Raw genomic sequence first — 262,430 nt, 5'->3', positions numbered from 1 at the left:
AGTTGTACCTAATTCAACATCCATGAGCAGCCGGTTGTTTATGTCTGCCTGTCTGTCTAATAGGGGGTGAAAAGCTGTTTGGGTTGTACAAATCCATGTTGGTTCAATTAACATGGAGCACTGCCTTGTTAGTCTTCACTAACAGCTGTGTGTCTGACGACAGAGCCTACAAGCCTGGCATGCCAGGCTACCAACTTGGTGGTGGCACTGGCGCCTTACCCAAACATGAGCTCTAAAATGATCCACTCTAGTGTCTGCATTACTGTGAGTCAGACACAGGGGGAGCCACAGATCCAGGTTTGAGCGCAGCTCCTTGCTTTAGTTCCTTGGGGTTGGAGGCACAAGGCTTCTTCCACAGGCTCTCTCTCTCCTCTCCTCTCCCCACCCCTCCTCTCCTCTTTCTCCTCTCCTCTCCTCTCCTCTCCTCTCCTCTCCTCTCCTCTCCTCTCCTCTCCTCTCCTCTCCTCTCCTCTCCTCTCCTCTTCTCTCTCCTCTTTCTAATCCTCTCTTCTCCTCTCCCCCATCAGAATGAAGGCAGAGCTGCTCTCTTATCTGGTCAAACCTGCTGCTGCTGGAGCCAACCTGCAGTGCATTAAACAGCACAGCCCACCACCGCACACACACAGCACCACTGGACAGGACTGGAGAAACCAACAGAATAATGAGAAGGGAAGGAGGGAGAGATAAAAAGAGATACAGAGAGAGGTGGACGTAGAGACAGAGATTGAGGGGAGGGATGCGTGAGCCATGTGGTCATGCTTTGTGTGACATTTGGGAGATTGTGTAGCATTTGTTGTTTAGTCGATTGCGAGGGTATTCTGTAGTTTTACGTCTTCATCGTGTTCTGGCTGACGCTTTTGTGTTTTGCGTTGATTGAGACTGAGGAGAAGCTTAGGAATCCAGCTCTGTCTAAACTCGGCAATGATAACTCCATGCAAACTAACTTGTGATCATAAAAAGGAAATAGTTAAAGCTATATCAAAACAGTCAATAGGTTTCAGAGAACCTCTGCTCCTAATGCGAGGATGGGCGCTGCCTACATATTAGAGCAAAATGTATGACAAAATAAAAACAATCTCTCTCATCAGGTCAAGACAGGCCACAGCCACTGGGTGGCCGACTCAATAGCTGTATGAAGTTTGAGATTTACAGTGGATTATGTTGTTTCTACTGGTATCCTGTGAAGACAGGCAATGACATCTGGCTAGATTTGATGGCTATAGTTATATTTGAAAGATTCTATTTACTCCTAAATGGTCGTTGGATCTAGAATGTAATTACAATGTAACACAAAAGGCCTGTGTTGAAACTCCACTTCCCTGTGTAGTTAAAGCATTGTGGTCAAGAAAACAACATCACTGGACAGACAACCCGATTCAAAAGTAAACCAAACTGAAATGAATAATACACTTTCATTGTAGGTGTGCTACAGTAAGATATTTAATTGACAAGATATAATGCCAGCAATAGATGATCATAAGTGGTGAATGTATGAGGCATCCAAACACAAAATACAGTCTTGTTTTGGGACTGATGCGACCTCACGGATAATATGGGTAATAATAAGGGGCCAGGAGTGTTTCATGGTCAGTTCACAGGGAAAACTCCTGACCCGAGTAACAGCTCCTGACAGGTCTCCCATGGGTACAATTTAGGGGGATTGTTTTCCATAATTATGTGTGGGCTATAGTAAATAGCTGAGTGAGGAACAGTTTTTAAGGAGAGTGATACATTGAAATTGCTATGTAACTATTCACATCTATGACTGAATAGTTTGGTGGACACATTCTGTCAGTTCCAATTCAAATAAACTGAGACATTGTATACATTTCAATTGTGGCCATACACAGGTGCAAATCATGCCTGTGAGCTGTAGCCTAATCTGTCAACATAGGCTAAATGGGTATTAGGCTACTATATAATATGTCCTGGTACTGCAAAGATGAGTATTATCTGACGATAGACTACTCAGTCTTTTTTACAAAGTTCGTACAAAGTTACATTTACAGGGACACTTCAGAACACATCTATCTCTCGCTCTTTCACACACACACAATCAATAAAGTTAGGACAAGATAGTTTGGTAACATCAAATCCAGTTGAATTTGAACCCGTATTTGCGCTCTTCTTTCTACAGCATAGGATAAACATCTGTTTTAAACAATTACAATTCCTATTAGATTTGAACTCTTACACGCATGTACATACGTATGGATAGACAGACTACATTGTACGGATGCTACTCGGACTATTAAACTCCAAGCTGCCCGACACGCCACTCTCCAAACTCGGCGCACAGGCATGAGTTGACGGTTTCAAGCTACCCTCTCTGTGAATTGATTCTACTATGAGCCTACTCGAATCTGCGCTTTTTTTGAGCGGGGTGTGTATTAGTAATCTAAATGTCTATCTCTTCGTTTATGACCAACAAATCATATCGGGATAATAAACTATTTCATAATTATGTTATAAACCTAATTTTGTTTTACTGATGGCCAAAGTAATAATGTTTTAAATGGTTATCTCTCATGTTTCTTATTCCTCATAGCTTCTGTACCCCGCTTCGAAAAATGGAACGTTCCACAATTTATTCCAGGGAAAGACTGACAGTTTTTTGGGTCATGAAGCAGCTGTTCAAGTCAGCGTCCAATCCTCCCTCCGCTGGAATAAGAAATTAGTCAATTTTAAAGTAAATAACTAAAGCCTTTAGCTGATAAGGGGGAATTATAGAATAGTGTGCAGTCTCGATTTTACAGACAGAAAATGGTCCAAACATTAAAGCCCATAAGTATGATTTTGTTCCTATATAGCTTACCATCAAATTATTGAACACATTGTGAGAGTTTATAATCAGCATAAGAAAAGAGCTGCCATCCTGTAATCATAAGAATAACCTATTGAACATAATAACCTATGCCCTCTGTGTTTATACACTGATAGTATCATTGTTAATACACTGATAGTATCAATTCAACGGCTCAAACACGAGACGTATGTGGCAGGGTCTACAGCCAATCACAGATTACAAAAAGAAAACCAGCTCCGTCACAGACATCGACGTCTTGCTCCCAGACAAATTAAACAACTTCTTTGCGCGCTTTTGTGGGCTCTCCTTCTCAGTGGCCGATGTGAGAAAAACATTTAAACATGTTAACCCTCGCAAGGCTACTGGCCCAGACGGCATCCCTAGCCACATCCTCAGAGCATGCGCAGACCAGCTGGCTGGTGTGTTTACGGACATATTCAATCAATCCCTATCCCAGTCTGCTGTCCCCACATGCTTCAAGATGGCCACCACTGTTCCTGTTCCCAAGAAAGCTAAGGTAACTGAACTAAATGACTATTGCCCCATAGCACTCACTTCTGTCATCATGAAGTGCTTTGAGAGACTAGTCAAGGATCATATAACCTCCACCCTACCTGACACCCTAGACCCACTCCAAATTGCTTACCACCCCAAAAGGTCCACTAACGATGCAATCGCCATCACCCTGCACACTGTCCTATCCCATCTGGACTAGAGGAATACCCATGTAAGAAGGCTGTTCATTGACTACAGCTCAGCATTCAACACCATAGTACCCTCCAAACTCATCATTAAGCTTGAGACCCTGGGTCTCGACCCCGCCCTGTGCAGCTGGGGCCTGGACTTCCGCCCCAGGTTGTGAAGGTGGAAAACAACATCTCCACTCAACACTGGAGCCCCACAAGGGTGCATTCTCAGCCCTCTCCTGTACTCCCTGTTCACCCACAACTGCATGGCCATGCACGCCTCCAACTCAATCATCAAGTTTGCAGACAACACAATAGTGGTAGGCTTGATTAGCAACAATGACGAGACAGCCTATGTAACCGGTGTGAAATGGCTAGCTAGTTAGCGGGGTGCGCGCTAATAGCGTTTCAATCGGTGACGTCACTCGCTCTGAGACCTTGAAGTAGTTGTTTCCCCTGCTCTGCAAGGGCCGCGGCTTTTGTGGAGCGATGGGTAACGATGCTTCGAGGGTGGCTGTTTTCAATGTGTGCAGAGGGTCCCTGGTTCGAGCCCAGGTAGGGGCGAGGAGAGGGACGGAAGCTAAACTTACATTGATGCTGTTGACCCGGATCACTGGTTGCTGCGGAAAAGGAGGAGGTCTAAAGGGGGGTGAGTGTAACCAGTGTGAAATGGCTAGCTAGTTAGGACTTCAGGAAACAGTAAAGGGAGCACTCCCCCATCCACATCGACAGGACAGCAGTGGAGAAGGTGGAAAGTTTTAAGTTCCTCGGTGTACATATCACCGACAAACTGAAATTGTCCACCCACACAGACTGTGTGGTGAAGAAGGCACACCAGCACCTCTTCAACCTCAGGAGGCTGTAAAATGTTGGCTTGCCACCGAAAACTTTTACAGGTGCACAATTGAGAGCATCCTGTCGGGCTGTATCACCGCCCACAACCGCAGGGCTCTCCAGAGGGTTGTGCGGCCTGTACAACGCATCACCAGGGGCAAACTACCTGCCCTCCAGGTCACCTACAACAATGTCACAGGAAGGCAAAAAAGATAATCAAGGACGATAACCAGCCGAGCCATTACCTGTTCACCCCGCTTCCATCCAGAATGCGAGGTCAGTACAGGTGCATCAAAGCTGGGACAGAGAGATTGAAAAACAGCTTATATCTCAAGGCCATCAGATTTTTAAACAGCCACCACTATCACAGAGAGGTGGCTGCCTACCTACAAACTTGATATCATTGGCCACTTTAATAAATGGAACACTAGTCACTTTAATAATGCCACTTTAAGAATGTTTACATATCTTGCATTACTCGTCTTATATGTACAGTGGGGCAAAAAAAGTATTTAGTCAGCCACCAATTGTGCAAGTTCTCCCACTTAAAAAGATGAGAGAGGCCTGTAATTTTCATCATAGGTACACTTCAACTATGACAGACAAAATGAGAAAAAAAATCGAGAAAATCACATTGTAGGATTTTTAATGAATTTATTTGCAAATTATGGTGGAAAATAAGTATTTGGTCAATAACAAAAGTTTATCTAAATACTTTGTTATATACCCTTTGTTGGCAATGACAGAGGTCAAACGTTTTCTGTAAGTCTTCACAAGGTTTTCACACACTGTTGCTGGTATTTTGGCCCATTCCTCCATGCAGATCTCCTCTAGAGCAGTGATGTTTTGGGGCTGTTGCTGGGCAGCACAGACTTTCAACTCCCTCCAAAGATCTTCTATGGGGTTGAGATCTGGAGACTGGCTAGGCCACTCCAGGACCTTGAAATGCTTCTTACGAAGCCACTCCTTCATTGCCTGGGCGGTGTGTTTGGGATCATTGTCATGCTGAAAGACCCAGCCACGTTTCATCTTCAATGCCCTTGCTGATGGAAGGAGGTTTTCACTCAAAATCTCACGATACATGGCCCCATTCATTCTTTCCTTTACACAGATCAGTCGCCCTGGTCCCTTTGCAGAAAAACAGCCCCAAAGCATGATGTTTCCACCCCCATACTTCACAGTAGGTATGGTGTTCTTTGGATGCAACTCAGCATTCTTTGTCCTCCAAATACGACGAGTTGAGTTTTTACCAAAAAGTTATATTTTGGTTTCATCTGACCATATGACATTCTCCCAATCTTCTTCTGGATCATCCAAATGCTCTCTAGCAAACTTCAGACGGGTCTGGACATGTACTGGCTTAAGCAGGGGGACACATCTGGCACTGAAGGATTTGAGTCCCTGGCGGCGTAGTGTGTTACTGATGGTAGGCTTTGTTACTTTGATCCTAGCTTTCTGCAGGTCATTCACTAGGTCCCCCAGTGTGGTTCTGGGATTTTTGCTCACCGTTCTTGTGATCATTTTGACCCCATGGGGTGAGATCTTGTGTGGAGCCCCAGATCGAGGGAGATTATCAGTGGTCTTGTATGTCTTCCATTTCCTAATAATTGCTCCCACAGTTGATTTCTTCAAACCAAGCTATTGCAGATTCAGTCTTCCCAGCCTGGTGCAGGTCTACAATTTTGTTTCTGGTGTCCTTTGACAGCTCTTTGGTCTTGGCCATAGTAGAGTTTGGAGTGTGACTGTTTGAGGTTGTGGACAGGTGTCTTTTATACTGATAACAAGTTCAAACAGGTGCCATTAATACAGGTAACGAGTGGAGGACAGAGGAGCCTCTTAAAGAAGAAGTTACAGGTCTGTGGCCAGAAATCTTGCTTGTTTGTAGGTGACCAAATACTTATTTTCCACCATAATTTGCAAATAAATTCATAGATTTAGATTTTTTTTCTCATTTTGTCTGTCATAGTTGAAGTGTACCTATGATGAAAATTACAGGCCTCTCTCATCTTTTTAAGTGGGAGAACTTGCACAATTGGTGGCTGACTAAACACGTTTTTGCCCCACTGTATATAATGTATACTATATCCTTCACTATCTATTCTTAACTATCTATTGCATCTTAGCCGCTCTGTCACTGCACATCCATATATTTTATACTTCTATATTCTCACCACATTCCTTTACTAGATTGTGTGTATTAGGTTTTGTTGTGGAATTTGTTAGATATTAGGTTTAGTTGTGGAATTGTTAGATATTACCTGTTAGATAATGTTGCACTGTCGGATCTAGAAGCATAAGCATTTCGCTACACTCACAATAACATCTGTTAACCATGTGTATCTGACCAATAAAATGTGATTTGATTTTGATTTGATTTGTTGTACCAATATCATATCATACAATAATGCTTTGAAGAATTAAGTAAATATGATATTGAAGGTCACATATTCTGGACCAATAATTAATGGAGTAGATTGTTGGAATTATTGGGAACCTTTAATAATATGAATTTGTTAATTTCCCTAATTCCTGGTGCTTCCTGCAATAGTCACAGCCCTTAGCTGCAAGTGTGACAAACATTTGATTGATGAGGGCAATATATTACAAAAGAGGTGGTCTTTGTGTAATGTCACTAACGCATATTTCTTTAAGTCATTTATTGGTCTTTATTGCTTTATACAATCATATTACAGAGAATGAATAAATTGGCCTAATGATATACTGTACACTGAAATCCAGTCACTAATCGTTTTGACCTTACATAGCGGGTGCTATGTAAACGGCCATGTCTTCCCCATAACACTCAGATATGTCTGGTGTCTCAACATGTGCTTGGTCTTTCAATGGACTGTTATAATAAAGTCGCTGGCAAGTCTCAGATCATTTTCATGATGGAGAAGTAACTATTACTAAGAAATGGATTCGAGCTCATGATCATGGCAATGGAATTGATCAATGTCTTGTTATGAACCACTTTCACTTCTGGAGTTAAAGTTGAACATTTCCTATCTTAATGTCTCTGTTTAAGAATCAATAGTAAGCTGGGATGAACAGCAATATACCTGAAACCATCGACCTCTTTACACAACAACACCAGTGGAAATAGCTCACCATCAGAGAGACAAAGTGTTTTCATCAAAGTTCAGCCTCTTTGGTTGTGGAAGTAATTCAACAGTATCCATATCCATTTTATGCATAGAGGTTTACAGGGAAAGCAGTTTCTTGCATTTGAGAAAGATTGAGACAGTTTGATCATTTTCCAGATTAGGCTATCTATTAGATAGAGTCCAAGCTATCAAATAACAGAAGAAACACATTGATTCTCTAACTCTCATTATCTTCTCAACACAACTCTAGTTTACACCAGCGACTTGAAATGTAGAATGAAATGAATTCCTTGGAAATAAAACAATTAGGCAGTTGTTCATATTTCAACAGTTTTCTTTTTCTTTTTTTAAATCCATCGGATCTGTTGGCAGTCTAGATAGATACAGAGTAGTGTCACCTTTTGGACACAGTGGGGCATGTTGCGTACGTGCCCACAGTCCGCCAGAGAAAAAGAGGACCTCAGCGTTGATCCCAACTCGTCTTTATTAACACTTACATCAACTCTGTCCCTCTGCCCAACGTCACAAGTCAGCAAACAGCGTGAGCTCATGCTATGGCCATAATGGAGATCACATGTAGAGGCTGCGCTGAAACCGAATACAGGACGTTCACATCCAATAAAACCTGCTGTCAGCGAAGGGGCCAGTGTCTGGCTGTAGCTACTCTGCTCTGATCTGGGGGAATGAAACCATATCTTTTGCAGGACTGGGGAACAGTCCATAAAATGGAAGTCCAAGACTCTTTCTCTTGGCTGGGAGAGATTCCAAACCCCATCTGAAAATGTTGTCAAACCTCAGTGGCCCTGGTGTGTTTTTTCTCCTGTGGTATTGTAGGTGTCAATCATTTGGGACAGACTGTCAAACAGTAGCGTTATGCGAAGATAGAATAAATTATCTTAGGAATGTAAACTTATTAATTCCATCACCATTCCTGTCCATCATGGGATGACTTGTTGTTAAACAAATTGATGTCAATTGTAATGCTGCTGTCTTTATAATCCTGAGGGCATCACAGTGCACACAGAGGAATTCCTTGTTTTTCCTAATCCTGAAACACTTCTTTAGCTTGTTCAGCATTGCTTGTTTGACTTGACACTGGACAAAGCTTTCTTCATTAACTCCTTGCCAGCACCAGCGAGTTGACTGAACTCCAAAGCTTGGCTGTAGTGTTATGTTACCTCAATCTGTGTTATAGGCGACTACAGAGAACCACACTATACCAATCAATGAGCTAACAGTTATGAAACTGACCTTGAGTCTGAACTGTACATGAGACTGAGACAGTCTTAATGTGTTGTGGAGTTTGGTGCAGTGGAAGAAGCCAGGCTGTGCCCTGTTGTTCATCAAGCGGCTGGGATCAGATCCTATCTGGCAAGGAGGTGTCTGCTCCGGAGCGGCTAGTTTACGTAAACGATAAACAGGGGCCAGGGGTGTAATCCACTATGCGGAGAGCAGGAGGTGTGTGGATTACTGCTGGTTACTCTAGCCTCTCCACTTGTTTTACACCTCAAGAGGATTCTAATTGAGCTAAATCTCATTATTTATGGCCGGATTCAGAGACGATAATAAGGCAGCCCGTGTGTCTTTAAACAGATCAGTTAAACCTGCCTGTGCTGTTCACAGGGTCACTGATTAGATGAAATGGCAACGGGAGAGAGGAGAGGATAGGAGGAGAGATGCTCTGTCTATTGGTTCATTCCGAGGCTCCAGTATTGTTCCCATCCAATTGATATATTACTTATTTACAGTTGAAGTTGGAAGTTTACATACACTTAGGTTGGAGTCATTAAAACTCGTTTTTCAACCACTCCACACATTTCTTGTTAACAAACTAGAGTTTTGGCAAGTCGGTTAGAACATCTACTTTGTGCATGACACAAGTAACTTTTACAACAATTGTTTATGGACAGATTATTTCACTTATAATTCACTGTATCACAATTCCAGTGGGTCAGAAGTTTACATACATTAAGTTGACTGTGCCTTTAAAGAGCTTGGAAAATTCCAGAAAATTATGTCATGGCTTTAGAAGCTTCTGATAGGCTAATTGACATCATTTGAGTCAATAGCAGATGTACCTGTGGATGTAAATTCACCCAACTTATTGTGGGAAGCTTGTGGAAGGCTACCCGAAACGTTTGACCCAAGTTAAACAATTTAAAGGCAATGCTACCAAATACTAATTGAGTATATGTAAACTTCTGACCCACTGGGAATGTGATGAAATAAATTAAAGCTGAACTAAATCATTCTCTCTACTATTATTCTGACATTTCACATTCTTAAAATAAAGTGGTGATCCTAACTGACCTAAGACTGAGATTTTTTACTAGAATTAAATGTCAGGAATTGTGAAAAACTGAGTTTAAATGTATTTGGCTAAGGTGCATGTAAACTTCCGACTTCAACTGTATTTATCTGCTCTGGCAGGGATGCACGTCTTTCAATAAATATTGTTTTCATGTGTGAAAATAGTGTCGATAAGTTTGAATTGTAATAAGGAACACAGCATTAGCTATACTTTTCTATTGCACTGTAGATGTCTTTTTTTCTGGATGAATTGAGAGTGTTGAACCAGGAGTCTCTATTTGCTGGAACCATAAAGTTCATCTTCCCTTTTATAAATACAGAGATCATAGTACGATATGAAGTTTCATATGTAGTTCATATGAAAATTATGAATGGTGACAGAAAGCTCTGAATGACTCTGTGGGGAGTGCTGGCGTGAGGACAGGAAGCTCGCATTGATAGAGAATGGGAAGTGGAATCAAAAAGCAGTTCACATTAATGTCACAATCTCAGAGCTGCTAAAAAAAGAACTCAACACCCATACAAAATGCATTAGAGAGAATTGAAAGCTGAAATATATTACACATAAAACTTTTTTTTCAAGAAACATAAAGATTTTAGATTTTGAGGTATTTGAATGAGAGAGGTAGGGGTTCCACAGAGGAGACCTGCAGCCATATATACAGGGCATTCAGAAAGTATTCAGACCCCTTTTTCCATATTTTGTTAAGTTACAGCCTTATTCTAAAATGTATTAAATCGTTTTTTCCCCTCATCAATCCACACACAATACCCCATAATGACAAAGCGAAAAAAGGTTTTTCGAAATTTCCTCAAATGTATTAAAAATGTAAAAAAGAAATGCCTTATTTATATAAGTATTCAGACCCTTTGCTATGAGATTCAAAATTTAGCTCAAGTGCATCCTGTTTCCATTGATCATCCTTCAGATGTTTCTACAACTTGATTGGACTCCACCTGGGGTAATTTAATTGATTGGACATGAATTGGAAAGGCACACACCTGTCTATATCAGGTTTCACAGTTGACCGTGCATGTCAGAGCAAAAACCAAGCAATGAGGTCGAAGGAATTGTCTGTAGAGCTCCGAGACAGGATTGTGTCGAGGCACAGATCTGGGGAAGGGTATCAAAAACATTCTGCAGCATTGAAGGTCCCCAAGAACACAGTGGCCTCCATCATTCTTAAATGGAAGAAGTTTGGAACCACCAAGATTCTTCCTAGAGTCCTAAAGGAATTTCAGGCCACGATAAACAAGATTCTCTGATCTGGTGAAACCACAATTGAACTCTTTGGCCTGAATGCCAAGAGTCACGTCTGGAGGAAACCTGGCACCATCCCTATGGTGAAGCATGGTGGTGGCAGCATCATGCTGTGGGGATGTTTTTTCAGCAGCAGTGACTGGGAGTCTTGTCAGGGTTGAGGGAAAGATAAACTGAGCAACGTACAGAGAGATCCTTGATGAAAACAAGTCTCTGAATGTCCTTGAGTGGCCCAGCCAGAGCCCAGACTTGAACCCGACACAACATCTCTGGAGAGACCTGAAAATTGCTATGCAGCAACGCTCCCCATCCAACCTGACAGGGTTTGAGAGGAACTGCAGAGAAGAATAGGAGAAACTCCCCAAATACAAGTGTGCCAAGCTTGTAGCGTCATATCCAAGAAGACTCAAGGCTGTAATCGCTATCGATGTTGCTTCAACAAAGTACTGGGTAAAGGGTCTGGGTTATTGTGTGTAGATGGATGAGGAAAAAACAATTTAATACATTTTAGAATAAGGCTGTAACGTAACAAAATTTGGAAATGTCAAAGGGTCTGAATACTTTCCGAATGCACTGTATGTGTATATTTGGAATATACAGATATACACTGTAGGATCTTAATTCAAACCAGTTTGCTACAGCAGGAAAATAATCCGGCATCAACTGGAAATAGGAATTATTCAGTGGATTATAATCAATAGAGGTTGATACATTTTTAATTAGGGCAAATAGTTTGACATATTTCAGTTCAAATTACAGACTTTGTTTTGCATTTCCTGCTAGGCGGGAAAATCTTTGCAGCAACAGGATGATCAAATTAAGATATGGCATCTGTACATGCAAATAGATGCATGCATGAGTGATGTGGGGAGCTGCAAAAGGAGAGATATTGTATGGAGGCTCATTACTGTACCCTGCACAACGTCAAGCTCCAGCTCACACCACCGGGCAGCATCGAGTGCTGGGGTGGCAACAATTACAGAATTACAGAATAATATGTGGAGAGAACAGGGACATGGAGAGAGAGAGAGAAAGACAGAGAGAAAGAGAGAGAGAGAAAGAAAGAAAGAAAGAAAGAAAGAGAGAGAGAGAGTGCAATGGAACCGACCAATGTAATATGTGGTAACAAGCGGAAGAGGCAAGCTAGCTGTGGTTTTGCAGAGAGCAGGCGCCCAGCCCCAGAGCAGCTCCACAGAGCCAGGCAGAAGGGAGACATGGGGCCCAGGAGAGAGGGGCCTTTCTGGGTTGATCCACCAGACTAAACCCTGGGTAGTGTTCCGAGTGGAACAGATGTTTTATTGGGAGACATGAACGCTTGAGAGGACATTTTACTGTCCATTTAACATCTGTGAGCACAGCTTTGAGAGAACTGCTTCCCTCGTCACTGGCACCAGTCCCCCAGCCCACAGCCAACACAACCGTCCATATAACAAACCACTCCTTTGATATGGCCTTTTAGGAGATGCATGTGCAAGTGAATGTTCATGCTCATGAGTGTACATTGGTATCCGCTGAAGTATGAGAGCAATGGATCAGTGGTTGTGTGTGTTACAGTAATGTGTATGTTTTACAAGTGCAGTCCACTGAGTCGGCTAGATATCCACCAGTGTGAATGTGTGGGAATGTGTCTCCATAAACTTGTGAGTGTTAGAAGGAGTGTTTAAGAGTTTGAGGAAGTGCGTAGGTAGGGGAGCCGGTGCAAATGTTTGTGGAAGGGTGATGCATGAAAGCATATGGCAGTGTCTAAACATGTGACACGTATGGGGTTTTGTATTAACGTGAAGACTTGCATACTGTGCATGTCGTGTATGTGTGGGCAGTGTATGATTGTGTGTGTGGTCTGGTCAGTGTATCTTCCTCAGTGTGTTTGTTTAGTGTGTTAGATCATTGTATTTCTATGATTGTGTTAGGGCAAAATATCTTTCTGCGTTTGTGTAGTATACGTGGTATGTGTATCTGTCAGAGTCTGAGCGTGTGTTTGTTCTCAAGCGCATGCATGTGTGTGTGTGCATTAAGGCGTAGCGGCAGTGCAGAGGCGCTTCTCTCTCTTGTGAGAGGAGTTGGCATCAGCGTCTCTCCTCTTCTGCAGTAATCAGTGAGAGTGGAGGCCTGGCCCTCTGTCCTCTCTACCTCTCCCTGCCTGTGGTTTAGCCACATGCCGCCTCGGCCGAGGGGGAGGAATGTGTGTGTGTACGGGAAGGGGGTCGAGAGGTTTAGAGGCCCTGAAAGGGAGAAGACAGATCATGAAAACAACTATTTGGCCTCTTTCTGGAAGGACAATAAACAATGCATGATACTACTAATAATAACAACTGGGACATTTTACATGTTTATAGACACGTGTAAGGACTGTGTTAACATGTTTAAGATTACAGTATGTTGTTGTTGACAGGAAAAACTCACAATTGACTGTTTTACCAGCATGCCGTTGTCATTAGCAGTATGCTGAGTTGACACATCAACAGACATACTCAAACAAAAAGTCTTACATGGGCACTTTGTTCACCTGTAAATGAAATACACATCATTCTGGGAATAATGATGTACAATGAGAACTCAGATACATTGGCAGGAGACTGAAGGAGAGTTAACATCAAATCAAAATCAAGTCAAAGTCTTTTTGGTCACGTACACAGATTTGCAAATGTTACCGCAGGTGCAGCGAAATTCTTGTGTTTCTAGCTCCAACAGTGTAGTAATAATACCTAGCATTACAAAACAATACGCAGATCATCCAAAAATGTCAACGTAATATCAGAAATATCAGAATGTCAGAGTTCGGATTATAAATACACAGTGCCTTCAGAAAGTATTCATACCCCTTTACTTATTCCACATTTTGTTGTGTTACAGCCTGAATTCAAAATGGATTAAATCTAATTTTTTTCTCGCCCATCTACACACAATACCCCATAATTGTGTTGGATTTGCTCCAAACATACTGTAACACTTTGTACTCAGGACATAAAGTTAATTTCTTTGCCACATTTTTTGCAGTTTTACTTTAGTGCCTTATTGCAAACAGGATGCACGTTTTGGAATATTTTAATTCTGTACAGGCTTCCTTCTTTTCACTCTGTCATTTAGGTTAGTATTGTGGAGTAACTGCAATGTTGTTGATCCATCCTCAGTTTTCTCCTATCACAGCCATAAAAATATGTAACTGTTTTAAAGTCATCATTGGCCTCCTGGTGAAATCCCTGATCGGTTTCCTTAATCTCCAGCAACTGAGTTAGGAAGGACACCTGTATCTTTGTAGTGACTAGGTTTATTGATACACCATCCAACGTGTAACTAATAACTACACCATGCTCAAAGGGATATTCAATGTCTGCTTTTTTATTTTTACCAATCTACCAATACGTGCCCTTCTTTGCAAGGCGTCTGGGCTCTGGCTGGGCCACTCAAGGACATTCAGAAAGTTGTGAATGACTGGACCAAGGCGCAGCGTGAGACGTGTTCATGATATTCTATTAAAATCAGAACACTAGAACAAAAAATAACAAAAAGGAAAATGAACAGTTCTGTAAGGAAACTAACAATACAGAAAACAACTACCCACAAAACCCATGTGGGCAAGAGCTACCTAAGTATGGTTCCCAATCAGAGACAACGATAGACAGCTGTCCTGGATTGAGAACCATACCAAGCCAAAAACAAAGAAATACAAAAACATTGAAAATAGAACATAGAATGCACACCCTAGTCACACCCTGGCCTAACCAAAATAAAGACACCCTGGCCTAACCAAAATAAAGAATAAAAGCCTCTCTATGGCCAGGGCGTGACAGTACCCCCCCCCCCCCCCAAAGGTGCGGACTCCGGCCGCAAAACCTGACGGGATGGAGATCCCGCACTGGGAGATCCCGCACTGGGATATCCTGGCCCGAGGAGATGCACTGGAGGTCTGGAGAGCAGGGCTGGCACCATCCATCCTGGCTGGATCCTCACCCTAGCCCGGCAGATGCGGGGAGCTGGAATGTAGCGCAACGGGCTAAGAACGCATACTGGAGGTCTGTAGCGCCAAGCTGGCACAAGACGTGCAGGGCTGGGGAGGCGCACAGGAGGCCTGGCGCGTGGGGCTGGCACAGTCTTCACCAGACGGCTAGCACGCACCTCAGGACGAGTAGGGAGAGCTGACTCAGGTGACATCAAATCGAGGACAAGCTCCGTCGGACGGATGTCGTGCCTCATGCACAAACCTCTGTAGTGCCTTGCAGTTGGAGGCCGAGCAGTTGCCATACCCGCCAGTGATGCAACCAGTTAAGATGCTCTCGATGGTACAGCTGTAGAACCTTTTGAGGATCTGAGGACCCATGCCAAATCTTTTCAGTCTCCTGAGGGGGTATAGGTTTTGTCGTGCCCTCTTCACGACTGTCTTGGTATGCTTGGACTATGTTAGTTTGTTGGTCATGTGGACACTAAGGAACTTGAAGCTCTCAACCTGCTCCACCGCAGCGCCATCGATGAGAATGGGGGCGCTCATGGTCCTCTTTTTCCTTTGGTCCACAATCATCGCCTTTGTCTTGATCACGTTGAGGGAGAGGTTGTTGTCCTGGCACCACAGGTCTCTGACTGGCTCCATCCATCTTCCCATCAATTTTAACCATCTTCCCTGTCCCTGCTGAAGAAAAGCAGGCCCAAACCATGATGCTGCCACCACCATGTTTGACAGTGTGTTCAGCTGTGTTGCTTTTACGCCAAACATAACGTCTTGCATTGTTGCCAAAAAGTTCAATTTTGGTTTCATCTGACCAGAGCACCTTCTTCCACATGTTTGGTGTGTCTCCCAGGTGGCTTTTGGCAAACTTTAAACGACACTTTTTATGGATATCTTTAAGAAATGGCTTTCTTCTTGCCACTCTTCCATAAAGGCCAGATTTGTGCAATATACGACTGATTGTTGTCCTATGGACAGAGTCTCCCACCTCAGCTGTAAATCTCTGCAGTTCATCCAGAGTGATCATGGGTCTCTTGGCTGCATCTCTGATCAGTCTTCTCCTTGTATGAGCTGAAAGTTTAGAGGGACGGCCAGGTCTTGGTAGATTTGCAGTGGTCTGATACTCCTTCCATTTCAATATTATCGCCTGCACAGTGCTCCTTGGGATGTTTAAAGCTTGGGAAATATTTTTGTATCCAAATCCGGCTTTAAACTTCTTCACAACAGTATCTCGGACCTGCCTGGTGTGTTCCTTGTTCTTCATCATGCTCTCTGCGCTTTTAACGGACCTCTAAGACTATCACAGTGCAGGTGCATTTATACGGAGACTTGATTACACACAGGTGGATTGTATTTATCATCATTAGTCATTTAGGTCAACATTGGATCATTCAGAGATCCTCACTGAACTTCTGGAGAGAGTTTGCTGCACTGAAAGTAAAGGGGCTGAATAATTTTGCACGCCCAATTTTTCAGTTTTTGATTTGTTAAAAAAGTTTGAAATATCCAATAAATGTCGTTCCACTTCATGATTGTGTCCCACTTGTTGTTGATTCATCACAAAAAATACAGTTTTATATCTTTATGTTTGAAGCCTGAAATGTGGCAAAAGGTCGCAAAGTTCAAGGGGGCCGAATACTTTCGCAAGGCACTGTATATTATCTTTGTTTTAGTATGGTCAGGGCGTGAGTTGGTTGGGTTGTCTATGTTCGTTTTTCTATAATTTGGGATTTCTGTGTTCGGCCTAGTATGGTTCTCAATCAGAGGCAGCTGTCAATCGTTGTCCCTGATTGAGAATCATACTTAGGTAGCCTGGTTTCACTTTTGAGTTGTGGGTGTTTGTCTTCCGTGTTAGTGTTCATACCACACGGGACTGTTTCGTTCATTTCACGTTTATTGTTTTGTATTTCGTAGTGTTCAGTTTATGTATTAAAATAAACATTATGGACACTTACCACGCTGCGAATTGGTCCTCCGATCCTTCTTGCTACTCCTCCTCAGAAGAGGAGGACGAGGTTCGTTACAGTGGTGAGTAATCGCAAGTTATTTTCATAAGAGACGGTAGCGGCAACATTATGCACAAAATAAGTTAAAAAAAATATCCAAACAGTGCAAATAAACGAACAAAGAAACATAATCGGTTGTGGACACGTAAAACATGTCTTCTTCTCCGGCGCCATTGTTACATCTCTCTGTATTTTGCTCCAATCATTTTCCATCAATCCCGACTAGTCTCCCAGTCCCTGCCACTGAAACACATCCCCACAGCATGATGCTGCCACCCCCATGCTTCACTGTAGGTATGGTATTGGCTAGGTGATGAGTGGTACCTGGCTTCCTCCAGACTTGACGCTTGGCATTCAGGCCAAAGAGTTCAATTATGCTTTCATCAGACCAGAGAATCTTGTTTCTCATGGTCTGACAGTCCTTTAGGTGCCTTTTGGCAAACTCCAACCGGGCTGTCATGTGCCAATTACTGAGGAGTGGCTTCTATCTGGCCACTCTAGTATAAAGGCCTGATTGGTGGAGTGCTGCAGAGATGGTGGTCCTTCTGAAAGGTTCTCCCATCTCCACAGAGGATCTCTGGAGCTCTGTTGGGTTTTTATTTATTTTATTTGACCTTATTTAACTAGGCAAGTCAGTTAAGAACAAATTCTTATTTTCAGTGACAGCCTAGGAACAGTGGGTTAACTGCTTGTTCAGGGGCAGAATGACAGATATGTACCTTGTCAGCTCGGGATTTGAACTTGCAACCTTTTGGTTACTAGTCCAAAGCTCTAGCCAGTAGAGAATGCTTTGCACCAATGTATTTCAGACCAGTTTATTGTTAATTACATATTCTGACACTGACTGTGACTCCTTCCTAAGAGGCTCAGTGAGCTGTAGGTGCTGATGTGTAGAGTGTGCAATCATCAGCATACATAGTCATTTTAGCTTCTTGTAAGACAATGGCAAATAATGTGTAAAAATAGAGAAGAATAATGGCCCAAAGCAACTGCCATGAAGGATACCGCACTGTATGTATCTGATGTTAGAGAAGCTTCTGTTAAAAAATACTCTCTGAGTTCTATTGCATAAGTAACTCCCCAACCATGTAATGACAGGTAATGTAAAGCCATAACAATTGGGATTTTTCATTAACAAATTATGATTAATAACATCAAAGGCTACACTGAAATCTAACAATATGGCTCCAACTATCTTATTATCCATTTATTTTAGCCAATCATCAGTCATTTGAGACAGTGCAGTACAAGTTTAGTGCCCTTCCCTATATGCATGCTGAAAGTCAGTAGTTATGTTTTTTTTTAAACAGCATTGTATTTGTTCAAACAATTTTCTCCATCAGCTTACTAACAGGCAGCAAACTGATTGGTCGTCTGTTAGAGCCAGCAAAGAGTGCTTCACTATTTTTAGGTAGTAGAATTACTTTAGCTTCCTCCCACCCCTGTCAACACATACACTCCTTTAGGCTTTGGTTAAAGACATGACAAATAGGGGTGGCAATACAGTATGCTTGTCACGCCCTGATTCTCTATTTGGTAGGTCAGGGTGTGACTAGGGTGGGAAATCTATGTTTATATTTCTTTGTTGGGCGAGTATGGTTCCCAATCAGAGGCAGCTGTCTATCGTTGTCTCTGATTGGGGATCATACTTAGGCAGCCCTTTTTCCCACCTTCAGTTGTGGGATCTTGTCTTTGTGTGTTGCATGTGTTGCCCTCCTAGCTTTACGTTCGTTGAGTTGTTTATTGTTTTTTGGTGGAACATTTTAATTAAAAGAAAATGCACGCCTACCACGCTGCACCTTGGTCTTCATTTATCGACGGACGTTACACTGCTACCATTCTCAATAGTTTTTCATGTAGGTTGTCTTTTGTTATGAATGACCTATCAACTTCAATGAACGATGAAGATTAATTTGGTTTTCTGTCCATAATATAATATATGGTGCCCCAAAGTCTACCATAGTTTTTGAATGTATTTCATCTCATTTTGGTAATATTATTTCTCATTTTTCTTTTGTTAAGTTTAGTCACAAAATGACTCAAATACCAGTATGTCAACCAATCAGCTGAGCAGCCTGACTTGTTTGCATAATTTCAAGGTGTGTACAGCATTAGTTATGTAGGATGTTAGATGATACTGCACTGTTGGAGCTAGAAGCACAACTATTTCACTACACCCGCAATAACATCTGCTAAATGTGTACAGTATGCAACCAAGGAAATTGAATTTGATTTAATTTGATGAGCATCTGAAAAAAAGGACTATTTGTGCATTTTTCCAGACTTAGTTAGCCTCTTTGCCTTTTCTCAGAAAAGTATTGGACCCAAACCAAGTGCAGTCTGACATCTGACAATGCATCATGCCACACATCTCCCCTAAGTAACTAATAGCTCTGTAGGAATAAATATAAGATTGTCAACATAGACAAGCAATAAGAGTGTGAATAATCATCTAATTAAGCTTTATATTGAATGGGAACAACAGAAGAGTTGATCAAGACAAAGGTCCGTGTGGCTGCTGGAGGGGAATAAGAAGAAGGTAAAGGACATCCTGCAGTAATCATCGGGGCTATGGACAGAATCTGAACAGTTGGAGGAATGCAGAAGGAGAGAAGGGGGAAAGAGAGGGGGACAGAGAGACCGAGAGAGAGAGAGAGAGAGAGAGAGAGAGAGAGAAGAGGGGTGTAATGGCTGGACAGCAGCAGTGGTAACAACATTTTGTAGCAGCTCCCTCACTCTGCATCCCCAGGGAATGCTCAGGCCACTCAGGTGACAGAATGGGTTTATAATTACAACCTTACAACCTGCTAGTGGAGCTACCACACACACACACACACACACACACACACAAACGCAACACATGCACACACACACGCACACGCACACACACACACACACACACACACACACACACACACACACACACACACACACACACACACACACACACACACACACACACACATACAGAGACACACCCGAATGCACGCATACAGACACACACCCACAGGCATGCACACACGCATATGGAAACAGCACACACACCTACTTAACAATTCATTAATAAATTGCAATTCCAGAACAAGACACAACACAGGGGTCCTATTTCGGGGGTTTGGCTGATGTCTCCACTGATATAACGATATACTGTAACACTGCTACCTTGTACTACTGTGAGCCAAGAAAGTGTTTTGCATCTCACACAAAACATTTCACTATTATAATAGTGTTATAGCATAATAATATCAAATCATAAAATGATATTGCTTTGAGAAAGACAACATTGCAATAAAAATAATGACGGTATTACAATGATCATGACAGATCTACTCAAAAATAGTATGACTGCGAATTACTGTGTGGTTTAATTGGAAAGTGCTTTGTTGATATGAGATAATTGTTAATATCATTATTCTGTGGTGGTCTGGTCATGATGAAAGCATGAAAGGTCAAACATGGAATATGATATCACATCTATAATTCAGGGGAAATCTGCACTTCGGTATCAGATAAGAGCAATGCAAAAGCCCAGAGAATGGTACATGGCAAAGAACAGCGCATGACAATTACATTTAATCATATGATCTTTGAAATATACTTTTTGACTGTTTGAATGGTTGAAGAACCCTTTTAATGATGAATGGTGTTTTTTGCCATTGAGATGCCTCTTGCCTCTCTCTCTCTCTCTCTGCAGCAATTAAAAGGGGACAACTCTTCTGAGGTGCAACAACGTGCATCTGAATGAATTCTCTTGCAACCCCCCTCTCCTCACTCTACTCCATCTCTCCCTCTCTCTAACTCCCTCTCTCTCTCTCTCTCTCTCCCTCTTCTCTCTCTGTTCTGATCCTAAGCCACCACCCATTCTAAATCCAGCCTGCATCTCTGTGCCTGAAAAAAGCCATAAACACGCCAGATTAGGTCAGAACTGGTTTCATAACCACTTCATGACCTCTTTACTCGCTCTCTACCTCTCTTGTCTCTCTTCTCCTTCTCTTCTCTCCGCGCTCCCTCTCTCTTCACACAGTTCAGCCGTTATATAGTGTCCCCACGCTCCTTTACAAGGCTCCCTGTATTTCTTCTGTCTTTCTTCTTTTCCTCCATCTCTAGCTGAGCCCGTTCTCTCCCTGTAGGCCACAGCAGTCCCAGTCCAGATTAGAAGTGGTGGCCCAGAGTGGCACTGGGTTTCTGTTCTGCTGCAGGCCTAATTTGTTACTCAGAATGAATTAAATACCTCTTGTCTGTGATCGACAGAAAGAAGAATAAGACCATAGAAATGAACCTATAGACGTGAGCTTCTAATGAAGACAGTTTAAAATATGATCTAGTCAGGGTTATTGGCATTTTACAACTACACTCGGCAGTGCGATCTCCTTTATGATATCTAGGTCATATTCTATGTGCCTGTGAAGGGATGTGTAAGGGTTGGCCCAGAAATAGGAGGCTTGGAAGCATTAGAGCAGAGGCAGCGGTATGGAGACACCATGCTGCATATGTCGGCTCAATCGGAAATTACATTCAAATGTCAGGCGCGCTATAAATTATAACACGATCTTCTGTGGTCTAGATTGAATCTAGCCCTTAACCCCCTAGAGTCGATTGACACACCTGTGCGTCACACTGTGACGTCATTTTGAATATTGAATAGGTCCACATGTGTTTATGCTTATCGTTTCCTGCATACTGTCTATAATGTCTAGGCACACTATCATATATACACCGTATATATTTATATTCCAGACTTATTTTGGGGATTTACGGAAAGACAGAATGGCGCCGGAGGAGATGGCTGTCGTTTTAAGTCTTCTAACCAAATGTGCTATTGTGTTTTTTCGCGTTATTTGTAACTTATTTTGTACATAACACTTCTGCCACCATCTCTTATGACCGAAAAGAGTTTCTAGATATCAGGACAGCGATTACTCACCTCGTATTGGGATGCCTTGTAAGGATCCGACGGCGAGTGGGAAATCTTCCTCTATCATCAGTCCTGTTAGTCAACGTACAATCATTGGATAACAAAATAGACGAGCTAAGATCACGAATATACTACCAACGGGACATTAAAAACTGTAATATCTTATGTTTCGCCGAGTCGTGACTGAACGATGACATAAATAACATACAGCTGGCGGGGTTTATGCTGCATCGACAAGATAGAACACTGCTAAACAACAGCTGATGCACAACATCTAATATTAAGGAAGTCTCGAGGTTTTGCGAGGTAGAGTATCTCATGATAAGTAGACCACACAATTTACCAAGAGTTTTCATCTATATTTTTTGTAGCTGTCTATTTACCACCGCAAACCAATGCTGGCACTAAAATCACACTCAATTAGCTTTATAAGGTCATAAGCAAACAGGAAAACGCTCATCCTGAACCGGCACTCCTAGTGGCCAGGTACTTTAATGCTGGGAAACTTAAATCCGTTTTACCTCATTTCTACCAGCATGTTAAATGTGCAACCAGGGGAAAAAAACTCTAGACAACCTTTACTCCACACACAGAGACGCATACAAAGCTCTCCCTCGCCCTCCATTTGGCAAATAATTATATCCTCCTAATTCCTGCTTACAAGCAAAAACTAAAGCAGGAAGCACCAGTGACCCTGTCAATAAAAAAGTGGTCAGATGACACAGATGCTAAGCTACAGGACTGTTTTGCTAGCACAGACTGGAATATGTTCTGGGATTCCTCTGATGGCATTGAGGAGAACACAACATCAATCACTGGCTTCATCAGTAAGTGCATCGATGATGTTGCCCCCACAGTGACTGTAGATACATACCCCAACCAGAAGCCATGTATTACAGGCAACATCCGCACAGAGTTAAAGGGCAGAGCCACCGATTTCAAGGAGCGGGACTCTAACCCGGACACTTGTAAGAAATCCCGCTATGCCCTCAGACAAACCAACAAACAGGCAAAGCGTCAATACAGGGCTCAGATTGAATCATACTACACCGGCTCTGACGCTTGTCAGATGTGGCAGGGCTTGCAAACTATTACAGACTACAAAGGGAAGCACAGCCGCGAGCTGCCCAGTGACACAAGCCTACCAGACGAGCTAAATTACTTTTATGCTCGCTTCGAGGCAAGCAACACTGAAGCATAAATGAGAGCATCAGCTGTTCCGGGTGACTGTGTGATCACACTCTTTGATTGGAGTAAGATCTTTAAACAGGTCAACATACACAAGGCTGCAGGGCAAGACCAGGACGTGTACTCAGAGCATGTGCTGACCAACTGGCAAGTATCTTCACTGACATTTTCAACCTGTCCCTGACTGAGCCTGTGATACCAACATGTTTCTAACAGACCACCATAGTCCCTGTGCCCAAGAACACTAAGGTAACCTGCGTAATGACTACTGACACTCACGTCTGTTGCGATGAAGTGCTTGGAAAGGCTGGCCATGTCTCACATCAACACAATTATCCCAGAAACCCTAGATCCACTCCAGGTGGTAAGGGTAGGTAACAACACATCTGCAATTCTGATCCTCAACACGGGGGCCCCTCAGGGGTGCATGCTCGGTCCCCTGTTCACTCATGACTGCATGGCCAGGCATGACTCCAACACCATCATTAAGTTTGCTGACGACACAACAGTGTCTGATCACCAACAATGATGAGATCGACTGCATAGGGAGGAGGTCAGAGACCTGGCCGTGTGGTGCTAGGATAACAATCTCTCCCTCAATGTGATCAAGACAAAGGAGATGATTGTGGACTACAGGAAAAGGAGGACTGAACACCCACCCATTCTCATCGACGGGGCTACAGTGTAGCAGGTTGAGAGCTCCTTGGTGTCCACATCACCAACAAACTATCATGGTCCAAACACACCAAGACAGTCGAGAAGAGGGTAAGACAAGGAGACTGAAAAGATTTGGCATGGGTCCTCAGATCCTCAAAAAGATCGACAGCTGCACCATTGAGAGCATCCTGACTGCCTGCATCACTGCCGGCTATGAAACTGCTCTGCCTCCGACAGCAAGGCACTACAGAGGGTATTGCGTATGGCCCAGTACATCACTGGGGCCAAGCTTCCTGCCATCCAGGACCTCTATACCAGGCAGTGTCAGAGGAAGGCCCTATAAATTGTCAAAGACTCAAGCCATCCTAGTCATAGACTGTTCTTCTGCTACCACACAACAAGTGGTACCGGAGCAACAAGTCTAGGTCCAAAAGACTTCTTAACAGCTTCTACCCGGAAGCCATAAGACAGCTAATCAAATGGCTACCCAGACTATTTGCATTGTCCCCTCCCCCTCATCTGTTACGCTGCTGTTATTCTCTGTTATTATCTATGCATAATCACTTTAACTCTACCTACATGTACATATTACCTCAATTACCTCGACTAACTGGTGCCCCCACACATTGACTCTGTACCGGTACCCCATGTATATAGCCTCACTACTGTTATTTTACTTATTTTTTACTTAACACTTATTTTTCTTAAAACTGCATTGTTGGTTAAGGGCTTGTAAGTAAGCATTTCAGTGCACGTGACAAATAAAATTGGATTTGATTTGTTTTGTATCAAATCAAATCAAATTTTATTTGTCACATACACATGGTTAGCAGATGTTAATGCGAGTGTAGCGAAATGCTTGTGCTTCTAGTTCCAACAATGCAGTAATAACAAGTAATCTAACTAACAATTCCAAAACTACTGTCTTGTACACAGTGTAAGGGGATAAAGAATATGTACATAAGGATATATGAATGAGTGATGGTACAGAGCAGCATAGGCAAGATACAGTAGATGGTATCGAGTACAGTATGTACAAATGAGATGAGTATGTAAACAAAGTGGCATAGTATAAAGTGGCTAGTGATACATGTATTACATAAGGATACCGTCGATGATATAGAGTACAGTATATACGTATGCATATGAGATGAATAATGTAGGGTAAGTAACATTTATATAAGGTAGCATTGTTTAAAGTGGCTAGTGATATATTTACATCATTTCCCATCAATTCCCATTATTAAAGTGGCTGGAGTTGAGTCAGTGTCAGTGTGTTGGCAGCAGCCACTCAGTGTTAGTGGTGGCTGTTTAACAGTCTGATGGCCTTGAGATAGAAGCTGTTTTTCAGTCTCTCGGTCCCAGCTTTGATGCACCTGTACTGACCTCGCCTTCTGGATGATAGCGGGGTGAACAGGCAGTGGCTCGGGTGGTTGATGTCCTTGATGATCTTTATGGCCTTCCTGTGACATCGGGTGGTGTAGGTGTCCTGGAGGGCAGGTAGTTTGCCCCCGGTGATGCGTTGTGCGGACCTCACTACCCTCTGGAGAGCCTTATGGTTGAGGGCGGTGCAGTTGCCATACCAGGCGGTGATACAGCCCGCCAGGGTGCTCTCGATTGTGCATCTGTAGAAGTTTGTGAGTGCTTTTGGTGACAAGCCGAATTTCTTCAGCCTCCTGAGGTTGAAGAGGCGCTGCTGCGCCTTCTTCACGATGCTGTCTGTGTGAGTGGACCAATTCAGTTTGTCTGTGATGTGTATGCCGAGGAACTTAAAACTTGCTACCCTCTCCACTACTGTTCCATCGATGTGGATAGGGGGGTGTTCCCTCTGCTGTTTCCTGAAGTCCACAATCATCTCCTTAGTTTTGTTGACGTTGAGTGTGAGGTTATTTTCCTGACACCACACTCCGAGGGCCCTCACCTCCTCCCTGTAGGCCGTCTCGTCGTTGTTGGTAATCAAGCCTACCACTGTTGTGTCGTCCGCAAACTTGATGATTGAGTTGGAGGCGTGCGTGGCCACGCAGTCGTGGGTGAACAGGGAGTACAGGAGAGGGCTCAGAACGCACCCTTGTGGGGCCCCAGTGTTGAGGATCAGCAGGGAGGAGATGTTGTTGCCTACCCTCACCACCTGGGGGCGGCCCGTCAGGAAGTCCAGTACCCAGTTGCACAGGGCGGGGTCGAGACCCAGGGTCTCGAGCTTGATGACGAGCTTGGAGGGTACTATGGTGTTGAATGCCGAGCTGTAGTCGATGAACAGCATTCTCACATAGGTATTCCTCTTGTCCAGATGGGTTAGGGCAGTGTGCAGTGTGGTTGAGATTGCATCGTCTGTGGATCTATTTGGGCGGTAAGCAAATTGGAGTGGGTCTAGGGTGCCAGGTAGGGTGGAGGTGATATGGTCCTTGTTAGGTATTACTGCACTGTTGGCACTAGGAACATAAGCAGTTCGCTACACCCGTGATAACATCTGCAAAATATGTGTATGCAACCAATAATACATTCGATTTTGTAGTGGCTGCAGCTCAATCTCCTCTTTCCGCCGATAGAAAGTTTGCGCCTATTCCATACAGGGGCTTGCAAAAGCAGCCCTTTTCTATACATGAGAGGATCCGGACCAGAAAGTCATCACACAATTGTCTGTATAACCCAATCTGTGTAAGCTACAAACTAATAAGTCACCACCATCGAACGATGAGCCTCTCACAACATCCAGAAGCCTTTTCCACAAATAACGTGACCAAACATAGGCCTAAATTTCCTTATATCTTTAACACATAGGACAGTCTGTTTTGCCATGTACAAATGTGATATTCAATGTGTTTCTATGGGCTTTAGTAGTAAATGCCAAATTCAATGTTTCAACAAATAATGTTTTAATATATATATTTTTATACTTACAGAGGTCCTAAAATTCCAAATCAAATGGATAAATTATACATTTTATGACCATCTTAAAACAATTCCATATGTTAGCCTAGTAGATATTATGGGTCTAGGCCATGTCCATTTGGCTTCGTCCCTAAAAGTTGCATCATTCCTCATCAAAGCTTTCCCATGGTCTGCCCAAAGATGATTTTATCTAGACCAGAGACTGTTGTTTCCAACAGGAGCAAATTAATCATAGTGGGCAGAACAAGCAAGGAGGTGGGCAGAGCCAAGCACGAGCTAGTGAGATCCTATTGGTGCGCTCTAGTATATATTTGCATATTTCCATTAGGGAACGCCTACTCTGTGAAGTGCGCATGTGTAATGAACAACACCATTTTAAAATCTACAAAACGCAGTCCACTCTGTTTGTTACAGATTCTAGTTTTGGAAACAGAAAACTGTATGGAGATCCAATGTTTCATCGATGAGAAGATTAGCAGAATTTCAGCCAAAATCCATCTTCTCCCACTGCCGGCCACTGGGCTTCCTCTCATCACCATATTTGGTAGTGAGTGTAAACACCAACCAGATGCTTTACATTTATACATCCGGTAAAATATCTGTCTCGTTGTTCTATCTGTGGTGCATGTGGAGCTCTACTCCAGCCTTTATGTAGCCGTAGCTCCTACTGAATATGAAAAGCCAAGGATAGCTAATCCAATTAAATAAAGATTTAAAAGGACAAATAACAATCTCCAAAACATAATATCAGGTACCGTAAATGAATCAAAGTAAATGATAATGAAAACAATTAAACTTAAGGGTACTAATACAGTAAAATAGGATAAATTCCAAACTATTCATAAATCCCCCCCTTCCTTCCAGGCTACTTTACCACTCTTGGTTTGAACCCCGGGAACCTCTCTAATCAAATCAAAGCAAATCAAATTGTATTGCGCACATACACATATTTAGCAGATGTTATAGTGAAATGCTTGTGTTCCTAGCTCCAACAGTGCAGTAGTATCTAATAGTTCAGTAGTATCTAAAAACAATTCACAACAATACACACAAATCTAAAAGTAAAAGAATGGAATTATGATATATGTCAATATTAGATTAGAGCAATGTCGGAGTGGCATTGACTAAAAATACAGTAGAATACAGTATATACATATGAGAAGAGTAAAGCAGTATGTAAACATTATTTAAAAATTATTAAAGTGACTAGTGTTCCATTATTAAAGTGGTCAGTGATTCCAAGTCTATGCATATACAATTTCTCTTGGACTCTCTCAACTCAGATTAGCCATGTCCTATTTGAACAGACAAGTGTCACGAATTCCGCCGAAGATGGTGCCTCTTCCTGTTCGGGCGGCGCTCGGCGGTCGTCGTCGCCGGCCTACTAGCTGCCAACGATTCCCTTTCCTTTTGTTTCTGTTAGTTGGGTCTAATTGGTTACACCTGTTTTGAGTTTAGTTTTGTTTGTAGGCTATTTAAGGGCACTAGGCCTGCTGGTTATTGTGCGGGCTTGTTCTCTGTTTTATGGTGTTGGTTGATTATTGTGATCTCTATTTTTCCGGACAGTTTTAGTCCTGTTTCTTTTGACGGGTTGTTTCATGCGCCCTTGTGTTTTGCATGTCCGTTTTTCCGCTGTCATTGGAATAAAAGATCCAAGTACGGAACTACCTGCTCTCTGCGCTTGACTCCTCCACCCACCATTCATAGAAGTCATAACAACAAGGACAAGTGTCAAGTGAGTTTCAATGGTGACAACAAACAATTTTGATTTCAATGTTTTACAATACACCTCATCATGTTTCAGAATATAAAAAGTATCAGTGTCTTTCTTATAAACATCACCCGATCCCACCTAGGCAGGTTGAATACCTATGTGAGAATGTTGATCATCAACTACAGCTCTGCTTTCAACACCATAGTGCCCTCCAAGCTTGTCACTAAGCTCGGGGCCCTGGGTCTAAACTCCTCCATGTACAACTGGGTCTTAGACTTCCTGACGAGCCGACACCAGGTGGTGAGGATACCAACAACACCTCCTCCACACTGATTGTCAACACGGGTGCCCCCCAGGGGTGTGTGCTCAACCCCCTCCTGTACTCCATGTTCACCCATGACTGCGTGACTATGCATGACTCCAACTCAACTATCAAGTGTGCTGACAACACGACAGTGGTAGGCCTGAGACAGCCTACAGGGAGGAGGTTAGAGCCCTAGTGCCAGGAAAATAACCTCTACCTCAATGTAAAAAAAAAACGAAGTAGCTGATCGTGGACTACAGGAGACAGAAGAGGGAGCACGCCTCCATCCACATCGACGAGGCTGCAGTGGAGAGGGTCAAAAGCTTCAAGTTCCTTGGCGTGCACATCACTGAGAACCTGAAATGGTCCCACCATACCTACACCCTGGTGAAGAAGGTGCAATAGCGCCTCTTCAACTTCAGGCGGCTGAAGAAATGTGGTATGGCCCCTAAGACCCTCACACACTTCTACAGATGCACAATTGAGAGCATTCTGTTGGGCTGCATCACCGCCTGGTATGGAAACTACACCGCCCTCAACCACATTGATGCACGCTGCCTGTACTCCAGGACATTTACAGCACCCTGTGTCAAGTGAAGGCCAAGAAGATCAGACACCCGAGCCACGGTCTGTTCACTCTACTACCTTCTAGCAGACAGAGACGGTATAGGTTCATCAAAGTCGGGACCAAGAGACTGAAAAGCGCTTCTATCTCCAGGTCATCAGAGTAGCTGGCTACCTGCTCGGTACTCTGACCTGCACCTTGAGACTAATGCCCCATGTATATAGAGTCATTGAATGCTGGTCACCTCATGTTCTGTTTCTATATTGTTGTTTACTCACTGTGTAAGTACTGTATATACTGTATTCTCGACCTAGCCCATCCTAATATAAATACTACTATACATACCATTTTATTTCCTGAACATATACTGTCTATGTACACACCATATTAATATTCTGGATGCTGACACATGCTCACTCTATATCTACACAAGATTGTTAATTTGACCCTTTCTGTCATTTCTTCAATTCTTGTTTAGATTTCTGGATTATTTGTGTATTTCTATTGTATTTACAAGACATTCTACTGCACTATTGGAGCTAGTAACACAAGACATTCTACTGTACTGTTGGAGCTAGTAACACAAGACATTCTACTGTACTGTTGGAGCTAGTAACACAATACATTCTACTGTACTGTTGGAGCTAGTAACACAAGACATTCTACTGCTCTGTTGGAGCTAGTAACACAAGACATTCTACTGTACTGTTGGAGCTAGTAACACAAGACATTCTACTGTACTGGTGGAACTAGTAACACAAGACATTCTACTGTACTGTTGGAGCTAGTAACACAAGACATTCTACTGTACTGTTGGAGCTAGTAACACAAGACATTCTACTGTACTGTTGGAGCTAGTAACACAAGACATTATACTGTACTGTTGGAGCTAGTAACACAAGACATTCTACTGTACTGTTGGAGCTAGTAACACAAGACATTCTACTGCGCTGTTGGAGCTAGTAACACAAGACATTCTACTGCGCTGTTGGAGCTAGAAACACAAGACATTATACTGCCCTGTTGGAGCTAGTAACACAATACATTCTACTGTACTGTTGGAGCTAGTAACACAATACATTCTACTGTACTGTTGGAGCTAGTAACAAGACATTCTACTGTACTGTTGGAGCTGGTAACACAAAACATTCTACTGCTCTGTTGGAGCTAGTAACACAAGACATTCTACTGCGCTGTTGGAGCTAGTAACAATACATTCTACTGTACTGTTGGAGCTAGTAACAAGACATTCTACTGTACTGTTGGAGCTAGTAACACAATACATTCTACTGCGCTGTTGGAGCTAGTAACACAAGACATTCTACTGTACTGTTGGAGCTAGTAACACAAGACATTCTACTGCGCTGTTGGAGCTAGTAACACAATACATTCTACTGTACTGTTGGAGCTAGTAACACAATACATTCTACTGTACTGTTGGCGCTAGTAACAATACATTCTACTGTACTGTTGGAGCTAATAACAAGACATTCTACTGTACTGTTGAGGCTAGTAACACAAGACATTCTACTGCACTGTTGGAGCTAGTAACACAAGACATTCTACTGTACTGTTGGAGCTAGTAACACAAGACATTCTACTGTACTGTTGGAGCTAGTAACACAATACATTCTACTGTACTGTTGGAGCTAGTAACACAAGACATTCTACTGCTCTGTTGGAGCTAGTAACACAAGACATTCTACTGTACTGTTGGAGCTAGTAACACAAGACATTCTACTGTACTGGTGGAACTAGTAACACAAGACATTCTACTGTACTGTTGGAGCTAGTAACACAAGACATTCTACTGTACTGTTGGAGCTAGTAACACAAGACATTATACTGTACTGTTGGAGCTAGTAACACAAGACATTCTACTGTACTGTTGGAGCTAGTAACACAAGACATTCTACTGTACTGTTGGAGCTAGTAACACAAGACATTCTACTGTACTGTTGGAGCTAGTAACACAAGACATTATACTGTACTGTTGGAGCTAGTAACACAAGACATTCTACTGTACTGTTGGAGCTAGTAACACAAGACATTCTACTGCGCTGTTGGAGCTAGTAACACAAGACATTCTACTGCGCTGTTGGAGCTAGAAACACAAGACATTATACTGCCCTGTTGGAGCTAGTAACACAATACATTCTACTGTACTGTTGGAGCTAGTAACACAATACATTCTACTGTACTGTTGGAGCTAGTAACAAGACATTCTACTGTACTGTTGGAGCTGGTAACACAAAACATTCTACTGCTCTGTTGGAGCTAGTAACACAAGACATTCTACTGCGCTGTTGGAGCTAGTAACAATACATTCTACTGTACTGTTGGAGCTAGTAACAAGACATTCTACTGTACTGTTGGAGCTAGTAACACAATACATTCTACTGCGCTGTTGGAGCTAGTAACACAAGACATTCTACTGCGCTGTTGGAGCTAGTAACACAATACATTCTACTGTACTGTTGGAGCTAGTAACACAATACATTCTACTGTACTGTTGGCGCTAGTAACAATACATTCTACTGTACTGTTGGAGCTAATAACAAGACATTCTACTGTACTGTTGAGGCTAGTAACACAAGACATTCTACTGCACTGTTGGAGCTAGTAACACAAGACATTCTACTGTACTGTTGGAGCTAGTAACACAAGACATTCTACTGTACTGTTGGAGCTAGTAACACAATACATTCTACTGTACTGTTGGAGCTAGTAACACAAGACATTCTACTGCTCTGTTGGAGCTAGTAACACAAGACATTCTACTGTACTGTTGGAGCTAGTAACACAAGACATTCTACTGTACTGGTGGAACTAGTAACACAAGACATTCTACTGTACTGTTGGAGCTAGTAACACAAGACATTCTACTGTACTGTTGGAGCTAGTAACACAAGACATTCTACTGTACTGTTGGAGCTAGTAACACAAGACATTATACTGTACTGTTGGAGCTAGTAACACAAGACATTCTACTGTACTGTTGGAGCTAGTAACACAAGACATTCTACTGCGCTGTTGGAGCTAGTAACACAAGACATTCTACTGCGCTGTTGGAGCTAGAAACACAAGACATTATACTGCCCTGTTGGAGCTAGTAACACAATACATTCTACTGTACTGTTGGAGCTAGTAACACAATACATTCTACTGTACTGTTGGAGCTAGTAACAAGACATTCTACTGTACTGTTGGAGCTGGTAACACAAAACATTCTACTGCTCTGTTGGAGCTAGTAACACAAGACATTCTACTGCGCTGTTGGAGCTAGTAACAATACATTCTACTGTACTGTTGGAGCTAGTAACAAGACATTCTACTGTACTGTTGGAGCTAGTAACACAATACATTCTACTGCGCTGTTGGAGCTAGTAACACAAGACATTCTACTGCGCTGTTGGAGCTAGTAACACAATACATTCTACTGTACTGTTGGAGCTAGTAACACAATACATTCTACTGTACTGTTGGAGCTAGTAACACAAGACATTCTACTGTACTGTTGGAGCTAGTAACACAATACATTCTACTGCACTGTTGGAGCTAGTAACACAATACATTCTACTGTACTGTTGGCGCTAGTAACAATACATTCTACTGTACTGTTGGAGCTAATAACAAGACATTCTACTGTACTGTTGAGGCTAGTAACACAAGACATTCTACTGCACTGTTGGAGCTAGTAACACAATACATTCTACTGTACTGTTGGAGCTAGTAACACAATACATTCTACTGTACTGTTGGAGCTAGTAGCACAATACATTCTACTGTACTGTTGGCGCTAGTAACAATACATTCTACTGTACTGTTGGAGCTAGTAACAAGACATTCTACTGTACTGTTGAGGCTAGTAACACAAGACATTCTACTGCACTGTTGGAGCTAGTAACACAATGCATTCTACTGTACTGTTGGCGCTAGTAACAATACATTCTACTGTACTGTTGGAGCTAGTAACAAGACATTCTACTGTACTGTTGAGGCTAGTAACACAAGACATTCTACTGTACTGTTGGAGCTAGTAACACAATACATTCTACTGTACTGTTGGAGCTAGTAACACAATACATTCTACTGCACTGTTGGAGCTAGTAACACAATACATTCTACTGCACTGTTGGAGCTAGTAACACAAGACATTCTACTGCGCTGTTGGAGCTAGTAACACAAGACATTCTACTGCGCTGTTGGAGCTAGTAACACAAGACATTCTACTGTACTGTTGGAGCTAGTAACACAAGACATTCTACTGTACTGTTGGAGCTGGTAACACAAGACATTCTACTGTACTGTTGGAGCTAGTAACACAAGACATTCTACTGTACTGTTGGAGCTAGTAACACAATACATTCTACTGTACTGTTGGCGCTAGTAACAATACATTCCACTGTACTGTTGGAGCTGGTAACACAAGACATTCTACTGTACTGTTGGAGCTAGTAACACAAGACATTCTACTGTACTGTTGGAGCTAGTAACACAATACATTCTACTGTACTGTTGGAGCTAGTAACACAATACATTCTACTGTACTGTTGGAGCTAGTAACACAAGACATTCTACTGTACTGTTGGAGCTAGTAACACAATACATTCTACTGCACTGTTGGAGCTAGTAACACAATACATTCTACTGTACTGTTGGCGCTAGTAACAATACATTCTACTGTACTGTTGGAGCTAATAACAAGACATTCTACTGTACTGTTGAGGCTAGTAACACAAGACATTCTACTGCACTGTTGGAGCTAGTAACACAATACATTCTACTGTACTGTTGGAGCTAGTAACACAATACATTCTACTGTACTGTTGGAGCTAGTAGCACAATACATTCTACTGTACTGTTGGCGCTAGTAACAATACATTCTACTGTACTGTTGGAGCTAGTAACAAGACATTCTACTGTACTGTTGAGGCTAGTAACACAAGACATTCTACTGTACTGTTGGAGCTAGTAACACAATACATTCTACTGTACTGTTGGAGCTAGTAACACAATACATTCTACTGCACTGTTGGAGCTAGTAACACAAGACATTCTACTGTACTGTTGGAGCTAGTAACACAAGACATTCTACTGTACTGTTGGAGCTGGTAACACAAGACATTCTACTGTACTGTTGGAGCTAGTAACACAAGACATTCTACTGTACTGTTGGAGCTAGTAACACAATACATTCTACTGTACTGTTGGCGCTAGTAACAATACATTCCACTGTACTGTTGGAGCTTGTAACACAAGACATTCTACTGTACTGTTGGAGCTAGTAACACAAGACATTCTACTGTACTGTTGGAGCTGGTAACACAAGACATTCTACTGTACTGTTGGAGCTAGTAACACAAGACATTCTACTGTACTGTTGGAGCTAGTAACACAATACATTCTACTGTACTGTTGGAGCTAGTAACACAATACATTCTACTGTACTGTTGGAGCTAGTAACACAATACTTTCTACTGTACTGTTGGAGCTAGTAACACAATACATTCTACTGTACTGTTGGCGCTAGTAACAATACATTCCACTGTACTGTTGGAGCTAATAACAAGACATTCTACTGTACTGTTGAGGCTAGTAACACAAGACATTCTACTGCACTGTTGGAGCTAGTAACACAATACATTCTACTGTACTGTTGGAGCTAGTAACACAATACATTCTACTGTACTGTTGGAGCTAGTAGCACAATACATTCTACTGTACTGTTGGAGCTAGTAACAAGACATTCTACTGTACTGTTGAGGCTAGTAACACAAGACATTCTACTGCACTGTTGGAGCTAGTAACACAATACATTCTACTGTACTGTTGGCGCTAGTAACAATACATTCTACTGTACTGTTGGAGCTAGTAACAAGACATTCTACTGTACTGTTGAGGCTAGTAACACAATACATTATACTGCACTGTTGGAGCTAGTAACACAATACATTCTACTGTACTGTTGGAGCTAGTAACACAATACATTCTACTGTACTGTTGGCGCTAGTAACAATACATTCTACTGTACTGTTGGAGCTAGTAACAAGACATTCTACTGTACTGTTGAGACTAGTAACACAATACATTCTACTGCACTGTTGGAGCTAGTAACACAATACATTCTACTGTACTGTTGGTGCTAGTAACACAAGACATTCTACTGTACTGTTGGAGCCAGTAACACAAGACATTCTACTGTACTGTTGGAGCTAGTAACACAATACATTCTACTGCGCTGTTGGAGCTAGTAACACAAGACATTCTACTGTACTGTTGGAGCTAGTAACACAAGACATTCTACTGTACTGTTGGAGCTAGTAACACAAGACATTCTACTGTACTGTTGGAGCTAGTAACACAATACATTCTACTGTACTGTTGGAGCCAGTAACACAATACATTCTACTGTACTGTTGGTGCTAGTAACACAAGACATTCTACTGTACTGTTTGAGCTAGTAACACAAGACATTCTACTGTACTGTTGGAGCTAGTAACACAAGACATTCTACTGTACTGTTGGAGCTAGTAACACAAGACATTCTACTGCGCTGTTGGAGCTAGTAACACAAAACATTCTACTGCGCTGTTGGAGCTAGTAACACAAGACATTATACTGCCCTGTTGGAGCTAGTAACACAATACATTCTACTGCACTGTTGGAGCTAGTAACACAAGACATTCTACTGCGCTGTTGGAGCTAGTAACACAAGACATTCTACTGTTCTGTTGGAGCTAGTAACACAAGACATTCTACTGTACTGTTGGAGCTAGTAACACAAGACATTCTACTGTACCGTTGGTGCTAGTAACACAAGACATTCTACTGTACTGTTGGAGCTAGTAACACAAGACATTCTACTGCACTGTTGGAGCTAGTAACACAATACATTCTACTGTACTGTTGGAGCTAGTAACACAAGACATTCTACTGTAATGTTGGAGCTAGTAACACAAGCAGCTATTACACTTGCAAACCTGTGTACGCGACCAATAAACTTTGATTCTCTAAGTTATAACAACAAACAATCTGCGTGAGCATGCACTCACTACAATGAATGCATGCCAGTAGGTTTTTCCCGACTACAAACAAACGTTACAATATGGCCATGGAATAAAGAGCTTGGATTCATGGATCATGTGAGAAGTGCTACACTACACATGTATTTTCGCCAACATGTTATCTTATGTGGATCAAGATGGCGACGACAGAGATGGTCGCCTCGCTTCAGGTTCTTAGAAAACGATGCAGTATTTTTTTTAATGTATTATTTCTTACATTGTTAGCCCAGAAAATCTCAAGTGTTATTACGAAAAGCCGGGAAGAACTGTTGGTTATAAAAGCGATGTGAACTTACCATCATTATGACCAGGAATACGTCTTTCCTCAGGTCAACACAACGCTGGTCTGACCAATCGGATTCCACGCTTCAAGATTGCTTCGATCACGTGGACTGGGATATGTTCCAGATAGCCTCAGACAATAACATTGATGTATACGCTGACTCGGTGAGCAATTTTATTAGCAAGTGCATCGGAGATGTCGTACCCTCTGTGACCATTAAAATCTTCCAAAAACCGTGGATTGATGGCAGCATTCGCGCGAAACTGAAAGCGCGAACCATCACTTTTAATCATGGCAAGGCGATTGGAAACATGACCGAATTCCAAACAGTGCAGCTATTCCCTCCGCAAGACAATCAAACAAGTAAAGCTCAGAATAGAGACAAAGTAGAGTGGCAATTCAACTGCTCAAACACGAGACATATAATATGTGGTAGGGTCTACAGTCAATCACAGATTACAAAAAGAAAACCAGCCCCGTCGCGGACACCGACATCCTGCTCCCAGACAAATTAAACAACTTCTTTGCACACTTTGAGGACAATATAGTGCCACTGACACGGCCCACTACCAAAGCCTGTGGGCTCTCCTTCTCCGTGGCCAACGTGAGTAAAATATTTAAACGTGTTGACCCTCGCAAGGCTGCTGGCCCAGACGGCATCCCTAGCCACATCCTTAGAGCATGCGCAGACCAGCTGGCTGGTGTGTTTACTGACATATTCAGCCAACGCCTATCCCAGTCTGTTGTCCCCACATGCTTCAAGATGGCCACCATTGTTCCTGTTCCCAAGAAAACTAAGGTAACTGAACTAAATGACTTTCGCCCCATAGCACTCACTTCTGTCATCATGAAGTGCATTGAGAGACTAGTCAAGGACCATATCGCCACCACCCTACCTGATATCCTAGACCCACTCCAAATTGCTTACCACCCCAATAAGTCCACTGACGATGCAATCACCATCACACTGCACACTGCCCTATCCCATCTGGACAAGAGGAATACCCATGTAAGAATGCTGTTCATTGACTACAGCTCAGAATTTAACACCATAGTACCCTCCAAACTCGTCATAAAGCTTGAGACCCTGGGTCTCGACCCCGCCCCGTGCAACTGGGTCCTGGACTTTCTGACGGGCCGCCCCCAGGTGGTGAAGGTAGGAAACAACATCTCTACCCCGCTGATCCTAGACACTGGTGCCCCACAAGGGTGCGTTCTCAGCCCTCTCCTGTACTCCCTGTTCACCCATGACTGTGTGGCCATGCACGCCTCCAACTCAATCATCAAGTTTGCAGACGACACTACAGTGGTAGGCCTGATTACCAACAACGACGAGACAGCCTACATGGAGGAGGTGAGGACCCTCGGAGTGTGGTGTCAGGAAAATAACCTCTCACTCAACATCAACAAAACAAAGGAGATGATCGTTGACTTCAGGAAACAGCAGAGGGAGCACCCCCCCCATCCACATCGATGGGACAGTAGTGGAGAAGGTGGAAAGTTTTAAGTTCCTCGGCATACACATCACGGACAAACTGAAAGGGTCCACCCACACAGACAGTGTGGTGAAGAAGGCGCAACAGCGCCTCTTCAACCTCAGGAGGCTGAAGAAATTTGTCTTGCCATCTAAAACACTCACAAACTTTTACAGATGCACAATCGAGAGCATCCTGTCAGGCTGAATCCTCACCTAGTACGGCAATTAAAATCAAATGTATTTATAAATCTCTTCTTAGATCAGCTGATATCTCAAAGTGCTGTGCAGAAACCCAGCCTAAAACCCCAAACCTCAAGCAGTGCAGGTGTAGAAGCACGGTGGCTAGGAAAAACTCCCTAGAAAGGCCAGAACCTAGGAAGAAACCTAGAGATGAACCAGGCTATGAGGGGTGGCCAGTCTTCTTCTGGCTGTGCCGGGTGGAGATTATAACAGAGCATGGCCAAGACGTTCAAATGTTCATAGATGACCAGCAGGGTCAAATAATAATAATCACAGTGGTTGTCGAGGGTGCAACAGGTCAGCACCTCAGGAGTAAATGTCAGTTGGCTTTTCATAGCCGATCATTCAGAGTATCTCTACCGCTCCTGCTGTCTCTAGAGAGTTGAAAACAGCAGGTCTGGGACAGGTAGCATGTCCAGTGAACAGGTCAGGATTCTATAGCCGCAGGCAGAACAGTTGAAACTGGAGAAGTAGCATGGCCAGGTGGACTGGTGACAGCAAGGAGTCATCAGGCCAGGTAGTCCTGAGCCATGGTCATAGGGCTCAGGTCCTCCGAGAGAGAGAGAGAAAGAAAGAAAGAAAGAAAGAAAGAATTAGAGAGAGCATACTTAAATTCACACAGGACACCGGATAAGACAGGAGAAGTACTCCAGATATAACAAACTAACCCTAGCCCCCCGACACATAAACTACTGCTGCATAAATACTGGAGGCTGAGACAGGAGGGGTCAGGAGACACTGTGGCCCCATCCGACGATACCCCAGGACAGGGCCAAACAGGCAGGATATAACCCGACCCACTTTGCCAAAACACAGCCCCCACACCACTAGAGGGATATCTTCAACCACCAACTTACCATCCAGAGACAAGGTCGAGTATAGCCCACAAAGATCTTCGCCACGGAACAACCCAATGGCACCGCCCTCAACCGCAGGCTCTCCAGAGGGTAGTGCGGTCTGCACAACGCATCACCGGGGGCAAACTACCTGCCCTCCAGGACACCTACAGCACCCGATGTCACAGCAAGGCCAAAAAGACCATCAAGGACAACAACCACCTTGAGCCACTGCCTGTTCACCCCGCTATCATCCCGAAGGCGAGGTCAGTACAGGTGCATCAAAGCTGGGACCGAGAGACTGAAAAACAGCTTCTATCTCAAGGCCATCCGACTGTTAAACAGCCATCACTAACATAAAGAGGCTGCTGCTAACATACAGACTCAAATCTCTTGCCACTTAAATAAACAGACTTAATAAAGATATCACTAGTCACTATAAATAATGCCACTTTAATAATGTTTACATATCCTACATTACTCATCTCATATGTATGTCCTGTATTCTACACCATCTACTGCATCTGCCTATGCCATCGCTCATCCATATATTTATATATACATATTCTTATTCATCCCTTTACATTGTGTGTATTTGTGTGTATAAGGTAGTTGATGTGAATTTGTTAGATTACTTGTTAGATTTTACTGCAGAGTCGGAACTAGAAGCACAAGCATTTCGCTACACTCGCATTAACATCTGCATGTGACCAATAAAATTGGATTTGATTTGATTTGATTTATGTGTGCCATAATGATGTTACTGAGATAGACATGAAGAATTTGACTCAGGTGTGTGTGTAACTGCTTTGGTAGGCCTAATCTTTCTCTATAGGGCACGGCTAGCCCTGTGACATGATATTTTTAAAACCTTGAGGTCAAAAGGAAACTGCATTGACATCTGAACCAAATCATGTTAGTGAACAAATTCTCAGAAATTAAGACCATATTTAAAGCAATTAAAATGTATGATAAAACCAAATAAGCTTCACCCAGCCACATTATCAACCCCAGGCCTGTAGTTCTAAGTGTGTGTGTGTGTGCGAGCATGGAAGTGTGTGTGGACATGCTCCTGTTTGTGTGTGTCTCAGTGAACATGGATAAACACTGTGCCATATCCTCCAGCAGAAGCCATCTTACTAAAGCTGCAGAGAGTAGAGTAGAGCCCAGATGAGTAGGGGGGTGGGGAAGTGGAGGGGGGCGGAGGGCGGAGGGCGGAGGGCGGAGGGGGAGGGGGAGGATAGTCGCTGGAGAGGAGAGAAAGGAGCATAAGCATTTACAGGCTGCAATTATGTGTAATTTTCCAACGGCAGCGAAATTAGAGCCACCAAACAAAACAAGGAGGCAAATTTACTCCCCGGATTAGCTTGTCATTGACACGTGATACATGCCAGGGGAGAGAAAAGAGGAGACATTACTAATGCAAATATTGACAAACAGTGGCATCTGGAGACAGGTTGGGCAGGCAGGTGAGGCACACGGCCAGGGAGGCTGGGGGGGCGTGATGGGGAGGAGCTATATGCGGTACTCCATGGTTGCCATGGCACCACAGCCTAATGTCACTGCAGGGCAACAACTGGGCTGGTCTCATTGGTTCGGTAGACCTCAATGTCGTGGAGTTCAGGTAGACGTTGTGGAGGGTCAATTCACTATTTAGACTGCCCAGCTCCAAACAATCACAAAACTCCACACAAGTGGGTATACATTCAAATGAACACCAGGTGTATTTGATCCTTAAATGGACTTTGACTCTGTGACGTCCAGACAATGAAAAGCTCAGTGCAGCATTGTGTGTACAGTTAATTTACCAGTGCCGTGGTGTCAGAGTGGAGCGCTCCATCCATCCAGCCCAGAGCCACCACTCTGGGCAGCACACAGTGGTTAGAGGTTACGTTTTCAATGACATCAGGATGGGAGTCATTAAAGCAGCAGAGAGCGGCATGTAAATAATCCCATCAAAAGGAAACGACATAACAACCTCTGTTTAATCCGTAATTACCCTGGCTACGCCCCTCAAATTCTGCCCCCTTTGGCAGTGTTAATTAGCTAGCACAGTGCTAACGAGTAGCCAGAGGTAGGCCACACCACTGCACAGGCCCGTCGGCTGGAGCACTATTGGGCCGAGCATTGCTACTTTACATTGACGTCTATGGAGTCAGTCTGCAGAGAAGGCCTCTCACCCTCAGACATTCAGTGCCCAAAAAAAGTAATTTACAGGAGGAATATCCTGAATAAACATAGGTGTTCTTTTAGAAGTAGAGAGAAGAACACCTCTTCCTGGCTGAGGACAAACTGATTGGATTTTTACACCGGGACTGTCGGGACATTTAGGCAATGTATGACAAAGCAGAGTATGACTCTGCTTTGGTCCAACTTGCAGTTCTCCAGGTTCATCCCTGCTCTCCGCTGAGTGTCTTGGTCTCCTTTTGCATCTGAGGCTGCATATTCTTGCAGGTTTAATAAGATTCATGGTTGTAGGGCCTCATTTCTATCTGCTATTGCGTTTGTGACCAACCTAATCTAAAATTGGTTTTGTTCCTATATCTTATGAAACTAGTGAAAGTGTACAGTAACATGGTTTGTAGCATAATGCACCTTCAGAGGTATACATAGGATCTCATATGGTACTGTTAGGTACCTTTTGGAGGTACATATTCGGATAATCAAGTATAATGACACATTTTTTGTACCCAATAATTTTAATATAGATGTACAATAATCACACATATATTGGAGGTGTGGCTTAGTAGGGGTGTAACTTTGAATTCGCCACCTGTGAGTAGAAGTGTTGTACCAGTTTAAGTGGCCTATGGCTAATACAATTATCAGTACTTTTTTATGAGTGTGGCATGGAATTCTGCAGGGTCTGACATGGTGTTATAAAAGTACTGATAATATGCTAAAATCAGAAAGCTCCATAGTTGTCAACTAGTTCAACCAGAACAGGCTGGACTAGTTGTGCTCGGAGCATCAATACTGCAGCCAAGGCTAGTTGCTTGATTATCTAATAGCTTTTCACTACTCCAGTAATAGATGTACAGTACAGTAACGTTGGTAACATTACAGTGCCCTTATTAATGTGTAATTATTCTGAGAAAGTACAAGTATTTTTATTACTCTTTGTTACACAGTACTGACACTGTACTCTTAACCCTAACCCTAGCTTCATGTCCATGTCCCAGTTTCACCCTAACCCTAGGCTCAACCCTACAATACTTGTTACACTGTACACAATTACACAGTAATAAGGACACTGTAATGTCAAGTGAAACCGTAAAGTGAACATACAGTACATGCACTAATGTATGAGGATGGGTGGACTTTGTAGTGATTAGGGTTGTCTAACATTTACATGCAGAACTATGTTCCCGCTGATTTGCTAACGGTTACAGCTAGATACTCAATAAGCTGTGTGTGCAAGATATTTATGGATGTGTTGTATAGGGACAAAAAAGCACAGGTTATGTGAATGAGAACCTGTGACCATCCAGGTCTGCCAGGGGATCAGTGTCTGGATGTTCCTCCTCCACTGTGAACACAGACAGATCTGCTGAAGCCCAGGAAAACAATCCCATCGGCCGAGGGCATTGAGGCAGCACTGTGTCATCAATGATTCACCCCATTTCAGACCTCCACACACCATTTATCCCCGTCTTTCAACCCCATCTCTTTTTGGTTATAGTTCTTCCTGTGGTCGTACATTTTGTGCAGATCTAAATAGTGTCTACCTGAATGGAAATATATAGGCTGACGTTCCCCACAACACAAAGTGAGGAAGTGCTGCCGTTATGGCATTGCTGTTGTGTCCTACCAAGGTTTATTCTGGATCCAGCTCAGTTTAAAACTGTTCAGGATGATGTGAATCAAATCAAATCAAACTTTATTTGTCACACGAGCCAAATACAATTGTATTACCGTGAAATGCTTACTTCCAAGCCCTTAACCAACAGTGCAGTTCAAGAAAATATTTACCAAATAAACTAAGTAAAAAATAATAAAAGTAACACAATAAAATATAAATAACGAGGCTATATACAGGGGGTACCGGTTCTGAGTCAGTGTGCTGGGGTACAGGTAAGTTGAGGTAATTTGTACATGTAGGTAGGGGTGACGTGATGAATGCATAATAGTATGACAATTCAATAGTGCATGCATCACAAAAAAAAACTTACTAAGTATGCCCCACTCGCTTTTGACAATCATTTCAGAAAGCCTTGTGAGAGAGAACTGAATTATTTAAAAAAAATGTATAGCCCATATTCTAGCCGCGATCCAAAATTGACTAAATGATCTTGATATGAAGTTTAAAAACTACAACCCCCCCAAAATATGGTAAACAATTATGGTTGGATTCATATTGTTTTAGGCAGTGACCCGTGAAGGCAGAGAAGTGACTGATGTCTAATCCTATCCGGTTGTGGCTTTTCATTGCCACTCAGTTTGGGGAATGTAGGGGAACCATGCAATTATTTTTGATTTATTTACTTGGACACTTCCAGACATACTGAGTTGATTTTGTCGCTCGTGGCCCAGACTTCTTCGCTCGAGGCCCAGGAGGTTTGTGTCCTCATTATTGTTACTACACTAATCTACACTGAACAAAAATGTAAGCGCAACATGCAACAATTTCAACGATTTTACTGAGTTACAGTTCATATAAAGAAATCAGTCAATTTGTTAGGCCCTAATCTATGGATTTCACATGACTGGGAATACAAATATGCACCTGTTGGTCACAGATACCTTTAAAAGAAAGGTAGGGGTGTGGATCATAAAACCAGTCAGCATCTGTTGTGACCACCATTTGCCTCATGCATCGTGACACATCTCCATCACATAGAGTTGATCAGGCTGTTGAGTGTGGCCTGTGGAATGTTGTCCCATTCCTTTTCAGTGGCTGTGTGAAGTTGCTGGATATTGACGAAAACAGAACACGCTGTCGTACACGTCAATCCAGAGCATCCCAAACATGCACAATTGGTGACATGTCTGGTGAGAACGCACGCCATGGAAGAACTGGGACATTTTCAGCTTCCAGCAATTGTGTACAGATCCTTGCAACATTGGGCCATGCATTATCATGCTGAAACATGAGGTGATGGCGGCAGATGAATGGCAGGACAATGGGTCTCTGGATCTCATCACGGTATCTCTGTGCATTCAAATTGCCATCGATAAAATGCAATTGTGTTCGTTGTCCATAGCTTATGCCTGCCCATACCATAACCCCACTGCCACCATGGGGCATTCTATTCACAACGTTGACATCAGCAAAACCACCTGCCATCTGCTCAGTACAGCTGAAGCTGGGATTCATCTGTGAAGAGCATACTTCTCCAGCATGCCAGTGGCCAGTGAGCATTTTCCCACTGAAGTCGGTTACGACGCCGAACTGCAATCAGGTCAAGACCCTGCTGAGGACGACAAGCATGCAGATGAGCTTCCCTTAGACGGTTCCTGACAGTTTGTGCTGAAATTCTTCAGTTGTGCAAACCAACAGTTTCATCAGCTGTCCAGGTGGCGGGTCTCAGATGATCTCGCCGGTGAAGCAGCTGGATGTGGATGTCCTGGGCTGTAGTGGTGACCCGTGGTCTGCGTGTGAGGCCGGTTGGATGTACTGCCAAATTCTCTAAAACGACGTTCCAGGTATCTTATGATAGAGAAATTAACATTAAATTATCTGGCAACAGCTCAGGTGGACATTCCTGCAGTCATCATGGAAATTGCACACTCCCTCAAAAATGTCACATTTTAGAGTGGCATTTTATTCTCCCCAGCACAAGGTGCACCTGTGTAATGATCATGCTATTTGCAGCATCTTTATATGACACACCTGTCAGGTGGCTGGATTATCTTTGCAAAGGAAAAATGCTCACTAACAGGGATGTAAACAAATATATGCACATTTTAAAAAATATATATACAGTACCAGTCAAAAGTTTGGACACACCTACTCATTCAATGTTTTTTCTTTATTTGTACTATTTTCTACATTGTAGAACAATAGCGAAGACATCACAACTATGATATAACACATTTGGAATCATGAAGTAACCAAAAAAGTGTTAAACAAATCAAAATATCTTTTAGATTTGAGATTCTTCAAAGTAGTCACCCTTTGCCTTGATGACAGCTTTGCACACGTTTGGCATTCTCTCAACCAGCCTTACCTGGAATGATTTTCCAACAGTCTTGAAGGAGTTCCCACATATGCGGAGCACTTGTCAGCAGCTTTTCCTTCACTCTGTGGTCCAACTCATACCAAACCATCTCAATTGGGTTGAGGTCGGGTGATTGTGGAGGCCAGGTCATCTGATGCAGCACTCCATCACTCTGCTTCTTGGTTAAATAGCCCTTACACAGCCTGGAGGTATGTTGGGTCATTGTCCTGTTGAAAAACAAATGATAGTCCCATGAAGCACAAACCAGATGGGATTGCATATCGCTGCAGAATGCTGTGGCAGCCATGCTGGTTAAGTGTGCCTTGAATTCTAAATAAATCACAGACAGTGTCACCAGCGAAGCACCACCACACCATCCCACATCGTCCTCCATGCTTCACGGTGGGAACCACACATGCAGAAATCATCCGTTCACCTACTCTGCATCTCACAAAAACACGATGGTTGGAACCAAAAATCAAAAAAATAATGTTCTCAAATCAGACTAAAGGACAGATTTCCACCGGTATAATGTCCGTTCCTCGTGTTTCCTGGCCCTAGCAAGTCTCTTCGTCTTATTGGTGTCCTTTAGAAGTGGTTCATTGCAGCAATTCCACCATGAAGGACTGATTCACGCAATCTCCTCTGAACAGTTGACATTGAGATATGTCTGTTACCTGAACTCTGAAGCATTTATTTGGGTTGCAATTTCTGAGGCTATAACCTGAATACTGTAAGTCTCCATCATTAGAAACAGTGGAAGCTTGGTCTGGGTGGGTATGAAGGGGAGACTGAGTTTGTGTGTGTGATCTCACAGGAATGCCCCTTAACTATTCATGGCCTCTCACTTTTAATGTAGTGTAAGCCACCAGTTCTCCATGGGTCAAAATCTCTCTCTCTCGCTCTCCCTCTCTCTCTAACTATCTCCTTCCTTCCTTCCTTCCTTCCTTCCTTCCTTCCTTCCTTCCTTCCTTCCTTCCTTCCTTCCTTCCTTCCTTCCTTCCTTCCTTCCTTCCTTCCTTCCTTCCTTCCTTCTCTCTCTCTCTCTCTCTCTCTCTCTCTCACCCACCCTCTCTCTCCCTCCATACCCCACATCAGCAGTAAGTTGACACAGCTCCTTCAGTACAGGGAGCATGTGTGATTTTTGGTGTTGTACACTGAAAACCACATTGTACCCAAGCGTTTTCAGGAGATGGCTGCTGAGGCGTTGGCGTCTGCATCCATGCCTCTACCACTGTGGTTTCGATGTGCCTCTTTGTTCCAGCTAATTCCTCATCATCATCTCTGCCAGCTCCCAGACCCCATCCTCCATCCCCCATCCTCCATCCTCCACCCTCCAGCCCCCACCCTCCAACCCACACCCTCCACCATTCAGCCCCCACTACCCATCCTCGATCCTCCACCCTCTAGCCCCCACCCTCCACTCTCCAGCCCCCACTCTCCATCATCCAGCCCCCACCCTCCATCCTCCACTTTCCAGCCCCCATCCTCCACCATCCTGCCCCCATCCTCCACTCTCCAGCCCCCACCTTCCACCATCCATCCCTCATCCTCCACCATCCAGCCCCCACCCTCCATCCCCCATCTTCCACCATCCTGCCCCCATCCTCCACTCTCCAGCCCCCACCTTCCACCATCCAGCCCCCATCCTCCACCATCCAGCCCCCACCCTCCAGCCCCCATCCTCCACCATCCAGCCCCCACCCTCCAGCCCCCACCCTCCACCCTCCAGCCTCCAGCCCCCACCATCCAGCCCCCATCCTCCACCATCCAGCCCCCATCCTCCACCCTCCAACCCCAGCTAACAAGGCAGTTCGGTTACTGAGGGGCAGTTCAGTTACTGAGGGGCAATTAAATCATCAAACCAAGCCATGGAGTGCATCATGCATGGGGGGGGGGGGCTAGACTTAGTGATCACCTCTGTGAATATACTCACTGATCTAACTAATTTAGTTAACAGCGACCAAAGACACGTCATACAGTACTGTATGAAAGATGTTGCATAAAGCCACCTACATGTTTATAAAATATTAAAGGTATGTGGTCTGATGTGTTCAGCACCCAGTGATTTGTCATTAGTAGAGAACAGGGAGTGCTGGGTTAACGATCCTATATTCATATTCATTGGAATCCACTGGTCCTCTGAGTCACAAAGCCTGTAGAAAAGTAATTTAGAGACCCCATGCCAAAGACTGACCAGTATTCCTCCAGCGCCTAATCAAAATGGCTCTTGAGAGTCAGCAATGTGCCATTACACAGGAGCAGTAATTGTTATATTTCATTCTGAACACAGTGTCATTGTGGTGCTGATGCTGTTTACAGGCAGAGGTGAAGAATAGGTGTGTGTGTGTATGTGTGTGCGCACGCACCGTGTGCGTGTTCTCGTGCCACAACTAGTGATAAATATGCATGGCACATCTACTGTCTGTACTTAGGCAAAATAGATTGCATTGCTGGTGTGCAGAACATCTATCATTTCAGTCTGTGATTAATAGCTGTCCTGGGGATGACTGCTGCAAACTCCAGCCACAGAGAGCCAGGCAAAAAGATAGACAACAGCAAATAACCTCCACGGTCAGGGGGCTGGGAACATTAGGCAAAGTTCAAACATCTCTCAATGTGTCCTGTGGCTCTGTGGTATTTGTGTGTTTATAAGATATTGGAATTCAAAGTTGTAAGGGATTATGTGACTCACTATTGTTAAACAGAGATTCCCCCATTTCACATTTACGTACAGGGCCATTATGGTTTATATTTGACCCTTCTTTCTTTTCCTTTTTTGGTGTGTTTTTAGAGTAACAAAACATTGAGGGACGACATCTGATAGATACATTTTTAGTGCTATGTTTATGTGGTCTAAATTGATATAGAATTATTCATGCTAGATTTGATCTACAACAAACCGGGAACATTCCCAGGATGATAACGTCCAACTAACATTCAAAGAATGATCACCAAGGCCTCCCGGGTGGTGCAGTGGTCTAAGGCTGTGCCACCAGAGATTCTGGGTTCGAGCCCAGGCTCTGTTGCAGCTGCCCGCGACTGGGAGGTCCATGGGGCGACGCACAATTAGCCCAGCGTCGTCCGGGTTAGGGAGGGTTTGGCCGTCAGGGATATCCTTGTCTCATCATGCACTAGCGACTCCTGTGGCGGGCCGGGCGCACTGCATGCTGACCAGGTCGCCAGGTGTACGGTGTTTCCTCCGACACATTGGTGCGACTGGCTTCTGGGTTGGATGTGCATCGTGTCAAGAAGCAGTGTGGCTAGGTTGGGTTGTGTTTCGGAGGACACATGGCTCTCGACCTTCGCCTCTCCGTTGCAGTTGCAGCGATGAGACAAGACTGTAACTACTACCAATTAGGGGTAAAAATTGAAATTGAAATTGAAAAAAAAAGAATGATCACCAAACATTCTTTCTCGAAAATGTTTCAACTGAAATATCCTTGGACATTCACTAAACTGTTATTACACAACATCTGTAATAACTACCACAGAACATTCCCATAAGGTTCTCATTACGTTGCCAGGGGATGTAATAGCACAAGGTTCCTGTAATACTCATAGAACATAGTGCTACTTAGTCTGCTGCGGCACCAGAATGATTATGTTTGTAGTGGATTTCCTTTTGCTCTGAAATCCTTCAATTATGATTCAAGCTATGGCTATATGTCTTAGTACATATGCACCAATATGTACACCTCACCACAATCTGTCAAGCAATCATTTAACATAATATCTGAAATCATGTTCGTAGGGAAAATAACGTTACAGTATATAGAGAGGATTGGTAGAATAAGAAATAATAGAGGATTCTTCTTCTTTTTCTAAATGTAGTTATCCTCTCTCTGCAAAGACAAAGACCACAACCTGGAAGTCAGAGTAGAGGTGTGAACAGCTTTTCATGTATGCAATTCCCGTGCCAGTGGTGCAGTGGATTAATTCCATTGATGACACACCAAAGCTCCCAGGTTTGATCCCTGCTTGCGACTATTAACAAAATGCAGTATAACTGTGTACAATCAATGCCTAATAAACTGGCAAGTGATTACAAATACTTGATGTGTGTTTCGACATGAATTGTTCTACAAGCAAATTACTCAACAGTAAGATAGTACTGACACATGAAAAAAAATCAATGGACTGCTCAAAATGTAATTGTGTAATTCTAGGAACACAGGAATAACACTCTAAGAACATTGAGGGAATGTTTTGTGCACCACGATACAAACATTGGAAGAATGTCCTCACACCTGGGAACCTATCTATTGTAATGTCCCTACACGGTTATTCACAAGATAATGAAATGTTTTGGGAATGTTAAAAGAACATAAAAAATATGTTCATTTAACATTCTTGCAACATCAGATGAACGTTTTCTCCACCCTAATACCAACATTGTATAATCATCAAAACAACTTGAAAGATTTTGTGTTTTAAGGGGAATGTTCTTACACCTTTCCCACAACTTCATTTCATATTCTGAGTACATGAATGGTTTTCTGGGTATAGACTTGTAATCACCTAGAGTATAAACTGGTTATCAACCTCCGCCATTATAATATTACTGTCATCGTGTACATTTCTGTCATGCAATTCCCAAAACGGAGTGCTCTCCAGTCAGTCAGTTTCATTTGTCCATTCAGCATGTCACTATGGGCGGGTGAGGTTCATTTGAGTACTTGCCATCTGGCCTGGAGGTGACACGGTTAAAGGCAAACAAAGGACACAATGCAAATAATGTAAATAGCCTTCTTCTTGCCCGTCTTTGTGACACAAGTCACTGGTTATTATCTGCCTCAGAATTATGTGTGTATGCTAATGAGCAGCCATGTGGATATGTAGGTCACATCAACCTATTTTCCACAAGGCTTCCACCCCCCTCCTCCTCCTCCTCTACATAACACAGATACAGTACACATACACACACACTCACACACACACACACACTCACACACACACACACACACACACACACACACACGCACACAGATACACACACACACACATACTAGTGCACACTCCGCACAATCACACGAACAAGCACACACACGTACACATGCAAGTACACACACACCAGAGGCGGCTGGTGAGAGGAGCTATAGGAGGATGGAGGAGCTATTGTATTGGCTGGAATGGAACTGTATCAAACACATCAATCCACATGTCTGACTCTGTTCCATTAATTCCATTCCAGCCATTACAATGAGCTCGTCCTCCTATAGCTCCTCCCACCAGCCTCCTCTGACACACACACACACAAACACACGTACACACAAGTACACACACACACACACACAGTCAGACGCAAGCCCCTAAAACCTCTCCTTATTCCCTTGCTTCCTCAGATACCCATTTTTAGTTTGCACCAGTTCCACTGATGCTGGAGCAATGAGTACCTTTGGCACACACCAGGATGCTTTCACACAGAGCAAAAAAAACACTCTTGTGAAGCCTCCACCCCAGCGTGGGGCCCAGTGTTGCTGGTCCCACGGCTTCCCATGGTGTTATCTCAGCTTTCACTTTTTACTTTTCAAATCCTCGCAATGAGACGAGAGCATATTCCCATACCCCTACTTTTACCTCCCTGATTTATGTTATGAATGTGTCTGTAAGAGGAAAGGGTTCATATGAAAGGTTGTTTCCTGCAGAGTAACTACTGTAGATACAGAAGCTGCTTTTGTCATTTGAGCACCGAGCACAGATAAAGTACACTACATGACCAAAAGTATGTGGTCACCTGCTCATCGAACATCTCATTCCAAAATCATGGGCATTAATATGGAGTTGGTCTCCCCTCTGCTACTATAACAGCCTCCACTCTTCTGGGAAGGCTTCCACTAGATGTTGGAACATTGCTGCGGGGACTTGCTTCCATTCAGCCACAAGAGCATTAGTGCGGTCGGGCACTGATGTTGGGCGATTAGGCCTGGCTCGCAGTCAGCATTCCAATTCATTCCAAATGTGTTTGATGGGGTTGAGGTCAGGGCTCTGTGCTGCCAGTCAAGTTCTTTCACTCCGATCTCGACATACCATTTCTGTATGGGCCTCGCTTTGTGCATGGGGGCATTGTCATGCTGAAACAGGAAAGGGCCTTCCCCAAACTGTTGCCACAGAGTTGGAAGCACAAAATCGTCAAAAAATGTATTGTATGCTGTATCATTAAGATTTCCCTTCACTGGAGCTAAGGGGCCCGAACCATGAAAAACAGCCCCAGACCATTATTCCTCCTCCACCAAACTTTACAGTTGGTACCATGCATTCGGGCAGGAAGCGTTCTCCTGGCATCCACCAAACCCTAATTTGTCCGTCGGAGTGTCAGATGGTGAAGTGTGATTCATCGCTCCAGAGAACGCATTTCCACTGCTCTAGAGTCCAATGGCGGCGAGATTTAGACCACTCCAGCCGATGCTTGGTATTGCGCATGGTGATCTTAGACTTGTGTGCAGCTGCTCAGCCATGGAAACCCAATGACAGCACTTACAGTTGACCGGAGCAGCTCTAGCGGGGCAGAAATTTGACGAACTGACTTGTTTCAAAGGTGGCATCCTGTGATGGTGTCACGTTGAAAGTCACTAAGCTCTTCAGTAAGGCCATTCTACTGTCAATGTTTGTCTATGGAGATTGCATGGCTGTGTGCTCGATTTTATACACCTGTCAGCAATGGGTGTGGCTGAAATAGCCGAATCCACAAATTTGAAGGGGTGTCCACATAATTTTGTATTTATATTGTGTATCCATGCAATGGTCTGTGTAAGATGCTGGTCTTATCCTTGAATTCTATTTATGGATGTATTTTGTTGAATCTTCTTTTTTTTAAACACTCCACAGTCTCCACAGTCTGGATCACAAAGCACAATTGTCATCCGGTTGTGTAGGTGTTTGTAAAAAAAATGGCTATTTACTTTAAAGAGCATTAGTCATATCAGAGCTCTGGCTGGATAATAATGTTGCTTGCTTCCCTCCCAGCCTTTCATACCGTCCTTTTGTTGACCCCCGCTTTGCATCACACGCACTTTAGTCAAGTTAGTCCAGTACAAGCAGAGGATGACTTCTGTACACCAAACAGCAGCCATCTCTTCCCATTGTCTTCACTACTGTTTTCATACACAAACATGTCATTAAAAAAAAATGTAAATGTTGGTCATGTGTGTACAGAATCTACCATTCAAAAGTTTCCAAAATATCCACCTAGGCAATGTAGAGTATGTGCTATTATTGTATGTGTACTGTAATAAGCTGTGTAAGGACGTATTTAGGACATGTTCCTGGTCCATGCAATAACATAAAAAACATATATATAATATAATACCATACAGACTTGATTGAAGCTGAGAATGACCCCTGTCTGTTTGTATGGGATGGATGGGTTACAGTATATACTGGTGAACAGTGAGGATGAATGGCAAAGGCAGAGTGCCAATTTAATACCAGTGCTCTCTGTAGGACAGTAGTAACAGACAAGAGTCTATCCTTGACTCCCTGGTGTGACAACCCCCATTATCCGTCTGCTAAAAACCGGAATCTGGAAACCCTTCCCCCTTCACACACACGCACACACACATACACACTCACCCTTCCGGGCACTGGGAGGTCATAGCACTCTATGCTGGCAGTGGTGTATAGGGCGCATGGGAGACAAGCAGTAGAGACAGCCATGGTGGTGGGGAATGTATGCACGCGCTTGTGTGGGCACGTGTGCTGGCAAGTGTGGTCATGTGTATGTTTTGGAAGAGAGAGGGTCAGAAACCGAGAAAGAGGCAGGGGGGGAGGAAGAAAAAGATGGGGGGGGGGGGGTGCAGAGAGAGAAAGAAGGGGGAAACTTGGCACCATTCACATCTTGTGGGTTCTACAGAGGCATTTTGGATGCTGGTTGCATTTTTGCCAGTGATGCAATTTACCATGCCTCTGTGCCTACCAGGCTACATGTTTTACCAGCGCTCCTTATCAGACTCTGACTGCGGTTTGCCATGGCCCTCCAGGTCCGGCTTATGTGCGTCTGAGCATTTCGGCAGCACAAAGCTTATTGAAGGAACAGGCAAAGCCACAAACGCTGCCACATTCAGAGCTGCCATTGTGGTCTGCTTTCTGTGAGTATTGAGATGGTAATTCCACTCTGTCTGAGAGAAGAAATGCCAATATACTTGGGGGAACAGCCTGGAATAGTCTAATGGTTAATGGCTTTTGAGCAGGCATAGGACATGTTCACTGTATGGAGCAGGAAGTCGGTTTGCAGTCCTCATCTAACACAGGGGCAGGAAGCCACAATGGAAAACACTGGAAATTCTTCCTCCCAAATATCACAGAAAATAACAAGGGTCTTTTGGCATCATTACTGCAATGTTTCCTGAGAGCAGCCAAAGTAGCAGTCCATATGGTGTTATTCACTCTCTCCAACAAACAAACCAAACTATCTCTCCCAAACCCCATCTCTCCTTTCCTCTGCTCTCCTCTCCTTCTCCATACTCCTATAGTAAACTGATTGGAAAACGGCAGTGGAAGACAGTCATCAATAACATGAACCTCCTTCCTCAGACTGTGAGAGGGTAGAACCTCTCACTAACACACACAGCGTCTGTGTGTGTCTGTGTGCATGCACGTCTGTGTGTGTGTGTATGTCTTTGTGCATGCGTGTTTGTGTGTGCATGTCTGTGTTTCTGTGTGTGTGTGTGTGTGTGTGTGTGTGTGTGTGTGTGTGTGTGTGTGTGTGTGTGTGTGTGTGCATGTCTGTGTTTCTGTGTGTGTGTGTGTGTGTGTGTGTGTGTGTGTGTGTGTGTGTGTGTGCGTGTGTGCGTGTGTGCGTGCGTGCGTGCGTGCGTGCGTGCATGCATGCATGCCTGCGTGTGTGTATATGTGTTTGTGCATGCATGTATGCAAGTGTGTGTGTGTGCTGTGGTGGGGCTGTGGCACTTCCCACAGAAAGAAAACACATGAGAACATTACCACTGCTGCGGCTGCCTCTCTGCGCCTCTCCCCGGTCCGGCTCTCTTTGCCTCTTAAAGGAACAGGCGGCCGCTTGGCGAGCAAGTGGAGGAGCTACCGTGACACCCAGCACTCTGTACCACAGCACGCAGTACACAGTGTGCCAAGCAGCTCCCAGGCCTCCTGTTCAAGACACCACAGTGCCAATGGCTTTCACATGGAGGGGGCGGATGGACGGGCGATGTTTAGAGTGAGGTACCACAGATGAACTTGGTGACCAAGACAAACCAGATAATCAAATCAAATCAACCCAAGAGTAGGGGAAGACTGGTCCACATCTGGGTTTATAGGCTGCACCATGGTATTATATAAGACATGCTTAGGGCATTAAACACCACTTAAAGAAACAGTATATTTACAGATACAGCCTATTGTCAGATATTTTCCTGGTTACATACAGTAGATGGGGCCAGGGTTGGTATTTAGGTCTTAGGTAGCAATGTACTTACTGTATACTGTAGATCGGTAGTGACATCTGTGGTGAAATGGTCCTATCAACATGTGAGAGGGATCTTCTGACTTCTTAATCCAATCAGCAAGAGAATATCAGTCCAGAGATAATTCAGCCCAATCTGGCTCCTATTGTACTGTGTCTGTGTGGCTGAATCCACAATTGATAGATTTTTTTAGTCTGTCATCATATGTTGTTAACAGAAGGATAATTAATACTTTTTACATGCACTGTTACCCCAAGTGTTGTTGTACTTGATCGGCACTTGATTCAATGAATCCTGGGAATCTTGAGTATGTCACCAAGTATGTGCACTGATCTTTTTAAAGTATAGTCTACATAACCTTGAGCATGTCTGACAGTACGCCTGAATATGCTGTTTAAAGCTTGAATCCTAAATGGTGAAACATCCACGTCCATTTAAGATATTACAACAACAAAGAAGTTACTGCAAATAACGAACACCGTTTCTACCCCTCGGACATCATTGCATGCGGGATAGTACTGCACAGTACAGTATAAACTGCAATTGTTTTTACCAAGCTGCGCAACGATCCTCAACTCAGCAACAGAAACAATAACAATGGTGGGGGAGCGGCCAGTGGGACTGTTTCCCCCTTCTGCGGATTCCATCATTTAAGGCCTCAGGTTTGTAGTTTTACAAGCACAAAAAGGAATCAGAGTCTCCTAAGTGAAGGAGAGAGAAGGATCACGGCGCCATTTATGAGTCAGGGCTGAGTCAGAGGATAGCAGGGCGGAGGTTTCAGTACTGCCCTGTGTTTGGTTGTTTTGGGTTCTGTTCTCCCTCTTTCTGGCCCCAAAAGAGGCCGCAGCACCAAACATACATACACACACACACACCCCCCTCATCGGCCCCAGGGACACTCCTAAGGCAGGTGCTGAGAATCGGGAGAAAAGCATTCATTGGCTCTGCATTAAATTATTCAACCTGTGATTAATTATCATTTGGCCCCACAATGGCAGGAGCTGGGGGAATTCCTCTGCTGGACGGCAAGCTATTGTTTTTTTATTCCAACTCAGTCTAATATTTGGGAATACAAATCATTTCCAATAGTGCACCTTCGCACACCACAAGGACACACTGCACTGTTGAAATGGTTGCTACACTACACGTATCCATTTTGTTTCTATTGACATTGTATAACAAAGATATAACATGTTTACTACAGAGGAAGGTTGCTCTGTGCAGGGTGGTGGTCTATGAAGGTTATTGTTACTACATCAAGACAATAAATAATTGAGCATGAGTAGTTCCACCCCCAGCCACTTCTTAACGATGGAGTCAGAATTTAGGTATTCAATTAGATCATTAGATGAAACTGTCAATGGGGGGAGGGGGGGGGGGGCAGTTAACATTTTAGGTTTCAGTTGAGGTTGCTCAACATGCAAGGGTACAACTCGCCACATTACGTACTTTCTCTTCACTCCCCTTTTGACGTCCTCCCAACATCAGCCTCAGCCAGGGCTCTAAAGTTCAACCATTTTGGCCGCATATGCTGCTAAATATTTTGCTGTGCTACCTGGAATTTTTATTTCGGAGCACGAGTGCGGCTAGAAAACAATTACCCAGATAATAACTGTTGTAATGATTAGGCATTGCTCTACTGTTGTTTCCGAGTGCCCTAGAGAATAAAGTGAATGCATATTAGTTAGCATCATGGTTGTACCTTTACTACAGTGAAAATGGCTTGCTTCTAGCCCAAATGGTTCTATGAAAGCTATGACCCATATTACTGCCGCAATAATTTTTCTTGCTGTGGTGGATTGGCGGCCTGCATTTTACATCTATAAACCATGTCAAATAAAATGTAGGTTTATTTGTTGCATGCACCGGTTACTTACAAGCTCTTCCTCAACAATGCAGTGTTTAATGTTAAAGGTAAGAAAATAGAATATCCAGAATTCTCACACCCTGAACCAATGGCTCTCTATGGTGTTGTAGGTCAGGGCGTGACTAGGGGGTGTTCTAGCTCAATATTTCTATGTTGGTGTTTTGTATGGTTCCCAATTAGAGGCAGCTGGTAATCGTTGCCTCTAATTGGGGATCATATTTAGGTAGCCATTTTCCCACCTGTGTTTGTGGGATACTGTTTTGTGTTTGTGCACCACTACTTTCACGGTTCGTTATTGGTTTATTGTTTTTGTTTAAAGTTTCACCGTAATAAAGATGTGGAACTTCAATCACGCTGCGCCTTGGTCCGCTCATTACGACGATCGTCACAAGAATAGGATCTTAAAGAGCACAGAATCAATATTAGGTCAGATATATACAAACACATGAGAATAGAGAATAGAGCCCCACAGTGGACATGTTATAATACCCATGAAACCTAGCGGTCAAACACAGAAATGGTTCCAATCATTTTTCCACCATCCATTTAATCCATTGTGGATTTCATAAACACTTCAAATAAGGGGTGTGTTTCGTGTAGGCTTAACCCTGGCGGTGACGTTTTGATAATCGTGTAAATCTCTCTCAGACAAGTTAACTTTAATCAATATATTCGGCTCGATTTAATCTCAGGTTTGAACATTCTAATTAGCATCAAAGTAGACATCATGCAAGAGTAAACATTTATTTACTCCTGCACATCATGTCTGGCTGACACCTTTTCTGTCAGCTAACTAGCTACTAGCTACGATCCAAAACAAAATAAATATTGAACATTTTAATTTACTGTCGTCGGCCAGCCTGTCCTCCTGATTCCACCCCCAGTCCAACGGCCAGTCGAAGCAAGCCAACCAGGACTTAGAGACGACTCTTCGCTGCCTAGTCTCCGCCAACCCTACCACCTGGAATCAGCAACTGGTATGGGTTGAGTACGCTCGCAACACCCTTCCTTGGTCTCTTGCCCTTCGAGTGTTCCTTGGGATATCAGCCTCCGCTCTTCCCCGAGCAAGAGGAGGAAGTCTGCAATCCCTCTGCCCAGATGTTCATCCGCCGGTGTCGCCGTACCTGGAAGAGAGCCCGGGCCGCTCGGTTGAAGATCACTTCCAGGTATAGGCGACAAACGGATCGCCACCGGACCTCTGCTCCACACTATCACTACCCTCTGGGTGGAATCCCGTAAACTTTCCCCCGTTCCATCGGCCCGATCCCCATCTCTAGAGTCATTAGCCCCACTGCTGTTTGTCTTTTGTTACTTCGTACCCTCCATATTCACCCTACTTTCCATGTGTCTAGGATTAAGCCTGTGTCTCACAGCCCTTTATCTTCTGTTTCCAGGCCCAACCCTCCTCCCCATGTCATCGATGGCCATCCGGCGTACACGGTGAGATGCCTCCTGAGTGTTTGACTATGGGGCAGGGGTTTCCAGTATCTGGTTGACTGGGAGGGTTACGGCCAGGAGGAGAGGTGCTGGGTCCCTGCTAGAGACATCCTGGACCCAGCCCTCATCGCCAACTTCCACTGCCGGCTCCCCGGTCAACCAGGTATGCGCCCAGGTAGGACGCTGGGGGGGGGTACTGTCACACCCTGATCTGTTTCACCTGTCTTTGTGATTGTCTCCACCCTCCTCCAGGCATAGCCCATCTTCCCCTGTGTATTTATACCTGTGTTCTCTGTTTGTTGCCAGTTCGTCTTGTTTGTCAAATCAACCAGCGTTTTTGTGTCTCAGCTCCTGCTTTTCCCAGTCTCTTTTTCTCACCCTCATGGTTTTGACTCTGAGCCCGCCTGCCTGACAACTCTGCCTGCCGACCTGTACCTTTGCCCCACCTCTGGATTATTGACCTCTGCCTACCCTGAGCCTGCCTGGCGTCCGGTACCATTGCCCCACCTCTGTTTTACTGACCCCTGCCTGCCTTGACCTGTCTATTGCCTGCCCCTGTTGGATTATTAAACCATTGTTAGTTCGACGTTGTCTGCATCTGGGTCTTACCTTCATACCTGATAGTTCCATATTTAATGTAACTAATATGTCTTATTTGTGCATTTGGTCTTGTACAGAATACTATCCTAGTAGCAGTCAGATATGTATAATGTGCCATGAATACTAGGCAGGTTTTTGCAAAGAAGCTAAATAGCTAACTACCTACCTAGATGATACTAGCAGCCAACCCTTATTTTTACCAGATCCTCTTCTGCTGCAGCTGATAGAGGTCTTTATTTAATCCCTTATAATTTCTGCCAACTATATGACAAGGTGAAATCTATTTCAATGCATGGTGTCAGAATGCAGTGCTGTATTAAACAATTCAGAACTAACTTGTTGACATATTCTGTTCAAAGCCAGATGAACTCATTATACAATGTATACAAAACCAGGAACGAATAGGCAGATTTATTTGACATGAATGCACCTAGTCACCCATCAATCACGTCAAACACCTGAACTCTAACAATTACATTGTTTTAAATAAATCAATAGTAAAAAATGTGTACATATGCCTTTTACAGTGCCTTGCGAAAGTATTCGGCCCCCTTGAACTTTGCGACCTTTTGCCACATTTCAGGCTTCAAACATAAAGATATAAAACTGTATTTTTTTGTGAAGAATCAACAACAAGTGGGACACAATCATGAAGTGGAACGACATTTATTGGATATTTCAAACTTTTTGAACAAATCAAAAACTGAAAAATTGGGCGTGCAAAATTATTCAGCCCCTTTACTTTCAGTGCAGCAAACTCTCTCCAGAAGTTCAGTGAGGATCTCTGAATGATCCAATGTTGACCTAAATGACTAATGATGATAAATACAATCCACCTGTGTGTAATCAAGTCTCCGTATAAATGCACCTGCGCTGTGATAGTCTCAGAGGTCCATTAAAAGCGCAGAGAGCATCATGAAGAAAAAGGAACACACCAGGCAGGACCGAGATGTTGTTGTGAAGAAGTTTAAAGCCGGATTTGGATACAAAAAGATTTCCCAAGCTTTAAACATCCCAAGGAGCACTGTGCAAGCAATAATATTGAAATGGAAGGAGTATCAGACCACTGCAAATCTACCAAGAACTGTCCGTCCCTCTAAACTTTCAGCTCATACAAGGAGAAGACTGATCAGAGATGCAGCCAAGAGGCCCATGATCACTCTGGATGAACTGCAGAGATCTACAGCTGAGGTGGGAGACTCTGTCCATAGGACAACAATCAGTCGTATATTGCACAAATCTGGCCTTTATGGAAGAGTGGCAAAAAGAAAGCCATTTCTTAAAGATATCCATAAAAAGTGTAGTTTAAAGTTTGCCACAAGCCACCTGGGAGACACACCAAACATGTGGTAGAAGGTGCTCTGGTCAGATGAAACCAAAATTGAACTTTTTGGCAACAATGCAAAACGTTATGTTTGACGTAAAAGCAACACAGCTGAACACACCATCCCCACTGTCAGACATGGTGGTGGCAGCATCATGGTTTGGGCCTGCTTTTCTTCAGCAGGGACAGGGAAGATGGTTAAAATTGATGGGAAGATGGATGGAGCCAAATACAGGACCATTCTGGAAGAAAACCTGATGGAGTCTGCAAAAGACCTGAGACTGGGACGGAGATTTGTCTTCCAACAAGACAATGATCCAAAACATAAAGCAAAATCTACAATGGAATGGTTCAAAAATAAACATATCCAGGTGTTAGAATGGCCAAGTCAAAGTCCAGACCTGAATCCAATCGAGAATCTGTGGAAAGAACTGAAAACTGCTGTTCACAAATGCTCTCCATCCAACCTCACTAAGCTCAAGCTGTTTTGCAAGGAGGAATGGGAAAACATTTCAGTCTCTCGATGTGCAAAACTGATAGAGACATACCCCAAGCGACTTACAGCTGTAATCGCAGCAAAAGGTGGCGCTACAAAGTATTAACTTCAGGGGGCTGAATCATTTTGCAATTTTTCAGTTTTTGATTTGTTAAAAAAGTTTGAAATATCCAATAAATGTCGTTCCACTTCATGATTGTGTCCCACTTGTTGTTGATTCTTCACAAAAAAATACAGTTTTATATCTTTATGTTTGAAGCCTGAAATGTGGCAAAAGGTCGCAAAGTTCAAGGGGGCCGAATACTTTCGCAAGGCACTGTATATATAACATATACACATCTGAATATAGGTAAACATAAAATGATTTATTCATCAATGCCATAAACGTGGGACATTGAAGAGCACCATGTGAAATATTATTACTATCCGAGAGCGCACAGATTCTTCTGCTTTTTCATTATAGGAATTAGACCAGAACAAATAACACAAAATGTAAAACAGAATATTGGGATTTTTGGTGGGTGAGTTACAAATGGAGAAACAACTGGATGTGTAACGTAGGTTTAATGTAAAAGGACTGCATTACACAGGTGAAAAAAAGGTAGCATGAACAGTACAACACAACATGTTTAAATGCGTTCCTGAGTCTAGATGTTATCCAATCAGGAGAAGAACAAGTGAAGGAAGCAGCATATGGAAAATGGGTGAAGGTAAAGAGGGTTTTCAGAGCTAAGATGGAGAGTTCCAAAGTGTCCAAAGTTGAGGGACTATAAAAGACAGTGTGGAATAAGGGGTACCTAGAGAGATGCTTAGCTATGGTTTAAACATAATATGTTTCTGCACCCCTTCTAGGTCGTTGTCACAAATATCCGGTCCATGTCCAGTCATACTCAGGGTCCCTCACGTCATTCCGTCTCAGTTGCATCATTGAAATCGTGGTCATTATGGTGTGTCTGTGAAGCCCAACATTAAGGACAATTAATTATGTTGATACATTGAAGCAACATCTCCAGACATCAGTCAGGAAGTTAAAGCTTGGTCGCAATTGGTCATTCAAATGGACAATGACACCAAGCATACTTCCAAAGTTGTGGCAAGATGGCTTAAGGACAACAAAGTCAATGTATGGCCATCACAAAGCCCTGACTCAGAACCAAGGAGGCCTACAAACCTGACTCAGTTACACCAGCTATGTCAGAAGAAATGGCCAAAATTCACCCAACTTATTGTGGGAAGCTTGTGGAAGGCTACCCAAAACGTTTGACCCAAGTTAAACAATTTAAAGGCAACGCTACCAAATACTAATTGAGTGTATGTAAACTTCTGCCCCACTGGGAATGTGATGAAAGAAATAAAAGCTGAAATAAATAATTCCCTCTACTATTATTCTGACATTTCACATTCTTAAAATAAAGTGGTGATCCTAACTGACCTAAGAAAGGGAATTTTTACCAGGATTAAATGTCAGGAATTGTGAAAAACTGAGTTTAAATGTATTTGGCTAAGATGCATGTAATCTTTTGACTTCAATTGTACGGTATGAAAGACTGTCCACATAGGGCAGTACAATAACCTACACTTGGAAAGGAACCTGAAGGTACATACTGTACCAATCACCAGACACAAGGCAGGTGTGGACCAGTGCTGCCTTGACTGCAGACTTCTGGTTTGCAGAAGCTCCCTTCTACTTAGCAGCCGCCGCCATGGCATCAGTCAACAACTTCAACTTGAGTGGCACACACGTTATTTATCAATACCCCCTTAATTTTACCTCAAAAACAAACGTGTGAATACCAATTCATTTAAACCCCACCATAGCAGGTTGAACTAAATAAGGTTACATAAACCTGCCCACTAGTTATACTAATGATCTGCTGTCCAGAGGGTAACAGCAAACAATGTTTTCCTGCAGTAAACTAAGCACACTGTTCACTCAAGAGAGGATGATAATCAGTCCATCTCTGAAACCTCTCAAAAAGCCAGACTGAAATAATACACCTAGCTAGGGGAGCTACAAGTCAAGTAGTACATGAAGTAGGCAACCCACCCCTCACCCACAAACAATTTTCATTGTATTTAACTAGGCAAGTCCTTACAATGACAGCCTACCCCAGGCCAATTGTGCGCTGCACTATGGGACTTCCAATCACGGCCGGATGTGATGCAGCCTGGATTCAAACCAACCTGCCTTAAATCGACATCCACGTCTTCGGCGCCCGGGGAACAGTAGATAGTTAATCCTGAGATTCTTACCTTTGCCTCGATTCGGCAGTGTCGTCCAAATCATCATGGCTCTGAGGAGTGACGGGAAGCTTGAGACAGACATATGTTGTTCTTCATGATAGCCACATTAGCATTTCATTTTTGGGGGGTAAATACAAGCAAATAGGTTGATTAAAGTCACCTTGTCCGAGAGACATTTACACAGTTATCAAAATATCACGCCAGGCTAAGCCTACACGAAACACAGCCCTTATTTTAAGTGTCTCTAAATTCCCCTATGGAAGAAATGAATAGTGGAAAATCGATTGGCACCATTTCCGTGTTTGACCGCTAGGTTAATGGGTATTATGACTCGTACTGTGGTAGACAATGTACACTATATACAAGGTCAGAACCAGTATCATCAATGTGCAGGGATACAGTGGGAGAAGGGGTAGATATAGTGCCTTGTAAAAGTATTCATCCCCCTTGGCATTTTTCCTATTTTCTTGCATTTCAACCTGTAATTTAAATTGGTTTTTATTTGGATTTCATGTAATGGACATACACAAAATGGTCAAATTTGGTGAAGTGAAATTAAAAAAATTACTTGTTTCAAAAAAAGGCTTAAAAATGTAAAAATTGGTGCGCACACATGTATTTACCCCCTTTGCTATAAAGCCCCTAAATAAGATCTGGTGTAACCAATTACCTTCAGCAGTCACATAATTAGTTAAATAAAGTCCACCTGTGTGCAATATAAGTGTCACATGATCACAGTATATTGACACCTGTTCTGCAACACCACTAAGCAAGGGGCACCACCAAGCAAGTGGCACAAGAAGACCAAGAAGCTCTCCAAACAGGTCAGGGACAAAGTTGTGGAGAAGTACAGATCAGGGTTGGGTTATAAAAAAATATCCACAACTTTGAACATTCCACGGAGCACCATTAAATCCATTATAAAAAAATGGAAAGAATATGGCATCACAACAAACCTGCCAAGAGAGGGATGCCCACCAAAACTCACAGATCAGGCAAGGAGGGCATTAATCAGAGCCAACAACGAGACCAAAGATAACCCTGAAGGAGCTGCAAAGCTCCTCAGCAGAGATTGGAGTATATATCCATAGGACCACTTTATGCCGTACACTCCACAGAGCTGGGCTTTACAGAAGAGTGGCCAGAAAAAAGACATTGCTTAAAGGGAAAAAAAGCAAACTCGTTTGGTGTTCGCCAAAAGGCACGTGGGAGACTCCCGAAACATATGGAAGAAGGTACTCTGGTCAGATGAGACTAGAATTGAGCTTTTTGGCCATCAAGATAAACCCTATGTTTGGTGCAAACCCAACACCTCTCATCATCCTGAGAACACCATCCCCACAGTGAAGCATGGTGGTGGCAGCATCATGATGTGGGGATGTTTTTCAACGGCAGGGACTGGGAAACTGGTCAGAATTGAAGGAATGATGGATGGCGCTAAATACATGAAAACCTGTTTGTCTTCCAGAGATTTGAGACTGTGACGGAGGTTCACAGTCCAGCAGGACAATGACCCTAAGCATACTGCTAAAGCAACACTCAAGTGGTTAAAGGGGAAACATTTAAATGTCAAGGAATGGCCTTATCAAAGCCCAGACCTCAATCCAATTGAGAATCTGTGGTATGACTTAAATATTGCTGTACACCAGCGGAACCCATCCAACTTGAAGGAGCTGGAGCAGTTTTGCCTTGAAGAATGGGCAAAAATCCCAGTGGCTAGATGTGCCAAGCTTATAGAGACATACCCCAAGAGACTTTCAGCTGTAATTGCTGCAAAAGGTGGCTCTACAAAGTATTGACTTTGGGGGGCTGAATAGTTATGCAGTCAGTTTTTTTAAATGACTTATTTCTTGTTTGTTTCACAATAAAAAATATTTTGCATCTTCAAAGTGGTAGACATTTGTGTAAATCAAATGATACAAACCCTCCAAAAATCCATTTTAATTCCAGGTTGGCAACAAAATAAAGGCAACAAAATAAAGAAAATGCCAAGGGGGGTGAATATTTTCGAAAAGCCACTGTATGTGCATGTGGGAAAGGGTAAAAGTGACTGAGCAGCAGGATTGATAATAATAATAATAATTGTAGCAGCAGCATTTACTGTATATGTGATTGTGTGTATGTGTGATTGTGTGTGGCGTCACACAACCACATACAGAGAGAACAGTCCACGGCTGGTGTGGCTGAAGTCTTTGGCAATATTCCAGGCCTTCCTCAGACACCACCTGGTATAAATGTCCTGGACGGCTGGGAACTCGGCTCTAAATGATGCACTGGGCCATCCGCACAACACTCTTGCAGTCGAGGGCGGTGCAGTTGCCATACCAGGCTGTGATGGATTGGTGAGGATCTGAGGGCCCATGCCAAATCTCTTCAGGGTTCGTGCCCCTCCCCTCCCCTCCCCCCCCCACCCCACCCCACACCCTGTTTCCTGTAGTCCACGATCAGCTCCTTGGTCTTTCTGACATTGAGGAAGAGATTGTTGTCCCGGCATCACACTGACAGATCTCTGACCTCCTCCTTGTAGATTGTCTCATCGCTGTCGGTGTTCAGGCCTACCAACGTTGTGTCATCAGCAAACTTGATGGTGTTGGAGTCGTGCATGGCCACACAGTCATGGGTGAACAGGGCGTAAAGGAGGGGACTAAGCACACACCCCTGGGGAGGCCCCCTTGTTGAGGGTCAGCGTGGTGCTGGCGTTGGTGCTGTTGCCGACGTTCACCACCTGGGATCGGTCCATTAGGAAGTCCAGGACTCAGTTGCAGAGGGAGGTGTTCAGTCCCAGGGTTCCTATTCAAGGCAGTATCCAAATTAGAGTGGGTCAGGGTATCTGGGTTGATGTTGTTGATGTCAAATCAAATCAAATTGTATTTGTCACATGAACTGAATACAACAGGTGTAGACCTTACTGTGAAATGCTTACTTACATGCCCTTAACCATGACGTTCAATTGCACTTCATAATTTCAGATGTGGATGCTATAGGGCTATTGTCATTTAGGCAGGTTACCTTAGAGTTCTTGGGAAAATGAACAAGTGTGGTCAGCTTGAAACATGTTGTGATTGCAGACTGGGACAAGGAGCGGTTGAAAATGTAAATGAAGATGCTTGCCAGCTGGTCTGCGCATGCTCTGAGGATGCGTCTGGGTATTCTGCCCGGTCACGCGGCCTTGCGAGTATTAACCTGTTTAAAAGGGCTGTTTTAAAACAACTTGCGGGCCATTTTTTACTTTTTGTTCAGTCATGTTACCTAGCTAGCTAACAACAACCTGCTAACTTTACTAGAAGTATAGAGTTTCTAAACCCAGAATACCAACAGCTCGACACTTCCGGGAATGCTTCTCGAAGTAGACTCGACAGACCAGACAGAGGTTTGGGAAGTCAATGGGAGAAGTGAAAAATTCTTCCTTGGTTGTTAATTTTCTCAAGATTTAAAGGCACATCTAGATTTGAGTCAATGCCTAAAGTAGCTGTACATGTTATTACTCCAACTTGGTGAAAGTAACAAACTGACACGTTTTCATTTTCGTCAAAAACAACTTTATTTCGAAGAAGTGCCTTTGATTTGATGGCCTACACATGCGCAGTTCGGCGCGAGACGATCTAGAGACCGATGACATGTTTCTGGCATGAGCTTAGCTAACCAACATCGCCATGACATTGCCTACAAGCGTGATCAGGGATTTATTTTGGAGAAGCAATTTCTAGGCATCTTCATACAATCTTCGCTAGTAGGCTATATCTGAACATTTGGGGGCACAGAAAGAAAGGAAAAGGAATAGCTTCCTCAATGATCATAGCAATTAATGAATGTCTGATCTCTTGCATGTCATCATACACATGATGTTCTTAAAGAGGCAGTTTACAATATTCTATGTAATGCATCTCAATAGGAAAATAATGCTTTTACACAATGGAGAAACCTAATATGCCCAACAACAGGCATATTTACATCCTCAGTAAAGATATTACAAATCTGTGACTCAGTTGTGATGCACAATACTTAAACTGATACATTTTGTGGAGACTGACTCGTTATTTTCATACGTTTTAATGCTGGCTGTAGCCTTTCACACAATGGTCAGTTTGGCTATTTGTATAATTCAATTAGCTACCGTGAAATGTATTTGTCCAGCCCCTCACCTCCCTAGGACTGCTCAGTAAATTAAGTCAACGTTGGAGTGCAGCGAAAATGGGCTTGAGCCTTTGGTCAATCCCTTTTGAATGTATGATCTGAGAAATGTAAACCATCAGCTGACAGTGAAATGTAGTACACAAAGTTCATGTACTCTCCCAGTTAGTGAGCACAATCCATTTGTTTCTCTTTCAGGGACTGAACATTTAAGAAGTCTGCATAGGTCTGAGTGAGTGACCTCTCAAGATAAAGCTTGCTATAGTCTACCCAGTTTTCTCAGACACGTTCTTTTCTGAATCGTAGTTATTCATCGCGAAACCTAGACATTTGTTTGTATTGATTATGATGATACATGTCTTACGTATGTTACCCATAGTAGTCTCCTTTTTTCCCAGTCAGAATTAGAATGCTGAGAGCTCTCTAATGGATACATTATTCAGTTCAGTCCATTCATTGTAACCTGGTAGAAAAAAAGAGACATCTATAAAGTAAATACTTTTTGTATCATGGTCAGACAAAATTGCCATTTTGAACATTTATATTCAAACAAGTACGAAGGCTTTAAGCTGAGGGCTTCAGTTAGTCTGTTTTTCACATCTCAATCTCTTACATGTTTCTGAGGTCAGTAAACAAGAAGAGTGTGTGTTCCCCTTTAAGAAGCCCCTACCATTCCATAGCGGAGGGAGTAAGAATACATTCTCGAACAGCGGTTAAGAGGGGAAAAAAAATCCACCAGCGGTCTGTTTCAAGTCCCCCCAATAGAAACTGTGCCTGATTTGTGGCCAATGTTGGAGATGTAAAAAAAAAAAAAAAAAAAAAAAGGAGGGGGGAGGAAAAACACTAAAGGGGTAGCTATGGAGATAGAACGTTTTCCTGGCTGCTTTCTTTGACAGGTGTTGAGAGGGGTAAAAGTCTTAAAACAGAATCCAGCATGTACGCCAAAGGTAAAGGAGCTGTCGTCCCTTCCGATAGTCAAGCGAGAGAAAAGTAAGTGAATTATGCACCATTTAAGAGTTTTACATGGTTAAAAGGAAGCTCCAACTTTCTAAACTATAGCTACCATAATTTAAAGGTGTGTACAGTACTCGCTCGCTCTCCTGAGTGTTGTTTACCCCTGCCGTGGCACGTCTCTTTAACTTTTTGTCCTGTTAGTTGCACTTTCTCGTTCTTTTAGATTATATTTCTTACAAAATTCTCGCACGTTGTGAACGCAACGCACGGAAGAGTTGTTCTGTCTTTTGTAGCTATGTTTCATTTGGGGTTCCAAATGTGTCGCTTTCAGGAATTGAAAGATATAATGTAGCGCAGAATTGCTACTGCGAAAAAACATTTTCTTCTTGAGATTCTATTTAAAAATATGGAATATGTCTGTGATGCCTTTCTAGATGGAGTTGCATTGACGCGGACTCTCACATTGTTTGAATGTGTAAAGTTTTTGAGACATGTTACGAGGGACTTTTCAAAATGCAATCGACCCGTACAGAAGGTCTACTAGATATCTTCTAGACGTCTATGCGACATGTTTTCTTACCATATTCGTGTTTATTAAGGACTTGTGCAGGACATCCCACATGAGCAAATGACGAGGACTTTGTCTTGTCTGTTAAATGAAACCTGTACCTGTCTAGTTATACCTACATTAGCGGACTAAACTCCACTCCATGGTAAAGGAAGTTTATACATACGTAAACTTTTTTTAAGCAATGTGTCATCTATGTTGACGTGTTACTGTAACATGTTTAGATAATTTAATAATATATATATATTATATAATCTCAGTCTTTTTAATTAAATATTTTGTGTCACTATGATGCTTTGAATATTAATAACTGCTATATCAAAGTTCAAACGAATATTTTATCCTCTTTAGGGGTAAGCAGAGATACTGCCACAACTTTTAAAATGTCAGATGAGCGATTTTGATCATGAATGAAGACTGCTTTAAACCAGTGCTTTACACGAAGGCTACATCTTATGTACTTTGTTGCTTTCCATGCTACACAAACTATTGTGTAGGGACTCTGATAAGAGTAGCACCGCTTCCTTCATGGCACAGCATGATTCCAAGAAGGTTGTGATATGAGAAACACTTTGTTACATATTTACCCTTCACAGACGGTGTAACCGATGACTGACACACAATTATGAACAGAGTTTCTGTGGAATACGGTGGATACGATTAGATCAAGGTGGCTGGATAGCTAAGCTATCGCATGTTGCTTTTTTCTTCTCATGAATGAATAAATACTTCTTAAAAATAACCTCTTTCCAAACTTTTGGGGCATTTGCTGCTCAGCCAGATGTTAGAATTATATTATGTAGTTAGTGTTCATTGAAAAATATTGAAACTTACTTGCCTAAGTTTCATTCATCCTATTGCTGACTGTGTGGGGATCCTCATGATGAGTATTACTTGTAGGCTTCAGATCTGTCTTAATTTCACCCAAATTTGAATGTGTGACGTAAATGGCAGACAATCTCCGTTAGAGGAAAATCTTTCCTGTGTATTGACAAACGGCGGCAGCATTGTGTGCTGAGGGAGTATGAATCCTAACTGAAAACAATTCCATGTGGTTCATGTACCAATACAGAAAGAAAAACGAATTTTGAATGGGCATGTGATGCCCAGATATTCCCTGATTTTATTATATGGAATCCTTTTAAAAACTTGTGGAGTCCTACATATGCATCTTATTTGTTTACAATCAAAGGCAGATCCATTAGACACAAATGCTCTTAAAATGGAGTGTTGACAGAATATATCCTCACTTAGTAATACAGAGACATACAGTAGAACAATATTCCCTCCACCCCATCCCTTTAAGTTTTACCTTGAAGTTAAATGAAGATACAGTTGTCCCGTATGTCCTTTGTCTTGTTGTATGTACCATCCCACACAAGAAGTTTCACTCACAAGAAAAATGAAGTTATTTGATTGATTAAGCAGTGAACCCCCTGGCACCGTCCTCTGCATGTGTGTGTTCTGTCTCTGTGTGTTCTTAGAGTCCGGTAAGCAGGTGATGGCCAGAGTGAGGATGCACTTACCTTCTCACCTAACTAATGACTCTGCCATGAGCCAAATGTGTGTTTCTCTTTACACTATGGTTAGTCAGGACGCTACCCATTGTTGTCTGAAGTCTTGTTAGATTAACTCTTACTTTATTTGGAAATTGAAATGAAAGACCTATATGGTCTCTCTCTGTGCTGGTGGAGGTCGTCCATTTCTCACCAACATGTTTAGAATGCTTTCTGGTTTAGGTACAGCAGAGGGGAGACCGTAGAATATAGGTGTTTAGTACAGAAACACTGATGGACCAGATGGAAGTTATCAAAAGTGCACCAAGAATGGTAGGGTATAATGGCTTATCAAAACCTTGGAGGAATCTAGAAGAATAAAGACTGAACCTGAGTTTGGTAACTTTTTTTCCCCTACAAATTCTACAAAATCACTAAGATTTGAATCTGATGACTGATGACGGTGTCATTCAAGGAAGTGCTTGACCTAGAGTTCAAGAGAGATGTAAAGAATGGAAGAGATGTTTGTTTGTTTACCTGTCCTTGAGGAGAGGCGTCAGATGCCTGTGGAAAAATTTAGAACAAGAACTCGTGCCCTTGTGACGAGAATAATTAATTCCATCACACTCACTCTTTCTGCACACGATTTAATTTGATTTCCACAGGGTTGAAACAGAGGCTCCAACATTAATATGACCTTATTGTTTGTTAATTACAACATCATTGAAATGGGCTGAGGAACCTGCTATCACAGGGCCCTTCTATGGAATTCATCAAATACAATGTTTCTCATCATGTTACAGTAGTCGGATGTGCGTGACCCTGTCACACTTTGTAGCCTTTAATTTAAGGCAATGCATACTCTATACATATAGGTTAGGCCTATAAGACATTTCTATAATATTCAGAGGATAATTGAATATCTTGAATAAAGTGTTTGCTTTGAATGTGTTTCTTTACATCCACACCCTCCCCTATATTCGCATGGAGTTTAATAGAGGTCTTGAGGTCTGAATGCACAGTTTTGATATCACACAGATGGCCCTGCCATATGCATTTTGGACTTTTGAGAACGACATTTAAGAACCATGTACTCAACGAATGCAAAAACATGCCACTATTTTGTGATGAACCTCTTATTTTCTCTGGTTTGCTTTGAATGAATATGCTCCTATTCAGAGGTGTCAACAGTCAATTAATTTGGTGCACTGATGCATCCGCACATATTTGTTAGCGTTCTCACTTTTGAAATAAGTGAGACAGTATAAATATTGAGGCTACGTGCGTGAAGTCAGTATTCCGGTTGGTCACGGCACAGACAAACTTATGAAGTCTAAGTGTATTCTGTTGATTACACTGGCCCACACATTATATAAATGTTATAGCGACCTGATACCTTTTAAGTCTTATGTTGCTGATTTATTAAGTATAGACCATGTGGAGTAGTCCAAATCACTGTTATTTCAGTACACTAGTAGTACATATTCATTATTACCTGATAACAATATCTAGTCCCTGCTTATTCCATTTATAAACCATGTCTGCTTGGTTTCCTGATGGTTTTCTATCTTTCTCATAGAATCAAACTTTTGTTGAAATGAATCAATTTCCCCAAAATGAAGACTCTCGGGTTAGAATACAATGGCGTCCTTTCAAGCGGAGCATGTCCATAATTGTGGAGTCAATTTAGCTCGAGGCTAGCTCCTGGTAAAGAGACAGATGACTTTGGCAATGGGAATCCATTTTTAAGTTTATTAAGTTGAGGTGTGTGTGTGTGTGTGGATTAACCCATGGCTGGTTTAAGCCATGCGTGGGTACAGTCTTTTGTTACTGTTTTGTGTCTGCAACAAATGGTCGTCAGTGTAAAAATGTTCATTTAATCTTAGTTTCATCTCATAAACCGGTAGCCTAACACTTGGAGAATGAAATTCTTCCAGAGGTGTCCTTTTAATCTATGCATCCTTCTTTGCTTACAAGACATGTCAGTAGTCATCAACTTGCGATCATGATCTTAATTCCTCTAGGCCTAGGCTTTTGTGAAACAAGGGAAAAACTAAAAGGGCATTATGAAAACTGATACAATTACTATCTTGCATTCACCCCAACTCCCTTCTCCATCACTTCTCATGCATACCTTATCTAACCAAGCTCATGCATACCTTATCTAACCAAGCTCATGCATACCTTATCTAACCAAGCTCATGCATACCTTATCTAACCAAGCCCATGCATACCTTATCTAACCAAGCTCATGCATACCTTATCTAACCAAGCTCATGCATACCTTATCTAACCAAGCTCATGCATACCTTATCTAACCAAGCTCATGCATACCTTATCTAACCAAGCTCATGCATACCTTATCTAACCAAGCTCATGCATACCTTATCTAACCAAGCTCATGCATACCTTATCTAACCAAGCGCATGCATACCTTATCTAACCAAGCTCATGCATACCTTATCTAAACAAGCTCATGCATACCTTATCTAAACAAGCTCATGCATACCTTATCTAAACAAGCCCATGCATACCTTATCTAAACAAGCCCATGCATACCTTATCTAAACAAGCCTATGCATACCTTATCTAACCAAGCCCATGCATACCTTATCTAAACAAGCCCATGCTCTCGCTGCTGAATTATTTACATGAAGACAGGAAAGTTAATTTGCTAACTGTCTGTGCTTTAGCTGGCTAAACTTGGCAGAGGTGCTTTCATGTCTTGCAGGAGCGTAGTCTGATAGCCTGGGGTGGGATGTCAGGAGTGTACCTTGGATGAGGTGGAAGATCTCCCCTTGAAGTGTGGACACAGTGTAAAACTCTGGGCTGACTGTGGAGCAGGGGCGGCTGACTGTGGAGCAGGGGCTGCTGACTGTGGAGCAGGGGCTGCTGACTGTGGAGCAGGGGCTGCTGACTGTGGAGCAGGGGCTGCTGACTGTGGAGCAGGGGCTGCTGACTTTGGAGCAGGGGCTGCTGACTTTGGAGCAGGGGCTGCTGACTGTGGAGCAGGGGCTGCTGACTGTGGAGCAGGGGCTGCTGACTTTGGAGCAGGGGCTGCTGACTGTGGAGCAGGGGCTGCTGACTGTGGAGCAGGGGCTGCTGACTGTGGAGCAGGGGCGGCTGACTGTGGAGCAGGGGCGGCTGACTGTGGAGCAGGGGCGGCTGACTGTGGAGCAGGGGCGGCTGACTGTGGAGCAGGGGCGGCTGACTGTGGAGCAGGGGCGGCTGACTGTGGAGCAGGGGCGGCTGACTGTGGAGCAGGGGCGGCTGACTGTGGAGCAGGGGCGGCTGACTGTGGAGCAGGGGCTGCTGACTGTGGAGCAGGGGCTGCTGACTGTGGAGCAGGGGCTGCTGACTGTGGAGCAGGGGCTGCTGCCTGCCTCCCTGGCCCTGCCTCTAACGTTAGTCACTACAGAGAGGTTCAAACTAAACCACCCACTCAACAGTAGTTCTCTAACTGAGAGAAGTCTACTGGTCTCTTGTCTCCTAACCTTTCCACAGCATGTAATTTGTATGACCATTATCCATGATGATGGGGTTTCAGTGGCCTCAGAGCTCTTTAGCTGGAGTCTGGCACGGAAGAGAGCAGTGGGTTAGAGGGGTGGACTGGACCAGCAGAGCAATGGATTAGGATGTTGAGATTTTTCTTTAGGCACCTGAGACATCACTAAAAATGACAGAAGATGACCCAGCACCACTCTTGCTACTCAGGGGTTGTGAATATATTATTATGGAGATGTTCCCTTTGGGAGGTCAGAGGACATGGAGCTTGTGTGTGTCAGAAGGAGTCTCATTTCAGAGAAGGTTTTTGTATGAACGTATGCCTTGTGCTTGGTGTCAGTGCTCTGTCTGTCTCCTGTCGTGTGTGGCCCTAGGGTCTCCACTATGGTCGTTATCCTGTAGATCTCCCTTCTCCCATCACACCATCACACAGTTGTCTTAACGCCTAGCAAGTTCCCTCTCGATCTCCTTCCCTCTACTGACGCCATCTCTACCTGCTCAGGGAGAGTCTCCACAACCCTCTTTCCTTGGCGGAGTTACTCAGTGCTACTGACAGTGCAACAAAAGGTGTCCCCCCGAAGCCAGGATTGAATGAGTGTTTTTAAATAATGCATTAGAACAGGGGCAGGTGCCCATCACCAGGGCACAGAACCCCTCAGATCATACCAGTGTAGCCATGAAAATTTCATCAGGGCACTCATGGGAATTTCTGTTGGATCCAGTTCAGTGTGGACCAGCTTATAGAAGCCCACGCATGCCGCTGGGTATTACAAACCGCCACGAGGGAGTCTTCTTACATTTTACACCAGCCGCCTCCCCTCTGTACCAGGAACCTGACAAGTTTTCAGACTGGGAGAGTACAGGTACTTCCTGGTTAAAGGAGCGCCTCGTTTTTTGACTGGTTTCATTTAAGTTCATTCAGAGCACATTCCCAGAGCTCAGTTCTAATTGGCTGGTTTGAATTAAACTCAGTTGAGACCTGATTACAAACGCCACCAAGCATTTTCAGTGTTACCAGGTAGTGTCATGTGGTGACACTCCCCTCTATGATGAGATGAGTATGGAAATATTCCAGCCAGTGTCATTCATTTGAATATCATGCCATTACCCATAACCTGTTGTTCTGCCCATCCTTCTCTTCTACCGTCACCCTTGACCTACCCTCTAAGCCAGGGGTGTCAAACATACGGCCTTTGGGCCGGATCCGATGCTCTACACAGACTATCGCTAACATTTCAACTAAACTTAACCGTTGCCCTAACCTTAACCCGTACCCTAACCCTAACCCTTACTCTAAACCTAACCGTAACCTTAGCAAGCAGTTGCTTATCAACAGATAGATGCTCTACAGATGGTCATACTAATAACAAACTATCTGTTGATAAGCAACTGCTTGCTAAGGTTACGGTTAGGTTTAGAGTAAGGGTTAGGGTTAGGGTACGGGTTAAGGTTAGGGCAACGGTTAAGTTTAGTTGAAATGTTAGCGATAGTCTGTGTAGAGCATCTATAGAAGGACTACCCAAATAAAGTGTAAAAGAAAATGTACAAAGCTGTGGATAGAGGATTTATAATTAAGTGTGACTCCGGACCTCGACACCCCTGCGGTAAGCAGTCACTCCAGCATAACAAATCCACAACCATAAAACAGACAGACCAGATAAAACACTGTGGCCATGATTGTGTTCGTTGTGTCCAGAACCATTTGTTTACACTAGATTACTGAAATGAGCAGTGAAATGAATACGTCTGATGTAACACTGAGAAATAATTAAGAAGATAGGTGTCCCCTTTAACTAATGTCTAATGTTAGTCAGAACTCTTTTTTTGCAGTCCGTGGAAGAAATGTTTCCCTTGTTTAAAGCTGGCATATCAAATGAGTGATTACTTTGAGACAATGTCCCTTGTGCTTGGTTCAACATCCAGCACAAGTGTTTTTGAGACTCTGCTCCCAACAGTAGACTTAACCTAATGTGACCAAATTGACTTTTTCTTTACGGACTTCTACGGACTTGGGAGAGGCGTAGGTCAATAGACTTTGCATCCCCCAAAAAACGACCCTGTCAAGCTGCACTGCTTCTTGACACACTTCTTATTGACACACTGCTCGCTTAAACCGGAAGCCAATCGCACCAATGTGTCGGAGGAAACACCGTACAACTGGCGATCGTGTCAGCGTGCATGCGCCCAGCCTGCCACAGGTTTCGCTAGAGCACGATGGGACAAGGACAACCCAGCTGGCCAAACCCTCCACTAACCCGGACGACGCTGGGCCAATTGTGCGTCGCCTCATGGGTCTCCCGGCTGCGACACAGCCTGAGATCGAACCTGGATCTGTAGTGACACCTCAAGCTCTGCAGTGTCTTAGACCGCTGCACCACTCGGGAGGCCCTTTCCCTCTTAGTAGAGTGTGGGATCATCACTAGTCCAGGAACACAGGGAGCACAGTAATTGCCAGCACAGGCGGCTAAATGACAGTCATAATGATAGCAAAAATGCACAAGGTAGTGTGGGTTGTCAGATAGTGTGACACCGACCCACGCTTGGCTGTCTCTGCTTTCCTCTTGTTTTCCTCAGCATCCATGTTAAAGGAGGAGCTCCGTGAACCACAGATGCTCTTTTTATTTTCTAGAGCCTCCCAATGGCTTCTCCTTAGAGTCTGCATGTTATCTGGCTGTCATTGTGAAAGTCTCTGGCTCCTACTGTAAATGTTAATACTGTGTAAATACAACAGGTCTGACCAAAAACACAATTGTATTTTATTACGACAAAGCCTGCGTTCTGCTAGTTAACCCCACTGGTCTGTAAGGAGAGATCCAGTACAAATTCATTTTTCACCTGAGCGCCAGTTGGATAGTCTGCCTGCTAGCCCTGGAGAGGGTGAGAGATTCTCCAGAGCGAGGAGGAGGGGATGGAGGAGGTGCGAGATGGACCCTCGACATTGACCTTTTTCTCTTTTGTTTTCCAGGTTAGCTTTATATGTGTACGAGTATTTGCTGCACGTCGGCGCACAGAAATCAGCACAGACCTTCCTGTCAGAGGTAAGAAATGGCTTTAGAAGAACTTCCTGAGGTGAACAGATGAATGGGATTCCTCTCCATTGTATAGCGAGGGATGGAATTTACATTAGCGGTAGCCCTGGGGTCAAGAACCAATCTGGTCGTCTCTGCTTTGTTACACAAGTAATTGGATTACAAAGTTTTTTTGTATACAATGATATGGATGTAGTGGGTCTAGACTAAGCTATAAGTTGATGAATAACAGCAGTATTAGTCTTAAGATTTCTATAAGGACAATAAAAAATGTTGTCTGTTCTATTTGCGTTCCATATCAACACCTAGGCCATGCTCCTTCCTCTATTAGTATGATAGCCCCTGAACTGTCAATGAGGTAAAGCCCATGTAATGTGGTGCATCCTCTTCCTTAATGGACATCCTTCCTCCATAGTGGCCTAGTATTCAGGCCTTCGCCTCTTAACACCTTCACGCGTTAAGCTTGCTACAAGCTTCACTTGCATAGCTCTATGTGCAGGTCCATGCATTTCTAGACTCCCAAATAGCAGCGTTCATAAGGGGGCAATGACAGATTTTTCTGAAGTCCTCCCCTTTTGAGGTAGACAAAGAGAAATCGTGTTGAACTTCACCACTAAGCTAATTTGAAAGAGAACCAACTGCATATTTAATTAATAGCTAAGCCGTCATGTTCTGAAAGTTTAGGTTTGATTAACATCGACTCGTTTTGTGCCTGCTAGTATATATAAATATTCTTATAGCCTACTCACCAATGTAACGTATAACATAATCCCAATTTGATATGCTGATTCAGTGTATTCGCTCCAGTGTCAGCAAAACATCCTATGTCTTCATATCACGGAGAAAAGGTATATGGCTACCAGTTATTTTATTTTTTTATTTTTTATTTATTTATTTTTTTTTTCCCTGTCTAGAAGTAGTTACTTCTCAACAAAAAGACATGTTTTGTGGGGGGATTCTAATAAGGCTACAATGTTTGGTCTGTTGTTTGAACAGTCGTTGAGACTGTATTTGGTTATCAATGCAGAATATGCTACTTTGATGCATAGCCTATAGATCAAATCAAGGAACCAAGTGACAACACTGCCCCCACGGTGCCGTAAGGAATTATATGGCACGTCTCAATTTTCAAGTTGCACAAAAGTGTGTAGAATGCTCCCGCCCTTTTTGTGACTGGAAAAACGACATTGCAACTACTGCGCTATGCTCCGTATCTACTGTCTCTTTAATGTGTAAACCCCTTTTTATACTGCTGACTAAATATTGTACCATTGTGGCTGTGGAATAACTTTTCTGGCACGCAAATAATGGACTATATGGTAAAGACCAATATTATTTATATTATGTATCAGCTGTGCCTTTTCCCTAGGGTCAGGAGGTTTTCTCTGACCACTTAACTGGTGCCGGAAGCCATAACTAGGGCCATGAATTTCCTTCCCAGGTTACTTCTTCAGGACAAATTCCTGGCCCTACTTATACTGCTCTGTGTGCCTTCTGAAAAAGTTGGGTTAAACTCCAATATCCTCTCTGTAATAGCCTGGATGCTCATACTAGTCTATTTAACTCCTAGATTATTTATCATTCATTTAACCAGCAGTGAGGGCTCTACTCACACCTTTGGAGTGGTGTATATGCTCATTTGGTTCATAACTGCTCTTTAACACTCCCATGTGTTAGAAGTCAGATTTAATATGTTCATTTAGATGGATGAATGTGTACAATTGGTTAATAATAATGTTCTTAACCCCCGGACCTGCTAAAGTGAAATTTTTTCAAGTGCAATGAAAGGTTGTGATTTTTTCCTCATGATTTATTTCATATAAAAATAAAAAAACTCTGGCCCCTGTTCAAGCGCAGAACTATTTCAGTGGTGTGATTCACCCAGCTTACATCACAGCACTTCCCCTCCTGTATTATAATCTGTTCAGCTGTTATCATGTATTACAGCGTTGATGTTTCACCACTGTTCATGACTGTACCTGTGTCACTGCGCTCAGAAATGTCTGACGCATGGCCCAGGCCTACGTGTGTTGTTTTGAAAGATACAGGCACATTTTTTGTTTTTGCCTCAGCTGGGTGTCCCTTATCAACCACACAGGAAAAGGAACGTTAGATGGCAGTTTTCTAAAGCAGCCTAATTTCCTTAGAGATACGGTCATGACCTGGAGTTAACTTCTTGACGCACCCATCCTGTTAGCGGGATCATTTTCATCAACACCCGCTGAATTGCAGACCGCCAAATTAAATTACTAAAAATATTACATTTTCATGAAATCACAAGTGCAATATAGCAAAACACAGCTTAGCTTGTTGTTAATCCACCTGGCGTGTCAGATTTCAATACAGCATTTTGGCGAAAGCATAACAAGCGTTTATGTAAGAACATCTCTCTCAGTAGACAAAATATTACAAACAGCTAGCAGCCAAATAGATTGCTTTTCTGACTTTCGTGACCAATAAATTAAATCGCTTACCTTTGATGATCTTTGGATGTTTGCACTCACAAGACTCTGTTACACAATAAATGTTCCTTTTGTTCCATAAAGATTATTTTTATATAAAAAAATACCTCCATTTGTTTGGCGCGTTATGTTCAGAAATCCACAGGCTCGAGCGGTCACGACATCGCAGACGAAAATTCCAAATAGTATCCGTAATGTCCACAGAAACATGTCAAACGTTTTTTTTATAATCAATCCCCAGGTTGTTTTTAAAATATATAATCGATAATACATCAACCGGGACTGTAGTTTTTTCATTAGGAGAGGGAGAGACAATGGCTGCCCCACTCTGTTGCGCAAGTAAAACTCTGCGAACACCCAGCTATCCACTGACGCGACGTGATCTTTCTCGCTCATTTTTCAAAATAAAAGCCTGAAACTATGTCTAAAAACTGACACCTTGAGGAATCTGGTTGATATCCCTTTAAATGGAGGCAAGGCATCCAATGGAACAGAGAGCTTTCAGGGAAAACAGTACTTCCTTGTTGGATTTTCCTCAGGTTTTTGCCTGCAATATCAGTTCTGTTATACCCTCAGACAATATTTTGACAGTTTTAGAAACTTTAGAGTTTTCTATCCTAATCTGACAATTATATGCATATTCTAGTTTCTGGGCCTGAGAAATAGGCAGTTTCAAATGGGTACATTTATTTTTTTGCCAAAAATGAAAATCCTGCCCTCTACACTCAATAAGTTAACAGCATACTATTATACACAGGCTATATTTATTTTCTCCTGAGTCTTAAACTAAAATGTTGCTCTTTATCTTTCACAATGAATCACACATTCCATATGTTCCCTGCCATTTACAGTGCATCCAGAAAGTATTCAGACCCATTAACATTTTGTTATGTTACAGCCTTATCATTAATCTACACACAATACCCCATAATTGCAAAGCAGAAACGGGTTTTTAGAATTTACATAAGTATTCACACCCTTTACTCAGGTATTTTCAGGTCTCTAGAAAAGTCTGGGCTCTGGCTGGTCCACACAAGGACATTCAGAGACTTGTCCTGAAGCCACTCCTGCGTTGTCTTGGCTGTGTGCTTAGGGTCGTTGTCATGTTGGAAGGTGAACTTTTGCCCCAGTCTGAGGTTCTGAGCACTCTGGAGCAGGTTTTTGTCAAGGATCTCTCTGTACATTGCTCCTTTCATCTTTCTCTGACTGGTCTCCTAGTCCTTGCTGCTGAAAAACATTCCCACAGCATGATGCTGCCACCACCATGGTTCACCGTAGGGATGGTGCCAGGTTTCTTTCAGATGTGACTCTTGACATTCAGGCCAAAGAGTTAAGTCTTGGTTTCATCAGACCAGAGACTCTTATTTCTCATGGTCGGAGAGTCCTTGAGGTGCCTTTTGGCAAATCCAGGCTGGCTGTCATGTGCCTTTTCACTGAGGAGTGGCTACCGTCTGGCCACTCTACCGTAAAGGCCTGACAGGTGGAGTGCTGCAGAGATGGTGGTCCTTCTGGAAGGTTCTCCCATCTCCACAGAGGAGCTCTGTCAGTGAGCATTGGGTCACCACCTCCCTGACCAAGGCTCTTCTCCCCTGATTGCTCAGTTTGGCAGTGCTGCCAGCTCTAGGAAGAGTCTTGCTGGATCCACATTTGTTCCATGTAAGAATAATGGAGGACACTTTGTTCTTGGACCTTCAATGCTACAGAAATTGTTTGGTAACCTTCACTAGATCTGTGACTCGACACAATCCTGTCTCGAAGCTGTACAGACATTGTTTGGTAACCTTCCCCAGATCTGTGACTCGACACAATCCTGTCTCGAAGCTGTACAGACATTGTTTGGTAACCTTCCCCAGATCTGTGACTCGACACAATCCTGTCTCGAAGCTCTACAGACAATTCCTTCAACCTCATGGTTTGGTTTATGCTCTGACATGCACTGTCAAATGTGGGACCTTATGTCCAATCAATTGAATTTACCACAGGTGGACTCCAAGTTGTAGAAACATCTCAGTGATGATCAAATTGAGCTCAATTTTGAGTCTCATAGCAAAGGGTCTGAATACATGTGTAAATAAGGTATCAATTATTTTTGTTGAATATACATTTTCTGAATTTTCTACAAAAACACTTTATGCTTTGTCATTATGGGCTATTGTGTGTAGATGTATTTTTTTATTTCATCCATTTTAGAATAAGGCTGTAATGTATCAAAGTGGAAAAAGTCAAGGGGTCTGAATACTTTCCGAATGCACTGAATGTCTTATCAAAAATATAACTAACCTGTAATGAGAGAGCAGCCTTAAATGTGACTGAGATAATGTCACACATGGAAATGATCATTTAAAAGGGAGGATATCAGGCTATACAATGTCTAATGTTTATTCTATCTCAAGGTGTGTTTGCGAGGCTAAATCAAGCCACAACCTGTCTAGGTTGACACAACAAAGTCATACAGTAACCTAGTCTATTACAATGCTGATAAATCAAAACGTCAATCACCTAACCTGCCCAAAAGTTTTTCCCTCTCTCTGCCCTAAACGGTTCAGTGCAGGCAGCAGTGTTCGACTAACTGCCACCAAGGCACAGAACTAGACTAAAATATTAAGCACAGATCTGGGACCAGCTCGGAGAGATTAAGTAGTGAGGCTTGCTGATTGCAGAACCCTCCTGGGTGAATCTCCTCCCTGAGATGGAGTGTTATTGGTGTGCTGCTGGATAGGGGTTAAGTTATGGATCACAGGCAACAGGAGGGAGAAGCCCTGCTCCTCACACAATCTATTTCCATGAGGCATGCAGAGGCCTTTTTCCAGGTAATTTGCTTGTACTTTAGTAGTTTTAAATATATGAAATCACATACACAGTATAATGCGGAGATACTTATCAGTGATGTTTTCAAACCATTTTTCCCTGCTTTCTGGTACTCTTCTTGCCCTTCATATTTTATGATAGCAGAGTGAGTACACAGTATTCAAAATGCCTTTATAGCTCCCATACTCTCAACAATAATCCTAACTAACTTTAGCCACAAAGGTCTTAAGTTTCTCTGTTCACGGTTGGTCTCTTTTCATCACAAATACTTTTCTACAGTCAGCCACATCACGCCAATATAATTACTATGCTAAAATCTCAGGACCTCTCCAAAGCATGTTCGGCCCTTTCCAGCCCTCCCGTCTCCCACCTGAACAGATAAGGGAATTTGGTCCCTCCAGATACGCTGAAGCAAAACACACCTGCTCGATGCCACCTAATGAGAGAGCTATCACCTGGCCTCTCTCCTGCCTCTCAATTAACCCCTCGTCCTACCCCTGCATACTCGCCCATCTCCTCGGGGAACAGTCACTCCCTGCTCCCATGCACAGCAGATCCCTTGAACAGCCTCCACTGGCCCACACGTAAGTTAGTCTCATCCATCAGCAGTTTGTAGGAGAGCCTATAAAACTGGCAACAGTCACACCAACAATATAGTCCTCATCACCAGCCACGTGCCTTACAACTACAGTGCATCGCATTTGGCCTCTATTACAGTGCCTTGCGAAAGTATTCGGCTCCCTTGAACTTTGCGACCTTTTGCCACATTTCAGGCTTCAAACATAAAGATATAAAACTGTATTTTTTTGTGAAGAATCAACAACAAGTGGGACACAATCATGAAGTGGAACGACATTTATTGGATATTTCAAACTTTTTTAACAAATCAAAAACTGAAAAATTGGGCGTGCAAAATTATTCAGCCCCTTTACTTTCAGTGCAGCAAACTCTCTCCAGAAGTTCAGTGAGGATCTCTGAATGATCCAATGTTGACCTAAATGACTAATGATGATAAATACAATCCACCTGTGTGTAATCAAGTCTCCGTATAAATGCACCTGCACTGTGATAGTCTCAGAGGTCCGTTAAAAGCGCAGAGAGCATCATGAAGAACAAGGAACACACCAGGCAGGTCCGAGATACTGTTGTGAAGAAGTTTAAAGCCGGATTTGGATACAAAAAGATTTCCCAAGCTTTAAACATCCCAAGGAGCACTGTGCAAGCGATACTATTGAAATGGAAGGAGTATCAGACCACTGCAAATCTACCAAGGCCTGGCCGTCCCTCTAAACTTTCAGCTCATACAAGGAGAAGACTGATCAGAGATGCAGCCAAGAGGCCCATGATCACTCTAAATGAACTGCAGAGATCTACTGCTGAGGTGGGAGACTGTCCACAGGACAACAATCAGTCGTATATTGCACAAATCTGGGCTTTTATGGAAGAGTGGCAAGAAGAAAGCCATTTCTTAAAGATATCCATAAAAAGTGTCGTTTAAAGTTTGCCACAAGCCACCTGGGAGACACACCAAACATGTGGAAGAAGGTGCTCTGGTCAGATGAAACCAAAATTGAACTTTTTGGCAACAATGCAAAACGTTATGTTTGGCGTAAAAGCAACACCCTGAACACACCATCCCCACTGTCAAACATGGTGGTGGCAGCATCATGGTTTGGGCCTGCTTTTCTTCAGCAGGGACAGGGAAGATGGTTAAAATTGATGGGGAGATGGATGGAGCCAAATACAGGACCATTCTGGAAGAAAACCTGATGGAGTCTGCAAAAGACCTGAGACTGGGACGGAGAATTGTCTTCCAACAAGACAATGATCCAAAACATAAAGCAAAATCTACAATGGAATGGTTCAAAAATAAACATATCCAGGTGTTAGAATGGCCAAGTCAAAGTCCAGACCTGAATCCAATCGAGAATCTGTGGAAAGAACTGAAAACTGCTGTTCACAAATGCTCTCCATCCAACCTCACTGAGCTCGAGCTGTTTTGCAAGGAGGAATGGGAAAAAATGTCAGTCTCTCGATGTGCAAAACTGATAGAGACATACCCCAAGCGACTTACAGCTGTAATCGCAGCAAAAGGTGGCGCTACAAAGTATTAACTTAAGGGGGCTGAATAATTTTGCACGCCCAATTTTTCAGTTTTTGATTTGTTAAAGTTTGAAATATCCAATAAATGTCGTTCCACTTCATGATTGTGTCCCACTTGTTGTTGATTCTTATATCTTTATGTTTGAAGCCTGGAATGTGGCAAAAGGTCGCAAAGTTCAAGGGGGCCGAATACTTTCGCAAGGCACTGTACATGCCACGTTTCAAGGCTCACCTCTAGGGCCTGTAGGACTCATGGTGTAATTCTAGAAACTTACAGGAACTCAAGTCATTTTGTTCACCTGACCTAGAATACCTCCCAATTAAATGCTGACCGTATTATTCAACCAATAGAATTCTCCTCCGTCATCGCCATGGCCATTTACATCCCACCTCAAGCCCTCAAAGAATTTCACTGGACTTTGCAAACTGGAAACCACATCCTGAGGCTGCATTTTATTGTAGCTGGGGATTTTAACAAATCAAATCTGAGGACTAGGCTGCCAAAATTCTATCAACATATTGACTGTCCTAATCGCGCTACTAAGACTCTCGACTATTGCTATTTCAACTTCCGGGATGCTTACAAGGCCCTCCCCTGCCCTCCTTTTGGCAAATCTGACCACGACTCCATCTTGCTCCTCCTGTGCTATAGGCAGAAACTTAAACAGGAAGTGCCCGTTCTCTGTACTATTCACCGCTGGTCTGACCAATCGGAATCCACGCTTCAGGATTGTTTTGATCACGTGGACTGGGATATGGTCCAGGTAGTGTGCAAAAATAATCTAGACTCATATACGGATATGGTGACTGAGTTCATAAGGAAGTAAATAGGAGATGTAGTACCCACTGACTATATAAAAACCTACCCTACCCAGAAACCGTGGATAGATGGTATCATTCGTGCGAAACTGAAAACTACCACATTTTAACAATAGCAAGGGACTGGTAATATGGCAGAATATAAACGGTATAGTTATTCACTCCGCAAGGCAATCAAACAAGCTAAACATCAGTATAGAGAAAGTGAAGTCGCAATTTAACGGCTCAGACACGAGACGTATGTGGCAAAGACTACAGAAAATCAAAAGGGAAAAACCATCTTCCGGACAGGCTAAACACATTCTTTGCCACCGATGCAGCCCACTACCAAGGACTGTGGGCTCTCCTTCTCCGTGGCCGACTTGGGTAAAACATTTAAACGCGTTAACCCTCGCAGGGCTGCCGGTCTAGACGGCATCCCTAGCCGCGTCCTCAGAGCATGCGCAGACCATCTGGTTGCAGTGTTTGTGGACATATTCAATCTCTCCCTATTCCAGTCTGCTGTCCCCACATGCTTCAAGATGTCCACCATTGTTCCTGCAAAGGTAACGGAACTAAATGACTATAACCCCGTAGCTTTGAGAGACTAGTCAAGGATCATATCACCTCTACATTACCTGCCACCCTAGACCCACTTCAATTTGCTTACCACCCCAATAGGTCCACAGACGATGCAATCGCCATCACTCTGCCCACTGCCATATTCCATCTGGACAAGGAATACATATGTGAAAATGCTGTTTATTGACTATAGCTCAGCATTCAACACTATAGTACACTCCAAGCTCATCATTAAGCTCGAGGCCCTGTGTCTGAACACCGCCCTGTGCAACTGGGTCCTGGACTTCCTGACGGGCCGCCCCCAGGTGGTGAAGGTAGGAAACATCACCTCCACTCCACTGATCCTCACCACTGGTGCCCCACAAGGGTGCGTGCTCAGCCCCCTCCTGTACCCCCTGTTCACCCATGACTGTGTGGCCAGGCACGCCTCCAACTCAATCACGTTTGCAGACGACACGATAGTAGTAGGCTTGATTACCAACGATGACGAGACAGCCTACAGGGAAGAGGTGTGGTGCCTGGAAAACAACCTCCCTCAACGTCAACAAAACAAAGGAGATGATCGTGGACTTCAGGAAACAGGGGGGTGTACCCTCTGCTATCTACATCGACTGGACCGCAGTGGAGAAGGTGGAAAGCTTCAAGTTCCTTGGTATAGACATCACTGACAAACTGAAATGGACAACCCACACACAGTGTGATGGAGGCCCAACAGAGCCTCTTCAACCTCAGGAGGCTAAAGACATTTGGCTTGTTACCTAAAACCCTCACAAATTTTTACAGATGCACAATTGAAAGCATCCTGCTACGGCAACTACCCCCGCAACCGCAAGGCTCTGCATAGAGTGGTGTGGCCTGCCCAACACATTGCCTGGGGCAAACTACCTGCCCTCCAGAACACCTACAGCACCTGATGTCACAGGAAGGCCAAAAAGATCATCAAGGACATCAACCACCCGAGCCACTGCCTGTTCACCCCGCTATCATCCAGAAGGCGAGGTCAGTACAGGTGCATCAAAGCTGGGACCGAGAGACTAAAAAACAGCTTCTATCTCAAGGCCATCAGACTGTTAAATAGCCATCAGTAGCACATTAGCGGCGGCTGCCTTTTACGCATAGACTAGGAATTACTGGCCACTTTAAGGAATGCAACACTAGTCACTTTAATGTTTACATAGCTGGCATTACTCATCTCGTGTATATACTGTGTTCTATACTATTCTACTGTGTCTTAGTCCGTTCTGCTTGGACATTGCTCGTCCATATGTGTATATAGTCTTAACTCATTCCTACTTAGATTTGTGTGTTTTTGGTGTAATTTGTTAGCTATTACTTTTTAGATATTACTGCACTGTCAGAGCCAGAAGCACAAGCATTTCGCTATACATCTGCTAATCACGTGTATGTGACCAATAAAATTTGATTTGACCTGACCAAGAAAAAGTCCTGGCCATAGTTACATAATTGTTCCTGGTCAAGTCAGTCAGCAAAATCCTGGGTACTAGTCATACCAGGAGAAACCCAGAAAGTTTGGCATGCAAGCCAGGATACCTACAGTGCCTGCAATGTTCTGTAGCTCACACAGCGGCCACAGACAGTGGCAGTTGGAGTTAGCACTAAAAGGGCAGAGTGTGGTAGCTAGCTATCTCTGGGTTGATCTTATCTCAGTGGCCAGATATGGGGAGTAGAGGTGTATGAAGTGTGAGGAGCTGCTACTGAGATGTTTTTAGTGTCAGATCCACACTCTTTGCACTCCATTCTTACTGCATGTCTGTCTGAGGTGAAGTGGAGTGAGACGTGGTGTGTATGCATTATGGATGCACATGTGGCAGTCTTAACTCGCTCTGTCTCTCTCTCAGATCCGATGGGAGAAGAACATTACACTGGGGGAGCCCCCTGGATTCCTACACTCATGGTGGTGGTACGTACATTTTCTTTTATGTAGAGTCTCATTTAAACACCACAGTTTACACACACACACACACACACACACACACACACACACACATAGTGCCATTCACGACATGTGTAGGAGTGGGGAGGTAATTGCTGGTAACGACAGGTACGTCTTCTGATGTGTGTGTGCACTACTCTCTTCACTGGGTGACGAGCAACAATTGTCCTGATCCCATGTGGCTCAGTTGGTAGAGCATGTGGGTTCGATTCCCGCGGGGGACCAGTGAGAGAATGTATTAACTTACTACTCGCTCTGGATAAGTGTCTGCTTTCAAACTTGAACAGAGTCTGTATTTCTTTTAAAGGTTAAGCTATGATTACAGCATGTGTACCTGGTACTGTAAATACGTTTTATACTTTCTGTTTGTCGGAGTTGAAAACACCTAACCCGTTATGGTCTCTATCTATGGTATTTGTAGAACCAGCTTCGGTTGTATTCTTCCTCTCTTCTTCCCCTCTCTTCAGACGTTTTGATACCAAATAAATACTTCAGTGTATTCACGACCTGGATGCAGTCGCCTCTGAACTGACAGGCTGACGTGTATTTCTCACAGGATGAGAAGGAAACACCCATGCCTGGGCTCCCCTCCAGCTGACGGAGGGAAATGTAGAGAGAGCGAGAGATAAAGGAAAGAGCGAGACTGGGAGAGAGGGAGTGGGTTCACAGGCAGTTTTTGTTTGCCCTCAATCCTGTGCTCCTCATCCTGAAAATCCCCTCTACCCTCCACTGCTGAACAGGGGCATTTTTAGCGGCATTCTGCCCCCTGAATCGCTGACCTGTTTTAATTGTGAATCATGTTTACACAGCTCATAATGGTCCTTAAGACAGCCGGTGTTCCCTCCGTCTGACAGATTTCACTTAAATCTACCAGAAGCACAGACAGATTGACATACACAAACATACAGTTTTTGAACAAGTTTACTTTCACGTTGCCTAACCCTCAAAGTTTTAAAGTCTCCGATTGCTGAGGCACAGTTTGAGGGAGCCCCCTGTGTGTGTGTGTGAGCAGTTGCAGAGGAGAGAGATTATTAGCTGAACAGGGCCCCAGTGTGGTGTGACCCAGTGGAAGGGTGTCTGTCTGGGGCTGCAGCATGTGGACGGGGAGGCTCACTGGGGGGCCTCCCCCTCCTACGTCAACCCCCTCCCCCAAACAAAAGGTCCAGATGGTAAGGGAAAGCCAACCACTCCCCCTCCCTCAACCTTTGTCTGAAGGCCTGTCCTTTGTTTGCGGAAGAGACCCCAAACGGATTAACTCCTTACATTCCAGTCTCCTTTGTGTTAAACAGCCAAATCCCCCACCCTGGGTTTTCTTCCCTGCTTCTGTCTCAAACAGTTTCCTGTTGGGCCGCGCAGGGCTGAATGGGTTGAGGGAGGGGGTCAGTCATCCACATCTGTTGTTATGGACGCAGAGATAAAGCCAGGGCTCCGAGAGGGGTGCAGGTGTTGATTGTGTCATTAGCTCTCTGCATTGGTCTGCCAAATCAATTGTTTTAGCCAGTTTTCACTGGACATACACTCTGTCACCCTCTGAGAACCTCACCACAATACTATGTACACGGATCATCCCTCAAATTGCTTCCAGCTGAAATTCCTCCTTGCGAGGGGCAAAGAAAACACTCCAGCAAAACAGACTTGCCCCATGCTAGCTCTCCTGGTTATTCTGTATAAAAGCAGGTATCAGGCAGGAACCTGGGGCTTTGTGGTTCCTTTCAGCCTGTCTGTGTCAGGCAGAGTAGAGCTGCTATACCTGACCCAGAAAGACACTAGATCATCTGGCCAGAGCTTTCCCCTGGTTAAATAAATAAAGGAGTAATCTGTTCCTCTCATCTTTAACAAGATGCGCACACATTTTTCCTTTATTCTCTTCGCCCATTTTCAGATGTTGAATTTATTAGTTATTAATCCGAGGGGAGGGCTCCTGTGGAATTCTAGAACAGATTTACATGGTGTGCTGTTTTAGGAGATGGAGTGCCTGTTTCTCTTGTGGCCTCACATTGGTACCAGGAGAATAGCAAACCTCAGTAGGGTAATAAAGACCGAACGGTTTTGTTTTTTTGATTACAGGTTTTGTCCCATTTAAGAGCAGCTCAGGCTGATAATAGTAGTAGCAGCCATAGTCAACATGTCTCCTCTCTTCTCCTGTCCGATCCTCTCCTTAGCCTGGCTGCTCTGTCGCCCCAGCCACATCACTGTTGATTTAATGCCCAGGCCCTTCCAACCACTTGTCTGTGTTTACTCTGCCCGTAATGGCAGAAGGCACATTGTTACCACCAGGCTTTGTCAGAGAACAGTTAATTGCAGTAATTATCACAATGGCATTTCATTTTTGTAATTGTCTTATGAATGTTGATGCTGTGGAAAGTGTGTGTGTGGCCTGTTTATGCTGCCAGTCCACATTTCCACATTGTTTTGACTGGCAGTTCATTTGGATATGGCAGAATTTGCCCTCTTAAACTGGAGTATGAATCTCACACCGACTAATCTTAGGGATTCCACACAGCCAAGTTAATTTATTTAAAGAGATTGAGCGGTTCTTTGGCGACTAGTACGTTTATTTATTTTTTAAACCTCCCGCTCTGGGCTGGATGTGTCAATGTGTATGTAGTTCATACATGCATATAATCCATGAGCAGAATTACGGTTTTACCTCGATTAGCCACGAAATCCGTAGTTTTAAAAGCTACTGTTTTCTGGAAACTGTGCAGCGCCATGTTCCCCCACGTGTGCCAGCCCCCTAGTAATTTAAGTTTCAGCCAATGAGCTTCAGCCCGTTGCTATTTGAGTGACAGCTAGCAAAAGGCTTGCCCAGCGTTATCCAATGAGTTTGCAGGGTGGGCATAATGGCTCGTTGGACACAGCAGAGTTCAAGTGAGAGCGATGACATGGTGCACATATCTGCACATACACTGAGTGTACAAAACATTAGGAACACCTTCCTAATATTGAGATGCACCCTCTTGCCCTCGGAACGGCCTCAATTCTCGGGTATGGACTCGACAAGGTGTCAAACGTTTCACGGGGATGCTGGCCCATGTTGACTCCAATGCTTCCCACAGTTGTTGTGTCAAGTTGATTGGATGTCCTTTGGGTGGTGGACCATTCTTGTGAGCACTACATTCAAAAACGACTGGCTGAAATTATACAAAAGTTTGACATTCTTTAAGGTGAGAATGCATCCACAGTATGAATATTTCCAGCTTTTCAACCGATAGTTAGCTAGTTTAAACTAGGCTTGGCTACCTTCAGACATGCACCAGTGTTGCATGTACAGTCTCACTGAGACAAATCAACTTTGCTATTTCAAACTTTGGAAGGTGTCAGGTTACGATAACCCTGCTCCCCAGTCCCCATCCCCTGGTTTGCACCTAGTTGCAGCTTTCCAGTAACAAACTATAACACGCGTCTTATTTCATTTCCCAGAGAGCTGATTGGATTTGAGATGGTCCCTCTGTCTCCCTTCGGCAGGCGCAGCTCTGACAAAGCTGCAATCTCTTTAACGGCAGCTGATAGATATGATAATGCAGCCTGGCTTTATTGTCAAGTGACTGAAGGGCAGGCTTCATGGGCCCCCTCAACACACACACACACACACACTCTCTCGGGCATAAACGCTCGCACATGCATAGATCCACACGCATGAACCCGCATACACACACTTCTCTGTTCTCCAGCTTTCTCTACTCTGTTTCTCTGTGCTATTCATCAGGGAGTACAGGAGGACAGCTGACCCAGACAGTGCACACCTGAGAGCAGAGAGCAGTAGAAAGTCAAATGTGTTATTATATAAAAATAGAGGTAGTTGTATCTTTGCTATACTTCACTGTGCTTACACTGTAATAAGACTGTACATATGAATGTACCTACCTTGTACAATAAATAGAGTTTTACCACCTATAAAAGTTTGACAATATACAGTACCAGTCATAAGTTTGGGCACAAATCAAAATTGTATTAGTCACATGTGTCGAATACAACAGTGAATTGCTTACTTACAAGCCCCCAACCAATAATACAGTTTAAAGAATCAGAATAATTCATTAGCGAGACTGTACCGGTACCCCCTGTGTACAGAGTCAATGTGCAGGGTTAGTTAAGGTAATTGAGGTAATATGTACATGTAGGTAGACTATGCATAGATAATAAGAGAGTAGCAGCAGTGTAAAAGAGGGGGTGGGTAGGCAATTCAAATAGTCTGGGTGGCCATTTTGATTGCTGAACAATTAATCTTATGGCTTGGGCGTAGAAGCTGTTTAGAAGCCTCTTGGACCTAGATTTGGGGTAGAAGCTGTTTAGAAGCCTCTTGGACCTAGATTTGGCGCTCCGGTACCACTTGCCATGCGGTAGCAGAGAGAACAGTCTATGACTGGGGGGGCTGGAGTCTTTGACAATTTTTAGGGCCTGCCTCTGACACCGCCTGGTATAGAGGTCCTGGATGGCAGGAAGCTTGGCCCCAGTGATGTACTGGGCCGTACGCACTACCCTCTGTAGTGCCTTGCCGTCGGAGGCTGAGCAGTTGTGATACCAGGCAGTGATGCAACCAGCCAGGATGCTCTCGATGGATCTGAGGACCCATGCCAAATCAAGTCTCCTGAGGGGAATAGGTTTGGTTGTACCCTCTTCACGACTGTCTTGGTGATGTGGACACCAAGGAACTTGATGCTCTCAACCTGCTCCTCTACAGCCCTGTTGATGTTAATGGGGGTGTGCTCGGTCCTCCTTTTCCTGTAGTCCACAATCAATTCCTTTTGTCTTGATCACATTGAGGTTGTTGTTGTCCTGGCACCGCACGGCTAGGTCTCTGACCTCCCTATAGGCGGTCTCGTTGTTGTCGGTGATCAGGCCTACCGCTGTTGTCATCTGCAAACTTAATGATGGTGTTGGAGTCATGCCTGGCCGTGCAGTCATGAGTGAACCGGGAGTACAGGAGGACACTGAGCATGCACCCCTGAGGGGCCCCCGTGTTGAGGATCGGCGTGGCGGATGTGTTGTTACCTAAGTCCAAGATCCAGTTGCAGAGGGAGGTGTTTAGTCCCAGGGTCCTTAGCTTATTGATGAGCTTTGAGGGCACTTTGGTGTTAAATGCTGAGCTGTAGTCAATGAATAGCGTTCTCACATAGGTGTCCCTTTTTGTCCTGGTGGGAAAGGGCAGTGTGGAGTGCAATAGAGATTGCGTCATCTGTAGATCTGTAAGGGCGGTATGCAAATTGGAGCAGGCCTAGGGTTTCTGGGATAATGGTGTTGATGTGAGCCATGACCAGCCCACTATGGTGGTCTGCTTAAAACATATTGGTATTACAGACTCGGACAGGGAGATGTTGAAAATGTCAGTGACGACACTTGCCAATTGGTCAGTGCATGCTCGCAGTACACGTCCTGGTAATCTGTCTGGCCCTGTGGCTTTGTGAATGTTGACCTGTTTAAAGGTCTTACTCACATCGGCTGTGAAGAGTGATCACACAGTCATCCGGAACAGCTGATGCTCTCATGCATGTTTCAGTGTTATATGCCTTGAAGCGAGCATAGAAGTTGATTAGCTTGTCTGGTAGGCTCGTGTCACTGGGTAGCTCTCGGCTGTGCCTCCCTTTTGTAGTCTAATGGTTTGCAAGCCCTGCCAAATCCGACGAGTTTTGGAGCCGGTGTAGTACGATTCGATCTTAGTCCTGTATTGACTCTTTGCCTGTTTGATGGAGGGCATAGCAGGATTTCTTATAAGCTTCTGGGTTAGAGTCCCACTCCTTGAAAGTGGCAGCTCTAGCTTTTAGCTCAGTACGGATGTTGTTTGTTATCCATGGCCTCTGGTCGGGGTATGTACGTACAGTCATTGTGGGGACGACGTCATCAATGCACTTATTGATGAAGCCAATGGCTGATGTGGTGTACTCAAAGCCATCGGAGGAATCGCGGAACATATTCCAGTCTGTGCTAGCAAAACAGTCCTGTAGCTTATCATCTGCTTCATCTGACCGCTTTTTTATAGACTGAGTCCCTGGTGCTTCCTGCTTGAATTTTTGCTTGTAAGTAGGAATCAGGAGGATAGAATTATGGTCAGATTTGCAAAATGGAGGTTGAGGGAGAGCATTGTATGCATCGCTGTGTGTGGAGTATAGGTGGTCTCTAATTTTTGTTTTTTTATTTTCTCCCTCTAGTTGCACATTTAACAGGCTGATATAAATTTGGTAAAACGGATTTGTTTCCCTGCATTAATGTCCCAGGCCACTAGGAGCCCCGCCTCTAGATGAGTGTTTTCCTGTTTGTCTTAAGGCGGAATACAGCTCATTGAGTGTGGTCTTATTGCTAGCATCGGTCTGTGGTGGTATGTAGACCGCTACGAAAAATACAGATAAACTCTAGGTAGATCGTGTGGTCTACAACTTGTCATACTCTACCTCAGGCAAGCAATAGCTCCAGACTTCCTTAGATATCGTGCACCAGCTGTTGTTTACATATACAGTGCCTTGCGAAAGTATTCTGCCCCCTTGAACTTTGCGACCGTTTGCCACATTTCAGGCTTCAAACATAAAGATATAAAACTGTATTTTTTTGTGAAGAATCAACAACAAGTGGGACACAATCATGAAGTGGAACGACATTTATTGGATATTTCAAACTTTTTTAACAAATCAAAAACTGAAAAATTGGGCGTGCAAAATTATTCAGCCCCCTTAAGTTAATACTTTGTAGCGCCACCTTTTGCTGCGATTACAGCTGTAAGTCGCTTGGGGTATGTCTCTATCAGTTTTGCACATCGAGAGACTGACATTTTTTCCCATTCCTCCTTGCAAAACAGCTCGAGCTCAGTGAGGTTGGATGGAGAGCATTTGTGAACAGCAGTTTTCAGTTCTTTCCACAGATTCTCGATTGGATTCAGGTCTGGACTTTGACTTGGCCATTCTAACACCTGGATATGTTTATTTTTGAACCATTCCATTGTAGATTTTGCTTTATGTTTTGGATCATTGTCTTGTTGGAAGACAAATCTCCGTCCCAGTCTCAGGTCTTTTGCAGACTCCATTAGGTTTTCTTCCAGAATGGTCCTGTATTTGGCTCCATCCATCTCCCCATCAATTTTAACCATCTTCCCTGTCCCTGCTGAAGAATAGCAGGCCCAAACCATGATGCTGCCACCACCATGTTTTACAGGGTGGATGGTGTGTTCAGGGTGATGAGCTGTTTTGCTTTTAAGCCAAACATAACGTTTTGCATTGTTGCCAAAAAGTTCAATTTTGGTTTCATCTGACCAGAGCACCTTCTTCCACATGTTTGGTGTGTCTCCCAGGTGGCTTGTGGCAAACTTTAAACTACACTTTTTATGGATATCTTTAAGAAATGGCTTTCTTCTTGCCACTCTTCCATAAAGGCCAGATTTGTGCAATATACGACTGATTGTTGTCCTATGGACAGAGTCTCCCACCTCAGCTGTAGATCTCTACAGTTCATCCAGAGTGATCATGGGCCTCTTGGCTGCATCTCTGATCAGTCTTCTCCTTGTTTGAGCTGAAAGTTTAGAGGGACGGCCAGGTCTTGGTAGATTTGCAGTGGTCTGATACTCCTTCCATTTCAATATTATCGCTTGCACAGTGCTCCTTGGGATGTTTAAAGCTTGGGAAATCTTTTTGTATCCAAATCCAGCTTTAAACTTCTTCACAACAGTATCTCGGACCTGCCTGGTGTGTTCCTTGTTCTTCATGATGCTCTCTGCGCTTTTAACGGACCTCTGAGACTGTCACAGTGCAGGTGCATTTATACGGAGACTTGATTACACACAGGTGGATTGTATTTATCATCATTAGTCATTTAGGTCAACATTGGATCATTCAGAGATCCTCACTGAACTTCTGGAGAGAGTTTGCTGCACTGAAAGTAAAGGGGCTGAATAATTTTGCACGCCCAATTTTTCAGTTTTTGATTTGTTAAAAAAGTTTGAAATATCCAATAAATGTCGTTCCACTTCATGATTGTGTCCCACTTGTTGTTGATTCTTCACAAAAAAATACAGTTTTATATCTTTGTTTGAAGCCTGAAATGTGGCAAAAGTTCGCAAAGTTCAAGGGGGCCGAATACTTTCGCAAGGCACTGTATATATATGCCCCCCTTGTCTTACCAGACGCTGCTGTTCTATCCTGCCAATGCAGCGTGCAACCAGCCAGCTGTATGTTGATAATGTCGTCGTTCAGCCACGACTCCATGAAGCATAAGATTTTACAGTTTTGAATGTCAAGTTGGTAGTATAATCTTCTTCATAGGTTGTCACCTTTTTATTGCATGTTAGCTAGTACAACCAAAGGCAGTGGGGGTTTATTCGATCGCCTATGAATTCTCAGAAGACAGCCCGACCTCCATCCTCTTTTTCTCCATCTTCTCTTCACGCAAATGACAGGGATTTGGGCCTGTTCCCAGGAAAGCAGTATGTCCTTCACTTCGGGCTCGTCAGACTCGTTAAAGTGAGGAAAAAAAAGCTTCTGACAGTTCGTGGTGAGTAATCGCTGTTTTGATGTCCAGAAGTTATTTTTGGTCATAAGAGACAGTAGCAGCAACATTATGTAAAGAATTAGTTAATGCAAAATGTTTTACAATAAAACAGTTGGTTAGGTGCACAAAAAACGTCAGCCATCCTCCCCGGAGCCATGATGCTACTCTACTCATTCAAGGGTTTTTCTTTAATTTTTTTACTTTTTTCTACATTGAAGAATAATACTGAAGACATCAAAACTATGAAGTAACACATATGGAATCATGTAGTAACCAAAACAATGTTAAACATATAAAATAAACTCAGCAAAAAAAGAAACGTCCTCTCACTGTCAACTGTGTTTTATTTTCAGCAAACATAACATTTGGTAAATATTTGTATGAACATAACAAGATTCAACAACTGAGACGTAAACTGAACAAGTTCCACAGACATGTGACTAACAAATGAAATAATGTGTCTGTGAACAAAGGGGAGGGGTCTAAATCAAAAGTAACATTCAGTATCTGGTGTGGCCACCAGCTTCACCAGATTTGCCAGTTCTTGCTGTGAGATGTTACCCCACTCTTCCACCAAGGCACCCGCAAGTTCCCAGACATTTCTGGGGGGAATGGCCCTAGCACTCACCCTCCGATCCAACAGGTCCCAGACATTTCCAATGGGATTGAGATCCGGGCTCTTCAATGGCCATGGCAGAAGACTGACATTCCTGTCTTACAGGAAATCACGCTCAGAACGAGAAATATGGCTGGTGGCATTGTCATGCCAGGATGAGCCCGCAGGAAGGGTACGACATGAGGGAGGAAGATGTTTTCCCTGTAAAGCACAGCGTTGAGATTGCCTACAATGACAAGCTCAGTCCGATGATGCTGGGTCACACTGCCCTAGACCATGACGGACGATCCACCTCCAAATCGATCAGGCATCCAGAGTACAGGCCTCGGTGTAACGCTCATTCCTTTGACGATAAACGCGAATCCAACCATCACCCTTGGTGAGACAACTCAACTCGTCAGTGAAGAGCACTTTTGCCAGTCCTGTCTGGTCCAGCGACGGTGGGTTTGTGCCCATAGGTGACGTTGTTGCCGGTGACGTCTGGTGAGGACCTGCCTTACAACAGGTCTACAAGCCCTCAGTCCAGCCTATTGTGCGTGATGGATTGTGCGTTCCTGGTGCAACTTGGGCAGTTGTTGTTGCCATCCTGTACCTGTCCCGCAGGTGTGATGTTTGGATGTACTGATCCTGTGCAGGTGTTACACGTGGTCTGCCACTGTGAGGATGATCAGCTGTCCGTGCTGTCTCCCTGTAGCGCTGTCTTAGGCCTCTCACAGTACGGATATTGCAATTTATTGCCCTGGCCACATCTGCAGTCCTCATGCCTCCTTGCAGCATGCCTAAGGCACGTTCACGCAGATGAGCAGGGACCCTGGGCATCTTTCTTTTGGTGTTTTTCAGAGTCAGTAGAAAGGCCTCTCTAGTATCCTAAGTTTTCATAACTGACTTTAATTGCCTACCGTCTGTAAGCTGTTATTGTCTTAATGACCGTTCCACAGGTGCATGTTCATTAATTGTTTATGGTTCGTTGAACAAGCATAATAACCAGTTTTTAAACCCTTTACAATGAAGATCTGTGAAGATTTTGGGATTTTTACAAATTATCTTTGACATACGAGGTCCTAGAAAGGGACATTTCTTTTTTTTCTGAGTTTCTATTTGAGATTCTTCAAAGTAGCCACCCTTTTTTGCCTTGGTCGGGTGATTGTGGAGGCCAGGTCATCTGATGCAGCATTCCATCGCTCTACTTCTTGGTCAAATAGCCCTTACACAGCCTGGAGGTGTGTTGGGTCATTGTCCTGTTGAAAAACAAATGGTAGTCCCACTAAGCGCAAACCAGATGGGATGGTGTATCCCTGCAGAATGCTGTTGTAGCCATGCTGCTTAAGTGTGCCTTGAATTCGAAATAAACCACTGAGTGTCACCAGCAAAGCACCATCACACCACCTCCATGCTTCAAGGATGGGAACCACACATGCATAGATCATCTGTTCCCCTACTCTGCGTCTCACAAAGGAATGACGGTTGGAACCAAAAATCTCAAATTTGGACAAATCAGACCAAAGGACAGATTTCCACCGGTCTAATGTCCGTTGCTCTTCTTTTTGGGCCCAAGCAAGTCTCTTCTAACTGGTGTTCTTTTAGTAGTGGTTTCTTTGCAGCAATTCGACCCTGAAGGCCTGATTTGTGAATCAGGCTGCCATAAGGGCGGCACACAATTTGCCCAGCATCATCCGGGTTAGGGTTTGGCCGATGTAGGCCGTCATTGTAAATAAGTATTTGTTCTTAACTGTCTTGCCTAGTTAAATAAAATAATATTTAAAAAAAACTTGAACCCTGTGAAGCATTTTTTTGGGATGCAATTTCTGAGGCTGGTAACTCTAAACTTCGGTGGTCCTCACGAGAGCCAGCCCCATCATAGCACTTGATGGTTTGTTGCGACCACACTTGAAGAAATGTTAAAAGTTCTTGAAATGTTCCACATTGACTGACCTTCATGTCTTAAAGTAATGATGGACTGTTGTTTTTCTTTGTGTATTTAAGCTAATATGGACTTGGTCTTTTACCAAATAGTGCTGTCTTCTGTATATCACTCCTACCTTTCACAACACACCTGATTGGCTCAAATGCATTAAGAAGGAAAGAAATTAAACAAATGAACTAATTTGAAATGCATTCCAGGTGACCACCTCATGAAGCTGGTTGAGTGAATGCCACGAGTGTGCAAAGCTGTCATCAAGGCAAAGGGTGGCTACTTTGAAGAATCTCAAATATAGTGTATATATATATATATATATATATATATATATATATATATATATATATATATATATATATATATATATATATATATATATATATATATATATATATATATATATATATATATATATATATATATATATATATAGTATATTTTGATTTGTTTAACACTTTTTGGTAACTACATGATTCCAAGTGTGTTACATCATAGTTTTGATGTCTTCACTATTATTCTACAATGTAGAAAATAGCAAAAAATAAAATCCTTGAATGAGTAGGTGTCCAAACTTTTAACTGGTACTGTATGTTTTCAAACTGAGGCGATGAATGATTATCTGATACACGCACAGTTATGGGTCATCAGCTCATATTTTCTACTCCATTTTGCAGTCTGTCATATCAAGTGTCAGGCGTTTCTCACGTTAGAAGTCTGGTTTTGCCGCCTCAGCAGAAAGAATGCATATTGTGGAGTATTCGCCTTCGAATGTTTTGGAAAAAGCGTAATGTTTCTCTTGAGCCCCAGTCAGATCAGCAGCTTTTATGTGCTATCCATTAAATCAATATCTTAGGCGCAAGCACAATTTAATGGGGACTAGTTAAACAGGTAATTAATTTCAATTAAGTAATTGAGAGCATTTGGATTGGAACCTGGTGCCCTCTTCAACCCTTAAGGACTGGATTTTCCTTAATTAACAAATTTCATAAGTAATTGATCAGTAACCAGCATCTCTGGCCCAGCAGAATGAGAGCCACTGTACATGAGATGGTTCGATGACACTGCTTTGCTGTAGCTCTGAGGTGGACTACAGGTTGGATTAGAATATTTTAGGAAAATAAACTGACAAAGTTCTTCATTTAAACTCTGGTTATAAAGGGTATAAGTGAAGACACCTCGGACAACTAACTTTTTAGCTTGATCATGTTTCACTTTGTCATAGATGTGGTCTCCATGGATAGATGCTAATTTAGCTTACACTTCACATCCACATACTGTGTACACATTCATGCATGAGGGAATCAAACCCACAACTGCATGATGTGGCCAGCACCATGCTCCAACCAACTCACTCATGTGAACAAAATCTGGCTGTTAGTGTAAACTGAAACCATGTCCAACCATGTTCTCTCTCTCCCCACAGTGTATTCTGGGATCTGTACTGCGCTGCTCCGGACCGGAGAGAGACATGCGAACATTCCAGCGAGGCCAAGGCTTTCCACGACTATGTGAGTCAACCTGTCATTGTTGTTGTGTCAGAGGCACAGTGGCCATTGTCACGTTGTGTGGGCTACTGAATGTCTAACTGTTATCAATGTTAATTTTGCAACATCAAATTGAGACATTTGCGTGCATGATTGTTTTGGTGGTTTTGGTCATGATATGAATGTAGTGTTGCTTGGTTTCTTACTGCAATAGGTTATATCCTCCCGAGTTTAGTGAAACAGTTTCCTGGCTACCCCTCTCACTACTTCCATGTGACCCCTGACCTCAGAGCCTTACCTAAACTGTCTGCTGAAGGTGAAATGTCAGGTCTCTGCAAGGTTTTTATTGGCCTTCAAATGGTTTCAATAAGGGTGGGAGCAAATAAAGCAACTTGGTGAGCTGTTGACCTGGATTAAGTTCAGTGCTGGGGCCGATGCATGGGGCCCAATTGGGGGTGGCGTAGGGGTCATGGGTGCTTGCCTTCCCTGACCCTCTCATCTGCAGAAGAGCTGGATGTTCCCTGGTGCTGGAATTGATGTGCTGCCTGAACTTGTGAACATTTGTTGACGCCAATCTCGGACTGCAAATGGCCATGTTAATGTGCCCACTGATTGTGACCTCTAGCTCATTGGCGGGACTGATGATTTGAAGGTTAAGCTGCAGTCCCCTTGGACTTCCTCACTCAAGGCAAATGTGTTTTATTTGTTATCGCCGCCATACCATAGTGCAGAATTCTCCTTTTTGGTCATGTTTTGGCTATGCTAAACAGTGGTATGACATACCTTTTAAAATGTTTAAAGTAAGGCTTGTGCAGCTAATCGGTTATGTTGGTCAGACTGTATTACTACCAGTTTGTTGTTCACCTGGCCAGTTAAGGAAGGAGCTCTAGAAATGGATCATGATGGTTCTATTCCTGCAGGTTTCCCAGTTCTGTGCAGTTCCATACTCTCATTTAGTCTGACAGTATGAACAGACCAGACCTCCATCAGAACAGACTCATTTGTCGTGAGTGTGTATCGCACAAGATTCACCCTTTTAGAACCCAGAGCGGCCGTCGACAGCCTTAAGTTACAATAGCTGCTGCGAACAGCCTTGTTCTTCTAACAACAATATGTGTCAATTTCCCAAAATAACTTGCGAGCAGCCTGTTATCGTATTCGCGTTTCTGTTGTCATCAATGAGAAACCGGAAACGGGGTATGCTTTCATTTGACTTTTCAAATGAATAATTTTTTGTAACTTCATTACTCAATGACCGTGCCGACGCCGACGCAGCTTTTCACTGTGATAGAGGTTTTATCTATGTTGGTTGGTGATATGGATTTGCACACGTCCTTGCACTTTGAAAAGCGAGAATGTCCAGGTGAGTGAAATGAGTAAACAGCAGGTATAAATTTGGTGTTGTCGACGTTCGATGCTGTGAAACTTGGGGAATAGCTGACAGATTAGCAAGTCATTCATGATCACTTGGTTGGTACAGGCGAGCACATCAGCGGTGGAGCTCGAATGATTGATTGCTCTGTCTCATGGAAGTAGTTGGTGTTTAGCTGTGTATATAGTCCGCAAACTAGTTGGTTGTTTTGTCTCGTTTCTACTGATGTAATTCAAATGGAAACGGCCCAAGCTGCTTGCTATAGTCAGCTAGTTAATCTGTCAGGCAAGAAAAGTTGTGTGTAGCATTACATTTGGGCTGCGCTCACGAAGCGTCAATCTCACTAGCTAGCCATGCAGATAACCAGCTAACTAGCCACCGACTTGTGTTCTGGTGGGCTTAGGTCATGGTTTGTCATGTTTGCTAGGTGCAGATATTCTTAGGCTATACATTGCCTTGTTGTTCTATTATTTGACAGCTTAACTGTCATGTTAGGGTTGAGGCCCGCACAGTGGAGCTCATATGATGAGTTGGATATTTGTTTACGTAACCATCTAACAAGTTGCTTGTTTTGTCCTCTTTCTACTGATGCAATTCATTTGGAAACTGTCCCAGCTTTGTAACTAATCAGCTAACATTGGCAAACTCTGTAGTTAGTCTGTCAGGCAAGAAATCAAGAGTTAAGAAAATATTTAGTAAATAAACTAAACACAATAAAATGACAATACCGAGGCTGTATACAGGGGGTACCGGTACTGAGGTAAATTAGAAAGATGTGTGTGTGGTGTGTGTGCATGGTTGAGAAAAAGAGAGGAAAAAAGAGCGAGACACAGAGAGGGAGAGATTATGTTCCTATAATCGTATCCTGGTTGTTGCTCCTCTCCCTGTGTTACTCTGTTCCTTTAGGTCAGTGAAAGAGAAGGGAGTGATGTGGAGAGTCAGGGCTCAGCAGCAAAAGGCAGGGAGGAAGAGGAGTTAGAGATGATTGGAGGGATAGAGATGATTGGAGGGAGAGAGGTGGAGGGAGAGGAACATGGAGGAGGGAAAGGAAGAGGAGGAGGGAGATGACGAAGCAGAGGGAGAGCATACCTGAGAGGGGAGCCTACGTTTCCATGGTGTGTGTCTGCCCCAAGTCCCACCATTCACCCTTGTGCCACACCACTTGGACCTAAAGTGACCGTAGCAGGGGTTTTTGTAGGAATTTGTATCTGTTCCAGAGCTTGTTAGGGATTACAACAAGACAATGGGGGGGTTGACCATCTTGACCAACTGAGGAGCTATTGCAATGTTGGACGCACAGGCAGAAAATGGTGGTAGTATGTGTTTTGGGGGATGCATACATTGTGTGGGGGACCCTGCAAAGGCCCCTTCCCAGAAACCACAGGCGCTGGGCCCTGAAGGCATTCAAAATGCAGCTTGTGTATTCTCTTTGATATGGCTATAGTGGCAGGAAGGGGAGCCAAGTGTGTGGCACCAGGGCGTGTGGACCGAGTTGTAACTCATTGGAAAGTAGGGGAAGTTTGAAGGGCACAAGTGTGGTGTGCATCCGGAGTGGACGCAGGGCAAAGAGTGGGAGCTGTGTAGAAACCTCCTTTGGGAAGCTCTGTGTTCTGAGCCATTTTGCAGGATGGTGTTGTGCTATAGTGTGAAATATGAATTTGTCCTACAAATCTTTTATTGTCACTGAACAGTTGTTGTATTTTGTATCTTCTCTCTTTATCTGACTCGATCTCATACTTTTTGCATTCACTGAATTGTTGTCAAAGTAGACTACTATCTCTTAGTGTCAGGCCTGGTCTGTACTAAATCTTATTGCCAGAGGTTACCTACATTTTGAAATCGTCTCTGAATAGGTGTTTGCATTTTTACATTGTTACAGAAGTATGAATCGTTGTTAATCAATTCGTTTTGAAATACTTTCTGAATATTGTCCTCTGGTCACATTTTGGATTATTTATTTATATGTAAATACTTAAGTATAATATATCATACTTGGTACATTTTGCGTGAGTAATTTAGTCATTTACTACAATTTAAAAACTCTAGCGTCTAGTACTCTAGTTTTTTGTTGTGTTGTGTGTTAATCATTTTTTGATAGTGAGTGTCTTTACACAATGGAGAAATGTGGGTTGTTCCTATTGACATGAATTTGGTGTCATATTAAAGAAGAGGTCGTTTTCTTTAAAACTAAGTTAACTTGTAATTGTCATTTATTCTTTGTTTTTGAGCCATGTCTGTTTGTTTGAAATGTGAAAAAATTAGCTTTATCTTGAAAATGCTCAGTAATTTACAGCAGCATTCTAGAATTCTATTGGGGTCTAAAGGGTTAATTACGTGGTTAATTAAACCCCATGCTTAATTAAAGCTGACATGTGTCCCCAATTAATCCACACTGAGTGTACAAAATATTAAGGACACCTTCCTAATATTGAGTTGCACCCCCCCCCCCCCCCCCCCCCACACACACACACACACTTTTGCCCTCAACAGCTTACTTCAAATCACTTAATAACCGTCATTTATTCAAATAAAATATTTGTTGTTGTGTATTACGTTTGTTTTATTTGATGAATACATTTTTTTATTCCAAGTCATCTCTATAGAGCTGCTGCCTAAAATCTCTATTCTGTAGTTCAAAGTAAATAAGGCATACTTTCATGACTGTTGAATACCAACTGTCAATCACTTAGATCATGCATTTTCAGGTAGAGGTACTTCACGAAGCAACAGCTGCTCTCTAAATCCCCTCATGATTGTGCATTATTCTTAGTGACGTGTAGTTCGCCAACGATTCGCTCTTTTTGAACTACTCTTTTTTTTTAATGACTTGAGAGTCATGATTTTGGTTTTCCGAGTGATTTGTTCATTTTAGATGTTCATTAGACCTGCTGGCGTCGATGAATTCTACAGCAGGATTAATATGCGCTCCTCCGGCTCAGCGGCTCCGGAGATGTGCTCCAACAACGAACTGTCGTGTGTGCAGAAAAATAGATCATGCTGCAGGCAGCATAGAGAAGGAAAAGACATGTTTAGAACTGATAAATGACAGTATGGTGCAAGAATGAATGCAATCAATTTGATTATTGAATATTATTGATGGACACCACTTTGTAGAACCAAAACATGCACAGCCTTCCTCTGCTGCTCAACAGTCAAACTCGTGAACAAATTGTTTGGGTGGCTGCTACAGTTCGTAGCCTGTTGGGCATATCTCCCTCGCGGCAGTCATTCCGTTCACAATCTAGACTGGTTGTGGCCGCAAATAGACCTCGTTTTCAAAGGTATCAATAAATAAATAATTGTATTTTTATGCCTAGCAATCACAGATTACAGAGGAACAAGAGGCTTGTAGAATCATGATTATTTCAAGTTTTTAGTTCGCCAGTAGGGGGGTCCTGCGTGCTCAGGGCATTACTGACTCAAATGAACGAAGTGAGTCAATATTTTTTATTTTGACTGTACGAGTCAGAGCGGGACTTCCCGTTACTAATTATTCTGTCTATTCCGTAGCGGGTGTAAAAGAAGCACCGACCTGACAAGTAGATGTGAAATGGATTATGGTCATTGTAGTTAATTACCAAACCTCATAGAATATTGGCCTGTTGGAAACTACAACTCCATACTACATTGCACAGTTCAGGCTGGATCTGATTTATCTCTATAGAAACAGTGCAATGTGTGCATTGAGCTCAGAAAGAACTGAACGAAATGGAATTCAAATAATTGAACCAATGTAGGTAAATTAGTTTAAAAAATCATTATCCCTCAGCACTACTCTCGAGGTAGCTAGCTACCTGTCTCAGCCGTCAGCTACCCTCCATGCTAACTCTGACAACCCATTCAGTGAGTTGGTGGCAGGTCTAGTGGTTAGGACTTCCAAGAAAAGAGTACATACCTACATCTAAATGTGATATAGGACCTGAACAAAGAAATAAAGCAATGTCTGCTCAGAATCGTTTCGTGACATGCACACACGTTTCAAAACCGACATGGTCTTCGTAAGGCACCTAACCCACACACCTAAAGATACATTATGTCCTTAGCTCCAGTGTCCAGATGTGGGGCTCCAGATGAAGGTCCTCTGAGGGGATCTGTCCTACTCAGTGGTCAGCCCAGTGTGGTCACTCAGTGTGGACGCTGTGGGGCTCTGGGGACCGCCACAGGGGCTCAGATGTCCTGCTCTTTTTTTTTTGTTGTTCTAATTCAAGGATTAATGGCCAGTTTTCCTTGACCCCTGACCTGGTTGAAGTTCAAAGGGTAAAAGTATATCTGCTCATCCGGGTTCTGTGTGTGAGAAGGGGCTTTGTGAAGTGGACTTTTGTCTTCCTCACAAGAAGTACATCGATATCACTGATCACCAATATCATTTGACAAGAAATTGTTGTTGGTGGCATGACAGTATGTTATAATTCAATGTTTATCTGTATATATCTACTGGATGGATTGAGCAGATTGGTTGAACTGTATGAAAATGCATAACCCTGAAACTTTTCAATAAGTTTGTCTATAGTCAAATCTTCCCATCTCTCAGTCATGTTCATTTCCACAACTCTGTCTGTGTTGCTGGTGGACCCGGCGTGTCTGTGTGTGTTTGGGGTTACAGACAGACAGGACACAGGGTTAATGTTCCGTGAAGAACCTTACCTTGGGCTGTGGCGGGGGGGACCAGGGTGGGGGTGGAGGCGTGAATCCCTCGGGCCTGTCTCTGTCTGATTAACTCCAGCCGCTCCGATCCCTGTGGACCAGTGGTCTGATCAAGTTGCTGCCGCGGCCCGGCTGATAACAGCCCTGTTTCCCCCGCCATGTCTCCCAGGATCACAGGGAGAAAAATAACACGACTCCCAGGGGGAACAGTAGACTCTGTCTCCGGTGTTAGACTCTGAGTTTGTATGGGTCCACACATTTTAGATGCCATCTCTTACTGACTGGTTGTGTTTTGTTACTGTGTCAACTGTCCAAGGACATGATGGTGGCCCTGGCTGGGTTTGAAGGAATCCACCATGACCCAAACCCTTTCCTGTTTCCTTCTCCCGGGGCCTAGGAGGTAGACTTTATAGCCCTCCAGATTGGGGAATATAATGTGCTAATCCTCAAATCTGGGGGATGGTTCATGGCTAATCACTGGATTTTGGTGGGATTCTGACTCTGGCTGGGCTCCCGGAACTGAAAGACTCTGCACCCCTGGATGGCAGATCCAACGTGGTACAAACCTTCATAAACACACACCCGAAACACACCACACTGGAGATGCATGGAACGGAAAAACACAGCCTTTATAAATGTTTAAGAGGAATTTCCCTTTATTCCTTATTGTTGAATCCGTTTCATTGATTCCAATTTTGTCTTCAAATCATGTTTACTTACTGAGAGAAATGCACATTCATAATTCTCTTTCCTACTTCAATTTGAATGTTCCTCAAGAGTGCTTAGAGTGAGGAAATGTTTTGTTTTTCCAAACATGAGACTTCTTTTGGTAATTCAGAATGAATGATGAAAGGAATAGCGGCATGAAGGATTAAGAAAGTCAGAAACGCGCGCGCGCACACACACACACACACACACACACAAGCACAGGGGTGTAATGCACCACAAAAATCTTAGGGGTCACAAAGTACGTAAGAATGGCTGAAGGGTGAAGTTGGAGAATTTAGCAACACCTGAAATGGCTTTTTCCTGCAATCTACATCCATAAGCATTATGCTTAATTCTATGTAAAAAGAAGAAGAAAAAATAATAATAAATAATAATATTTTTTTGTTTGTTGCATATCTCATACCTCTTGAGCTGTCTGTCCTGACTGGTGATTATTTAGTAATTGCTACCAAACTTGCCAGCCGGCATACCAGATAAGACAGATAAGCTAGCTACTCGACTGAACTGACTTCTTGGTAGCTAGTTATGAGGTAGCTACTTATGAATTTCATAAAATTGCTTTGAGGCTAGTAGTATTATAGAGAAACGACCCCCCAAAAAAACAGGACAAATCTGGGGGGTGCGTGCTCCTGTGCTCCCTATGGGCATGATGCTGCTGCAAACATACACAAACAAACCCTTTCAGGAAGTAATAATGCTCCATCGTTAGACTTTGGGTGCGTTTGTAAATTCGCTCTGGCTATCTACTCCGATTTCAGAGCACTCTCGCCTAAGTGTGCCAGAGCGCAGAATAATTGATGAATTTACGAACGCTCAACACCGGTTGAATATGGCCGGTGTCTGTAAACGTCTGCAAAAAAGCATAAGTTGTTGCCAGCAGCACAATTATAATCACCAACGCTCTGGATAATATGAAGACCGCCTAACCAGCTCTGCTAGGGCGAGTCAAATGCTCAGAGTGAGCTGTTCCTTAATTTGTGTCTGGAAGTAGCTAGCAAGCCTTTCCCACGTTAGCCAGTAAGCTTGGGTGGTTGACTGCCGTCGTGAGGTCAGAACGCTTGGATCAATCCTGCTCCTCAGCCAGAGCATCAAGTGTGCACTCTGAGCACTCCAGATTGAATTTACGAACACACCCTTTGTTCTTAGCACAAGCTAGAGGTCGTGACCCCACACATCTGCGATTCTTGCCACTGTGACATCAGCGCCTCCGGAGTGTCACTGATTTAGTGACAGAAGTGCGTCATTCACAAAGCCGTGTCTTTAATACTCTCTGGATGAGCTTGGCGCTTGTTGTTATGATTTGTTTGGATTGACTTCTCATTCAGACAGCTATGATGGAGACTCTCCTGTCAGTGGAAGTGGGGACACGTAAAGGCAGATGCTCATCTAAAAGTCAGCTTCTTGTTTAGTTTTTGTTCAACATGTTCTGAAAAATAGCAACCACTGATTGTTTGAAAACTGAACTGGCCTGTCTGCTTATGAATATCCATTTCCATTTGTAAGCTTTGATTTGGCCTCTCCCTGAACCTTTTGGTAATGACCAGGACTCCTTCCCAGCTACACAAAGAACTCCAGAACTCTTCCTTTGTTTGCTGTGAGCCTGAAAAGGTCCGATTTGCATCAGGTACAATGACATTCAGGATGTTGGGTCTGTGTGACATGATTTTCTATTGTAAAATATCACTTTGACACCTGCGCTGACTTGAATACTTAAGTGTCATAACCTCTTGTCAGGCGAATAGAGGGAGTCAATAGAGCTGATGGTATAATGTAGGGGTTGCCTTGTGTCAGGAGAGTGAAATGGTGTGGGATGTCTCGAATGACACTCGTCTATTCTCTTTTACAGTGGGTCGTCAGAAGTGCACTCAATAGGGAATAGGGTGTCATTTGAGAGGTAGCCAAGCTGTGGCAGACTGGAGTGTCCAGCAGGACTGAAACAGGTGGCACGGGGCTGGAGCGCTTCTCTGTAAACAACAACCATTGAGAAGCCATCCTTTGTGTGTACTTTGTCTGACTGTGTGCGTTTCTCTCATCGAGAACAGGTGCTCACTTTCCCCATTTCAATGAGTCGGTTCAATAAACCTTTTGCTTTGCCTCAGCCTTTCCCTTCGTCTCACCTTCTGTCCTTTAAAAGAAATATCTCCATCTCATCCTACGCCTTTCTCTTGCCTCGATTTCTCTTAGGTCTGGTGCACAGTCCTCCCCTCACACTAACACCCCCTCCTCTCTCTCCTCCTCGTCTCTACCCCCCTCTTTCTTATTCCTCCCCCTCTCCTCTTGTCTCCCTCCCTCTCTCTCTCAGAGGAGATTGATTGGGTAATCTGGCTGTGTGCCAGCGGTGCCCGCTCTGCTCAGGGGAAGGAGAGAAGCGGGGGCGGAATGACGACATGGAGGAATTATAATACCATATAGGGAGACGATGTATGGATGGAGAGAGGAGACGGGGGAGGGGGACAGGCAGAGATGAGGTGTAATAGAGGCAGGATTGGCACCGCCATATCTTATTCATATTGTGGTGATATGTACACACTGTAAAGGCATGCCCCATCTCTCTCTCCCTCCCTCCTGCCAGCTCTGTCCCTCTCTTACTCATTCCCTCCATCTCTCCCGCTCTCATTCCCTCTCCCTCTCTCTGGCAGGTTTTCTCCTCTCCACTGTTTTCTCTAGCTATCAGAGCGTTTGTGGCTCTTGGCTGCGGGGCTGACACCCGTGACTGAGCGGGGCTGTCTTTCTGCTCCGTGTTTACTGTTGTTGTCTCCCATCCTCGCTTCTCTCTGCCTGGAATGAAAGGGCCAGTCCACATCTCACGTCTGTATGCATCTCTGTGTAGACGTTTCCTAGCTGAACCTCAGAACAAAGGGTTGAAATCTCTGCCCCCGAGCTGTATGGTCGACTGCGGGTCTGGGAGTGACAGAATTATGGATCCTTTTTGTTTATCATTTGCTTCCTCACAGGATGATTCTGCGCGCGAGTAACCATGCGCTTGGCTGGTGGTATTTCATCTCAATAGTTCTAAGAGGGAGGGGTGTAGGTGGAGAGGTGCTGAATTAGGTTTTCACTCTGCAGATTACACATTTTTAATACATGCCAGACAATGACTTATTTGGGTCATTATCAGCTTGGTCTCAATAGTCCTCTAAGAAGCTGCACAGATGCATCCCTAAATGATTGGTGTCCCCTTTTGGGGGAGTTTAGTTGTTACTCAAACTGTATGTGGGCATGCTGTTGGAAGTCTACTAGCGTACGTGTGTGAATTTTCTGTAGGACTGTTGATATGGTGTGGAGTTGATTCTATAGGAGGAAGCTACCACAGTGCCCTGGGAGGGTGAGGGCACAGGCTGGCGAGGGTCAGGTTTGCCCCTTAGTCAGAGGTGTGCATGTAGCCGTGCCGTCCTGTCTGGAGCAGCCCAGTCACAGCTCCACTCCTCTCCTGCCCCTGTTTGATCTACAGTCACACAATGCTTTGAAGTCTGGGGGCTGGCCACACTCCAACCACATCCACACTTCCACACACACCGTTCTGAAAAATACCCTGCCTGCAGAAATTGGCATAAATTACTGACATTACACAAATAATGCTGCAGCGTCTGCTTTTGGGAAGCCTCACATTTCCCTAGGCGATGTTCCGACCCAGGCCGGCTGTTTTTATTACGGTGCACTACCCGCTGAGGAGGGAGATGCGAAGCGAGGGCAACCTGTTTTAGGATAGTGTTGAGTGTCCACTCCCAGCTCTTAGGTAGAAGACCCGTGGTCAACCTGGTCATGCTATATATTCTCGCCAACACCTGTAGAGCTTGTTCCTCTTACAGCGAGGCTCATTAGAGAGCTAACACTGATGGTGATATGGCTTGTCAGTTAATTCCACGGGACTGAAATTGATCTCCAGACGTTCACATTTGTTATTGCTGTTGGGAGTTGTAGAGGGAGGCCTTATTTTCTCCCACACAGATCCCCAATCGAATCTACTCACGTTTGAGCTACTGCCTCGGTTAATATAACACACGTTTGAGCTACTGCCTCGGTTAATATAACACACGTTTGAGCTACTGCCTCGGTTAATATAACACACGTTTGAGCTACTGCCTCGGTTAATATAACACACGTTTGAGCTACTGCCTCGGTTAATATAACACACGTTTGAGCTACTGCCTCGGTTAATATAACACACGTTTGAGCTACTGCCTCGGTTAATATAACACACGTTTGAGCTACTGCCTCGGTTAATATAACACACGTTTGAGCTACTGCCTCGGTTAATATAACACACGTTTGAGCTACTGCCTCGGTTAATATAACACACGTTTGAGCTACTGCCTCGGTTAATATAACACACGTTTGAGCTACTGCCTCGGTTAATATAACACACGTTTGAGCTACTGCCTCGGTTAATATAACACACGTTTGAGCTACTGCCTCGGTTAATATAACACACGTTTGATTGCTTGGGCTTTTTATGGTCCTAGAGTACACATCACAATCCAGCTAGGTGTGTGTTTTCAAATGATGAGCAGGGGATTATATAGGTGTATGAAGTAGTGGTTTGCTGCTGATAGTAAACAAGCTAACAAGCGTCTTTGATATTAGCTTTTTGAGTCACCTAATTTTCCCATTCTGACCTCGACATCCTTGGTTTTTCTTCTGTTTCAACCTCACTGTGTTCCTTGTTCTCTGCTCATCATTCTTGTGCAATCTCTTTTTATCTTCTTTCTCTCTCTGAGATGAGTCAGTGGGCAGGCTGTGCTGCTGGCAGGCTGTGCTGCTGGCAGGCTGTGCTGCTGGCAGGCTGTGCTGCTGGCAGGCTGTGCTGCTGGCAGGCTGTGCTGCTGGCAGGCTGTGTGTCTGCTCTGCTGCTAGTGCTGCCTGCATTGGCTGGGCTCTGTCACCCAAGGCCTGCCATTGTACCAGTCTCAAGTACCAGCTGGGCACCCCAATTCGTAATGAAAATAAACCTGCCTCTTTTAATGTGTGTGTGAGTCAGTCAGTCAGTTGGACACCATGCTCATTGAGTCAAGTGGTGAGACAAACCCACTCCTCCTGAGAATGAATGGCTGAGACGTGCAACTGTCTCAACTCTGCATTACACTGCCGCCCTCCCTGCTAGGATTAAAGACAAAAACAATTAGTCTTATTTGCAATTTAAATTCTCCCTAAATGCAGACTTAATCCCCCCTTTTTTAAAAACAGGCAGAATAAACGCAGAGATTCAAGTCTGTCTGGATTTCTTTTAGCTTTATTAACACGTAGAAGTTGTACCGAATAACGGTTGTGCTTTTAGGTTTTTCTATATTTGGAAAACACAATGTTCCTTGTTGAAGGGTTTTGCCAAAATGATGGAAAAAAGGTAAAGAATCAGGATGAGAAGTGAGGACCTCATCACTCATGTTTACAGCATCGCACGCCATTCACCAAAAATGCTAGTACACACACACACACACACACACACACCCTTGAGGAGAACCTGGGGGTGTTGGCGAGGCATCTCTCCAGTAGGTAAAGGGGAAGCCAGGGGGAGCCACAGAGGTAATCACTGGGTCAGTAGGGAGCCATTACACGCTCAGTGAAAGGCTGGGGAAGTATATGGTATAAAAATAATCATTACTGTGCATTACAGTCACTGTCTGTAAATATGCCCAGGATGGCAGTAAAGGAACACATGCGTGCCGGGGCAGAGCTTTCATCAGCACAGTCCCTTGTCCCCACGCAGACATACAGCCTGTGGGAGCCACCGGGCTGTGTGTGTGTGTGTGTGCAAGCAAGCACCTTTTTTGAGGATCTTTGGCTCAAATTCATGCCAGGTCAGCTGAAATAGCACCAAAAACATGCAATGTTTTGATTTTCTTTATTAAATCCCCTTTTTCAGTAAGAATTGGTACTCATTACCCACATAGCAGTGTGTTTTCATCTGTGTGATGTGACACAGCCATGCGGAGTCCTTTTCTCTGGCCTGTAGTTGACGCGTGGTTAACCTGGAGCCTGTACAGATGTGTAGGAGATGAGAGGGACACATCTGACACAGCACAGAGGGTCTCTCTCTGCACCCCCCTCCCCCCAGACTGCAGTTCACATAGAATCTCTCTATGGGCTGGGCTTATGTGAGACTGGCAGGAGATGCACGTGAACACACACATGAGCACACACACCGAATGAGAGCACTACCCCAGCAGTCTCTCACCAGCATGGTACTTATTTGTACTCTCCTTCTGTGCTGAAAGCACTGTGTACTGTTCCCTGTTCCACTGTTCTAATGCTGCTGACTACAGACAGGAGGCTCATCTCCTGGTGGCATAGCACAACACAGCACAGACCTATCTCTTTCACTTGCTCTCTCTCTTCAGTGACATTCTGTGTGATGGAATCTATATTTTTTTTACTAGATATACAGTATTATTAATACAAAACTCTGTGTTTATCTCACTTGGTGGTGTTTATGATAGTGTGTACTGTACTGAAGTACTTCCATAGCACTGTTGCACTGTGTAAAGAGTCATCTGTCATTTGGTGTAGTCAGTCCCTGTGTGTGTGTGTGTGTGTGTGTTTTATTTTTCATGTGGTGTTGACTGCTGTTGTGTGGTGTTGACTGCTGTTGTGTTGTCATCAGGCTGGCAGGCCAGGGGTTATCTAGGGGTCAATGCAGAGCTGTCCTGTTCATCTTAATTATTCTAATTCTGGAAGGACTGGAATCCAAAATTCAAATCACACGTTGCTTTAACTAATATTCCACAAATGACTTTGTAATTTCAATGACGGGTATTTGTTTCAAAATCATTACAGTGTTAATGTTAGTTTCTAAGGCACACCGTGTGCTTCAAAAGTAGCTTGAATTCATATAGGCCCAATGTAGGCTGTATCTCAAACAACTGAAGCAGATTTTCTGATAGATTTTTATATAAGTTAGGAGCACCAGTGCTACCAATGGAATGTGTTAATTTAGAGTCCTGAGAACATGGCATTCTTGCATGTTATTGACTGAGCCTTTGCATGACTAAGTTTTGTATGTGTGTTATGGCCTGTCGGACTGATGCTGATCTGTTCGTCTCTGTGCTATGCTGGGACCAGCCTGATTTCCGGACCAGGCCAGGCTGGTCTTGCCTGGTTTGTGGGGCTGCACTGTGCTGTTCTACACTGCTGTGCTACACTGTGCTGTGCTGTTCTACACTGTGCTGTTCTACACTGTGCTGTGCTACACTGTGCTGTTCTACACTGTGCTGTTCTACACTGTGCTGTGCTACACTGTGCTGTGCTGTGCTACACTGTGCTGTGCTACACTGCGCTGTTCTGTTCTACACTGCGCTGTGCTGTTCTACTCTGCGCTGTGCTGTTCTACTCTGCACTGTGCTGTTCTACTCTGCGCTGTGCTGTGCTGTTCTACTCTGCGCTGTGCTGTTCTACTCTGCGCTGTGCTGTTCTACTCTGCGCTGTGCTGTCCTACTCTGCGCTGTGCTGTCCTACTCTGCGCTGTGCTGTTCTACTCTACGCTGTGCTGTTCTACACTGCGCTGTTCTACTCTGTTCTACTCTGTGCTGTGCTGTTCTGTTCTACTCTGTGCTGTTCTGTTCTACTCTGTGCTGTTCTGTTCTACTCTGCGCTGTTCTGTTCTACTCTGCGCTGTTCTGTTCTACTCTGCGCTGTTCTGTTCTACTCTGTTCTGTTCTACTCTGTACTGTGCTGTTCTACTCTACACTGTGCTGTTCTACTCTACACTGTGCTGTTCTACACTGTGCTGTTCTGTTCTACTCTGCTGTGCTGTTCTGTTCTACTCTGTGCTGTTCTGTTCTACTCTGCGCTGTGCTGTTCTACTCTGTGCTGTGCTGTTCTGTTTTACTCTGTGCTGTTCTACTCTGTGCTGTTCTGTTCTACTCTGTGCTGTTCTGTTCTACTCTGCGCTGTTCTGTTCTACTCTGCGCTGTTCTGTTCTACTCTGCGCTGTTCTGTTCTACTCTGTGCTGTTCTGTTCTACTCTGCGCTGTTCTGTTCTACTCTGCGCTGTGCTGTTCTACTCTGCGCTGTGCTGTTCTACTCTGCGATGTGCTGTTCTACTCTACTCTGTGCTGTGCTGTTCTGTTCTACTCTGTACTGTGCTGTTCTACTCTACACTGTGCTGTTCTACTTTACACTGTGCTGTTCTACACTGTGCTGTTCTGTTCTACTCTGCTGTGCTGTTCTGTTCTACGCTGTGCTGTGCTGTTCTACTCTGTGCTGTGCTGTTCTGTTCTACTCTGCGCTGTACTGTTCTACTCTGCGCTGTGCTGTTCTACTCTACACTGCTGTTCTACTCTGCTGCGCTGTTCTACACTGCGTTCTATACTGTGCTGTTCTACTCTGTGCTGCGCTGTTCTACACTGCGTTGCGCTGTTCTACACTGCGTTCTATTCTAATTCTAATTATTCTAATTCTGGAAGGACTGGAATCCAAAATTCAAATCACACGTTGCTTTAACTAATATTCCAAAAATGACTTTGTAATTTCAATGACGGGTATTTGTTTCAAAATCATTACAGTGTTAATGTTAGTTTCTAAGGCACACCGTGTGCTTCAAAAGTAGCTTGAATTCATATAGGCCCAATGTAGGCTGTATCTCAAACAACTGAAGCAGATTTTCTGATAGATTTTTATATAAGTTAGGAGCACCAGTCCTACCAATGGAATGTGTTAATTTAGAGTCCTGAGAACATGGCATTCTTGCATGTTATTGACTGAGCCTTTGCATGACTAAGTTTTGTATGTGTGTTATGGCCTGTCGGACTGATGCTGATCTGTTCGTCTCTGTGCTATGCTGGGACCAGCCTGATTTCCGGACCAGGCCAGGCTGGTCTTGCCTGGTTTGTGGGGCTGCACTGTGCTGTTCTACACAGTGCTGTGCTACACTGTGCTGTGCTGTTCTACACTGTGCTGTTCTACACTGTGCTGTGCTACACTGTGCTGTGCTGTGCTACACTGTGCTGTGCTACACTGCGCTGTGCTGTTCTACACTGCGCTGTGCTGTTCTACTCTGCGCTGTGCTGTTCTACTCTGCACTGTGCTGTTCTACTCTGCGCTGTGCTGTGCTGTTCTACTCTGCGCTGTGCTGTTCTACTCTGCGCTGTGCTGTCCTACTCTGTGCTGTTCTACTCTACGCTGTGCTGTTCTACACTGCGCTGTTCTACTCTGTTCTACTCTGTGCTGTGCTGTTCTGTTCTACTCTGTGCTGTTCTGTTCTACTCTGTGCTGTTCTGTTCTACTCTGCGCTGTTCTGTTCTACTCTGCGCTGTTCTGTTCTACTCTGCGCTGTTCTGTTCTACTCTGCGCTGTTCTGTTCTACTCTGTTCTGTTCTACTCTGTACTGTGCTGTTCTACTCTACACTGTGCTGTTCTACTCTACACTGTGCTGTTCTACACTGTGCTGTTCTGTTCTACTCTGCTGTGCTGTTCTGTTCTACTCTGCTGTGCTGTTCTGTTTTACTCTGTGCTGTGCTGTTCTGTTCTACGCTGTGCTGTGCTGTTCTACTCTGTGCTGTGCTGTTCTACTCTGTGCTGTGCTGTTCTACTCTGCGCTGTGCTGTTCTACTCTGTGCTGTGCTGTTCTGTTCTACTCTGCGCTGTTCTGTTCTACTCTGCGCTGTTCTGTTCTACTCTGCGCTGTTCTGTTCTACTCTGCGCTGTGCTGTTCTACTCTGCGCTGTGCTGTTCTACTCTGTGCTGTTCTGTTCTACTCTGCGCTGTTCTGTTCTACTCTGCGCTGTGCTGTTCTACTCTGCGCTGTGCTGTTCTACTCTGCGATGTGCTGTTCTACTCTGTGCTGTGCTGTTCTGTTCTACTCTGTACTGTGCTGTTCTACTCTACACTGTGCTGTTCTACTTTACACTGTGCTGTTCTGTTCTACTCTGCTGTGCTGTTCTGTTCTACGCTGTGCTGTGCTGTTCTACTCTGTGCTGTGCTGTTCTGTTCTACTCTGCGCTGTGCTGTTCTACTCTGCGCTGTGCTGTTCTACTCTACACTGCTGTTCTACTCTGCTGCGCTGTTCTACACTGCGTTCTATACTGTGCTGTTCTACTCTGTGCTGCGCTGTTCTACACTGCGTTGCGCTGTTCTACACTGCGTTCTATACTGTGCTGTTCTATACTGTGCTGTTCTACTCTGTGCTGCGCTGTTCTACACTGCGTTGTTCTATACTGTGCTGTTCTATACTGTGCTGTTCTACTCTGTGCTGCGCTGTTCTACACTGCGTTGTTCTATACTGTGCTGTTCTACTCTGTGCTGCGCTGTTCTACACTGCGCTGTTCTACACTGCTGTGCTGTGCTGTGGAGGCTCTAATCCCCTCAGTGCATGGCCAGATTACTTTCTTCTCCATATTGTCTGGGGGCGGGAGGAGGCTGCTCTAAAAGGCTCAGCACGGATCTGCCCTCTGCCAGGGAAGATGGCTCTTTATTTATTTATCCTGCTAACCAGTTCTTTATTTGTATGTATTTATTTATTTATTTTTTTGTTTATTTATGCACATTAGGCTTGGGCGGTATACCATATATACCGGGGTATTTGGAAATAACCAAGGGATTTTTTTTCTTTCAATACCTCCAATACTGTTAACTACTTATTTTGAAGTTTCAGTACATTTTAATATTTGTAGCAATTTTTTAGTAAATACCTGCAGTCAACTTGTGCAATGCAATAGGAGATAAAGCAGAGGGCGTTCCTCATTTCACCTGTCACACTATGCAACCTCCTACATATCCACATTCCCATCTACACATGCAAACAGACTTTTACTGATGCTTGAATGCTCATAACGAAGCTTACCGTAGTTCCCCAGAACAGTTGAGCCAGTCACGTGTTTTGCTTGTAAATAGCACAACAGGAGAAAGCGGGAGCAGGTGAGTCCAGCTGTGTATTGACAGGGGTCGTGTTTTATATTAACCTCTAGCGACGAGCAATCCCGTATCCGGGATCTTAAGTATAGCCTCAAGCTCATTAGCATAACGCAACGTTAACTATTCATGAAAATCGCAAATGAAATGAAATAAATATATTGGCTCTCAAGCTTAGCCTTTTGTTAACAACACTGTCATCTCAGATTTTCAAAATATGCTTTTCAACCATAGCAAAACAAGCATTTGTGTAAGAATATTGATAGCTAGCATAGCATTAAGCCTAGCATTCAGCAGGCAACATTTTCACAAAAACAAGAAAAGCATTCAAATAAAATCATTTACCTTTGAAGAACTTCTGATGTTTTCAATGAGGAGACTCTCAGTTAGATAGCAAATGTTCAGTTTTTCCAAAAATATTATTTTTGTAGGAGAAATCGCTCCGTTTTGTTCATCACGTTTGGCAGAGAAAAAAAAGAAGAAAATTCTGAAACTTTTTTCCAAATTAACTCCATAATATTGACAGAAACATGGCAAACGTTGTTTAGAATCAATCCTCAAGGTGTTTTTCACATATCTATTCAATGATAAGTCACTCGTGGCAGTTCAGTTTCTCCTCTCTTCAAAATGGAAACATGCACGCACCTGGAGATTACGCAATAGTTTCCACGGAGGACACCAGGCGGACGGACACCTGGTAAATGTAGTCTCTTATGGTCAATTTTCCAATGATATGCCTACAAATACGTCACAATGCTGCAAACACCTTGGGGAAACGACAGAAAGTGTAGGCTCATTCCTTGCGCATTCACAGCCATATAAGGAGACATTGGAACACAGCGCCTCCAAAATCTGGGGTACTTCCTGTTTGAAATTTAATCTTGGTTTCGCCTGTAGCATCAGTTCTGTGGCACTCACAGATAATATCTTTGCAGATTTGGAAACGTCAGGGTGTTTTCTTTCCAAAGCTGTCAATTATATGCATAGTCGAGCATCTTTTCGTGACAAAATATCTTGTTTAAAACGGGAACGTTTTTCATCCAAAAATGAAATACTGCCCCTAGAGTTTCAAGATTAAAGCCAAATGTTTGTTTTTTTTGCTTCAATAGTGATCAGGTATATGCAACTAATAGTTTTCCTTCACAGAAAAAGGCATTAGTGCAACACATTCAGCAGAAAAGAAGCTTAATTTTCTTCAGATGACAACAGAAGTGCAACACTATTTGGCTGGCAGCCACACAAGTAAATGAGCTTACAATGAAAAAGCAAGGTCTTTTTGAAAAAATGATGCATGGCCATCCTATGTCTAATGTTTATCATACACTGAACAAAAATATAAAAGCAACTTGTAAAGTGTTGGTCCCATATTTCATGAGCTGAAATAAAAGATCCCAGAAATGTTCCATATGCACAAAAAGCTTATTTCTCTAAAATATTGTGCCCAAATTTGTTTACATACCTGTTAGTGAGCATTTCTCATTTGCCAAGATAATCCATCCACCTGACAGGTGTTGCATATCAAGAAGCTGATTAAACAGCATGATCATTACACAGGTGCACCTTATGCTGGGGACAATAAAAGGCCACTATAAAGTGTACTGTTTGTTCACACAACACAATACCATAGATGTCTCAAGTTTTGAGGGAGCGTGTAATTGGCATGCTGACTGCAGGAATGTCCACCAGAGCTGTTGCCAGAGAATTTTATCTTAATTTCTTGACCATATGCCGCCTCCAACGTCGTTTTAGAGAATTTGGCAGCATGTCCAACCGGCCTCAACTGCAGACTGTGTATGGCGTCGTGTTGGCAAGCAGTTTGTTGACGTCAACGTTGTGATGTCAACAGAGTGCCCCATGGTGTGGTTATGGTATGGGCAGGCATAAGCTACGGACAACAAACACAATTGTATTTTATCGATGGCAATGTTAATGCACAAAAATACTATGACGAAATCCTGAGAGCCATTGTGAGGCCCATTTTTATTTTTTTAAAGGTATTTGTGACCAACATGCATATCTGTATTCCCAGTCATGTGAAATTCATAGATTAGTGCCTAATGAATTTATTTCAAATGACTGATTTCCTCATATGACCTGTAACTCAGTAAAATCAATGAAATTGTTGCTTGTTGCGTTTTTATATTTTAGTTCAGTATAGAAAGAATGTAGCTAGCTACATTTATTTTTTGCATTTTACTGGAGGAAAGTAGGTTGGCTACACTGAGAAAAGTAGCCACACTTCAGTCAGGGCACTGCCTACTGATAGAATGCCCGTTTGTGTATTCTCATCTGAGTGGAGAAGTGCAACTGAATCACAAGATTTGTCAGATGCGTTAACGCAACCCTTAAACTTAACTTGCTAGTTATCTATGTAAGTGGCTTAATTATTAAGGTGACAGGGCATCATATTGTTAGCTTTCTGTGGTGTTTGAGAAGTCGAAGCCCTTTTGATGAATTATCTGTATCTTGATTTCCTTGTGTTTTTTCTCCTCTCCATTCTCGGCCAGTCTGCTACTCCACCCTCTTCTCCGAGCAGAGCAGTCAGGCATGTTGTCCTAGCGACTCCAGACTCCACACAGACACAGCGTGTACACATGCTGCTCCAGAGCCAGCACTGTTGTTCTAAACTGTTCATTTGCATAATGTCTCACGTTCACATTCGCTTGTAAATACGCTTGTAAAAACCCTTGCAAACTCGCCAAAAATGACATTCGGTAGCTCCTACCTATACATGTATAACTTTATGAGCTGGATCGCCTGTCTTTGCAATTAGTTTATTTACGTAGTTTTGTTAGCATTCTGGTAATAGACGCCCAATTTTTTTTTTACAGTTTCTTGATTTTGTTTTGGCGCCCCCTTGTGCACTAAGCCTGTAAATATCGTCGTGTGCAAAGGACGATATCACAATATGAAAATCTGCGTACTGCCTAACCCTAATGCACATGTTGACTTCACGTCAAATATTCCAAAAAATCAAATAGACTATATGGCCTATAGTATGAAAATTTAGGTTACCCCCCTGGTCCCATATTCAGTGGTTCCATGACATTGTACATTGCCTTGACATTCTCCATCGTTTGCGCCAATCAATAGTATTGGATGTAAAGTAAGTGTGATGATGATTGAAGGTTCATCCAAATATAAACAGTGTTAACATGTAGTTGTTCACCGACTGTGACTGGCACACTAATAAAGCCACAGTAAAACATTCACTTCTGTGCATTTCAATGACAAAGGTGATGCTGCATTTTTATGGCCACCATTATACCTTTTGATGTACAATATGTGTCACACTAGACATGTGAAAGTCATTCAAACCTCGTACTCTCGAGGTTAGATGTTCATATGTCTGTAACCTCTGAATAACGGAATAATTCATTGCTTTTTTTTTAGAATATGACCATTTTAATGACTATAGTAATCACAATGCAATCTAAAGTCATTCCAGAAATTGGCATACGAATTGGTAATATATCCTATACTCTGCACGTTACAGACGACATCTATCTTGTAAATATCTTTCCCCACAATACTTTTATATTATACCAAAGTATTATACAAAAATGTAGATTGATTACACTCCTTCTATCACCCCCCCCTCCCTCTCCTCTTTCTCTTGTGCGCCCTTCCTCTCCATCTCTCTCGTCTCCTGTGCACTCCATGCAGAAATGATTTCCATTTCTGAATTAATGAGGTTCTGCTGAACTGAGAAATGGCAAGCCACACACACACACACACACACACACACACACAGCATTTAAAGACCAGTACGTGCACACGTACATGCAATCTCCTACATATCCAAATTCACATTCCCATATGCACATACAAACTGACTCTTACTGATGCTTGAATGCTCAATACAATTTATATTCACATATTATTTATCCAGAAGTTAAATGTACACATTGATATTCTTTCTCCAATTTTATATGTAATCACGCACATATACACATGTTTATAGATGAGTTGTAGTAAACCTGAAGACTAATACGTTCACATAGATCCCCTGAATTACCTAATGATTCCTACATTTGCGAGTCTACTGCGTGTACTGACTAGTATACATGCACATGCTCAGATCACAGTAACATACATGCACACAGGGAGGCACTGCCTCATGGGTCAGGCCCCAGAACTGGGCCTAGTCACCATGGTAACACTGTGCTGGGTATGTAAAACACTACAGTGCTTTGGGATCGGTGGAGGGTGTTAACCCCCCCTTACACACACACACACACACCCCTCTCATTCCTCAGCAGCCTCTCTTCTCCCCCTTCTCTCTGTTAGGTTCCATAACACAAAGGAGCACTTTCTAAGCAACGCCCCCATGATAAGGAGTTGAAATGATCCACAGCCACTGAGGCTGTATGTTAGTACAGTATGTGTCGGGATGAGATCCCAGGAGGTATAAAGCTGTGTTGGCAAGGTGGTCTTCAATGTTGGACTCCCTATCTACATCAGCTATACTGTGATTAGTACGAGTCTTTAAACACTATTGAACCAGCACACTTGTTCTCTATCACTCCACATGGGGTATAGTGTGTAGATGCTGATTCAAGAACAGGACCTAACTTCTAATCTAATTGGTATTTGTCAACCTGCAAAATTTGGGGTCTCTCGAGCGCACACAGAGGGAAACACAGGAGCGCACACAGACACTTAGTTATTTTCTGTCCTGCCTCAGTGTTTTCCTATCCCGTTCATCATCAGCGATCCAAAGGAACAAATTCCAATTTCATTTGTTTTCATTCCATTATTTGATTTGCTTATTTCTCTCCATTCCTTTTTATTTGATCCCTGGAAGAACCAGTCAACAGTCAATAATCTGTTAAATGGTATTGATCGCCACCATTTAGTTTCCTGGCCAGCTACTTAGGCTGCAAAGCTGATCAATGCGTTTGAATGGGAACCTCCAAGATAGAGGATTGACTACTGTGCTCGCAGTGCAATCATATAATTTGTCTTCATTTGGCAGTCAATTATTCACAGTAATGGCTTCCGTCAGAAACGACATCATGAAGCCCTGACACAGACCCACCCTCCTACCCACACTGGAATGTGTGTGCTGTGTGCACCCCTCCTCACCCCTTTCCTTATACAACTGCCTTAGAGGTTTCTACTCTGCCCTGTATCGACCAATAATGCCTGCCTGTTACACACACATGTCAGCAAAGTAGTGTGTGTGTGTGTGTGTGTGTGTGTGTGTGTGTGTGTGTGTGTGTGTGTGTGTCAGCCATGGAATGATAAGTCTATGCTTTCTGGTGGAAATGTAGTTTAACAGATGAGAAAAGTGGTGTGTGTGTTTTGAGTCTTATGAGTGCTGTGAGGTGTGTGTGGATGAGGTAGAGGCCCTCTGAGCACGTGCAGATGGTGCCGAGGCTGGGCTCTGTGGACTGTGACCGACCCAGACTGGACTTCCTGAGCTGAAGAGCCCTTTCCTGAACCCATCAATCACTGACCGCTGTGTGTGTTCTACAGCCTAGAAGGGGTAGAGAGAACCCCTCAACACACCAGCCCTTATCCACACAACGGGGAGAAGCTACCCTGCACATCTGTGTGCCCTTATGTGCTGTGGTGTGTTTCCAGCACTCTGATTTGAAATTGACATTCAAAATACTGGGTCACCTGATGTGCCTCATTTCAACATAAAAGGCCTCCTCTCCTCCCCTCCCCTCCTCCTCTCCTCCCCTCCTCCTCTCCTAGCTCCACCACCCCTGGTTTTATTGGTGTGAAGGAGTATCCCCCTCTCTCTGCCTGTTTTGAAGCAGCCCTGCTCGTATATCACAGACCTTTTTCTCACAGGATATCCTCCTACTTCCTGTCTGACTCTCCCAGGGCTCTCTGTCTTTCTCTCTCACTTTCTTTCTCCTCTCTCTCGCTCTCTCTCCCCCTATCCCCTGCGCTCTCTCTTGTTAAGCCCAGGCGGGATAGAGGTATGGAGGGGTGGGGGCTGAGGGGAATACCTGTTAACTCTATTTCTTCTCCACACTTTAGCACTCTTCCCAAATACCCTGCGGACACGCTCCCACACACAGAGGATGTCTGGGTGAGATGTCTGGGCTACGCTAGTAGGAAGGAGCAGCCTTAGTTCTCTAGTTTTTATTGAAAGTCTATTTTGGTTCCACCTGGGCCCTTCTATGCAGTTCATCATTGTTGTAAATGATGACTGTGAACAAGGGGTCTTATGGCTGGTTGAGAGGGGCTAGAGTAGACCTGTTTATTGACTGGCACTAGTTTTATTGTAAGCAGTGCTGTATCAATCTATACACTCCTTGCTAAGGACGGACGTCAGGTTTCAATCCAGCCATGGATATACAGTATTTCATCTCTTGGATGCTTGAACACTCTGTTACATGGTCCACAACTGTTATGTGTCCTCCATTTCCAGCGTTCTTCTTGCTTCACTACTTATCTCTGTCCTTCATATCTCTTTTCTATAGCATTCAGTATTTTAACCAGTCCTCTTCAATTCCCTTCATTATTGCATCTTTTTTTTCTTTGCCCTTGTTGTCTTTTACCTCCCCCTTCCTTGTCTCCATCCTCTTTTTCTTCCCCCCTCTTCCCTTTTCCTCCTGCTTTCTCTCTCTACCCTCTCCCCCATCCCTCTCTCTCTCTCTCTTCGGTTGAGGACAAGGAGGTGAAAGCCAAGCGGATTACAGTGGCAGTTTAATCTGGCCGACCCACCAAGGGATTTCTCTCTACTTTACTGTGAGGCTACAGGGCTACTGGGGGAGGGGCTGTGTTTGGAGTATTCTTCCTGTTTGGGCCAGGGCGGAGAGCCGCAACGCACACCGGGACGGGCCAGGGAGGCAGGCGAGCTGGGGGAGTGGTGGTGGGGGGTGGCTGGCTGGCAGGCGAGCTGGGGGAGTGGTGGGCGTTGGGGGTGGCTGGCTGGCAGGCAGGCGAGCTGGGGGAGTGCTGGGTGTTGGGGGTGGCTGGCTGGCTGGCTGGCTGGCAGGCGAGCTGGGGGAGTGGTGGGCGTTGGGGGTGGCTGGCTGGCAGGCGAGCTGGGGGAGTGGTGGGTGTTGGGGGTGGCTGGCTGGCAGGCGAGCTGGGGGAGTGGTGGGTGTTGGGGGTGGCTGGCTGGCTGGCTGGCTGGCAGGCGAGCTGGGGGAGTGGTGGGTGTTGGGGGTGGCTGGCTGGCAGGCAGGCGAGCTGGGGGAGTGGGGGGTGTTGGGGGTGGCTGGCTGGCTGGCAGGCGAGCTGGGGGAGTGGTGGGCGTTGGTGGCTGGCTGGCAGGCGAGCTGGGGGAGTGGTGGGTGTTGGGGGTGGATGCCTGGCAGGCGAGCTGGGGGAGTGGTGGGTGTTGGGGGTGGCTGGCTGGCAGGCGAGCTGGGGGAGTGGTGGGTGTTGGGGGTGGCTGGCTGGCTGGCTGGCAGGCGAGCTGGGGGAGTGGTGGGTGTTGGGGGTGGCTGGCTGGCTGGCAGGCGAGCTGGGGTGTTGGGGGTGGCTGGCTGGCTGGCTGGCAGGCGAGCTGGGGGAGTGCTGGGGGTGGCTGGCTGGCAGGCAGGCGAGCTGGGGGAGTGGTGGGCGTTGGGGGTGGCTGGCTGGCAGGCAGGCGAGCTGGGGGAGTGGTGGGCGCTGGGGGTGGCTGGCTGGCAGGCAGGCGAGCTGGCTGGCTGGCTGGCTGGCTGGCAGGCGAGCTGGAGGAGTGGTGGGCGTTGGGGGTGGCTGGCTGGTAGGCGAGCTGGGGGAGTGGTGGGTGTTGGGGGTGGCAGGCGAGCTGGGGGAGTGGTGGGCGTTGGGGGTGGCTGGCTGGTAGGCGAGCTGGGGGAGTGGTGGGTGTTGGGGGTGGCTGGCTGGCAGGCGAGCTGGGGGAGTGGTGGGCGTTGGGGGTGGCTGGCTGGTAGGCGAGCTGGGGGAGTGGTGGCTGTTGGGGGTGGCTGGCTGGCTGGCAGGCGAGCTGGGGGAGTGGTGGCTGTTGGGGGTGGCTGGCTGGCAGGCGAGCTGGGGGAGTGGTGGGTGTTGGGGGTGGCTGGCTGGCAGGCGAGCTGGGGGAGTGTTGGGGGTGGCTGGCAGGCGAGCTGGGGGAGTGGTGGGCGTTGGGGGTGGCTGGCTGGCAGGCGAGCTGGGGGAGTGGTGGGCGTTGGGGGTGGCTGGCTGGCTGGCTGGCAGGCGAGCTGGGGGAGTGTTGGGGGTGGCTGGTAGGCGAGCTGGGGGAGTGGTGGGTGTTGGGGGTGGCTGGCAGGCGAGCTGGGGGAGTGGTGGGTGTTGGGGGTGGCTGGCTGGCTGGCTGGCTGGCAGGCGAGCTGGGGGAGTGGTGGGCGTTGGTGGCTGGCTGGCAGGCGAGCTGGGGGAGTGGTGGGTGTTGGGGGTGGATGCCTGGCAGGCGAGCTGGGGGAGTGGTGGGTGTTGGGGGTGGCTGGCTGGCAGGCAGGCGAGCTGGGGGAGTGGTGGGTGTTGGGGGTGGCTGGCTGGCTGGCTGGCAGGCGAGCTGGGGGAGTGGTGGGTGTTGGGGGTGGCTGGCTGGCTGGCAGGCGAGCTGGGGTGTTGGGGGTGGCTGGCTGGCTGGCTGGCAGGCGAGCTGGGGGAGTGCTGGGGGTGGCTGGCTGGCAGGCAGGCGAGCTGGGGGAGTGGTGGGCGTTGGGGGTGGCTGGCTGGCAGGCAGGCGAGCTGGGGGAGTGGTGGGCGCTGGGGGTGGCTGGCTGGCAGGCAGGCGAGCTGGGGGAGTGGTGGGTGTTGGGGATGGCTGGCTGGCTGGCTGGCTGGCTGGCTGGCAGGCGAGCTGGAGGAGTGGTGGGCGTTGGGGGTGGCTGGCTGGTAGGCGAGCTGGGGGAGTGGTGGGTGTTGGGGGTGGCAGGCGAGCTGGGGGAGTGGTGGGCGTTGGGGGTGGCTGGCTGGTAGGCGAGCTGGGTGAGTGGTGGGTGTTGGGGGTGGCTGGCTGGCAGGCGAGCTGGGGGAGTGGTGGGCGTTGGGGGTGGCTGGCTGGTAGGCGAGCTGGGGGAGTGGTGGCTGTTGGGGGTGGCTGGCTGGCTGGCAGGCGAGCTGGGGGAGTGGTGGCTGTTGGGGGTGGCTGGCTGGCAGGCGAGCTGGGGGAGTGGTGGGTGTTGGGGGTGGCTGGCTGGCAGGCGAGCTGGGGGAGTGTTGGGGGTGGCTGGCAGGCGAGCTGGGGGAGTGGTGGGCGTTGGGGGTGGCTGGCTGGCTGGCTGGCAGGCGAGCTGGGGGAGTGTTGGGGGTGGCTGGTAGGCGAGCTGGGGGAGTGGTGGGTGTTGGGGGTGGCTGGCTGGCAGGCAAGCTGGGGGAGTGGTGGGTGTTGGGGGTGGCTGGCTGGCTGGCAGGCGAGCTGGGGGAGTGGTGGGTGTTGGGGGTGGCTGGCAGGCGAGCTGGGGGAGTGTTGGGGGTGGCTGGTAGGCGAGCTGGGGGAGTGGTGGGTGTTGGGGGTGGCTGGCTGGCAGGCAAGCTGGGGGAGTGGTGGGCGTTGGGGGTGGCTGGCTGGCAGGCGAGCTGGGGGAGTGGTGGGTGTTGGGGGGGGCTGGCTGGCTGGCTGGCAGGCGAGCTGGGGGAGTGGTGGGTGTTGGGGCTGGCTGGCTGGCTGGCTGGCTGGCAGGCGAGCTGGGGGAGTGGGCGGTGTTGGGGGTGGCTGGCTGGCAGGGGAGCTGGGGGAGTGGTGGGTGTTGGGGGGGGGTGGCTGGCTGGCAGGCGAGCTGGGGGAGTGGGCGGTGTTGGGGGTGGCTGGCTGGCAGGCGAGCTGGGGGAGTGGTGGGTGTTGGGGGAGTGGTGGGTGTTGGGGGGGGGGTGGCTGGCAGGCGAGCTGGGGGAGTGGTGGGTGTTGGGGGTGGCTGGCTGGCTGGCTGGCAGGCGAGCTGGGGGAGTGGTGGGTGTTGGGGGTGGTTTAAGAGATGGAATATTAATGCTACTTTGTCACTAATTTGTATCCATCTGTTATCAACTTGCCTTCCGTCTGTGGTTCTACGTTCCGTCTGTGGTTCGACATTGCTCAGATATTACAACAACACCCATAATTAAACCCGTAATTTCAAATGTTTGCATACTGTTTTACCCAGTTTATGTACTGTTTTCTAGTATCCTATATAACTACTGCTGTACACACTTAATATTCATATACTGTCCATACTGTTTCTACACACCATTATACACTGAGTGTACAAAACATTCGGAACACCTTCCTAATATTGAGTTGCACCCCCTTTTGCCCTCAGAACAGTCTCAATTTGTCAGGGCAATGACTCTACAAGGTGTTGAAAACATGTTGACTCCAATGCTTCCCACAGTTGTCAAGTTGGCTGGATGTCCTTTGTGTGGTGGACCATTCTTGATACACATGGGAAATTGTTGAGCATGAAAAACCCAGCAGCTTTGCAGTTCTTGACACACTCAAACTGGTGCGCCTGGCACCTATTACCATTACCCCATTCAAAAACACTTAAATTGTTTGTCTTGATCATTCACCGCCTGAATGGCACACGTACACAATCCATATCTCAAGGCTTAAAAATCCTTCTTTAACAAGTGACATCAATAAGGGATCACAGCTTTCACCTGGATTCACCTGGTCAGTCTATGTAATGGAAAGAGCAGGTGATCCTAATTGGGGGGTTATGTGTGGGTGTGCGTGTGAAACCAATCAAAATTATATTTGAGATTCTTCAATGTAGCCACCCTTTGAATTGATGACAGCATTGCACACTCTTGGCATTCTCTCAACCAGCTTCATGAGTCACCTGGAATGCATTTCAATTAACAGGTGTGCCTTGTTTTGTGTGGAATTTCTTTCCTTCTTAATGTGTTTGAGCCAATCAGTTGTGTTGTGACAAGATAGGGATGGTATACAGACGATAGCCCTATTTGGTAAAAGACCAAGTTTATATTATGGCAAGAACAGCTCAAATAAGCAAAGAGAAATGACAGTCCATCATTACTTTAAGACATGAAGGTCAGTCAATCTGGAAAATTTCAAGAACTTTGAAAGTTTCTTCAAGTGCAGTTGCAAAAACCATCAAGTGCTATGATGGAACAGGCTCTCATTAGAACCACCAAAGGAAAGGAAAACCCAGAGTTACCTCGAGTTACCAGCTTCAGAAATTGCACCCCAAATGCTTTACAGAGTTCAAGTAACAGACCCATCTCAACATCAACTGTTCAGAGGAGATTGTGTGAATCGGTCCTTCATGGTCAAATTGCTGCAAAGAACCCACTGCTAAAGGACACCAAGAAATATGAGCAATGGACATTAGACCTGTGGAAATCTGTCCTTTTGGTCTGATGTGTCCAAATTTGAGATTTTTGGTTCCAACCACTGTGTCTGTGAGACACAGTGCAAGTGAACAGATGATTTCCGCATGTATGGTTCCCACCGTGAAGCATGGAGGAGGTGTGGGGGTGTTTTGCTGGTGGCACGATCTGTGATTTATCTAGAATTCAAGACAGACTTTATCCAGCATGGCTACCACCGCATTCTGCAGCGATACGCCAGCCCATCTAGTTTGTGTTTAGTCCTACTATCATTTATTTTTCAACAGGACAACGATCCTACACACCTCCAGGCTGTATAAAAGCTATTTGACCAAGGAGAGTGATGGAGTGCATCAGATAACCTGGCCTTCACAATCACCCGACTTCAACCAAATTGAGATGGTTTGGGATGAGTTGGACCGCAGGTTGAGGGAAAAGCAGCCAACAAGTGCTCAGCATACATGGGAACTCCTTCAAGACTGTTGAAGCTGGTTGAGAGAATGCAAAGACTGCAAAGCTGTCAAGGGAAAGAGTGTCTATTTGAATAATCTAAAATATATTATGATTTGTTTAACACTTTTGGTTACTACATGATGCCATATGTGTTATTTCATGGTTTTGACATCTCCATTATTATTCTAATTTGTACTAAAAAGTTCAAATAAAGAAGAACCCTTGAATCAAACTTTTGACTGGTACTGTGTATATACCGTGTATTTGGAAAGTATTCAGACCCCTTGAATTTTCCTACATTTTCTTACATTACAGCCTTATTCTAAAATATATATATATTTTTTACCTCACCAATCTACACACAATAACCCATAATGACAAAGCAAAAAAACAATATCACAGTTACATAAGTATTTGAATTTTGCAGGTTTACCCTTTACTCAGTACTTTGTTGAAGCACCTTTGGCAGCGATTACAGCCTAGAGTATTCTTGAATGGGATGCTACAAGCTTGGCACTATTTTGGGAGTTTCTTCCATTCTTCTCTGCAGATCCTCTCAAGCTCTGTCAGGTTTGACGCGGTGTGTCCCTGCACAGCTATTTCCAGGTCTTCAGAGATGTTTGATTTGGTTCATATCTGGTTTCTGGCTGGTCCACTCAAAGACATTCAGAGACTTGTCCCGAAGCCACTCCTGTGTTGTCTTGGCTGTGTGCTTATTGTCGTTGTCCTGTTGGAAGGTAAACCTTTGTCCCAGCCTGAGGTCCTGTTCGCTCTGGAGCAGGTTTTCATCAAGGATCTTTCTTTACTTTGCTCCATTCATCCTTCCCTTGATCCTGACTAGTCTTGCAGTCCCTGCCGTAGAAAAACATCCCCACAGCATGATGCTGTCACCACCATGCTTCACCGTCAGGATGGTGCCAGGTTTCCTCCAGATGTGAAACTTGGCATTGAGGCCAGCGAGTTCCATCCTGGTTTCATCAGACCAGATAATGTTGTTTATCATGGTCTGTCTATTAGGTGCCTTCTGGCAAACTCCCAAGTTGTATAAAATTGTATAAACTGCCTTAATTTTGTTGGACCCCAGGAAGAGTAGCTACTGCTTTGGCAGCAGCTAATAGGGATCCATAATACATGCAATTGGGCGATTATGTGCCTTTTTACTGAGGAGTGGCTACTGTCTGGTCACTCTACCATAAAGGCCTGATTTGGTGGAGTGCTGCAGAGATGGTTGTCCTTCTGGAAGGTCTTCCATCTCCACAGAAGAACTCTGGAGCTCTGTCAGAGTGACCATCGGGTTCTTGGCCACCTCCCTGACCAAGGCCCTTCTCTCCCGATTGCTCAGTTTGGGCCGGTGGCCAGCTCAAGGAGGAGTCTTGGTGGATCCAAACTTCTTCCATTTAAGAATGATGGAGGCCACTGTGTTCTTGGGGACCTTCAATGCTGCAGAAATGTTATGGTACCCTTCCCCAGATCTGTGCCTCAACACAATCCTGTCTCGGAGCTCTACGGACAATTCCTTCGACCGCATGGCTTTGTTTTTGCTCTGACATGCAGTGTCAACTTAAATCGAGGGGAATTGAGGATTATTTCTGTCTGTAATAAAGCCATTTTGTGGGGAAAAACTCATTCTGATTGGCTGGGCTTGGCTCCTCGTGGCTCCTCTGCACCCCTGCCCAGTTATGTGAAATCCATAGATTAGGGCCTAGTGAATTTATTTCAATTGACTGATTGTCTTATATGAACTGTAACTCAGTAAAATATTTTGAATTGTTCCATGTGGCGTTTTTATGTTTTTCTTCGGTATATATTTAAGCAATAAGACCCGCGGAGGTGTGGTATATCGCCAATATACCACAGTTAGGGACGGTTCTTATTCATGACGCAACGCGTAGTGCCTGGACACAGCCCTTAGCTGTGGTATATTGGCCATATACCACAAACCCCTGAGTTGCCTTATTGCTATTATAAACTGGTTACCAATGTAATTAGAGCAGTAAAAAGACATGTTTACGGTCTGATATACCATGGCTGTTACCAATCAGCTTTCCGGGCATTCCACCCAGTTTATAAATATTTATATACATATAGTGTATATATATTTATATTCTGGTTTCTGACATTGCTTGTTCTGATATTTATTTTAGACATTTGAGGATTTTATTCATTATAATTTTTTTTGCTAACTCTCATAAACACGACTGCCCTTTTTGGAGCTAGAAACACAAGCGTTTCGCTGTACGTGACCAATTAACTTTGATTTGATAGATATGAATACCTACCTCAGTTTTTAAATAGTCCATTAGATTTGTACACATCAATATAAAAAATTGTCTTTCTTGTCCGAATCATTCCAATTCCACATCAGTCAAATATGTTTTTTCAATTTTTGTTTTTCCAAATAATTTATAATGACTGGAATCAAGGTTGGAGCTATTTATTTTGGACATTTAGGTGGTAACAGCAATGACCAACAGTAGAACATTGGTTCCTATAGAGAGGTCTGTCTTAATAGCTGCATCAGGTGGCTTTAAACGTTCACAGCAGAGCCTCGTATCCAGGGATGTGTTGGACGGCTGCCCTTCTCCGAATAACTAAATGACTCTAACCATATTTTTCCATTTTAAAGATCTAACTAGCTTATTGTACAGTGGTGCAACACAATGCTGGCTAAACGGTGGCTGTGCCCCAGCCTCTTCAGCCTTTCATGTGCCTCATATCACTCCCTCTTTCATCAGCGCACCCTGCTGTGCCATTTCAGTGGAGGGGTCCGGTCGCCAAACGGGATTAGCTTCCAACTGGTACTTGTTCTGATTTTGATGAAAAGGGGCTTAACTAACCTCCAGCCTCAGAAGCTCCTGTGGGAGTAATGTGCCTCTTCAGTTGTTTACCTTGAAATGAATGCCACGGAAAGGCCTCGCCAAGGAGAGTCAAGTGTACACAATATGCGTTACACTCACTTCATTTAGAAAACGTTAGGTTATTATTTATTAGCCTATTGCAAAAGGTATAGTACTAACACAGAGAGGGTGGTGACTAGGTTGAGTCCTGTGGGGAGGGGTAGCATGGCTCGCCCCGTTGCCGCCACCTGCTCTCTGGCAATGGGGTCCACACTAATGGCCAGATCACTGGGTATCTTTGTTGAAATGTTGACACTGGTGCTATCATCTGCTCTGTGTTCCTCATATGCTCTTACTATGTGATGATGGCAGCCATACTGTAGCAGTGGATGATTAACAAGCAGTGTGAATTTTGGGAAATAATGTTCCCTGGTTTCACTGTATGGTGGAGCCCTGTTCCCTGTCACCGGTGCAATAATATCACCATTACCATAGCTTACAATAATAGAGAAACCAGGAGAATGGCCAAGCAGCTATTAGTTCATATCTGGCTTGCCTAGATGTTCTATGAAGGCTTTGGCATGGTTAGGCTATGGTGTTGCTGCCATATGTTAGTGCCTTGTGTGTTGTATTCCTCTTCATGATGCTGTGTCTGTGATGTTCTGTAGTGTCAGTCTGTGGGTGAGGAGGACTGATGGAGCCCTGGCCCTTTCGTTGACACTGCCCCACTGAGCAGCCTGTCGTCATGCCACGGATCAGCGGCTGGGGACCTTATTTTAGGCAACACCAGGTGCAGGGTGTTTCTGGCTTGTTACATGATCCGGAGCGAATCTGCAGGGGGAGTCCATGTGCGACCCTCAAAGAGGGAGGAATAAATGTGGGACTGGCCCTGTGACTGGGTCAGCCCTGTCTGCTGGAGTTGAGGAAAGGTCAGAGATTGGGTGGAGGTGCCAGGAATAGGGGTGTGAGATGCCTGGGTGTCTGCAGGCCATGTGAGCCCCGCAGCGGGGAGGCCTGCCCGACCTGGCCCACACACCGCCCTCACCACTCCCTGTGCTCTGCCATCCCCAACCCCACATAAGCAGAACAATAGCTGGTCAAAGTAGGGCAGTTTTGTCCCTCCTTCTCCTCCCCCTCTCAGTCCCTCATGTCTATCTCTAGCCCTGTTTTTCTCTCTCTCTGTCTGCCCTCATCTCACTCTCTCTCTCTCGCTCTCTCTCTCATAAACACGATGCTTTCTCGATCTGGGATGCCTCAGGGACAGAGCACAGACAGGACCTGTCACCATGACAACGGCTTCTGTGAGCTGCCTGACACCCAGACTCTATTGGCTGAGGGGTGTTGGGGCAGGAGGAGGAGGGAGAAGGAGAAGAGCGGAGGCAGACGACCCTATTTCTCCTCCAGGGACTCTGCGGCCTGCTCATGTTCACATGCAAAATTAGCATAAAGAGAGGGAGGAGGAGGGAAAACAGGAGGCAGCCTGGGTACTGTGTGTTAAAGGGTATGGGGGAACATGTATGAGGGATCTCCCCTGGGTCTTAGTGCTTGTTCTTGGCCAGGCTGAACCCCAGAAGCCTGCAGTGTCATTTTAAAACTCATGGTATGTTGTATTTTCATGTAGGCATAGTGAATCATAAATCGGTTTCACTGTACTGTAAAATGGTGCTCTTAGTGCCTTGTAAGCGCAAACTGTTCTGCACGTGTGTGCATGCTTGTGCGTCCAAAACCGTATGTGTTTGTTCACTAACTGACCCCCATCAACTGTAAAACAAGTGGTCTCCACAGCATTAGTTGGCCCACCGCATTAGTTGGCCTCCTCATTAACAATAGCTTGTTAATGAGGAGTCTTCCCTTCCCTTAGCAGAATTTTTACTTCACTACCGATACCAGGTTTAGTATCAAAATACTCGATACCAAAACGATACTGCGCACTTAATCCAGACCGATATACTCAGCTACTGCTGTTCAATCGTTGGGCATCTTTTGAGTTCAATATCATTACATTTCAATATCATTACGTTACACTTTTTGTAAATATTTCTGAGACATCCATGTATGCATTAATGAATCAATTATACCATCATATCAATTTGACTTTGTTTTTACCAATCTAACTACATCACAACATAATGATAATAATTTATTTGAAAAGTACATCTCTTGATAAACTGGGTAAATTCACAATACAGTTGAATGCATATTGTGTGTGCAGGCATTGAGTTTGTTTTGGCTGATTTCATGGGGCTACAGATGCCAAACAATCTGTTTCCCTTACAATTGGGACTTATTTTATCGTACTGATCAAGATTTGCATAGAAGTAGCAATATCTTATTTTATAAAAGTGTCTCTAACCCAGTAATGGCATCATTCACAGGCTTTGCACACGGACTCAGTTGTTTAAGTGAAGGAGGAGACATTTACATTTTAGTACACACTCTTTCTTCTCCAGAGTGACTTAATGTAGTGAGTGCGTACATTTTTTTCATACTGGTCCCCCTTGGGAATCGAACCCACAACCCTGTCGTTGCAAGCGCCATGCTCTAGCAACTGAGCCACATGGGACGTGAGGCAGAGATGAGTGAGGGAGATGGTTAAGTGAATGAATAAAGTTGTGAAAATCTGCATATTTTGCATTATGGCCACATACAAAGTACTAGGGTTGTAAATTGATGTTGGCTTCAGCTGTAAGCTGGTAATGAAAACCTACAAAGCTGGACGCTACCTGTAACTTCTTGCATTGTAAAGTGTTCCAGCTTTTATGGACATTGTTTTGCGAACAGTAATTAAGTTTTAACATATTTCTACATTCCGTATTTCATTATTCAAGTGTGAACTTCTGTGCAGCATGAGTGGGAAGCTAAACATGATGCAGTCCTGACTCCCAGTGCAAGTGGTTCCTTGTCAGTCAGGCTAGAAAGCTAGCTCTAGCAATGTGTGGAGTAGGCAAGAGAAATGAACGGTGTGCTTGCACTAGAAGGGGACACTGGCTGCGCTGATAGACAGACTTGATCCTCTCTCCATCAGTATACGACGTGAGACACATTTGGTAGAAGTACCGGAAGTAACACATTCTATTACCGAACCGTTTTTCATTATTATAGTATCAAAAAAGTAATGAAGTTTCAGTTTATCGTGCAAAACTACCTGCTCTAGTCCCCTCAGATCAGCCTTCCTCCTCATCCCTCTCACACATCCTTTTTGGAGAAGTATCTGGGATCAGATCTAAATTTACTGGATTACGGGGGAACGCATCATACACTGTTCTAGTTTAGAGACACACCGGTAGGATTGCCGACCGTCTGCCTGCCGACAGTACTTAGCACCTATACGGTGTCGGCAGTGAGGACAGGTGAGTGAGGACAAGGTGTTCACACCGCAAAGACCTTGAAGTCGTCAGCCACCCAGCCTTGTTAAAATACTCTAATCCAGAAAGTGACAGTAGTGTTGTTTGGCAATGCATTTCCACATGTATTGCTTAGTTTGTCTAGATTCCAATGTTAGCTAGCTGCTAGCTAGCTGCGCTAATGTTGCTATTTTGTAGAAAGCCCTTACTGATTCTAGCCAGATGGCCACAGATAACTAACTAGCAAGATGACGAAGAAACAATTTAACTTCACTCTACGTAATCCCATACTGCCAGTCCATAGCCAAATGTTTAGCTGAGGTTAACAGCACAACAGCTATCCAGCACAACATAGCTAGCTAAAGACATTGCACTAACTAATCCATAGTGATTTAATAATCATGTCAATTCTAGAAACCGTGGTTAGCTAGCTTGTATTTAGTGTTGTGTGCATTGCGTCTGTGCACTCAGCTGGCTACCATCCCATAGCCTACATTGCATATATATATATATATATATATAGTTAGTTAAATAAAGGTTAAATGATAGTTAAATAAAGGTTTTTTAAAAAAAAAAATATATATATATATATTTTTTTTTAAAAACCTTTATTTAACTAGGCAAGTCAGTTAAGAACAAATTGTTATTTTCAATGACGGCCTAGGAACAGTGGGTTAACTGCCTGTTCGGGGGCAGAACAACAGATTTGTACCTTGTCAGCTCAGGGGTCTGAACTTGCAACCTTCCTGTTACTAGTCCAACGCTCTAACCACTAGGCTACCCTGCCGCCCCAAATGCGTGACTGGCTCATGACATTTAACCGTGGATGTACGGAAAAATCGGCAATTTAAAAAATAAAACATTTTTGTCACTCCTGTTGGTTCCCCCATGTGGTGGTTCGTGCTCTCTGGTTGGCTAGAAGCCAAGTTGTTGGCCACTGACGAGCGTTGCGATTCAATAAGTAGAAACGGCAGGTTTGTCGCTATTGGGTTGGCACGCAGCAGGTACCGCTTTTGTTTTAGCAAGGGAAGGAACGGCCTCCCACTGTGATAAGTACCTATCGGCAGTGAGATTCTCAGTGTGTTTCATGCTTACTGTCTCTTCCTTTTCAAAGTAAAAGACCCAATGTTCTGGGTGATGGTTTTGCGTTACCTTGGTTATATGTGCTGTGTCTGCCAATTCTGCTTGGGCTGAAAGATCTCTTTCATTGATGAAGAAAAGATGGAAGCCTTGACTTCTGAAACATCACCATGATTTTGACGTGATATGTGACCACAAACCAAGGAATGTCTCTGGTTCGACAGAGCTTATAGGAAGCTAACTTCTGTAGCCCTTGAATGTTGGCATTCTTGAATTAAAATCATTAGGGTTGTTTCCATCAGGGCTGGGCGATATGGCCAAAATGTAATATCACAGTGTTTTGCTAATTTTTGACGTTATTCAATGGTATTTGATGTTTCTGAATAATAAAAGTTCTAAATATGCTTTATGGGTAGTGCATGACCCTAGGATGGCAACAAATGAATTCTAAGTGGTTTTAATGGGCTTTCTCCATTCTGATTGCTTCATACTGATTTAACCAAACTCAAACCACAAATGATAGGACAAAACTGACAGTGAAGTAGTCATTTGTAGAACATTGCATAGGAATCTAAATCCTTTTTTGTAGCCTCTAACTCTGGTACTCAACCAATGGTTGCCATTTGAATTGTTAATTGTTTAATTCCAGAATTCACTTCCAGCATTTGAATAAATGTCTTAATTTCCTGCACTAATTTGTTAGCTACGCGCAGTGTCACTTTTCTTTTGTCTTACTATGCCTATATTTCATCCCAAAATATTTTTCTTGGCAGAATAATTATTTTCTTCTTTGACTGTGCATTTTTGGCTTATTTTCACCACTAGGTGTAGTTGACCAATTCCCGGGGGGTCTTTATTTGGCAAGATTGCCCTCAAAGCTCGCAGTTCTCAGCTGTTTCCTACTGCCGATAAAAAAAACTGATTGCCATCATTTTTTCAAGTCATTACTGAATTATTTAATGTAGCAAATCAAACATTCAAATACTAGAAGTTAAAGTAAAAATCCCAACTGGTCCATGAATGAATACCAGTGTATATTTTTTTCCAATTTACTACCCAGCCCTAGTTTTACATTTCACCGTTTTGAATTTAATCTAGAAATTAACACTTCTTCAATTATATTATGTTGTGCTATAAATGAACACATGTTCATGAAAACATTCTAATCGATCTAGCAAGATTAAACTGAAAGCAAATAACGCCAATGATTCCAAATGATCTAGATGGGTTGGTTGTTTAGCAACAAAACTGACACGCGTGCAACTATGGGACAAACTTAGATTGTTGACATGTAAACTATATTTCCTCTCCAAATGTTTGAAAAGATTTGCACAAAGATTTGCACAATGAGCACGTGTTACCCCTCAAATATACAGTTGTTGGTGAGCTAGCTAGCAATTTGGCACATTTAGCATTGACAAGAAATCAGTCAAAACACTTCAACACAAGGCATGGTGTCAAGAACAAGATATAAAACTAGCTGGAACCACCCACAATTCCCCACATGGCAGCTTCTTGTCATTGTTGCTACAGGGCCTTCAGAAAGTATTCACACTGCTTGACTTTTTCCACATTGTTGTTCTACAGCCTGAACTTAAAATGGATTAAATTTAGATTTTGTCACTGGCCTACACACAATACCGCATAATGTCAAAGTAGAATTATGTTTTTACAAATGTTTACAAATTAATTAAAAATGAACAGCTGAAATGTCTTGAATCAGTAAGTATTCAACCCCTTTGTTATGGCAAGCCTAGATAGGTTCAGAATTAAAAAAATGTGTTTGACACGTCACAAGTTGCATGGACTCACTCTGTGTACAATAATAGTGTTTAACATGTTTTTTTTTTTTTACATTTTATGTAACCTTTATTTAACAAGTCAGTTGACGGCCTACCCCGGCCAAACCTTACCCGGACGATGCTGGGACAATTGTGCGCCACCCTATGGGACTCCCAATCACGACTGGTCGTGATAGAGCCTGGATTTGAACCAGGGTGTCTCGTGACACTTCTAGCACTGAGATGCAGTGCCTTAGACCGGACCGCTGTGCCACTCGGGAGCCCAAGTGACCAACTCATCTCCGGATGTGATCCAGGTTGCATCACATCTGGCCGTGATTGGAAGTCCCATAGGGTGGCGCACAATTGACCCAGCGTCGTCCGGGTTAGGTTCTGGCCGGGGGAAAGGCCGTCATTGTAAATAAGAATTTGTTCTTAACTGACTTGCCTAGTGAAAGGTTAAATAAAAATAAAATAAAATCTCTGTACCCCCACACAAACAATTACCTATAAAGCCCCTCGGTCAAGCAGTGAATTTCAAATACCAATTCAACCACAAAGACCAGGGAGGTTTTCCAAAGGGCACCTATTGATACAGTGCCTTGCGAAAGTATTCGGCCCCCTTGAACTTTGCGACCTTTTGCCACATTTCAGGCTTCAAACATAAAGATATAAAACTGTATTTTTTTGTGAAGAATCAACAACAAGTGGGACACAATCATGAAGTGGAACAACATTTATTGGATATTTCAAACTTTTTTAACAAATCAAAAACTGAAAAATTGGGCGTGCAAAATTATTCAGCCCCCTTAAGTTAATACTTTGTAGCGCCACCTTTTGCTGCGATTACAGCTGTAAGTCGCTTGGGGTATGTCTCTATCAGTTTTGCACATCGAGAGACTGACATTTTTTCCCATTCCTCCTTGCAAAACAGCTCGAGCTCAGTGAGGTTGGATGGAGAGCATTTGTGAACAGCAGTTTTCAGTTCTTTCCACAGATTCTCGATTGGATTCAGGTCTGGACTTTGACTTGGCCATTCTAACACCTGGATATGTTTATTTTTGAACCATTCCATTGTAGATTTTGCTTTATGTTTTGGATCATTGTCTTGTTGGAAGACAAAACTCCGTCCCAGTCTCAGGTCTTTTGCAGACTCCATCAGGTTTTCTTCCAGAATGGTCCTGTATTTGGCTCCATCCATCTTCCCATCAATTTTAACCATATTCCCTGTCCCTGCTGAAGAAAAGCAGGCCCAAACCATGATGCTGCCACCACCATGTTTGACAGTGGGTATGGTGTGTTCAGGGTGATGAGCTGTGTTGCTTTTAAGCCAAACACAACATTTTGCATTGTTGCCAAAAAGTTCAATTTTGGTTTCATCTGACCAGAGCACCTTCTTCCACATGTTTGGTGTGTCTCCCAGGTGGCTTGTGGCAAACTTTAAACGACACTTTTTATGGATATCTTTAAGAAATGGCTTTCTTCTTGCCACTCTTCCATAAAGGCCAGATTTGTGCAATATACGACTGATTGTTGTCCTATGGACAGAGTCTCCCACCTCAGCTGTAGATCTCTGCAGTTCATCCAGAGTGATCATGGGCCTCTTGGCTGCATCTCTGATCAGTCTTCTCCTTGTATGAGCTGAAAGTTTAGAGGGACGGCCAGGTCTTGGTAAATTTGCAGTGGTCTGATACTCCTTCCATTTCAATATTATCGCTTGCACAGTGCTCCTTGGGATGTTTAAAGCTTGGGAAATCTTTTTGTATCCAAATCCGGCTTTAAACTTCTTCACAACAGTATCTCGGACCTGCCTGGTGTGTTCCTTGTTCTTCATGATGCTCTCTGCGCTTTTAACGGACCTCTGAGACTGTCACAGTGCAGGTGCATTTATACGGAGACTTGATTACACACAGGTGGATTGTATTTATCATCATTAGTCATTTAGGTCAACATTGGATCATTCAGAGATCCTCACTGAACTTCTGGAGAGAGTTTGCTGCACTGAAAGTAAAGGGGCTGAATAATTTTGCACGCCAAATTTTTCAGTTTTTGATTTGTTAAAAAAGTTTGAAATATCCAATAAATGTCGTTCCACTTCATGATTGTGTCCCACTTGTTGTTGATTCTTCACAAAAAAATACAGTTTTATATCTTTATGTTTGAAGCCTGAAATATGGCAAAAGGTCGCAAAGTTCAAGGGGTCCGAATACTTTCGCAAGGCACTGTACATGGGTAAAGATAAAAAAGCAGACATTGAATATCCCTTTCAGCATGTTGAAGTTATTAGATGGATGGTGTATCAATACACCTAGTCACTACAAAGATTTATTTAAAAAAATAAAAAGTCAGTTAAGAACAAATTCTTATTTACAATGACTGCCTACCCCGGCCAAACCCTGCCCTATGGAACTCCCAATCACGACCAGTTGTGATTTAGCCTGGATTCGAACCAGGGTGTCTGTAGTGACGCCTCAAATACTGAGATGCAGGGCCTTAGGCTGCTGGGCCACTTGGGAGATACAGACATCCTTCCTAACTCAGTTGCTGGAGAGGAAGGAACCCGCTCAGGAATTTCACCATGAGGCCAATTGTGACTTTAAAACAGTTACAGTTGAATGGCTGTGATAGGAGAGAACTGGGGATGGATCAACATTGTAGTTACTCCACAATACGAACCTAATTGACAGAGTGAAAAGAAGGAAGCCTGTACAGAATGAAAAATATTCCAAAACTGCAAAACATTTGGCAAAGAAATTAACTTTATGTCCTGAATATAAAGCATTATGTTTGTGGCAAATCCAACACATAACTGAGCACCACTCTTTATGTTTTCAAGCATGGTGGTGGCTGCATCATGTTATGGGTATGCTTGTCATCGGTAAGGACTAGGGAGTTTTTTTAGGATAATAATAAACGTAATGGAGAAAACCACAGGCAAAATCCTAGAGGAAAACCTGGTTCAGTCTTTCCAATAGACACTGGGAGACAAATTCACCTTTCAGCAGGACAATAGCCTAAAGCACTTGGCCAAATATACACTGGAGTATCTTACCAAAACAACATTGAATGTTCCTGAGTGACCTCGTTACAGTTTTGACTTAAATCGAATAGAAAATCTATAGCAACTTGAAAACTTGACAGAGCTTGAAGAAGTTTTAGAAGAATAATGGGCAAATAGTGTACAATTCAGGTGTGCAAAGCTCTACCCAGAAAGACTCACAGCTGTAATCGCTGCCACATGTGATTCTAACATGTATTGACTCAGGGGTGTGTTTACTTATGTAAATTTAGATATTTCTGTATTTCATTTTCAATACATTTGTTAAAATTTCTAAAACGTTTGCACTTTGTCATTATGGGGTATTGTGGGTCGATGAGTGAGATTTTAAAATATATTTAATCCATTTTGAATTCAGGCTGGAACACAACAATATATGGAATAAGTCGAGGGGTATGAAGACTTTATGAAAGCACTGTATCTGACCATTCAGAATCATAACAAAGCACTGCCTCCTGCACCATCGGTGCGTGCACATCATTTTCATAACAACCATACAGTGCTTGCTGATGTGGCTGAAATCTTTCCAGTGTTTGCGTTACCTGCAGAAAGGCTGTGATATGCAATGCACCATGTTTATGTGTAGTTTGGCAGGCTGCCGCCTCGGCTCTAAGTGAACATGGCTAATAAACTCTGCGGGAGGGGGGGGGGGGAAAGAGGTATAGGAGGAGAGAAGGAAGGAGTCGAGGAGAGTGAGAAGAGGGGGAGGAAGTGGAGAGAGGAGAGGAGAGGAAGAGGCACTCAGAGTGACTGGAAGAGAGGGGGAGGAAGTGGAGAGGAGAGGAAGAGGCTCTCAGAGTGAGGGAGAGTGACTGGAAGAGAGGGGGAGGGTCTCATTGGCTGATCAGGATGGGCTGCCTCCCTGGCAAAAAAGTATTTAGTCAGCCACCAATTGTGCAAGTTCTCCCACTTAAAAATATGAGAGGCCTGTAATTTTCATCATAGGTACACTTCAACTATGACAGACAAAATGAGATTGTAGGATTTTGAATGAATGTATTTGCAAATTATGGTGGAAAATAAGTATTTGGTCAATAACAAAAGTTTATCTCAATACTTTGTTATATACCCTTTGTTGGCAATGACAGAGGTCAAACGTTTTCTGTAAGTCTTCACAAGGTTTTCACACACTGTTGCTGGTATTTTGGCCCATTCCTCCATGCAGATCTCCTCTAGAGCAGTGATGTTTTGGGGCTGTTGCTGGGAGACACGGACTTTCAACTCCCTCCAAAGATTTTCTATGGGGTTGAGATCTGGAGACTGGCTAGGCCACTCCAGGACCTTGAAATGCTTCTTACGAAGCCACTCCTTCGTTGCCCGGGCGTTGTGTTTGGGATCATTGTCATGCTGAAAGACCCAGCCACGTTTCATCTTCAATGCCCTTGCTGATGGAAGGAGGTTTTCGCTCAAAATCTCACGATACATGGCCCCATTCATTCTTTCCTTTACACGGATCAGTCGTCCTGGTCCCTTTGCAGAAAAACAGCCCCAAAGCATGATGTTTCCACCCTCATGCTTCACAGTAGGTAAGGTGTTCTTTGGATGCAACTCCGCATTCTTTGTCCTCCAAACACGACGAGTTGAGTTTTTACCAAAAAGTTATATTTTGGTTTCATCTGACCATATGACATTCTCCCAATATTCTTCTGGATCATCCAAATGCTCTCTAGCAAACTTCAGACGGGCTTGGACATATACTAGCTTAAGCAGGGGGACACGTCTGGCACTGCAGGATTTGAGTCCCTGGCGGCGTAGTGTGTTACTGATGGTAGGCTTTGTTACTTTGGTCCCAGCTCTCTGCAGGTCATTCACTAGGTCCCCCCGTGTGGTTCTGGGATTTTTGCTCACCGTTCTTGTGATCATTTTGACCCCACGGGGTGAGATCTTGCGTGGAGCCCCAGATTGAGGGAGATTATCAGTGGTCTTGTATGTCTTCCATTTCCTAATAATTGCTCCCACAGTTGATTTCTTCAAACCAAGCTGCTTACCTATTGCAGATTCAGTCTTCCCAGCCTGGTACAGGTCTACAATTTGTTTTCTGGTGTCCTTTGCCAGCTCTTTGGTCTTGGCCATAGTGGAGTTTGGAGTGTGACTGTTTGAGGTTGTGGACAGGTGTCTTTTATACTGATAACAAGTTGAAACAGGTGCCATTAATACAGGTAAGGAATGGAGGACAGAGGAGCCTCTTAAAGAAGAAGTTACAGGTCTGTGAGAGCCATAAATCTTGCTTGTTTGTAGGTGACCAAATACTTATTTTCCACCATAATTTGCAAATAAATTCATTAAAAATCCCACAATGTGATTTTCTGGATTTTTTTTCTCATTTTGTCTGTCATAGTTGAAGCGTACCGATGATGAAAGTTACAGGCCTCTCTAATCTTTTTAAGTGGGAGAACTTGCACAATTGGTGGCTGAGTAAATACTTTTTTTGCCCCACTGTATTTAGACTATTAATTGAGGAGGGGGAGCATGTCTCCTTGAATATAATCCTGGGTGTTGTGTTGGATCTCTGTTGGTAATGTGTCCAAACGCACTAGAAGGAATAAACATCTTTAGCAGTGCATGCACACGTGTTAACGTATCCATTTCCAGTAGGCAGCAATGCACAGTGTCACAGAGAGATTGAGTGAGTGGGGGAATTGTAGAGAGGGCAAAAGGGCGGTTGATACTGAATCATCAAAACCAGAAGTTGAAAAAAAAAAGGCGCAGTGATTGAGGAGAGGAGGCACAGAGAGGGGGTCGCAGCACTGCTTCAGCACAGCCTGTGGGGGTTGGGAGGCCCAGGGGAGGGAGGGTGCCTGGCTGGGGGAGGGGTGCTGGTAGAGGGGGTAAAACACTGAGGAAACAGCTCAGAGAACAAACCAAACAGGAGTGAACCGTAAGCATGTTTCACTCCTGCAATGAATACTCTCCACTAAGGAGTCTATTAGGCTTCTTAGCCAACTCCTGGAGCCCCTCTCACATCAAAAGGAGGGATCTCTCTTTCTCTCTGAGGGAGCATGATAGTGGTATTCTCTCTTTTTTTTCTTTAATCCTTTATTTAACCTGGCAGGCCAGTTAAGAACAAATTCTTATTTACAATGACGGCCTACTCTGGCCAAACCCCGGCGACGCTGAGCGAATTGTGCGCCGCCCTATGGGACTCCCAATCACGTCCGGTTGTGATAAGGCCTGGAATTGAACCAGGGTCTGTAGTGAAGTCTCCAATACTGAGATGTAGTGCCTTAAGCCGCTGCGTCATTCTGGAGCCCTTAACTCGGGAGCCCCTCTAGTCTCACTTATGTGGGGTGAGGCTAGTGGATATATTTATTTATGGCGATGCTGGTGTGAGTTAGCCCGCTTACATGCACGCGCTCATGTTAAAGAAAGTGAGAAACATTACCACGGGAAACCTTATCACTGCCCCCTCTCTCCTCCTCTTTTCCTCTCGTCCCTCTTCCTTCAATACGATCATCCTGCAAGGTAAATATTTACCAGATAGTGTCCAAACGGCAGTTGGTCAGGCCCAGGAAGTGTTTGGGTGCTGGCTGTTTGGTGTGTGTGTGTGTGTATGTGTGTGTGTGTGTGTGTGGTGTTTTCCTGCATGTCTCTGTGTTGTGTATTCTAGTCCAGCCCCACCACCAGCCCAGTGAACTCTACTAGGTAGAGTGAGTATGCTGCGGCTGTTTGTCTCTCTCCAACCTGTGGTCCGGGGGATGCTGGCCAGGGTGGGTGGACAGAGACGTGGTTTATGACCAACACAAATAACTCCTGCCTTTTACTCAAATAGTGCTCTGTGGTTGCTGGTGACAGAGACATTTTATGACAGTGCGTGTGTGTGCCTGGTGGTGCGGCACACAGAACAGTTTGAATTCCTTGAGTTCTGTAATGGCTACGCAGGCAGGTGATGTGACAGAGCGAGAGGGAGAAAGCTGTTCTGTTTTTCAGCTCTCCTCCCCTGTATTCCTGAAAACGAATTCGCTCAATTTTTTACCCTCCTATCTCCCTTTATCCCATCTTATCCTTATCAGTTCCAAACTACAGCCGTGCCAGCATTCCCTCACTCTTACACTTCGTCCCCTATGTGCCCACACTCTCCTGCAGTCGTTCTTGCTCCCTCACTCGCCCTCTGTTCTGTAGCTCTCTGCTCTTTTTCTCTCTCTGCTTCCTTTCTCTCTTTTCTCTCCTATCTTTCTATCTCTCCTCCCTCGTTCATTCTCTCTTTGCCCCAGGCCCTCAAAGGTTCAGGCAGCTCCACAGACCCTCCATTGTCTTGGGAATGCGGTTGCTGCCCCCCCCCCCCCCCCCCCCCCCCCCCTCTCCGACAGCAGCTCTGGGTGCTGTGCTCCTGGGTCCTGGTGGCCACAAGGTTACTGACTCTGACCTGAGAAACAGCACAGAGACCTGGAGAGGGAGGTGTGCGGGGTGTACAGCGGGACATGTTGGCGCTGCAACCTTTGTCTTAGTGCGCTGAAAAGACAGCTGCTGTTTATTAGAAGGTCCCACGTTTGCCTTTTTCTCATGAACTCCTTGTCTCAATCCTGTTCTCTCTAGCTCTGTTGGTCCTTAAAGTATATGTTCACACACCTACTAGGTCATTTCCACTTGGGACAATAGCTTTCTAAAAGGCATGTGCATTGTGGGTGAGCACAAGAAAATGAATACCTAGGCCTTTTTTTGTGTTCGAAAATGGCTTTGTAAGGTTAAAGGTGGAAGACTCTGAAGTGCGTCCCTAGTACAGATGTCATAGTAACACTGACGTGAGACGGTCAACAACAGCTAGCGCCCCCACTGTCCTCACAATAGATGTTCCCCACGTACTAACACATCCTCACAGGTGTACTATTATGTATATGAGCTGAGGGTTAGTCAACAAAGGACTGGTGCCTCTGTTGGGGGGGAACTGGTGCTCCTGAGTGAAAGGTTGGCCCCCGCCCCTCTGGATTTGGAGGGGTGGCCTGGTCCCCAGGGAATGCCCTTCTTGCCAGTTAGGCCCGTAATACTCCCCATCTGAAATAGGGTGTCTAGACTGGAACTGGATCAGACTGGACTAACTGGGACCGTTTTAAATGTCTCAGCCTTAAACACGCCCCTCAACCCCAATCTATCTCCCTCCCAATTTGTGTATGTGTGGCTTTGTGCAGTTGGAGAGGAGTACTGTATTAGCATTCTCAGATAGCACAGTCAACAGGCCCGAGTTGCTGAAAATGGCCACAACATGCAAGTGATACTAACACCGCCGCCTCCGAAAGTAGCTCTCAGAAACCACACGGTTGAGAGGACTGCTCTCGCCTCTTCCCCTTACCTCTCTCTGTATTCTATATTGACAAAGCTCATTGACTATTTTACCACATTAGAAGGAATAATATATGGTAATTATTTTATTGTTGCGAGCAATAGACGTCTCGTTTAGGCTTTTACGGTCCAACCATGTCGCCTTTGGCGTCGTGGAATGTGTGCACCTCTCTAACTTTCCTGCTCTTTCTTTCTCTTTCTTTTTTCCCTCTTTTTCCCTCTCTCTAAGCCTTCCTTCCCTCCCTCCCGCTAAAATAAAATGCAGTTGTACAGGGATAGTAAGAGAAAAAGAGCGAGAGAGGGGGCGGGGTGTTGGAGATATTGGTAACCAGGCTGCCAGAAAGTCTTTTCATTTTTAATAAGTCCCATAGGAGGTCTTGCCCATAAAATGTATTATATTATGAAAACCTTCTGGCCAAGATGGGTACTGGGATCCCGGTTTGGTGCTACGCTGGCCCTTTAAGTGTTGGAGAGAGAGGCAGTATGTCTGAGTGAGGCCTATAAAATGAGCTCTTTGATCAGGCAGCCTGCAGGTAAGGAACAGTGAATCAGAACTGCTGTGATGATCTCATTGACAGACAAGGATTATACAGTTCATTCAGGCTACACTAACTGATGTGTGTGTCTGTGTGTGTGGTATTCAATGCTGGGATGCTGTACTTGTTGGAGATGGTGTTTTAATTTATATTGTTTATTGTTTGATTGTTACCGGGGTTTCGAATTGCGTCATGACTTCATTTTGAAAAACCATACACGTACCATTCAAGCAATATACTGCCATTGACTGAAGTCTTTCTGTCTGTATGTTCCTCAGTCGATACTCAGTGTGTTTCTAGAGTCCCTATCAGAGCAGCCCGGATCGGTGGTAACACCTGTGTGAAAGCAGCTGTAAAGGATGTAAAGGAGAGGTGGAGATCAACATCAGACACTTGCTGAGCTACACACACAATGGAGTCTCCTAGCGCCAGCCACCCTATTCCCTAATTAGTGGCATTAATAATCTTCAATTAGTCGTGTGTGTGTGGCTGGTGGCAGTCAGAAGACAGGAGCCTTGTCCTTGTTTAGACTGGAGCTCCATCATGGCAACTTCCTCTAGTGGCTGACACTGGCCTAATGAGGGGAGGAAGAAGAGGAGTGCTCACCGTTCTTCACACTATGGGGTTGGGGGGGGGGGGGGGGGTTGCGCAGGGTTTGCTGTCCTCACCCCTTAGTAATTAAAGAGCAGGGCCAGCGGGGGGACCTGTGGAAGGCGGTCAGTGGAATGAACAGCAGGACATCCTCACCACTGGTCATTAACATCTGACACTGCCAATAAAGGCCTCCACAGCCGTGTGTGTGTGTGTGTGTGTGTGTGTGTGTGTGTGTGTGTGTGTGTGTGTGTGTGTGTGTGTGTGTGTGTGTGTGTGACAAGGCCAAGCAGAATCCGGACACGTGTTGCACCCCACTCACGCGTGTTTATGTCAGTTTCACTTAGGTGTAATTTAACCCTGACACACACGTAGGCTGGGAGAGGTAGCTGCTCCTAAACGCCAACGCAACGAGACTGGAGAGAGGTGTGTTTGTTGTTTTTACACCTGTAATGTACCACACACATCCCCAGAGAGTCTGTCACATGTTAACCCTACCAAGAACATTCACACACACACTATCATCTCATCCATTACTAACTGCCTGTTGGGCTGCTCTACCACTACCGCACATAAATTAGCCAGACACTGACAGATGCACGCTGGCACATTGATGGTTATTGTATGTGTTTGTCTGCTCTCAGCACAAGTGTCAGCCAGTTATTATATCTGCATCAGTGTGTCTGTGATGGGGAGACTGCAAAGCAGCAGGAGCCAAAGCAGGTGCTCCAGGGCAAGATGGGTGGCGACAGTTCCCCAGCCGAGATGCCACCTCCTGGGCTGACCGCTCACAGGGCTGCCTGGGAGGCAGCTGGAGACTCCAGGGGCCCTGATGTGGGATTCTGACGAGGCAGAGGTGTGGGGATTGGGTTGGACGAGAGGGGCGAGGGGGTTCCCTCTTCCCTCCCTGGCAGATTTGTTTACTGGTAATTAATTTACCTGATTGACACAACAGCTGCTGGAGCAGTGGGATGAAAGCAAGCGGTGTGCTGAGCCGGCCTCCCCTCTCCACTTGTCATGGAGGGCTTTCCTGTGTAGCCAAGTCTGGAGTCAGGTTCCTGAGTTCCTGCACAACGCAGCTCCCGCTCTCCCATTGATTAAAAGGCACATCTGTCAGCCAGCAGCCTCTCCAGCTAATCTTTAAGGAGTTGACTTCAGTGACAGAAAGATTGGAGCATTGACACTGGGACTGAAGAGAGGAGCAGAGTGGGAGAGGGAGGAGCAGAGAGGAGGAGGAAGGGAGGTGATGACAGGCAGCAGTCGCGTGGCCACGAATTCAGTGGTTGGTCCATGGAAATTGACTGAGGCTTTCCAGTCCCAACCCATGCAGATGCACAGCCAAGCAGTCTGTCTGCCAGCTACGCTCTGTTCTACTGACTGCTACTATGGTCTCACCGCTGGCCCAATGTATGGCTACACACACACACACACACACACACACAGCACCCTCTATCTGAAATGATTTTATACCAATCTGTCTGGAGCCTCTCACACCTACTCATTAACCCCAGATTTCTTTCTTCTAAATCCTCTCATCTTCCAAAAAACCTCAACTAGGACTTCTTAGTATTACCATTAATGACCTCAGCCAGTCTGCTGTTCATCTCCAGCTCTGATATTCATATTGTTCCTGTAGCAGGAAGAGACCAGATGTAGCATGGGTGAATAATGTAGGTTTAACACAGTGGCTAAATCCACTCCTGGACTGTGTTTATAGCAGTAGTGTCTGCAGGAGTCGAGCAGTCTCTCTCTCTCTCTCTCGCTCTGTGTTTGTGTTGTGGCCAGCCAGCCAGCCAGCCAGCAAGTGATCTGTGTTTCCCTGCTTGTCTCAGAGCAGATAAGACTGGATCTATTACCCCCTGGAACCCAGGTCCAGATCAATGGGGCAGATTGCAACGCTCACTCACTGTCTCATGTCCAGCTAGGCAGCAGGATGGATACTGATAATTAAACAGCGGTAGCTAATTACTTCAGAGTGCTCACAGAACAATCAATGGGTTTGGGTTGGTTGTGTGTTCTTCTTAGGAGGAGATATAAATACAGACCCACTGGAAGGAACCATCATTGACTGTATTATTTATGGCTAGAGGGGAGGGGAGGGAGAGTAAGCAGGACGCAGTGCTACTGCTGCAGAAATACAGGAGAGAGAAGGAGCGGAGACAATGGTGTATAAAGGGTTAAATACTGTGGTGGTATTGTGTATCTGCGCATGTGTTTGTGTGCATGAGAGAGAGGGAGCTGGCGGTGGCAAACAGGCCAGCTATCAAAAGCCACAGGCTCCTTTAAACTCCATATCTCTCCCTCCCTCCCTCTCTCTGCTTCTCCCTCTCTTCCCCTCTCCCTCTCTTTCCCTCTCTTTCCCTCTCTCCCTCTCTTTCCCTCTCTCCCTCTCTTTCCCCCTCTCCCTCTCTTTCCCCCTCTCCCTCTCTTTCCCCCTCTCCCTCTTTCCCCCTCTCCCTCTCTTTCCCCCTCTCCCTCTCTTTCCCCCTCTCCCTCTCTTTCCCTCCCTCTTCCTCTTTCTTGCTCCCTGGCCAGGCTGATGATTGACGGCCTGAGGGTTTTAATGGGCACTAGAGAGCAAGAGCTGAGGTCGGGGTTGTCATGGCAACAAGGAGAACAGGCCTTTCGCTGCATTACCTGAGAGTGCAGTGGAGCCTTGCTGGCTGGCTGACTAGCTGGCTGTGTGAAACCGCCCCCCCCCCCCCCCCCCCTCCCCTCATCTCTCCTCCCCACCCTGAGCAGCCCAGCCTGCCGTCCATGTCCGCTTCTACTGACCAACCGGTCGCCTGCGCTCAGCTCAGCTACCCAGCATGCCACTGATCACACTGCAGATAATGCAGATGAGGCCACCTGTAATTCTCTCTGCTCAGACAGACTTCTGTCTCTGTTTCTCCATCTGTGTACATCTGTGTGTTTTAGCTGTGTGTGTGTGTGTGTGTGTGTGTGTGTGTGTGTAAGTTTGGACACACCTACTCATTCAAGGGTTTTACTTCAGTATTATTGTACAATGTAGAAAATAATAAAAATAAAGGCATCAAAACTATGAAAAAACACATGGAATAATGTAATAACCCAAAAAGTGTTAAACAAATCAAAATATATTTGAGATTATTCCAAGTCCCCACCCTTTGCCTTGATGACAGCTTTGCACACTCTTGGAATTCTCTCAGCCAGCCTCATCTGGAATGCTTTTCCAACAGTCTTGAAGGAGTTCCCACATATGCTGAGTACTTGTTGGCTGCTTTTCCTTCAATCTGTGGTCCTTCATCAGAGAAAATGACCTTACCCCAGTCCTCAGCAGTCCAATCCCTGTACCTTTTGCAGAATATCAGTCTGTCCCTGATGTTTTTCCTGGAGAGAAGTGGCTTCTTTGCTGCCCTTCTTGACACTAGGCCATCCTCTAAAAGTATTTGCCTCACTGTGCGTGCAGATGCACTCACACCTGCCTGCTGCCATTCCTGAGCAAACTCTGTACTGGTGGGTGCCCCGATCCCGCAGCTGAATCAACTTCAGGAGTCGGTCCTGGCGCTTGCTGGACTTTCTTGGGTGCCCTGAAGCCTTTTTACAACAATTGAACCGCTCTCCTTGAAGTTCTTGGTGATCCGAGAAATGGTTGATTTAGGTGCAATCTTACTGGCAGCAATATCCTTGCCTGTGAAGCGCTTTTTGTGCAAAGCAATGATGACGGCATGCGTTTCCTTGCAGGTAACCATGGTTGAGAGGAAGAACAATGATTCCAAGCACCACCCTCCGTTTGTAGCTTCCAGTCTGTTATTCAAACTCAATCAGCATGACAGAGTGATCTCCAGCCTTGTCCTCATCAACACTCACACCTGTGTTAACGAGAGAATCCCTGACATGATGTCAGCTGGTCCTTTTGTGGCAGGGATGAAATGCAGTGGAAATGTTTTTGGGGGATTCAGTCCATTTACATGGCAAAGAGGGACTTTGCAATTAATTGCAATTCATCTGATCACTCTTCATAACATTCTGGAGTATATGCAAATTGCCATTATACAAACTGAGGCAGCAGACTTTGAAAATGAATATGTGTGTCATTCTCAAAGCTTTTGGCCACAACTGTACACACACAGGTAACTGCCAAAATAAAAAGTGTTTTGTTGAATGTGGTGAAAACGCTGTCTTAGGCGCCGCTCCAGAACCTCTCATAGGTGTTCATTTGGGTTGAGATCTGACTGAGACGGCCATGTAATATGGCTTACATTAGTTTTCATGCTCATGGCAGCAGCTAATGGGGATCCATAATAAATACAAATAGCCATGGTAGCCAAAATAATGTCAAAAAATAATGGCCTACCTGCCATTTTTATACATGACCCTATGCATGATGGGATGTTATTTGCTTAATTAACTCAGGAACCACACCTGTGTGAAGGCAACTGCTTTCAATATACTATTTTATACTCAAGTATTTCTATTATTTTGGTATATGTTTTGGTTGAACAATAACCGCCATCCAAAATGTCATGACCGTCAGAGCCCTACGTGACATAGACCTACCTGGAGTCTGGATGAGACAATAGTCTGCAAGGACAGTTCCAGTGTGCCGCCATCATACCTATTTTTGGTTCAGTCCAGTCTGTGTCTCCATGGCTCTTCCATTGGCTCGGCCCTGTTTAACATGTGGAGTGCGGCCGTGTTTGTTTCTGAGGGTTTTCTAGCTTTAACACGATGACAGTAGTGTGTAAATGGCACACGAGGCCAATCAGCCAACATGATGGCTTCACTGTACTGGACTAACCACTGCCATTGAGTAACTACGTGCTGACAAACTCTGTTAACCACCTCCGCTCACTCACTCCCCTCCCCTCTGCCCTCTCGCCTTTCACTCTGCTCTCCCACTCACTTCCCCCTCTCTCCTCTCTTTCCTTCTCCCACTCTTCTCTTTTTGTTGTTGTTGAAGCGGCAGAGAAAATGAGAATCCACCATTTATACAGTCACTTTTCTTTTCCCTGCTGAATAAAGCAGAATGTATACAGCCTCTGTTCAGTGGCACCTGGTTCAACTGTTTGAAAACATCTTCTTTACTGCCATTATCTTGCAATCTCATCACACGTCTTTTATATACACTGAGGAGGAGAAGCTGTGTGTGTGTGTGTGTGTGTGTGTGTGTCATGGGCTGGCCCCTCTGGGTGTGTTCTGCTCCCAGTCCCTGACGGTGCCCGCAGGGCTTACGGCTTCACACCCTCACACCAGGGGGAGCAGCCATTGTTTGTGTGTGTGCATGTGCCGTGCCTTGTAGTCCCAGGGCCCGTTAGTGAGTTTCTGGGCCGAGGGGGGTCAGGGATGGAGGGGCTGTTTGCTCTGCGGCTGGCTGGGGGGAGGATCTGGTTACAGTGGGGGAGGGGGGGGGGGGCTCTGGGCAGCTGTGTAATCCCCTTCACTGGGTGCTGCCTGGTGAATAGACAGCCTGGGAAACACACAACAGACCCAGCCACTGCCTTACATACAGTACATACATTGGAGGAGGGGACTTCAAACCCAAACCCCATTTAACTGCTTCGGTGAGATTTCACCAGAGCCAGACACATACTCCATCCCGGTGTTTTTATTTCCACTCAGCATAAATGTTCACAGATTCATAGACAGACAGATGCTTGTCTTTTTTTAATATCGCCTTAATGCGGCGACGGAGAACCAATCTGAGCCAGACATTCATGTTCCAGATAAACGTTACGCTGTAACTGAGTCGTTATTCTCCGCCAATTCCTCCCGCTGTCTGGAAACGCCAAAACCACCCAAAACAATCAATGTCTCGCTAATGTCCTTCCTCATGTTGAAAAAACACAACAAGCAGTGGAAGCTAGGCCACCTCAGACTCTTGTGGTGAAAGCCTAGACTTCTATAAATGCATTTTGTGTGTAGTATGACGTACAGTACGTGTTCAGAGTAGTGAGTGTGTATGACATACAGTATGTGTTGTATGACTTATGTGTTGTTCAGAGTAGTGAGTGTATGACGTACAGTATGTGTTGTTCAGAGTAGTGAGTGTGTATGACGTACAGTATGTGTTGTTCAGAGTAGTGAGTGTGTATGACGTTCAGTACGTGTTGTATGACGTATGTGTTGTTCAGAGTAGTGAGTGTGTATGACGTACAGTATGTGTTGTTCAGAGTAGTGAGTGTGTATGACGTACAGTATGTGTTCAGAGTAGTGAGTGTGTATGACGTACAGTATGTGTTGTTCAGAGTAGTGAGTGTGTATGACGTACAGTATGTGTTGTTCAGAGTAGTGAGTGTGTATGACGTACAGTATGTGTTGTTCAGAGTAGTGAGTGTGTATGACCTACAGTATGTGTTGTTCAGAGTAGTGAGTGTATGACGTACAGTATGTGTTGTTCAGAGTAGTGAGTGTGTATGACGTACAGTATGTGTTGTTCAGAGTAGTGAGTGTGTATGACGTACAGTATGTGTTGTTCAGAGTAGTGAGTGTGTATGACGTACAGTATGTTCAGAGTAGTGAGTGTGTATGACGTACAGTATGTGTTCAGAGTAGTGAGTGTATGACCTACAGTATGTGTTGTTCAGAGTAGTGAGTGTGTATTACCTACAGTATGTGTTGTGCAGAGTAGTGAGTGTGTATGACGTACAGTATGTGTTGTTCAGAGTAGTGAGTGTGTATGACGTACAGTATGTGTTGTTCAGAGTAGTGAGTGTGTATGACGTTCAGTACGTGTTGTATGACGTATGTGTTGTTCAGAGTAGTGAGTGTGTATGACGTACAGTATGTGTTGTTCAGAGTAGTGAGTGTGTATGACGTACAGTATGTGTTCAGAGTAGTGAGTGTGTATGACGTACAGTATGTGTTGTTCAGAGTAGTGAGTGTGTATGACGTACAGTATGTGTTCAGAGTAGTGAGTGTGTATGACGTACAGTATGTGTTGTTCAGAGTAGTGAGTGTGTATGACGTACAGTATGTGTTGTTCAGAGTAGTGAGTGTGTATGACGTACAGTATGTGTTGTTCAGAGTAGTGAGTGTGTATGACGTACAGTATGTGTTCAGAGTAGTGTGTGTATGACGTACAGTATGTGTTGTTCAGAGTAGTGAGTGTGTATGACGTATGTGTTCAGAGTAGTGAGTGTGTATGACGTACAGTATGTGTTCAGAGTAGTGAGTGTGTATGACGTACAGTATGTGTTCAGAGTAGTGAGTGTATGACCTACAGTATGTGTTGTTCAGAGTAGTGAGTGTGTATGACCTACAGTATGTGTTGTTCAGAGTAGTGAGTGTGTATGACGTACAGTATGTGTTGTTCAGAGTAGTGAGTGTGTATGACGTACAGTATGTGTTGTTCAGAGTAGTGAGTGTGTATGACGTACAGTACGTGTTGTATGACGTATGTGTTGTTCAGAGTAGTGAGTGTGTATGACGTACAGTATGTGTTGTTCAGAGTAGTGAGTGTGTATGACGTACAGTATGTGTTGTTCAGAGTAGTGAGTGTGTATGACGTACAGTATGTGTTGTTCAGAGTAGTGAGTGTGTATGACGTACAGTATGTGTTGTTCAGAGTAGTGAGTGTGTATGACGTACAGTATGTGTTGTTCAGAGTAGTGAGTGTGTATGATGTACAGTATGTGTTGTTCAGAGTAGTGAGTGTGTATGACGTACAGTATGTGTTCAGAGTAGTGAGTGTGTATGACGTACAGTATGTGTTCAGAGTAGTGAGTGTATGACGTACAGTATGTGTTGTTCAGAGTAGTGAGTGTATGACGTACAGTATGTCTTCAGAGTAGTGAGTGTGTATGACGTACAGTATGTGTTGTTCAGAGTAGTGAGTGTGTATGACGTACAGTATGTGTTGTTCAGAGTAGTGAGTGTGTATGACGTACAGTATGTGTTGTTCAGAGTAGTGAGTGTGTATGACATACAGTATGTGTTGTTCAGAGTAGTGAGTGTGTATGACGTACAGTATGTGTTGTTCAGAGTAGTGAGTGTGTATGACGTACAGTATGTTCAGAGTAGTGAGTGTGTATGACGTACAGTATGTGTTGTTCAGAGTAGTGAGTGTGTATGACGTACAGTATGTGTTCAGAGTAGTGTGTGTATGACGTACAGTATGTGTTGTTCAGAGTAGTGAGTGTGTATGACGTATGTGTTGTTCAGAGTAGTGAGTGTATGACGTACAGTATGTGTTCAGAGGTAGTGAGTGTGTATGACGTACAGTATGTGTTCAGAGGTAGTGAGTGTGTATGACGTACAGTATGTGTTGTTCAGAGTAGTGAGTGTGAATGACGTACAGTATGTGTTGTTCAGAGTAGTGAGTGTGTATGACGTACAGTATGTGTTGTTCAGAGTAGTGAGTGTGTATGACGTACAGTATGTGTTGTTCAGAGTAGTGAGTGTGTATGACGTACAGTATGTGTTGTTCAGAGTAGTGAGTGTGTATGACGTACAGTATGTGTTGTTCAGAGTAGTGAGTGTGTATGACGTACAGTATGTGTTGTTCAGAGTAGTGAGTGTGTATGACCTACAGTATGTGTTGTTCAGAGTACTGAGTGTGTATGACGTACAGTATGTGTTCAGAGTAGTGAGTGTGTATGACGTACAGTACGTGTTGTATGACGTATGTGTTGTTCAGAGTAGTGAGTGTGTATGACGTACAGTATGTGTTGTTCAGAGTAGTGAGTGTGTATGACCTACAGTATGTGTTGTTCAGAGTAGTGAGTGTGTATGACCTACAGTATGTGTTGTTCAGAGTAGTGAGTGTGTATGACGTACAGTATGTTCAGAGTAGTGAGTGTGTATGAGGTACAGTATGTGTTGTTCAGAGTAGTGTGTGTATGACGTACAGTATGTGTTGTTCAGAGTAGTGAGTGTGTATGACGTATGTGTTGTTCAGAGTAGTGAGTGTGTATGACGTACAATATGTGTTCAGAGTAGTGAGTGTGTATGACGTACAGTATGTGTTGTTCAGAGGTAGTGAGTGTGTATGACGTACAGAATGTGTTGTTCATAGTAGTGAGTGTGAATGACGTACAGTATGTGTTGTTCAGAGTAGTGAGTGTGTATGACGTACAGTATGTTCAGAGTAGTGAGTGTGTATGACGTACAGTATGTGTTGTTCAGAGTAGTGAGTGTGTATGACGTACAGTATGTGTTCAGAGTAGTGTGTGTATGACGTACAGTATGTGTTGTTCAGAGTAGTGAGTGTGTATGACGTATGTGTTGTTCAGAGTAGTGAGTGTGTATGACGTACAGTATGTGTTCAGAGTAGTGAGTGTGTATGACGTACAGTATGTGTTGTTCAGAGGTAGTGAGTTTGTATGACGTACAGAATGTGTTGTTCAGAGTAGTGAGTGTGAATGACGTACAGTATGTGTTGTTCAGAGTAGTGAGTGTGTATGACGTACAGTTTGTGGTGTTCAGAGTAGTGAGTGTGTATGACGTACAGTATGTGTTGTTCAGAGTAGTGAGTGTGTATGACGTACATTATGTATTGTTCAGAGTAGTGAGTGTGTATGACGTACAGTATGTGTTGTTCAGAGTAGTGAGTGTGTATGACGTACAGTATGTGTTGTTCAGAGTAGTGAGTGTGTATGACGTACAGTATGTGTTGTTCAGAGTAGTGAGTGTGTATGACGTACAGTATGTGTTGTTCAGAGTAGTGAGTGTGTATGACGTACAGTATGTGTTGTTCAGAGTAGTGAGTGTGTATGACGTACAGTATGTGTTGTTCAGAGTAGTGAGTGTGTATGACGTACAGTATGTTCAGAGTATTGAGTGTGTATGACGTACAGTATGTGTTGTTCAGAGTAGTGAGTGTGTATGACGTATGTGTTGTTCAGAGTAGTGAGTGTGTATGACGTACAGTATGTGTTCAGAGTAGTGAGTGTGTATGACGTACAGTATGTGTTGTTCAGAGGTAGTGAGTGTGTATGACGTACAGAATGTGTTGTTCAGAGTAGTGAGTGTGAATTACGTACAGTATGTGTTGTTCAGAGTAGTGAGTGTGTATGACGTACAGTATGTGTTGTTCAGAGTAGTGAGTGTGTATGACCTACAGTATGTGTTGTTCAGAGTAGTGAGTGTGTATGACGTACAGTATGTGTTGTTCAGAGTAGTGAGTGTGTATGACGTACAGTATGTGTTGTTCAGAGTAGTGAGTGTGTATGACGTACAGTATGTGTTGTTCAGAGTAGTGAGTGTATGACGTACAGTATGTGTTGTTCAGAGTAGTGAGTGTATGACGTACAGTATGTGTTGTTCAGAGTAGTAAGTGTGTATGACGTACAGTATGTGTTGTTCAGAGTAGTGAGTGTGTATGACGTACAGAACCAGTCAATAGTTTGGACACACCTACTCATTCAATGGTTTTTCTTTATCTTTACTATTTTCTACATTGTAGAATAATAGTGAAGACATCAAAACTATGAAATAACACATGGAATCATGTAGTAAACTATTTTTAAAAAACAAACATTTTAGATTCTTCAAAGTAGCAACCCTTTGCCTTGATGACTGCTTGCATGCTTGGGGTTGGTGTGTCGCTGCAGAATGCTGTGGCAGCCATGCTGGAACTGTCTATGGTATAGGGGACAATTACGTCCCACTTTGAGAAAAAAAACAGGGAAAATGCAGTGCGGCAAATTCAAATAATGATATAAAATCAAACATTCATTAAATCACACATGTAAGATCCTCAATTAAAGCTACACTCGTTGTGAATCCAGCCAACATGTCAGATTTTAAAAAGCTTTTCGGCGAAAGCATTAAGAAGCTATTATCTGATGATAGCACAATGTCAATAACATAGCGACACAAAACGCTGAAATAAAATATAAATCATGCATTACCTTTGACAAGCTTCTTTTGTTGGCACTCCAGTATGTCCCATAAACATCACAATTGGTCCTTTTTTTTTCAATGAATTCCATCCATATATACCCAAAATGTCCATTTATAAAGCGCGTTTGATCCAGAAAAAAACAGCTTACCAAAACACAACGTCACTACAAAACATTTCAAAAGTTGCCTATAAACTTTGCCAAAATATTTCAAACTACTTTTGTAATACACCTTTAGGTATTTTTAAACATTAATAATCCATCAAATTGTAGACAATCTGTATTCAATACAGCAAGTAAACAAACCATGCTCCTTTTTACGTCTTGCGCAACTCTCAACAGTGTAACCTTGTTCCAGGATGTGCTTTTTCTTCGTTGCACAAATGAATAACCTCAACCAAATTCCAAAGACTGGTGATATCCAGTGGAAGTGGTAGGAACTGTAAAATGGTTCCTATCAAATATCCCTTGGAAAAGACAACAGAGTGGAACGCTCAGAGGCAAAAAAAAAAAAAAAAAAATTCTGAACAGTTAGTCCTCTGGGTTTTGCCTGCTACATCAGTTATGTTATAGTTACAGACATGATTGAAACAGTTTTTAGAAACTTCAGTGTTTTCTATCCATTTCTACTAATCATATGCATATCATATATTCCTGGCATGAGTAGCATGAAGTTGAAATTGGGCACGCTATTTATCCAAAAGTGAAAATGCTGCCCCCAATACCTTAAGAGGTTAAGTGTGCCTTGAATTCTAAATAAATCACAGACAGTGTCACCAGCAAGCACCCCCACACCATCACACCTCTTCCTCCATGCTTCACCTTGATATCTGCATGTGGGGTTCCCATCTATTCTCTTACTCTGCGTCTCACAAAGACACTTTGGTTGGAACCCATAATCTCAAATTTGGACTCATCAGACCGAAGGACAGATTTCCACTGGTCTAATGTCCATAACTCGTGTTTCTTGGCCTAAGCAAGTCTCTTCTTATTATTGGTGTCCTTTAGTAGTGGTTTCTTCGCAGGAATTCGACCATGAAGGCCTGATTCACAGTCTCCTCTGAACAGTTGATGTTTAAATGTCTGTTTCTTGAACTCTGTGAAGCATTTATTTGGGCTGCAATTTCTGAGGCTGGTAACTCTAATGAACTTATCCTCTGCAGCAGAGGTTACTCTGGGTAATCCTTTCCTGTGGTGGTCCTAATGAGAGCCAGTTTCATCATAGTTCCTGATGGTTTTTGCAACTGCACTTGAAGAAACTTTCAGTTCTTGAAATGTTCCGTATTGACTGACCTTCATGTCTTTAAGTTATGATGGGCTGTTGTTTCTTTTTGCTTATTTGAGCTGTTCTTGCCATAATACGGACTTGGTCTTTTACCAAATAGGGCTATTTTCTGTATACCATCCCTACCTTGTCACAAATGCATTTCAGGTGACTATCTCATGAGCTTGTTGAGAGAATGCCAAGAGTGTGCAATGCTGTCAAAGGGTGGCTACTTTGAAGAATCTGAAATATAAAATATATTTTAATTTGTTGAACACTTTTTTGGTTACTACATGATTCCATATATGTTATTTCATAGTTTTCATGTCCTCACTATTATTCTACAATGTTGAAAATATAGAAAATAAATAAAAACCCTTGAGTGAGTAGGTGTATCTTTTGACTGGTACTGTATGTGTATACAGAGTTTTAATCTGTGTTTCAGAGTACTAAGTGTGTGTGTGTGTTTCCTTTGTGTTTTACAGAGTGCAGCCGCTGCCCCCAGTCCGGTGATGGGCAACATGCCCCCCAACGATGGCATGCCTGGCGGACCCATGCCCCCGGGCTTCTTTCAAGTAAAACCTCTTTCTCTCTCTCTTTGTCCATCCCCTCAAACCCACAACATGCTAAGCCTATCCCCCTCTCCACCCTCTTTTTTAAGTCTCTTTGGCTGACCTAATCCCTGTCCAGATCTCTCTCTCGCTGTGTCGGTCCCGCTCTCTCTGTGTCGGTCTCGCTCTCTCCGTGTCGCTCTCGCTCTCTCCGTGTCGGTCTCGCTCTCTCCGTGTCGGTCTCGCTCTCTCCGTGTCGGTCTCGCTCTCTCCGTGTCGGTCTCGCTCTCTCCGTGTCGGTCTCGCTCTCTCCGTGTCGGTCTCGCTCTCTCCGTGTCGGTCTCGCTCTCTCCGTGTCGGTCTCGCTCTCTCCGTGTCGGTCTCGCTCTCTCCGTGTCGGTCTCGCTCTCTCCGTGCCGGTCTCGCTCTCTCCGTGTCTGTCTCGCTCTCTCCGTGTCTGTCTCGCTCTCTCCGTGTCTGTCTCGCTCTCTCCGTGTCTGTCTCGCTCTGGCTCGCTCTGGCTCGCTCTGTCTGCCTCTCTGTCTGTCTGTCTCGCTCCCTGTCTCTCTGTCTGTCTGTCTCGCTCTCTGTCTGTCTGTCTGTCTGTCTCGCTCTCTCTGTGTCTGTCTCGCTCTCTCTCTGTCTGTCTCGCTCTCTGTCTGTCTGTCTCGCTCTCTGTCTGTCTGTCTGTCTGTCTGTCTGTCTGTCTGTCTCGCTCTCTCTGTGTCTGTCTCGCTCTCTCTGTGTCTGTCTCGCTCTCTCTCTGTCTGTCTCGCTCTCTCTCTGTCTGTCTCGCTCTCTCTCTGTCTGTCTCGCTCTCTCTCTGTCTCGCTCTCTCTCTGTCTGTCTCGCTCTCTCTCTGTCTGTCTCGCTCTCTCTGTGTCTGTCTCGCTCTCTCTGTGTCTGTCTCACTGTCTGTCTGTCTCGCTCTCTGTCTCGCTCTCTGTCTCGCTCGCTCGCTCTCTGTCGCACCCGCTCTCTCTCTCTGTCGATTGCTCTCTTTCTCTTTCGCTCTCTCTCTGTCTGGCTCGCTGTCTCTCTGTCTGGCTCGCTGTCACTCTGTCTGGCTCGCTGTCTCTCTGTCTGGCTCGCTGTCTCTCTGTCTGGCTCGCTGTCTCTCTGTCTGGCTCGCTGTCTCTCTGTCTGGCTCGCTGTCTCTCTCTCTGTCTGGCTCGCTGTCTCTCTCTGTCTCGCTCGCTCGCTCTCTCTGGCTCGCTCGCTCTCTCTGGCTCGCTCGCTTGCTCTCTCTGTCTGTCTCGCTCGCTCGCTCTCTCTGTCTCGCTCGCTCGCTCTCTCTGTCTCGCTCGCTCGCTCTCTCTGTCTCGCTCGATCGCTCTCTCTGTCTCGCTCGCTCGCTCTCTCTGTCTCGCTCGCTCGCTCTCTCTCTGTCTCGCTCGCTCTCTCTCTCTGTCTCGCTCGCTCTCTCTCTCTGTCTCGCTCGCTCTCTCTCTCTCTCTCTGTCTCGCTCTGTCTCTCTCTCTCTGTCTCGCTCGCTCTCTCTCTGTCTCGCTCGCTCGCTCTGTCGCTCGCTCTCTCTCTGACGCTCTCTCTCTGTCTGGCTCTCTCTCTGTCGCTCTCTCTCTGTCGCTCTCTCTCTGTCGCTCTCGCTCTCTCTCTGTCTGGCTCGCTCTCTCTCTGTCTGGCTCGCTCTCTCTCTGTCTCGCTCGCTCTCTGTCTCGCTCGCTTGCTCTCTGTCTCTCTGTCTGGCTCGCTGTCTCTCTGTCTGGCTCGCTCTCTCTCTGTCTGGCTCGCTCTCTCTCTGTCTCTCTCTGTCTCGCTCGCTCTCTCTCTGTCTGTCTCGCTCGCTCTCTCTCTGTATCGCTCGCTCTCTCTGTCTCACTCTGTCTCGCTCGCTCTCTCACTCTGTCTCGCTCGCTCTCTCACTCTGTCTCGCTCGCTCTCTCTCTCGCTCTCTCTCTCTCTCGCTCGCTCTCTCTCTCTGTCTCGCTCGCTCTCTCTCTCTGTCTCGCTCGCTCTCTCTCTCTGTCTCGCTCGATCTGTCTGGCTCGCTCGCTGTCTCTCTCTCTGTCTGGCTCGCTGTCTCTCTCTCTGTCTGGCTCGCTGTCTCTCTCTCTGTCTGGCTCGCTGTCTCTCTCTCTGTCTGGCTCGCTGTCTCTCTCTGTCTCGCTCGCTCGCTCTCTCTGGCTCGCTCGCTCTCTCTCTCTCTCGCTCTCTCTCTCGCTCGCTCGCTCTCTCTCTCGCTCGCTCGCTCTCTCTCTGTCTCGCTCGCTCTCTCTCTCTGTCTCGCTCTCTCTCTCTGTCTCGCTCGCTCTCTCTGTCTCGCTCGCTCGCTCTCTCTGTCTCTCTCGCTCTGTCTCGCTGTCGCTCGCTCTGTCTCGCTGTCTCTCTCTGTCGATTGCTCTCTTTCTCTTTCGCTCTCTCTCTATGTCTGGCTTGCTGTCTCTGTCTGGCTTGCTGTCTCTCTGTCTGGTTCGCTGTCTCTCTGTCTGGCTCGCAGTCTCTCTGTCTGGCTCGCAGTCTCTCTGTCTGGCTCGCTGTCTCTCTCTCTGTCTGGCTCGCTGTCTCTCTCTCTGTCTGGCTCGCTGTCTCTCTCTCTGTCTGGCTCGCTGTCTCTCTCTGTCTCGCTCGCTCGCTCTCTCTGGCTCGCTCGCTCTCTCTCGCTCTCTCTCTCTCTCTGTCTCGCTCGCTCTCTCTCTCTGTCTCGCTCGCTCTCTCTCTCTGTCTCGCTCGCTCTCTCTGTCTCGCTCGCTCGCTCTCTCTGTCTCTCTCGCTCTGTCTCGCTGTCGCTCGCTCTGTCTCGCTGTCTCTCTCTGTCGATTGCTCTCTTTCGCTTTCGCTCTCTCTCTGTCTGGCTTGCTGTCTCTGTCTGGCTTGCTGTCTCTGTCTGGCTTGCTGTCTCTGTCTGGCTTGCTGTCTCTGTCTGGCTTGCTGTCTCTCTGTCTGGCTCGCTGTCTCTCTGTCTGGCTCGCTGTCTCTCTGTCTGGCTCGCTGTCTCTCTGTCTGGCTTGCAGTCTCTCTGTCTGGCTTGCAGTCTCTCTCTCTGTCTGGCTCGCTGTCTCTCTCTCTGTCTGGCTCGCTGTCTCTCTCTCTGTCTGGCTCGCTGTCTCTCTCTGTCTGGCTGTCTCTGTCTGGCTCGCTGTCTCTCTGTCTGGCTTGCTGTCTCTGTCTGGCTCGCTGTCTCTCTGTCTGGCTTGCTGTCTCTGTCTGGCTTGCTGTCTCTGTCTGGCTCGCTGTCTCTCTGTCTGGCTCGCTGTCTCTCTGTCTGGCTCGCTGTCTCTCTGTCTCGCTCGCTCTCTCTCTGTCTGTCTCGCTCGCTCTCTCTCTGTATCGCTCGCTCTCTCTGTCTCACTCTGTCTCGCTCGCTCTCTCTCTCTCTCGCTCTCTCGCTCGCTCGCTCTCTCTCTGTCTCACTCGCTCTCTCTCTCTGTCTGGCTCGCTCGCTCGCTCTCTCTGTCTGGCTCGCTCGCTCGCTCTCTCTGTCTGGCTCGCTCGCTCTCTCTCTGTCTCGCTCGCTCTCTCTCTCTGTCTCGCTCGCTCTCTCTCTCTGTCTCGCTCGCTCTCTCTCTCTCTCTGTCTCGCTCTCTCTCTGTCTCGCTCGCTCTGTCTCTCTCTCTGTCTCGCTCGCTCGCTCTGTCGCTCGCTCTCTCTGACGCTCTCTCTCTGTCGCTCTCTCTCTGTCGCTCTCTCTCTGTCTCTCTGTCTGGCTCGCTCTCTCGCTGTCTGGCTCGCTCTCTCTCTGTCTGGCTCGCTCTCTCTCTGTCTGGCTCGCTCTCTCTCTGTCTCGCTCTCTCTCTGTCTCGCTCGCTCTCTCTCTGTCTCGCTCGCTCGCTCTCTCTGTCTCGCTCGCTCGCTCTCTCTGTCTCGCTCGCTCGCTCTCTCTGTCTCGCTCGCTCGCTCTCTCTGTCTCGCTCGCTCTCTCTGTCTCGCTCGCTCTCTCTGTCTCGCTCGCTCGCTCTCTCTCGCTCTGTCTCGCTCTCTCTCTCTGTCTCGCTCGCTCTCTCTGTCTCGCTCGCTCTCTCTGTCTCGCTCGCTCGCTCTCTCTCGCTCTGTCTCGCTCTCTCTCTCTGTCTCGCTCTCTCTCTCTGTCTCGCTCGCTCTCTCTGTCTCGCTCGCTCTCTCTGTCTCGCTCGCTCGCTCTCTCTCGCTCTGTCTCGCTCTCTCTCTCTGTCTGGCTCGCTCTCACTCTGTCTGGCTCGCTGTCTCTCTGTCTGGCTCGCTGTCTCTCTGTCTGGCTCGCTGTCTCTCTGTCTGGCTCGCTGTCTCTCTCTCTGGCTCGCTGTCTCTCTCTCTGGCTCGCTGTCTCTCTCTCTGTCTGGCTCGCTGTCTCTCTCTCTGTCTGGCTCGCTGTCTCTCTCTCTGTCTGGCTCGCTGTCTCTCTCTGTCTGGCTCGCTGTCTCTCTCTCTGTCTGGCTCGCTGTCTCTCTCTCTGTCTGGCTCTCTCTCTGTCTGGCTTGCTGTCTCTCTGTCTGGCTCGCTGTCTCTCTGTCTGGCTCGCTGTCTCTCTGTCTGGCTCGCTCTCTCACTCTCTCGCTCGTTCTCTCACTCTCTCTCGCTCGCTCTCTCTCGCTCTCTCTCTCTCGGTCGCTCTCTCTCTCTGTCTCGCTCGCTCTCTGTCTCGCTCGCTCTCTCTCTGTCTCGCTCGATCTGTCTGTCTCGCTCGCTCTCTCTCTATCTTGCTCGCTCGTTCTCTGGCTCGCTCGCTCACTCTCTCTCTCTGTCGCTCACTCTCTCTCTCTGTCGCTCGCTCGCTCTCTGTCGCTCGCTCTCTCTCTCGCTCGCTCTCTCTCTTTGTCGCTCGCTCACTCTCTCTCTCTGTCGCTCGCTCGCTCTCTGTCGCTAGCTCTCTGTCGCTCGATCTCTGTCGCTCGCTCTCTCTCTCTCTGTCTCGCTCGCTCTCTCTCTCTCTGTCTCGCTCTCTCTCTCTCTGTCTCGCTCGCTTTCTCTCTGTATCGCTCGCTCTCTCTGTCTCGCTCGCTCTCTCTCTGTATCGCTCGCTCTCTCTGTCTCACTCTGTCTCGCTCGCTCTCTCTGTCTCACTCTGTCTCGCTCGCTCTCTCACTCTGTCTCGCTCGCTCTCTCACTCTGTCTCGCTCGCTCTCTCTCGCTCTCTCTCTCGCTCGCTCTCTCTCTCTGTCTCGCTCGCTCTCTGTCTCGCTCGCTCTCTCTCTCTGTCTCGCTCGATCTGTCTGGCTCGCTCGCTCTCTCTGTCTCGCTCGCTCACTCTCTCTCTATCTTGCTCGATCGTTCTCTGGCTCCCTCACTCGTTCTCTGGCTCGCTCGCTCACTCTCTCTCTCTGTCGCTCGCTCTCTCTCTTTGTCGCTCGCTCACTCTCTCTCTCTGTCGCTCGCTCTCTGTCGCTAGCTCTCTGTCGCTCGATCTCTGTCGCTCGCTCTCTCTCTCTCTGTCTCGCTCGCTCTCTCTCTCTCTGTCTCTCTCTGTCGCGCTCTCTCTCTGTCTGGCTCGCTCTCTCTCTGTCTGGCTCGCTCTCTGTCTGTCTTGCTCTCTCTCTCTCTGTCTTGTTCGCTCTCTCTCTCTCTCTCTCTCTGTCTTGCTCTCTCTCTCTCTCTCTCTGTCTCGCTCGCTTTGTCGCTCGCTCGCTCTCTCTGACGCTCTCTCTCTGTCGCTCTCTCTCTGTCTCTCTGTCTGGCTCGCTGTCTCTCTGTCTGGCTCGCTGTCTCTATGTCTGGCTCTCTCTCTCTCTCTCTGGCTCGCTTGCTCTCTCTCTGTCTGGCTCGCTTGCTCTCTCTCTGTCTGGCTCGCTTGCTCTCTCTCTGTCTGGCTCTCTCTCTGTCTGGCTCGCTCTCTGTCTGGCTCGCTCGCTCGCTCGCTCTCTCTCTGTCTTGCCCGCTCGCTCTCTCTCTCTCTGTCTGGCTCGCTCGCTTTCTCTGTATCGCTCGCTCGCTTTCTCTCTGTCTGGCTCGCTCTCTCTCTGTCTGGCTCGCTCTCTCTCTGTCTGGCTCGCCCTCTCTCTGTCTGGCTCGCCCTCTCTCTGTCTGGCTCGCCCTCTCTCTGTCTGGCTCGCTCTCTCTCTCTCTGTCTCGCTCGCTCTGTCGCTCGCTCTCTCTCTCTGTCACTTGCTCTCTCTCTCTGACGCTCTCTCTCTGTCGCTCGCTCTCTCTCTGACGCTCTCTCTCTGTCTCTCTGTCTGGCTCTCTCTCTCTCTCTGTCTGGCTCGCTTGCTCTCTCTCTGTCTGGCTCGCTTGCCCTCTCTCTCTCTGACTCGCTCGCTCTCTCTGTCTCGCTCGCTCTCTCTGTCTCGCTCGCTCTCTCTGTTTCGCTCGCTCGCTCTGTCTCGCTCGCTCGCTCTGTCTCGTTCGCTCGCTCTGTCTGGCTCGCTCTCTCTGTCTGTCTCGCTCGCTCTCTCTGTCTGTCTCGCTCGCTCGCTCTCTCTGTCTGTCTCGCTCGCTCGCTCTCTCTGTCTGTCTCGCTCGCTCTCTCTGTCTGTCTCGCTCGCTCGCTCTCTCTGTCTGTTTGTCTCGCTCGCTCTCTCTGTCTGTCTCGCTCGCTCTCTCTGTCTGTCTCGCTCGCTCTCTCTGTCTCGCTCGCTCGTTCTCTGGCTCCCTCACTCGTTCTCTCGCTCACTCTCTCTGTCGTTCGCTCACTCTCTCGCTCTCTGTCGCTCGCTCTCTGTCGCTCGCTCTCTGTCGCTTGCTCTCTCTCTCTCTGTCTCGCTCGCTCTGTCGCTCGCTCTCTCTCTCTCTGTCACTTGCTCTCTCTCTCTGTCGCTCGCTCTCTCTCTGACGCTCTCTCTCTGTCTCTCTGTCTGGCTCTCTCTCTCTCTGTCTGGCTCGCTTGCCCTCTCTCTCTCTGTCTCGCTCGCTCTCTCGGTCTCGCTCGCTCTCTCTGTCTCGCTCGCTCTCTCTGTCTCGCTCGCTCTCTCTGTTTCGCTCGCTCGCTCTGTCTCGTTCGCTCGCTCTGTCTGGCTCGCTCTCTCTGTCTGTCTCGCTCGCTCGCTCTCTCTGTCTGTCTCGCTCGCTCGCTCTCTCTGTCTGTCTCGCTCGCTCTCTCTGTCTGTCTCACTCGCTCTCTCTGTCTGTCTCGCTCGCTCGCTCTGTCTGTCTGTCTCGCTCGCTCTCTCTGTCTCGCTCGCTCGTTCTCTGGCTCCCTCACTCGTTCTCTGGCTCGCTCGCTCACTCTCTCTCTCTGTCGTTCGCTCACTCTCTCGCTCTCTGTCGCTCGCTCTCTGTCGCTCGCTCTCTGTCGCTCGCTCTCTGTCGCTCGCTCTCTGTCGCTCGCTCTCTCTCTCTGTTGCTCGCTCTCTCTCTCTGTCTCGCTCGCTCGCGCTCTCTCTCTCTCTCTCTGTCTCGCTCTCTCTCTGTCTCGCTCTCTCTCTGTCTCGCTCGCTCGCTCTCTCTCTGTCTCGCTCGCTCGCTCTCTCTCTCTGTCTCGCTCGCTCTCTCTCTCTGTCTCGCTCGCTCGCTCTCTCTCTCTGTCTCGCTCGCTCTCTCTCTGTCTCGCTCGCTCTCTCTCTGTCTGGCTCGCTCTCTCTCTGTCTGGCTCGCTCTCTCTCTGTCTGGCTCGCTCTCTCTCTGTCTGGCTCGCTCTCTCTCTGTCTGGCTCGCTCTCTCTCTGTCTGGCTCGCTCTCTCTCTGTCTGGCTCGCTCTCTCTCTGTCTGGCTCGCTCTCTCTCTGTCTGGCTCGCTCTCGCTCTGTCTGGCTCGCTCTCTCTCTGTCTCGCTCGCTCTCTCTCTGTCTCGCTCGCTCGCTCTCTCTCTCTCTGTCACTTGCTCTCTCTCTCTGTCGCTCGCTCTCTCTCTGACGCTCTCTCTCTGTCTCTCTGTCTGGCTCTCTCTCTCTCTGTCTGGCTCGCTTGCCCTCTCTCTCTCTGTCTCGCTCGCTCTCTCTGTCTCGCTCGCTCTCTCTGTCTCGCTCGCTCTCTCTGTCTCGCTCGCTCTCTCTGTCTCGCTCGCTCTCTCTGTTTCGCTCGCTCGCTCTGTCTCGTTCGCTCTCTCTGTCTGTCTCGCTCGCTCGCTCTCTCTGTCTGTCTCGCTCGCTCGCTCTCTCTGTCTGTCTCGCTCGCTCTCTCTGTCTGTCTCACTCGCTCTCTCTGTCTGTCTCGCTCGCTCGCTCTGTCTGTCTGTCTCGCTCGCTCTCTCTGTCTCGCTCGCTCGTTCTCTGGCTCCCTCACTCGTTCTCTGGCTCGCTCGCTCACTCTCTCTCTCTGTCGTTCGCTCACTCTCTCGCTCTCTGTCGCTCGCTCTCTGTCGCTCGCTCTCTGTCGCTCGCTCTCTGTCGCTCGCTCTCTGTCGCTCGCTCTCTCTCTCTCTGTTGCTCGCTCTCTCTCTCTGTCTCGCTCGCTCGCGCTCTCTCTCTCTCTCTCTGTCTCGCTCTCTCTCTGTCTCGCTCTCTCTCTGTCTCGCTCGCTCGCTCTCTCTCTGTCTCGCTCGCTCGCTCTCTCTCTCTGTCTCGCTCGCTCGCTCTCTCTCTCTGTCTCGCTCGCTCGCTCTCTCTCTCTGTCTCGCTCGCTCTCTCTCTGTCTCGCTCGCTCTCTCTCTGTCTGGCTCGCTCTCTCTCTGTCTGGCTCGCTCTCTCTCTGTCTGGCTCGCTCTCTCTCTGTCTGGCTCGCTCTCTCTCTGTCTGGCTCGCTCTCTCTCTGTCTGGCTCGCTCTCGCTCTGTCTGGCTCGCTCTCTCTCTGTCTCGCTCGCTCTCTCTCTGTCTCGCTCGCTCGCACTCTGTCTCGCTCGCTCTGTCGCTCGCTCTCTCTCTCTGTCGCTTGCTCTCTCTCTCTGACGCTCGCTCTCTCACTCTGTCTTTCTCGCTCGCTCTCTCTCTCTGTATCGCTCGCTCTCTCTGTCTCACTCTGTCTCGCTCGCTCTCTCACTCTGTCTCGCTCGCTCTCTCACTCTGTCTCGCTCGCTCTCTCTCGCTCTCTCTCTCGCTCGCTCTCTCTCTCTGTCTCGCTCGCTCTCTGTCTCGCTCGCTCTCTCTCTCTGTCTCGCTCGATCTGTCTGGCTCGCTCGCTCTCTCTGTCTCGCTCGCTCACTCTCTCTCTATCTTGCTCGATCGTTCTCTGGCTCCCTCACTCGTTCTCTGGCTCGCTCGCTCACTCTCTCTCTCTGTCGCTCGCTCTCTCTCTTTGTCGCTCGCTCACTCTCTCTCTCTGTCGCTCGCTCTCTGTCGCTAGCTCTCTGTCGCTCGATCTCTGTCGCTCGCTCTCTCTCTCTCTGTCTCGCTCGCTCTCTCTCTCTCTGTCTCTCTCTGTCGCGCTCTCTCTCTGTCTGGCTCGCTCTCTCTCTGTCTGGCTCGCTCTCTGTCTGTCTTGCTCTCTCTCTCTCTGTCTTGTTCGCTCTCTCTCTCTCTCTCTCTCTGTCTTGCTCTCTCTCTCTCTCTCTCTGTCTCGCTCGCTTTGTCGCTCGCTCGCTCTCTCTGACGCTCTCTCTCTGTCGCTCTCTCTCTGTCTCTCTGTCTGGCTCGCTGTCTCTCTGTCTGGCTCGCTGTCTCTATGTCTGGCTCTCTCTCTCTCTCTCTGGCTCGCTTGCTCTCTCTCTGTCTGGCTCGCTTGCTCTCTCTCTGTCTGGCTCTCTCTCTGTCTGGCTCGCTCTCTGTCTGGCTCGCTCGCTCGCTCGCTCTCTCTCTGTCTTGCCCGCTCGCTCTCTCTCTCTCTGTCTGGCTCGCTCGCTTTCTCTGTATCGCTCGCTCGCTTTCTCTCTGTCTGGCTCGCTCTCTCTCTGTCTGGCTCGCTCTCTCTCTGTCTGGCTCGCCCTCTCTCTGTCTGGCTCGCCCTCTCTCTGTCTGGCTCGCCCTCTCTCTGTCTGGCTCGCTCTCTCTCTCTCTGTCTCGCTCGCTCTGTCGCTCGCTCTCTCTCTGTCACTTGCTCTCTCTCTCTGACGCTCTCTCTCTGTCTCGCTCGCTCTCTCTCTGTCTCGCTCGCTCTCTCTCTGTCTGGCTCGCTCTCTCTCTGTCTGGCTCGCTCTCTCTCTGTCTGGCTCGCTCTCTCTCTGTCTGGCTCGCTCTCTCTCTGTCTGGCTCGCTCTCTCTCTGTCTGGCTCGCTCTCTCTCTGTCTGGCTCGCTCTCGCTCTGTCTGGCTCGCTCTCTCTCTGTCTCGCTCGCTCTCTCTCTGTCTCGCTCGCTCGCACTCTGTCTCGCTCGCTCTGTCGCTCGCTCTCTCTCTCTGTCGCTTGCTCTCTCTCTCTGACGCTCGCTCTCTCACTCTGTCTTTCTCGCTCGCTCTCTCTCTCTGTATCGCTCGCTCTCTCTGTCTCACTCTGTCTCGCTCGCTCTCTCACTCTGTCTCGCTCGCTCTCTCACTCTGTCTCGCTCGCTCTCTCTCGCTCTCTCTCTCGCTCGCTCTCTCTCTCTGTCTCGCTCGCTCTCTGTCTCGCTCGCTCTCTCTCTCTGTCTCGCTCGATCTGTCTGGCTCGCTCGCTCTCTCTGTCTCGCTCGCTCACTCTCTCTCTATCTTGCTCGATCGTTCTCTGGCTCCCTCACTCGTTCTCTGGCTCGCTCGCTCACTCTCTCTCTCTGTCGCTCGCTCTCTCTCTTTGTCGCTCGCTCACTCTCTCTCTCTGTCGCTCGCTCTCTGTCGCTAGCTCTCTGTCGCTCGATCTCTGTCGCTCGCTCTCTCTCTCTCTGTCTCGCTCGCTCTCTCTCTCTCTGTCTCTCTCTGTCGCGCTCTCTCTCTGTCTGGCTCGCTCTCTCTCTGTCTGGCTCGCTCTCTGTCTGTCTTGCTCTCTCTCTCTCTGTCTTGTTCGCTCTCTCTCTCTCTCTCTCTCTCTGTCTTGCTCTCTCTCTCTCTCTCTCTGTCTCGCTCGCTTTGTCGCTCGCTCGCTCTCTCTGACGCTCTCTCTCTGTCGCTCTCTCTCTGTCTCTCTGTCTGGCTCGCTGTCTCTCTGTCTGGCTCGCTGTCTCTATGTCTGGCTCTCTCTCTCTCTCTCTGGCTCGCTTGCTCTCTCTCTGTCTGGCTCGCTTGCTCTCTCTCTGTCTGGCTCGCTTGCTCTCTCTCTGTCTGGCTCTCTCTCTGTCTGGCTCGCTCTCTGTCTGGCTCGCTCGCTCGCTCGCTCTCTCTCTGTCTTGCCCGCTCGCTCTCTCTCTCTCTGTCTGGCTCGCTCGCTTTCTCTGTATCGCTCGCTCGCTTTCTCTCTGTCTGGCTCGCTCTCTCTCTGTCTGGCTCGCTCTCTCTCTGTCTGGCTCGCCCTCTCTCTGTCTGGCTCGCCCTCTCTCTGTCTGGCTCGCCCTCTCTCTGTCTGGCTCGCTCTCTCTCTCTCTGTCTCGCTCGCTCTGTCGCTCGCTCTCTCTCTGTCACTTGCTCTCTCTCTCTGACGCTCTCTCTCTGTCGCTCGCTCTCTCTCTGACGCTCTCTCTCTGTCTCTCTGTCTGGCTCTCTCTCTCTCTCTGTCTGGCTCGCTTGCTCTCTCTCTGTCTGGCTCGCTTGCCCTCTCTCTCTCTGACTCGCTCGCTCTCTCTGTCTCGCTCGCTCTCTCTGTCTCGCTCGCTCTCTCTGTTTCGCTCGCTCGCTCTGTCTCGCTCGCTCGCTCTGTCTCGTTCGCTCGCTCTGTCTGGCTCGCTCTCTCTGTCTGTCTCTCTCGCTCGCTCTCTCTGTCTGTCTCTCTCGCTCGCTCTCTCTGTCTGTCTCGCTCGCTCGCTCTCTCTGTCTGTCTCGCTCGCTCGCTCTCTCTGTCTGTCTCGCTCGCTCGCTCTCTCTGTCTGTCTCGCTCGCTCTCTCTGTCTGTCTCGCTCGCTCGCTCTCTCTGTCTGTTTGTCTCGCTCGCTCTCTCTGTCTGTCTCGCTCGCTCTCTCTGTCTGTCTGTCTCGCTCTCTCTGTCTCGCTCGCTCGTTCTCTGGCTCCCTCACTCGTTCTCTCGCTCACTCTCTCTGTCGTTCGCTCACTCTCTCGCTCTCTGTCGCTCGCTCTCTGTCGCTCGCTCTCTGTCGCTCGCTCTCTGTCGCTTGCTCTCTCTCTCTCTGTCTCGCTCGCTCTGTCGCTCGCTCTCTCTCTCTCTGTCACTTGCTCTCTCTCTCTGTCGCTCGCTCTCTCTCTGACGCTCTCTCTCTGTCTCTCTGTCTGGCTCTCTCTCTCTCTGTCTGGCTCGCTTGCCCTCTCTCTCTCTGTCTCGCTCGCTCTCTCTGTCTCGCTCGCTCTCTCTGTCTCGCTCGCTCTCTCTGTCTCGCTCGCTCTCTCTGTTTCGCTCGCTCGCTCTGTCTCGTTCGCTCGCTCTGTCTGGCTCGCTCTCTCTGTCTGTCTCGCTCGCTCGCTCTCTCTGTCTGTCTCGCTCGCTCGCTCTCTCTGTCTGTCTCGCTCGCTCTCTCTGTCTGTCTCACTCGCTCTGTCTGTCTGTCTCGCTCGCTCGCTCTGTCTGTCTGTCTCGCTCGCTCTCTCTGTCTCGCTCGCTCGTTCTCTGGCTCCCTCACTCGTTCTCTGGCTCGCTCGCTCACTCTCTCTCTCTGTCGTTCGCTCACTCTCTCGCTCTCTGTCGCTCGCTCTCTGTCGCTCGCTCTCTGTCGCTCGCTCTCTGTCGCTCGCTCTCTCTGTTGCTCGCTCTCTCTCTCTGTCTCGCTCGCTCGCGCTCTCTCTCTCTCTCTGTCTCGCTCTCTCTCTGTCTCGCTCTCTCTCTGTCTCGCTCGCTCGCTCTCTCTCTGTCTCGCTCGCTCGCTCTCTCTCTCTGTCTCGCTCGCTCGCTCGCTCTCTCTCTCTGTCTCGCTCGCTCGCTCTCTCTCTCTGTCTCGCTCGCTCTCTCTCTGTCTCGCTCGCTCTCTCTCTGTCTGGCTCGCTCTCTCTCTGTCTGGCTCGCTCTCTCTCTGTCTGGCTCGCTCTCTCTCTGTCTGGCTCGCTCTCTCTCTGTCTGGCTCGCTCTCTCTCTGTCTGGCTCGCTCTCGCTCTGTCTGGCTCGCTCTCTCTCTGTCTCGCTCGCTCTCTCTCTGTCTCGCTCGCTCGCTCTCTCTCTCTCTGTCACTTGCTCTCTCTCTCTGTCGCTCGCTCTCTCTCTGACGCTCTCTCTCTGTCTCTCTGTCTGGCTCTCTCTCTCTCTGTCTGGCTCGCTTGCCCTCTCTCTCTCTGTCTCGCTCGCTCTCTCTGTCTCGCTCGCTCTCTCTGTCTCGCTCGCTCTCTCTGTCTCGCTCGCTCTCTCTGTTTCGCTCGCTCGCTCTGTCTCGTTCGCTCGCTCTGTCTGGCTCGCTCTCTCTGTCTGTCTCGCTCGCTCGCTCTCTCTGTCTGTCTCGCTCGCTCGCTCTCTCTGTCTGTCTCGCTCGCTCTCTCTGTCTGTCTCACTCGCTCTCTCTGTCTGTCTCGCTCGCTCGCTCTGTCTGTCTGTCTCGCTCGCTCTCTCTGTCTCGCTCGCTCGTTCTCTGGCTCCCTCACTCGTTCTCTGGCTCGCTCGCTCACTCTCTCTCTCTGTCGTTCGCTCACTCTCTCGCTCTCTGTCGCTCGCTCTCTGTCGCTCGCTCTCTGTCGCTCGCTCTCTGTCGCTCGCTCTCTCTCTCTCTGTTGCTCGCTCTCTCTCTCTGTCTCGCTCGCTCGCGCTCTCTCTCTCTCTCTCTGTCTCGCTCTCTCTCTGTCTCGCTCTCTCTCTGTCTCGCTCTCTCGCTCTCTCTCTGTCTCGCTCGCTCGCTCTCTCTCTGTCTCGCTCGCTCGCTCTCTCTCTCTGTCTCGCTCGCTCGCTCTCTCTCTCTGTCTCGCTCGCTCGCTCTCTCTCTCTGTCTCGCTCGCTCTCTCTCTGTCTCGCTCGCTCTCTCTCTGTCTGGCTCGCTCTCTCTCTGTCTGGCTCGCTCTCTCTCTGTCTGGCTCGCTCTCTCTCTGTCTGGCTCGCTCTCTCTCTGTCTGGCTCGCTCTCGCTCTGTCTGGCTCGCTCTCTCTCTGTCTCGCTCGCTCTCTCTCTGTCTCGCTCGCTCGCACTCTGTCTCGCTCGCTCTGTCGCTCGCTCTCTCTCTCTGTCGCTTGCTCTCTCTCTCTGACGCTCGCTCTCTCACTCTGTCTTTCTCGCTCGCTCTCTCTCTCTGTCTCGCTCGTTCGATCTCTCTCTGTCTCGCTCGTTCGCTCTCTTTCTGTCTCGCTCGCTCTCTCTCTGTCTCGCTCTGTGTCGCTCGCTCTCTCTCTGTGTCGCTCGCTTAATCTCTCTGTCTCGCTCACTCGCTCTCTCTCTGTCTGGCTCGCTCTCTCTCTGTCTGGCTCGCTCTCTCTCTGTCTGGCTCGCTCTCTCTCTCTGTCTCGCTCGCTCTGTCGCTCGCTCTCTCTCTCTGACGCTCTCTCTATGTCGCTCTCTCTCTATCTGGCTCGCTGTCTCTCTATCTGGCTCGCTGTCTCTCTATCTGGCTCGCTGTCTCTCTATCTGGCTCGCTGTCTCTCTGTCTGGCTCGCTCTCTCTCTGTCTGGCTCGCTCTCTCTCTGTCTGGCTCTCTCTGTCTCTCTGTCTGGCTCTCTCTGTCTCTCTGTCTGGCTCTCTCTGTCTCTCTGTCTGGCTCTCTCTGTCTCTCTGTCTGGCTCTCTCTGTCTCTCTGTCTGGCTCTCTCTGTCTCTCTGTCTGGCTCGCTCTCTCTCTGTCTGGCTCGCTCTCTCTGTCTGGCTCGCTCTCTCTCTCTCTGTCTGGCTCGCTCTCTCTCTCTCTGTCTGGCTCGCTCTCTCTCTCCCTCTGTCTGGCTCGCTCTCTCTCTCTCTGTCTGGCTCGCTATCTCTCTGTCTAGCTCGCTCGCTCTCTGGCTTGCTCTCTGGCTCGCTCTCTCTCTCTGTCTGGCTCGCTCTCTCTCTGTCTGGCTCGCTCTCTCTCTGTCTAGCTCGCTCTCTCTCTGTCTAGCTCGCTCGCTCTCTGTCTTGCTCGCTCTCTCTCTCTCTCTCTGTCGATTGCTCTCTTTCTCTGTCTCTCTATCTCTGTCTGTCTCACTCGCTCTCTCTGTCTGTCTCGCTCGCTCGCTCTGTCTGTCTGTCTCGCTCGCTCTCTCTGTCTCGCTCGCTCGTTCTCTGGCTCCCTCACTCGTTCTCTGGCTCGCTCGCTCACTCTCTCTCTCTGTCGTTCGCTCACTCTCTCGCTCTCTGTCGCTCGCTCTCTGTCGCTCGCTCTCTGTCGCTCGCTCTCTGTCGCTCGCTCTCTCTCTCTCTGTTGCTCGCTCTCTCTCTCTGTCTCGCTCGCTCGCGCTCTCTCTCTCTCTCTCTGTCTCGCTCTCTCTCTGTCTCGCTCTCTCTCTGTCTCGCTCGCTCGCTCTCTCTCTGTCTCGCTCGCTCGCTCTCTCTCTCTGTCTCGCTCGCTCGCTCTCTCTCTCTGTCTCGCTCGCTCGCTCTCTCTCTCTGTCTCGCTCGCTCTCTCTCTGTCTCGCTCGCTCTCTCTCTGTCTGGCTCGCTCGCTCTCTCTCTGTCTGGCTCGCTCTCTCTCTGTCTGGCTCGCTCTCTCTCTGTCTGGCTCGCTCTCTCTCTGTCTGGCTCGCTCTCTCTCTGTCTGGCTCGCTCTCTCTCTGTCTGGCTCGCTCTCTCTCTGTCTCGCTCGCTCTCTCTCTGTCTCGCTCGCTCGCACTCTGTCTCGCTCGCTCTGTCGCTCGCTCTCTCTCTCTGTCGCTTGCTCTCTCTCTCTGACGCTCGCTCTCTCACTCTGTCTTTCTCGCTCGCTCTCTCTCTCTGTCTCGCTCGTTCGATCTCTCTCTGTCTCGCTCGTTCGCTCTCTTTCTGTCTCGCTCGCTCTCTCTCTGTCTCGCTCTGTGTCGCTCGCTCTCTCTCTGTGTCGCTCGCTTAATCTCTCTGTCTCGCTCACTCGCTCTCTCTCTGTCTGGCTCGCTCTCTCTCTGTCTGGCTCGCTCTCTCTCTGTCTGGCTCGCTCTCTCTCTCTGTCTCGCTCGCTCTGTCGCTCGCTCTCTCTCTCTGACGCTCTCTCTATGTCGCTCTCTCTCTATCTGGCTCGCTGTCTCTCTATCTGGCTCGCTGTCTCTCTATCTGGCTCGCTGTCTCTCTATCTGGCTCGCTGTCTCTCTGTCTGGCTCGCTCTCTCTCTGTCTGGCTCGCTCTCTCTCTGTCTGGCTCTCTCTGTCTCTCTGTCTGGCTCTCTCTGTCTCTCTGTCTGGCTCTCTCTGTCTCTCTGTCTGGCTCTCTCTGTCTCTCTGTCTGGCTCTCTCTGTCTCTCTGTCTGGCTCTCTCTGTCTCTCTGTCTGGCTCGCTCTCTCTCTGTCTGGCTCGCTCTCTCTGTCTGGCTCGCTCTCTCTCTCTCTGTCTGGCTCGCTCTCTCTCTCTCTGTCTGGCTCGCTCTCTCTCTCCCTCTGTCTGGCTCGCTCTCTCTCTCTCTGTCTGGCTCGCTATCTCTCTGTCTAGCTCGCTCGCTCTCTGGCTTGCTCTCTGGCTCGCTCTCTCTCTCTGTCTGGCTCGCTCTCTCTCTGTCTGGCTCGCTCTCTCTCTGTCTAGCTCGCTCTCTCTCTGTCTAGCTCGCTCGCTCTCTGTCTTGCTCGCTCTCTCTCTCTCTCTCTGTCGATTGCTCTCTTTCTCTGTCTCTCTATCTCTGTCTGGCTCGCTCGCTCTCTGTCTGGCTCGCTCGCTCTCTGTCTAGCTCGCTCGCTCTCTGTCTGGCTCGCTCGCTCTCTGTCTGGCTCGCTCGCTCTCTGTCTGGTTCGCTCTCTCTCTGTCTGGTTCGCTCTCTCTCTGTCTAGCTCGCTCTCTCTCTGTCTGGCTCGCTCTCTCTCTGGCTTGCTCTCTGGCTCGCTCTCTCTCTCTGTCTCGCTCGGCAACCAAGTGAAGAACAAACACCATTGTAAATACAACCCATATTTATGCTTATTTATTTTATCTTGTGTCCTTTAACCATTTGTACGTTGTTAAAACACTGTATATATATATATATATATGGGTTGTATTTACAATGGTGTTTGTTCTTCACTTGGTTGCCCTTTTCTTGTGGCAACAGGTCACAAATCTTGCTGCTGTGATGGCACACTGTGGAATTTCACCCAGGAGATATGGGAGTTTTTCAAAATTGGATTTGTTTTCAAATTCTTTGTGGATCTGTGTAATCTGAGGGAAATATGTCTCTCTAATATGGTCATACATTGGGCAGGAGGTTAGGAAGTGCAGCTCAGTTTCCACCTCATTTTGTGGGCAGTGAGCACATAGCCTGTCTTCTCTTGAGAGCCAGGCCGCCGTAGGCAGACATTTCTCAATAGCAAGGCTATGCTCACTGAGTCTGTACATAGTCAAAGCTTTCCTTAATTTCGGGTCAGTCACAGTGGTCAGGTATTCTGCCGCTGTGTACTCTCTGTGTAGGGCCAAATAGCATTCTACTTTGCTCTGTTTTTTTGTTAATTCTTTCCAATGTGTCAAGTAATTATCTTTTTGTTTTCTCATGATTTGGTTGGGTCTAATTGTACTGTTGTCCTGGGGCTCTGTAGGGTGTGTTTGTGTTTGTGAACAGAGCCCCAGGACCAGCTTGCTTAGGGGACTCTTCTCCAGGTTCATCTCTCTGTAGGTGATGGCTTTGTTATGGAAGGTTTGGGAATCACTTCCTTTTAGGTTGTTATAGAATTTAACGGCTCTTTTCTGGATTTTGATAATTAGTGGGTATCGGCCTAATTCTGCTCTGCATGCATTATTTGGTGTTCTACGTTGTACATGGAGGATATTTTTGCAGTATTCTGCGTGCAGAGTCTCAATTTGGTGTTTGTCCCATTTTGTGAAGTCTTGGTTGGTGAGCGGACCCCAGACCTCACAACCATAAAGGGCAATGGGCTCTATGACTGATTCAAGTATTTTTAGCCAAATCCTAATTGGTATGTTGAAATGTATGTCTCTCTCTGTCTGGCTCGCTCTCTCTCTGTCTGGCTCGCTCTTTCTCTGTCTGGCTCGCTCTCTCTCCGTCTGGCTCGCTCTCTGTCTGGCTCGCTCGCTCTCTGTCTGGCTCGCTCGCTCTCTGTCTGGCTCGCTCGCTCTCTGTCTGGCTCGCTCGCTCTCTCTCTCTGTATCGCTCGCTCGCGCTCTCTCTCTGTATCGCTCTCTCTCTCTCTCTCGCTCTCTCTGTCTCGCTCGCTCTCTCTGTCTCGCTCGCTCTCTCTGTCTCGCTCGCTCTCTCTGTCTCGCTCGCTCTCTCTGGCTCGCTCTCTCTGTCTCGCTCGCTCTCTCTGTCGCGCTCTCTCTGTCTTGCTCGCTCTCTCTGTCTCGCTCTCTCTGTCGTGCTCGCTCTCTCTGTCTTGCTCGCTCTCTCACTCTGTCTCGCTCGTTCTCTCTCTCTGTCTCGCTCGTTCTCTCTCTGTCTCGCTCGTTTTCTCTCTCTGTCTCGCTCGTTCTCTCTCTCTGTCTCGCTGTCTCTCTGTCTGTCTCTGTCGCTCGCTCTCTCTCTGTCGCTCGCTCTCTCTCTGTCGCTCGCTCTCTCTCTGTCGCTCGCTCTCTCTCTGTCGCTCGCTCTCTCTCTGTCGCTCGCTCTCTCTCTGTCTGGCTCGCTGTCTCTGTCTGGCTCGCTGTCTCTGTCTGGCTCGCTGTCTCTGTCTGGCTCGGTGTCTCTGTCTGGCTCGCTGTCTCTCTGTCTGTCTCGCTCTCTCTGTCGCGCTCGCTCTCTCTGTCTTGCTCGCTCTCTCACTCTGTCTCGCTCGTTCTCTCTCTCTGTCTCGCTCGTTCTCTCTCTGTCTCGCTCGTTTTCTCTCTCTGTCTCGCTCGTTCTCTCTCTCTGTCTCGCTCGTTCTCTCTCTCTGTCTCGCTGTCTCTCTGTCTGTCTCGCTGTCTCTCTGTCGCTCGCTCTCTGTCGCTCTCTCTCTCTCTGTCGCTCGCTCTCTCTCTCTCTGTCGCTCGCTCTCTGTCTGTCTGGCTCGCTGTCTCTCTGTCTGGCTCGCTGTCTCTCTGTCTGGCTCGCTGTCTCTCTGTCTGGCTCGCTGTCTCTCTGTCTGGCTCGCTGTCTCTCTGTTTGGCTCGCTGTCTCTGTCTGGCTCGCTCTCTCTCTGTCTGGCTCGCTCTCTCTCTGTCGCTCGCTCACTCTCTCTCTTTCGCTCGCTCACTCTCTCTCTGTCGCTCGCTCACTCTCTCTCTCTCTCTGTCGCTCACTCACTCTCTCTCTCTCTGTCGCTCACTCACTCTCTCTCTCTGTCGCTCTCTCTCTCTTTGTCGTTCTCTCTCTCTCTGTCGCTCGCTCTCTCTCTGTCGCTCCCGCTCTCTCTGTCGCTCCCTCTCTCTCTGTCGCTCGCTCGCTCTCTCTGTCTCGCTCGCTCTCTCACTCTGTCTCGCTCGCTCTCTCACTCTGTCTCGCTCGCTCTCTCACTGTCTCGCTCGCTCTCTCTCTCTCTGTCTCGCTCGCTCTCTCTCTCTCTGTCTCGCTCGCTCTCTCTCTGTCTCGCTCGCTCTCTCTCTGTCTCGCTCGCTCTCTGTGTCTCGCTCGCTCTCTGTGTCTCGCTCGCTCTCTGTGTCTCGCTCGCTCTCTGTGTCTCGCTCGCTCTCTGTGTCTCGCTCGCTCTCTGTGTCTCGCTCGCTCTCTGTGTCTCGCTCGCTCTCTGTCTCTCGCTCGCTCTCTCTGTCTCGCTCGCTCTCTCTCTGTCTCGCTCTTTCTCTGTCTCGCTCTCTCTCTGGCTTGCTCTCTGGCTCGCTCTCTCTCTCTGGCTCGCTCCCTCTCTCTGTCTCTGTCTGGCTCGGTGTCTGGCTCGGTGTCTCTCTGTCTGGCTCGGTGTCTTTCTGTCTGGCTCGCTCTCTCTCTGTCTGGCTCGCTCTCTCTCTGTCTGGCTTGCTCTCTCTCTGTCTGGCTCGCTCGCTCTCTGTCTGGCTCGCTCGCTCTCTGTCTGGCTCTCTCTCCCTCTCTGGCTCGCTCTCTGGCTCGCTCTCTCTCTCTGTCTCTCTGTCTGGCTCGCTCTCTCTCTGTCGCTCGCTCACTCTCTCTCGCTCGCTCACTCTCTCTCTCTCTGTCGCTCGCTCACTCTCTCTCTCTCTGTCGCTCACTCACTCTCTCTCTCTCTGTCGCTCACTCACTCTCTTTGTCGTTCTCTCTCTCTCTGTCGCTCTCTCTCTCTCTTTGTCGTTCTCTCTCTCTTTGTCGTTCTCTCTCTCTTTGTCGTTCTCTCTCTCTCTGTCGCTCGCTCCCTCTCTGTCGTTCCCGCTCTCTCTGTCGCTCACTCGCTCTCTCTCTGTCGCTCGCTCTCTCTCTCTGTCGCTCGCTCTCCCTCTCTGTCGCTCCTTTGCTCTCTCTATCGCTCGCTCTCTCTCTGTCGCTCTCTCTCTCTCTCTCTGTCGCTCCTTTCTCTCTGTCGCTCGCTCTCTCTCTCTGTCGCTCTCTCTCTCTCTCTCTCTCTCTGTCACTCGCTCGCTCTCTGTCGCTCGCTCTCTGTCACTCGCTCACTCTCTCGCTCACTCTCTCTCTCTCTGTCGCTCGCTCACTCTCTCTCTCTCTGTCTCGCTCGCTCGCTCTCTCTCAGTCTCGCTCGCTCTCTCTCTCTGTCTCGCTCGCTCTCTCTCTCTCTGTCTCGCTCGCTCTCTCTCTCTCTGTCTCGCTCGCTCTCTCTGTCTCGCTCGCTCTCTGTGTCTCGCTCGCTCTCTGTGTCTCGCTCACTCTCTGTCTCGCTCGCTCTCTGTGTCTCGCTCGCTCTCTCTGTCTCGCTCGCTCTCTCTCTCTCTGTCTCGCTCGCTCTCTCTCTCTCTGTCTCGCTCTTTCTCTGTCTCGCTCTCTCTCTCTGCCTTGCTCTCTGGCTCGCTCTCTCTCTCTGGCTCGCTCCCTCTCTCTGTCTCTGTCTGGCTCGTTGTCTCTCTGTCTGGCTCGCTCTCTCTCTGTCTGGCTCGCTCGCTCGCTCTCTGTCTGGCTCGCTCACTCGCTCTCTGTCTGGCTCGCTCACTCGCTCTCTGTCTGGCTCGCTCACTCGCTCTCTGTCTGGCTCGCTCGCTCTCTGTCTGGCTCGCTCGCTCTCTGTCTGGCTCGCTCGCTCTCTGTCTGGCTCGCTCGCTCTCTGTCTGGCTCGCTCGCTCTCTGTCTGGCTCGCTCGCTCTCTGTCTGGCTCGCTCGCTCTCTGTCTGGCTCGCTCGCTCTCTCTCTCTGTCTAGCTCGCTCGCTCTCTCTCTCTGTATCGCTCGCTCGCGCTCTCTCTCTGTATCGCTCTCTCTGTCTCGCTCGCTCGCTCTCTCTGTCTCGCTCGCTCGCTCTCTCTGTCTCGCTCGCTCGCTCTCTCTGTCGCGCTCGCTCGCTCTCTCTGTCGCGCTCGCTCTCTCTGTCGCGCTCGCTCTCTCTGTCGCGCTCGCTCTCTCTGTCTTGCTCGCTCTCTCTGTCTCGCTCTCTCACTCTGTCTCGCTCGTTCTCTCTCTCTGTCTCGCTCGTTCTCTCTCTCTGTCTCGCTCGTTCTCTCTCTCTGTCTCGCTCGTTCTCTCTCTCTGTCTCGCTGTCTCTCTGTCTGTCTCGCTGTCTCTGTCTGTCTCGCTCTCTGTCGCTCGCTCTCTCTCTCTCTCTCTCTTTCGCTCGCTCTCTCTTTCGCTCTCTCTCTCTGTCGCTCGCCCTCTCTCTGTCGCTCGCCCTCTCTCTGTCGCTCGCTCTCTCTCTGTCTGGCTCGCTCTCTCTCTGTCTGGCTCGCTCGCTCTCTGTCTGGCTCTCTCTCTCTGGCTCGCTCTCTGGCTCGTCTCTCTCTCTGTCTCGCTCCCTCTCTCTGTCTCTCTGTCTGGCTCGCTGTCTCTCTGTCTGGCTCGCTGTCTCTCTGTCTGGCTCGCTGTCTCTCTGTCTGGCTCGCTGTCTCTCTGTCTGGCTCGCTGTCTCTCTGTCTGGCTCGCTGTCTCTCTGTCTGGCTCGCTGTCTCTCTGTCTGGCTCGCTGTCTCTCTGTCTGGCTCGCTGTCTCTGTTTGGCTCGCTCTCTCTCTGTCTGGCTCGCTCTCTCTCTCTCTGTCTGGCTCGCTCTCTCTCTCTCTGTCTGGCTCGCTCTCTCTGTCTGGCTCGCTCTCTCTCTGTCTGGCTCGCTCTCTCTCTGTCTGGCTCGCTCGCTCTCTGTCTGGCTCGCTCGCTCTCTGTCTGGCTCGCTCGCTCTCTGTCTGGCTCGCTCGCTCTCTGTCTGGCTCGCTCGCTCTCTGTCTGGCTCGCTCGCTCTCTGTCTGGCTCGCTCGCTCTCTCTCTCTGTCTGGCTCGCTCGCTCTCTCTCTCTGTCTAGCTCGCTCGCTCTCTCTCTCTGTATCGCTCGCTCGCGCTCTCTCTCTGTATCGCTCTCTCTGTCTCGCTCGCTCGCTCTCTCTGTCTCGCTCTCTCTGTCGCGCTCTCTCTGTCGCGCTCGCTCTCTCTGTCGCGCTCGCTCTCTCTGTCGCGCTCGCTCTCTCTGTCGCGCTCGCTCTCTCTGTCTTGCTCGCTCTCTCTGTCTCGCGCTCTCTCTGTCTCGCTCGTTCTCTCTCTCTGTCTCGCTCGTTCTCTCTCTCTGTCTCGCTCGTTCTCTCTCTCTGTCTCGCTCGTTCTCTCTCTCTGTCTCGCTGTCTCTCTGTCTGTCTCGCTGTCTCTGTCTGTCTCGCTCTCTGTCGCTCGCTCTCTCTCTCTCTCTCTCTTTCGCTCGCTCTCTCTTTCGCTCTCTCTCTCTCTGTCGCTCGCCCTCTCTCTGTCGCTCGCCCTCTCTCTGTCGCTCGCTCTCTCTCTGTCGCTCGCTCTCTGTCGCTCGCTCTCTCTGTCGCTCGATCGCTCTCTCTCTCTCGCTCGCTCACTTTCTCGCTTGCCCGCTCTTTCTTGCTCGCTCTCTCTCTGTCGCTCGCTCGCTCTCTCTCTCTCTCGCTCGCTCACTCTCTCGCTTGTCCGCTCTTTCTTGCTCGCTCGCTCTGTCTCTCTCTCGCTCGCTCTGTCTCTCTCTCGCTCGCTCTGTCTCTCTCTCGCTCACTCTGTCTCTCGCTCTCTCGCTCTCTCGCTCTCTCGCTCTCTCGCTCTCTCGCTCTCTCGCTCTCTCGCTCTCTCGCTCTCTCGCTCTCGCTCTCTCTCTCTCACTCTGTCTCTCTCTCACTCCGTCTTTCTCGTTCTGTCCCATATGTCCTTGTGTCCAGAGAGGTTGGGATGGGAGGGAGATGTTTCTCTGGGTTGTGTTGCTCCTCTAATCCCTCTTGTCATCACTACTCTCTGATGACTGTCTGGGAGGCTAGGGAGATCACCTGATGATGGGGGCACAAACCCTATCTGACTGTGCGTACGCACGCGGACACACACACACACACACCCTGGCTAAAAAATATCCTGAAAATAACACTTGTAAATGTCATGAAGCAAATATGGTTTCCACGTTGTCTCGTGTGGGGGGGTTCTATAGGGAGGGGGGAGAGAGAGAACAGTGTGTGTGCTGGGGTCGTAGGCAATGTTAATGATGTATGTGGAGTGATCAGAGCAGGGAGCTGCTATCTGATGGTGTTGCGTGAGTGACATTGCTTTCCATAAATAGTCTGCTGCGTGCATTGGAGGGAGAGAGGGACAGAGAGAGAAGGGGGGGCAGAGAGAGAGAGAGAGACAGGGAGGGAGGGAGGGACAGAGAGAGAAGGGGGGGGAAGAGAGAGAGAGAGACAGACAGGGAGGGAGGGACAGAGAGAGACAGGGAGGGAGGGAGGGAGGGACAGAGAGAGAAGGGGGGGGGAGAGAGAGAGAGACAGACAGACAGACAGACAGGGAGGGAGGGACAGAGAGAGAAGGGGGGCAGAGAGAGAGAAAGACAGGGAGGGAGGGACAGAGAGAGAAGGGGGGGCAGAGAGAGAGAGAAAGACAGGGAGGGAGGGAGGGTCAGAGAGAGAAGGGGGGGCAGAGAGAGAGAGAGACAGACAGACAGGGAGGGAGGGAGGGAGGGACAGAGAGAGAAGGGGGGGCAGAGAGAGACAGGGAGGGAGGGAGGGACAGAGAGAGAAGGGGGGCAGAGAGAGAGAAAGACAGGGAGGGAGGGACAGAGAGAGAAGGGGGGGGCAGAGAGAGAGAGAAAGACAGGGAGGGAGGGAGGGTCAGAGAGAGAAGGGGGGGCAGAGAGAGAGAGAGACAGACAGACAGGGAGGGAGGGAGGGAGGGACAGAGAGAGAAGGGGGGGCAGAGAGAGACAGGGAGGGAGGGAGGGACAGAGAGAGAAGGGGGGGGCAGAGAGAGAGAGAAAGACAGGGAGGGAGGGAGGGAGGGAGGGACAGAGAGAAGGGGGGCAGAGAGAGAAAGAGAGAGAGACAGACAGGGAGGGAGGGAGGGAGGGACAGAGAGAGAAGGGGGGGCAGAGAGAGAGACAGACAGGGAGGGAGGGAGAGAGAGAAGGGGGGGCAGAGAGAGAGACAGACAGGGAGGGAGGGGGGACAGAGAGAGAGACAGACAGACAGGGAAGGAGGGAGGGAGAGAGAGACAGACAGGGAGAGAGGGACAGAGAGAGAAGGGGGGCAGAGAGAGAGACAGACAGGGAGGGGAGAGAGAGACAGGGAGAGACAGAGGCTGGGATGGAGAGAGACAGACAGGGAGAGAGGAGGCTGGGATGGAGAGAGACAGACAGGGAGAGAGGAGGCTGGGAAGGAGAGAGACAGACAGGGAGAGAGGAGGCTGGGATGGAGAGAGACAGACAGGGAGAGAGGAGGCTGGGATGGAGAGAGACAGACAGGGAGAGAGGAGGCTGGGAAGGAGAGAGACAGACAGGGAGAGAGGAGGCTGGGATGGAGAGAGACAGACAGGGAGAGAGGAGGCTGGGATGGAGAGAGAGACAGGGAGAGAGGAGGCTGGGATGGAGAGAGACAGACAGGGAGAGAGGAGGCTGGGATGGAGAGAGACAGACAGGGAGAGAGGAGGCTGGGATGGAGAGAGAGACAGGGAGAGAGGAGGCTGGGATGGAGAGAGACAGACAGGGAGAGAGGAGGCTGGGATGGAGAGAGACAGACAGGGAGAGAGGAGGCTGGGATGGAGAGAGACAGACAGGGAGAGAGGAGGCTGGGATGGAGAGAGAGACAGGGAGAGAGGAGGCTGGGATGGAGAGAGACAGACAGGGAGAGAGGAGGCTGGGATGGAGAGAGACAGACAGGGAGAGAGGAGGCTGGGAAGGAGAGAGACAGACAGGGAGAGAGGAGGCTGGGATGGAGAGAGACAGACAGGGAGAGAGGACGCTGGGATGGAGAGAGACAGACAGGGAGAGAGGAGGCTGGGATGGAGAGAGACAGACAGGGAGAGAGGAGGCTGGGAAGGAGAGAGAGACAGGGAGAGAGGAGGCTGGGATGGAGAGAGACAGACAGGGAGAGAGGAGGCTGGGATGGAGAGAGACAGACAGGGAGAGAGGAGGCTGGGATGGAGAGAGACAGACAGGGAGAGAGGAGGCTGGGATGGAGAGAGACAGACAGGGAGAGAGGAGGCTGGGATGGAGAGAGACAGACAGGGAGAGAGGAGGCTGGGATGGAGAGAGACAGACAGGGAGAGAGGAGGCTGGGATGGAGAGAGACAGACAGGGAGAGAGGAGGCTGGGATGGAGAGAGACAGACAGGGAGAGAGGAGGCTGGGATGGAGAGAGACAGACAGGGAGAGAGGAGGCTGGGATGGAGAGAGACAGACAGGGAGAGAGGAGGCTGGGATGGAGAGAGACAGACAGGGAGAGAGGAGGCTGGGATGGAGAGAGACAGACAGGGAGAGAGGAGGCTGGGATGGAGAGAGATAAGAGGAGGGGGGAGAGGAAGTCTTGCTCCAGTGTTCTCCACTGCAGTAATTCCCTCCCTGCTCAGCGGCCAGTCAGGCAAGAGAGAGAGGAGGGAAGGAGTGTGAAACGAGAGCCTGCAACACACACACACACACACGCTGCTCCCTTCAGAGCTTCATATGTGTGCTATCAAATTCCCCCAGCAAGTGGACACTGAGGCCGGAACAATGCTGTGGATCAGTGTGTAGTAGTATAGTATGGAGCAACGATGACACCAGTTATTCCCTTGGCATCGTTTTACACTGGTGTACTGTAGAGAGAGAGACACACACACACACACACACACACACAGAGCTCTCTGACAGGCTGCCCCTCCCGGTCATGTAGTCTGTTGTTGTTGCCTATGCACAGTAAGATCTTACTAATGACCTTCCTCCTCTCCTCCCTCCTTCATGTGCCTGCTACCTCTCTCTTTTGCTTTCTTGCTCTCGCTCTCTCTTTCTCTCTCTTTCTCTCTCTCACACACACAAACTTCTGTCTGCCCCCTCTTTCCTCTGCTAACCTCTCCTTTTTGCAGGATTCAACTACCTTCCTCTATTTTTTCACCATTCCTCAATCTTCCACATCCTGCTTCTCTCTTTCTCTCTCCTCATGTCTCCTGACCTGTCTGTCTCTTTCTGTTTGGGAAGGAAGTACATGAAAAAGTATTCAAAAGTAGTGCATAAATCAGAGCGTTTCAGAAGGTGCTTACTAGGGTGTACAGTACAGCATACGGTATGATTGTGTATGGCTGTGTATGTGTGTACAGTACTGCATACGGTATGATTGTGTATGGCTGTGTGTGTGTACAGTACTGCATACAGTATGATTGTGCATGGCTGTGTATGTGTGTACAGTACTGCATACTGTATGATTGTGCATGGCTGTGTGTGTGTACAGTACTGCATACAGTATGATTGTGCATGGCTGTGTGTATGTGTGTACAGTACAGCATACAGTATGATTGTGCATGGCTGTGTGTGTGTGTGTGTGTACAGTACAGCATACAGTATGATTGTGCATGGCTGTGTGTGTGTGTGTACAGTACTGCATACAGTATGATTGTGCATGGCTGTGTGTGTGTACAGTACTGCATACAGTATGATTGTGCATGGCTGTGTGTGTGTGTACAGTACTGCATACAGTATGATTGTGCATGGCTGTGTGTTCACAGTACTGCATACAGTATGATTGGGCATGGCTGTGTGTGTGTGTACAGTACTGCATACAGTATGATTGTGCATGGCTGTGTGTGTGTACAGTACTGCATACAGTATGATTGTGCATGGCTGTGTGTGTGTGTGTGTGTGTGTACAGTACTGCATACAGTATGATTGTGCATGGCTGTGTGTGTGTGTGTGTGTGTGTGTGTGTGTGTGTGTACAGTACTGCATACAATATGATTGTGCATGGCTGTGTGTGTACAGTACTGCATACAGTATGATTGTGCATGGCTGTGTATGTGTGTACAGTACTGCATACAGTATGATTGTGCATGGCTGTGTATGTGTGTACAGTACTGCATACAGTATGATTGTGCATGGCTGTGTATGTGTGTACAGTACTGGATACAGTATGATTGTGCATGGCTGTGTGTGTGTACAGTACTGCATACAGTATGATTGTGCATGGCTGTGTGTATGTGTGTACAGTACAGCATACAGTATGATTGTGCATGGCTGTGTGTGTGTGTGTGTACAGTACAGCATACAGTATGATTGTGCATGGCTGTGTGTGTGTGTGTGTACAGTACTGCATACAGTATGATTGTGCATGGCTGTGTGTGTGTACAGTACTGCATACAGTATGATTGGGCATGGCTGTGTGTGTGTGTACAGTACTGCATACAGTATGATTGTGCATGGCTGTGTGTGTGTACAGTACTGCATACAGTATGATTGTGCATGGCTGTGTGTGTGTGTGTGTGTGTGTACAGTACTGCATACAGTATGATTGTGCATGGCTGTGTGTGTGTGTGTGTGTGTGTGTGTGTGTGTGTGTGTGTGTACAGTACTGCATACAGTATGATTGTGCATGGCTGTGTGTGTACAGTACTGCATACAGTATGATTGTGCATGGCTGTGTGTATGTGTACAGTACTGCATACAGTATGATTGTGCATGGCTGTGTGTGTGTGTACAATACTGCATACAGTATGATTGTGCATGGCTGTGTGTGTGTGTATGTGTACAGTACTGCATACAGTATGATTGTGCATGGCTGTGTGTGTGTGTGTACAGTACTGCATACAGTATGATTGTGCATGGCTGTGTGTGTGTGTGTGTGTGTACAGTACTGCATACAGTATGATTGTGCATGGCTGTGTATGTGTGTACAGTACTGCAAACAGTATGATTGTGCATGGCTGTGTGTACAGTACTGCATACAGTATGATTGTGCATGGCTGTGTGTGTGTGTGTACAGTACTGCATACAGTATGATTGTGCATGGCTGTGTATGTGTGTACAGTACTGCATACAGTATGATTGTGCATGGCTGTGTATGTGTGTACAGTACTGGATACAGTATGATTGTGCATGGCTGTGTGTATGTGTGTACAGTAGTAGCAGGCAGTGTGTTTTCTAGCATCCGTCCCAGATGCAGAAGAGAGGGGTAATTAACTGCCGTGGTAGCAGCAGCCCAGAGAGTGAAGACTGGGCGGGGGGGTAGAGGGGGGGCCCCCGCAGCTTCAAGACTCCCCTAATCTGTACCTTACAGGCCAAGACTCAGATCAGGCTCCTGCAGGAGAGGAGAGAGAGAAGTGTGGAAGGAGGACCACAAAGCCTGCATGTTGGCGTCTGGCCCGGATCTGCGATTCTCCCTGGTATAGCAGGGGTCAGCCCGCTTAATAATCCTCACGCCAAAACTCCACTGCAGCAGCCCCTCTGGGAAGGGCAGGCCCAACTCACACTAGGAGAGGACGAGGAGAAACTGCCGGCTCACACTAACAGCATGTTGGCCCAGTGGGGATAGAAGAAAACAATGTCAATCCATTGGTATTACAAACACTGAAGGAGTAAACGGTGGCGATAAATGGAACAGAGATGGTTTCTAATCTATATGTTCTGTTACAGGAATGGCTCTCCATAGTCGCTAACTGTCATTGAAGTTGGATCACAATTGAACGTATCGTAGTTCTGTAGCCTGGGTGTAAACTCTAAATCAAGACTGAGTTTGAGGTCAGTTGAATGTGTCTGAGTCGAGGTACCGATAGGTAGACTTGTCTAGCTTAGGTATAGTAGCTACTCTCTTGTTGAGAATCAGGTGCTGAACTCTGTCGAGTTGGACTACCCATTGTGTTTGGAGATGGCTTGGTCTCTATGGTAGGTTACACTGGATCCTAGAGGTAAAAGTTTGAAAATACTTAATGGAAGAAGAAGTGATGAGTGAATGGGACCACTGGAGAAGGAATGTTGGCATTCCTGGGCCAACCCTTCTCTCTCTCTCTTTATCTTTCTCTTTCTCTCTTTCTCTTTCTCTTTCTCTCGCTCTCGCTCTCTCTACTACCACCACCAACCACTCTGTTGTTCACTTTATCAACGGTCTGTCTGTAGCCTAGTCTGGAAGTAGCATATCGACTGACATTCCTGACCGCTGAGGCAGGAATCATAGATACACGGCAGTGACTCACAGAAACATGCTAAACGACTGTCAGCGCACTGTTCTCCAGTCTCCTCGGGGGGGACGGACACTCGGGGCAGTCTCTCCCCACCGAGCTGACATGTTACCATGCCATGAGCCTGTAGAGCTGCTGCCTCTGCCCGCTGGAATGTAAGAAAGGAATGACAATGAGTGTGTATTGTGCTGTTGTTCATCCAGGCTTTGTTTGTTGTGTTTCAGTTTGGCTTTGTGCTCTACCTGCCTCTCTCAGTAGTTCCACACTGCCCTCTTGTGGTGGTGGGCAGTACTGTAGATACGGTACATACATACACATGACTGGCTCAGTATAGCCATCCGTTCTGTGTTCAGTGTTACTACCCCTTCAGGGATAGCAGCAGCAGAGGTGTTGTGTTCTTCCTAATGCAGATCTGAGGAGGGGGAGTCTGGGAGTACGTCGGGGGTGGGGGGGGGGGTTGTTGATGGGTTTGTGGTACGCTGCCAAGCTGTTATCTCCTTAGCTGGGTTGAAAATGATTGTATTAATTGCTTCATTTACCCCCCCCCCCCCCCCCCCCCTCCCCCCTCTCTCTCACACACAGACTCTTACAAACACAGACACCCACACGCAGTCCAGCCACGTTGTTTTTCAGGCGCGGATTGGTCTCGTCCCTTGTCTCTGCAAGCACTGTCTCTGCAGGCACACATCGAAGGGACCACAAACCTCATGAATGCCATATGTTTCCAAATTCAGTCCTGATAGCATGGAGACTGAGGGAGTCCAGAGTAGCGAGTGGAGCTCCGTTATAAGGTATTATAGAGGGCCAGATAGAGAGAGGAGGAGCAGGGGCTGCAGGTTACAGCAGCTGGGCTAGTGTTGCCTGGCTCTGCAGGGGTGGCTTGTTAGACACACTGCTACGACAGACTCCCCAACAGTAATAACTCTGGGATCTGACGGAAGGACGGCAGCGCTAGCCCTCCATGCTAACGTGCTGAGGCCAGCTAGCGCAGCTGGTGTTAGCCACAACCCAAAACGATCTCAGGACCCACCTCAGTCATTTCTCGAACACTTACAGTATGTCAGAGCTACCACTCTCAATAGATGCAGTCACATTTGTTACCATTTAAAAATGTAATATTTGTCTCCACTCAATATTGGTAAGAATTGGGAATGAAAGCACAAGGCCACTATGGTAAGTGGGTTTTATATACAAAACACATACTTGTGAAGACTTCATGTGAAACGCTCTATTGGGCAACAATTTATGTGGATTCAATACACCACGCTGCAAACACTTCATCTCAAGAGCTCCTCATAGATCCACAGCTATGTGCCTTTATCAACATGGCTCTCACATGGAGAACCTGCACGTGAGGTGGCTGAGGAGGACAATGGCTGACTGCCTACCCCATTTACCCTGTACACCTCTCAACCACCCAGGTTTGACTTGCTGCTTGACTTCTCGGGCTGAAGCGTTTCTGTAATGAATCTTTTATAAAATACTAGTTGAATGCATCAGAGTCGAGGTTTTTATTCCTTTGTTTATTGTGCTCAAGCAGTGGGTTTTCACTGCTCTCCTCTGTCAGCTCACCACCATCTCCCCGGTGCCAGAGCTTCTCATGGTGGGTGAGAATGAGAAGATGCTGCTGGTATCTGTGCAGCTGCTGCTGCTTGGTCTGTTGGAACTGAAGAGAGATTTACCGAGGTTTCATCAGACAGGTCGGCTCTTCCTAGTGAGATGACGTTGAATAGTAGAATTGTCTCCTGGCCAGGTGCAAAGACCTGCAAACGTGCTGCCGTGGAAACACGTTCAGGGGAAATGGGGACGTACGTGTCGGTGGATGGGCTTGGTACTCATACAGGTGTGTGTCTGGTATTGCTGATTTTGAAAGGGCAGGATTACCAGTCTGCAACATTACCTGAAGGCTTCAAGGGTGTGTGTGTGTGTGTGTGTGGGGGGGGGGGGGGGGGGGGGGGGGCGCAGGGGGGGCGCATGGTTGAGTGCTTCAGGTCTCATGGAGGTTCACAGACTGGTTGATAACACTGTGAACGTGTGTGGTCTCCTCTCTGTACACTGTATGACTCTGGGTTTACATATGGCTTGTTAAAAGTTGGAACCGGTCCTGTTTTGAACGTGGTTTCTTAGCAGGTTATCTGAGGTTAGTTGTCAGTTGTTCCATATGTCATATGTTTACATAGTTCCTGTGTATGATCAGCTCTTTCTTAATCTCTCAGCCATCTTTTTTTTTACACTGAGAGAGATGTTCTGTTGGTTAGAAGTTAAGTTTAAGAGATTCCTTGTGTTAATTATATTTCATTGGACATATTATTCAACACAAAGATGTATGATCCATTTAAATAACTATATTGGAGATCCATACATTCATCTGTGTTGTGGTAGTGGTCTACGGTACAGACATTATGATCAGTTAGCCATAGTGGTGTATTGTACTGCTGCTGCTGTTATTGTGAGGTAGACAGAGCAGCTACAGCCAGGTTCTGTCCATGGTCCTCCAAGCAACACTGTATCCCTCATCTCCCTCTCTCTTCTCTCTTAAAGGGACCTCCTGGCTCCCAGCCGTCACCCCACGCACAGCCACCCCCACACAACCCCAACAACCCCATGATGGGACCTCACGGCCAGGTAAGACACACTCACACACACCCTGGTCTCTCACACACACTCTGCCCCCCTCTCCCTTGCCTTTTGCTGCACAGGCAGGGACAAACCTTTTTTTCGCGCCACGTCGATGCAGATACGCCCAGAAGGGATTTTCTTAGCAGGTTAGAAGAGCATTAACCCCTTTCCTAACCTAATTCTCCTAACCTGCCACATTCTCCCTACCTGCTGCATAATTTCTCCTAACCTGCTATGAAAAAGTAACTTGTGGTATGAAAAGAGTGTTTCTCACACAGGCAGGCAGTCCCTCTTCCACTTTCTCACTCAATCACTATCTCCCTCTGCCTATCCACTCACACAGAGAGGCCTCTGTTCTCTTCCTCCCTCTCTTCCTCTTCTACACCCACTCACTCCTTATCTGTCTCTCTTTCTTCGTCTCACTCACTCATTCACTCACTCACCCACACCCCCTCTTCCCCTACCCCCACTCCTAACCTGACTCCCACCCCCCACAACCTATGTCTATACAAACTGCCCTGCTACCTAGTTGTGGACAGACAGACAGTGGCCATAACGCTGTAGATGGGATAAATAATTCAGCTGTGTTGGCCCAGCTGTAGGAAGGAGAGGAGGGGAGGAGCAGGCCGACTCTCTCCTCTTCCTAAGCCCAGCACTCACTATCCCATCTCCCATCAATATCCCATTAATATTGCAGCAGTGCCTGACACTGTGGAGCGCTCGTACACAAACTCACCACAACTTGGCTAAGACAAAGGCAGAGGGAGAGAGATTGAGATTGGGGGAGAGAGACAGGGAGGGACCTGAGAGGGGGTGGAGGGGAAACAGCAGTCTTTCCCTTCAGGGCCTGGTCATTATATAAGCTGTCCTCCAGCTGGCCTCGTTTCCCCTCGCCCAACTAGTAGCTTGCGTTTAATTGGCTCTGAAAGCCTGTTTCTTTGTTGTCATGGTGTCATGTTTCGCCTGCCTGTACGCGTTTCTTATAGCGTGATAATGTGTTTGTAATGATTGACTGTCAATCACACTGGTTAGTTGCACTCTTGATGATTATATTATATTTAAGTTTGTTGTCCCTTGATGGATTCAATTATTTTCCGAATGTTATTGTTTCATCAGATACATTGAGCTATTTTCTGTGGTTGCAACACACTGTAGAAATGTTTCTTGTAGCTCTCTGTGGTACGATGGTCAGTACAGTGTGTGGATGCATATGGAAAAACAGATGTAGGTGTGTGTATTCTTCACTACCCTCCTGCACACCCTCCCAGCCACATCCACCACCCATCTGTACCCTCATCCGCTACTGTTCCCTCATTCAACATGCTGCGTCACCCACAACCATGTTCACCCTCAGCTATATATCTGTCTCTCTGTCTCTGTATGTTCTATTTGTTTTCAGTATCCGAGGACTGGTCTTCAGAACCCTGACACAACCTTTGCCTTGTGTAGAATGACACCAAAGCACCTTCAAACTTGGAGCTTTTTCTCCAGCACAATGGCTCCCCCTGCTGACAGCTGCAAGTAACACGCATGATGGATAGGACTAACGTTAACATCTGTCCTCCTCCCCACAGCCTTTCATGTCCCCACGGTACCCAGGTGGACCTCGTCCCTCACTTCGCATGCCAAATCAGGTAAGGTATCTATCTCTGAGGTGTACATTTTTAGGGAGTTGAATGCTCTGTGCTAATGTTTCTCTCTCTCTCTCTCCCTTCTTCCTTCAGCCACCTGTGGGAGTCCCAGGGTCACAACCACTCCTGCCAAACAGTCTGGATCCCACCAGACCACAGGGTATAACTTAAGGATATGTGCTTGTAGAATGTATTTGGTCTGAAATTGTCCCACGCTGACAACTTTCTCTCAATCGTTCCTCCTCCAGGACATCCAAACATGGGCGGCCCGATGCGGATGAACCCCCCCAGAGGGATGGGCGGCATGGGCCCACAGGTACAGCCAGGCACCATCCCTCTCCCCTAAAGTCTGCTGCTCCACCCCTTTGTCCATGAACCCCATGTCACTTTACAGCACAACACACTGAGCACACAAGGTTTTATTCATCTCTACTTTATCCCATAAATTTAGTCTCAACCTTTTTCTATCGGTCTCAAAGCAAGCCTGACATAATACCTCTCAAGTACCACTCTCTCCTCGTTGAGTTTTTAATTCCGCTGTCTAGTTTCCAATCACCAAGTCAGTCAGTTTGAGCATCGTGGCCCTCTGTGCCCTGCTGCCCTTCTCCCCGCCTCCCTTACTGTGTGACTTTGGCAGTCAACAATTCAGCAGCTGGTGCGGCATCTGCTCGACAAGTGTAATCGTCTGCTGAACAAAACTCTACCTCTGAGTGGAGCTGCTCTGTGTCCTGCCCCACGCTGCCATCCTGCCAAGCCCCCACTGTGCAGCCATCACATCACAACTTAGACACGCACAAGTCCGCCCCTGTTATCGTTATACACATACATTACTAATCAGGATCGAGTCATTAAAATCGCCTGGCTCAAACAGAACAAATGAGAGTGTGATCCCTGGAATGTATTGCCCTCGGTAATATGAAAGGTGTGTTCCTCTCTCTGTGTAGAACTATGGTGGTGGAATGAGGCCTCCTCCCAACTCCATGGGGCCAGGAATGCCAGGGATGAACATGTGAGTACAGTCATTCTCCAAAGGCATTTCATCACCTCCGTCTACTTACTATGATGTTTTATTTTGTCCAAATATCTGAATTGCTAATACAATTTCTATTAATAGCACTGATGGGGTGTAAGAATATTTGACAAGTAACAATCTGAGGGAATACAAGCTCTTTGTTCTGCAGTGAGCCTCTCTCACACAACCTCTTCTCCCCTCTGTCTGTGTCAGGGGTCCTGGAGGTCGAGGTTGGCCCAATCCCAACGCAAACTCAGTAAGTCCTGCTCACTCACCTTCTCAATCACTCTAATGCCTCATTGGTTTTAGAGCCATTTCTTTGTTGTGAAAGTCACAAGTTTACTGATTGTGTCCCCTTTCTGTTCTCTCCATAGATAGCCTATTCCTCCTCATCTCCTGGAAACTATGTGGTAAGACTCAAGCCTAAACAATGACTAGTATTGTTGGCCATAGCTGACATCTGACTGCTACTTTATATGTCCAAATGTTTTGGGAATATCATTCCTCTAAGTCGCTCGTCTTTCTCCCAGGGTCCTCCAGGGGGCGGAGGCCCACCAGGAACTCCCATCATGCCTAGCCCAGGAGGTTCGTCCTACTTATTTGTCTCCATGTGCCTCCTCACTCATCCCACTCTAATTAAACTCCCAGTGCTCATTTACTTTGTGGGCACAGCCACACTGACATATTGAGTGATTTGTATGTTAAACAAGCGTAGCTATTTATGTGTCGTCTATACTGGACCTGTGTAAATTGGCAGGGTATTGAGCTGTGATCATCTGACTGTGATCAGTCTGATGTTCCTGTTGAGGACAGCACAGACAGAACAAACTGCTCTGGTCTAACATCCTGTGGATGTGCAGTTTTTGTTCGGGTGTGGAGCGGTTTCTTTTTGTGTCCACTATTCATTATTTATATACATACTTCTATTGTGATGCGTTGCCTGGGCAACCTGTGCACAGTGCTCCTTACACGTAGAGCTGGAACACAGTTTTCCACTGCAGTCGCCAAGGCCCCCCCCACCCCCCGCACTCCACCACACCCTCCGTCATGCACAACCTGCTGCACAACCTACACCCAGGGCCACAAACAGGCATCAAACCCCACACTCTCTTTCTTTTTCTCCCCTTCTCTCTCTCCCTCTTTTTCCCCTCTCTCTTTCACCCGTTCTCTCTTATCTATCACTTAGTTTGATATATACATGTATCTCCTACTCTCACCACACTGCAATGTCAGCTCAAGGTCACCTCTATCCTCATATTCTATTCAGGATGGAGACACAAGGAGAGCAACATGATGTGCTGATCCTGTTTACTTCCCACTGGCTCTGTAGTCATCGGGATTTAACCCCAAGTTCATGGAAACATGAGATATGAAAAGTTTGCGACATTAGGCTTTCCCAATCCATGTGGCTTGATGAATTATAACCTGCATGTGTCTGTATGGAGCATTGTCACGTTTGGTGGTTTTGTAGAGTTTAATCTCAAAGCTGTCCATGCATGTGGCTGAAGGAAATGCAGGACAACACTGTGTAGTTGTGCTCAGTTACTGTAGCCTGGACTGACTGTTTCCTTCTCACCAGACTCCACAAATTCCAGTGAAAACATCTACACAATGATGAATCCTATTGGCCCTGGTGGTAACAGACCTAATGTAAGCGGGCTCTTTGTTTTTCATGGGTTTCCTGTTTTCAAATCGGTAGAGGTGATCATTATACAATTTAATATGATAATGACAAAGTTCAGTAAGTTGTAACTTTTTTACAGTTCCCGATGGGGCCGGGCCCTGATGGCCCAATGGGTGGAATGGGAAGCATGGAGCCCCACCATATGAACGGATCACTAGGTGAGTTTTAACAGCAGCGATCAGCTGATCAATCATTTAGAATATTATTCTCTGTCAGCATGTACAACTTTTGTCTGGAATTTGTTTAACCATTCTGAAAATGGCGTGTTAATATTAGGCAGTCATTTAGAACTACCGTAGAAGTTTGATGTGGTCATCTAGTTTAAGTTGTTGAAAATCAGTAGCTGAGTTCTGTGAGAAGTACCACTTTCCTATTGTGACAATGCCCTCTTGTGGATGGTAGAGGGAATGCTCCCTTCATAGTAGTATTGATTGAAGTGGAAGCAGATTATGTGGGCAGCACGCGGGCACATTGATTATGTAGACAGGTGAGACATGATCGATGAAGCCAATGAAGTTGGGTCTCATCTGTATTTGAAATGAATAGCTTAATTAAAGCACATTAGCTGTGTTAAGTGTTGAATGTGATCCCCAGCCAGAGATGTTGATTATAGCTTTACAGTGATGAGCTTTTCTCTCATGTCAATCTCTCTCTCGTTGTTTTCAGGCTCTGGTGACATGGATGGGTTGCCAAAGGTAAGCCTCTATAAAAGACTCCATATTAGATAGACTTACATTAATTTCAACACACACCTATCAGGTGAAGGTTATCCAAAGCACTTATAATACTGATGATTTGGTTTGGACCCAAAGCTGCCAGAAATTCAATAACGGCACCTTATGATGACATCCAGTCACGAGAAATGGCTGATGAGAGTGGAAAGACCTGTCTGGTAAATCTTGATTTGTTTCTTTGTTTGTTTGTGTAGAATTCTCCCAACAACATGGCGGGCATGAACAACCCCCCGGGAACTCCGCGGGATGATGGGGAGATGGCAGGCAACTTTTTAAACCCATTCCAAAGTGAAAGTGTGAGTTCTCCACAGTGGTTCTCTTCCCTAACCTGCAACCATCAGGCAGCGTGCTTCTGTGAACAGATTTTCATCTCACTGCTGACTTACTCCTATATCCTAAACACTTTCCCTTCGGTCTTTACTTCACGTTGTCGAAATTACATTTGTTTTATAATGTCAAAGTAGAAAATTCCTAATTACCTGGCTGTCTCATGAAGCAGTCTGCTTGTTATGCTTGTTAACACATTTTTACGTTGACTAAATCGTAATTACATTGAGTGAAGTTGCTTATTGCATGCATGTTGAATTAGCATCATATGAACAGTAATATGGCATTGGCTCATCTATTTCCCCCTTTCCCTTCTCTCTTTGCAGTATTCACCCAACATGACGATGAGTGTGTGATTTATTTTTTATTTTATCTTTTATTCTATTTTATTTTGTTTCTTTTTTTATCTCTCCCCCTTACCCTCCCACCACGCTGCATCTTGCATTGCCCCCCCCCCCCCCCCCCCCCCCTCCTCCCCCGGATGGCGTGCTGTGTTTTGCAGCCCCCCGGGATGTCACTGGAGCGCAGGACTCCCATCAAGATCACCCATCCCAGTGTGTGCAAAGTGGGGCTTCTGAGCAGGAAACAGTCTCAGAGCCACAGGAAGAGCCAGCTCAGTGACTCTCCCTCTCCGCCTGGTTTCCTCACAGGCCCAGGACAGTGAGAGTGGGGGACTCTGGCTGTCTGCAGGAACCCTCCTCAGCAACAGTTCTCTCAGCATCAAGGCTGGTGGCTCCACTCTACTACTTTATCATGTTATTATTTGTTTGTTCAAATGTTGTTTTTGCATGCAGCAGTTGTGAGGTTTGAGGCTCACCTTCATTCAGTTAATGTGTCCTTGTTTTGAAATGAAAAGCTTAACTGCTGATGCATTAGGGCAAGAACACTTTATATGTTTGTGTTTTATTAATAATAATGATATCATTTTCATAATTGATATTGTTATAATGATGTAGTTATCATTTCCTGTTAAGGGCACATTGTATCTCAACAACATCGACAACAGAATAAGCACACACTCAAAAAATGCACAATGACACTTCTGTTTACATGATTTTAGGTATTTGATGTTTCTTGTTCGTTTGTTTTTGTCTCAACGCCCTACGCATACCTCTCTGTTCTTCGCAGAACTTGTAGCCGATGTCTTTACTACCAGAAAACCATGGCACCAAAATGTAAACAGTCAAGCAGAGTGCGATAGGAGTACAAGAATAGCTGTTCACCTGCTTGACATCACTCATCTAGGAATGATCCTTCCTGACACTCCCCATCCATGTTATCACTGGAGTTCCCCAAAACGTCAATGTGAAAATGGAGGCGATATCAGAAACTTCTTTATCCTTTGGTACTCTAGTCTGTCAGTCTTCTACATGTCTGGTCACACGTACCCCTCCCAAAATGTTGAGTCAGTGTATATAAGTGTTTGTTCAGGCTTGTTGCATTACTGTGCAAAGATGGACTGATCAAATGTAATTTGGACAATTGCTAATTCTACTTTCAGTTCAGGTGGCTTTGAACATGTATTATTCTGCGACCTGTGTCCTTCCAATTCAGTAAAGACGGAAAGGGTTTTACAGACCCTCTGTTCTTCTATGGATTTGCTCTTGACTGTAAATACAACATATTTAGCTTTTATTGTGGTTGTTTATTTGTTGTTTTGATATACAACTTGTCTGTGAATCCTGAAAGTGGATCCTTCTCCTCCTGCATTGCTTTGACTGTTACCCTGCATACAATCTCCAGGCTCAATCTTTATTTACTGATTGTCATACAGGCCACTTGCTATCGGTTTTCATGTCGTTGTTGGTGTACAAACCTCCATCTGCTTCCTTCCAGTTAGGGTTGACCTCACAGATCCTTATGATCCGGTGTCTGACCCCTCTCACATGCAACCATAGTTTAGAGAGGGGCCAACTCCACAGAGCTCCCATCCACCTGTTCCCTCTGGGTCTGGGCTTGTCCATGGGCTGCTAGATCCTGGGTATGGGGTGTCACCACTGGGGATGGGAGTGTGAAATGACTGGAGTGACTTTACGGTGTGGCTTAATTCGCTCTCCCGCTACAAGAAAGGAGTGCTCTATGGAACCGAGTAGCTTTTAGTCCACCTACTCACACTTGAATATGTACTTTGAGAAATGAGAGAATTCCACCTGGTTGGACTGAATTGTGAGTCAAACAATGTCTTTTATTCTAGTTTTTTTGTTTTGTTTTAATTTCTATGAAGTCTATTCAAGAAATTGTGTGCAAAAAAGGCCATAGAATATCTGCACCTATTGAGTGAATTGACCCAAGGCTGTTCCTCAAACTTTCATGTGATTTTCTTGTGTGTTGTGCTAAGCGGCAGATACTGTTTATTTCAAAAAGTCATTTTTCAACAAGCTACATATTTCTGTTCTTATTTAATATCATTCTGGCTTCTGTCTGTGATTGGTCTTTTGCCAGTGACCTTGCTATAGTGTTGGCAGATACTTTATGGAGTAGCTTGGATTCAGAGCTGAACAGGGACATCTTCTGGCTAAGTTGTTTTGAGGAACGACTAACTCCAGTGTTCCTCTAGCAGACTGACTGGCACACAGCCCTCTGTCCCCCCCCCCCCGTCCCCCCGCCCCCTTACTGCCCCATCCTCACACTCTTGAGCCCTCCTTTCTTTTTATTTCCTTTTTTGTAAATACTGTATAATGCATTTTGATATCATTGACATGTTTTGATATGTCAGTCACTACCAATGTATACAGCTGAAAGTCAATTATAAATGAACTGTCCATGTTTTCATAATAAAGAGACGATGTGCTGGACATTTTGATTGGCCAAAACAAAATTGTGGTAAAAATGAAATATGCATGTAAATTTACTTGAACATGTGAACATACAGTAACTGCACCCTAAACACTTATTTCTGGTCGGGATACATATGTGAAAATAAACTGTCATCCATTTAGCTGGGTTTGAGGCGTCGTTTTATTATCTTGTAAGGATCGAGAGGGCGGTGAAGGGGATGTATGATGTCAATGATGCTGTTTATTCTTGCAATTGGAGCGTCCTCACTCTGTCCTTGTCTTCTATTACCAATAGAAATCATCTCAAATGGTTTCTAAGAATGGTTATTGCCTACTCAAAAGGCCATCGTCTCATTAAAACATGTGACCACCTATTATTACAGTTTTTAATATGAAGGATTTTTATCAATTTAAGAACTTTAAAAAGGAAAACATACTTAATGTCATTTTAAATTAAAGAATAGATCAAAAGTAATGCTTATGCGGAAAAACTGTGTCCTTGCTATTCACTCCTGATGAAATAGTGTTGTATATATTGATTCTCACTGATCCTCTCAGTCCTCTGTGTATAACAATTGTTGGTCATCTCTGTACTTCTATTGTGATGTATAATACTGTAACATTAGGAAGATTTGCGGGTGATGGGATGGTTGTGTGGGACAGGGGTCAAGGGGAGGGGATATAAATATTCTCCTGTACCGTTCATTGTCCTTTCTGATGACATGGCAGTATTCTATATGAAGCAGTCTGTCCCTTGGGTTTGCTTTGTATTTCATAGTAGGATAGTTCAGATCTTGTCTTAGGGAGTTAGGTGTCTTGTGTAGGTAATAAATATGTCCTTTGTATGTTTCTTTATATTGTAAAGTTTCTTTAGACTGAAAGAAAAATGGATAATTTGCTTATCAAAAAAGAAACTGCATCAATAATAAATGTAATTTGATTTTTCCTCGTTGTTCGAGTCTTTTTTCTGTGCACATCTGATCATCAGTGTGTATTTATTTTATTAATTGACGCTTCACACAGCCTGACGCTTTTCAAACCTTTGCAAGGACATCATAAAATATGACCGCTCATTTGAGAATAATGTATCCATTAAGAGAATAAAAAGTGATTCATCTCCCAAAGTATCTTATACATTTATACATACTTATACAGTAATAATCATTTACTAAGTTTAAGCTGTTTACCAAAACATCCTTGTCTTGTAATAATAATTTACTAAATTATAAATGTGTGGTTTGAACCCATTTCGGTGTTTTTGGCAACCATATAAATTCATTCATTCACAAAAAAATACAGTTTTATATCTTTATGTTTGAAGCCTGAAATGTGGCAAAAGGTCGCAAAGTTCAAGGGGGCCGAATACTTTCGCAAGGCACTGTATATAAGTAAGACCCGGGGTGTGGTGTATATATAAGTAAGACCCGAGGTGTGGTATATGTAAGTAAGACCCGAGGTGTGGTATATGTACGTAAGACCCGAGGTGTGGTATATGTAAGTAAGACCCGAGGTGTGGTACATGTAAGTAAGACCCGAGGTGTGGTATATGTAAGTAAGACCCGAGGTGTGGTATATGTAAGTAAGACCCGAGGTGTGGTATATGTAAGTAAGACCCGAGGTGTGGTATATGTAAGTAAGACCCGGGGTGTGGTATATATACAGTGCCTTGCGAAAGTATTCGGCCCCCTTGAACTTTGCGACCTTTTGCCACATTTCAGGCTTCAAACATAAAGATATAAAACTGTATTGTTTTGTGAAGAATCAACAACAAGTGGGACACAATCATGAAGTGGAATGACATTTATTGGATATTTCAAACTTTTTTAACAAATCAAAAACTGAAAAATTGGGCGTGCAAAATTATTCAGCCCCTTTACTTTCAGTGCAGCAAACTCTCTCCAGAAGTTCAGTGAGGATCTCTGAATGATCCAATGTTGACCTAAATGACTAATGATGATAAATACAATCCACCTGTGTGTAATCAAGTCTCCGCATAAATGCACCTGCAATGTGATAGTCTCAGAGGTCCGTTAAAAGCGCAGAGAGCATCATGAAGAACAAGGAACACACCAGGCAGGTCCGAGATACTGTTGTGAAGAAGTTTAAAGCCGGATTTGGATACAAAAAGATTTCCCAAGCTTTAAAGATCCCAAGGAGCACTGTGCAAGTGATAATATTGAAATGGTAGGAGTATCAGACCACTGCAAATCTACCAAGACCTGGCCGTCCCTCTAAACTTTCAGCTCATACAAGGAGAAGACTGATCAGAGATGCAGCCAAGAGGCCCATGATCACTCTGGATGAACTGCAGAGATCTACAGCTGAGGTGGGAGACTCTGTCCATAGTACAACAATCAGTCGTATATTGCACAAATCTGGCCTTTATGGAAGAGTGGCAAGAAGAAAGCCATTTCTTAAAGATATCCATAAAAAGAGTTGTTTAAAGTTTGCCACAAGCCACCTGGGAGACACACCAAACATGTGGAAGAAGGTGCTCTGGTCAGATGAAACCAAAATTGATTTTTTTGGCAACAATGCAAAACGTAATGTTTGGCTTAAAAGCAACACAGCTGAACACACCATCCCCACTGTCAAACATGGTGGTGGCAGCATCATGGTTTGGGCCTGCTTTTCTTCAGCAGGGACAGGGAAGATGGTTAAAATTGATGGGAAGATGGATGGAGCCAAATACAGGACCATTCTGGAAGAAAACCTGATGGAGTCTGCAAAAGACCTGAGACTGGGATGGAGAATTGTCTTCCAACAAGACAATGATCCAAAACATAAAGCAAAATCTACAATGGAATGGTTCAAAAATAAACATATCCAGGTGTTAGAATGGCCAAGTCAAAGTCCAGACCTGAATCCAATCGAGAATCTGTGGAAAGAACTGAAAACTGCTGTTCACAAATGCTCTCCATCCAACCTCACTGAGCTCGAGCTGTTTTGCAAGGAGGAATGGGAAAAAATGTCAGTCTCTCGATGTGCAAAACTGATAGAGACATACCCCAAGCGACTTACAGCTGGAATCGCAGCAAAAGGTGGCGCTACAAAGTATTAACTTAAGGGGGATGAATAATTTTGCACGCCCAATTTTTCAGTTTTTGATTTGTTAAAAAAGTTTGAAATATCCAATAAATGTCGTTCCACTTCATGATTGTGTCCCACTTGTTGTTGATTCTTCACAAAAAAATACAGTTTTATATCTTTATGTTTGAAGCCTGAAATGTGGCAAAAGGTCGCAAAGTTCAAGGGGGCCGAATACTTTCGCAAGGCACTGTAAGTAAGACCCGAGGTGTGGTATATATAAGTAAGACCCGAGGTGTGGTGTATGTAAGTAAGACCCGAGGTGTGGTATATGTAAGTAAGACCCGAGGTGTGGTATATGTAAGTAAGACCCGGGGTGTGGTATATGTAAGTAAGACCCGGGGTGTGGTATATGTAAGTAAGACCCGAGGTGTGGTATATGTAAGTAAGACCCGGGGTGTGGTATATATAAGTAAGACCCGAGGTGTGGTATACACCAAACATTATTAAATACATGTAATTTTGTCCTTTATTTAGATTGATTTAAAATACTGTTGAATTCCATTCATTCCTATGGAGGACTGCTTCTTCGTGTTGGCTTACCCTGTTGTGACGTTTTGATAACTGTAAATCTCTCTAGGGCAAGGTAACTTTTATCAATATATTCACCTGTATATACCCCGCCAAAAAAAGAAATGCGGCAGGTAGCCTAGTGGTTAGAGTATTGGACCAGTAAATGAAAGGTTGCTGGCTCTAATCCCCGAGCTGACAAGGTAAACGTCTGTCGTTCTGCCCCTGAACAAGCCTACCACTGTTCCCCGGTAGGCTGTCAATGTACATTTGTTCTTAACTGACTCCTAGATAAATAAAGGTTAAATAAACATTTTGAAAATATATATGTAAATAGCTGCTGATATGGCTATTATAAAGAACTACAAATGCCATGGTGAGAGTGCTGAATCGAGGTAAAGGTAAACTATTAACTATCTAATGCTAGCTAAACATAGTAATGAATAAATTGGCACCATTTCTTTAAATGGACAATTCTGTGAACAGTCTTGTGCAAGTTTTTAATTGACACAATTCAATACCTGTTAGCAAAGGTGTCCTGACGTGCAGGAGCTTGCATGGATTTGTAGTTTTACATTATGTCTACTTTAACGCTAATTAACATTTTCGAATCAAATTAAATAGAGCCGAATATATTGATAAAAGTCACCTCGTCCGAAAGCGATTTACGTGGTTATCAAAACCAGGTTAAGCCGACGTGAAACACAGCCCTTAATTAAATTGTTTCAAAAATCCCCTATGGGAAAAATTAATGGAACCATTTCCCTATTTGACCGCTAGGTTTTACGGGTAATATGACACCTCCACTGTGGGGTTCGATATGGTGACTGGTGGCTTCAAAGCCTCTCATTTGTCAATGCAGAGCATCAGCAATCCAGGGTTTATATCATTGGTTTGAACAGCCAATTAATCTGTTTGACTGTCATCTGGATCTACCAATCGCGTGATCGCTTACAGAGGATGAGCCAATAGAAATAAAGGAACGATGTCAGGCCAAGTCTTCCTACGCCTCCTAAATTAGGTTATTGGTTTAGGCCCAAGGTGAACTCAGGAAGAGTCTGCCATCGCATGACAGAAGCATCAAGTAAAGCTAGCTATTGTCACAAACTCTTCGATCAGGCATTCTGTCCTTTTATCAAGCATATCATAAGGTAAGGGTACTCACTGAAGCATCGTTAAAATAAACATGAAGGAACCAATTCAAGAGGGGTATTTTTGTATAAGATAGCAACTAACTAGCTAGCCTTCTAGCAGGCAAGCTTGGTCGCTAGCTAACTCACAACAAACTTCTCAAAGTATTCGAAACACCCACTGAAATCCTGAACATGTATTGCTAACTAACTAAACTAGCTACTGTAGCAAGCTAGCTAACTGGCTCTTTTCGAACGTTTCTCTCTAAGAAACGCAATGCGTCTTCACTGTTATGGTGACGAGCTAACGTTACCAGACCCAGAATCATAGATGAATCTGGTCAAACCACAGCAATCCATTATTTTTAAACAAGATGCACTGTATAATTCCAGTGTGTATAGCCAATAACACCCCTTTATTTGAAAGGCACAGTTTATGCTGTTTACCAAAACATGCTTGTCTTTTCTCTGCTGTATTTCTAAATCACATTGACATTTCAACAGATGACTGACAAAGAGGGGGTGACTGGTGCAGGTGATAACCCACAGATGATTCTAACAGGGAAGAAGTCAGGGAAAGCATCGCTGCTGGACAGTGGGGAAGACTTTGAGATGTTGGATGATGATGAAATTGATGATGACCCTCCTCCTTTGGAAGATGCTGGGGGTGGGAAGAATACTAAAAAAGAGCCTGCAGAGGACCAAGATGCCAGCCCTTCATCTCTAATAGATGAGTGGATGGATATACTAGGTAACAAAATTAACCTTATATTTACTATAGGTCAAAGACAAAGGACAATGATCGCGTATTGACAGTCGTCACCATTTGGTTAAGCTTATTCTCACTTATCTATTTGCAGGTAATGGCCAGCTAAGGAAGAAAGTTCTGCGGGCAGGGAATGGGCCAGACAGCAGGCCCACAAAAGGCCAGAATGTCGTGATTCACCTGAAGACTTCACTGGCTGATGGGACTCTTATAGAAGAGCAACCGGAGCTGTCTTTCACTCTGGGAGATGGTGACGTCATCCAGGTACATTCTACTTAGTATTTTAAGTGACGGCAAGTCTGATCTGATTCTATACAATGCAGTGATGTGAGTAGATATGAGAAATGTAAATGGAACAAATGTATGTTTCAAGTTCAGTGTTGCTTTTATCCACCAGCAATGCCTCCAACTTTGATCTTTGATTTATCAGATTTGAACTATTGTGTTTTTTCTCGCAGGCTCTGGATCTCACAGTGCAGCTCATGGAAATGGGGGAGACGGCCCTCGTCCAAGCCGACGCTAAATATGCATATGGTGCCCTGGGGAGGTATGGAGGGTTTCTTAATCTTGCTGGTTCTTTGTGGTTTCACTGGCATGTCTCGTTGTTACCCAAACAAGCCATCTATTCTAAGATTGTAATTACCTATAAAGATAACTCTAAAATGCTTGCTATGCTTCATGACGTCAAACTAGATATCATTAACCCTTGTGTCGTCTTAACATTCTGTATACTCTTTTACTAAGGGACAAAAAAATGACCCGCCTTCACTAAACCCCTCAAATAAAGCAGCTTAATTGAATTTGAAACCCCAAATCTATTTTGCATGAAGAAACAACCTGTCATTCATCACAAACTTTGTGAATATCTGGGTTTTCCCTCTTCACAATGCAGAACGACTGCATTTAATCAGTGGACACCACTCGTTTTTATTACAACACCTGTCATAAGAGGTTTTTTATTATTATTGCTAAAGGTACTGCATAGGTGTAAACACATTTTTTGCAAGAGATGGCACTTGTATAGCCTAAGAAAGTAGCAGAAATGTGCAGAAAGTAGTTTTGAATGCATTTTATTTAAGGGAAACACAGTCTTGAACCTTTTTTGCAACATAATGATATATTCTTATATACTGTACAATGAGGAATTCAACTACATAGTCTTCTCCCATTTTTGGAACCATTGCCCCGACCTACAAGGTGTATAAACAACAACAATAAAATAAGGTAATAGATACAAAACAAAAATGTGAAGAACATCAATCAACTCTAATTAGCACGTGTGTAAGTGTGTGTGCATGGACTTTGCAGATGTATTTCTCACATGTGCAGCACATGGTATTTGTTTTCCAGTCCTTCTTTGGGGGGCAGAATTGGCATCTCCTCCTCTTGCCTGCTGCAGCCTCAGGCCAATATTCAGCCTCCTGAACAGCTTGATCTTGTTCCATATCAGGAAGGCTTTGTATGAGGACACATCAATGATGTTATGGAAGATTGCCCGCTGGCCTCTAGTCATCATCCCCCTGCAGCTATAAGTTCCAATCACCTTGTCCAGGTTGTCCACGCCTCCTTTGTTGTAGTCCAGGATGATGGCTGGCTTCCTGTCCTCACGATCACTGATCTCAGCCGTTTTGTGCAGTGTGCACAGGAGCCACATTATTGTTCCTCTTTGGGAGGTAAGAAACTAGAGCGGTGGTGGGGGTGAAGGCAAAATTTGATGAGAAGGCCTCTCTCCCCCTTGTTGCGAGGAGTGCAGGGGGGAGCTCAGGCTTGTTCTTTCTAACTGTGCCAACCATGGTGATCTTCCTCTTCAGGAGCTGCTGGCTGAGTTCATAAGAGGTGATGAAATTGTCACACGTGACATTGTTCCCCCTCTGTCCATCTGTCACATCAAGCACAACCCGCATCCCCTGGTTCTTCTCCGGGCCTCCGCTGGTTGGCTTCCCTGTGTAGACTAGCATCTTCCAAGCGTAGCTGGTTTGTGTGTCACAGGCCACCCATATCTTGATGCTGTACTTTGCTGGGCATATACTGCTGGAAAGGACAGTGACCTTTTGACAAAATAGATTGTTTTCTGTGACACTGATACTAATCACATAAATCAATGCTATTACAGCAATACATAATACAATTAACAGTGAAAATCACTTGCATTACAGATATGAAAATAAAAATGTACCTCTGAATGGAACCAGCTGCTCATCCACGGTTACTTCAAGCCCAGGGTTGTAGATGTATGGCAGACGCTCCCCCAACTTTTCCTAAACGTCTCTTATGGCTGCCAGTTTGTCTTCCGCACGTCTTGACTCACGGTTACCAAATCGTAGCATTCTTGAGAAAGTGTGAAAGACTTTGTGGCACGGAAAATCGCCCTTCCACTCTCTCGATCGCAGAGACTACATGTAGCCTCGCCTCTGGACCTATACACACCCTCTAAGATTAGCAGCCCTATGTAGGCACGCAGGTCAATCTCATCCATCCTTTTCCAGTTGTCTCCATATTTACGGGAACCCTCCATTTGTAATCTCCAGACTGATTTCTTTTTTTCGATGGCTGGTGTGATGAGCATGTAGAATGTTGAGGCAATGTCCTGGGCATATTTTGCTATTCTTTGACAAATGTCTCCTTCAGCTTGGGTATTTCTTCTTCATCTGAAGATGATGCATCGTGCTCTGGGTTGTATTATTCCCCATCTTCTTCAGATATCTCTTCTAAATCATTGTTCGCTTCTTCCTCCTGGACATCTGAAAACATCAGCTCTACGACCTGTTGTGCACTTATGGCTTCAGCAAAGAGAGAACTGGGGGGGGCTGTCATCTGCAGCACCTTTATAGCCTCTGACTGCATTCCACATTAGTAAACCATGTTTATTTTGTCTGTGAACTTGAATCATGTGGAGGGGGGATCCTGCACATGCACAAAGTTTTAATTTTGTCTGTGTGCTACTGATCTACCACAATCTAAATGTTGTGTGTGTTTTTGTGGTGTAAATGATTGTAGAACTGCCGGGTCAAAAATAACCATAAGACAATCTTTGTACCCTGGTGGTGTACATCTTTAATGGAAACATGAACAGAGGCAACGTTTCACTTTTTCTAATGTTGGGGTCACTAGGAAAAGTGATCAAATTTCAAGTTGAAAAAATATAATTTAGGGGGATTTCTCTGTTAACCTTTCTAGGGCTCGACAACATTTCGCTGAAAAGGCAGCGTGCGAAATTCAAAAATATATTTTTTTGTAAATTTCACTTTCACGCATTAAGTCCAATACAGCAAATGAAAGATAAACATCTTGTTAATCTACCCATTGTGTCCGATTTAAAAAATGCTTTACAGCAAAAGCACAACATGATTATGTTGGGTCAGAGTCAAGTCACAAAAACACACACAGCCATTTTCCAGCCAAAGGTAGGAGTCACAAAAAGCAGAAATATAGATCAAATGAATCACTAACCTTTGATCTTCATCAGATGACACTCATAGGACATCATGTTACACAATACATGTATGTTTTGTTCGATAATGTGCATATTTATATCCAAAAATCTGTTTACATTGGCGCGTTACGTGCAGTAATGTTTTGATTCCAAAACATCTGGTGATTTTGAAGAAATTCTCATAATAAACATTGATAAAAGATGCAAGTGTTATTCACAGAATTAAAGATAGACTTCTCCTTAATGCAACCGCTGTGTCAGATTTTTTTTTTTTTAACTTGACGGAAAAAGCATAATCTGAGAACGGTGCTCAGAACCCAAAACAGCCAGAGGAATATCTGCCATTTTGGCATCATCAGAAGCTAGAAAAAACACAATATTCACTTACCTTTGATCTTCATCAGAAGGCACTCCCAGGAATCCCAGTTTGACAATAAATTACTGATTTGTTCCATAAAGCACATAATTTAGCCACTTGTTGTTAGCGTGTTCAGGCCAGTAATCCATGCATGAGCACTTCCTCCAGACAAAAACTCAAAGTTCCGTTACAGTCCATAGAAACAAGTCAAATGATGTATGCAATCAATCTTTAGGATGTTTTTAACATAAATCAGCAATCAGGTTCCAACCGGAGAATTTCATTGTCTGAAGAAAATCATTGGAACGAGAGCAAACTCTGTCGGGAGCGCGCGTCATGAGACCGAGTCTCTCTGCCAGACCACTCACTCAAAGAGCTATTATGAGCCCCTCCTTTATTGTAGAATCCTCAAACCAGTTTCTAAAGACGGTGACATCTAGTGGAATCCCTAGGAAGTGCATCATTTATATCTCACTGGGATTTCAATAGGCACTGTTTTGAATATCGATTTCACTTCCTGTTTGGATTTCTTAGGTTTTTGCCTGCCATACGAGTTTTGTGATACTCAGACATCATTCAAACAGTTTTAGAAACTTCAGTGTTTTCTATCCAATACTACTAATAATATGCATATATTAGCATCTGGGACAGAGTAGGAGGCAGTTTAGTCTGGGTACGCTATTCATCCAAAAGTGAAAATACTGCCCCCTATCCCAAGAAGGTTAAACAGTGGTGGGTCATTTTTTTTTACACTTAAGACAACACACGTGTTAACTTGTGTTCCTCTTAATGGGAGCTAAACTCCTCAGCACTCTTCCCTTTTTTAAGAAAGAGCTGTGAGTGGAATGCTGCTGTCTTGAGCTCACTGCTTATAGTACACGACCTGACTTTGCTCTCTGATTGTGTGCTCCCTGCCCTGGCCTCCACCACTGTCTCCACTGGCAGCCTTGCCCCTGAGGTGCTTCCCAGTGCTGATCTGGCCCTGGAGGTACAGCTGCTGGATGCCACTGAGGCCCCCGACCTTGAGCTCCTCTCCCCCCAGGAGAGGGTTGCCCTTGCTGGGCAGAAGAGGGAGAGGGGGAATGTCTACTACCAGAGAGGAGACTACGCCTTCGCTGTAAACTCTTATGGCTTTGCCCTGCAGATCACCGAGTCCAGCTCTAAAGGTGACCGTAGTGACATATTTTTTTTGTTATTTGCGAAAGCATTGTTTTTGGATGGGCCTGGGCACAAGACTCCCTGGAATTTACTAATCAAATGTATTTTTATAGCCCTTCTTACATCAGCTGATATATCAAAGTGCTGTACAGAAACCCAGCCTAAAACCCCAAACGGGTGCAGCTGTGGCTTGGAAGCACGGTGGCTTGGAAAAACTCCCTAGAAAGGCCAAAACCTAGAGCGGAACCAGGCTATGAGGGGTGGCCAGTCCTCTTCTGGCTGTGCGGGGTGGAGATTATAACAGAACATGGCCAAGATGTTAAAATGTTCATAAATGACCAGCATGGTCAAATAATAGTAATCACAGTGAACAGGTCAGGGTTCCATAGCCGCAGGCAGAACAGTTGAAACTGGAGAAACAGCACGGCCAGGTGGACTGGGGACAACGAGTCATCAGGTCAGGTAGTCCTGAGGCATGGTCTTAGGGCTCAGGTCCTCCTAGAGAGAGCATACTTAAATTCACACAGGACCCCGGATAAGACAGGAGAAATACTCCAGATATAACAGACTGACCCTAGCCCCCTGACACAAACTATTGCAGCATAAATACTGGAGGCTGAGACAGGAGGGGTCACGAGACACTGTGACCCCATCCGACGATACCCCCAGACAGGGCCAAACAGGCAGGATATAACCCGACCCACTTTTCCAAAACCCCACACCACTAGAAGGATATCTTCAACCACCAACTTACCATCCTGAGATGAGGCTGAGTATAGCCCACAAAGATTACACAGACTACACTCAATCATAGGACCCACTGAAGAAATTAGTCTTCAGTAAAGACTTAAAGGTTGAGACCGAGTCTGCGTTTCTCAGATGGGTAGGCAGACCATTCCATAAAAATGGAGTTCTATAGGAGAAAACCCTGCCTCCAGCGGTTTGCTTAGAAATTCTAGGGACAATTAGGAGGCCTGCATCTTGTGACCGTAGCGTACGTGTAGGTATGTACGGCAGGACCAAATCGGAAAGATGGGTAGGTGCAAGCCAATGCTTTAGTTTAGCAGTAAAACCCTAATCAGCCCTTGCCTTAACAGGAAGCAAGTTTAGGGTGGCTAACACTGGAGTAATATGATCAAATTTTGGGGTTCTTGTCAGGATTCTAGCAGCTGTATTTAGCACTAACTGAAGTTTATTTAGTGCTTTATCCGGGTAGCCGGAAAGTAAAGCATCGCAGTAGTCTAACCTAGAAGTAACAAGAGCATGGATTAATTTTTCTGCATAATCTGTGGACAAAATTTCTGATTTTTGCAATGTTACGTAGATGGAAAAAAGCTGTGCTTGAAACAGTCTTGATATGTTCATCAAAAGAGAGATCAGGGTTCAGAGTAACGCCAAGGTCCTTCACAGTTTTATTTGAGACGACTGTACAACCATCAAGATTGTCAGATTCAACAGAAGATCTCTGTTTCTTGGGACCTAGAACAAGCATCTCTGTTTTATCTGAGTTTAAAAGTAGAAAGTTTGCAGCCATCCACTTCCTTATGTCTGAAACGCATGCTTCCAGCGAGGGCAATTTTGGGGCTTCACCATGTTTCATTGAAATGTACAGCTGTGTGCCATCTGCATAGCAGTGAAAGTTAACATTATGTTTTTGAATGACATCCCCAAGAGGTAAAATGTATAGTGAAAACAATAGTGGCCCTAAAACGGAACCTTGAGGAACACTGAAATTTACAGTTGATTTGTCAGAGGACAAACCATTCAGAGACAAACTGATATCTTTCCGACAGATAAGATCTAAACCAGGCCAGAACTTGTCCGTGTAGACTAATTTGGGTTTCCAATATCGGCAAAAGAATGTGATCGATGGCATCAAAAGCAGCACTAAGGTCTAGGAGCACGAGGACAGATGCAGAGCCTCGGTCTGATGCCATTTAAAAGGTAATTTACCACCTTCACAAGTGCAGTCTCAGTGCTATGATGGGGTCTAAAACCAGACTGAAGCATTTCGTATACATTGTTTATCTTCAGGAAGGCAGTGAGTTGCTGCGCAACAGCTTTTTCTTTAAAGTGTTGAGAGGAATGGGAGATTCGATATAGGCCGATTAGTTTTTTATATTTTCTGGGTCAAGGTTTGGCTTTTTCAAGAGGCTTTATTACTGCCAGTTTTAGTGTGTTTGATACACATCCGGTGGATAGAGAGCCGTTTATTATGTTCAACATAGGAGGGCCAAGCACAGGAAGCAGCTCTTTCAGTAGTTTATTTGGAATAGGGTCCAGTATGCAGCTTGAAGGTTTAGAGGCCATGATTATTTTCTTCATTGTGTCGAGATATAGTACTAAAACACTTGAGTGTCTCCCTTGGTCCTGGCAGAGTTGTGCAGACTCTGGACAACTGAGCTTTGGAGGAATAACACAGATTTAAAGAGGAGTGCATTATTTATTTTCTAATGATCATGATTTTTTTCCTCAAAGAAATTAATGAATTTATTACTGCTTAAGTGAAAGCCATCCTCTCTTGGGGAATGCTGTTTTTTAGTTAGCTTTGCGACAGTATCAAAAATTAAATTTTGGATTGTTCTTTTTTTCCTAAATTAAGTTGGAAAAATAGGATGATCGAGCAGCAGTGAGGGCTCTTCGATACTGCACGGAACTGTCTTTCCAAGCTAGTCGAAAGACTTCCAGTTTGGTGTGGCACCATTTCCGTTCCAATTTTCTGGAAGCTTGCTTCAGAGCTCGGGTATTTTCTGTTTACCAGGGAGCTAGTTTCTTATGACAAATGTTTTTAGTTTTTAGGGGTGCAACTGCGTCTAGGGTATTGGAGAAACATTAAGAGCCACAAAATGTATTCCATGGGACAAAACTAGGTCCAGAGTATGACTGTGGCAGTGAGTAGGTCCGGAGACATGTTGGACAAAACCCACTGAGTCGATGATGGCTCCGAAATACTTTTGGAGTGGGCCGGTGGACTTTTCCATGTGAATATTAAAGTCACCAAAAATGTGAATATTATCTGCCATGACTACAAGGTCCGATAGGAATTCAGGGAACTCAGTGAGGGATGCTGTATATGGCCCAGGAGGCCTGTAAACAGTAGCTATAAAAAGTGATTGACTAGGCTGCATAGATTTCATGACTAGAAGCTCAGAATTTTTTTTTTTTTTTTTGTAAATTGAAATTCGCTATCATAAATGTTAGCAACACCTCCACCTTTTGCGGGATGCACGGGGGTCACTAACCAGGAGGTGAAGCCTTATTTAACACAGTAAATTCATCAGGCTTAAGCCATGTTTCAGCCAGGCCAATCACATCAAGATTATGATCAGTGATTAGTTCATTGACTATAACTGCCTTGGAATTGAGGGATCTAACATTAAGTAGCCCTATTTTGAGGTTCAGTCTCTTTCAAGAATAGCAGGAATGGAGGTGGTCTTTATTCTAGTGAGATTGCTAAGGCGAACACCGCCATGTTTAGTTTTTCCCAACCTAGGTCGATGCATAGACCGGTCTGAATGGGGATAGCTGAGCTGACTACACTGACTGTGCTAGTGGCAGACTCCACTAAGCTGGCAGGCTGGCTAACAGCCTGGCCTGCACCCTATTTCATTGTGGAGCTAGGGGAGTTAGAGCCCTGTCTATGTTCATAGATAAGATGAGAGCACCCCTCCAGCTAGGATGGAGTCAGTCACTCCTCAACAGGCCAGGCTTGGTCCTGTTTGTGGGTGAGTCCCAGAAAGAGGGCCAATTATCTACAAATTCTATCTTTTGGGAGGGGCAGAAAACAGCCATGAGAAAGTTGTCCGGCTGCGGGGATTTATACTATTATCTGTACTTACTGGTGGAACAGACGCTGTTTCAACCTTTCCTACACTGAAATTACCCTTGCCTAATGATTGCGTCTGAAGCTGGGCTTTCAGCTCAGCTATCCTTGCCGTAAGGCGATCTTTCTCTTGTATATTATGTGTACAGCGACTGCAATTAGAAGGCATCATGTTAAATGTTACTACTTAGCTTCGGCTGTTGGAGGTCCTGACAAACCATGTCCAGATAAAGCGTCCGGAGTGTAAAAGTCGAGTGAGGGAGAAAAACTACAAATATAAACGGTTAGTAAAAACCGTGAAGTTGTCAGGTAGCAAGGTTGGCAACAAAACGCACAGCAGCCCGTAAACAAGTCTGCAAGTTGTGACCTGAAATGACACGTATCAAACTAGGCGTCACGTGGCTCCAACTGATGGTGTGTGTGACTGCTGTTTCAGTGGACATTAGCCCGGAGGAAGAGGAGGAGCTGATGGACATTAAGGTGAAGTGTCTAAACAACATGGCAGCTGCCCAGCTCAAGTTGGATCACTACGAAGCAGCACTACGGTCCTGTGTTTCAGTGCTGGCCCACCAGCCAGACAACATCAAAGCCCTATTCCGCAAAGGCAAGGTAGGTATCACACAACTGAATGTGTGGATTTGAGTGTGCATGTCTGAAAGCATCACCATGGACTTCTGTATCTGTAGGTATTGGCCTTGCAAGGAGAATATGCTGACGCTATAAGGAATTTGAAGATGGCCCTGAAGTTGGAACCAAGCAACAAGGTACTGCACTCAACATTCACAAAATCATTATTTAGAAAGATGTGGAATGAAAACAAATTCTCAGGACCACATGTTTTTGCAGTTCTTTCTGACATCCACCAGGTGGTGCCACATTCTCTAATATTGGTGATGAAGGAAACCAGGTGGACTGCAGACTCATCATTTTGGTGGATCTGATTTCGTGTTGTTGCTGTAAATAGGTTGGTTTATCGATGCCCAGGTGATATCTAAGCATTGCTTAGACATGTTGCTCCCTGCACAGGGAGAACCAGGGCGAACCACAGCGCGTTTGCTACTTGGACCATCTGCATGTTAATACTTAACACTCATGACCCACCACCCCACTCACTCCTGCCGCCTCAGTATTTTTTCAGTCCAACACACCAATGTGAAATCATGCTCTGACAGAATGCCTTGTACAATTGTCCCATACTGTTTTTTTTTTCTTCTTCTTCTTGGACACTAATGTAGTGCATGAGTGTGTTGGGCTGGTAGTTGTTCATATGTTGACATTTTCTATTAGCATTAGACAAGCTCTTGCATTCTGAACTGGGCTGCAGGGTGCACCACAGTTGGTTACACCATCTCAAGTGTGGCTGCCTGGGAATGTTTATGGTGGTGTTTTTGCTGAAGTGTTTTAGATTAGGAGCAGTAAACCATTACAAGTAGAATCTCAATGGTCTAGATTAGAAGATTGCATATTTATATGCAAAAATTGTGGTCCACTCTCTACTTTAAATTTTTAAGGATGTTAGGGTTGTCTTGTCTGAATTCATTAATTTAATTAACACAATTTGCCTCAAATCTTCTCAATTTTTGTAAAATGGGGAAAGATGACAAGAACTGCAGCAGTTATGTAATTTCTGTCCTCAAACATTACTATTGTGTACATGACCAGAAGTATCGGCTGATTTGAACATGGGAATGCCAAGGGGGGCCCTGTAGAAACCTGATATTGTGAAGCACCCATTTAATCTTGTCAGCAGTGGGAGATGAAACCCTAAGAGCGGAGACTTACCCAAACTCTCTACCCTCCTCTGTCCACAACACAGTGCTTGTAAGTGGCTCCTTGGAAGCTGTAATGGACATTTTGGCCAGTACTGTGAAAATGTCCTAAATTTCCCACTCACAAACCCTTGAGATGAATGACTAAGACTTGATATGAGGGGGCTGCCTCATGCAGGGAAGCTGTTAACTTACTACCCTTTTGTTGGCTGGATTTGTATTGGCACGAATATTCATTTTACAATAGCATCAATTGCTAATAATCAAGCCACCTGCAGTTAACAGAACACCTGACTATTATGGTGCATAGGGAATGGGTTGTCATCAGTGAATGTGTTTTTATATACACAGGCTATGTGATTGTGGGAAGGGGGTAGAGTAGTAACGCCTGCAGCTTATTCTCACACTTTGCTGTCTCCTGGTTTAGACCATCCACTCAGAACTCTCCAAGCTGGTGAAGAAGCACTCTGAGCAGAAAGATGCCGAGCAGGCCATGTACAAGAAGATGCTAGGCAACCCAGGCAGCGGTAGCATGCAGAAACACCAGGCCAGGTCATCATGGGTGAGACGGTCCTCACATGAGGCTTAACCTGCTCATGTCAACAAACTGATGCTAGCATAAAATGTTATTTGAACCCAGCTGGGGATCAGAAAAATATGTTTTGAGGTGTACATGGATGTCTTACCTTGTGAATGTATTTCAAAGTGAGGAAACAGTCTTCCAAGTCAACATAAAGCCTCACATTTAGTTTTCTTTTGTCCCCAGGGTGTCAGCTGGAAATGGCTGTTCGGTGCCACGGCTGTAGCCATCGGAGGTGTCGCCTTGTCAGTTGTCATAGCTGCCAGAAATTAGATAAGACAAACACTTTTTCTGGTGATTGCCTGCTCCCTCCACAGTGGGACCTCACAAAAAGCAACTGGATATCTGGCAGTGCCTGTTGGAACTGGTAAAAAAAAAAGTGGGAAGGAAATGGCTTTATCTGCCACAACCTTTAGTGTGACGGTCCATACGTTTCTCACACTGTTCTGTCAATGCTTGGGAGAATTATGACAAATACTATACAATAAACATTTGTATATGAAAAGTACTTACCACTTTTTAAATGTGCATATGGCCATTTATTTCCAGAGACAAATTGTTAATTGCTCCTATATGGTAATGATTCTAAATATAAATTGAGCACTCTGAAATGAGAATTCTATGAATGATCGGTCAAAGTTATTTAAAATTAGCGAATGTGATATGGCCCTATATTTTTAAAGCATATGATTGTGCAATTATTTGCATTCTGATTTTGCTCTTTTACTGGGACAGTGCCAATGATGGGTATGAGATGAATCTAGATGCTGTATTATCTGGCCCTGGGATCCACACAGTCTTGGTCGACGGAAACTGTCACATTCTTTTAAATGGCAGAAAGAAGAAACTCTAAGTCAATGGAGAATACCTCACTTTGATAATTCTGAGAAATGTTGAAGGGTGTACCTTCTAAATCCAATTTTAGGTCAGTTTAACAAAACATCTATTTGATTATCTATCATTTTGTTAAATTCAGGATACTTGTTATATTCATGATATGTGTTATATTCATGATACTTCTCACCAAATGAGAAGACATTGTTTGAGATTCTCACATTCCTTTATTTGTTAATTTTGTATTTATTTCAATAAAAGTTTGTCAATTCTGGTACTATGAGCCGCACCCTTTTTTGTATAATCAACCTTTTGGTATCTAATCTTTAAGATGTCTCGTCACCCACCCGTACAACTGTCTATCTCTGACAGGTTGGGAGCACTTCATCTGTTATTACAGTACATGGACTCAACGCCTACACTAAGTCAAATGAGAGCTTGTTACTGTCAAAGAAGGTAAATGGATTTATAGTACTACAGGAGGTAGAAAACACTGATTTTGTTTATTTTATATTTGACACTATGCTCCTTTTCAATATAAACAATATCTGTGTCAGACGACAGGTACTCATTTGCTTAGAGCAGGGGTGTCAAATTCATTCCGTTGAGGGCAGTGCTTTTTCTTTCAATTTGTGTCCAATTAAGCACTATACAGCCAGGTGAGGGGAATTCCTATCTTAATTCATCAATGAAGTACAATGGTGCGACCCTCTGTGGAATGAGTTTGGCTCTATTTTGCTGGTTGGCTTTACAGCTAGCAAACTAGAGCCTTTCCTCGTCTAATTTTATTTTTTACCAATTTGTTATTGACTGGACATTCCCAATTTATGGATTCAGTCAGACGTTGAGTAGTCCAGTGACCTAGTGTTTCCCTCTTCCTTGCAGATCTCTGTGTATCATCTGTACCCTGCTAGCCACTGACTAGACATGTCTCATGTTTTTAATGATTCACATTATATTCTCAATGCCTCATATTTAAGTAAATAAACCGTTTATGATTAATCCTCCTTATACATGTGTCGACTTTATGTCACGTGGGTATGTTAATATATATAATTTATTTTCAATTTAACTTGACTTCATCACGCAATGCACGTAACATGAATATTCATTGTAAAGCTAATGATAGGTTTGTGCGTTTACGACACTGTGCTGTTCGTGCGTGAGCGTGGAGGAAATGGTAGCAAGATGGCGGCGTTGAAGGAGGAGCAGTGCTACGGATTGTCCTGTGGACGAGTGAGCAATGGCAGTAATGTCTCCGTTTTTCACGTAAAACTCACTGACAGCGCCTTGAAAGCATTTGAAGGTTATCAGAGCAGCAAGGTAAGTTAACAACTCAAGTACATTATTTAACTACAAGTTGGGTCTATTTTGCTGGGTGGCTGACAGAGCTAGCCGCTAGCAGTGGATATGGTAACGTTACTTCGCTGCCAAACCATGCCAGCTCAACTAGAACTAGCCAGCAAGCTTATTTGGTTCGATAGTCACTTAGCCAACGTTTAGCTATTTTATTTACATGAGTTAGATGGTATCTCATTACTCACCAGAAAAGTTAGTCCTTTTAAGCTAAGCAACTGAGCTATAATTTTTATTTTTAATTTTTAATACAGGTTGGTTAACTTTTTTTTAAACCTGAACGTAGTGGCGAACGAGGCTGGTAACGTTAGCTGCCAATGCGTTTCAGATATAACACTAACTAGCTTTATCCCGAAGTGCTCTTGTCATAGCTGAATTCCTACCTATCTAGTTTTTGTCGTTACCACCACTAGTCGGAATCGATTAGTTAACGGTCAACTTAATTAACTCGCTAGGTAGCAAAGTAAGCTAGCTAGCCAACATTAACTAACCAACTTGTTACCTATATTTGCTGTTAAACCTTTGATTCTGGGTCTGTAATGGAGCTAGGGGCGAACGTTATAACAACCATTGTATGTAGGTAACTGTTTTTAGCTAACTAGACCGCTAACGTTAACGAGTGGTGTTGAACAGGTAACTTGGCCAATCGATGACATTTGGCAAAGTTTAGTAGCTAACTAAGTTTGCTGAGTTAACATTAAACTCTGGGGTGCAATGTCATCAGCTCGCTACCTAGCCAGTTATGCATGAATTGTGATCCACAATTAAAGTGCTATAAAAATACTTAGGTTACGTTGCTTTGCTCTGTTGCTTCTGGCAGTCCTGAAAAGTGAGTTTGGAGGCTAGCCATCAGTAGCCCAAAAACTACAAGATCGAGCAGGACATTTGTCAGTTTAACCTCTCATTTACAGCGATTCCCATTTTTAAAAAGCTAGTAAATAATGTTCTTGAGGTGATGATAGTCAGTCATGGACTTGGCGAGTTATGTTAGCTAGCAATATAAAAGGTCCCCTCCCTACCGTTGATTCTACTCCTCCCTTGCTTGATTCTAATTGGTGAGCTGGCTGGCTGGCTCATTATATATTTGACTAAGAAAAGCCTGGTCATGCAAGCTAGCTACAGTATAACAAACACATTTTATAGGTAGAATGGCAAGTGTTTTCATGATGGTCTTTAAATTAAGTTAGGGAAGAGGAAGTGCCCAACACAGCCAGTGATATTTGACATCAGCTACCTACCCTGGTAACACTTAACAGTGTCCTTGATGTAGGTAATAAGAACATGGATGATATCCTGCTGTGCTCGTCTTTGAAGCACGTTGCCTATTAGTATCATAATTCTGTTGCATTTTCTTGCACACTAAACAAACATTAATTTAAAGACTAGGCTACATTGTAAGGAGTACAATGCAAATAGTCTGGGTAGCCCTTTGATTAGCTGTTCAGAAGTCTTATGGCTTGGGGGTAGAAGCGGTTTATACAAGCCTTTTGGACCTAGACTTGGCGCTACCGTACTGCTTGATGTGCTGTAGCAGAGAGAACAGTCTATCACTAGGGTGGCTGGAGTCTTTGACCATTTTTAGGGCTTTCCTCTGACACTGCCTGGTATAGAGGTCCTGATGGCAGGAAGCTTGCCCCCAGTGACTTACTGGGCAGTACGAGCAGTTGCCATACAAGGCAGTGATGCAACCATGCTCTCGATGGTGCTGCTGGAAAACCTTTTGAGGATCTGAGGACCCATGCCAAATCCTTTCAGTCTCCTGGGGGGAAATAGGCTTTGTCATGCCTTCTTCAGGACTGTCTTGGTGTGTTGACCATGATAGTTTGATGTGGACACCAAGGAGCTTGAAGCTCTCAACCTGCTCTACTACAGCCCAGTCTATGAGAATGGGGTGTGCTCGGTCCTCCTGTAGTCCACAAACGTCTCCTTTGTCTTGATCACGTTGAGGGAGAGTTTGTTGTCCTGGCACCACGGCCAGGCCGCAGACCTGCTCCCTATATGCTGTCTCATCGTTGTTGATCAGGCCTACCACTGTTGTGTCATCGGCAAACTTGATGATGGCGTTGGAGTAGTGCCTGGCCATGCAGTCACAAGTGAACAGGGAGTACAGGGGGGGGACTGAGCATGCATCCCTGAGGGGGCCCTGTGTTGAGGATCAGCGTGGTGGATGTGTTGTTACCTACCCCTATCACCTGGTGATGGCCTGTCAGGAAGTCCAGAATCCAGTTGCAGAGGGAGGTGTTTAGTCCCAGGGTCCTTAGCTTAGTGATGAGCTTTGAGGACACTACGGTGTTGAATGCTGAGCTGTAGTCAATGAATAGCATTCTCACATAGGTGTTCCTTTTGTCCAGGTGGGACTGGGCAGTGTAGGGTGTAATAGAGATTGGGGCGGTATGCAAATTGGGGGGGGGGGGGGGGGGGAGTTAGAGTTTCTGGGTTGATGTGAGCCATGGCCAGCCTTTCAAAGCACTTCATGGCTACAGATGTGAGTGCTACGGGTCAGTAGTCTTTTAGGCAGGTTACCTTGGTGTTCTTGGTCACAGGGACTATGGCGGTCTGCTTGAAACATCTTGTTATTTCAGACTCCGTCAGGGACAGGTTGAAAATGTCAGTGAAGACACTTGCCAGTTGGTCAGCGACTGCTCGGACTACACGTCCTGGTAATCTGTCTGGCCCTGCAGCCTTGTGAATGCTGACCTGTTTAAAGGTTTTACTCACATCGGCTGCGGAGTGCATGATCACACATATGTCCGGAACAGCTGATGCTCTCATGCGTGTTTCAGTGTTACTTGCCTCGACGCGAGCATAAAAGTAATTTAGCTTGTGTCACTGGGCAGCTTGCGGCTGTGCCTCCCTTTGTAGTCTGTAATAGTTTACAATAGCCCTGCCACATCCGATGAGCGTTGTTGCCGGTGTAGTAGGTTTCAATACTAGTCCTGTATTGACACTTTTCCTGTTTGGTGGTTCGTCGGAGGGCGTAGCGGGATTTCTTACAAGCTTATGGGTTAGAGTCCCGCTTCTTGAAAGCGGCAGCTCTAGCCTTTAGCTCAGTGCAGATGTTGCCTGTAATCAATGGCTTCTGGTTGGGGTATGTACGTACAGTCACTGGGGACGATGTCATCGATGCCCTTATTGATAAACCCAGTGACTGATGTGTACAGAAGAATCCCAGAACATTCCAGTCTGCTAGCAAAACAATCCTGTAGCTTAGCATCTGCTTCAGCTGACCACTTTTTTTTAATAGACTGAGTCTCTGGTGCTTCCTGCTTACATTTTTTTTTTTGTAAGCAGGAATCAGGAGGACAGAATTATGGTCATAATTGCCAAACAGAAGGTGAGGGAGAGCTTTGTACGCGTCTCTATGTGGAGTAAAGGCGGTCTAGAGTTTTTCCCTCTGGTTGCACATTTAACATGCTGGTAGAAATGTGCGGTAGTTAAACTGGAGGGATTGGACCGCTGTGATCTGTGGCGATGCGGGATAGCTTTTCTCATTTATTACCCTGCCTGAGCTTGGCGCTGATATCAGAGGATGCAGCCTTGTAGTTGATGAATAGTATCACTTTTTTATGCCTTTCATCCCAAGGCTCCATTGTCCACTGCTGAGGGAATTGTTTTGAAATGTCTCTCGTAGAGGTTAAGAGCGTTGGACCATTAATCCGACGGTTGCTTGTTCGAATCCCAGAGCCCGCTAGGTGAAGAATCTGTCTGTACCCTTGAGCAAGGCACCTACAAGTCCTCCCGTACAGACATGCCGAGTAATACCTTAAAGGGATATTCACCCAAATTACACAATGACATATTGGTTTCCTTACCCTGTAAGAAGTCTATGTACAAGGTATGAAAGCAATAAATGCTTTGGTTTTATTTCCCTTGCTCTTCTTCCAAATGTTAAAGTTGTAGCATTTGTTTCACATTCAAATCATGGGACTGATATTAGCATTGTCTAAAACATCTGAAATTTTCTAACATTTGAGTCGCAACAGTCACTTATAGATTTGAACATGATGTGTGAGAAAAGCTAATATCGGTGTCGTGACTTCAATAATGATATTTCTTATCTTAGATTATTTCTGACTCTTTTGCCTACAGCATCTCAAAATGGACAGACAGTACTGAAAAAAGTCCTCTCACTGTCAACTGTTTATTTTCAGCAAACTTAACATGTGTAAATATTTGTATGAACATAAGATTCAACAACTGAGACACAAACTGAACAAGTTCCAGATATGGACTGTGTCCCTGAACAAAGGGGGGGGGGTCAAAATTAAGTCAGTTATTGCTGTGAGATGTTACCCCATTCTTCCACCAATGCACCTGCAAGTTTCTGGACATTTCTGGGAGGAGTGGCCCTAGCCCTCACCCTCCAGTTCAACAGGTCCCAGACGTGCTCAATGGGATTGAGATCCGAGCTCTTCACTGGCCATGGCAGAACACTGACATTCCTGTCTTGCAGGAAATCACGCACAGAACGAGAATTATGGTTGGTGGCATTGTCATGCTGAATGCCTGCAATGACGAGAAGCTCAGTCCGATGATGCTGTGACACACCGCCCCAGACCACAACGGACCCTCCACCTCCAAATCGCTCCAGAGTACAGGCCTCAGTGTAACGCTCATTCTTTCGATGACGAACGTGAATCTGACCATCACCCCTGGTGAGACACAATCGCAACTCGTCAGCGGAGAGCACTTTTTGCCAGCCCCGTCTAGTCCAGCGACGGTGAGTTTGTGCTCATAGGCAACGTTGTTGCCGGTGATGTCTGGTGAGGACCTGCCTTACAACAAGCCTGCAAGCCCTCAGTCCAGCCTCTCTCAGCCTATTGTGGACAGTCTGAGCACTGATGGAGGGATTGTGCGTTCCTGGTGTAACTTGGGCAGTTGTTGCCATCCTGTGCTTGTACGGTCAGCTGTCCGTCCTGCCTCCCTGTAGCACGGTCTTAGGCGTCTCACAGTACGGACATTGCAATTTATTTCCCTGGCCACATCTGCAGTCCTCATGTCTCCTTGCAGCATGCCTAAGGCACATTCACGCAGATGAGCAGGGACCCTGGGCATCTTTCTTTTGGTGTTTTTCAGAGTCAGTCGAAAGACCTCTTTAGTGCCCTAAGTTTTCATAACTGTGACCTTAATTGCCTACCTTCTGTAAGCTGTTAGTGTGTTAATGAAAGCATGGGAAACATTGTTTAAACCCTTTACAATGAAGATCTGAAGTTATTTGGATTTTTACAAGTTCTCATTTGCAACTGCGACCTATGCAAGCACACTCGTTTGTTTTCTGCGAGCCAAACTAAAGCATGCCGATTCCTTGAGTGACAGGTTGGCCAGCTTGACAGCGTTTACGTCTGAGGGAGCCATTGATACCCTTTTGACCCCTCTGGGTAGTGTGCACAGTGTTTTAGAATCTGAATCTGGGAGGTCTAAAGGTAAATCCTGCATCATTAATAGGGTGTTTCCCTCCGCCCTGTAGTCAGCTGGCCACAGACAAAGTAAGATCCATCTTGAGAAAGCTCAGACACTGCAAAGAAAGGAGGGAAGTTAAGATGACAATACCTTGTGCTCCAGTTTTAATATCTGCCCAGGACTCTCGAGTGGTGCAGCGGTCTAAAGCACTGCGTCACTACAGACACCCTGGTTCGATTCCAGTCTGTATCACAACTGCTGTGATTAGGAGTCCCATAGAGCAGCGCACAATTGGCCCAGCGTCGTCCGGGTTTGGCCGGTGTAGGCCGTCATTGTAAATAAGAATTTGTTCTTAACTGACTTGCCTAGTTCATTTTAAAACAACAGCTGTAAAGGGAGTGCCCAAGGTCTGGCTGGTCCTGTTTTTCCTCTGTCTGTCGACTTCTGTCTATTCCAAACACACTGCAGAATGACTCATCTTTTATTGCTTCTTGCTTTGTGAAATTAAATATTGGTTGTAGATGGAATAGAGTTCAACACTACCAGTTCATTTAGGCCTCTTGCCCCATGTTCACCAGGAGGAAAACATATAAGATGGTATATAGAAAGTATTGTTTTAACACGTCCTGTTTCACCATCCAATAATAAATTATTTCCTTTTCTAGGTCTGGTCCTCCTCTGAGAATGGTATTTATTATACAGTAGGCTTGGGCGGTATAGATTGTCATACCGACCTTATGCCATTCCAGGATATTCGATAACACCTGCATTGAACACAAGGGGGTGCCAAAAAATGTCCGCCTTACCAGAATGCTAACAAAATTAGCACAAGTATTGGTGCGTTTTCAATGGAGGCTGCTAGCTAAATAGCGCAAATGAAAATAAACGAATTGCAGAGAAAGGTAATCCCGCTCCATAAAGTCTAGGTAGGAGCAACCAAATGTTATTTTTGTTGAGTTGGGACATTGCTTGTCAATGTGAATGAGAAACATTGTGCAAATGAACAGTCTTGACAAATGCTTGTCTGAAAGAAGACTAGTACTGGCTCGGAACAGAATGTGTAGGCTTCACTCTGTCTGTGGAGTCTGGCGTCGCTAGGGCAACGGGCCTGCCTGCTCTGCTCAGAGAACAGGCCGAGAACGGAGAAGAAATGTAAGGAAATCAAGATAGCGGCTGCTGTACAAAAACTCATCCAATGGGCCTTGACTTCTCAAACACGGCAGAAAGCTAACATATTATGCCGCATCACTTTATTAATTCAGCCGCTTAGTTGCAAGTTAAATTTAGGGCTCACGGTTTTCACGCAGGATAAAAAAAGAATGCGTGAAATATCTAACGTTTTAAAATGCTTATTGTAATTTCTGCTCGTCATCAAGACTAATTTCGCGCTTCAGTTGCACTTCAGCACTCAGAATGCGTTTGCAAATTCTCATCTATCAGCAGACAGAAGGCACTTTGTGTAACTACTGTTCTCCGGGAAAATGCAAGCTGAACTTCAAGCAAAACATGAAATGAAGTTGGCTACAATCTTTCTATGATAAACATTACAAATATGATGGCTGTGCAACTTATTTGCTTTTTCATAGTAAGCTCATTTATCTGTGGCTACCAGCCAAATAGCGTTGCACTACTGTTATCTGATAACAGTTAAATGTTCTGCTGAATATGTTGCTCTAATGCATTTTCTGTGAAGGAACTATAGTTGTATATCCTTGATCACTCTTGAAGCAGAAAACACTGTTAGCTTTCAATATAGAACGGGACCCCTGTCAATACACAGTTGGAACCCTGCTCCCACTTTCTCCTGTTCTGGTATTTAAGTGATAATGCCCTAGAAGCTGGTGGTTGGGGGATTATATTGGCAAATGTATTGCACAAGTTGACTGAAGGTATTTACTAAAGTAGCTACAAATATAAAAATGTATTGAACTAGTTTAAATGGTATTTCCAAATACACCGGTATACCGACCAAGCCTCACGAGGCACTGTTTTTAATCCTCACCGAGGCGCTGTAATCCGGAAGTTAGCAATGCAAACAACTACATGTAAAATCACAGAGAATGCAAACAAGTACATTGCAAACATTTTATACAGTCTCTGACCTAAACTGTACAAGTAACTTAAATGCTACTGTTTGCTACTTGCGCAAAACACATTAGACAGCATGGCTTTTGATCTAGGAGAGGATTCTCTGCTGTTACCAAGCAGAGACTGATTTTGGATAAACTAACCACTTTAGCAAGATGTCGAACTAGCTACTAAATTAGCAAACTGAAAACAACACCAGTGCATTTTTAGCACCTTTTAGACAGTTAAGTTAACTATTAAGGTACATGGCTGGCAAATATTTATTTGTGAATTCCATACTAGATCACCTCGTCGTTGTGCTTGTAAACAAACATCACATCACTCGGGACTACCGGTAAGCTTCATAAAGAAAAGTAGTGACCGATGAAGTGACTAATGTGATCTTTATCTTCTAACATATTGCACAAGTTGACTGCAGGTATTTACTTGGATACAAATACTAAATTTTATAATACAAAAAAGCAAATAGTTTAAACGGTATTGAAAAACCTGTTATTTTCCAAATACCCCGGGAATACGGTATACTTCCCAATCCTATTATACAGCATTCAGAGCATTGTGCTTTCCAAGTGCGTTGTGCAATAGTCCTCAGGTAGCATGGCAGACTGTTATCCATGTCTGACTTGAGCAGTGCCAACGACAGCACGTTCCTCTGCTTGAACATCTGAGCAGAAGTACAGAGTGAACTCGAGCTCCATTCTGGAGATTGCCAATCTGGAGCCTAACACACAAGGAAAAATAAGCCCTAATGTGATAGTAGGGCCCTAATATTTTATCCTTTTGACGCTTTGATATAAATGGACTGCAAAGTGTTAATGTGGCCTCTTACAGGATGCAGTCATCCTCTACCCAATAGTCAGACAAGCGCAGGTTGTAAAGAATTGAATACCGTCCAAGACCTTTTCAGAACATTCTACTGTTCCATCTTTTGTTTTTTGATAGGTAGTGTTTATTCAAATGGCTGCTGGTTTTCATCAAATTATATTTTGCTGCCAGATGCCTCCAGTTACTAAAGCAGTAACCTTTTTTAGAAAAGCAACCAGTGTATGAAATCATGCCAAAACCTTCAAGATTGCACCTACAATAGGCTATTTCAGCAAAATGGATAGAAATTGAGTTGAACTTTTGGTGTCCCTCTGTGGGACGATTTGACACTGTTTTGGCCCAAAGCGTTTTGGTTTCAATGTATGAGGTAAAGGCCAAGTTATTCTTGTCTTCTGTGCAGGCAGAATTCATTTTCACATTACGTTCCTTACACAGCATTGAGCTCTACGTATGATTAAAGGATGAAGAGACGTTTATAATTTCTAACCAGTTTTTCATTGATAAGCTGAGTAAAAACATGTTTCTCACATGTGATCCAGTCTTGCTCGTAAGCTTAGATGTTTGCTACAAGTAGCTTCACAAACTAGCAGAGGAGATGCCTCATATCTTGTCATTGGAAAGCCTTTTAGTTTGCTGGCGGGCTCAAGGAGAGATGTTAATGCTCTGGGTTGACTATTCCCCTTGACACTAAAGACAAGGGACTGATTGAGCTTTAATGAGCTGTCCTCTCTCCTACTTTTAAATTTTTACTAGTTGTCAGTTAAGAACAAATTCTTATTTACCATGACGACCTAGGCAGTGGGCAGAAGGACAGATTTTTGCCTTGTCAGCTCGGGGACACAATCCTGCAACCTTTCGGTTACTGGCCCAACGCTCTAACCACTAGGCTACCTGCTGCTTCACTTAGTATGCACGTTTGTTGCTTCCGGTGAAGGCCTTCGATTGGCTGTCACTGGAAATGGTGTATTCCAGCCTCATAAAGGCATGTTTCCACCCAATCGTGCAATCTGTCAGTTGATATAAGCCAAAATAGAATGTACTTTCTTACTGCTTTTTGCCCATTTGTTAAACAGTAGTCCATATTTTGCATTGTCTGAAACTCATGTCATTTTCTTATTTGTCAAGGAACGCACTTTGAAAGTTTGTCTCATGCCATCTGGGATGATACAGGGAAGGTTTCCGACCCTATGGGAAGTAACAGCGACGGGTCTAGATTTTGTTGCTTCGTGCTGGTCAGCAGCCCTGGTGCCATGGATATTTAAGGAATGCTGACTCCCCAGTTTGAACAGAACGAATGGGACACTAGCGAGACCATAACCACAGCCATATGACTGCCGTGGGCAAGTCACACTGGACGGCCTGGTGTCAATGTGTACAGAGCAGACCTAATCTGCATTCTTGCTACGTCTCGTGTCTAGTCTTTGCACTGTAAAAGACACATGACCCAGTAGTCAAGTGTTGGGAGCTGCCCCAGATAATGTCCTGTCCTGTCCTGCTGACAGCTGGTCTGGTGCTGTTGTTGGATCTTAACACCATGTCTGAGGCCCTGGCCCATGTGGGAACGTCTCTGTTCCACTGCCCTCTGACCTCGTCACAGATGAGTCCTTGACAATTCAGGAGGATCCTGATCCTCATAACAGCATCTGTCATTACTTTTAGTTCCTTTGTCACAGGTTAGTTAATGTCCCATAATTGGATGGTATTATGTAGGTAATTTGACTTGTGCTGATAAGCACACAACCCTGAGGGTCCCCCGTGTTGAGGGTCAGCGTTGAGGTGTTTACTACCCTCACTGCCGGGGGCAACCTGTCAGGAAGTCTAGGATCCACTTGCAGAGGAATGTGTTCAGTCCCAAGGTCCTGAGCTTAGTGATGCTTTTGTACTTGACTATTGTGTTGAACATTGAGTTTAACTTGCTACCAGAGAGAAACACAGGAAAAAAGTACCAGAGAAAAGTGTACACCAGTCAGCGCGCTGTATGGTGATTAAAGCCTGTTCGTGAATGGTGGAATTTGATTGATCAAGATGAAAGCAGAGATTTATCTGACCCAGAGAAGTGCAACTGAAACACAAAATTAGTCCTTTTACATTCATGATTTGGAGCAAACTCTGACTGACGCCGAGCAGTTTTTCCAATAAGAATAATTTTAGATCTGTGTTGTCTGTCCTTTTTCTGCCAGAAAAACGCAGAATCCGTTATGTCGCATCTTGAATAGTCTTCCCCACTTCAACCTACAACTGGAACTCCCAGCAAAGAGTTCCTTTTTAATGCATTGATTTTTTATAGTTCTAAGTAAGGTGTATCTCAAGTTCCAATTCCTGCTGTTTGTAGAAGCTTCATAGACATGTCACCTTCACTTTCCGACTGAAATTTTCTTTCTAAGGAATTTGATTGCTCAGTTCCTCTACAGGCAGCTGTTGCAAACTAGCCTAACCTCGTAGTATTTTATATTTCGTTTTAAAGAGTGGAACAATAGTGTTATGTCGTCACTATTTTCAAACGTCACTGGTACATGAAAAAATGTCATATCTATCCATGTGGAAACGGCCTCGTCTGTCAATCATGTGGTTTAATACATTAAGCAGTTTTATGTAAAGTAGTACATTTTTGTTTCAAAGAAGTGTGCAGACACCTTGACGTGATTCCAAATAAGCCAACACAATGACCCTCATTGATTTGTGAGCATTTGTTACATTGAGTTTAAACTTTAAACCAGTGTTTTTATAGTAGTGCAAATATCTCCCCAGTGAGATGAGGGAAATACACCACTGCACTGTTATCTATTGGGATGTTTATTTGGTTAACATTGAGGCCTGCAATGTTTTAGGAGTAGCTCTCCTACCGACCTGACACATGACATGCTAGTCTTGTTACAGGCAGGTTCATGTGGATGGGGATTAAGACTAACTATTATTGTCTCTTCTATTGCAGGACTGTAATCCAAATAGAATGTACCCCTAATGTTAAAAGGGGAAAGCACCAGTGAAAACATTGTGCTTTTGCAGGAATGGGTCTGTGCATATGTCTTCTCCGCATATCTGTCTTCTCTTCGCATGCAGGTAACACGAGACTCAGACAGCTGACACTTTGCCAACTAGTCTGCAGGTCAATAACTTCCCCGTGTCCAAACCACTCATTCAAGTGCCAACAAAAGGTGAATGTTGAAGGATCACCATCGCTCAACTCTATTCTAACCCTGTGTTATCAGTCTTTGTCTTACGAAGGTACTCCCCGGGGAGTAGAAATCTTGGGCCTATACTCAATCAGATTTGTCTCTTTGTTGCATGACACCAGATGGTGGCCATTCTCTGGTGTTGTGTGAACTTCCATGGCCCTGTCATTGAGTCACGGTCAGAATTAGGGCTGTGACTTTACCAGTATTGCAATAGTTTTTCCATGGCAAAAATCAAAACACAAAGCAGGCAACACTTTGGTCCTTTAAAAACCTGCTGTATGTCAAATATTGTGTGCTATAGCTTGGAAAGTAAATGTCATCTAGTCACATGTAATCTTTGTTTCCATGATTGGGGCTGTTTTCCTAAAGAAGTTCAATGTGCTTTTTTTTTTGTTTCCTTGCCGCAACACTAACGAGTATTGCAATACTGCGATCGCCCCAGACCTAGTCAGGGGCCACATTCTGTCCTAAGGTTAGCTCTGTAGAACATTCTGGGCTCCAGTCCCAGAGAATAGTGACATGTCAGCAGCCCATTCAAATGAACAGGCTGAGTGTTGCACTCTGTCAGTGGAGGGGGAGGGGGGAGCTAAATTCGGTGCTCTGTTTTACATTGCAGTGGTGGGGGGGGACTGAATGTGCAGGCTCCATTAAAGGTCTGTCTGGCTAGTTGGACTTGAGCACACACGTCTAGGTAAAACCAGAGGGGATCTCTTGTCTGGAAAGGGAGTGGTTGTATTGGAGAAGATCTCTATTCTGTTGGTTAGAAATATAAAGTGCCCGTTTCAATGACTGTTTGGTATTGTTACTTGTGAAATTAAAATTCTCACATTGCATCACACATTCCAAATCATTCACTCAAATCTGACCACGGGTGTTGGTTTTAATACATTCCTTGTGCGTTGTCTTTATGCCCAATTTGCACTGAATCTGCATTCACCACAGTTTGTTCAAGTTAGCACCTCATTCTCATAAGGATGTGGCAAAGGAAGAACCTGACCCTTTTTGATGTGTCAAAAGTCACCCATGATTTGAGAACACTAAAAACCATAATTATATGACTAATGGGAAAGTACGCATGCCAGGGGCTACCCTGTTCAGTGCCATGTTCTCAGCTGCCAGTGTGTGAGCTCTGTTGCTGTGTTCAGTAGGGCCCTATAACATCTGCATTGTGGAGAACGTGGACGCAATCACGGAATCCAGACATTAAAACAGAATTCGACAATATAAAATGTATGGAACTTAGTAGGAAGTCAACTAAATGTATTGAACTTAATCATGACAAGAAAAGGCATCAGTGATTTCATATTTTCTAGCCTCTTTCTGAAACCTGTGTGTAGCCGTTAGTGATGCTAATGATAACCTTCTGGTAGCTGGAAAGGCTTTTCATAAAGTGTTCTTAATTAAATGTCAACTTCAAAGTAACCTATGCCTACCTGGCAGAATGAGATCATGACTATTGATTTAAATCCAGTGTCCATTTGTTTTGCAAATCGAATTTTATGTCACGTGCCAAATTAAGCAGGTGTTTTATTTTTATATTTTAATTTCACCTTTACTTAACCAGGTAGGCTAGTTGAGAACAAGTTCTCATTTACAACTGCGACCTGGCCAAGATAAAGCATAGCAGTGTGAACAGACAACACAGAGTTACACATGGAGTAAACAATAAACAAGTCAATAACAGTGGGGGGAAAAAATAAAAATAAAGTCTATATACATTGTGTGCAAAAGGCATGAGGTAGGCAAATAATTACAATTTAGCAGATTAACACGAGTGATAAATGATCAGATGGTCATGTGCGGGAAGAGATATTGGTGTGCAAAAGAGCAGAAAAGTAAATAAAAACAGTATGGGGATGAGGTAGGTAAATTGGGTGGGCTATTTACCAATAGACTATGTACAGCTGCAGGGATCGGTTAGCTTCTCAGATAGCAGATGTTTGAAGTTAGTGAGGGAGATAAGTCTCCAACTTAAGCGATTTTTGCAATTCGTTCCAGTCACAGGCAGCAGAGAACTGGAATGAAAGGCGGCCAAATGAGGTGTTGGCTTTAGGGATGATCAGTGCGATACACCTACTGGAGCGCGTGCTACGGGTGGGTGTTGCCAACGTGACCAGTGAACTGAGATAAGGCAGAGCTTTACCTAGCATGGACTTGTAGATGACCTGGAGCCAGTGGGTCTGGCGACGAATATTTAGCGAGGGCCAGCCGACTAGAGCATACAGGTCGCAGTGGTGGGTGGTATAAGGTGCTTTAGTAACAAAACGGATGGCACTGTGATAAACTGCATCCGGTTTGCTGAGTAGAGTATTGGAAGCTATTTTGTAGATGACATTGCCGAAGTCGAGGATCGGTAGGATAGTCAGTTTTACTAGGCTAAGTTTGGCGGCGTGAGTGAAGGAGGTTTTGTTGTGAAATAGAAAGCCGATTCTAGATTTTATTTTGGATTGGAGATGTTTGATATGAGTCTGGAAGGAGAGTTTAGTCTAGCCAGACACCTAGGTACTTATAGATGTCCACATATTCTAGGTCGGAACCATCCAAGGTGGTGATGTTAGTCGGGCGTGCGGGTGCAGGCAGCGAACGGTTGAAAAGCATGCATTTGGTTTTACTAGCGTTTAAGAGCAGTTGGAGGCCACGGAAGGAGTGTTGTATAGCATTGAAGCTCGTTTGGAGGTTAGATAGCACAGTGTCCAAGGAAGGGCCAGAAGTATACAGAATGGTGTCGTCTGCGTAGAGGTGGATCAGAGAATCGCCCGCAGCAAGAGCAACGTCATTGATATATACAGCGAAAAGAGTCGGCCCGAGAATTGAACCCTGTGGCACCCCCATAGACTGCCAGAGGACCGGACATCACAGGAGCGCTACAGAAGCATCGCTAACCAATGGTCTCTTGCTAGTGCTCACTTGCATTAACCCTTAGCCTACAATGGTCACGCCCCTGTGTAAAATCAAATGAATTTTTTTTTAAAATCCACATTAAAATGCGTCTCAATCCGCCTATATTACCGCATCTGCGGTGAAAGGTGGCAGAGCTAAAGCGGTGTTTGTTAAACCATGAGACATCCCGAAAATCGGGCTTCTCACAAAATTGGATGTAGCGTCCAAACGGTTTGGCCCTCAAACTACACTCTTGAAAGATGAGATTCTCACGAACACGATGATGTTCTCTGTTTTGCTCTAGGGCCTTCACCAGCCTCAAGACTCATCTGAAGGTTCCCGGTACCAGTAACATTTAAGCATAGATAAAGATTAGTGCCTAAAATAAGGGAATAAATGCATGTAAAAAATGTACTTATCATATCTCTCAGAAAGACGCATAATAAAACACATTTTGTAGGGCTCTGTCAGTTGTTGGGTGTTCTACACTGCCAGCATCCCCTCAGTGGCAGCACGACCCTGCTCTTTCCAAAGGCTGCTCTGGGCAGGCTAGCCTCGCTTTATGGTTCATGTGAGCTCCAGACGTGTCAATGAGGAAGGAAACCAGATGGACTTCCTCTTGCTTGTCAGTTGTCGTCAACTATTTTCCCTCCGGATATTGTTCATTACATAGGCAGGCTGACTTATAGAAGCTTGGCACTGCTTAGTGGAATTAAATGTTGTGCTTTGTCTGCCATCAGGAAAATCATGTTATGCTCTTAAGTCTCATCATGCAACCAAAAGTTTCCTCAGTAGTGGTATGTTAATGGCTATGTCTGCTTGACTTGGATAGAGTAGGCTACACACTGACATATGCCCAGCTGTCTGCTGTGCTGCTACCATGGCTTCTTTAGCAGTAGTGGTGTACACCATTGTGTAATAGGTTTAAAGCTTAACCAAAGGTGAAAAGGGGAACTTGTTCTTCAATCTTATTTTTCTCTCACACATTTAGATACGGTCAGGCTTTGTAGGTTGAACGGATGATGACACTGATGGGGCTCCAAAACCCCACATGCTTTGGATGGAAGATTGTGTACAACTTGTTTACCAAAGTTATTTTGCTCAAACATTCAACCTCCAGCTGCGTACCGTTTCTAGCACCATGGTCAGCACATTCTCAAATGTTGTTTTTTTGCCTTCATTGTAAGCTTGCCACACACACTATACGATATATTAAGTATTCATAAGAATGAGTGTGAGCTTTTGTCACAACCTGGCTCGTGTGAAGTGAGAACGAGCTCTTATAGGAACAGGGCACAAAAAATAATTTTATAAAATCTTTTGTTCATTGAAAATGGTGAATAACTCACCACAGGTTAATGAGAAGGGTGTGCTTGAAAGGATGCACATAACTCTGCCATGTTGGTTTGTATTGGAGAGAGGGGACATTGTCCATTTGGAAGACCCATTTGCGACCAAGCTTTAACTTCCTGACTGATGTCCTGAGATGTTGCTTCTATATATCCACAAAATTTCCCTTCCTCATGATGCTGTCTATTTTGTGAAGGGCACCAGTCCCTCCTTCAGCAAAGCACCCCCACAACATGATGCTGCCACCCCCGTGCTTCACGGTTGTTCTTCGGCTTGCAATCCTCCAAACATAAAGATGATCATTATGGCCAAAAAGTATGATCTTTGTTTCATCAGACCAGAGGACATTCCTCCAAAAAGTACAATCTTTGTCCACATGTGCAGTTGCAAACCGTAGTCTGGCTTTTTTATGGCGGTTTTGGAGAAGTGGCTTCTTCCTTGCTGAGTGGCCTTTCAGGTTATGTAAATATAGGACTAATTTTACTGTGGATATAGATACTTTTGTACCAGTTTCCTCCAGCATCTTCACGAGGTCCTTTGCTGCTGTTCTGGGATTGATTTGCTCTTTTCTCACCAAAGTATGTTCATCTCTAGGAGACAGAATGCGTCTCCTTCCTGAGCAGTATGACAGTTGCGTGTTCCCATGGTGTTTATACTTGCGTACTATTGTTTGTACAGATGAATGTGGTACCTTCAGGTGGAATTGCTCCCAAGGATGAACCAGACTTGTGGGGGTCTACAATTTTGTAGGCCTTGACATACATCCACAGGTACACCTCCAATTGACTCAAATGATGTCAATTAGCCTATGGCACAATATTCTGGAATTTTCCAAGCTGTTAAAGGCACAGTCAGCTTAGTGTATGTAAACCCCTGACCTACTGGAATTGTGGTTAAGTGAAATAATCTCTGTAAACAATTTTTGGAAAAATTACATGTCATGCACAAAGTAGATGTCCTAACTGACTTGCTAAAACTGTAGTTTAACAAATGTGTGGAGTGGTTGAAAAATGAGTTGGTATGACTCCAACCTAAGTGTATGTAAACTCCCTGTAATCCTAGATTCAGATCCTTCAGGAGAGGGAAAAAACATCACCCAGATAGGCCATTCGTGTGAATTATGGTCTGTAAAGAACTTTAAACTCGTCTCAATTTTTTTAAACGTCAGTACTTAGCCCCTTGATAACCAGCGCCCTTCAGTATGTTGTAAAAGCATTACATGGTCGCTGCCCATATCATTGCGTTGTACAGAAAATGTGAAAATGGTGAAAATGGTTTACTTTGTTCGTGTCCAAAACGTCTTTCAAGCTGTCAGACATTGTCTTGGCAGCAAGAGCCTCTCAGATGCTGCAGTGTACCCAAGTGGTGTCAGGGGCAACTGCTTCCACACGCGTTACCACTCCACTATGCCTCCCTGCCCATGGCTTTTGCACCATCAGTACAGATACCAACACATATTAACCACAAGTCCATTTGATGTCACAAAATTGTCCAGTACTTTCAAAATATCCTCTCTTGTTGTCTTGGTTTGCGGAAGGTGTCTTCCTTAATTGACCCACCCATAAACGTAACGGACATATACCAGGAGCTGTACCAGGCCCACCACGTCTGACTAATCCAGCTGTATTCACTGTAGGATTCACTGGCTTATAATAGACGCAGTAATTGTTTCGAAACATCTCCTTGTCACTGATGCGTCGTGAATCAGTGTTTGATGAAGGCTTTCTCTAGTTTGGCCTTTTCCCCCCAAGATTGTCCCAGCCTGATCTGTGGCAGCAGGAAGAATTAAGTCCTCCACAATAGTATGGGGCTTGTCTCTCTAAGCCATTCAGTAGCTCACCATATATTATACTTTTAATAAGATTGGAGCATGTTTTATTTTAGCAAATCAATTAATGAATTGTTCATCAGCCTAATCGCTTGGGGGTAGAAGCTGTTTAGGAGCATTCTGGTCCTAGACTTGGCGCTCCGGTGCATCTTGCTGTGCGGTAGCAGAGAGAACACTCTATAACTTGGAGTGACTGGAGTCTCTGACAATTGTATGGGCTTTCCTCTGACACCACCTATTATATAGGTCCAGGATGGCAGGAAGCTTGGCCCCAGTGACGTACGCCTTACGGTCAGATGCTGAGTAGTTGCCGTACCAGGCGGTGATGCAACCGGTCAGGATGCTGTTGAGGGTGCAGCTGTACAACCTTTTGATGATCTGGGAACCCATGCCAAATCTTTTCAGTCTCCTGAGGGGGAATACGTTTTTTGTCGTGCCCTCTTCACGACTGTCTTGGTATGTTTGGACCATGATAGTTTGTTGATGTGGACACCAAGGAACTTGAAGCTCACAACCTGCTCCACTACAGCCTCGTCAATGTTAATGGGGGCCTGTTCGGCACGTCTTTTCCTGTAGTCCACGATCCTTTGTCTTACTCACATTGAGGGAGAGGTTGTTGTCCTGGCACCACGCTGCCAGTTCTTTGACCTCCCTATAGGTCGTCTCATCGCTGTCGGTGATCAGGCTTACCCCCGTTGTCGTCAGCCAACTTAGTCTTACTACTCGAAAGTCGTCTTAATTCTCACTCAACTCCCGTGGCTTATTTTTAAAATTAGCATAATTTATTTCTAAAATGTCTGTGCAAGAGTCAAGGTTTCATTGAGTTGAGTACTTTTGCGCACCAAACAATGAAGGAAAGGCACTTCTCCCAATATAAGTGAACCCCAAATCAATGTATTTAGAATATTTGCCCCATTTCGATGGTCCAACGTCCTGTCTGTTCGGTGCTTTCCTGGGTAAGGGGAGGGTAGCTCTTCAGCTGCATCAGATTCACAACTGTCAGTGTCCGTGCTAGCTGGGCTAACAACAAATGTACAGTTACTGATGCTAGCATTGGTTGTGCTCGTGGAGGCAGAACAACTTGCCATCAACAGGTGAAGTACTGCTGGTAGTAACAGTTCTACCAGTAGAGCTGGTATGGGTCTCTAGAGGTTGACCGATTATGATTTTTCAGCACCGATACAGATTAGGACAAAGAAAGGACAAAAAAAAGCTGATACCGATTTAATCTGCCAATTTTTATTTATTTGTAATAATGACAATTACAACAATACTGAATCAACACTTTAACTTAATATAATACATCAATAAAATCAATGTAGCCTCAAATAAATAATGAAACCTGTTCAATTTGGTTTAAATAATGCAAAAACAAAGTGTTGGAGAAGAAAGTAAAAGTGCAAAATGTGCCATGTAAGAAAGCTAACGTTTAAGTTCCTTGCTCAGAACATGAGGACATATGAAAGATGGTGGTTCCTTTTAACAGGAGTCTTCAATATTCCCAGGTAAGAAGTTTTAGGTTGTAGTTATTATAGGAATTATAGGACTACATTTCTCTCTACCATTTGTATTTCATATACCTTTGGATGTTCTTATAGGCACTTTAGTATTGCCAGTGTAACAGTATAGCTTCTGTACCTCTCTTCGCTCATACCTGGGCTCGAACCAGGAACACAACAACAGCCACCCTCAAAGCAGCGTTACCCATGCAGAGCAAGGGGAACAACTACTCCAAGTCTCAGAGCGAGTGACGTTTGAAACGCTATTAGCATCCCGCTAACTAGCTAGCCATTTTACATCACGTCGGTTACACCAGCCTAATCTCGGGAGTTGATAGGCTTGAAGTCATAAACAGCAGAGCTGTTGGCAAAACGCACAAAAGTGCTGTTTGAATGAATGCTTATTAGCCTGCTGGTGCCTACCATCACTCAGACTGCTCTATCAAATCAGACTTAATTATAACATAACACACAGAAATGCGGCCCGTAGGTCATTAATATGGTCGACTCCGGAAACAATCATCTCGTAAACGAGCCAGACGGCCCAAACGGTTGCATATACCCTGACTCTACGTGCAATGAACGCAAGAGAAGTGACACAATTTCACCTGGTTAATATTACCTGCTAACCTAGATTTTCTTTTAGCTAAATATGCAGGTTTAAAAATATATACTTCTGTGTATTGATTTTGAGAAAGGCATTGATGTTTATGGTTTGGTACACGTTGGAGCAACGACAGTCCTTTTTCGCGAATGCACACCGCATCGATTATATGCAACGCAGGACACGCTAAACTAGTAATATCATCAACCATGTAGTTATAACTAGTGATTATGATTGATTAAGTTTAATGCTAGCTAGCAACTTACCTTGGCTTCTTACTGCATTCGCGTAACAGGCGGGTCCTCGTGAGGCAGGTGGTTAGAGCTTTGGACTAGTTAACCGTAAGGTTGCAAGATTGAATCCCTGAGCTGACAAGGTTAAAAAATTGTCATTCTGCCCCTGAACAAGGCAGTTAACCCACCGTTCCTAGACCGTCATTGAAAATAAGAATGTGTTAACTTACTTGCCTAGTTAAATAAAGGATAAATAAAGGTGTAAAAAAAATTAATCGGTGTCCAAAATTACAGATTTCCGATTGTTATGAACTTGATATTGGCCCTATTTAATCGGTTGACCTCTACCACCCCCCCCCCAACGGCGTACCCCACTTTGGAAATACTTGTAATAAGGAATCGTTAGACAACGCTAACTAAATGCTAATGAGGGCATTGCCAACATTTTGTACGTTTCTGACCTAAACGATCCAATTTAACTCAAACGCTACTTAACCAGCAAGGCTCTTGTTCCAGGAGGGGATTCTCTGCTGTCAACAAGCGAATGCTTGATTTTTGGAAGAAGCAAACCACTTAACTAGCTACTAAATTAGCAAACCAAATGTACAACTGCAGAGCATTTAGGACGTAATATTTATGAAATATCTAGCTGGCAAACATTTTAGTTGTGAATTCCATACTGTGATTAGATCACCTGGCGCATGCTGCACAACCGTGTGACTCACAAGGCACCGGTATCTTGTCATTGTGTGCTTGTAAACAGTGACTGGGGACTACAGTAAGCTACTGTACGTAATGTGACAGATGTAATGAAGAACGCAATGTTTATCTCCTAATGTATTGCACAAGGTGACTGCAGGTGTTTACTTAAAGTAGCTACAAATATTCAAATAGATTTGAATGCTTAAAATAAATAGTTTTGTCGGTATTATAAAACCATCCCGTGGCTTGTTCCAAATACCCCGGTATACTGGCCAAGCCTATAGTCATCAGGCTATGCTCAATGCTCGTCTGATTTTATGGGTGTGCTTTGCGAAAATCTAGAGGATTTATTGACCGTGTTTGTACCCCACAACTTCATTTATCAGCCTCATCTGGGGGCTGCTAACAGCTAAAAATATTTTGAAAACTGTCAGCACCTTGAACACTATACTGATTGACTGGCTGTTGTAATGAACGGCCTGTGTGCTATAAAACAAATGACTGCCCAGGTACTGGCATGCTGCTTTTTATGCGTACAGATTATCTGATGAATATGCCTGTGTATCTGTCTGCTTGTGTGTGTATGTAGGTGAACACATATGAAAAGGAGGAAGCTCTGCTGATTGAAGTTGATAGCCTGCTGCTTGCTTTGCATTTCAATCCTGTCACCCTCTAAAGGGATGGTTTAATGGGTTGAGCGATAGCAAGGCCTCAACGTTTAGAGTTTGGCGCGGCATTGCGAGGCAATTTCCACTGCATGGGGGCAGGTCCAAAATGAACTCTAATCTGAGTGCTTGATGTGAAATACGTGGTTACCCCTCATCCAAAAATGACATTTTTAAAAGCTCATGCTGACAGTGATCCACTGAGTTAGTATGCATATGGGGAATAAAGGGACTACTTCCTCACCTGTTGCTGCTTGACATATTAGTTCTATCATAATGTTCAAAGGACATTAGCTAGATTATCAAGGTGAATCTTTTTGTATGACTAGACTTTTTGAAGATTCATAACAAGGGTAATACGATGGTGATTTCGAGATGGTTAGATTTCTCTATTGCACAGTGCTTTGTGCAGTGTGCCTGTCACTTGAATGGGCCTTACTGAACATTCCACTACATTTCCCCACCAAGCAGGATCTATGAAGTTTTACCCACTAAATGTACTTGTTCAGTATGATAATTTTTCAATGTGACTGTGTTAATTTGTTCTCATCCATCTCTCTCAGGGCCTGTCTTCACAACCGCTGATACGATTTACTGGAAGCCAAGGGGTAAGTGCATTCGTAGTTTTTATCAACCTTTTAATTGTCTATCTGTCCGAGTGAAATTGGGATCACTGTCTTCAAATGATATGTTCAGTTTGCACCACCTATCAGTAAAGAATGATTAACTCAGTGACTGTCCTGTGTGTATAACCAGGCACTGACTAAATTGCCTCTATCACTGCAGTGAGCTGTATTTGTTGTCTGCAGGTGACTGGCAGGATTAGATTTTCCTGTAATTTTAGGGTGGCTGCACTGAGCAGGAAGAGCACAATTGTTCTCACAGCCCTGGAGTAGTGGTTCCCCTCCCAGTGTGGAGGGAAAGGAAAGGAAAGCTATCTGAGAGACAAGGACCCAGACCAGCCCATCACTCTTCCAGTTCTAGCAGCAATAGCCTGTACAATTCACCCATACATTCTGCAGTAGCATTAAAATAGAAAAAACTAAGGTGAGCGTTGTTGCATTCTCATTACGAGCAGCATTGTATGCATTTAAGACATTTAGCTCTGCTAGTCCAACGTTTCTCCACCAAACGAAAGCTTACTAATGTGGAGCAGACTCAATGTCTGAGGTAAAACTTTTCAAACAGTTTTCATGTCTTGCCTTATACCCTGTGGTGTTTACTGTGTAGATTAATCTATTTGTTATGTCAGAGGTCTCCAGAACTTAAACTTGAGCGGTGCCTCAGATCTTGCTAACGTGTCTAATTTATTGGTTTGGATAAGCTAGGTAGGCCTTATGTCTAATCAGTACTGTTTAGGACTAGATAAGCTAAAGCTAGGTGGGCTGCCTGAACAGTAGCATGTAGAGAAGGAAGGTGGGTCCTAGCAATCCAGTGAGTGATTATAGAAAGGTTTGTGGCCATTGGATTGTTCTTTTTAACTTCTCTCTTGAATGTCTTTAACCCTCAGTCTGTAATATTTGATAAAGCCAGAGTATTGAAGGAGCAGCTGATTTCTTCTTATTGTGGTATATCTCCATCAGATGCCTGCATTTTTCCTCCCTGGCTCATTTCAGATGCTTGTATTGGGAGAGGAGGGATCAGTAATTGGTCCGATCAACTTGAGAGATCAGAGGGTTAGAAAAGATGGTGTTTTTCCGTGATGAGTTATGGCTGGGCTGGGTGTGAACCTTTTTTAGAGTTCACTGGAACGCTAATGAGAGAGGGTAATGAGGGGGGGAAAGCTGCTAAATGATGTCGGCTGCTCCGTGAGTCCCATAACATTAACATTCATTCATATTGGCAGAGCTTTCATTCACAGCCACTTCCAGGGTCAGGGTGGCATAATAGAACCAGCTCAAAGAACAGCCAGGAAAGGTAAACATCCTGTTTGTATCAGTGTTCCTCAGGCTGTGTGTCTGGCTGTATTTGGCGAGGACCGGTATGTGCCAGCGACGATGGCCCCCTGCTTTACACAGCCTCTCCTGCCGCAGTTTCATTAATTATAGTGCTGAGGATGAGACCAGAGAAGCTGCTGTGATGGGCCAGTCCTCTCGAGTCCCCCCGGCCTGAAAAGAGGCTTTGTTTGCAAAATAAGAGGGGCTGTTAAAATCCACTTGCTTTTCAAATGTTAGTGGGGTAGGGTGGGGGACTGTGTCTGGGCCAGAGGGTACACTGGAGTGTGTCGTTCATTCAGCTTTTTGTTGAGGATTAACTTCCCCTCTTTCCATGCTCCCATTTTTTCATTTGAACATTTGCTCCGTGTTTTGGTAATGCATAATTTTGTTTTAGCATTTCCTCTGGGAGATGGCTGCTTCCAAACTTTCTGGTTTGGCTGGATGCAGTGGTTTTATGGAGGGGCACTGGTTTTTGTGGATTAACAAGGCTTTTAAAGAGGGTTGTCAGTCACCACCTGATGGTAACATGTCTACGTGAAGTTCCAGTGTACATAGATAACTGCCAGTATGCTCAGCCAGTAGCCCATTACTGCAGCAATACTTTGGTTGGCCCCATGCCTGCAATGGGAACAGGGCATCTGTTACGCGAAGTCTTAGTCAGGCCCGGTTCTGTCATCCTGTAGTGTCCGACTGACTCACCCCTCTGCCTTTGTGAGTTCCATTCCCTCTTAGTCATCTTGGGTTACACACACACACACTTCCATTATGTTTTGTGTGTGAGGGTAACATACTCCTACAGCTGAGGATTTCAACGTAAGTGTATGGTGTGCACATGCAGAGTCACCTCAGTTAACAGGAAGCGGTGAATGTTGATAACATTCAGCGGAACCTTTGAGTGCGGAAGCATGACTGTTTTCCTGTATTTGTTTTGTTCTTGTGACGTAAGATTAATGTAATATCCAGGCTACCTCAACTGGACATTTAGTAAATGGGGCTAATCCCATTGAGTTTCATATAAACTTACAAGGCAATTCGTTGACAACTCGGCACTGTGAAAGGCTAGATCTCTTCATGTGGAGCATGTAAGGCAGGGTTGTACTGGAGCGGAGGCTCAGCATCTCACGTAACAGAGCCCTCCCAGGAAGGCGGGGACACTGTTTATTTATAGATGGCCACCTGCAGGCTTCACATGTGTTGGGACCTTGGGTAAACAGAGCCGAGTGAATCACTGATCTCCAACACTGCAGGGAGCCGCCAGGGGTCTGTCAGCCAGCCAACTACCCCAACACAGCCCTTGCCCTGCCTCACTCCTCTCCTGTTAGACAAGACAGACTAGCTCACATACCCAACCAACTACCCTCTACCCCAGCAAGCATAAGTCCAGGATCAAATTAGGAAATTTGTTGATTTATCTGTTCCTATGTAGGAGAAGAGGGACGCTTATGTCTGTTCATTCACCACTAAGGTCTAAGGGGCCTGGTTTCTACTAAGGGTGTGTTTGGAAATTTGCAGAATAATCGATTAATTTACGAACGCTCCACACCCATTGAAAATGGACTGTCAGTAAACGTTGGTAAAAAAGCATAATACAATTTTCAGACGCAGTCTGGATAACCTGAAAACAGCCTAACCAGCTCTGCTAGGGCAAGTAAAATGGTCAGTGAGGTGTTCTCTCATTTTGTGTCTGGAAGTAGCTATCAAGCTTGTCAACGTTAGCCAGTTGGCTTGGGTACTTGACTGCCATTGTGTGAGTCAGAAAGCTCAGATCAACCCTACTCCAGTGTGCGCTCTAAATGCTCTGAATTTAAGAATGGATTATCTGACAACAGTCTGAATTTACTCCAGTCACTCCAGATTGAATTTATGAACCCACCCACAGAAGGTGGTCGTGGTGGTACCAACTTCAGACGAATCTTGTGGATTTCATATTGTTTGAGTCCTATTAGTTTGTCGGCCAAACCTTTCGGAAGCTAAAGAATGTTTTCGTGACGACCCGATTTTCGGGATGTCTCCTAGTCTGACACCACTGTAGCTCTGCCACCTTCCACTGCAGATGCGGGCGGTTGTTTTTGAGACTCAGCCCATGCAAAAACATCTGTAGATTAAACAGATATTTGCTTATGCTAATTAATTTCCATGGGGGCGTGGACATCGACTCTAGGTTAATGCCAGTTTAGCCTACTCACTGTTTCTCTAAGATTGTGCTGTTTGTGTCCTAGATACTGAAGTCTGACAGCTCAGCAACACCTGTCTAAATGAATATTGGTATTTTCTTGTTGCGGCTTGCATTTTACAAATAATTTTCCCTCTTTAAAAAAAAGTCTGTGGCCCCTGTCATTAGATGCATCTGGACCTCAGCGCTGGGCGGTAGTCATTTCCAAGTTTGCCTAGAAGTAACACCTGTAATGTTGGCACAGCAGAGCAATTGTCTAAGTGTGGGGTGGGGGGTGAGACTGGGTTGTGTCTAGCTGGCTGTGTATTTGCTTTTACTAAGAATGTTACAGCATGGAACATGTGGGCTAACCTAGCTTGGCCATGCACCCCTGTATTAGCTTGAAGCCATGCACCCCTGTATTAGCTTGAAGCCTCACCCTGTTACTCATCTCACACCGCCACCATGCGGAATGAATGACACGCATACCTATACTGCACATTTGTTTGTTTAATACACATACAGGCAACTTCCAAAATAATAGCACAGCTTCAATGGCACAGATTCTACAAGTGTCTGGAAAGCTGGAGGGATACAACACCCTTCAGTCTCAGGCGCTGTTCCAGAGTATCGCATAAGTGTTCAATTGGGTTGCGATCTGGTGAGACACACACTTGAAATCCCCTATGCTCCTTTGAAACCACTCTTTTGAAGTCTAAGATCTCTTCTAGCCATGGCAGCCAAAATAATGGGCAACTGGACATTTTTATACATGATTATAAGAAAAATGAGATGTTAGTTGCTTAATTAACTTAGGAACCACACTTGTGGAAGCTTGAAATATACACAGTGTACAAAACATTAACACCTTGCTAATATGGAGTTAAACCCCCATTTGCCCTCAACAGCCTCAATTCGTCGGGGCATGGACCCTACAATGTGTCAACCGTTCCACATGCTGGCCCACGTTGACTCCAATGTTTCTGCAGTTGTCAAGTTGGCTGGTAGTGGATCTCTACTCTGACTAGCTTGTTCCATCTCATCCCACAGATGCTCAGTTGGATTGAGATCTGGTGACTGGGAAGGCTACTGCAGTAAGCTGAATTCACTCATGTTCATGGAACCATTCCTGACAATATTAGCCTTGTGGCATGGGGAGGTTACCCTGCTGAAAAAATAAATTCCCAGATGGATACACTGCTGTCATGATGCAATGTTCCGCTATCCTGTGGCATTCAAACGTTGCTCCACTTATCAATGTGTGCCATGAAAACACATCCAACACCACCAAAAGCCTGCGACGTTGACACATGGCATGATGGATACATGTACTTATGGATTTCTCAATACCCTAGTCCTCCCATCAGCGTGAAACAGAAGGAACCGGTATTCCTCAGACCAAGCCATGTTTTTCCAGTTCTCCGGTGTCCAGTGTTTTCATTCCTTAGCCCACTGCAATCGCAGTTTCTTGTTTTTTAATGAAAGAAGTGGAGCTCTGTATGGTTGTCGGCTGCCATACCCCATTCATGTCAAGGTACCATGAGTTATGGGTCTTGGGCACCGACGTTACGACTTTTACTTCCTCTAGATAGTTTAAGTTTGATCGTCTTCTCGGCGTGTCACTGGGAACCTTTTTTCTTCTTCTTTTGGTTAGACTAGTTTGATCTCAGGCTCACTCTTGGTGGCAAGTACCCTAGTGGTTAGCGCGTTGGACCACTAACCGGAAAGTTGCAAGATCGAATCCCCGAGCTGACATGGTAAAAATCTGTAATTCTGCCCCTGAACATGACAGTTAACCCACTGTTCCTAGGCCGTCATTGAAAATAATAATTTGTTCTTAACTGTCTTGCCTAGTTAAATAAGGGTAAAATTAATGAATTGTCTTAATTATTTATTCACAGCATGCATAAAACATCAGAAACTCAGTAGCCTACATATAGTTGATTTGATTAAAACATGTCTATACAGTGCCTTGCGAAAGTATTCTGCCCCCTTGAACTTTGCGACCTTTTGCCACATTTCAGGCTTCAAACATAAAGATATAAAACTGTATTTTTTTGTGAAGAATCAACAACAAGTGGGACACAATCATGAAGTGGAACGACATTTATTGGATATTTCAAACTTTTTTAACAAATCAAAAACTGAAAAATTGGGCGTGCAAAATTATTCAGCCCCCTGAAGTTAATACTTTGTAGCGCCACCTTTTGCTGCAATTACAGCTGTAAGTCGCTTGGGGTATGTCTCTATCAGTTTTGCACATCGAGAGACTGACATTTTTTCCCATTCCTCCTTGCAAAACAGCTCGAGCTCAGTGAGGTTGGATGGAGAGCATTTGTGAACAGCAGTTTTCAGTTCTTTCCACAGATTCTCGATTGGATTCAGGTCTGGACTTTGACTTGGCCATTCTAACACCTGGATATATTTATTTTTTGAACCATTCCATTGTAGATTATGCTTTATGTTTTGGATCATTGTCTTGTTGGAAGACAAATCTCAGTTTCTTCCAGAATGGTCCTGTATTTGGCTCCATCCATCTTCCCATCAATTTTAACCATCTTCCCTGTCCCTGCTGAAGAAAAGCAGGCTCAAACCATGATGCTGCCACCACCATGTTTGACAGTGGGGATGGTGTGTTCAGGGTGTTGCTTTTACGCCAAACATAACGTTTTGCATTGTTGCCAAAAAGTTACATTTTGGTTTCATCTGACCAGAGCACCTTCTTCCACATGTTTGGTGTGTCTCCCAGGTGGCTTGTGGCAAACTTTAAACGACACTTTTTATGGATATCTTTAAGAAATGGCTTTCTTCTTGCCCCTCTTCCATAAAGGCTAGATTTGTGCAATATACGACTGATTGTTGTCCTATGGACAGTCTCCCACCTCAGCTGTAGATCTCTGCAGTTCATCCAGAGTGATCATGGGCCTCTTGGCTGCATCTCTGATCAGTCTTCTCCTTGTATGAGCTGAAAGTTTAGAGGGACGGCCAGGTCTTGGTAGATTTGCAGTGGTCTGATACTCCTTCCATTTCAATATTATCGCTTGCACAGTGCTCCTTGGGATGTTTAAAGCTTGGGAAATCTTTTTGTATCCAAATCCGGCTTTAAACTTCTTCACAACAGTATCTCGGACCTGCCTGGTGTGTTCCTTGTTCTTCATGATGCTCTCTGCGCTTTTAACGGACCTCTGAGACTATCACAGTGCAGGTGCATTTATACGGAGACTTGATTACACACAGGTGGATTGTATTTATCATCATTAGTCATTTAGGTCAACATTGGATCATTCAGAGATCCTCACTGAACTTCTGGCGAGAGTTTGCTGCACTGAAAGTAAAGGGGCTGAATAATTTTGCACGCCCAATTTTTCATTTTTTGATTTGTTAAAAAAGTTTGAAATATCCAATAAATGTCGTTCCACTTCATGATTGTGTCCCACTTGTTGTTGATTCTTCACAAAAAAATACAGTTTTATATCTATGTTTGAAGCCTGAAATGGGGCAAAAGGTCGCAAAGTTCAAGGGGGCCGAATACTTTCGCAAGGCACTGTATATGGAAAAATACTGGTTCTAAAATTTTGACCGGTTCTTTTTAGTCGGACAGCCTTAGATTTACTATGTAACATCTATGGGATCATAGCTTTCACCTGGTCAGTCTGTCATGGGAAGAGGTCTTCCTAAAGTGTTTCCTTTTATTTTGTCAGTTACTTGCTCATATGTGACGGGGTGGTGAGTGGGTTTACTGTATCTGAAGAGGTCACCCAGGGGACAAGTAATGCTTTGACTTTATTCACTGAACATGTCAGAACACCAGATGGGCATGCTTAGTGGGTCAACCAGCATTTAGAGCTTTGCAGATATTTGTAGTTTAATTTCTAAAGCTGATATGGTTCCCCTATTGGAGACAAGATGGCTCATAAGTGGTTTTACTGTATATGGAGGGCAGTGAGAATAATTCTCTAAATCTGTCACAAGCTGGTGGATGTATTGATTGTAACAGATTATGGATGACCTTTCCTATATTCATCATTAAAAGCACTCTCAGAGAAGGATGTTAACCATTTGATTTATTATTTTCTCTGTCCACAGAAAATCTCAATACCATGGTCGGAAAATCCGAATGAGCTGCGACTGTTTACTTTCTACTTGTCCAATGTGGGTAGAGACAACCCACAGGGCAGCTTTGACTGCATCCAGCAGTACATCACCAGGTGAGGGACCACAGAGGAACTGGCCTCATCCCCTCTGACATATCACACATGCACACATTCGTCACTCATTCACACATTATATATACATTTAACACCCTTTTAAAGTTCTATTTTGGATTGAAGCTTCTGTACCATGGCCCCATGCAGAGGAGTTTGTTAACATGGTTAAGAGCTGAACAGGATTGTTTTTTTAGGAGAGTACTATCTGCTCTAGTGGTCTTCGGCCTATCTGCCTCTGAAGTCTGATCGAAGAACAATGTGTTGCAGATGTATTGAATTGAGTCAGATGTTTGCGTATTGACGTAAGGAGAGGAACTAAGTCTCGGCTCTGACTGTCTAGTGTTTTAACACCTATCATGTCCTCAACCATTTCTAATGAGATGTGTTTGGCTGGAGATCACCCATCACCCTGGATGTTTATGAGCCCCTAATTTCAATATAAACCGGAGGCAGAGCTGCCAACTTTATTTCATCCTCTGCCAAACCATCATCAAAGTTAGGAGGAATTAAAGGAGGAAACCAAGTCAAAACCAGGAAAGATTAGGATTTAATGCAACATTGGTTTGTTAATGTGTGAATCCACTGTTGAATAGAGTATCAAGTTATAATGCCCTCAAGGCAGTATGTCATGAATATTAACCCGGCTAGGAGCGTTGGGCATAAAACGTTTACTGAATGTACTTCCTCACTAGTATTTATAGGCAGTACAGTGTTTCACCTTAGTTTTTTTCCTTCAGTGGTAGCAAGGGTAGGGGGTCACTTACTTGACCTGTTGATCTGTCTGTTTAACCCTTTCTCCTATGTGTTGTCTCAGTGAGGGGAGCATTCAGCTGGACTGCCTGGGTGGAATCCAGGACAAGATCACGGTGTGTGCCACGGACGACTCTTACCAGAAGGCCAGGCAAAGCATGGCTCAGGCAGAGGAGGAGACCCGCAGCAGGGGTGCGATCGTCATCAAGCCTGGGGGGAGATACGTGGGTAAGGCCCTTAGGCATTGTCTACACTGAGCTGTGGTTACACCCAAATCAGTCAAAAACATGAGCTACTAATTTAGCCCTAGTCTAGGATGGATGCATACAAGATTTATCAAGTTTATTTTTTGAGATGTTCCCGCATGTCTGTTTACATCCAGGGTGAGTGAATGCTGACTCAGTGGGAGGGACATTTTCATGTGAATGCCGCTCCCTGGTAAACTGTCTCATATCAGGGTGTGAAGCACGCCAGGCAGTCAGAGCAGTAGCATGCTCATCAGCCAGGCTCTTATTGAACATGTGGGTTATTTCCACATCAGTCAAGCGCTCCGACCTCCTAGTGTGGCCCTGTCCAGTGGGAAAGATTTTAGACTCTTATCCAGCCTCCTCCAGGGTAGAGATGCCATTTCCACACTGAAAACACACACGCAGGGCTGCTTCAAGTGAACATCAAACATACTGTGTGGGCTTTTTACTAGTCACAGGAGAGCTGCATACTGAAACTGGTTCTGCTGCAGTTCAGTAAAGGCCATAGCAGCCCTGAACAGAAACAAATGTACCTAGAAATCAAACCGCAGAATCTCTATTATGCATTGTTTTTTTTATTAAGCTTTTAGGATACACTGCAATTTACTTGTTGGAGAGGAAGTTAAAACGGTGTAGTGTCATTTCCGTTGAGTCCCAAGCTGTCTTAGTCACACTCTTATCTCCACATGACCTTAATTCTGGTGAAAAGTGGCTGAGCTCTTTGTTTGTGTAATTGCAGGCTCATGGTTCCCTGTGTAGGGCCCAAGGGGCTGACTTGGCAGGATGTTTAGGAGCTCAGAGCTTCACAATGTCACGCCTGTGACTTGGCACCAAACCAATTGCCTAACTGCCCATTCGCCACAGAAACACCATCATAGGTTCACAGATATGTTTAATGTAGCTGTTTGGCCAGGAAGCAGCTTGTTCAACTATTTGTACTGTGGTGACCTATATAGACTAGTTGGGTTCATTTATGAAGTTCACCCTGATATTATAACAGGTACTGCTCGATGTGTACTTTTCTCAGTTAAACATTTTGATGGCTTTTAAGTGCCTTTTTGAAGATGTACTGTAGGTTGATTACGAACAACTTCTCACTACAAAGCCAACCTCTCATGGTTATGTCACACAAGCCCAACCTTTCTGACACACAGCCATGTCTCTGTTCTAATCAGGTAAGAAGGTGCAGATCCGGAAACCGGCACCTGGGCTGTCTGACATCGCTCCATCGCGGCGGACGTCGCGGCCTGTCATCATCTCTAGCAGTGCGGCGAAGAAGAGCACGGCGCAGCAGAGGCCCCTAAGGGAGCGCCTCACCCACCTGCTGGCCCTCAAGCCTTACAGAAAGCCTGAGCTCATCCTGCGCCTGCAGAAGGATGGCCTCTTGCCCTTCGACAAGGACTCTCTGGACAGCCTCCTGCAACAGGTTAGTTAAGTCAGTCAAGTCAGTCACGCTCCTTGGGTACGGTGTCTTTCACAACAGGTTAGTTGTACTGGAGCTTGGCAGACCCATGGCCCTTCTGAGCCCAGTGTCCTCAACAGATAAGTTAGTCACACGACCCAAACCACCTATTAGAAGTCCCTTAGAGCCAGGGGCTTAGCCTGTGGTTACAGGCCAGCCCTCCAGCTCACTGCAAACAACTCACTGCTGGTGTTGCAGGGTATTAATGGTGCGTTTCTTGAGGATAGGTTTAGAAAATGCATTCCTCCAGAATACTGTCATGGCATTAATGTCATGTATTGATTGCTGTCTATAGGTGGCTAACCTAAATGTGAGAGACAACACCTTCACATTGAAGGACTCTTTGTTCAAGGACATTCAGAAGGACTGGCCAGGCTACACTGAGGGAGACCAGCAACTTCTGAAGAGGATCCTTGTTCGGTATGTGCTAGGTGGCGCTATATTACTATATTGCATGCCATATTAAAACCAGTGCTTTTGTGTACAGTTCCACATGTCAACAACTGCCAGTGGCAAAATCTGGTTTCTCAAGATCTGGGGCAGTAAGGAAATGTAGCTCGCAGCTAAATATAGAACAGGCATTGCAGCGTGCTTAGTTGGGTTTACTGAGTTGACCCAAAATTGTTGGACTCAATATAGCAGGGAATATTTCACATTCTCAATGATTAAATGTTTCTGTGGAATTCATCCAAAAGCAAGAGATTCCTACCGTATGTCTTTTTGGACTGCACTTTGAGCCTTGGCTAGCTTATCAGCTAAACACCCTCCCACAATGTTTGAACACCAGCTATGGTCATGCAAGTGTAGTGCAGAAAAATGATTGGAAGACATGTGATGCAACACTGTTCCAGCACATGCTGATCCATGTGTGAGGTGGCACTGGTTCAAGGTCCAGGCTTGACGCTTGAGTCGAGGCTCCTTAGTCTTCAGCTGTGACCGGACCACTGCACAGCAGCCAGCCTCTTCCCTAGGCTGTTCTCCCCACCCCTCTAGCGTTTCTTACTTTCGCATTTTTTTTCTCCCTCTGTAGGGGCAGGACTTGGATAATTCCCCACTGTATCCCACTGCCCCCTACTGTCAACGCTCTACCAACATACGCAAATAATATTCTGTTGATGTACACATCACACAACCTCTGTATACCGTGTTTTTATTTAGCAGCGGATACTTAGCATCTCACCCAAGGCTTTGCCAGATATCTATTTATGATGTCTGACTTGTTTAACCAGGTCAGTTAAATGTGTATTTCTGTCTGAGACAAGGAAAATAACAGAATGTAGAGCAAGGCCACCATATTATGGTCATGTGCCAATGTCACAGGTCCATTGGAACTGTGAGTCAAATTGTATTGGTCACATGTGTTTAGCAGGTGTAGAGAAATGCTTGTATTTATAGCTTTAGCAGTGTAAGTAAGGTCTAACGATTTCACAACGCACACAAATCTAAGGTAATAAAAAAATATAGAGAGAATTTACCTTTGAGTTGGTGCTTTGAACACACTGACTCAGAACTAGTTACAGGGCAGACTTGCCAACTCAATGAATGTACTTGTGCACTAGCTTTAACCTGAACTCAGGAAGTGTTTCCAAAATAATGAATGTCTGAATTGGTCTCACGCAATGTATTATTTATGTCTGTGGTGACTCAGCTTCTGACTCGTTTTTTTTTAGGAAAATGTGTCAGGCCCAGTGTCAGACTCCAAGCACCACCACAGTGGCTCCTCCAGCTGAGGTCCCACTTGCAGTGAGCCCTCCCAAAGAGCTGGCTAGCAGCTCCCCATCGCAGGTGAGCCATCTCTTCTTCTACTTCGCATCTCCATGCCCCTGCTCCTCCCCTTCTTAACCACTTACTTCCCACTCCTTACAGAGTGTCCTCATAGGGCCTTCCACTGTTTGGTCCCATTAAGAGGAGTTACTGTAGTTACTCAGACTCCCCTTTGAGTTTTCCTGAGACACTGCATGTCCTTTGTTTCCTCCCTTCTTAAGCATTAGCAAGTACACACCCTCCTCCGTACACATACAGTTGGTTCTGGTGTTCATTGAAAAGAGGGTGTTTTGGAACACTCGCTGTAAACATACACAACTGCTCCTCGGTGGGTTTATGTGGCCAGTCTGGGTTTGGTGAGAGAAGTTCGAGGAGTTCTACCAAACTAAACAGGTTATGCAGCCGTGAAGGTCCACAGGGCTCCAAACTGTACCCAGTGTTATTTCATAACCAAGTACTTTCTGCTCCACTGTGATTAGGTCAGCCACTTCCAAAGTTGTTAGTGTAGGTTGGGTCAAATGTAGTCTGTTAGTAGTACAGTACCATGCATTGTGTGGAAAGGGGATGGTCAGCCTTGGGGATGGGCATTGTTTTCCAGATATCTGAACAGACGTTAGAATTCTATTACTTGAGAGGGTGTTCATTTTTGCAGATCTTTTCTTTTAAGGCCTATTTTGACAATGAAAAAGCTTTGTTATAAATGAAATTACGTTATCCTTATGATATTACCCACAAGGATATACCATGACATTTGAGATACTTAATCTAATATAGCAAACTTTTGAATGTAGTTTTTATAACTGTGAGCTCCTGCTGCGCATTTAGCCCTCTACTCCAGTCTGCCCTGACATTGGTATTCTATTTTCCCCACTTCAAATGGTAAAGGCACACACCTAACAGTTTCCACAAGACCTGACACAGATCATTGCAAAACACCTTTTTTTGTGACTGAATAAGCCCAATCAAGGTGAAAATCAGACTTCTTTGACTGTTGCTTTTAGTGGAAAAACTACAGAGAAAAGCAGTGTCTGCTGTTTACTTCTGCCATATGCATTTGTCATTCTGGTCAAGAGAAAAGCATGTGTTTGGGGGGGCTATCCTGCTATCTGGAAAGAAATGTCATTGAGATTATTTGAATAGTGAAATGCCCATCTCTAGTCATCATACTCCCAATGTGGCTGAGATCCCTTTCACTCTGACCTTCTCTGCTTCACACCAGCACGAGCTTAAAGTTAATACTCAGGATTTTAGTAGATATTCTTTATCTTAATCTGTCAGTGATAGTTATCTGCTCATGTTTTTTCTTCGAATCCTTAGTTGAAGTGAGTCCATTTTTCCGTTTTTAATTTTCTGCCTTAAACTCTGTTTATGCCAGAAACGACCTGCTTCAGATTTCATCGATCCTCTGGCCAACAAAAAGCCCAGGATATCACACATGGCTAACAAAACAGCGGTGCCAATAAATGGCAAGCCGAGTTCGTCCAATGGAAAGGAGGGGTGCGGGGCAGTGGTTGTGGCGCCAGCGGTTGAAGGCGTGACGTCCAGCTCCCAGCTCCCCCTACTTGACATCCACCGGCCCTTCGACCCACTCTCCGACGTTAGTAACGACTCCAGCCACAATGGCCGGGACTGTGAGGGCCAAGAGGCCGCTGTAGCAGAGAGACTGAGCCAGCCACCAGTCTTCTCTGGGCCCGCAGTGCTGACCGTACCAACCCTGGGCCTCTCGTCCCTCGGACACACCGGCCTCGATGGGCCCCAGAGCAAGAGCACCTTGCCCTCCCTGCACGGCAAGTCCAAGAAGAAATCCAAAAAACACAAAGACAAGGAAAAGTCCAAAGAGAGGGAAGGGAGGGGGAGAGCGAGAGAGAAGGAGAGGAAAGGAGCAGAGGAGCGTGTTCCTGAGCCAAGAAAAGCCTGTGACATCACCTCCAGCCCTGAGAACCTGAAGAGCAGTAGTATTCCACACAGCAGCACAGGTGAGACATGTACAAGCTATGGTGTGGATCTCATCCTCTCTATAAATGTACAGAGAAAAGTCTGTCGTTGTACTGTTAGATAAACGATTGGCAGAAGGGATACCTGTTAAGCATGATTCCATCTCATGAATTTTCGACCTTGGTGATAAATGAGACCTTTTGCAAAATGGAAAGATGACATCTACTCAACATATCCGTCCCAATTTTTTAAATTAATTAATAAAATGGATGAATGAATCCTATACCTACACTACCAGTCAAAAGTTTGGATGCTTACATTCTTTATTTTCACTGTTTTCTACATGTATAATAGTAGTGAAGACTTCAACTATGAAATAACACATGGTATCATGTGTTAAACAAATCAAAATATTTATATTTGAGATTCTTCAAAGTAGCCACCCTTTGCCTTGACAGCTTTGCACACTCTTGGCATTCTCAACTTCTTGATGCACCCATCCTGTTAGCGGGATCATTTTCGTCAACATCCGCTGAATTGCAGACCGCCAAATTCAAAATTAAATTACTAAAATTATTTCATTTTCATGTTATCACATGTTTAGCTTGTTGTTAAACTACCTGGCGTGTCAGATTTCAAAAAAGCTTTTCAGCGAAAGCATACCAAGTGTTTATGTAAGGACCTCTCTCTCTCAGCAGACAAAGCATTACAAACAGCTAGCAGCCAAGTAGATTGGTCACGGAAGTCAGAAAAGCAATAAAATGAATCGCTTATCTTTGATCTTAGGATGTTTGCACTCACGAGACTCCCAGTTACACAAATGTTATTTTTTGTTCCATAAAGATTATTTTATATCCAACATACCTCCATTTGGTTGGCGCGTTATGTTCAGAAATCCACAGGCACGAAGCCGTCACGACCGGGCAGACAAATTCCAAATAGTATCCGTAAAGTTCGTAGAAACATGTCAAATGTTTTTATAATCAATCCTCAGGTTGTTTTTACAATAAATAATCGATAATATTTCAACCGGACGATAGCTTCTTTGATAGGAGAGAGAGAGAAAATGTCTGCTCCAAGCTGCTGGCACCCAGCCATCCAACGACGCAATGTGATCTTTCTCACTTGTTTTTCAAAATAATAGCCTGAAACTGTCTAAAGACTGTTCACAACATGTGGAAGCCATAGGAAAATGAATCTGGTTGGTATCCCTTTAAATGGAGCGAAGGCAGGCAATGGAACAGAAAGCTTTCAGGAAAAACAGCACTTCCGGGTTGGATTTTCCTCAGGTTTTCGCCTGCAATATCAGATCTGTTATACTCACAGACAATATTTTGACAGTTTTGGAAACTTTAGAGTTTTCTAATCTGACAATTTTATGAATATTCTGAGAAATAGGCCATTTCTTTTGGGTACGTTTTTCATCCAAACATCATAATACTGCCCCCTACACTCAACAGTACACTCAACAAGAACGACAGTCCGTTACTTTAAAACATCTCAATCCGGAAAATTAACAGATTTGAAAGTTTCTTCAAGCGCAGTTGCAAAAACCATCAAGCGCTATGATGAAACTGGCTCGTGAGGATCGCCACAAGAAAGGAAGACCTGGGGTTACTTCTGTTGCAGAGATTAAGTTCATTAGTTAGCAGCCCCAGAAATTGCAGCCCCAAATAAATGCTTCAGAGTTCAAGAAACAGACACATTGCAACATCAGCTGTTTAGAGGAGACTGAGTGAATCAGGCCTTCATGGTCAAATTTTTGCAAAGAAATCATTACTAAAGGACATCAATAAGAAGACTTGCTTGGGCCAAGAAATATGAGTTAGAGACGTTAGACCGGTGGAAATCTGTCCTTTGGTCTGATGAGTCCAAATTTGAGATTTCTGGTTCTAGCCGCTGTGTCTTTGTGAAACGCAGAGTAGGTGAACGGATGATCTCTGCATGTGTGGTTCCCAAGGTGAAGCATGGAGGTGGTGCGGTGGTGCTTTACTGGTGACACTGATTTATTTAGAATTCAAGGGCACGCTTAACCAGCGTAGCTACCACAGCATTCTGCAGTGATACGCCATCCCATCTGGTTATGGCTTAGTGGGGCTATCATTTGTTTTTCCACAGGACAATGACCCAACACACCTCCAGGCTATGTAAGGGCTATTTGACCAAGAAGGAGAGTGATGGAGTGCTGCATCAGATGACCTGGCCTCCACAATCACCCGATCTCAACCCAATTGAGATGGTTTGGGATGAGTTGGACTGCAGAGTGAAGGGAACACAGCCAACAAGTGCTCAGCATATGCGGGAACTCCAAGACTGTTGGAAAAACATTCCAGGTGAAGCTGTTTGAGAGAATTCCAAGTGTGCAAAGCTGTCAAGGCAAAGGGTGGCTACTTTGAATAATCTCAAATAAAAAATATTTAAATGTAACACTTTTTGGTTACTACATGATTTCATAGTTTTTAGATGTCTTCACTGTTATTCTACAATGTAGAAAATAGTCAAAAGTAACGAACCCTTGAATGAGTAGGTGTCCATACTTTTGACTGGTACTGTATATTTCTGCGTTCTTGTGAATGGAAGCCCTAATTGATCAGTGAGTTTATTGGCTTCAATTAAGAAAGTAGGGCTGGGAATTGCGAGGGACCTCACAATATATTATCACGATACTTAGGAGCAGATACGATATGTATCGCAATTCGATTCTTCAATTTTAGAGCAATTTGATGTTCCCTAAAATATTGCTCACTGTCGGCTGCAGATGAACAAGCGGGCCATAAAACGAGTTTTGATCAGTGAAAGTGCTGAACATGTTGGCTCACTATTTTTTTTTTAAATATTTGAGGACAAACTATAGGAGGAGAAACACCTAAGCTTTGTCACAGGTACAGTAGACTAGCTGTAGCTAATATTAACTACCTAGCCCAAAAAGTTTTACTTGGAGTCATAGAATCGATATTGTTAAACTTAACTTACAAAGTAACCTTGTGCTTCCTTTCAGATCTTAATGGAATGTGCAACAACACCAGTGTTCCTTCGTCATCGACTGAGATGGCAGACTATTTATTGTAAGCACTTCCTACCTCTTAATAAACCACATGTATTAGGAAATTGTGCAATTGAAAGCTATTTCATTGAAGTACTCCACTCTTAGTTCTGCATTCTGTTTCCTCTTTCTGAACAGGGAGTATACAGTGATTGGCTCTTCCGAGCAGCGTCAAACATACAAGAATTACTTTAATACTGAGTATAGTGAGTACCGGGGCCTCCACGCTCGGATAGAGGGCATCACCCGGCAGTTCACTGTGCTCGACACTGAGCTTAAGCAGCTCCAACAAGGCACAGACAAGTACAAGGTACGACCCCTTTGGCCCACTGACGCATACTGTCTACGGTTCTACCTAAGCTGCAATATGGTGTTATTGTTCCAATGTTCAACTTCAGGATTCAATATGGTGTTGTGTTATTATTATTCCAATGTTCAACTTCAGAATTAATTTGTAGTTAATGTTCTGACAATCACTGATTGACACGTTTATTAATTGTTTTGCCATTTTGTCTTTTCTTTTAGACAATCCACAACCAGATACTCCAAGAGTATCGTAAAATAAAAAAGGTAATCTTTGCATCTGACGATTGTTTCTCATAAAGCTGCTCAGGTCATTTTTCAACAAACACTGATTTAAAACTTTTAAACTTTCCTTCACAGACGAATCCAAACTATAGCCAAGAGAAGAACCGCTGTGAATATCTACACAGCAAACTGTCACATATAAAGAAACTTATAGCAAAGTATGATCAACAGCAACTTCAAAACTGGACTGGTTGACATTTTCTCTTTTCTCTCTGCAAACCGAAGAGAAACTCTGGATTCTGTTAGCTCTAAAATAACTTATTAAAGATGCCATGAAGGGAGGGATTATTCCTAAATATGCCATGAAGGGATGGATGATTCCCCTCATTGGGGCCAAAAGCACTAGTGAGGACAAAGCAGACCACATTTCTTTTTGTTTTTTTCTTTCGAAGATGTGACACTGGCATGTTTGGCCAGATCTCTGTGTAGCTACACTGCATCCGGAAAAGCTTTGCGTGCTGTTTCTCATACTCTTTCTCATACTCTGTCCTAAGTGCACAGAGATCTCTCGAAATGGAATAAACACATTCTTTGGAGATCTCCAAACAGCCTTTCCTGGTTTGTAGACTGGGCCGTGGTGGTGACACTGAAATGGAGTCGGCAGATCTTATGCCAAATGCAAATAGTTTGTTTGAGAACAGATAAAATGTAATGAATTATGGTATCACATTTTTCCCCATATATTGAAATGGAAGGTTCTAAACTCTATTTTACTGTTTTTTTAATTTATTATTTCATTTTTGTTCTTCTATAGGAGTAACAAGTTCTGTTATTTTACACTCCTCAATATCAGTACTACAAAGCAGTGTCTTGTTTTTGTTTTTTTCTTCACATCTTGAATGTTAGTCAGTATTTTATGCAAAAACTGCCTTGGCAATCAAATTGTCCATCTGTTGCAGTTCATTATTTTCTTTCCTTTTTAGAGATGCACCTATCCCCATCAATTTAATAAAGACAATGCTATACAAAATCCAGTCAGGCATAGGTGCCTCTGCTTGGCTTTTCTTACATATTGTTCAAATGTCTTAACCAGAAGGACATCATGTAAGAGCAGCCTCAGGTGATAGGAGCTTACTGAATTTAAAGGGTTAACACAAGCTGGGAAAGTGTTTTTTCACCACCAGTCAGGGCAAGCTCGGATTTGTTTTTCATATGGTTACGGTGATGGTACTTGGCTATGCCTGTATGCAATGGGTCGAGGTCGTTTTCCCTATGCAGTTAACCCAGTTCACAATGGTGTCAGACTCAATTTGCCAGACCAACTGCCATGTACACCAGGCAAATTTGGATCCTTGTATTTTTATCAACTAATGCATACAGGGAAGATGAAATAATCGGTGCTTTGACCTAACGTAGTCTGTTTAATCACAAGTTGGAAGATACAGTATTAGTATACCCCATGCAGCAGCTTTTACTATTGTAACTGTTTTCTTTGCGACTGTTTTAAAGTGTACTTGAATATATTGGTAGTATAATTTCCCTCTAATTCATGCAAACAATTGGCTCTTAAATAAGGGTTTTATTTCCTATATCTAGTACTTGTTCATCTACATGATTGTCAAGACTGTTAACCCAAGACCAGCCTCGCCTATCTTCCAAATGGAGTGGATGACTTATCTTTGTATCTGCCAGGCTAAAGTATTCCAGATCTTGTGTCCTGAACTCACAAATGATCAGGAACGCTGTAATGTTTTTGGAATCTGTCACTGAGCTCTCCCAAAATCACTGTTCAGTAAATTTTGGTCTAGTCAACTAATGCCTTTCTGATCGACCTTTCTACGTGAATATGATAAATAGTTAATCTTGTTACTCTTACCTGGGTTTTGTCCAAATGAGACGTTTCCCTTTGTCCATCAGAGTTCGTGCTTTATGAATGTTACAATGACCAGTATTTGTATCTTTACTTAAAACCGCTTCCTAAGGAAATCCAAGCACAGGCCTGATAAAACCTCTATGGTAACTATTTCTGACCAGCATTAATAGCAAAATAATGCTCTCCCATGAATCGAGCAAACAGCAAAATCATTTGATTATGTTCTACTTACCATTTGACAAAGAATTGTTGATTTAGTTGACGTCATTTGCCCTATGAAATTTAAAGTCTTTGGTTACGACGTGAGGGGGCTCTTACTCACTTCAAATGGGATATCCATGCGCTCAGATGTTTCAATGTAATGTATCATCACCTCCTGAAATCCAAACATGGCCAATGCTCAGCGATTCATTTATCACAATGCTGATTATTGGGGCCGATTTGAGATTGCCCCTGGATTGAATGTTTCGTGACCAGAATCAATTCTCAGCATCACCCAGTACCGTGGAACCCTTTGAATAAGTGACTTTTCATCTCGGAGTGAGTTGTTTTATAGTGACATTCTGAAAGGATTACTGTATACATTTCTCTTGCGGTCAAATCTATTTTGATGCCGTTCTCATCAATAAAGATGGTTAAGGCATTTATTTGCTCAGATATGGAGCTAAGTTGTTTTTAGTATGAATTGCCAGTTCAGAACACTATGGTATGAGTTGAATGTGCCAAATGACCTGTTGTATAGGTTTTCATATGACTAGAAATGGCTTCGGAGGAGAGTCTGGGATATTGGCACTGAAACCCAAAGCACGCTTTTTGAAACCATAAGGGATTAGGTCTGAAATGGACATATTTCAATAAAATTCTTTCAAATCCTTATTTTGGGTCATTCTGAGGTGGTTATTGCACTTTATTGTATCGCATTTGAAACGCACAAACCACACATTGAGTTTGAGGGAAGAGTTAAATATTACAACTGTCAAATTCTAAACATTCGTGATCATGATTTTCCTTACCCCTTTTCAGTCGTAACCTGAAATTTTACTGAATACAGGAAAGGGGTTACTTTCTATAGCAGTTCCTTTGGTTCTAAATTGTTCCTCCTTCCTAGTACCTTAATTGCCCATGGTCGTCAGTTGTTTTACTAATAATTGTACTGTTTCCTGCCCCATTTCTAAATATGATTTCCCCATGATAATTTGCCAGGAAGCCTATATTTAGCCCTGTGGACATGAATCATTGGAGCCTGATAAGAAATTGTGGCAGACGTTTGACTTTTCTATTGACTAAACAATAGTATCTGAATTTGTTGAGCTCCATTGTATCTTGTCTCACCTGTCCTTGATTAATATGAATACCATTGTAAAGAAGCCACATCATGGCATGTAGAGATATTGAGACAGTACAGTGTTGACGTCAACAGTGAAACTGGATGTATTGCCTCACAATCCTCTTGGGGGCAGTAGTACTTTGTTTTTTGATTGCAGTTTGTGTCCATGACTATCAATCAGGAGAAAGCTTCTATGTGCAGCAACAATGCTATTTGGCCTTGGAGCGAACACTGAGGCTACATTAGTGTGAGGTTCCGTTACCACAAAAATCTCTCTTCAATATCGGGGGTCTTCAATATCGGGTTGGTAAAGCCCAGGAAAGCACAATCTCATGTACTTATCAGAATACCATTCCATAGGCCGTGTGTATGCTGTGTATTTCTGGTTCTGTTGAGCTTCATTCTATCCCACAGGAATGTTTAGTTTTCCTGCCTGATACACTTGAAATTTGACTCCAATAAAGGCATTGGCATGGCTGTGTGTGGCTAACAGGAGGGCCGCAATCTGACGCACTGAAAGATCTCAGAAATCCATACATTTATCCAGTTGGCCAGGCTAAGCTGCCTTTGGCTCCCGTACGAATGTTGGCCTCAGCTCAGGGAGCTGGAGGGGTGTCAGCGAGTTCAGTTTGGCAGCTTGCCCTGTTCCTGGTGGACTCCAGGCTTGCCCCCTCCTTCCACTCAACAAACACTACCACACACTATTCAGCCTCTCTACAGAGCCCCTGACATGTTTATAACTACACCAGAGATTAAGGGCTTTGCCTGTGTGTCCATTGGTCTGTCAGTAAGGCATAATCCTCTCAATTGTCTGCCCTAAAGATAGGGCTGAGATATGCTCTGTAGATTAGAAGTACAGATCACCACCCTAATTTGGGAAAGTAGGTAATGTTTGAGTGTATCTGGCTGATTTAAATGACCTCCACACCTCCATATTTGATCATTACACAACAGGTCCATGCATATGTACAGACTCAACACTGTTGGAGGAGGAGATTACATAAATACAAAGTGTTGATCATTTTAATTTGGAAACAAAAATGAGCTTCCATCCTGAGCCTCCCATTCCCCCACCCATCCAACATGTCTCCATCCAACCACCACTTATACCCTAAACCCCCCCCCCCTAAAATCCACCCCTTCCCTGTGGAAGCAAAGAATGTAAAAAAAAAACGCGTAGAAAATGTGCATGGCTGTCCATGTGGGTGCCGGAGTGAGAAAGACACAAGTGAACCAATCAGCAAAAAAGCACAGCCCTCTTCATTAGATGCATTGTGCCTATAACATCAAGGACCCTTTCTAGACTCTGAAGTCAGGAAAACTTCGAGTTTGGTATCAGCCAGACTAGATTTCGGACCCGTGCTGTTGAGTGTATGTGCGTTCATGCTTCAGCACTGCAGAACTGTCAGGAGTGCTCTTCATACTTCTTGTGTGTACGAAAGTGCTGCAGGT

The 262,430-nt window shown here is 45.2% G+C and overlaps 3 protein-coding genes across 6 annotated transcripts; all 3 read left to right on the top strand.

Moving 5' to 3' along the window:
- Positions 1-67,589: 67,589 nt before the first annotated feature.
- On the top strand, positions 67,590-200,642 carry ssbp4 (single stranded DNA binding protein 4). 2 transcript variants are annotated; one of them, XM_021603840.2, is made up of 18 exons: positions 67,590-67,751; positions 76,249-76,321; positions 86,925-86,986; positions 99,449-99,533; positions 159,801-159,890; positions 191,455-191,538; positions 193,107-193,166; positions 193,257-193,323; positions 193,412-193,479; positions 194,108-194,172; positions 194,389-194,431; positions 194,550-194,585; positions 194,706-194,760; positions 195,755-195,825; positions 195,939-196,017; positions 196,526-196,554; positions 196,788-196,889; positions 197,423-200,642. In XM_021603840.2, exons 1-18 carry the CDS (start codon positions 67,696-67,698, stop codon positions 197,582-197,584), a joined length of 1,287 nt encoding a protein of 428 aa, XP_021459515.2. In that variant the 5' UTR covers positions 67,590-67,695; the 3' UTR covers positions 197,585-200,642. The 2 variants fall into 2 exon arrangements, with proteins under 2 accessions (XP_021459515.2, XP_036833950.1); XM_036978055.1 differs by having other exon boundaries at positions 67,696-67,751; positions 197,247-197,565.
- Positions 200,643-204,287: 3,645 nt separating this feature from the next.
- Positions 204,288-217,422, top strand: fkbp8 (FKBP prolyl isomerase 8). Of its 3 annotated transcripts, none has more exons than XR_002473572.2 (9): positions 204,288-204,445; positions 204,929-205,175; positions 205,285-205,454; positions 205,649-205,737; positions 209,927-210,147; positions 214,399-214,571; positions 214,649-214,726; positions 214,809-214,926; positions 216,159-216,293. XR_002473572.2 is itself a non-coding variant. In XM_021603835.2 (9 exons), exons 2-9 carry the CDS (start codon positions 204,929-204,931, stop codon positions 216,582-216,584), a joined length of 1,200 nt encoding a protein of 399 aa, XP_021459510.2. In that variant the 5' UTR covers positions 204,288-204,445; the 3' UTR covers positions 216,585-217,422. The 3 variants fall into 3 exon arrangements, 2 of the variants coding, with proteins under 2 accessions (XP_021459510.2, XP_021459512.2); XM_021603835.2 differs by lacking the exon at positions 214,809-214,926 and adding an exon at positions 216,498-217,422; XM_021603837.2 differs by having other exon boundaries at positions 214,829-214,926; positions 216,159-216,294.
- Positions 217,423-218,270: 848 nt separating this feature from the next.
- On the top strand, positions 218,271-260,527 carry LOC110524308 (RNA polymerase II elongation factor ELL). The gene is made up of 12 exons (XM_021603834.2): positions 218,271-218,468; positions 240,315-240,359; positions 247,927-248,048; positions 248,863-249,026; positions 250,222-250,472; positions 250,804-250,928; positions 252,179-252,293; positions 253,648-254,248; positions 257,206-257,272; positions 257,389-257,560; positions 257,776-257,820; positions 257,914-260,527. Exons 1-12 carry the CDS (start codon positions 218,334-218,336, stop codon positions 258,031-258,033), a joined length of 1,962 nt encoding a protein of 653 aa, XP_021459509.2. The 5' UTR covers positions 218,271-218,333; the 3' UTR covers positions 258,034-260,527.
- Positions 260,528-262,430: the final 1,903 nt, after the last annotated feature.

Source organism: Oncorhynchus mykiss, chromosome 5, assembly GCF_013265735.2.
Source record: "Oncorhynchus mykiss isolate Arlee chromosome 5, USDA_OmykA_1.1, whole genome shotgun sequence".
NCBI classification, from domain to species: domain Eukaryota; kingdom Metazoa; phylum Chordata; class Actinopteri; order Salmoniformes; family Salmonidae; genus Oncorhynchus; species Oncorhynchus mykiss.
The sequence above is the reverse complement of the archived record's forward strand: the minus strand, read 5'-3'. Positions and strand labels throughout refer to the sequence as shown.

What these genes read in the sequence shown, in the direction of transcription:
- fkbp8 (XM_021603835.2), top strand. Translation starts at nt 204,929, where the DNA reads ATGACTGACAAAGAGGGGGTGACTGGTGCAGGTGATAACCCACAGATG. An exon ending in TGAGTGGATGGATATACTAG is followed by an intron (nt 205,176 to 205,284) that starts GTAACAAAATTA and finishes ATCTATTTGCAG; the next exon opens with GTAATGGCCAGCTAAGGAAG. An exon ending in AGTTGGAACCAAGCAACAAG is followed by an intron (nt 214,727 to 216,158) that starts GTACTGCACTCA and finishes CTCCTGGTTTAG; the next exon opens with ACCATCCACTCAGAACTCTC.
- LOC110524308 (XM_021603834.2), top strand. Translation starts at nt 218,334, where the DNA reads ATGGCGGCGTTGAAGGAGGAGCAGTGCTACGGATTGTCCTGTGGACGA. An exon ending in CTAGCAGCTCCCCATCGCAG is followed by an intron (nt 252,294 to 253,647) that starts GTGAGCCATCTC and finishes TGTTTATGCCAG; the next exon opens with AAACGACCTGCTTCAGATTT. An exon ending in AAGGCACAGACAAGTACAAG is followed by an intron (nt 257,561 to 257,775) that starts GTACGACCCCTT and finishes CTTTTCTTTTAG; the next exon opens with ACAATCCACAACCAGATACT.
- ssbp4 (XM_021603840.2), top strand. Translation starts at nt 67,696, where the DNA reads ATGTACGCCAAAGGTAAAGGAGCTGTCGTCCCTTCCGATAGTCAAGCG. An exon ending in TGATGGGACCTCACGGCCAG is followed by an intron (nt 191,539 to 193,106) that starts GTAAGACACACT and finishes TCCTCCCCACAG; the next exon opens with CCTTTCATGTCCCCACGGTA. An exon ending in CATCATGCCTAGCCCAGGAG is followed by an intron (nt 194,761 to 195,754) that starts GTTCGTCCTACT and finishes CCTTCTCACCAG; the next exon opens with ACTCCACAAATTCCAGTGAA.